The 250426-nt window shown below is 43.2% G+C and overlaps 5 protein-coding genes and 2 long non-coding RNA genes across 27 annotated transcripts; 3 read left to right on the top strand and 4 right to left on the bottom strand.

Annotated features, from left to right (window-relative positions):
* Positions 1 to 7708: 7708 nt before the first annotated feature.
* Positions 7709 to 17907, top strand: LOC115193831 (ectodysplasin-A receptor-associated adapter protein). The gene is made up of 6 exons (XM_029752900.1): positions 7709 to 7997; positions 14110 to 14168; positions 14573 to 14615; positions 14724 to 14794; positions 16434 to 16482; positions 16702 to 17907. Exons 1-6 carry the CDS (start codon positions 7940 to 7942, stop codon positions 17088 to 17090), a joined length of 669 nt encoding a protein of 222 aa, XP_029608760.1. The 5' UTR covers positions 7709 to 7939; the 3' UTR covers positions 17091 to 17907.
* A 451-nt stretch (positions 17908 to 18358) lies between these two features.
* Positions 18359 to 30053, bottom strand: si:ch211-125o16.4 (neuroblast differentiation-associated protein AHNAK). The gene is made up of 5 exons (XM_029752899.1): positions 29950 to 30053; positions 24602 to 24656; positions 23855 to 23978; positions 23529 to 23704; positions 18359 to 23363 (listed from the first exon to the last, which is right to left on the bottom strand). Exons 2-5 carry the CDS (start codon positions 24602 to 24604, stop codon positions 18852 to 18854), a joined length of 4815 nt encoding a protein of 1604 aa, XP_029608759.1. The 5' UTR covers positions 24605 to 24656; positions 29950 to 30053; the 3' UTR covers positions 18359 to 18851.
* A 17321-nt stretch (positions 30054 to 47374) lies between these two features.
* Positions 47375 to 50903, bottom strand: LOC115193828 (uncharacterized). Of its 3 annotated transcripts, XR_003878240.1 has the most exons (6): positions 50709 to 50903; positions 50554 to 50596; positions 50165 to 50242; positions 49715 to 49862; positions 48992 to 49080; positions 47375 to 47590 (listed from the first exon to the last, which is right to left on the bottom strand). It is a non-coding gene; the product is annotated as an uncharacterized LOC115193828 (long non-coding RNA). The 3 variants fall into 3 exon arrangements; XR_003878239.1 differs by having other exon boundaries at positions 50554 to 50903; XR_003878241.1 differs by lacking the exon at positions 50165 to 50242 and having other exon boundaries at positions 50554 to 50903.
* A 10739-nt stretch (positions 50904 to 61642) lies between these two features.
* Positions 61643 to 70183, bottom strand: exo1 (exonuclease 1). 4 transcript variants are annotated; one of them, XM_029752894.1, is made up of 14 exons: positions 69945 to 70180; positions 69134 to 69337; positions 68929 to 69048; positions 68602 to 68725; positions 68219 to 68356; positions 67504 to 67716; positions 67221 to 67408; positions 66987 to 67089; positions 66442 to 66664; positions 65812 to 66040; positions 65086 to 65587; positions 64825 to 64917; positions 64500 to 64693; positions 61643 to 61954 (listed from the first exon to the last, which is right to left on the bottom strand). In XM_029752894.1, the coding sequence occupies exons 2-14, from the start codon at positions 69292 to 69294 to the stop codon at positions 61819 to 61821; spliced, it is 2424 nt and encodes an 807-aa protein (XP_029608754.1). In that variant the 5' UTR covers positions 69295 to 69337; positions 69945 to 70180; the 3' UTR covers positions 61643 to 61818. The 4 variants fall into 4 exon arrangements, with proteins under 4 accessions (XP_029608754.1, XP_029608756.1, XP_029608755.1 ...); XM_029752896.1 differs by having other exon boundaries at positions 70003 to 70035; XM_029752895.1 differs by lacking the exon at positions 69945 to 70180 and adding an exon at positions 69624 to 69938.
* Positions 70184 to 70260: 77 nt separating this feature from the next.
* LOC115193827 (protein YIPF4) lies at positions 70261 to 78454 on the top strand. Its single transcript, XM_029752898.1, has 6 exons — positions 70261 to 70520; positions 75108 to 75261; positions 75402 to 75573; positions 75981 to 76058; positions 76239 to 76352; positions 76557 to 78454. Exons 1-6 carry the CDS (start codon positions 70463 to 70465, stop codon positions 76692 to 76694), a joined length of 714 nt encoding a protein of 237 aa, XP_029608758.1. The 5' UTR covers positions 70261 to 70462; the 3' UTR covers positions 76695 to 78454.
* A 10236-nt stretch (positions 78455 to 88690) lies between these two features.
* birc6 (baculoviral IAP repeat containing 6) lies at positions 88691 to 245109 on the top strand. Of its 16 annotated transcripts, none has more exons than XM_029752882.1 (74): positions 88691 to 89360; positions 95190 to 95371; positions 98248 to 98385; positions 102903 to 103096; positions 103272 to 103383; positions 103673 to 103755; positions 104521 to 104743; positions 105073 to 105239; positions 105364 to 105422; positions 105529 to 107019; positions 112298 to 112447; positions 112758 to 112983; positions 114720 to 114880; positions 120929 to 121060; positions 121247 to 121378; positions 121588 to 121754; positions 122133 to 122266; positions 122463 to 122624; positions 124710 to 124841; positions 124959 to 125056; positions 125181 to 125328; positions 125486 to 125619; positions 125739 to 125885; positions 126022 to 126209; positions 127953 to 128252; positions 128493 to 128592; positions 132687 to 132901; positions 133129 to 133337; positions 133523 to 133869; positions 137184 to 137403; positions 137696 to 137832; positions 137977 to 138114; positions 138455 to 138582; positions 138766 to 138897; positions 139241 to 139456; positions 139579 to 139762; positions 139940 to 140140; positions 140756 to 140889; positions 141456 to 141609; positions 141761 to 141877; positions 141988 to 142145; positions 142326 to 142452; positions 142589 to 142699; positions 145291 to 145552; positions 145761 to 146332; positions 146442 to 146617; positions 146795 to 146909; positions 147019 to 147213; positions 147336 to 147536; positions 147980 to 148259; positions 148356 to 148612; positions 148730 to 148838; positions 148965 to 149189; positions 149814 to 150702; positions 150801 to 150944; positions 155309 to 155438; positions 160662 to 160793; positions 161141 to 161299; positions 161902 to 162075; positions 171414 to 171613; positions 172102 to 172173; positions 174543 to 174846; positions 175839 to 176056; positions 180625 to 180789; positions 180990 to 181155; positions 207836 to 208073; positions 210817 to 210962; positions 213807 to 213917; positions 215168 to 215385; positions 221972 to 222133; positions 222781 to 222858; positions 230238 to 230426; positions 243148 to 243282; positions 244171 to 245109. In XM_029752882.1, the coding sequence occupies exons 1-74, from the start codon at positions 89150 to 89152 to the stop codon at positions 244348 to 244350; spliced, it is 14901 nt and encodes a 4966-aa protein (XP_029608742.1). In that variant the 5' UTR covers positions 88691 to 89149; the 3' UTR covers positions 244351 to 245109. The 16 variants fall into 16 exon arrangements, with proteins under 16 accessions (XP_029608742.1, XP_029608739.1, XP_029608740.1 ...); XM_029752879.1 differs by having other exon boundaries at positions 103272 to 103392; positions 127956 to 128252; XM_029752880.1 differs by having other exon boundaries at positions 103272 to 103392; positions 132690 to 132901.
* LOC115193825 (uncharacterized) lies at positions 187193 to 189535 on the bottom strand. The gene is made up of 2 exons (XR_003878238.1): positions 189254 to 189535; positions 187193 to 188461 (listed from the first exon to the last, which is right to left on the bottom strand). It is a non-coding gene; the product is annotated as an uncharacterized LOC115193825 (long non-coding RNA).
* Positions 245110 to 250426: the final 5317 nt, after the last annotated feature.

The following is a 250426-nucleotide window of genomic DNA, read 5'->3' as shown; positions in this document are numbered from 1 at the left end:
ACTATAGTGGTACAGGGAAAATAGAATTGTGCAGATGTAAAAGTGGGGTGTGGAGTACTCAATAGGGTCTGTATATTCTATATATAGAATATAATTATATATATATTTCCCAAAAAATTGACCAAGCAAAAATAAAAAACATAACTTATTTTATCTTTTGTCTCTTTGTGTTTCATAATTAACCTTCAATTCACAAAAGGCTGAATGTATCTCACTGGAGAAAGCATCCGATCGAGCGAAACAGCACCCCTCTGTCTCTGTATGTGTAGTCCATCTATCTGATGTTGTCTGGTCAACAAGAGTATGTATGATATTGTTGCCACTGTAGGGTTGTGTGCAAGGGAAGCCGGTAAGCATTTGGCCTCCCTTGATAAAAAAATTATTTATACTCTAATAGCCATTCAGTATTGAGCTAAATTGAATGAACTCAACTGTGAATGGTACTGGCGAACCAAAAAAAAGTGTAAAGGGAAGCCAGGTTGGATTTGGCTTCACACCAATCGTTTTACATCAAAAGCCAAACATCATTGACAGAAAAAAACTTGAATTGTTGCATGTCGTTGTGTTGTTGTCCTCCAGTGGCGAGCTATCTAGCTAAAATTGGCCCTATCCTAAATTAGCCATTGATGGAGATAGGGATTTGGACTTGTGGTTTACTTAATTCTCAGTACTGGCCAATGATTATAACGGTGATTCTGACCCAGCCATAAATTCATACATTGTGCCCCTGGCCTGAAAGGATGGAAGTTCAATATGTAGCTAGTAAGCTAATGTTAACTAGCTGGCTAATCATTGCTCATGAAAGGAAGTTAGGCTAGCGAGCAAGCATTTTAGCCAGGTAGCCTAGGACAACAAAAACTAAAGGCGTGTACTGTATGACAGTCATAGATTGTTTCGGCAACATGAAAGAAAGGAGGATGGCATTGGTGTTTCTCTACAAGTAAGATGAGTCAACATGTTTTTCTATTTATGCACACACACACAAATCAGTACCAATAGACAGCCACATGATATTTAGCTTACGTTTATTGGACTAAATTGTTTTGGGAATCTTTTAGTTGTCACTATATTAGACACCTATTAGCATAGGTGATATGATGATGTTGAAATGGTGCTGGAATAGTGGAAGCAGCTCCTGTTTTTTTTTGCTACTTGTGGTAACTTTCCGGTGTTCGTTTAGTAGTCCGAAAATGACGGAAACATTAACTTGATTGACCATGCTGTAAGTCATGTTACATGCAATATGCCTTGTGGACTCCACTAGACAGATGTTGCGCTCCGGTTTTGTGATGAAACAAAGGTGTGGTTGAATATATTCTGCCACTGTGTCTTCTTATTGTCTCGGCCTTAGGCCTATATATCACAGTGGCAAGGCATATGAACTAACAGGTTATTGAGGAAATAATGCAAATATCACAATACAGGTTGTAATATGGCATTATTTTCCTGGCTTGGCTTCCCCAGGGATTTTACCCACACACTGCTACTGCTGTACAAACGAATACATATCTCTTGCACAGTGTATTAGAGTGTATTGCATTGGGGGCTATGGAGGGGGCGGAGTGAAATGCCAGCAACAGGCCGTGCAACACAGTCCCCCTCCAAAATTAATCATATTTGGTTAGTGGAGACCCTACTGAGTATTTCCCACCCCAAAATACTCAGTAGGGTCTCTAGAAACCAAATATTCTTAGTTTTTCAAGGGGGACTGTGTTGCACAGCTTGCTGCTGGCTTTTCACATTATGCACTATACAAAGCTGCAAAAAAATATAGATTTTGCATTATACGCCTAGCGTTTTTACCGCTGACTTTTATTTTGAAGGCCAAATTCAAAAACCGGAAGTCTTAATGTGGATAGGATCCAGCTGGTGCTGCTGCCGTGACACGAATTCGTTCCTGGGTTCAAGCTCCTCATCTGATTGGGCGAACGTTTTACGTAGTTGTGCGTAATGACGGAGTTCACAAAAGTGTACGTTAGGCTACAAAACACACGGAGCCCAGGGGTGTATTCACAAGAAACCAAACGGAAGCAAACGGAACGAAACGGGGAGATGCATACCTGAATTTCTCCAATAGAAAATCTCGTTTTCGTTGCAAAATTGAACCTTTAGCAAATGTTTTGATTAATGATTACACCCCAGGAAAACTGAAGCCAAATGATTGGCTCTTTCAAAGTCACCTACCAGTTTTACGCAGTGATTCATGCCTCGTGAAGAATAATGCCAAATACAGGGCATATTTCATCTTTCCACAAGAACATCTGCTTGCCTAAACAACATTTCTTTAAACGGTAAACAGGCTAGGCTCCAAAATAATTTATGCGTAAAGAACATAATATTGCGCATTGATTCAGGCCTAGACTATAGACTGAAATTAAGTCGTAATAAATGCATAGGCCTAAAAGTAGGTGTTGCGTTGCATTTCGAAGAGAACCTGTGTTCGTACCCATACATGACGTACCCATGCATGACAGCAGATGGCAGCACCTTAACATTTGAATCTGCAAAAAACACTTTTTAGAAAGGAAGAATCTCTTGCGCAGTGAAAACTCAATAGTGCATTGCAAGTAAGCCATTAAATGATACAATGATCCAATGCAACCTTGTTACATTGTATCACAGCTTTAACAGTCAAGGCAGTGTTTAAGAAAGTATCTGTTTATTATTTCCCATAGCACAATGCGTGTTCTTTTTCACATAGCGGACACCACCAACATGTATTTCAACATTAGTTTCTACTAGACTCTAGAGTAGACAATGTATCAAGCCTATTGGATCAGCTGCAATATATTTCATTCTGGGATGTTTCCTACTGTTCAATGTTCACATTTCAATACTGTAGCTAAAGCTACTGATATGCATTGATTCGTGAAGAATATAACTTATAAATGCATCATGGATGTGTAACCGATGTGAAATGGCTAGTTAGTTAGCGGTGGTGCGCGCTAATAGCGTTTCAATCGGTGACGTCACTCTCTCTGAGACTTGAAGTAGGGTTTCCCCTTGCAACGCGGCTTTTGTGGCGCGATGGGTAACGTTGCTTCGTGGGGTGTCAGTTGTTGATGTGTGCAAGGGTCCCTGGTTCGAGCCCGGGTTGGGGCGAAGAGAGGGACGGAACCTACACTGTTACAGATGCATCAAGATTAGGCAAAATCTCCTCTACACACCAAGTGGCATGGCTGCCTTTGGCTGAAGCATGATTACTGTTTTTAGGCTATTTTCGACAACAGTGTTATGAGACCTACAGTACCAGTCAAAAGTTTGGACACACCTACTCACTCAAGGGTTTTTCTTTATTTTTCTTATGTTCTATATTGAAGAATAATAGTGAAGACACCAAACCTTGAAATAACACATAAGGAATCATGTAGTAATCAAAAAAGTGTTAAACAAATCAAAATATATTTTAGATTTGAGATTCTTCAAAGTAGCCACCATTTGCCTTAATAACAGCTTTGCACACTTTTGGCATTCTCTCAACAAGCTTCACCTGGAATGCTTTTCCAACAGTCTTGAAGGAGTTCCCACATATGCTGAGCACTTGTTGGCTGCTTTTCCTTCACTCTGCGGTCCAAATCATCCCAAACCATCTCAATTGGGTTGAGGTTGGGTGATTGTGGAGGCCAGGTCATCCCTAGGTCATCTGATGCAGTACTCCATCACGCTCCTTTTTGGTCAAATAGCCCTTACACAGTCTGGAGGTGTGTTGGATCATTGTCCTGTTGAAAAACAAATTATAGTCCTACTATGCGCAAACCAGATGGGATGGGGTATCACTGCACAATGCTGTGGTAGCCATGCTGGTTAAGTGTGCCTTGAATTCTAAATAAATCACAGACAGTGTCACCAGCAAAGCACCCCCACACCATCACATCTCCTCCTCCATGCTTCACTGTGGGAACCACACATGCAGACATCATCCGTTCACAGACTCTGCGTCTCACAAAGACACAAAGATTGGAACCAAAAATCTCAAATTTTGACTCAGACAGATTTCCCCCGGTCTAATGTCCATTGCTCGTGTTTCTTGGCCCAAAGAAGTTTCTTCTTCTTATTGGTGTCCTTTAGTAGTGGTTTCTTTGCAGCAATTCGACCATGTAGGCCTGATTCACGTAGTCTCCTCTGAACAGTTGATGTTGAGATGTGTCTGTGACTTGAACTCTGAAGCATTTATTTGGGTTGTAATTTCTGAGGCTGGGAAGTCTAATGAACTTATCCTCTGCAGCAGTCCATAATATGGACTTGGCCTTTTAACAAATATGGCTATCTTCTGTATACCACCTCTACCTGTGCCCTGGACTCCACATGTGAATTGATTGCCCCCCATCTATCTTCAGAGTTTGTACTGTTAGGTGACCTAAACTGGGATATGCTTAATAACACCCCGGCCGTCCTACAATCTAAGCTAGATGCCCTCAATCTCACACAAATTGTCAAGGAACCTACCAGGTACAACCCTAAATCCGTAAACACGGGCACCCTCATAGATATCATCCTGACCAACCTGTCCTCTAAATACACCTCTGCTGTCTTTAACCAGGATCCCAGCGATGCTTAAAGTTAGAGAGGGAGATATAAGACTCCAGCTTCAGTGATTTTTGCAATTCGTTCCAGTCATTGGCAGCAGAGAACTGGAAGGAAAGGCGGCCAAAGGAAGTGTTGGCTTTGGGGGTGACCAGTGAAATATACCTGCTGGAGTGCGTGCACGGGTGGGTGCTGCTATGGTGACCAGTGAGCTGAGATAAGGCAGGGCTTTACCTAGCATAGACTTATAGATGACCTGGAGCCAGTAGGTTTGGCGACGAATATGTAGTGAGGGCCAGCCAATGAGAGCCTACAGGTCACAGTGGTGGGTAGTATATGGGGCTTTGGTGACAAAACGGATGGCACTGTGATAGACTGCATCCAATTTGCTGAGTAGAGTGTTGGAGGCTATTTTGTAAATGACACAGCCGAAGTCAAGGATCGGTAGGATAGTCAGTTTTACGAGGTTATGTTTGGCAGCATGAGTGAAGGAGGTTTTGTTGCGAAATAGGAAGCCAATTCTAGATTTAATTTTGGATTGGAGATGCTTAATGTGAGTCTGGAAGGAGAGTTTACAGTCTAACCAGACACCTAGGTATTTGTAGTTGTCCACATATTCTAAGTCAGAACCGTCCAGAGTAGTGATGCTAGTCGGGCAGGAGGGTGCAGGCAGCAATCGGTTGAAGAGCATACACTTAGTTTTACTTGGATTTAAAAGCAGTTGGAGGCCTCGGAAGGAGTGTTCATAAGCTTACCGATCACTGCACCTGTACACAGCCCATCTGTAAATGGCCTACCCAACTACCTCATCCCCATATTGTTATTTATTTTTGCTCTTTTGCACCCCAGTATCTCTACTTGCACATCACCATCTGCACATATATCACTCCAGTGTTAATGCTAAATTGTAATTATTTCGCCACTATGGCCTATTTATTGCCTTACCTCCCTAATCTTACTACATTTGTACACACTGTATATAGAGTTTTCTATTGTGTTATTGTCTGTACATTTGTTTATCCCATGTGTAACTCTGTGTTGTTTTTGTCACACTGCTTTGCTTTATCTTGGCCAGGCGCAGTTGTAAAGGTGAAATAAAATAAAAACATAAAAAATAAATACCTTGTCAGAACACAACTGATTGGCTCAAACGCATTAAGGAAAGAAATTCCACAAATTAACTTTTAACAAGGCACACTTGTTGATTGAAATGCATTCCAGGTGACTACTTCATGAAGCTGGTTGAGCGAATGCCAAGAGTGTGCAAAGCTGTCATCAAGGCAAAAGGTGGCTACTTTGAAGAATCTCAAATATAAAATATATTTTGATTTATTTAACACTTTTTTTGGTTAATATATGATTCCATATGTGTTATTTCATAGTTTTGATGTCTTCACTATTATTCTACAATGTAGAAAATGGTCTAAATAAAGAAAAACTCGAGAATGAGTAGGTGTGTCCAAAATTTTGACTGGTACTGTATACAGTCGTGGCCAAAAGTTTTGAGAATGACACAAATATACATTTTCTGTCTGCTGCCTCAGTTTGTATGATGGCAATTTGCATATACTCCACAATGTTATGAAGAGCGATCAGATGAATTGCAATTAATTGCAAAGTCCCTCTTTGCCATGCAAATGAACTGAATCCCTACAAAACATTTCCACTGCATTTCAGCCCTGCCACAAAAAGACCAGCTGACATCATATCAGTGATTCTCTCGTTAACACAGGTGTGAGTGTTGACAAGGACATGGCTGGAGATCACTCTATCATGCTGATTGAGTTCGAATAACAGACTGGAAGCTTCAAAAAGAGGATGGTGCTTGGAATCATTGTTCTTCCTCTGTCAATCATGGTTACCTTCAAGGAAACACGTGCCGTTATCATTGCTTTGCACACAAAGGGCTTCACAGGCAAGGATATTGCTGCCAGTAAGATTGCACCTAAATCAACCATTTATCGGATCATCTAGAACTTCAAGGAGAGCGGTTCAATTGTTGTGAAGAAGGTTTCAGGGCGCCCAAGAAAGTCCAGCAAGTGCCAGGACCGTCTCCTAAAGTTGATTCAGCTGCAGGATCGGGGCTCCACCAGTACAGAGCTTGCTCAGGAATGGCAGCAGGCAGGTGTGAGTGCATCTGCACGCACAGTGAAGTGAAGACTTTTGGAAGATGGCCTGGTGTCAAGAAGGGCAGCAAAGAAGCCACTTCTCTCCAGGAAAAACATCAGGGACAGACTGATATTCTGCAAAAGGTACAGGGATTGGACTGATGAGGACTGGGGTAAAGTCATTTTCTCTGATGAATCCCCTTTCCGATTGTTTGGGGCATCTGGAAAAAAGCTTGTCCGGAGAAGACAAGGTGAGCGCTACCATCAGTCCTGTGTCATGCCAACAGTAAAGCATCCTGAGACCATTCATGTGTGGAGTTGCTTCTCAGCCAAGGGAGTGAGCTCACTCACAATTATGCCTAAGAACACAGCCATGAATAAAGAATGTTACCAACACATCCTCCGAGAGCAACTTCTCCCAACCATCCAGGAACAGTTTGGTGACGAACAATGCCTTTTCCAGCATGATGGAGCACCTTGCCATAAGGCAAAAGTGATAACTAAGTGGCTCGGGGAAAAAAACATCGATATTTTGGGTCCATGGCCAGGAATCTCCCCAGAACTTAATCCCATTGAGAACTTGTGGTCAATCCTCAAGAGGCGGGTGGACAAACAAAAACCCACAAATTCTGACAAACTCCAAGCATTGCTTATGCAAGAATGGGCTGCCATCAGTCAGGATGTGGCCCAGAAGTTAATTGACAGTATGCCAGGGCGGATTGCAGAGGTCTTGAAAAAGAAGGGTCAACACTGACAATATTGACTCTTTGCATCAACTTCATGTAATTGTCAATAAAAGCCTTTGACACTTATGAAATGCTTGTAATTATACTTCAGTATTCCATAGTAACATCTGACAAAAATATCTAAAGACACTGAAGCAGCAAACTTTTTGGAAATTAATATTTGTGTCATTCTCAAAACTTTTGGCCACGACTGTATATAATTCCTTGGCTATATAGTATACAAAAGCATCGCCTTGGCTAAGGAAAGTTATTGGGCCATGTAGTAATGGCGGGATTTAAATGGTTAATCTCCAGACAGATCTGTCGGCCTCCATGACATGTCTTCCATTGTATACGGGAAGTTGCTCGACATGAGACACTTGTGATCAGAGAAGAGGCATATATGATTGAAGTCAGAACTTGTTCCACTATTGAGTATCATCATCATTACATCATCTTCACCTCCCGCCCCCTCAACTCAGTCTCGGGTACTCAGTCGCCGAAGTGTTATCGCCACTCTCCGCATCAATTTTGTTATCAGACGTTGTCATTTTACTATTAGGTGCAACGGACTTTTCTCTTATGTGTACGTCTATTTGTGTCAAGATGAATAGCTTGAAGGCGTTTAAGGAGCCATTCGGTAAGTCTGCACTTTTATTTAAAATGTTTAAATGATATATATATATATGTCGTTTATGGCCCTCTTGTATGATATCTATAGGCTACTTACTGGTTGTGGATGAAGGTCATCCTTAACGCATGTTTGAATCCACATCTTCCCACTGGGCGAAAACTGGTTGAATCAACGTTGTATTCACGTCATTTCAACAACAAACAATTCAACGTGGGAAAACTGATTTAATTTGTATAAAGACATAAACGTAGTTTTTCACCCAACATATTACTTTATTAGGCAAGTCAGTTAAGGACAAATGCATATTTACAATGACCGCCTACCGGGGAACTGGGGGTTAAAAAAATACGTTGAATGACGTCTGTGCCCAGTGGGTTGTGTGCTTTTTGAACAACCTACTCATTTACAAACGGACAGTCCAACTGTAATATTGGAATGTCCTTTTGATTCGTTTTTTTTAATGTAGGCTATCAGAACTTTTTTATTTAATACATATTTACACATCTTAGTTGTAAGAATGTATTGACATAACAGAGAACTTGCATTTTATTAGTTCCGTTTCAATGTTCTCTGATCACAACTGGCATTTCCCCAAACATAAAATTCCCCTTCCTGTATCAATGACAGTAAGGGACTTGCACCTTATTCTCAATCAGTGGCGGTCGGTGCAGTTTAAGATGAGGGAGGATGATAAAAAAATGTATGAGCATGGCCTTATTTCTATTACAGCATGTTGGATGGCTGTCATTCATAATCCATTCAAATCAAATCACATTTTATTGGTCACATACACATATTTAGCAGATGTTATTGCGGGTGTAGCAAAATGCTTGTCTTCCTAGCTCCAATAGTGCAGTAGTATCTAACAATACACACATGAGCAATGTCGGAATGGCATTGACTAAAATACAGTACAATAGAATACAGTATATGCATATGAGATGATTAAAGCATTACATTTTTTACATTTTAGTCCTTTAGCAGACGCTCTTATCCAGAGCGACTTACAGTAGTGAATGCATACATTTCATATATTTTTTTCTCCATACCGGTCCCCCGTGGGAATCGAACCCACAACCCTGGCGTTGCAAACACCATGCTCTACCAACTGAGCCACACGCAGTATGTAAACATTATTTAAACATTTACTAAAGTGACAAGTGTTCCATTATTAAAGTGGCCAGTGATTCCATGTCTATGTATATAGGGCAGCAGCCTCTAAGGTGCAGGGTTGCGTAACCAGGTGGAAGCTGGCTTGTGATGGCTATTTAACAGTCTAATGGCCTTGAGATAGAAGCTGTGATTTCCTTGATGATCTTTTTGGCCTTAAACTTTCCACCTTCTCACTGCGGCCCTGTCGATATAGATAGGGGCGTGCTCCCTCTGCTGTTTCCTGAAATCCACAATCAGCTCCTTTGTTTTGTTGACGTTGAGTGAGAGGTTATTTTCCTAGTGCCACTCTTCCAGGGCCCTCACCTCCTCCCTGTTGGCTGTCTCATCGTTGTTGGTAATCTGTTGTGTTGTCTGCAAACTTGATGATTGAGTTGGAGGCGTGCGTGGCCATGCAGTCATAGGTTAACAGGAAGTACAGGAGGGGGCTGAGCACGCACACTTGCGGGGCCCGTGTGATGAGGATCAGCGAAGTGGAGGTGTTGTTTCCTACCTTCACCACCTGGGGGCGGCCCGTCAGGAAGTCCAGGTGCCAGTTGCACAGGGCAGAGTTCAGACCCAGGTTCCCGAGCTATCGTCACAGCATTCTTACATAGGTATTCCTCTTGTCCAGATGGGATAGGGCGGTGTGCAGTGCGATGGCGATTGCATCGTCTGTGGATCTATTGGGGCGGTAAGCAACTGAAATGGGTCTAGGGTGTCAGGTAAGGTAGAGGGGATATACATCTTTAACTAGCCTCTCAAAGCACTTCATGATGACAGAAGTGAGTGCTACAGGGCGATAGTCATTTAGTTCAGTAACCTTTGCTTTCTTGGGTACAGGAACAATGGTGGACATCTTGAAACAAATGTCCGGAAGCAAGACATAGGTGGTTTTCCCTTTGTAGTCCATGATTGTCTATAGACCCTGTCACCCAGCTCAATGTAAGATTGATAGGTTTAGGCTTCTACATGACACTTGAATTTTATCTGTACCCATCACGAGGTTGCTACTACATAGCCTATGAATGAAAGTTTACAACAGAGAATTTTTAGTAATCAAGGTGGCAGACAGTGACACATTCAATACTGCCCTGCACACTCTTGCCTGCATCGAGTTGATCTAGGGAGTAATCATTAGTCCAACAGTTGCAAATGTGAATTTCTATTGGACAAATTCAGGTATTTTTATCCCAGTTTCGTTCCGTTTAAGGAATGTTTTTGAACAGAGTCGGCGGAATGAATATGCCCCTAATAACAGTCAAACACAATTCACTGCATTCTCTAGCTAAGTGAAAGTAAGACAAAATACAACCAAATATAGCTACGTAGCTCTTTCTCTCGCTTCTTATTTGTTCAAAACTGTTCAACAATTGTCCTTCTCTCTCTTTGAGTCAACTACTCATCACATTTTATGCATAGCAGTGCTAGCTAGCTGTAGCTTATGCTTTCAGTACTAGATTCATTCTCTGATATTTTGATTGGGTGGACTTGTCAGTTCATGTTGCAAGAGCTCTGATAGGTTGGAGGACGTCCTCCGGAAGTTGTCATAATTATTGTGTAAGTCTATGGAAGGGGGTGAGAACCATGAGCCTCCTAGGTTTTGTATTGAAGTCAATGTGCCCAGAGGAGGACGGAAGCTAGCTGCTGTTGAGGCTACTCTAGACCTTCATTGCAAAACAGTGTTTTAATCAATTATTTGGTGACGTGAATATATTTAGTATAGTTTTATCTAAAAAGGGTAACTTTTTTTAATGTTTCACCATTTGTATTTTTATGAAATTCACTGAAGAAGATGGTCCTCCCCTTCCTAATCTGAGGAGCCTCCACTGCTCTCAGTGGATGTATAAGATGTGTGGGAGTTGGAAAATATACAATTTTGTCGTCAGTGATAAAAGTGAGTAGGGTAGGCCTAGGCTATGCCAAACTGTACTAACTTGATTAAACATAGCATAAAACTGTTATCTCAAATTTGAGGCATGTACATTGGACACCCTGATGAATCAAACCTAAATGGCAAGCTATGCTACTGTGTTTTTTAAATGTCAATGTTGTAAAGAATATAACCCCACATTTTCTATGCTTTGGTTTTCACTGTGAATCTACAATGATTTTAAATGGTTAATCAATAATATTTGCAAATGTAAATGGCTGTTTTGGTGTGGGTGGGTGTGAAAATGTGAGCTGACCCCTTGAGCTCATGCAAATGAATGACATTTACTCCGTGATCTGTTTGAACAGATACCGGTTGGGTCTTGAGGATGCCTTTTCACTTGAATGAGCAGAACAATAATACCCCACTGTTGCACAATGCTCTGGTTCTTTCATAAAAATGTCAGCTTTTTTTAATACTGAAACATTGTCCTCATCAGCATGTCTTGAAGAACAAGATCTATATTATTTCTTACTATTGCGTTGTCATTTTTAATATAGCAGCCAAGGCCTTTACAGTAGCCGAAGCCTTTACAGCAGCTGAGGGCTTTACGCCAGCAAAGTACGCCTCATCTCACTCAACAAATCACATTTTCATGCTGAGCATGGTGGAACTTGAGTTTTCCAGCACAGACACACGCACACAACCCTCAATCATCCACCGTGCATAGACGAGGCAACGAGGCATTTGTCCATCTTTGTGTTAGATATAGAAACTGCATGGATTGAGTTAGGTATTAGCACGCCATTCATCTCAAGCCATTTGTGGGCCTTTGTCACTGCCGAGCAAATGCACCGTTACACGATCTGATTAAATGTTTTAAAACTTGACTTATCTTAGCAGCAAAGGCATGGGTGGTCAAAAAGGAGAAAATCTAGGTTCATCTCTGTGGAATCATGGCCTCGAGGGATCTAACGATATTATGATGTGGCTTATATTTCATCTCTTGAACTGTTTCCTGAGCGAGTAGGTACATGTCTCTGCATTCCCTGTGCAGCAGAAACAATACTGAGATGAGCTGGGTTTCTGCTTGTAGTTGATGAGTAGGGGATGTGGGGCTGATGTGTCTCAGCATTGCATGCACTGATAAGGAGCAAGGTAGAATGAGTATGCATTACCAAAGGATCTGTACATAACTCTGTGCAACCACAGGCCTAGAATGAGACTCTATTTCTATGTATGCAACAGCAATTACATGGTTATTACAGTGACACTGCATAAAACATCACTGTAACTGTTCTGCTGTTATTGATCTTACTGAGAGCTTGGCATATGGAGAGGTAACTGGCAGGTCCTCTCTTGTATCACTGTCATCATCATCATGTAGGAAACAGTGGAGAAAATACTGCAATATGACAAAATGCAGAAAATACTGAAAGATGTACTCTTTTCCCACGTGGCACAGATGTCAATTTAACGTCTATTCCACGTTGATTCAATGTCATTTAATTCAACGTCAATTGAACCAGTGTGTGCCAAGTGAGTTGTGTGTAGCCTCCACAGAAATGATCAGAGCTTCTGGACTAGAATATGTTAAAATAATCTTGTTCAATCAAAACTCGTGAGGGTGTTTTAGTAGTTATTTGACATCTTGACAAATTTTCCCCTCTTGTTGGTGATATGTTCAATCAATGACCGACTGACAGGTCCCTGGTGCGAGTGACCTTACAGCTCCATTATAATAACATTTGCTGTGGTAAAATTGGATACGGTGTCGTCAGTGTTTGTGTGTATATGTTTACTCACGTCACCAATGTGAGAAAACCCTGAAAATGTTGTCTCTTGTTCGAGGAAGTGAGCCCACCCACGTGTTTTCGTTTGAGATCTTTGCCTGGCTTACACTGTAGTTTCAACTGTGTCACCAACTTAATTAATGTAGCTATAGGAAATAGAGGTCGACCGATTATGATTTTTTTCAACGCCGATACCGATTTTATTGGAGGACCAAAAAAAAAGCCGATGCCAATTAATCAGCCGATTTTATTTATTTATTTAAAAAAAAAAAATGTGCAATGTATTTATTTATTTATAATAATAACAATTACAACAATACTGAATGAACACTTATTTAATACATAAATACTATCAATTTAGCCTCAAATAAATAATGAAACATGTTCAAATTGGTTTAAATAATGCAAAAACAAAGTGTTGGAGAAGAAAGTAAAAGTGCAATGTGTGCCATGTAAGAAAGCTAAGGTTTAAGTTCCTTGTTCAGAACATGAGAACATATGAAATCTGGTGGTTCCTTTTAACATGAGTCTTCAATATTCCCAGGTAAGAAGTTTTAGGTTGTAGTTATTATAGGAATTATAGGACTATTTCTCTCTATACGATTTGTATTTCATATACCTTTTGACTATTGGATGTTCTTATAGGCACTTTAGTATTGCCAATGTAACAATATAGCTTCCGTCCCTCTCCTCACTCCTACCTGGGTTCGAACCAGGAACACATCGACAACAGCCACCCTCGAAGCAGCGTTACCCATGTAGAGCAAGGGGAACAACTACTCCAAGTCTCAGAGCGAGTGACGTTTGAAACGCTATTAGCGCGCACCCGCTAACTAGCTAGCCATTTCACATTGGTTACACCAGCCTAATCTCGGGAGTTGACAGGCTTGAAGTCATAAACAGCGCAATGCTTGAAGAATTGCGAAGAGCTGCTGGCAAAACGCACAAAAGTGCTGTTTGAATGAATGCTTACGAGCCTGCTGCCTACCATCGCTCAGTCAGACTGCTCTATCAAATATCAAATCATAGACTTAATTATAACATAATAACATAGCTGTATGTTTTAGAGCCATAATTGAGGGCTTTGTACATCTGCAACTCATCCATGTGTGTCCATGTCCACTATATCAGGACCCAGGACAATCAATCATTTCAGATTTAATGTATCGTCTTCATTCTGATATTTGCTTTGTTGAAAAACTGCATTCCATCATTTCCATCAGCCATCATTATATATAACATCTGCAATATGTTCCTTTATGCATTGTTCTCTTCATGTAATATCCCTGTCTTGTCTCAACAGATAGAATCATCTCTGAACCAGTGGAGGACACAGATACGAGTAGCTTCATGGCAGAAATGGTATGGCTGTCTAATATCATCAGAAACAAACTAGTGTTAAGAAATGTACAATCTGAATTTAATTGAATGTTTTTCTTATTTCAAAAGAGTAGAACAAAATGAGTGCTAACTCTTCGGTCCGAGTAGACCGAGAAAAGCCATGTTTTCAGAAAATAGCCATGTAAAGTAATTTAACCGTAGTTGAGTACATTATGCTGGGATTTCTTACACCCAGGGACTAATATAGAAGCAAGTTGCAACAAGCCACTTTTTGCTATCCAACACAGAGTATAATTTTTCTCCACAGTTTATATGTGTTTTAATTGCTATCTCTCTGTCTTCAAATATTTCTATCACTCTAAAGATCAGAATCCATCAGTGTAATTTTGTAGCAAAGCTGAACATGTGTGTTTTGTGTCTCTTAGTCCTTGAAGTCCAACTATCCAGTCCAAGTCACAGATCCTCAAGGTAGGTGCTTTAAGTTCAGTACATCTGTTCACACAACTGATGTGTCTTTCTGGGGCCTCTGATGAGAAAGCACAATATTCATCTATACTGTCGATCTGTCCTTTCCAGATACAGTGACACTGCAGCTGAGGTCCATGCCACCTGGCTACCTCACACCTCTCTCAGACAGAATAAGACAGGTGGGTGATGGGCTCACTTACACTGAGATAAAGTGTAGTTTCTTTGTGTTAGTTTCATATTAATGTGAAAATGTGGTGATGAGCCTTGACAGGATGCTCCTGTAAACTGTAGATTACTAAAGATAACTCCAACCGCTAAGCCAGCATCTGAGAATGTCATGACCTGGTCTGTAATGTTTGAGTCTTTGTAACTGGAACTAGTGGTTGGTGTCAAAACCACAAGACCGTTTTCCGTATAGGAAAAGGTTTGTGAGTTGGTGGTTGTGTTATTTTAATGGTATATATATATATATATATATATATATATATATATATATATATATATATATATATATATATATATTATTATTTTTTTTTTTAAATCTTCACATTTTCAAACAGTCCGTGTATATTTTCCAACAGGAGTTTTTTTTCTCGCCTGAGTAGCCTCATTTCACTGCCAAAAATGTAATTAAACCATCTAGTGTTCAGCGAAATAACAACACAATGTCAAATACAGGTAGCCTAGTCAAATAATTAACATCCAATCACATTAACCGTTACTCTCTCGCAGGAATTCCACTAACGGTCCGTATGTAGCCAAACGTAGCTGCTGCTCATGTTGGTATCTGTACTGATGGCGCAAAAGCCATGACAGGGAGACATAGTGGAGTGGTAACGAGTGTGCAAGCAGTTGCTCCCGACGCCACTTGGGTACACTGTAGCATCCACCGAGGGGCTCTTGCTGCCAAGGGAATGCCTGACAGCTTGAAAGACGTTTTGGACACTACAGTGAATATGGTTAACTTTGTTAAAGCAAGGCCCCTGAACTCTTGTGTATTTTCTGCACTATGCAATGATATGGGCAGCGACCATGTAACGCTTTTACAACATACAGAAGTGCGCTGGCTATCAAGGGGCAAAGTATTGACAATTTTTTTTAAATTGAGAGCTTAAAGTTTTTTCTTTACTGACCATTTTCTCACACGACTGGCCTATCTGGGTGATGTTTTTTCTCGCCTGAATGATCTGAATCTAGGATTATAGGGACTCTCCGCAACTATATTCAATGTGCGGGACATTGAATGATTAAGAAGTTGGAGCTATTCTCTGTCTGCATTAACAAGGACAACACACAGGTCTTTCCATCATTGTATGATTTTTTTTGTCTGCAAATGATCTCAAGCTTACGGACAATGTCAAATGTGATATAGCGAAGCACCCGAGGGAGCTATGTGAGAGTGGATTCTCGGCCCTCACTAGTATGTGTGTGTGGAAAATGATTTAAGACAGACTCTCTCCAATACAACCCAACATTGCAGAGTTATGTGTATCCTTTCAAGCACACCCTTCTCATTAACCTGTGTTGAGTTATTCACAATTTTTGATGAACAAATAAGGTTTAATATGTAAGATCGTTAAATAAAGAGCTAAATTATTGATTATTATTATTTGTATGATGGCAAAAAACAACATTTAAGTGTGTGTTGACCCTGGTGCTAGAGGGGGTACGCAGCTGGAGGTTGAATGTTTGAAGGGGTACAGGACTATAAAAAGTTTGGGAACCACTGCTGTAAGGTATTCTGAATCATATCGGTAGCTAATTCCTCTCTATAATTAGAACTGAATGTAATGTTTTGTTTTACCCAACCTCGTACAGCCAGTGGAAGATGGTGTAGAGTGCATCTGCACAGGCTCCATCTCACCAGGTAATTTTCATTTTTATCATGATATATACTATACCCCTGAACAACATTTCCAAGCACATGTTGTAGATAGATTATAGCAACACATCTTTCAAGACAGATGCATTACATTTGCATACAGTACATGTACCAAAATAGTAGACTAATGATTTTCATGTGCACTGTATATTTCCAAGGCTGTTGGTAATTCCATTCTCCCTTGCCCCAATCCCTACCCCTTAGACTTCCCCAAGGAGCTGCAGTTCTTGAACAACCAATATGAGAAGTGCTGCTGCTCAGCTCCACCTCCAAAGATCAGTGACCTAATGGATGACAACGACTTGCTTGACTTACTGCGTCTTAAACTGGACCCAAATCATTGCACTGTCAAGAACTGGAAGAACTTTGCGAGCCGTTGGGGCATGAGCTATGATGAGCTGACTCTGCTGGAGCACCGGACCCAGGGCTCAATGTGCCACAGCCCCACACAAGAGTTCCTGCTGCGCAACAACCACAAGACCGTCACTGAGCTCACCGAACTTTGCCGGGTCTACCAGCGCATTGATGTGCTGCGGCTTCTGCAACGCTGGATGGAGAACGACTGGCCCTCACGCTGGCAAAATGCTCATTAACCACATATCCTCAACCCCCCCAAATTATACATATTACTTTTTACATTTTGCTATCCACTTTATTGAATTAGCAATGACAACAGGGACTTGGACCATTTGTTATCAGAAGCCTATTTATTTAACAACCAGTGGTTCCCGGATTTAGATGATTTGGTGCGCAAAAGACAACTGGATCACATGTTATGACTCCTGCGGAGTTGAGGACTTAATGGGATTGATTGTCGTTTTGTACTTGTTACCGATACTGTAGTTCTGATTATCTCAACCGGCACATTCTTTTCTTTTTCAAAAGGTTCCTCATTCTCTGAATTGTTGTGTGTTCAAGTGTTGGTGTACCCACAAAAATAACCAGGCGGCTAGAACATAAAAAGTAGAGCTGTATTAACCAACATGGCACGTAAAGAAGGTGAGGTGGGAAAAAGGGAACGAGATTAAAAGGGTGAATTGTTCATCAATTGTAACTTTTTAGAACAGTGACCATAATAACAATCAATGTAGTATATATCATATGGTAAAGATGACAGTGTTGCGTTTTGGTCTTTATAGTCTCATAAAAATAGGAATAATCTCCAAATAATGTATTGTTTGTATTCATAGTTCATGAGTCTTGATTATTTTGGGATAGTTTGATGAAGCTGAGATTGTGTTTTTCAATTTCACTACAGGTTGAATTCTAATTAGGAATTTGCCCTTACGCTTTATCCTGAATGTGGTTCCAATTCCTCTCCCCAACCCCACTTGAAGCAAATAAAAGCTAGATGTTTTCCGTATTCTTGCTAATCTTATTAACTTTCCCTCAATAACACGTTTAAAAAAATAATCATATCCTCATATCATCATTTACTTTAATCATGTCAATTAAAATACTATTTAAGGGATACTGTGAGATTCTGGCATCAGATGAACTCTTGGATACCCTTTTTTATGTCTCTGTGTGCAGTATGAAGGAAGTTAGCGGTAGTTTCGCGAACCAATGCTAACTAGTGTTAGCGCAATGACTGGAAATCTACAGGTACGAATGCATTGAAAATACAGTGACGAACAAAAGGTTTACTATAGGAAGTCTTCCATGAAAGTTTGAGCTTTCTGTGTGTGTGTGATGATTATATCAACTTGGTTCATGTTTACTTGTTTTAATTTCAGTGATGAATATCCAATCAAACAGGAATTCAAACCTGCCATGAATTATAATACTGTTACATATTGTTGTAGTCAATTACAGTATAATTTATAGTCAATCATCAATAAATTATTGAGTCATATAGACATATTGCTATAGTAGTTTATTGGAGAAGGAAATAACGAATTAATAGTATAATTACATTTCACTGTTCAACAATTGTTTTAGCTTAAAATGTGAAGATGACAGCTTCCATAAAGATTGTCTCCTTTATGGGTGAAACATGTCTGAATTGTGACAGATACAATACTGAGGCATTTGTAAAAAAACAAGTAAACTTCCAAGTGAACAGCATTTGGGAAACATTACCATAATTTAAATATGTTTGAGTACACATAGAGCCAATGAGCACATTTTCCTTCATTTTGCTGTCAACTGTTTGAATATAGATGTAGCATATGGATTAACAAAGATATCAGAGAATCGACATACAAATAATTACATGTTTCTGTTTTGTTTGTACATAGAGACAAACCACATCCTTAAAATGGCGTCAACTCATGAACAAATTGATGTATTTACAAAGTAGTTACAATCATGTTGGTTTATCCCAAGTGTAAGGTTCACATGACTGGAAACTATCAATAATCTGCATCAGGCTCTTTGATATTCAGACAAAGCATATTGGAGAGGCTTATTGACATGCTATCGTTTCCCTCCGATGAGTCCACTACAGGGTATTCCAGGCCTATCCCAGATTCAGGTTTTGTAACTTTGAAAGTCCCTCTTTTTAGCTTAGTGGAACTATCTACGTCTGAGGTGGAGCTGACATCAAGGCTAGGGGTACGGAGCTCACCTTTCACTTCTGGTAGGGAGACATTAGCTGTGGGTGTTTTTGCTTTAAATATATTCAACCGCTCCATGATGTTAATAAATCCTGAAGGTGATGTCACCTTCTGTCCTTCTTTCACTTTAGGCAAACTGACCTCTATGCCAGCTGTTTCAAGGCCTCCTTCAAGCTTTGGCGTGTCCATCTCACCAAGGGCCTTGGCAGCATCTTGGAATGCACTCTCAATCTTGTTGTTCTGTGGTAGTCTGTGAAATGTAAACATTGGCACCTCCACCTGATCACGCTTTGATTCATCCCCACTATGTTCTTCCTCATCGTCCATGTCAGAATCTTTACCTTTTAAGCCAGAGGAGTTAAAGCTTGGCCACTTGAATGGCCATTTGAATGTACTTTTGTGAGTGTCTCCCTCTTCCTCAACATCTACTTTGAGGTCAGCTTCTGGTACATTTACATCCAAATCTGGCATGTCAGCACTGGCCTCAAGTCCAGGAGCAGAGAGACTCAGTTCAGGGGTACTAATCTCTCCCTCAATTTTGGGGACTGAAACTTCCACATCAGGTGTATTTACATCTGCACTAGCATTAAATTCTGTGCCCTTTATTCTAGGTCCCGAGAGACCAAACTTTGGCATCTTAAAATGAGGCAGTTTTTCAGAAGGAGCCTCAATGTCAACATCTGGAGCTTTAAACTTGACCACAGGGCCTTTAATGTCTGGGACACTTACTTCAATTCCTGGGGTAGAGAGACTTAGATCAGGACCATTCAACTCTACCTCAGGGCCAGAGCGGTCCATTTTTGGTAAACTTAGATTTACATCTGGAGCACTGATATCTCTTTTAACATTAGGATCAGATCGCTTGAGGTATGCTTGAGGTAGAGAACAATCTACCTTTGGGGCTTCAAGCCGATTCTCAACTCTGGGAACTGAAACATTAATGTCAGGTGTCTCAACGTCAAGGTTTTGTCCCTCCAGTTCAGAACCTGAAAGGCCAAATGTGGGGAGCTTAAAATGGGGCAATTTGAATTTGCCTGAAGGGGCATCAGTGTCTACATCTGGAGCTTTTAGATCTAGTCCAGGTCCTTTGAGATCAGTTTTGGGTACATTCATTCTAATCTCTGGTACATTCACGTCACCATCAAGTTTGGGGGCAGAACGGTTGAGATCTGGTGTTTTCAGCTCTACTACAGAGGCTTGGAGGTCAGCTGTCGGTAAATTGACATCTACATCAGGAACAGAGACATCCAATTTTGGGGCCTTTAGCTCAGCATCAAGGTTTGGTCCTTTAACTCTTGGTCCTGTTAAACTGGATTTGGGGAGTTTGAATTTGGGCAACTTCAAGGTTCCAGATGGGGCATCAAGGTCAACTTCTGGGGCTTTAAGATCTATCGCTCGACCTTTAATGCCAGCTTCAGGCAAACTGGTACTCAAATCTGGAGCAGCCATAGATCCCTTGATTTTGGGGGCAGAAAGGTCTGGTGTTTTCAGCTCTACTACAGAGGCTTGGAGGTCAGCTGTCGGTAAATTGACATCCACATCAGGAACAGAGACATCCAATTTTGGGGCCTTTAGCTCAGCATCAAGGTTTGGTCCTTTAACTCTTGGTCCTGTTAAACTGGATTTGGGGAGTTTGAATTTGGGCAACTTCAAGGTTCCAGATGGGGCATCAAGGTCAACTTCTGGGGCTTTAAGATCTATTGCTCGACCTTTAATGCCAGCTTCAGGCAAACTGGTCCTCAAATCTGGAGCAGCCATAGATCCCTTGATTTTGGGGGCAGAAAGGTCTGGTGTTTTCAGCTCTACTACAGGGGTTAGGAGGTCAGCAGTCGGCAAACTGACATCCACATCAGGAACAGAGACATCCAATTTTGGGGCCTTTAGCTCAGCATCAAGGTTTGGTCCTTTAACTCTTCGCCCAGTTAAACTGAATTTTGGGAGTTCGTATTTTGGCAACTTGAATGTTCCAGAAGGAGCATCAGGGTCAACTTCAGGCAAACTGATATTGAAATCTGGAACAGCAATGTCTTCCTCAATTGCTGGTGCTGAGAGGTTGAGATCTGTTGTTTTCAAGTTGAGACAAGGCCCTTTCAGATCTGCTTCAGGTGAATTAACATCAACAGCTAATTCTGGGGTCTTAAGATCAGCATCGACATCAAGTTCCGGTCCTTTTACTTTTCTTATTTTTGGCCATTTTAGTTTCGGCAACTTGAATTTTCCAGAGGGAGCATCAAGGTCTAAATCTACATCTGGTCCTTTGAGGTCAGCTTCAGGCAAACTGACATTGATATCTGGAACAGCGATGTTTCCTTCAATTGCTTGTGCTGAGAGGTTGAGATCAGAGCCTTGGAGATCTGCTTCTGGTAAATTCACATCAACCTCCGGAGCTGAGAGGTCCAAATCTGCTTTCTTTAGATCAGCATCAATATCAAGGTTTGGTCCCTTCACCTTATGTCCAGACCAGTTAATTTTGGGCATTTTTAAAGTTGGAAATCGTTTCTTTCCAGTGGGTGCCTCAATGTTGACATCTGGTGCCTGAAGATCTACATCTGGAACAGCAATGTCTGCTGTAATTGATGGTGTGGAGAGGTTAAGATCAAGGCCTTGGAGATCTGCTCCTGGTAAATTCACATCAACCTTGGGAGCTGATAGGTCCAAATCTGCTCTCTTCAGATCACCATCAAGCTTTGGTCCCTTCACCTTCTGTCCAGTCCAGTTAATTGTGGGCATTTTTAAAGTTGGAAATCTTTGCTTTCCAGAGGGTGTCTTAATGTCGACCTCTGGTGCCTGAAGATCTACATCTGGACCTTTCAAATCAGCTGTGGGCTTCTTTAGGTTGAACCACTTGAATTTTCCAGAATGAGCATCAGTGTCAACATCTACCTCTGGGCCTTCAAGGTCAGCTTTGGGTAAAGTAAGATCTACATCTGGTGCATTTATTTCTCCAACGTTTGGAGTGGTGAGATTCAATACTTCGGGACTCTTAACCTTGGGTCCAGAGAGACCAAACTTTGGCTTTTTTAGAGTAAGCCATTTTAATTTCCCTGAAAGGGGCTCAATGTCCACTTCTGATGTGTTCAAGTCTACTTCAGGGCCTTTGATATCTGCATTTGGCAAATTGGTGCGCAAATCAGGCATGTTAAGCCCTGCCTCAACTTCAGGGACAGAGAGACTGAGGTCAGGTGCCTTCAGATCTGCATCAACATCAATGTCTGGAGCTTTTATATTTGGTCCAGAGAGCCTGAAATTGGGCTTTTTGAGTGTTGGGAACTTAAGTTTCCCAGTGGGAGGATGAATATCACCAACAGGGGCTTTCATATCTATCTCAGGGCCGCTGAGGTCTGCTTTGGGTAAATTCAATTCTAAATCTAGTTTGCTCATCTCAGCCTCAATCTTTGGGACAGAAAGATCAACGGTTGGTTTCTCCAGATCTGCCTTAACATCCACACCAGGGGAGTTGACTTTGGGCCCATGAAGACCAAATTTGTGGTTATTTAAATGAGGCCATTTGAATTTACTTGAGGGAGCCTCAATGTTGATATCTGGAGCTTGCAGATCTACCTCAGCTTTTGGTATACTCAAGTCTAATTCTGATGCGCTTATCTCTCCATCAATGTTGGGAGTGGAGAGATTCATGTCAGGTGCAGACAGGTCAGCATCTATGTCCACTTCATGTCCCTTCATTTTTGGTCCAGATAATCCAGACTTGGGCTTTGTGAGAGTAAACCATTTGAATTTGCCAGAAGGAGCCTCTATGTCAACATCTGGAGCTTTCAAGACAGCATTTGGCCCATTCAAATCTGGGTGTTTGATTTCCACATCAGGGGCTGAGAGGTTCAGGTCTTGTGTCTCTAGCTCTCCACTGAAACCAGGGCCTTCTAAATCTGCTGATACATTCACATCTCCCTTTGGCGCTTTGGCTTTTATGTGTGGTAGTTTGAAGTGAGGCATTTTGAATTTTGGATGCTTGTACTTCAATCCACTCGTCTTAACCTCAGGTTTCTCCAAGTCAAGTGAAGCATCTGGAGTGCTGAACTCTGGTGTTGATAGACTGACTTTAGGGTGTGTGAGGGTGCCCTCCTGATCTGCTCCTTTCATTACTGGCCCAGATATTCCAATGGGGAACTTTGCACCTCCATCAGGTCCAAGTGTGTCCAATGTCACATTGGGCAATTCCCCATTCAAAGTGGGACCATTGATTTCATTCTTCAACCAGCCTTCTGCATTTAATTGTCCATTGAGGCCATTAACCTCAATAGGTGGTGCCTCAACTGCTCGCTGCATTCTGCTGTAGGTATGTTTGAGCATCTGTAGACAATCAAATAGCAATTAAGTGGTAGTCAATGGACAAATACTAAGGTATTGATTCATAATACATTATTAATATAATTGTTCAGAAATGAAAAAGAACCTTGAGCATAGTGTAATGACTGCTGGCATAAATCATGAAGTAAATTTGATTCTGAAACGTACATCCCCGGGACTTTTGAGACCATTGTCCAATGAGCCGAGACTGACACTGGCATTCAGATCCGGCTTTGTCACAAAACTCATGTTGTCTTCGTAAGGCTCCATGATCTTAAGTATTTTCATCAGGTCATCTTTATTGAGGTGGTTAAGATGTATGGTGGCAGCAACAATCTCATCGCCTAAAACAGTAGAAAGAATGGAGGGTTGAAAAAATAGCTGTTGTTTTCTTATATGTACAACCAATAACAAAACGTACATATTCTTTACATTTTATAATTAGGAATGTTTTTTTTGTTGTTGCAGAAATTAACTGATCTGTGACATTTTACCTTCTTTCAAGCCACTCTTATTAGTGACTCTAGGGTCTGTGATTCCAGTGATGACAACTCCTCCTCTGTCTGAATCCTCCAGGACCAAGCTTTCGGAATAACGTCTTAGCTGACTTTTCCCATTCTAAGAGGTCAACAATGAAATACAATTAAATCAAATCAATTGTAGTCACTATCATGAAGTTTAAGCATCAACTGTTTGTAACAGTTACATTAGCATGTGAGCAGTATTCAAAGACTCTGGTAAGACAAAACATTTGCATGGTTTTAGGATCTGATTTCCAACAGGATAGATAGCTTGTTTTTAGAAGAACATACTTCCTCAATGCTTCTGTGCTTTAAAGGGAAAATCTGCATTTCAAACACTGTTTTTGTAAAAAGTTGAGGGGTAAGACTGGAGAAATTAAACCACTCTCAAATTCATAGACAGAGCAATGGATGCAAGGACTGACCAACCATTATATAAAAAGTATAGTTTTAACATGTTTTGAAGCTAGTGTTGGTTTACAATTCCATAGTTTACTAACAATGGAGCAAAATAAATGGATATATTTTGGGTTCTGATGGGGTATGACAGTGGAACTAACCTAATGAAGCTTTTATAAGTTAGATTCTTCATGAATCAATGGGTATAATTAATTTAAAAGTAAAAAAAATGGATGTACCAATCGTAGATTGCCTCTTTAATGGGAAGCATAAAAGGTTATGAAATGTCAGGAAATTGTATAAATAAAGTATTTCACTCACCATGATTTCTGAAGTATATTTACAGCAGCATATCAAGACAAATGTTCACTATAACCTGTAAAAACAAAAAAGTAGTGAGGTGCAGTTAATAATGTCGTTTAAGAAGCAGATATAAACAGTAAAACAATTCATCTTACGTTCTACAATTAAAATGTGAAATTATTGCAGTTACTACACTGAACAAATATATAAACGCAACATGCAACAGTTTCAAAGATTTTGAGTTGCAGTTCATGTAAGGAAATCAGTCAATTGAAAAAAATTAATTAGTCCCTAATCTATGGATTTCACATGACTGGGAATACAGATATGCATCTGTTCTTCAAAGATACCTAAAAAAAAAAGTAGGGCGTGGATCAGAAAACCAGTCAGTATCTGGTGTGACCACCATTTGCCTCATGCAGCGCGACACAGCTCCTTCGCATAGAGTTGATCAGGCTGTTGATTGTGGCTGCCCATACCATAACCCCACCACCACCACGGGGTACTCTGTTCACAATGTTGACATCAGCAAACCACTCGCCCACACGCTATCTGCCATCTGCCCGGGAGTGTTGAAACCGGGATTCACACTTCTCTAGCATGCCAGTGGTCATCGAAGGTGAGAATTTGCCCACTGAAGTCGATTGCGACGTCAAACTGCAGTCAGGTCAAGACCCTGGTGAGGACAACGAACATGCAGATGAGCTTCCCTGAGGCGGTTTCTGACAGTTTGTGCAGCAGTTATTCGGTTGTGCAAACCCACAGTTTCATCAGCTGTCCGGGTGGCTGGTCTCAGACGATCCAGCAGGTGAAGAAGCTGGATGTGGTGGTCCTGGGCTGGCTTGGTTACACGTGGTCTGCTATTGTGAGACCTGTTGGACGTACTGCCAAATTCTCTAAAATGACGTTGGAGGTGGCTTATCGTAGAGAAATGAACATTAAATGATCTGCCAACAGCTCCGGTGGACATTCCTGCAGTCAACAGGCCAATTGCACGATCCCTCAAAACTTGAGATATCTGTGCACATTTTAGTGGCCTTTTATTTTATTTTTTGTTCAGTATAATTACAAAAGTTCCTCACATTCTAATAATATCTGTATGTGTTGATATAACCGGTAACACTTTAGAGGTGTAGCTAGCAGGAAACCACATCCTTTCTGAGCCCAGTGGGTGAAACATCCACACATGCATGTACATGCGCGCACACACACAAACGCATACCACTTCGTGGAAGTAAAAACTACTTTTTATTCAGGTGACAACACTTCAGAACAGAGTTAATGCATCTCTCTGGTCAGACTTACACCTGAATAGTCTTTCCTAGACTTTTGCTACGTCTCAAGACGCCCTAACCCCACTCATACAAAATGATAAACAATTCATCACACAAAAGATGCGTTATGGCCTAGGAATGCCACTCATTTAAATAAAGGGGAAGACAACTATCATTCTAAACAAAACTACATATTACATTCTTACTACATTCTCGCATCAATACCGGAGTTATCATGTCATAACACGCAACAACCAACCAAAACAGAAATTGGACTCTACCAGTGGTTCCCAAACTTGTTATCATCCCGTACCCCTTCAAACATTCAACCTCCAGATCCCGTAGGTGAAGACACCGGATGTGGAGATCCTGGGCTGGCGTGGGAACACGTGATCTGAGGTTGTGAGGCTGGTTGGATGTACGGCCAAATTCTCTAAAACAGTGGTTCCCAAACTTTTTATAGTCCCGTACCCCTTCAAACATTCAACCTCCACCTCTAGCACCAGGGTCAGCACACTCTAAAATGTTGTTTTTTGCCATCATTGTAAGCCTGCCACACACACACTATATGATACATTTATTAAACATAAGAACTATTGTGAGTTTTTGTCACAACCCGGCTCATGGGAGGTGACAAAGAGCTCATATAGGACCAGGGCACAAATAATAATATAATAATAATCAATAATGTGGCTCTTTTTTTAGCCATCTTACATATAAAACCTTATTTGTTCATCAACAATTGTGAATAACTCACCACAGGTTAATGAGAAGGGTGTGCTTGAAAGGATGCACATACCTCTGCAATGTTGGGTTGTATTGGAGAGAGTCTCAGTCTTAAACCATTTTCCACACACAGTCTGTACATGTACTTAGTTTTCATGCTCGTGAGGGCTGAGAATCCACTCTCACATAGGTATGTGGTTGCAAAGGGCATCAGTGTCTTAATAGCTTGATATGACAAGGCAGGATACTCTGAGAGCAGCCCTATCCAGAAATCTGGCAGTGGCTTCTGATTAAATTCAATTTTCACCGAACCGCTTGTTGCAATTTCGATGAGGCTCTCTTGTTCAGATATCGGTAAGTGGACTGGAGGCAGGCCATGAAAGGGATAACGAATCCAGTTGTTTGTGTCGTCCATTTCGGGAAAGTATCTGCGTAATTGCGCACCCAACTAACTCAGGTGCTTCACAATATCACATTTGACATTGTCTGTAAGCTTGATCATTAGCACACAGAAAATCATACAATGATGGAAAGACCTGTGTGTTGTCCTTGTTAATGCAGACAGAGAAGAGCTCCAACTTCTTAATCATAGCCACAATTTTGTACCGAACATTGAATATAGTTGCGAAGAGTCCCTCTAATCCTAGATTCAGATCATTCAGGCGAGAAAAAACATAGGCCAGTTGTGTGAGAAACTTGTCATCATGTAAGCGGTCAGACAAGTGAAAATGATGGTCAGTAAAGAAAACTTTAAGCTCGTCTCTCAATTAAAAAAAAAAAACGTGTCAATACTTTATAACCAGCGCACTTCTGTATGTTGAAAAAGCGTTACATGGTCGCTGCCCATATCATTGCACAATGCAGAAAATACACGAGAGTTCAGGGGCCTTGCTTTAACAAAGTTAACCATTTTCACTGTAGCCATATCTGTGGCAGCAGGAAGAATTAAGTCCTCCACAATAGTGGAGGACTTAATAGTGCCTGTCCAAGCCACTCAGTTGCTCACCATATAAGACGCTTCTAGCCCCTTCTTATTAATGGTATCTGTTGCATTTATACATGTCTTACTACTCTTAATTCTCGCTCAAAAAACTCCCATGGCTTATTTTTCAAATTGTCATGTTTAGTTTCTAAATGTCTGCACAAGAGTGAAGGATTCATCGAGTTGTGAGATAGTACTTTTGCACATATATCACATTGTGGCTGAGGAAAGGCACTACTCCCAATATAAGTGAACCCCAAATCAATGTAGTTCTCATCATATTTGCGCCTCTTCGATGGTCCAACATCCCTGTCTGTTGTTCGGTGCTTTCCCGGGTAAGGGGGCAGTACCCCCAACGGCATTGTACGCATACCCCAGTTTGGGAATAGCCGGACTATACTATACACTATGTTTACAAAATATTATGAACACCTGCTCTTACCATAACAGACTGACCAGGTGAAAGCTATGATCCATTATTGATGTCACCTGTTAAATCCACTTCAGTCAGTGTAGATGAAGGGGAGGAGACCGGCTAAAGAATGATTTTTAAGTCTTGAGACAATTGAGACATGGATTATGTATGTGTACAAGACAACATTTAAGTGCCGTTGAACGGGGCATGGTAGTAGGTGCCAGGCGCACCAGCTTGTGTGAAGAACTGCAGCGCTGCAGGGTTTTTCATGCTCAACAGTTTACTGTGTGTATCAAGAATGGTACACCACCCAAAGGACATCCAAACAACTTGAACCAACTGTAAGAAGCATTGGGGTGAACATGGGCCAGCATCCCTGTGGAGCGCTTTCGACACCTTGTAAAGTCCATGCCCTGACAAATTGATGCTGTTCTGAGGGCAAGGGGGGGTGTAACACAATATTAGGAAGGTGTTCTTAATGTTTATAATGACAATAATTCTTAATATCCATGCTAAAGCTTGTCAAAGCTCTCTGCCTTTAATTTACTGCCGCCAGACTGACAGACAGAGTGACAGCGACACCCACAAACAGCCTCACACTCAGGAATCCAAGGCATGGCCCCGTGCCAGGATGCTCAGGGGAATGTATTGCAAACCAGTTGGTTGAGACACATGCTAGCTTACATGCCATACCTACTACCACAGCCGCACACTGCCACACACACTACTCTCAATGAATGTCAATACATTCACCTGCATTGTGATACTGAGGGTTTGGTGGGCAGCAGGTCAGAAAGAAGAAATGGTGGAAGTGGAATTATGAGCGTCATGATTTTGGCTTCAAAACAATACATTATTACACCACCACAAATGCATTCTGTGAAAATGTAAAACATGAAGCCACATAAGTTTGCTTACAATTTTAACCGGTCTCTCTGTTTCATGAAAAGGAAAAAAGTTATTTTTCAATCTCTGAGGATAAATATTAGAAGTAAAAGAAGATATAAGACAGTTGAAGCAAGTCAATAGTTGTGGGTTTATAATTGTGGCTTCATAGGCCAGCAAAAATACAGCTTGAATGGCTTGGCTTGGTATGCAACACATTAAATATGTAAAAGGAGTTCTATGAGACAATGATTGAAATGCTGTATACCATTTCAGCATGTTATGGTGACTTCATTCTCATCTGACCACTATGAAGAACATAATGCAACAGCAACACCTCAGAGAAATTAAGTAACAAGGGTACTATAAAAGACACAATACACATGTTTCCGTGACATAGATTAAGCTTGGACTAAAAAGCGTGCTCAACTGGAGAATCTCAATGGAGAATTCTATTGCAGGACTAGGCTTAATGTGAGTCTGGAAAACCAGCCCTATATGGTTGATGAATAGTACCACACTAGCAAAATCCACTTCACCAATCATTGATCAATCTACAGTTCTGGGCAAGGTATTTTGACAAACTATCTTTCAGGATGACGCAAAGTGCCTAGTTCATTCACAATCAGCCAACAACAATAACCCATGTGGCAAAATACATGACTGAAATATAACCCTACATCCACCCACAAATGTTGATATAACACAAATCAAGTCGTAGGGGCACACAAATCAAATGATTTTCTACCTTCACCTGCTCATTTACATTTAAGTCAAGGCAATTTCATGAGGGACTATTTAATCTGTTTAGCAAAACATTTAAAATATAAAACTAAAAGAATTTCATAAAATTGCAAAAACTATAAATCCATTACTAGTTTCAACACAACACGATGAACAACTGTTAGGCCTCTGTACTTTACATACAAGATCACTAAACTGATTAAAGTTCCCATTGTACCATCAGCACGAATGACAATGTTAAATATCACATTCTAATGGCAACAAAAGGCTTATAAAGCTCATCTTTGTATGCTGGGGCTTCGCTGGGCTCAGATTAGGGCATAGGATGGGAAGGACTCACCTTGTCAACGTCTTAGAGATGTGTCCTCCAAAAGCCCAGGCAATGTTGTCTCCTCTGTACCTCAGCTGTTCTGTCAATTTAAGAGGATCTGTCAGTTAAATGCCTTCTCTGACCACCGCCTGAGCTGGAGAACAGGTTAGGCTACACCTAGACCTGCTCCTCAGTGCCACCCCAACCCCCACCCTGAACCCTTTCACAGGGAGAGGGACATGTCATACACATTTTCGGCTGGTGACAACCGAAACCTGCGAAGAGAGTGAGAGGTCATGAATAAGAGAAGTACACACCACTCCTCCTTAACAGGCTGAACCAGGTTTACAAAGAGAAAAGAAACAGAGGCCTGCAATAGTTGCAAAACATGCACTTACACTCATCAACAAATATATGCGTTCACACACACACACACACACACACACACACACACACACACACACACACACACACACACACACACACACACACACACACACACACACACACACACACAGAGAGCTCTGGAAAAATGAATGGAATCAAAAGATTCTGACCATCAACCATTCATCAGTATTTGCCATCTCCTACTGTATCCAACTGACCTGTGTATTGAAGGGGGACTGAGGTGTTCTTGTTTTTAAAGCCTTGAACCTTATTGTGATCTCTCAAAGAGTTGATTAATTATCTTTAATTTAATGAAAAGTCTGTGTATGTTTGTTATTTCAACTTTGGGGCTTTGTGTGTCCATACAGTTGGTACATGGCAGGCATCTTACCTCTACCCATCAACCCCTCCACTACATCATCATCATCATACTGTATACTGTGATTTACTTTACTTACTGATTCCACTTCGTCCCAGGTAGGACATAAGGCCATAGACTATGAAATTACTGAGTTATGCTTACTATGTGCACCATACCAAAACCAGGCATAGCATAGTGAGTCATTGCCCTACCCACTCTGTCAATGAATAAAATTTTAGAACAGTGCATCACAAGAGTAGGGCTCAGCTCCAGGAAAACAGTTGTTCTCTACAGTGGTAAGTGCTATAAAAAATGCCTCTGAACTCAAGGTTTAATTTCCTGATTGGGTGTTGGCAAGTGAACATGATATCTCAGGATGAGACAAAAACCTACTTGCATTGAAGATATCGAAAAACAGAGTGGTGAACAATTGATACGTGGGTAACATGCAGATCGATTCTTTCCTGAATATTTTCATTCAGAGACAATCAACATAACATCTGTCAATAATATGATTTATAATCAGACTGAAAACATTTGCATATCTGAAGGGACTGGATAGGTGAAGCATGGTAACAGCTTCACCAAGCCTTCCAATACCCTATGAAAGTCCCGCCTACTTCCTGGTGCAAGTCCCGTATTGTTTTTGAATGGGGGTCAAGCTTACCATCAAATTCATGAAAATGGAACCACTTAAGATATACAGTACCAGTGAAACGTTTTCACACACCTACTCATTCAAGGGTTCTTCTTTATTTTTACTATTTTCTACATTATAGAATAATAGTGAAGACATCAAAACTATGAAATAACACATATGGAATCATGCAGTAACCAAAAAAGTGTAAAATAGATTAAAATATTTTTTACATCTGAGATTCTTCAAAGTAGCCACCCTTTGCCTTGATGACAACTTTGCACACTCTTGGCATTCTCTCAACCAGCTTCATGAGGTAGTCACCTGGAATGCATTTCAATTAACAGGTGTGTCTTGTTAAAAGTTAATTTGTGGAATTTCTTTCCTTCTTAGTGTGTTTGAGCATTAAGTTGAGCATTGAGCATTATGTTGTGACAAGGTAGGGGTGGTATACAGAAGATAGCCTTATTTTGTAAAAGACCAAGTCCATATTATGGCAAAAACAGTTCAAATAAGCAAATAGAACCGACAGGCCATCATTACTTTAAGACATGAAGGTCAGTCTATCCAGAAAATGTCAAGAACTTTGAAAGTTTCTTCAAGGGCAGTTGCAAAAACCATCAAGCTATCAGAACTTGGATATGAGTCACAGATGTTTATTGACCCAAAAGACAGGTCAGATGCAGGCAGAGGTCTGTAATCCAATAAGGTACAGAATAGCAGGCGGGCTTGGGGTCAGGACAGGCAGAGATTCGTAAACGGGTCAGAGTCAATCAGGTACAGCCCGGCAGGCAGAATGGCAAGGAGAATGGAGAAATTAGGAAACAGAACTTGAGAAAGCAGGGAGACGGGAAAACACGCTGGTAAGACCTGGCAAGACAAGACAAACTGGCAACAGACAAACAGAGAACACAGGTATAAATACACTGGGGATAATGAGGATATCAAGGCACAAGGTGATACAGATACAGACACAGGAGGCAGATGGTTGGTGTCTTACAATGTTTATTAATCCAAAAAGGGTTAGGCAAGAGAGTGGTCGTGTACAGGCAAAAGGTCAAAACCAGTTCAGAGTCCAATAGGTACCGAAGGGCAGGCAGATTCAAGGTCAGGGCAGGCAGAATGATCAGGCAGGCGGGAAAATAGTCCAGAGTCAGGCAGTGGTCAAAACCGGGAAGGCGAATAGAAAAGGAGTATGGGGAAAAACACGCTGGTTGACTTGACTAAACATACAAGACGAACTGGCACAGAGAGACAGGAAACACAGGGATAAATACACTGGGGAAAATAAGCGACACCTGGAGGGGGTGGAGACAATCACAGGGACAGGTGAAACAGATAGGGGGGTGACAGAGGAAGATGGGCAACACCTGGAGGGGGTTGGAGACAAGCACAAAGACAGGTGAAACAGATCAGGGTGTGACAGTACCCCCCCACCCCCACCTCTAGGGGCGCCACCTGGTGTCCTACCTGTGCGCATACCTGGTTGACCGGGCTGCTGGCATTGGAACTCGGCGATGAGACCTGGGTCCAGGATGTCCCTAGTGGGGACCTAGCATCTCTCCTCCGGGCCATAACCCTCCCAGTCAACCAAGTACTGGAATCCCTTGCCCCGCAGTCGAACCTTCAGGAGGCACCTCACCGTGTACGCCGGTTGGCCGTCGATGAGAAGGGGGAGAGGGGTGGGTCTGGAAACAGGAGACAAAGGGCTGTGAGACATAGGTTTAATCCTAGACACAAGAAAATGGGATGAATACAGAGGGTACGGGGCAACAGAAAATGAAGAGCAGAGGGGCTAATGATCTTGGAGATGGGGAAAGGGACGATAAAGTGGGGGGAAAGTTTGTGGGACTCCACCCGGAGGGGCAGGTCACGAGTGGACAGCCATACCCTCTACCCGAGATGATACTGGGGAGCCGGGGTCCGGTGGTGGTCCGCTTGGACTGCGGGTGGAACCCGGAGGACAGGTTGGCCGATGACCCAATGAGTGTACAGAACGCCTTGCAGAACAGGGACGAGAACTGAGGGCCCCGGTTGGAGACCATGTCCACCGTCAGTCCATGGATCCGGAAGACGTACTGCACCATGAGCTGGGTCGTCTCTTTGGCAGAGGGTAGCTTTGGGAAAGGAATGAAGTGGCTGGCTTTGGAAAACCGGTCCACTACTGTCAGGATGGTGGTGTTGCCATCAGATGGGGGAAGACCCGTGACGGGATATGTGAGACCAGGGACGGTGAGGGACAAGCAGTGGTTGAAGAAAACCAGCCGGAGCTTGCCAAGGTGTCTTGTTCTGCGCACAGACTGTGCAGGCGGCAACGAATGAGGAGACGTCCAGGAGCATGGTAGGCCACCAAAAGCGTTGTCGCACAAAGGCCAGGGTCCGATGGGAGCCCGGGTGGCAGGCAAGCCTGGAGGACCGAGGAGCTGGGCCCGGACGTCTCCTGGGCCCCCTGGTCAGTAGGAGAGGGAGAAGTTAAATCCGGGTGAAAAGCAGGGCCCACCTCGCTTTCCTGGAATTGAGACGCTTGGCGATGTGGAGATATTCCAGGTTCTTGTGGTCCGTCCACACAATGAACGGATGTTCCGCCGCCTCCAACCAGTGTCTCCACTCCTCCAACACCATCTTCACCACAAGAAGCTCACGATTCCCCACATCGTAGTTCCTCTCTGTGGCGTTGAGGCGATGGGAGAAGAAGGCGCAGGGATGTAACTTGAGGTCTAGGGCAGAATGCTGGAACAGGACAGCCACCACTCCGACATCCGAAGCATCGGCCTTCACCACGAACTGACGAGATGGGTCAGGATGAACCAATATGGAAGCAGTGGTGAAGAGGTGCTTGAGGTCCCGGAACACCCGGTCAGCAGCTGGGGACCATGTGAACGGAACCTTGGGAGAGGTGAGTGCAGACAGGTGGGAAGCCAGGGTGCTGTAACCCCGGATAAAGCGGCGATAGAAGTTGGAAAATCCCAGGAAATGTTGCAGCTGCACTCTGGACATAGGCTGGGGCAAATCCACCACCGCTCTCACCTTCCCGGGATCCATCTGTACATTCCCTGCAACGATGATGTAACCAAGGAAGAGGATGGTGGAGCGATGGAATTTGCATTTGTCCACTTTCACAAAAAGCTGGTTCTCCAGGGGGCACTGGAGGACCTGTTGGACATGGAGCAGGTGTTCTTGGGCTGACTGGGAGAAATTAACGGGTTCAACAATTCTCGGAGAACGTCATTACAGCGGGCCTGGAACACAGCAGGGCGTTGATAAGTCCAAATGGCATGACCAGGTATTCGTAGTGGCCGCTGAACGTGTTGAAGGCAGTCTTCCACTCGTCCCCTTCACGTATCCGCACCAGATGGTAGGCGTTCCGCAGGTCCAACTTGGAGAAAATGATGGCCCCCTGGAGCGGCTCGAAGGCCGAGGCGATGAGTGGTAGCAGGTAGCGGTTCTTCACCATGATGTCAATGAGGCCCCGGTTGATGCACGGCGGGGGAGGCAGAAGGACAGATAACACCCTATAGCTAGGGAGTCCTCGATGTAGGTCTCCATAGCCTTGGTCTCCGGACCCGACAGAGAGTACAGTCGTCCCCAGGGTGGTGTGGTGCCTGAGAGATGGTCAATCCCGCAGTCATAGGGTCGGTGCGGAGGAAGTGGAGTGGCCCGGGCCTTACTGAAAACCTCCCGGAGGTCCGGGTACTCCACGGGAATGGTGGAGAGGTCTCGGGGTAGACTGTGCTGACTTCAGACAATGGCCGTGGCCGAACAAGCTCCAGCCCATAATGGCACCAGCCGTCCAGTCTATGATGGGATTGTGTCGCTGGAGCCAAGAGAATCCCAATACCACAGGAACCTGAGGAGACTAAATCAGCATAAATTGGATTGCCTAGCTGTGGTTCCCTGACACTCGTAGGTTGATGGGAGTGGTATTGTGAATGACCTGGCATATAGAGCGCCCATCCAGCGCTCTAACGTCCATGGGAAAGGAGAGGGGCTTTTATTTATTTATTTATTTCACCTTTATTTAACCAGGTAGGATAGTTGATAACAAGTTCTCATTTGCAACTGCAACCTGGCCAAGATAAAGCATAGCAATTCGACACATACAACAACACAGAGTTACACATGGAATAAACAAAACATACAGTCAATAATACAGTTGAACAAAAGAAAACAAAATTAGGTAAGTTAAGGCAATAAATAGGCCATGGTGGCGAAGAAATTACAATATAGCAATTAAACACTGGAATGGTAGATGTGCAAAAGATGAATGTGCAAGTAGAGATACTGGGGTGCAAAGGAGCAAGATAAATAAAATAAATGCAGTATGGGGATGAGGTAGGTAGGTAGATGGGCTGTTTACAGATGGGCTATGTACAGGTGCAGTGATCTGTGAGCTGCTCTGACAGCTGGTGCTTAAAGCTAGTGAGGGAGATATGAGTCTCCAGCTTCAGAGATTTTTGCAGTTCATTCCAGTCATTGGCAGCAGAAAACTGGAAGGAAAGACGACCAAAGGAGGAATTGGCTTTGGGGGTGACCAGTGAGATATACCTGCTGGAGCGCGTGCTACTATGGTGACCAGTGAGCTGAGATAAGGCGGGGCTTTACCTAGCAGAGACTTGTAGATAACCTGTAGCCAGTGGGTTTGGCGACGAGCATGAAGCGAGGGCCAACCAACGAGAGTGTACAGGTCGCAATGGTGGGTAGTGTATGGGGCTTTGGTGACAAAACGGATGGCACTGTGATAGACTGCATCCAGTTTGTTGAGTAGAGTGTTGGAGGCTATTTTATAGATGACATCACCGAAGTCGAGGATCGGTAGGATGGTCAGTTTTACGAGGGTATGTTTGGCAGCATGATTGAAGGATGCTTTGTTGCGATATAGGAAGCCGATTCTACATTTAATTTTGGATTGGAGATGCTTATTGTGAGTCTGGAAGGAGAGTTTACAGTCTAACCAGACACCCAGGTATTTGTAGTTGTCCACGTATTCTCAGTCAGATCCGTCCAGAGTAGTGATGCTGGACGGGCGAGCAGGTGTGGGCAGTGATCAATTGAATAGCATGCATTTAGTTTTCCTTGCGTTTAAGAGCAGTTGGAGGCCACGGAAGGAGAGTTGTATGGCACTGAAGCTCGCCTGGAGGATAGTTAACACAGTGTCCAAAGAGGGGCCAGAAGTATACAGAATGGTGTCGTCTGCGTAGAGGTGGATCAGAGAATCACCAGCAGCAAGAGCAACATCATTGATGTATACAGAGAAGAGAGTCGGCCCGAGAAGTGAAGCCTGTGGCACACCCATAGAGACTGCCAGAGGTCCGGACAACAGGCCCTCCGATTTGACACACTGAACTCTATCAGAGAAGTAGTTGGTAAACCAGGCGAGGCAATCATTTGAGAAACCAAGGCTCTCGAGTCTGCCAATAAGAATGTGGTGATTGACAGAGTCGAAAGCCTTGACCAGGTCAATGAAGACGGCTGCACAGTAATGTCTCTTATTGATGGCGGTTATGACCAGCTCTGAAACCAGATTGCATTGCGGAGAAGGTACGGTGGGATTCGAAATGGTCGGTAATCTGTTTGTTAACTTGGCTTTCGAAGACCTTAGAAAGACAGGGTAGGATACAGATATTATTTTACATGCATCTTAAAATGACCACGTTTTCATGAATTTGATAAGGTATAAGCTTGAAGCCCATTCAAAAATAGTACGGGACTTGCACCAGGAAGTAGGTGGGACTTTTATAGGGTATCGGCACAGAGAAGCCGCTATATTGCTTACACCAATCCTGTTCTCAAATCTGCTAACACCAAATTGTACGCCAGTAGGCCTCTTGAAAAAAAGCATATAGTACTCAGTAACTGAATTATAAGCTATCTATAACCCTTGCTATGTAATACTTCTGAAGATACAGTAGATATTTGGCTTTGGCCTTACACAGGAGGTGATGGATGTGAAATGACCATGTAGGTAGGGGAATAAACAGTGAAGAGCTGGTTTTACACAAGTAGAACGGATTAGATGAGTTACATCTGCACAAGGTCGCAGATGTAATTGCAGGGTACAGTGAGGAAGGAAATCCAGGTGACAGGAGGGAGACAGGGGGAGCAGGTAGCTGATGGTGTGGGGGTAGAAGCTATTGGCCAGTCTGACTGTTTTTGCCATGATGCTCCTATACTACCTGCGTTTGAGTGATGGAAGAGGGAGAACAAGCCGTGGCTCAGGTGGCTGAGGTCCTTGATGATATTCTTGGCCATCCTGCGACACCTGGTGTTGTAGGTGTCCCGGATGGCAGACAGCGTGCACCCAATTGTGTGTTTGGCTGAGCATACCACCGTCTGTAGAGCCTTGCCGTCAGCCGCGGTGGAGTTTCCGTACCAGGCTGTGATACATCCCAACAGTATGCTCTCAATGGTGCTCCTGTAGAATACTGAGGGCCCTCGGGAACAGCCCACATTTTTTCAGCATCCTGAGGGTGAAGAGTTGCTGTCGTACCTTCTTCACCACGGTGTCTGTGTGGTTCGACCATTTCAGCTCCTCTGAGATGTGTACGTGGAGGAACATGAAGTTTTTGACGGCCTCCATGGCGGCCCTGTTGAGTACTGCCTGTTGAGGAACTGCCCAGCCTGGTTCCTCCTAAAGTTCATAATCAGCTCCTTTGTTTTGCTGATGTTGAGGGAGAGGTTGTTTACCTGGCACCACTCCATCAAAGTGTCTACCTCCTCTCTATAGGCTGTCTCGTCGTTGTTGGTAATCAGGCCTACGACTGTCGTGTCGTAAGCAAAGTTGATAATGGAGTTGGAACTGTGTGAGGCCACGCAGTCATGGATAAACAGAGGGCATAGGAGGGGACTGAGGACGCACCTTTGTGGGGCCCCGTGTTGAGGATCAGTGTGGAGGAGGTAATGTTGCCTACCTTCACCACCTGGGGGACGACCCGTCAGGAAGACAAAGGCATGCACTGCAAGGAAAATACCAGATGTTCTCATAATGAATGAAAATTGCACAGGGAGGTTGTGAATTTGTTCCGACATGTCTGCAACCAAGTCAAATGGTTTCGCCTGAAGGTAGGATTCTGGAATCAGAAGAGAAAAAAGGAAGGCTTCTTGATTCATGTTTCACTTACTGTCTCAGCTTCAGGTCTAAACATGTAGTACTCTCATAGCTAGACTTCTCTTTAATGAAAGTCTCTGAAATGTCAGGCGAGGAGTTCTCTAAAACAAAGAAACCCTCCCCCTCTGTTTGCACAGCCCTGAGCACCACACTGCGCACATAATTGAATCGTTTGTGCTTCAAATATAGTAAACTACAACACTAAGTCAGAAAAAGCAGCCATGTTGAAAATGTTACAAGTCTTTGTTTCATACCACTAACCTTCTTCGACAACAACATTCTTCACATACTTTGTCTCCTTTAAGTTCAAAGAGATTCTTCATTTAACAATCCATGACAGCAAGGCCCTCCAGCAGGTGATGAAGAGGGCCCAGTACATCACTGGGACCGTGCTTCTACCCATCCAGGACATCTACTTGAAACGGTGCCCGAGGAAGGCACACAGCATCATCAAGGACCCCATTTTTAACTCGTTATTTTTCTTTGTTATTCACTGTTCCACTATTTCTATTTTTATCTCATCCTTAACTCGGCATTGTTTGAAAAGGAACCGAAAGTAAGTATTTCACTGTTAGTCTACACTTGTTGTCTACGAAGCATGTGACAATACAATTTTATTTAATACACCCCAGCCATGAGCTGTTCTCTCCTTTACCGTCGGGCAGACTGTATCGGAACATGAGGTCTAATACCAACAGGCTCAGAGACAGTGTCTGTCTACAAGCCATCAGACTGCTGAACTGGACTGACCACCTGCTCTGATTCTCTGCACCGAAGCACACACATATACACTACCGCTCAAAAGTTTGGGGTCACTTAGAAATGTCCTTGTTTTTGAAAGAAAATAAAAGTTTTGGTCCATTAAAATAACATCAAATTGATCAGAAATACAGTGTAGACATTGTTAATGTTGTAAATGACTATTGTAGCTGGAAATGGCAGATTTTTTATGGAATATCTACATAGGCGTACAGAGGCCCATTATCAGCAACCATCACTCCTGTGTTCCAACGGCCCGTTGTGTTAGCTAATCCAAGTTTATGATTTTAAAAGGCTAATTGATCATTAGAAAGCCCTTTTGCAATTATGTTAGCACAGCTGAAAACTGTTGTTCTAATTAAAGAAGCAATAAAACTGGCCTTCTTTAGACTAGTTGAGTATCTGGAGCATCAGCATTTGTGGGTTCGATTACAGGCTCAAAATGACCAGAAACAAAGACCTTTCTTCTGAAACTCGTCAGTCTATTCTATTTCTATTCTTGTGCTATTCCATGCGAGAAATTGCCAAGAAACTGAAGATCTTGTACAACGCTGTGTACTACTCCCTTCACAGAACAGCGCAAACTGGCTCTAAACAGAATAGAAAGAGGAGTGGGAGGCCCCGGTGCACAACTGAGCAAGAGGACAAGTACATTAGAGTGTCTAGTTTGAGAAACAGACACCTCACAAGTCCTCAACTGGCAGCTTCACTAAATAGTACCCGCAAAACACCAGTCTCAACGTCAACAGTCAAGAGGCGACTCCGGGATGCTGGCAGAGTTGCAAAGAAAAAGCCATATCTCAGACTGGCCAATAAAAAGAAAAGATTAAGATGGGCAAAAGAACACAGACACTGGACATAGGAACTCTGCCTAGAAGGCCAGCATCCCAGAGTCGCCTCTTCACTGTTGATGTTGAGACTGGTGTTTTGCGGGTACGATTTAATGATGCTGCCAGTTGAGGACTTGTGAAAACAAATGTCCTTTTAAAAAAAAAACAAGGACATTTCTAAGTGACCCCAAACTTTTGAACGGTAGTGTACATTCATGTTACACACATCACAACTGCTGCTACCAGACTCATATTGCTAAATTAATACACTGCCCCCATCCCCAATACACGTGTAAATATTAAGACTATAAATTGTGCCTTCCTGTATTATACTTGCTAAAATGTTAATTCTATCCTACTGAGCCATTTACTTTACGTTCGTATTCTTCTCTTGTATTATTTATTATTGTTGTTACATTATCGAGAAGAAACTTGTAAGTAAGCACTTCATTGGACAATGTATACCATGCGTATCCAGTACATACGGCTAATACATCTTGAAAAATAATGCTGCTCGAGCCATGTCTTGCATTTGTAAGTCCTCCTATGCAGCTCTTCATTGTGGAATGTTGAGGGGAGGGGGTCTTTTTTTCTTGCCGATGTGACTGGCTCTGATAGATGAATAGTTAAGATGCTGTCAATCCGGATATTGGGACTATGCGTTATCTTGTAAGTGGTACCTATTGTAAGGGAAAGAATTCTGAGAATGCGCCAGGCTGCTTTTTGTAGCCTACCTGCTCCATTTGTAATGACACTGATGTCCAATCCACACAACATTGTATCAAGGGTTACACACCTTCAATTTGGAATCAAGGGCAAACATCTGTAATGAGTTTAGCATAATGGTCATATGCTGTTATGACAAGAGGTGGAAAAGTGACATGTTCTTTAAAATCTGGGTTGAGCAGGCAGAGTGAAGTAGAGACCAAACACAAAGGGGAAGTTTCAAACATATTTTATGGCATGGTTCTGTCCATAACTTTGCAATCAAGTCTCAATACATTCTATTAACATATTATGCTTGGTTTAGCTCTTACTTAATATCAATAAGTTACTTTAAAAACCATGCAAAGATTAAAACAAAAACATACCCTAATGAATAAAATAAAAAAAGTACAGGAAGCTGTGGAGCACAGGAAGCAGGCCTCCATTTTCTATAACCATTCATGTCACAACCTTCAGTAGCCATGTGTTCTCACCTAATGCTTGCTACATAGATGGGTTGGTTGTCTAGCAACAAAACTGACGCGTGCGCAACTATGAAGCAAAACAGACAGGGTTGGCTTACATTGTTGACAACATGTAAACTACAGTATATTTAGTCTCCAATGTATATTGAAAACATAAATAAAGTTGAACAATGAGCACTTGTCTCAAAAACATTATAACAGTTAGCCATATTAACATAGACATAATATTTTTTATTTCACCTTTATTTAACCAGGTAGGCTAGTTGAGAACAAGTTCTCATTTGCAACTGCAGTAAAAAAAAAGGACAGGTCCACCAGCTGGTCAAACGTAAGAGTGGTGTCCCTGCAGGTCAACTCCCAACGGACGTCCTCGCGCAGACTGCACCGGTAGTGATCGATCAGAGCCCTGTTGTTCCATCCCACACTGGCGGCCAGCGCAGGATTTTCAAATCATTAGTCTCATCATGCAGCCTTACAATGTATTACATATCAAAACATTAAGAATATAGGAGTGCCTATTTCATTGTTAACCGCTCAACACAGAATAGCCACGTGCACACTCCCTCAAATCATTTGGAGAAAATTTTTATATTTTATTCAGCTTCGTTCAATTGAATTCTTCATACTATAAAATAATGCCATGAAATTCTAAGCAAATCTTGTCTGCTAAATGAACTAGTGTAGCCCACAGCCATTTGGCATAGCCACATCAGGACCTAACATAAGGACAACTCAGAGTATGCTATTATTTTCTTCTGAAATGGACATTTTCTTCATATCATGCTTCTTTAGACCTGTCTACAATAAATAATGGCTTTACTATGAAGGTTTTGGCTATGTTACATGGATTTATTAGACTTTTTCAAATGTAGATGTTCCAAGTGGCTTGTGTGGAAGCCAGGAGATGCTAAATGTGTTTATGTTAATTAAAAGTCAATTACCGTCAGACCGACTGTTATTTGCTTGACAATCACCAGATCACGAAATTTCGTGACCTGTGGGCGACGTCGAGCGCCGGACAAGTCACATCTCTTTTCGCCATTTGTTTGGGGCGAAGCGCCTGCTCCCTCTGACCAGCAGAAACACAAACAATTATCACAAGACCATTATAGCGGAGATCTTCTGTGTATTATTTACCTTTATTTAACTAGGCCAATGACGGCCTAGGAACAGGGGCAGAACGACAGATTTGTACCTTGTCAGCTCGGGGATTCGAACTTGCAACCTTTCAGTTACTAGCCCAATGCTCTAACCACTCGGCTACCCTGCCGCCCCATTATGTGATGCAGGAGGGCAAAAAAAGCATCTAACGACGCACTTAGCTGTTCTACGAGTGGTCTGACGAAGGCTTTTGCAAGTGCAACGTAGCCTAGGTAGCCTAGGCCAACAAAAAATAAATGGTGTACTGTATGCAGTGGCGATTTTAGCATGTAAATCTTGCTGGGGAAAACTCAACAACAACAAAATGATGCATGCCAGCAAAACCAGTACACAACATTAAACAATACATTAATTTGACTATAACAGTTACAAACAGTGCTCACAAACTGTTAGGGCCTACATAACGCTGTCCCAACACCTTACCACCGCTACACATGGCTATCAGCAGAGCCTTGTTTGGCAGCAAAACATTTAATTCAACCTCATTTACTGTCTTAAAAAAAACATAGTTGATATGGCCGACGTGCTTAAACAAATGTGGTTTCTACTTACAATTGAGATGTACAAACTATGGCATAAGGGGAAGACAAGAGGATAAGAGGCAATCATAATTTCGATTAAGACATTAATGAGTGAGCTAGGACAGAGGTAGATAATATAACTATTTGTTCAGAACTTTTGAAATGTACTACAATGGAATTCAGAACATGGGCCAATCTTACAGTATTCTCCCTGTACACCAAGTCAGCACTGTAGGATAAATAATGGGGGCATATAAGCAGACAATGAAACCTCTTACAATATTCAATGATGACATTTCTCAAAAAGGCTACATGTGCACAACCAAGTCAGAACTGTAGGTTAAATGAGGGGAAAAGGGACCAAATTATTATGGCGAGGCACATGGGCTACTAACAGCTTACTACACAACATACACTTAGTAATACTTTCTTAGCTACAGTATACAAACAGTGCATTTGGAAAGTATTCAGACCCATTGACCTTTTCCACATTTTGTTACGTTACAGCCTTATTCTAAAATTGATTAAATTGTTGTTTTTTTCCCCCTCATCAATCTACACACAATACCCCATAATGACAGAGCAAAAACAGATTATTTGAAATATTAGCACATTTATTTAAAAATAAATAAACGGAAATATCACATTTACATAAGTATTCAGACCCTTTACTCTTTACTTTGTAGAAGCACTTTTGACAGTGATTACAGCCTTGAGTCTTCTTAGGTATGACACCACAAGCTTGGCACACCTGTATTTGGGAAGTTTGTCCCATTCTTCTCTGCAGATCCTCTCAAGCTCTGTCAGGTTGGATGGGGAGCGACGCTGCACAGCTATTTTCAGGTCCCTCCAAAGATGTTCGATTGGGTTCAAGTCCGGGCTCTGGCTGGGCCACTCAAGGACATTCAGATACTTGTCCCGAAGCCACTCCTGCGTTGTCTTGGCTGCGTGCTTAGGGTTGTTGTGCTATTGGAAGGTGAATCTTCGCCCCCAGTCTGGGGTCCTGAGTGCTCTGGAGCATGTTTTCATCAAGGATCTTTCTGTACTTTGCTCCGTTCATCTTTCCCTTGATCCTGACTAGTCTCCCAGTCTCTGGCGCTGAATAACATCTCCACAGCATGATGCTGCCACCACCATGCTTCACCGTAGGGATGGTGCCAGGTTTCCTCCAGACGTGATGCTTATATTCAGGCCAAAGTGTTCAATCTTGGTTTCATCAGACCAGGGAACCTTGTTTCTCATGGTGTGAGAGTCTTTAGGTGCCTTTTGGCAAAATACAAGCAGGCTGTCATGTGCCTTTTACTGAGGAGTAGCTTCCATCTGGCCCCTTTACCATAAAGGCCTGATTGGTGGAGTGCTGCAGAGATGGTTTTCCTTCTGGAAGGTTCTCCCATCTCCACAGAGGAACTCTGGAGCTCCGTCAGAGTGACCATCGGGTTCTTGGTCACCTCCCTGGCCAAGGTGCTTCTCCCCTGATTGCTCAGTTTGGCCTGGCGGCCAGCTCTAGGAAGAGTCTTGGTAGTTCCAAAATTCTTCCATTTAAGAATGACGGAGGCCACTGTGTTCTTGGGGATCTTCAATGCTGCAGACATTTTTTGGTATCCTTCTCCAGATCTGTGCCTTGACACAATAATGTCTTGGAGCTCTACAGACAATTCCTTCGATCTCATAGCTTGGTTTTTGCTCTGACATGCACTGTCAACTGTGGGACCTTATATAGACAGGTGTGTGCCTTTCCAAATCATGTCAAATCAATTGAATTGACCACAAGTGGACTCCAATCAAGTCATAGAAACATCTCAAGGATGATCAATGGAAACAGGATGCACCTGAGCTCAATTTCGAGTCCCATAGCAAAGGGTCTGAATACTTATGTAAATAAGGTAATTTTTATTTTATTTATTTATACATGAGCAAAAATATTTAAAAACCTGTTTTCGCTTTGTCCATTATGGGGTATTGTGTGTAGATTTCTGAGGGAAAAAAAGATTTTCAAAGTATGATTGACATGATCAGTCCAATCAAAGCCACTGTAGATATAACGTGATTTGACGTCATTTAATCTGTGGCCAATGACCTTGAGTCTTCTTGGATGGGCGCTTCTAATGTAACTCTATGGCAGCCCCCAAGAGGCATGAATTTTCGAGCTCTTCCCGTAGATTTTGCGGTGACGTAGTGTCCCCATGAGAGACAGAATACTGGGCCAATCACAGTGCAACTAAAGAACATTACCAACCCCTACGCTACGTATTGTCTGCTGGCTGCCCCACCACCACAGAAAGCACTGAGCTAGGCTGAAACACCTGCATTTTGGAGCTGCCTTACTCAAGAAAGCAAAAAAGAGAACATGTTTGTATGCGACTTTATTAACTCAATTACTATTATTTGTTTACATTGTTTGCAAACTAATATGTGACACGTATTAATGCCAAAATAGGCAACAACAAAAAAAAGACATAGAGTTGAAGTCGGAAGTTTACACACCTTAGCCAAATACATTTAACTCAGTTTTTCACCATTTCTGACATTTAATCCTAGTGAAAATTCCCTGTCTTAGGTCAGTTAGGATCACCACTTTATTTTAAGAATGTGAAATGTCAGAATAATAGTAGAGACAATTATTTATTTCAGCTTTTATTTCTTTCATCACATTTCCAGTGGGTCAGAAGTTTACATACACTCAATTAGTATTTGGTAGCATTGCCTTTAAATTGTTTAACTTGGGTCAAACGTTTTGGGTAGCCTTCCACAAGCTTCCCACAATAAGTTGGGTGAATTTTGGCCCATTCCTCTTGACAGAGCTGGTGTAACTGAGTCAGGTTTCTAGGCCTCCTTGCACACACACCTTTTTCAGTTCTGCCCACAAATTTTCTATAGGATTGAGGTCAGGGCTTTATGATGGCCACTCCAATACTTTGACTTTGTTGTCCTTAAGCCATTTTGCCACAACTTTGTAAGTATGCTTGGGGTCATTGTCCATTTGGAAGACCCATTTGCGACCAAGCATTAACTTCCTGACTGATGTCTTGAAATGTTGCTTCAATATATCCACATATATGCCATCTATTTTGTGAAGTGCACTAGTCCCTCCTGCAGCAAAGCACCCCCACAACATCATGCTGCCACCCCCGTGCTTCACGGTTGGGATGGTGTTCTTTGGCTTGGAAGCCAACTCCTTTTTCCTCCAAATATAATGATGGTCATTATGGCCAAACAGTTCTATTTCTGTTTCATCAGACTAGAGGACATTTCTCCAAAAAGTACCATCTTTGTCCCCATGTGCAGTTACAAACCGTAGTCTGGCTTTTTTATGGCTGTTTTGGAGCAGTGGCTTCTTCCTTGCTGAGCGTCCTTTCAGGTTATGTAGATATAGGACTCGTTTTACTGTGGATATAGATACTTTTGTACCCGTTTCCTCCAGCATCGTCACAAGGTCCTTTGCTGTTGTTCTGGGATTGATTTGCACTTTCGCACCAAAGTACGTTCATCTCTAGGAGACAGAACGCGTCTCCTTCCTGAGCGGTATGACGGCTGTGTGGTCCCATGGTGTTTATACTTGCGTACTATTGTTTGTACAGATGAACGTGGTACCTTCAGGCATTTGGAAATTGCTCCCAAGGAAGAACCAATATTTTTTCTGAGGTCTTGGCTGATTTCTTTTGATTTTCCCATGATGTCAAGCAAAGAGGCACTGAGTTTGAAGGTAGGCCTTGAAATACATCCACAGGTACACCTCCAATGGCTACCCGGACTATTTGCACTGTGTGCCCCCCCCCCCCCCAACCCTCTTTTTACGCTGCAGCTACTCTCTGTTTATCATATATGCATAGTCACTTTAACTATACATTCATGTACATACTACCTCATTTGGGCTCCCGCACATTGGCTAACCGGGCTATCTGCATGGTGTCCCGCCACCCACCCCCCACTCTTTTACACTACTGCTACTCTCTGTTCATCATATATGCAGTCATGTACATACTACCCCAATCAGCCTGACTAACCGGTGTCTGTATGTTACCTCGCTACTATATATAGCCTGTCTTTTTACTGTTGTTTTATTTCTTTACTTACCTATTGTTCACCTAACATCTTTTTAAGAGCCTGTAAGTAAACATTTCACTGTAAGGTGTATTCGGCATTTCACCTGTTGTATTCGGCGCACGTGACAAATAACCACTGGAATTGTAATACAGTAAATTATAAGTGAAATAATCTGTCTGTAAACAATTGTTGAAAAAATTACTTGTGTCATGCACAAAGTAGACGTCCTAACCGACTTGCCAAAACTATAGTTTGTTAACAAGAAATTTGTGGAGTGGTTGAAAAACGAGTTTTAATGACTCCAACCTAAGTGTATGTAATTTTCCAACTTCAACTGTACTAATGGTATATCTTATGGTAATATTATAGCAATCTTATAGTGATACAACAGCAATAACTATAGTAGACTTTCAAATTTTTTTGTTCAGTGTACATTAAGAAGTTGACAGATACGAGGACATCATATTTAAAAAATCAATTTTAATACTTTTTCACTGAGTTAACAAATCAAAAAGTTAGGCCTTAGCCTCCAAGTTACTCCCTTTGAGTAAAAAAAAGAAGCCGTTTTAAACCTAAATCTTGGACTTCTTAAGCAATTTTGACTCATTGTTAAGCTTCGATATAATTCGTTTTAAGACATCCTTCTCCTCCATCTGGTTTCGCATAATTAAAAACACTGTTGAGAAAAAGAAAAGAGGGGTTTACAGAATGAGTACAGAATGGCCTGCCTACCCCAAATTAATCAACATTCTTGGCACAAACTAATAGACCTGAGATCAGGTTACACACACACACATTCACACTCTTGTAATAAATAAATAATAAAATAAATTACAAAACCCCTTTTTGGCCATTTACAGTACTAGTAGTTCTGCTGTATTTTGAAGTAAAAGTCGTATCTTTCCTAATTCTACATGTTATTGTACAGTATTTATAGTAAAAAATGACTAAGCAACTTACTGCAAATGTGTCACGTCCTGACCAGTAAAGGGGTTATTTGTTATTATAGTTTGGTCAGGACGTGGCAGGGGGTATTTGTTTTATTTAGGTATTTGGGGTTGGGGCCTTCAATTGGAGGCAGCTGTTTATCGTTGCCTCTGATTGAAGGTCCTATAATTAGGAGTATGTTTGTTTTGTAAAAAGTTGCTGAAAACAGAATTTCTCGAGTCGGCTAACAAAACATTGTTTTTGATATTGTCACGTCGTCGCCATTGATGATGGATGTAGTCCTATCCCCCAGCACTAGTGGTAACTATACAACTCTTATCTCTTTCTTTCTGTCTCTCTCGCTTTGTCACTCTCCCCTTCTATCTTTCTCCCCCCTTTCTAAGTACAGTTTTTAGGTTGGTTGGATCAGTATTTAGTTTAACTCATCAGCGAATTCTACTTCTCCCTCTCCCAAAGAAACCCCATTTAATGTCAAAGTTTATCATAAATACCTTCAAAAGATACCACTTGTGCCTCCAATCACTGCAATAGCCCTTGTAGTTAAAATCTCGATAAGATTACTTTGCTAAAATATTGACCTAGCCTAATATTTCCCAATGATATCGGTCATTTTTTCATTAAAATCCAGGAAGTCATTTTCGATTAATCCGCGCCGAGGCGCGACTTGGGTCAGAGTCAGAACTTACTTACAAATCTTTTTGAACCAAGAGGAAGAGTATCAACCAGATGACAAACTGAAGAAAACATAAGCTCTAGTAGGTTGATTGTTGTAACATGTTTTAAAGCAAAACAGAACCCCCCCCTGTATATAAATGAATTTGAATTATAAAACCATTCTCGTAGTCCTTTCTGCCATGACTCAAGTTGTTTGCTTGATGTACTTCGTTAGCTAGTTTTAGTAGTTAACGAGAAATAGTTTGTGAATATGTTTTGCATAATCCTATATGGCGCTCTATAAGTTAAAACACTTATAAGACAAATGATCATTGTACTACAATATGCATTAAACATTTACGTTAAATTAAGCAAAACTGTACATGCATACAGTATTTTTCTGCTTTCTGTATTGTTACAATGTTAATACACCTGCTTTTGTATTCAAATTGTCACTAGTTTGAAGTCACCCTACCATTCTGTCTGGGAGGGTTGTGACGGCTATGTCTTGGAGTGCTGCTTTTGGGGGTTGGAGGAAGGGTGTGGATCCACCAGCCATGATGTCTGGGAACACACAGTATGATAAACAGTTAAAAAGATTTAATACAGATTCATTCAACCACCTCCTTACAACTTCTAATCATCCCTCCAACTCTCAATCTCTACTCATATTCTGATCATCAACCAACAACAATCTATAACACACAGTAAGAACTGTTTTCCTATCTCACCATTGTGAGATTTGGGGATGGGTCTCAAACCACCAGCCATGTTTGGGAACACACATAATGACACAGTTAGAGAAAGTGAATACAGATTCACTCAACCACCTCCTTCCAACTTCTAATCATCTTTCCTACTCTCAATCTCTACTCCTCATATTCTGGTCATCATGCTTAAACCAAACACACAGACACCCTTTAAAGTTGTGTGTCTCATTTGCTCCCTCTTTAGGTTTTTCACCTCCTGGAGCAAACCTGGCAACTCTGAAAATATAGAACATAATGTGCTATCATTACATTTGCATGCAATATTTATTCAACTAATAGATTGGTAGACACTATACAACTGCACCTACTCACAGATACACCTACAACTGAACCTAATCACAGTATGTATGGGTATATACACAACTAAACCTGGACTTGCATGCAGGGTGAGAATATTCAGTGGGAACATCCACAAACAGGAACCTTACCTTCAATCACAGAAAGAGATTGTCTGAGTGCTGCATTTTCTCTTTTGAGCTCCCTTATCTGAAAGTTTGCAGTGGTTAGCTGCAATTGCATTTCCTTTTTGACACTAAGGTGAGGTCCTCCTCACTCTCTGTCACTTTGAGGTCTGGCCTGGAAGGACAAAGATTATTTGTACAATTTACAAATCTAGACATGAATAGGGACAAAATCTACCAATTGACACTATTTGTGTTTTTTTTTGTCTCAATGATTGGAGGTGTTTCAGACATAATTATTAAACACAGAACTATTTTTAAATGTATTTGTGTGTTGAGGAGAAATCTGATTTCTATGACAAAGTTTTATGCTAATATTAGTGATTACTACATTAAGTAGGTGAGACAGGGTTTAATTCACCTTTAATGCATCAACTTAAATTGCACAACTAATGCTACAAAGTGTTAGAAACTTACCTGAGGTGATACACTGGTCATTATGTCTGCCTGATGTTTTTTTAAAGACTCGGCCCAATTATTTTTCTGTGATACACTCTGGTAGAGTAACATAGCTACAGTCAGGAAATTACAAGTTTTGTGCAAAGATATAATTAGCTAGTCAATTTCACAACTAAGCATACGTAGCCAGTGATAAGCATGCTACCTACACATACTAGTGAACTTAAGTGATATAACTAGCACCTTAGCTATCTAACGTTAGCTACATTAGTTGTTATTGTTATAGCCAATGTCTTGGCTGTATTGATTGTGTATAACTCAGTTTAACGATTGATAACATTAACCACATCTTCTTATACTGTGTCATTAGCTGGGTAACGTTAGCTAGCTAACGTTAGTTAGCTTACCATCCAGAGCCATGACATAGGTGGGATATCTCTTCCCAGTGTGCTGCAAATTAACAATACATTATTTCACATTGTCACACGTCCCATCAAACTCTTTAATATTTTCCACTGGAACAATTTTTGATGTCCCTTCAAAAAAATCCACAAGTGCATACATCTTTGGTGATATTTTGCTTGTGCTGCAAAGTGCAAACTGAGAGTAAACCGTTATTTTCTTTGCTCGCGCCTAGTTTTTTAACTTTCGCTCATGCGCACGATTTAGTTACGTATAACTTGGCGCCTTATATGCTTTGCAGCAAAGCTTTTTTATAGCTAGCTACGAAATCAGTTTCATTAGCAGTTTACATGATGCAAGCCGTTTTCAACAATTAGCTATTTTGCTTACCCTTATAAAAATGCCTTCAGTCTTGAGTGATAAGGGGACCATATAAAAAATGGATGTGATGAAAACTTCCCTTTTCCTAGACAGACCAGGTCAAGCAGGAATATTAAGGTATTATTGTTATATTGCCGTAGCTAGGTGTGAGCTCTAGAAAACAAGATTTATTTTTTAATGGGGCTACAACCATATTACTGCTTGGGGTGTTCAATTTCTTATGCTATGCTGTTACTGGTATGAATACACTAGCTGTAACGTTATATCTGCTAGCTAGATACAGTAGCTAGTTTACACACAGACAGACAGACAGACAGACATTCAGTTTCTTAGCCTCAAATTGAAGTCAGTGTCATGTATTCTAGCTAATATTTTCATTAGATAATGTTCTGTGTTGGTTTTCTCTGTACATTTTTGGGGACCCTCTAACACACCCCAATCAACCTGGCTCTGATGATTTAGACCGTGATGATGCCCCTGAGATGGTTCGTGTCAGGTGCACAAACACACATACACAGACATTCAGTTTCTTAGCCTCACCCCTGTGAAGTCAGTGTTCTATCAAATATATTAGTTAGATAATGTTCTGTCTTGGTTTTCTGGCCCAGAAAAACCAAGAATCGATACCCTTTTAAAACCTTTTATTGATGAATGTTGCGATTTAGCCCAAAACCGATTACTTTGGAGAGATAACAGTGGGATTCTGAAGAGGACAAAGGTCTTCTCCTTGATTTGTTCCTCAGATGCAATTGCCAGGCCAATCCTTTGTTACTGTAAGCAATTCAATGGTAAATATGGATGTGACTGGTGCTTGCACCCCGGTAAAGTTGTCCCCAAAGGCAGAGGATATGTAAGATTGATAAGGGATTTATATGTTTAAAGGTAATGATTAAAACCTCTTAGGGCTAGGGGGCAGTATTTTCACGGCCGGATGAAAAACGTACCCAATTTAAACAGGTTACTACTCTGTCGCAGAAACTAGAATATGCATATTATTAGTAGATTTGGATAGAAAACACTCTGAAGTTTCTAAAACTGCTTGAATGGTGTCTGTGAGTTTAACAGAACTCATATGGCAGGCAAAAACCTGAGAAAAAGTCAAGCAGGAAGTGGGAAGTCTGGTGCTTGTAGTCCTTTCAAGTGATTGCCTTGACTGTATACAGTGACTTAGGGTTCATTTTGCACTTCCTAAACCTTCCACTAGATGTCAGCAGTCTTTAGAACGGTGTTTGAAGATTCTATGGTGAATTTGAAGGGAATACCAGCTGTGGTAAACTGGTGTCCCATTATAAGGCATGGGCTCAAGTCACGCGCAATGACTTGGGAGCGAGCTGAGTTCATATTCACTCCTAAAGAGAACGGATAGGTCCGGTTGGAATTTTATTCAAGGTATATGATAAAAACAACCTAAAGATTGATTCTATACATCGTTTGACATATTTCTACAAACTGTAGTATAACTTTTTTGACTTTTCGTCTGGACTAAGTAAGCACGCGCGTAGTGGATTTGGATAGTGAGCCTAATGCGCGAACAAAATGGATTATTTGGAAATAAATATGAACTTTATCGAACATTTATTGTGGAGCTGGGATTCCTGGGAGTGCCTTCTGATGAAGATAATCAAAGGTAAGTGAATATTTATAATGTAATTTCTAAGTTTTATTGACGCCAAGATGGCGGGTTTCTGTTTGCTAGTTGTTAGTGTCATCTGGGCTGTACTCAGATTATTGCAAATTGTGCTTTCGCCGTGAACCTTTTTTTAAATCTGACAAAGCGGTTACATTTAGGAGAAGTGTATCTATAATTCTGTGCATAACACTTCTATATTGATCAATGTTTACGATGAGAATTTACGTACTGTGTGCTCATTGTGCTCATTCACCGAAAGGGTTGGAGGGAAAACATTTCTCAACATTACACGCCAATGTAAAATGCTGTTTTTGGATATAAATATGAACTTTATTGAGCAAAACATACATGTATTGTGTAACATAATGTCCTAGGAGTGTCATCTGATGAAGATCGTCAAAGGGTAGTGCCTCATTTAGCTGTGTTTTGGGTTTTTGTGATGCATCTAGTTGCTTGGAAAATGGCTAATTTTATGCTTTCGCCGTAAAGCCTTTTTGAAATCGGACAATGTGGTTAGATTAACGAGAAGTTTATCTTTAAAATGGTGTAAAATAGTTGATTGTTTGAGAAAATGGAATTATGAGATTTTAGCTGTTTTAACCTGTCTGGGCTATGGGGCAGTATTTTCACGGCCGGATAAAAAACGTACCCGATTTAAACTGGTTACTACTCTTGCCCAGAAATGAGAATATGCATATAATTAGTAGATTTGGATAGAAAACACTCTAAAGTTTCTAAAACTGTTTGAATGGTGTCTGTGAGTATAACAGAACTCATATGGCAGGCCAAAACCTGAGAAGATTCCATACAGGAAGTGCCCTGTCTGACAATTTGTTCTCCTTCTGTTGCATCTCTATCGAAAATACAGCATCTCTGCTGTAACGTGACATTTTCTAAGGCTTCCATTGGCTCTCAGAAGGCGCCAGAAAGTGGAATGACGTCTCTCCTGTCTCTGGGCGAAAAACAGCAGGAGATTTTGTGAAACGTAACTAATTAGTAGTTTATGTAGCATGTATAATGAATAATTAAAGTACTAAACGTAAGTCCCATAAGGTTTAGTAGAGACCCATGAGGAAGAGAAATGTATGTGTGTATGTGTGTGCCTAACAAAATACCGAGAACAATTAGACTGTTTGACCCGACCTAGCTAGAACTTTGAGAAACCTATGATAGGACCTCTCAAGGTTTCTCTAATCTCGGGGGAATGGAACGGACAGCACTGGGTAGTGATTAACCATGGTGAGAACTCCGGGGAGGGATACAACTCACCTACTGTTCGTGTGTATGTATGTGCGTAGGATACCTACTGTTTGTGTGTATGTATGTGCGTAAGGAAGAAGCAAGTTATAAAATGAACACACAAAGATCCTATCTTTACAGTCAACAACTGCAAATTCAAAGATCACACAATCAATTTAAGGATAATGCATTTCACGCTGCTCGCACTGACATTCCGCAAAATGGTATAAAGGAGTTGTCAACACTGTTTTTGCTTCCATTGTTCAACATTGTGTTCGGTTTTGTGCCTGACTACATGCATTCTGTTCTCCTCGGCATAACTCGACAACTTCTGTCTCTTTGGTTGGAGACGTGCAACTGTTTGAATCCATGGTACATAGGTCGACAAATTACAGAATTAGACTCGACTGCTAAATCTCAAGCCACCAAAGGAAATCACAAGAATACCGCGATCACTGCATATAAGAACATTTTGGAAAGCATCGGTGTGTCGTGCATTTCTTCTGTTTTATTCAATCATTGTTCTGCCTGGCATCCTTCCGGTCCCCCCAAAAATTCTACTTACATTCAGCATGCATATTTTGCTTCAAGGATCTATTTGACAGCGTGGCCTTAGATTAGCTCACATTTCTTTAGTCCTCTTAGTCAAGACAATGGAAGAATTATATGGACAAGAAAATGTTTCTTTCAATTGTCCACCTTACTGATAGTGTACTGAACTGGGGGCCTCTCTGGGCAACGTCATCTTTTACATTTGAGGGTAACAATGGAAGTTTGAAATCTCTTTTCCATGGGACACAGTGTGTTCCACAACAAATTTGCCAGATTTTCCTTCTTTGGCAAGACATTCCCAAACGTCTTAGTGTTTTAGGATTTCACCCAGTCAGAGTTCGGTATATTCCTTTCAAAGCTTGCAGACAAAAAACTCTAAACTCTTGGAAAATCTGTACCTCTTCACCTCACAGCTTCTGTAAAACTTGCTGTAGAAGAACTAATTACCGGATCTGTCCCGTCTCAGCCTGTGGAGTCATAGGGCCGATTCATTTATGAACAGATTGTTTATCACACAACTACAAAATCTCAGAAAAAAAGTATAATACCTCATTCATGTTCAAAAATGGATGTTGTGCACAACTGCTGTTCTTTTTCTTTGTTAGACTGAATTGCATGTGTGAAACAAACTGTTGATGCAAACCTATTCCCATTGCTGTGGTTCAACCATATGTAATTCAACAGTTTGTTCATCAACCGCAATCTAGGCATCTCATCCCAAAAAATGTGTGTGAAAGTTGAGAGGTCGAGACAAAAAAAAGCTTTTTCTTTAGAAGATATCAAGTGTAAATGTATTTATGTGGATGGCTGGCTTGTCCCTCTGCCAAACACTTATGAGAGAGATTCGTTATGGGTGTATTTAGAGAGCTGGTTGATGTTATTGAGCTGATTGATGAGAGCTGATTCTCATTTGCAATGGTGACCTGGCCAAGAAAATAATCAACATAATTTAATTCATGTCCGTCCAGTGTGAGGATATGTTAGGGAAGTGCAGCTTCAAGTTAAAACGCATGCATTTAGTTTCACTGGAATTGAGCAATAGTTGGAGTCTTGGAGATCACAGAATGTGTGTTGTATGTCATTGAATCTGTGTGATTCTAATAGTATTACTCATTGATAACTTATCAGGGACATACATCAGTGATGCAAGGGTCATATTTTTTATTAAAATAAATTAACATTAATATTACTGGTCTGTTTTTACTAAGATGCAAAATGTTTTTAATGGATTTAATGTATTGAAAGTATCCATCCCAAAACTTCACACTACTTTAAAAGTAACCTGGCTATACCCATGTTGGCATATAAAAGAAATATTGGTCGACTTTCTTTTTTTGCTTGAAGGAAATGTTTTTTCTTTGATCATTTTCATCACACAATTAGAAAACTATTACAAAACTGACAGGAATAGCCCATAGGAATGCTTTCAATAACTTCAGGGGAATACTATAGAAAATAATACAGGAACGGTAATTAAATTCATAAGAATACTATAGAGATACTGCATAATATTTATACTACTGAAATCGTATTGGATATTTTGAAGTTAATATAGGTCAAAAATCCATACTATAGATACTCCTATAATCATTCTATAGTATTTTCATAGCAAAAGAATATCATAGCATACTAAAATCAAATCTAACTGTATTGGTCACATACACATGGTTAGCAGATGTTAATGCAAGTGTAGCGAAATGCTTGTGTTTCTAGTTCCGACAACGCAGTAATATCTAACAAGTAATCTTAACAAATTCACAACGACTACACACAAATGTAAAGGGATGAATATGAATATGTACATATAAATATATGGATGAGCGATGGCCATGTGGCATAGGCAAGATGCAGTAGATGGTATAGAATACAGTGTATACATATGAGATGAGTAATGTAGGATATGTAAACATTATTAAAGTGGCATTATTTAAAGTGACTAGTGATACCTTTATCAAGTCCATTTATTAAAGTGGCCAGAGATTTGAGTCTGTATGTTGGCAGCAGCCTCTCTATGTTAGTGATGGCTGTTTAACAGTCTGATGACCTTGAGATAGAAGCTGTTTTTCAGTCTCTCGGTCCCAGCTTTGATGCACCTGTACTGACCCCGCCTTTTTGGATGATAGTGGGGTGAACAGGCAGTCTCTAGGGTGGTTGATGTCCTTGATGATCTTTTTGGCCTTCCTGTGACATCGGGTGCTGTTGGTGTCCTGGAGGGCGGGTAGTTTGCCCCTGGTGATGTGTTGTGCAGACCACACTACCCTCTGGGGCGCCTTGCAGTTGAGGGTGGTGCAGTTGCCGTACAAGGCGGTGATACAGCCCGACAGGATGCTCTCGATTGTGCATCTAAAGGTTTGTGAGTGTTTTAGGTGACAAGCTAACTATAGGGTATAAAAAACAGTACAGTTTCTTATAGGAATGCTAGTGCTTTTTCGTAAGGGGTAGTCTGGTACTTAAAAAAGTGATATTCAATTACATTTGTTAACATAATGGGAAGATCCTCACTAGTTTTATTATATTGTTACTTTGTCAGATACTCACACCTGTTACATTAACTACATTGTCTCCTCTCTCCACTTAGAAAGGTTTGACACAGTCTCTGGTCATGACCAACATACCAAGAAGGAATGCAGTCAGGCTGCATTCTTAAGCAGCCAAGAGAAAAAATATGTAAGTAGGCTAGAGGTTTTACACTTTCAAAAAGTGAATATCTATACTACTGAAACCCTCTATAGTAGATAGATGTAGAATGTCATGTGATAAAATAAAATCTAGTCTTTATTTGAAACTATAAATGGTTTATTTGTCTTTTTAACGACATGAAACAAAGCTTGGTGAGGTGTGAAGAAATTGTAGCAACACCATCACTACGAATAACAAACCTTGTCTCTTTGAAAAAGGTACCTTGCGCTACAGTGTGCTACACCTCAATCAAACCTGGTAACCAGAGTTCCAGGGTATGTCAAAGATATACACTCCCCTCTGTATTTATTTGGACAGTGAAGCTAAAACGTTTCATTTGGCTTTATACTCCAGCAATTTTGAGATCAAATGTCTGTTTTACTGTTTAGAAATGAAAGCACTTTATGTATCTAGTCCCACCCATTTGAAGGTGTCATAAGTATTTGGACAAATTCACTTATAGTGTATTCACTTCTACAATCATGTGGATGCTACCATGATTACGGATAATTGTGAATAATTATGAGTAAGAAAGAGGCATACATATCATACCCCTCAAAAAATGTAACCTCTCACCATTACCAAAAACGGGCGCTTCTAATTTTGGGGGGAGGTATGATATTTATGCCTCTTTCTCAGTACTCATTATTCACGATTCATTCATGATTTTCCGTAATCATGTTAGCATCCTCATTTGGTATTTTATTAGGATCCCTATTAGCTGTTGCAAAAGCAGCACATACTCATCCTGGGATCCACACAATACATGAAACAATACAGAATGACATAATACAGAACATCAATAGACAAGAACAGCTTAAGGACAGAACTACATAAAAAAAATGTAAAAGGCACACGTAGCATTAATGTAGAAGTGTTCAGAAACACATTCTATTCAGACTCCAAAATGACACAATATATGATGTACCATTCATTTCTATACAGCGCAATCCAAAACACAACCAAAACGAATAGCAAATGCATCTAACGAGTTTGTAGTCACATGCTTGTTGTTGTCATTGCGTGCAAGGAATATGGGACCAACTACCAACTCTTGACAAAAAAAATAACAAATAAATAGAAAACATTATTAAAAAACATTACCAACTCGACTACTTTAATACACTATAAGTGAATTTGCCCAAATACTTACAACACCTTCAACTGAAATATATACATAAAGTGCTTTCATTTCTAAACGGTAAAATATATATGCATGAAAATACCCTCAAATAAAATATGACATTCTGTGCTGTAGCCTTATAGGAAACATTTGATCTCCAATCCAAAATGCTGGAGCGTAGAGCCAAATTAAAAGTTGTGCATTACTGTACAAATAAATACAGGGGGGAGTGTAGTTGTTCAGGTATGCAACAATGTCATATGGAAAACCCGCCATCTTGCAATGCAAAAGGGCTGTTGTTTTCGTCTTATCACAGAAATCGGTTTTGATTGAATAGAGCCCTTAGTTGGACTGTGAAAATTAGTTGCTTAACGGGAAATAAATGTAACACTTACCCATCCTCCGTCTTCAGGAGGTGAGGTCACTGTCAGTTGTGCAATATGTGGGGTAAATTGAGACTCAAGCACGCCAGGCATCTGGGAGAGCTGAGGTATTTTGCTTTGTGGCCCAATGATGGAATGAGTGTAATAATTCATCTGATAGGCATCTAGTTTCACAATGTTAATATGCCAGTTTTATTTTCGACATGCATCTTTTGATTAGAAAGACATTTGGTCCTGTCTTCATGGTATTTAAATAGTGCAGTCAACTGCGTCAACATAAAGCTACCAAAACCCTACTCAATATAATAACATTGTCACATGCGCCGAATACAACAGTAGACCTTACGTTAAATGCTTACTTACGAGCCCTTAAGCAACAATGCAGTTTTTAAAAAGTAATTAAAGTGTGCTAAATAAACTAAAAATAGCAACAATAAAATAACAATGAGGCTATATACAAGGAATATAACACAGTAATCAAGTGAGAAAAGTAGAAAATCATTATTTTTGATTAGCAAGAATCGTGAACAACATCAGTTCAATCACGCTTTCCTTACAATGTTTAAATGTGATCATGAAAATTCAGATTTTGATTGAATAGGCCAGGTAGTCTGCAAAACACTACACCTGATAGCCACGGCCTTTAATGTTTTACTTTTATAACCTTAATAAATAAGCATTTATAAATTATTTATAAGTACCCCAACTATTTCTAAACATGTATAAGCATTCTAGACCTTACCCTTCATAGGTATTTAAAACAAAACATTTAGAAATATTATAGAAAAGGTTATTATAAAGTGTTACCAGGATATACATAAATATTACTGTACAAAAAGGGAATTGTTTTTCAAATACATTTTAATAAAATGAAAGTTACATAGGAATGAGTTCAGTTACAAAAAGCTACTGAATGATCAAGTGTACCACCCTCCAATAGTGTTTGCTTTCTGGGATGTTTTTCCATATGCCTCATTTAAAATTGATCAAATCCAGTTATTAACCACAAACTCAATATTTTTTATTTATTTAACCTTTAACAAGGCAAGTCAGTAAAGAACAAGTTCTTATTTACGATGACAGCCTACCCCGGCCAAACCCTAACAACACTGGGCAAATTGCGCACCGCCCTATGGGACTCCCAATCACGGCCAGTTGTGATACAGCCTGGAATCGAACCAGGGTCTGTAGTGACGCCTCTAGCACTGAGATGCAGTGCCTTAGACCACTGCATCACTCGGGAGCCCTCAAGTGACTATAAAGTAGGCCTATTGTAAACATAAGAAAAATTATTCTCAGGCACAGAGCCACCTGTGCTAACTCAACATTCCAGGGTTAGCCTGGTGGTAGGCCATTTTAAGTAAACATGCATTGTTCATTCTTCAACCATCTTAAGGGTTCACTTCACACATACCTACTCTGTTGACATTTCTTATGAGAACCAAACATTCTATGACCATGAACTCAGATTGTGTAATCATTTATTTACCACATGGGCAAAAGTATGTGGACACCCTTTCAATTTAGTGGTCAGGTATTTCAGGCATACCTGTCGCTGATAGATGTATAAAATCGAGCACACGGCCATGCAATCTCCATAGGGAAACATTGGCAGTAGAATGGCTTTACTGAAGAGCCTTTCCAACAAGTCAGTTTGTCTAATTTCTGCCCTGCTAGAGCTGCCCCCGTCAACTGTAACAGATGTTATTGTGAAGTGGAAACATTGAAGGGCAACAACGGCTCAGCCGTGAAGTGGTAGGCCACAAAAGCTCAGAACGGGACCGCTGAGCGTTGAAGCTTGTAAAAATCATCTGTCCTCAGTTGCAACACTCACTACCGTGTTCTAAACTGCAACTAGAAGCAACATCAGCACAATAACTGTTTGTCGGGAGCTTCATGAAATGGGTTTCCATGGCCAAGCAGCCGCACACAAGCCTAAGATCACCATGCACAATGCCAAGCATCAGCAGGACTGGTGTAAAGCTCACCACCATTAGACTCCAGAAAAAGGTGGAAACGCATTCTCGGGCCTCCAGAGTGGCGCAGTGGTCTAAGGCAATGCATCGCAGTGCTAGCTGTGTCACTAGAGATCCTGGTTCGAGTCCAGGCTCTGTCGCAGCCGGCCGCGACCCAGGTTAGGGGAGGGTTTGGTCGGCAGGGATGTTCCTGTACCACTGCGCACTAGCGACTCCTGTGGCGGGCCGGGCGCAATGCACGCTGACACAGTCGCCAGGTGTAGTGTTTCCTCTGACACATTGGTGTATCTGGCTTCCAGGTTAAGCGGGCGTGGTGTCAAGAATTAGTGCGGGTTGTGTTTTGGAGGACGCACGGCTCTCGACCTTCACCTCTCAAGTCTGTACGGGAGTTGCAGCGATGGGACAAGACTAACTACCAATTGGATACCACAAAATTGGGGAGAAAAAGGGCCATTTTTTTTTCTTTTTACAAAATCACGCTTCTCCATCTGGCAGTCCAACGGACGAATCTGGGTTTGGCAGATGCCAGGAGAACGCTACCTGCCCCAATAGATAGTGACAACTGTAAAGTTTGGTGGAGGAGGAATAATGGTCTGGGACTGTTTTTCATATTTCGGGTTAGGCCCCTTATTTCCAGTGAAGGGAAATCTTAACACTACAGCACACGGCATTCTAGACGATCCAACTTTATGGCAACAGATAGGGGAAGGCCCTTTCCTGTTTCAGCATGACAATGCCCCCATGCACAAAGCGAAGTCCACACAAATGGTTTGTAGAGATTGGTGTGGAAGAACTTCACTGGCCTGAACAGAGCCCTGACATCAACCCCATCGAACACCTTTGGGATGAATTGGAACACCGACTGCGAGCCAGGCCAAATCACCCAACATCAGTGCCCAACTTTACTAATGCTCTTGTGGCTGAATGGAAGCAAGTCCCCACAGCAATGTTACAACATCTAGTGGAAATCCTTCCCAGAGAGGGGAGGCTGTTGTAGCAGCAAAAAGGGGGCAATTCCACATTAATGCCCATGATTTAAGAATGAGATGTTCGCCGAGCAGGAGTTCACATACTTTCGGCCATGAAGTAATACTACGGCTATGAAATAAGATTACTTCAACAACCTACAAATAATATATATATTTTTAATAACAGCCTAAACCTTTAAGAAAGTTGCATTTATTTAAACTGAAATCAATTACATCTAGTCCATAAAAATCCACTACGTATTAACATACACAGTATGTTGTAAAGCGAAGGCTTTCACAAGGTGCTCGGCCTGTGAAAATGTTTTATAAAACGCGGCATCAGAGGCATACGGTTTTCTGAACACTGGAGATTAAGTAAATATCCTTGTCTGTTTCAGGTGTGAGGGCTAGCACGTTGTCCTTCACTGGGGACATGGGCTCTCCTTTCTTACAGGGGTTGATCTTCGGATTTTCTCTGCAACACAGAAAAACACAATCAACGTCGTTCCGATGAAAAGTAGGTCACAAGAAAGAGATGGCTATCATATAATTGGTAAAGCTGTAATCTAGCTTGTAAAAGCTGTGCTCAACACTGAAAAATATAAATGCAACAATTTCAAAGAGTTTACTGAGTTAGTTCATGCAAGTAAATATGTCAATTGAAATAAATTCATTTGGCCCTAATCTATGGATTTCACAACTGGGAAAACAGATATCCATCAGTTGTTCAAAGATAACTGAAAAAAACATTTTGTTTTTTAAAGTAGCGGCGTAGACCAGAAGATTTGACAGTATCTGGTGACCACCATTTGCCTCATGCATCGTGACATCTTCGCAGAGTTGATCAGGCTGTTGATTGTGGCCTGTGGAATGTAGTCCCACCCGTATACGTCGATCCAAAGAATCCCAAACATGCTCAATGGGTGACATGTCTGGTGAGAATGCAGGCCATGGAAGAACTGGGACATTGTCAGCTTCCAGGAATTGTGTACAGATCCTTGTGACATGGGGCCGTGCATTATCATGCTGAAACATGAGATGGTGGCTGATGAATGGCACAACAACGGGCTTCAGGATCTCGTCACGGTACGTCTGTATATGCAAATTGCCATCGATAAAATGCAATTGTGTTCGCAGCTTATGCCTGCCCATACCCTCACGACCACAGGGCACTCGGTTGACATCAGCGAATCGCTTGCCCACACGACGCCATACACGTGGTCTGCGGTTGTGAGGCCGGTTGGACATACTGACAAATTCTCAAAAAACGACAGAGGTGGCTTATGGTAGAGAAATTAACATTCAATTCTCTGTCAACAGCTCTGGTGGACATTCCTGCAGTCAGCATGCCAATTACACACACACACCCCCGCCAAAACGTGAGACATCTGTGACAATTCTGCACATTTTAGAGTGGCCTTTTATTGTCCCCAGCACAAGGTGTACCTGTGCAAAGATGATGCTGTTTTTTTAGCTTCTTGATATGCTACACCTGAGGTGGATGGATTATTTTGGTAAAGGAGAAATGCTCACTAACAGGGATGTAAACAAATGTGTGCACAACATTTGAGAGAAATAAGATTTTTGTGCATATAGACAATTTCTGGAAACTTTTTTTCAGCTCATGAAACCAGCACGTTACACATTGCATTTATAATTGTTGTTCAGTGTAGCAATCATTCACTCAAGTGAAGACTAGTGGAATCTGAAACAAAACATATTCAGTACTCTATATAGCCAACAGAAATGAGCAGTTTTGCCACACAACACAATGCCAAAGATGTCTCAAGTTGAGGGAGCATGCAATTGGCATGCTGACTGCAGGAATGTGCACCAGAACGGTTGCCAGAGAATTAAACGTGAATTTCTCTTCCATAAGACACCGCTGTCGTTTTAGAGAATTTGTCAGTATGTCCAACCGGCCTCACAACCGCAGACCACGTGTATGGCTTAATGTGGGTGAGCAGTTTGCTGATGTCAACGTTGTGAACAGAGTGCCCCATGGTGGCAGTGGGGTTATGGTATGGGCATGCATAAGCTAAGGACAACTAACACCATTGCATTTTATCGATGGCAATTTCAATGCACAGAAATACCGTGATGAGATCCTGAGGCCCATTTTTTTAAGGTTTGTCACATGCGCCGAATACAACAGGTGTAGACCTTACAGTGAAATGCTTACTTACAAGGCCTTAACAATGATTAAAAAAAAATAAAAAAGTAAAAAAACAGAAGAAACAAATAATTAAATAGCAGCAGTAAAATAACAACAGCGAGGCTATATACAGGGGGTAGTAGTACAGAATCAATGTGGGGCACTGGTTAATCGAGGTAATATGTACCCGTAGGTAGAGTTATTAAAGTGATTATGCATCGATAATAAACAGAGTAGCAGCAGTGTAAAATTGGGCTCTTTGATTAGCTGTTCAGGAGTCTTAAGGCTTGGGGGTAGAAATTGTTAAGAAGCCTTTTGGGCCTACACCTGGTGCTCCGGTACCGCTTGCCGTGTGGTAGCAGAGAGAACAGTCTATAACTAGGGTGGCTGGAGTCTGACCATTTTTCTGGTATAGAGGTCCTGGATGGCAGGAAGCTTGGTCCCAGTGATGTACTGGGCCGTACACATTACCCTCTGTTATGCCTTACGGTCGGATGCCAAGAAGTTGCAGCTGTAGAACCTTTTGAAGATCTGAGGACCCATGCCAAATCTTTTTAGTCTCCTGAGGGAGAATAGGCTTTGTCGTGCCCTCTTCACAACTGTCTCAGTAAAATCTTTGATATTGTTGCATGTTGAGTTTATATTTTTGTTCAGTATAGAAATTTGAGAGACAAGTTTGTGACAGGTCCTTTGAATATAAATTGGTTGTGTTCAAAAAAAGGGGGAAATATGCAAGTATGGGAACTACTGTAGGAAGGTTGGTATTAGGCATCACATATAATCTTATACAAAAGCAAAGACAATTGAAAGGTGTAATCCAGCTACAGGGTTGAGGACTACGCAGGTTACGATTACCCTCACTTACTTCTTAAAACCAAAGTTTTTCCAGAGGCCACTGATGGTGGCCTGGAGGCCAGGGTTGTTCTCATTGTTGGTGGTGAGTTTCTGTCCAGGACCTGCAGGCTTTTTACGGAGGCCGCTGGCCCTGGCAGGGGCAGAGGGTCGGATCTTTGTCCCTTTCCCTTGGTCACCGGGTTTCATCCGCGGGAGACCTGCAACCTGGTGAGAGAGATGGGAAGGAAAATTCTTCACTGTGGGGATATATAGCATGTTCATCCCAAAAGTGTTCTAGCTGCCAAATCTCTGTTGAACCAACATGATACAAAATGGTCCCACATAAAGTAAGCTACCTTCGGTCTCATTGTGCTCGATTTCTTTACATCTGCTGTTGGAGAGGAACTGGGGCTTTTGACAGAGTCTGAATCCTTACTGGAGTAAATTTTCTTAGAAAACAGAACAGGCAGTATATTAATAAAGCCACTGCCTCCACTCATTCAAACCACAACATAAAAAAAGCCATGCATATGCACCCTCAACTAGCTTGCAATGATGCACATGCAAATGTTATGAAGCCTACGCATGACTAATTAGCAGAGGAAACGGTGACGTACAGGCCTGGTGGCATCCTCAAGCCGAGTGGGTGGGGACACTTCCACTACATTGCAGGAAGTGTGGTTATGCTGAGAGAAGTAGGCACTGTCCTGAGACGGTGGAGAGTTTGGTGGTGAATCCTTGTCTTCTTTGCCCAGAATTGGGGATGGGGCTCCGGGGGTCTTCCGAGTCCTCTGGCCTTCCTGGCTCCAGGAGAAGCTTTCCTTCTTGCGCTGGAACTGCTGCAGTGCCGAGAGGCCGGATGTGGGTGTCGGGGTCCTGGATCTCTCTGAGGAGCTGCCTGACCAGCGGAACACCCCTAACCCTTGACTGGCAGACAGAGGGGAGGGGGGTGGGCTATGAGGGTCAACAGAGTCATTTTCCTCTGTCTCAGCATAACCTCCGATACAATAGTCCTCCCCGGGGTCCTCTGTGACCTCATCCTGAGACACCTCCCCTTTGACAAAAGACTCCAGATTCTGGCTGGCCACCTCACTGTAGCTGCTGCCACTACAGAAGAACCTATAGGGGAATACAACCATTTAGTCAGTATCACAAAACATTAAAAATAAAACAAAAACTGGTCAAATGTGGGCCAAACAATGCGATCAAGAAAACAATTGGAAGAACCAGTGGTTTTAGGTAGGTCATTTTTAGTAATGTAAAAGACAAGACGAGTTTGAAAGATTTCTTATATAATTAAATAGCTGTTGCAATGACTAAAAGTGTGTATTATAAGACCATACCGGCTTTGCATTCCCTGCCCGTCTCCACCTCCTTCCTGGTTTCTCCTCTGTAGCAGGGTGGCGAAGCGGTTGTGTGGTCTGGGATGGGTAGCGGCAACATTGGTACTGGGCCGGGGGCATGTGGAGATGTGATGGCTCTCTGTGGGTCCAGGGTCCTCCTCCCCTCTGGACCGCTTCTGACCGGAGGGAGAGTACTGCTGCAGCACATCCTGGTCTGAAACGCCAGAGTCTTTGGGAGATAAAGGAAATCAGAAGTTTGGTGTCGGGTCTATAATAAAAATATTCATCAACACCACTTGGAAAGAATGTTGAGGTTTACATTAATCAAATACATTGATAAACTTTTGTATAATGACCAAGAAGATTTTTCCTGTTCTATTTCAACATTACATTTTGAAGGTCCACTCAATGTTATATAAGTATAAGCTTTACCATAGAATGACTGATAAAACTTCACAAGATGAACTGGGATGTTATGGCAATAAAATGTGTTTCCCCTGAATAATCCCAAATCCTCTCACACCTATTTAAACAGAACTAGATTAATCAAATAATCTTCCTTCCTACGGTGACAGAAAGAACACCTTTCAAACATGACAGTGCAACAACGAGATAGCAGACTAATCTCACCTTCTCTGGGTCTCTTAACCTGTGTGTTCTTGTGAGGAAGCCTCAGCCCCTGCACACTGATGACCCTCTCCTTCCCCCTAGTTGAGGGAGGCCTCTGTGGAGAGCCCACAGGCTGGGAGGCAGAGAGGGTGCCTGGTATGTAACCTCTGCTCCAGATGCTGGGGTGTGTGGAGGCCCGAGTCACCTGGCTGTCATTCCAGCCACGACTGCGTGGTTTCACTGGCTAAGAAACACAAAGGGAGGAAGGATTTAGATACGTTAGTGTAAATGATGTGCACTTCAGCCAACTCCTCTATGGTTGTCATGCCATACATGTACAGCATACAGATCTGGGGTAAGGCTAGATTAAGCACTCTAGCGACAAACACATTTGTAAGTTAAATATTAATACAATTGTACCGATTGACAAAAAATAGCTAAGTACCCCATGTATACAACACTAAGGACACAAGCAAAACAACAACCTAGCAGTACAACTTGTGATGAATGAGTAGTGTTTGTATAGAAATGACTATTATGTTAATCATTCTACCTAGTGCCAGTACCTTGACATTTGTAGCATCTGGGTTGAAGTCATCAATCCTCTCCATGGTGTTTATATCCAGGTTACCCAGGGCCACCTGTAAACCTTTGCAATCTCCTAAATTACTGGATTAAGCATTAAGGACAACATATTTTACTGGTAGTAAATGGGAAACCACTAGTGTCTTATTTTCCATTTTGCTACTAATCAACATGTATAGAGCAGGAGTCAGGCCTGCCACTGAGTGAAAGGATACCGGCCAGCGTAGCTGAGGGTGGCAGGGTCCATGTGCTCTGGATAGGGGTTGAGAGGCACCACCTTCCTCTTGATGGGGTCAAACACCAGCTGGTAGAGGAAGGTGTTATTGGCCTTAACAAAGCCGTCAACGTACTCGTCTGGCACAACCACATTCATCTTCAGGTACTGGCCCATCTTCCTTATCACCTGAAAGTACATAAACAAGTTAGAGGGGCCATTTTCATTATAGTTTAATTTCTACCTATGTGCTAGTTCTACTACCAATTCTCATTCAAACTTACCTTAATGATATCAGGGTTGTTTGCCATCCTCAGCAGTTTACAGGCTTTGCCCAAGCCAATCCCATAGAGTGAGGACAGATAGTCACAGCCAGAGAGAATACACATGTGGCGGAACTTCTCTTCCGTGAAGACATCACCCAGAGAGCGGCACCGCCCCAGGTGGTTCTGGTCAATCTCTAGACCGTTCCCCTGTTTGTCCATCTTTAGGATCACCTGAGAGAGATGACCAGCAGAACCCATTATGGTCATTACCATAATCTAAGTTTCCATTAAAGTAACTGTCCAGTTAAAATCTCACATTTAAAAGTTCATATTCTGTTAACCCATACCCAAATAATGTTGACTCACTCATCCTATACGCATATGTTGCCAAATAATAAATTAAAAAGAGAAAGAAAACACCTCAAAATGATATCTCAAACAGACATTTTAAAAATGTTTGCCATCTCCTGCGGATGAGATGGCCAACCAGAGATCTACTCGCGTGAATGTTATTAATGACCACACCATTCTAACACAGAAAAGCTGCTTTGTAACATACTTAATTACAATTTTTTGGAAGGAAACTTATTTCACTCATTTGAATTAATTATTGGCCATATTTCATAGAAATCTGGAAAAACCAGACAGTTACTTTAAAGCCAGATGATGATTGTGACAAATGCATTACATAAATTCCACAGTGAGCAGCATCTTAAAGGAACTAATTCTGTACTTTTTTGCAGCCAAACGCCAATAAGTCTGAGTCTTCAGTGATGATAGCCTGTGCAATGCCAGCCTTGTTAAGGAAGGCCAGCTGGGCATCAGCTTCATACGGGGCCACCACACAGTCCACTCCTCTGGTCCTTGCAGCCTAGAGAGAACATTATTTCAGCTGAATAAACAATTTTAAGCAACCAATTTACAATCAAACATTAAGCAGTGCATCACAAAACAGATGACGAGTTTAACCGGTTAAGACAGATTAAACCACTGCACAAAACCAGCAAATAGAAGCACTTCATTCAAGATATGCATCATAGGTTTCAGCTAAAAATACTGATCACAAGAAAGCATTTTTTCCATCTAAACAGTTTTAGCAGTATTGGAAACATTTACCTTGATGACATCATGGGCCATGGAAGGGGTGACGGTAACACAGCGAGTAAAGCAGTCTCTGGCCTCTGAAATCTTTCCCTCACGTAGGAGCTGCTTACCTTTCTGCAGATTTGCCTGACGACGCCTGGAAGACAGATGTCAGGTCTTACTTTTTTGGGTAAAAATATTTACTCCGTTCTATTCAACAAACTACCTAGTCAAGTACATGGAAAGATTTTATTTCATTAAAAGGAAACACATTACAGCAAATACCATCTAGGCCTAACATTAACTTACTCATCACTATCTTAGCTTTAAAGAAAATTAAAGGTCCACACACACACTTACTCTCTGCGAGCTTTGTCCACCTCCTGTTTTGAAGGCAGATTGCAGCCATCAAACACCAAGATGGGCTTCACACCAAAAGACAACAGCATGTCCACAAACTTCATGCAGTATGTCACATACCTATGTGAAAGAAAATGCATAGGGTTAAATAGTTATATTAATAGGGTTAGGTAGTTAATGCATACTGAGATATAAAACAGCTTACTGGTCAGTTGGCTCCCCTTTGGCAAGTTTCTCTGCACAAGAAAATGCCCCTTTATGAAGCCAGCAATATGTGTCTACGGCCACTGTCTGTCCCTTGTACTTCCTCACGCTGATGGGCTCCGAGGCATCTTTGAGGAACTGCAACAGCCCCTGGATCCCCATTTTTTAATCTGAAGATGCCGCTAACATTCAGGACAGTTGCTTGCTATATTCATGGACAGGGACACCATTTGACAAAACAGTATAATTAAACTAAACGTATTAAAATAAAATAATACTTTACCTAGCTAACGTTAACTTGTTAGGGAGCATTCATGTAACTTTGGCAAGTGTTAACGACTAAACTAGCTAGTTAATCGTAATCTGCATATACCTGCTCATTTACCTGGACATAACAGAGTAAATGATTATGAATTCTAGCTAGAAACCGATCGTAACTAACGTTAATTCATTCTAACGTTCGTGGATCTTCAAAAACCTACTTCACTCACCAGTGACTGTCAGTGATGACAAACACATGTAGCAAGTTGGCTAAAGTTAGCTAGCCACCTAGCACGGCCACTAACGTTAGTTAGCTAACCAACTACCTAACCAATATACCTATAAATACATTGTTGGTGCTGTAAAAAAACAAACGCAAGTTGTAGCTAGCTAACGTTAGTTAGCAGTTCGAACAATTGGAATGAAGTGGGCTAGCGACATTTTCTAGCAAACTCTGGCTAGCGCATAGCTAAATTAATACATTTGAATACGTTATTTTGAAATAAATCCAAGAATATAAGACACCATTAGCAAGCTACCGAGATATTTACCCGCGAATTGAAAGAGTTAACAATGACAAATAGAAAGCACTGAACGGTACAGGGGCACCTTGTTATCTCACAGGAGTTCGCTTTTAGCGGCAAAAGTAGGAGCTCACAACGAGCTGATACTATTGGTCAGTCTATTCTGACCAACCCTATGTGGGGGAGGGTCTTTGGTCGACAAAAGGAGAAGGGAGTAACCGGTTCTCTTTTTTTGGTCTCATGCTGCGTATTGATGGTGGGAGTCCAGCGTCACCTTTTCCCCCCACTAGATGGCGAGCTTGTATGCTGCCGTGTTAGGATTTTTTGACGTGTCGTCTTTCCCAGACTCCATTGCATTTCCTGCTTCGGTAGCTGCCTGTGTGTTTGAGCAAACGATACCTCAACAACAAGATGGAATAGTTGGGAAAATATTGTGAAATCCAGTCAATGACAACGTTGTATTTACTTGTGGCAATCTATTCAATTAAACCCTTTATTTAAATGTCAGTTATTAGGACTTGAAGGTTGTTGGCAAAACATCAACAATGCATCTCTCTCCCACCAACGGAGATTTTACTTTCGTCTCATCAACTGAAGCCGAGGGTAATGTTAGCAGGCCGTGAATACTGTCATGTGTTTCATTGTATTTTTAGTTGCGTACCGTATTTGTCACCACGTCATTCTGCTAGCTTGACATTAATTCATTGGGTAGCTAGTTTGAGTAAAGTGTTGTCGTTTTTGTCAAGTTACCGTGGTTCGGAGAGATTTGACAACTTTCTGCTGCTACTGTACGGCTAGGCTAACGTTAGCAAGCTAGGTAACGTTAACTATATCACTGAAGGAAATCCACCTAACAAATAGTATTCTATTGAAGATACGTTTAATACAAAACTCTATAATCTGTTTGGAATAGTTTAATGTGTTTCCCATTGAGTAAATAGTTTTAAGGTCCAATGCAGCCGTTTATCTTAATATCAAATAATTTCTGGGTAACAAGTACCTTACTGTGATTGTTTTCAATTAAAATGGTCAAAAAGAGACGAATAACTTCCTAGTAAAGGGCTAGGGCTGTCTGCGAGTGGTCTGAGTAGGGAGGTGAAAACCAAGGGGGCCAGGCACAGTTTTGACTGCTCCTAGAGTTTTGCTTCGGTACTGCAGTTTAAAGCTGCAATATGTAACTTTCTAGGGCACCGACCAAATTCACATAGAAATTTACATTATAGATCTGTTCTCATTGAAAGCAAGTCGAAGAAGCCGTGTCTGTTATGTGCGCTATGTCTATGCGTCCCGTTCTATAGTTTATTTTTTGCGTCTTTTACTTTAGATTTTGTACACCAGCTGAAAATACAATATTTTTGGTTATTGAAAATATATTTCACAGCAGTTTAGATGAAACATGCAGTGTAGAGAATCATTGTACTATCACATTAACTGAAATTAGGCAAACTATTAGAATTTTAGCAACCAGGAAATGGAGGTGTGGTTTTCACATATTGCCCGGGAAGAACATTTCCATAGAGGTCTGTGGTGGATGAATCAGAATTAGTTGGGTAACATAGATAATGAAGATGTTTTATTAGTATAATATGCTTATGTGAGATACTTGTCATTAGAAAGTGTCCTTTGGTCTCTGGCGTCTTTAAGTTGCACGTTTCCCTTAGCTGGGTCTCAGTCACTTGGGGCCCAGAGAGGGGAGAGGTCAGACTTGTTTTTTACATGTCTCTGTTGCTATGCAGAATATCAGCAAGAGAGGAGGACTGAATGAAACATTGTCTTCATATGTGAATGTCTTTACCTATTCTTAAACCATGTGAAGGGATGGCGTGATTAATGGGGAACCAATTATTTGTCTCCACAATGTCTGTGCGCAAGTCACTCCCCTCAGTGAGCTTGTCCAGGAGTGGGAACAAGAGGTGTCTTACTGAGGATGGGCCTCTATGAGATAGCACTGACAGAGGAGATTTATAATGTATTTTGATGAGAACGCCTAAAAAGCATTCCAGAGGACATGAGCTAATGGTTTTGTTCTATACCGTACCAGGGAGGGATGTTCTAGGGAGACCAGACACTGGTCTATATAATGAACACTGTTGAGATAGCAGTTGCTGTCTGCTGTGTTTTATAGATATCTTTTCATACAAAACTTAACCTTTGAACTGTTCCTAAGATTTGTGGTTCGTCAATGTACGTTGAAGGGGTGTATTCATGGGTATAAAAAGCTCTTTGTATGGTTGTATAGTGACCTTCCTGGTTCATTCGAGAGAGTGCATTATTGAAGGTCAAAGTACTTTTGCAAAAGTATCTTAATTATTAAATATGTAGTTTAACTCAGACTGGTGTGTTTGTAACTCTCCTCATTTGGTAATGCAGAAATTAGCCACCACAGGTCACATAGAGAAGTCATACATTAAAATTCCTAATAAGATTTTTTTATTTATTTATTTTTATTTATTTATACTTTAATCAAATCAAATCAAATTTATTTATATAGCCCTTCGTACATCAGCTGAAATCTCAAAGTGCTGTACAGAAACCCAGCCTAAAACCCCAAACAGCAAGCAATGCATGTGAAAGAAGCACGGTGGCTGGGAAAAACTCCCTAGGAAAAACTCCTGAGAAAGGCCAAAAACCTAGGAAGAAACCTAGAGAGGAACCAGGCTATGAGGGGTGGCCAGTCCTCTTCTGGCTGTGCCGGGTGGATATTATAACAGAACATGGTCAAGATGTTAAAATGTTCGTAAATGACCAGCATGGTCAAATAATAATAATCATAGTAATTGTCGAGGGTGCAACAAGCACGTCCGGTGAACAGGTCAGGGTTCCGTAGCCGCAGGCAGAACAGTTGAAACTGGAGCAGCAGCGTGGCCAGGTGGACTGGGGACAGCAAGGAGTCATCATGCCAGGTAGTCCTAGGGCTCAGGTCCTCCGAGAGAAAGAAAGAAAGAAAGAAAGAGAATTAGAGAGAGCATATTTACATTCACACAGGACACTGGATAAGACAACAGAATACTCCAGATGTAACAGACTGACCCTAGCCCCCCGACACATAAACTACTGCAGCATAAATACTGGAGGCTGAGACAGGAGGGATCAGAAGACACTGTGGCCCCATCCGATGATACCCCCGGACAGGGCCAAACAGGCAGGATATAGTCATCACCTTTGTGCATAAAACACACATTGACTTATTCAAATAATTGTCGCTGAGGCTGATTTTAAAAAACACAACAAAAAAAACACAGCAGATGTTAACATTTTTCATGTATATTCATCCAACGTCTGCCATGTTTTGGATAATGTGATGTCGCTACTCGCACTGCTCCCTGTGTGAATGGAACCCAAACCGGCTGTGCGAGTGCACTATCGTGCATAAATGTATTTTTTCCCCCACACCAAACGTGATCACGACACGCAGGTTAAAATATCAAAAACTCTGAACCAATGACAGTAATTTGGGGACAGGTCGAAAAGCATTAAACGTATGGCAATTTCGCTAGTTAGCTTGCACTTGCTAGCTAATTTGTCCTATTTAGCTAGCTAGCTTGCTTTTGCAAGCTAATTTGTCGGGGCATATAAACATTTGAGTTATTTTACCTGAAATGCACAAGGTCCTCTATTCCGACAATTAATCCAAACATAAAACGTCAACCGAATCGTTTCTAGTCATCTCTCCTCCTTCCAGGCTTTTTCATCTTTGAATTTATATGGTGATTGGCATCTACACTGTCATAGTGTTACCATGACAACCAGCAAAACAGTTCATCTTTCAATCACCCACGTGGGTATAACCAATGAGGAGATGGCATGTGGGTACCTGCTTCTATAAACCAATGAGGAGATGGCACGTGGGTACCTGCTTCTATAAACCAATGAGGAGATGGGAGAGGCAGGACTTGCAGCGCGATCTGCATCAGAAATAAGAATGACTTCTATTTTAGCCCTTGGCAACACAGACGCTCGGTGGCGTTTGCAAGCAGTGTGGATGCAATAATTGAATAACATATATTCCTAAATGTATTTTGCGGGAGGGGTGTGGTCAGCCTATAAGTGCAAGCGCATGTGATGTTGGTCCATATAAAACGGATCCAACCCAGATATAGATGACCCATGAATCGACATATACGAACAGGAGTAGATTACCTTGAAAACAACGGGCGGATATCATGGACGCAGTCTCCAGTTCTTAGTATACCTCAGTGGTGAAAACTGAAAACGAACCCGCTAAGGTTGATGTCTGCGCCCGCGCTGAAATTGAATTAGCATAATAATTTAAAAAATCCACATAATCTCTCCGTTTAAGCTACAGCGATGTTTTTTTGCATCAGATGCGTCTCAATCCACCGCATCCTCTTATGTCGCACTAACGCATCTGCTGGTAAAAGGTGTCAGAGCTAGAGCGGTGTTTGTCATACCTTGAGAAATCCCCAAAATGTGTCTGTCTATTCACAAAATCGGCTGTAGCGTCCAAACGGTTTGGCCTACAAACTATTATGACCCCTCTATGGAAAGACGAGACGCTCACGAACACAATGTTCTCCGTTTTGCTCTACGACCTCCGCAAGACTATTCTGAGCCGATCTGCCAACTTCTGTCTGTAGCGTCCAAACTGTTTGGGCTACACACAAATATTACCCCTCTGTACAAAGGTGAGACTCTCACGAACATGTACATGTCGGTTGTTTTGCAAGACTCGTCTGAAGATCCCCGGTACCAGTTGAAAAAACGAATGGAAGTATATGTGGACTGTTTAATGCCAAAAATGTGCGGTGAAATACATGTAAAAAATATATTTCCTGATCATTCTTATATCTCTCAGTAATAGGACCGACACATCAGAGCAAACTTCCTTTACATTTTTTGGGGGACTATCTGTTATTCAATGCCCATTGGTCAAGTGCGAAACACTATCTAGATTAGGAACAATTGATCCTTGATTGTGATAGGTTTTGGAAACCTTGCAGGACCAGTCCTAGCCTTTTGGGGCCCCCACCTCGCGGAAAAACATTTAAGTGCCCCCCATCTTGAGGTGGAGAGAACATTTTTAAAGTGAATTTCTTGCAGTACTAGACATTTTGCCTTGGGGCAGAGAGAACATTTAGATATTGTATAACTTTCATGCAATTCTACTCATTTAGCTATGGGGCAGAGAGACAAAATGTGCAATAATAATATACATTAAATTCCCTACAGATCTAAGCGGTACTATTGATGCCCCAGATGTTAAATTGAACATGGGCAGTGACAATGCAAAAGACCCATATGCAACCACGTTCCTGAGGAAACGAGGCTATGGCTGGCTCCTGGAAGTAGAAGAGGATGACCCCGAAGACAACAAACCTCTTCTGTGAGTACCTTCTTCAAGAAACCCATTCTTTATCCATGTACATTGATATTAAAATGACACTTGATTTGGCCATCACTACAAATTAAATGTGCTGATATCGCACGATGCTCCTGTACAATCTCATATGCTTATATGATTAGGGAGGAGCTGGACATCGACCTGAAAGACATCTACTACAAGATCCGCTGTGTGCTCATGCCAATGCCCTCCTTGGGCTTCAACCGGCAGGTTGTGAGGGACAACCCTGACTTCTGGGGCCCGCTGGCTATAGTACTCCTTTTCTCCATGATCTCCATCTACGGACAGTTCAGGGTGAGGCGGCAGTTCAAGCTGTGAATTCTTTTGATCTCAGAACATACCTTACATCTGGCCCTTGGCCCCCCAGAGAGGGCTGTTGGTTCAACTAAGTTAGATTACTCTGAAAAAGTAAATGGTGAACTTCGATTGTAGGGTTGAGATTTGAAACAACATTAGATGCACATGCTGCTCACACAAACAGTGCTTGATTCACTGGTTCTCTTCACTTACTGAATTGAATGAAGTGGGAGGCAGCCTACATTGATATATTTAACGATATAAGAATGTTCAGAAAATAACTTACCACACCAAAATATTTTGTCCTCTAGAGACTTTGATACAATGTCACAATTTTCAGCGTGTGTATTATTTTTGTTGTTGTTGTGTTTTAGTTATTTGTCGCTTTATTTTATTTTCCTAAGGTCGTGTCTTGGATAATTACCATTTGGATATTCGGATCTTTAACAATCTTTTTGCTGGCTCGTGTTCTTGGTGGTGAGGTAAGATCCACCAAAGTTTACATTTAGCTGAAATAAGTCATATTCCTAGTCTTGGTGAGGAATACATTTCTCTTACTTGATACTGTACGTTCATCTTTGGATGTGCATTTGCTTCCTATTACAACATGAATGATGTGGCGTGCTGTGAAACACTGACTTGCATTGTTCTGTTTCGGATAGGTGTCTTATGGACAAGTTCTTGGAGTGATTGGATATTCTCTACTCCCGCTCATCGTTATAGCCCCATTGCTTTTGGTCATTGGGGGTTTTGATGTTGTTTCTACACTAATAAAGGTGAGCAAAGATAATCAACCTTTATTCTATCTGATTTTTCTCACAAATGAATCTCTGTAATTCACCATTGCACGTGTGATTTAACATACACTAACCTGTTCAAAGCTATTTTTACATCTGTATTTGATTAGATTTTTTTAGATAATACAAATGGACTTAAATTAGATATGTGTTCATTAGTTGTTAATAACTGTCATTTTTCAGCTTTCTGGAGTATTTTGGGCTGCTTACAGTGCTGCTTCACTGCTCGTTGGGGATGAATTCAAAACCAAGAAGCCTCTGCTCATATACCCTATTTTCCTTTTGTACATCTACTTCCTGTCACTATATACCGGTGTCTGATTGGACAAATGGCGGCAGTGGAACTTTGGTTGGAGAATGACACAAAGCACCATGAAAAGACACAAGGATTAATTACACAATGAAAATAAGGAGCATGGATTTTTGAAAGGTCATTTTCTCCCTCTTTAACCCTGTTTACAATCCTAGACTGTGGGGATATAAGGGTGTATGTTACATCAGTGTATTTAAATGTACCCCTTACCTCTGTGCTCAGTAAAAAGCGGTAGCTTATGGTCTAAGCTCGGTGTTCAGATTGAATTGTAATTAGATCGCAGGTTCGCGTTGGAATCATATAAAAGGACTGTAATTATTTAATCAAGGCGTCAAATCTGGTTTTGGTAATCATGGGAGGGTCACAACATACCAGTCATTGATTTTTGTTAATGCTTTTATTCCATAGAGGAAGGTGGTGCCAAATACAGTGCAAATTTGTTCAATTTGAACCAAGGGGTTAAGAAAGAAGTCTGCCACACTGTTCCCCATTATTGTGTAAGGGAGTGGGCTAAGCATACTGTTATGCATTGTTATGCATTATTTAGTGGTCATTTCAGCCTGGGTAGACAAGTAGATGGGCAGTTTGAGTGAAATAAAACAAAGTCTACTAAAGTTTGGTGCCTTTCATTAGTTGTTTTATACAGTTGTTTAAAAATCTTTTATTGAACGGATGTATATTTTCAGACAACTTGCTTGTATCTATTGTATGTATTCAGAACATGTTATACAATTGTGAAAAATTACTAGACCTGGAACAATTGAGAGTTATAAAACACTCATGAATTCACATTAAGGGGGCATAAAATATATCAACATAATTGTCTGTATAACTGTTGTACTGTACTAGATATTTTAAACAACATTCTCATACAGTATGTCATGTGTTATATCATTAATCTGCATGCAAAAACTTAATTTCACACCCAAGCTTTATGTAGGAAATGTTGAATGTACTATAGCAATTAAAGACTATTGTCAGGGGGGTTAATTTAGTAATATGGAATTTACAGTGAATATATTATGAATTATTAGCTGAAAAAACGCATTGAAACCATTTTTGAGATTCTGTTATGTGCTTACACATTGTATATAATTCGCTTTTAGAACAATATAGCAAATGCTCAGTTGTTGAAATTAGCCAATTTGAACTCAAATTTGACCTAAGTCTTTGTCTCAAAGTACATCTTTCTTTCATCCTGTTTTAATTGCTTTAATTGTTGCCATGCACCTGCAACAAGACTGCTCAGATGTGCGAGTGCCTTTTGAATCTCTCAAAGTACATCTGAAATTGGATATCTGATAAGTAAATTAAAGTATGCATATGGTTTCTAGGGGTAGAGGCTGAACGGAAATTTGCATTGGTTTTACGCTAATGCAGTCTAAGCCAATTTCGGTGTTATTGGGGTGGCTGACTTCAAGGGCTTTAAAAATGATAAAAGGTGTCTTGGTGGGGTGGGCCTAAACTCACCAGACCGACTGTTGATCTGTACAGTGGGGGATGTTTGCTTGCTGTCGGTGCAGTGTGTAAAGCCTGTTGCATGCTTCCCAGTCTAAACAGTTTGCGCATATATACAATGACAGAATTTTGTGACTTTGTTGTTAGGCAGGTTTTTTCCGGCTGTTCACGCACATTTTTTTTTCTCGAGACGAAGTTCAGTAACCTAAGTTTATGCCCCTTTGTCGGTGATTGCCCAACAGTACTACTACTAGTAGGAGTGGGAACTATGGACGGGATTCTTCAATAAAGTGTTTGTCATTCAACGAGAGACGAGTAGTTTTAATTGAAAAAAATTAACTTGAGAAATAATATCTTAGATGTAAAATTGCAGGACTAAACTTTGGCAAAAACGTCAATGTATTACAGATGTCTTGCTTTATCTAGGATTAAATAAGACTATTTTAAAGAAGTGTATACTGGCTGTGTTGTGGCTACGGCGTTTGAAGGGAGACAAATGGTAATATTGCCCTTTTTCAAGCGAAGGTCTTAAGGGAGTATGCGTTTTGTTTGTTTTGGTGTTAGTACACAACAACAAAAAACCTAGATGGACAAAAACAATAAACTTAACATTTACATACTTGGTCAGACCCACATGTTCCCACCGTATCCACACCCAATGTTGTTTCCAATACTTGTAAGACTACCCTATATGACTTCAAATTGTGTTGTTTCAGTCTGTAGACAGTTTAAAAAAAATATATTTAAATAAAGCATTTGATTCTTCCATTCTCTTAATGTTGGAGTATCATTTGACTAATAGTATTTAAGAAAATAGCTTCTTCAATATAAGTGACTTTTTTTATTTATTGAGGGAAGTCAAAGTTCGGTAACAGTAGGTGGGAACTATGGACAGTATTCTTCGATTAAGTGTTTGCTGTCATTTAACGAGAGGAGCAGCTAGGCCCTACTGTCTGCAGTGCACTACATTTTCATGCACATTTCTTCAGTTGAGAAGTACTGCACTTAGATTACTTTATTAGTCACATGCACAGGATCATAGATGTAGTTGTAGGGTACAATGAAATTCTTATGCTCTGAGATTCAACAGTGCAGGTAAAAAAATAGAAGTGAATGAAACAATACAAATAAGAATATATACACATTTACAACTGTAACAATGATAAATGTCCATGGGGGGAGGGGGGATCAGGTAGCTGCCTAGTGGCTACTCAGCAGCCTGATGGTCTGGGGGTAGAAGCTATCGATCAGTCTGACAGTTTTTGCCATGATACTCCTATACTGCCTGCGTCTGAGTGATGGAAGTGGGGACAACAGGCCGTGGTTCAGGTGGCTTTGGTCCTTGATGATCTTCTTGGCCTTCCTACAACACCTGGTGTTGTCGGTGTCTTGGAGGACAGTCAGTAAGCACCCAATAATGCGTTCACCTGAGTGTACCATACTCCGTCAGTGGAGTTGCCGTACCAGGTTGTGATGCAGCCTGACAGTATGCTCTCGATGGTGCTCCTGTAGAACACTTGAGGGCCCTTGGGGACAGGCCGGATTTCTTCAGCCATCTGTGTCATCTGTGGATCTATCAGGGCGGTAGGCAAATTGGAAAGGGGCTAGTGTGTCAGGGGGGGAGGAGGTGCACTTCAAGTCATTCAGTTCCCTTTCCTGTTCTTGGGCATGATAGTGGACATCTTGAAGCAGGTGGGGAAACAGCCTGAGTTAAAGAGAGATTGAAAATGTCTGAAAACACAACAGCTAGCTGGTCTGCAAAATCTCAGCAAAAACGTCTAAATTAATTACAGATTTCTTGATTTATCTTAGATTAATTCAGAATATTTTGAGAAAGTGCATGGCTCAAGAGGAACAAACAATAATATTGTCACTTTTTCTCTCATTTTTCAAGCGAAGGTCTTTGGGGGGTATGTGAGCACAGACGTTCGCCTTGCCGAGTTCTGCTTGGAGCAAACTGTACCTACTGTATGTATGGGACACCTTTATAGGGACCACCCGCTGGTGGGGTTTAGGGTTTTACTCATACCCGTGCTATACGGTCTGATATACCATGTCTGTCAGCCAATCAGCATTCAGGGCTTGAACCACCCAGTTTATAATTACATATAAAACTCATATCACTTAATTTAATTCATGCTCAAAAGAATTCAAAGGGTGAAAGTGCAAGGTGCTATAAAAAAATAAAGGCGCATACTGTTGATAGCACTGACGAAGGCATAACGCCCGATATTTACCAGATGTAGGGCTGTGACGATTATGGAATTTTGGGTAACGATTGTCGTTCAAATGGACACGGTTTTTGTCATAATTGTAATTTGTTGAAAAATGTTTTGAGATTGTCATGCATATTTGGAAATTAGCTACAACATACCTAATGAAAACATAGCTTTGGTGATACCCCTGTCTCAAAACGAACGGTTTTGAGCACTTAAAACTTTTGGAAATTAAACTTTTCCTCCCAACTGCTCTTAAAATGATTACCAATTTACCCATTATTTTTGCATTTCGACCTCCTTGGGTTTTGCCATTTCGTGGTCTTTAGTGGAGTACCTTTTGAACTCTACAGATATTTTTTATCCTACGTACAGACCTTCCATGAGGTGGCATATTTCAGCTAAATCTCGGTTTGGCAGAGAAAAAAGGATGCATGGTTGTTTGTTTTGGTGGCTTGATCAGAGTAGTAGCACTGCAATTCGACAGAAAGGGATTAAGAAAACAATCAAACTTTACTCAGTGTGGCGTTGGTTAGGCATGGCTGTGCTGTGACTGGGTCAGACATGGTAGGAGATAGTGATGGAAAAGAAAGAGAAGCAAGTATGGAGTATAGCGGTACAAATAAAGGGCGGAATAGTTTCCAACACCAGTGGCAGTTCGGAGGTAGAGTGTGCCCGAGGACGAAGGACAAGCTCATTTGCGAGGGGATCATGGAGGTGAGGAGGAGCATAAAGTGATTCTGAAGTTTAGGGAGAAAGGGGGAGTTGGGGCGATGAGTCTGATAAGGTTGAAAGCTGCGATAAAATAGTTGATTTGGGAAGTTGTCAATGCTGAAGTGTTAAGAGATGGGAACTTGTTGGTGTTCTGTACGGCTCAGAGGGAAAAAGCTCTCATAGTGAAGCAAATAGGAAAGTGTAAGGTGGTGTCAAGCAGCTGGACTGATCAAGCAGGGAAGCTGTGGATTAAAGGGGTGACAACAGGAGTACCTGTGAGTGTCAGCACTAAAGAGACAAGCTACAACTTGAGAGAAGGTGTTCTAGTGAATGTTCAAAGATTGCAAGCAACAAGGGATGAAGTGAGGGTAGATAGCCTGTCAATTCTCTTTCACTTCAAGGGCAGGGTACTGCCAAGTAAAGTAACCATGGGATATGAGTTATTATGTGAGGGCTTATGTACCCGAAGCCTTTAAGATGTTATAACTGCCAGAGGTTTGGGCATCTGGCAGCAGCCTGTAAAGAGAAAAATAAGTGTGCCATGTGTGGAGGGGTGCATGAGTATGGGAAGTGTGGGGACGGTGTACAACCAAAGTGCTGCAGCTGTGGGGGTGCTCTCGGTGTGGCATATTTTGGGTGTGAGGCAATGAAACAGGTAGTGGAAGTGCAACAAGTGAGAATGGAGAGAAGGGTGTCGTATGCTGAGGCATTAAGGGTGGGCTAGGTCCAGGGATATACAGGTTCAAGGGAGAGATGGGTAGAAGCATCTAGATCGGGGACTATGGGGCAGGTGGGTAGAGACATGGTATACATAGACAAGAGAAAGCTGGTTGACATTCATAGCAGGAACTATCAACAGCACTGCTAAAGTGGAGTATAAAACAGAGAGGATTCAGCTAATAGTGAAAGTGGCTGGGAGACATCTGAGTATGACAGGGTTGACATGGGAAGAGGTTTGAGATGACCTCAATCAGCAAAGGCTGGAGTCATGTATTACTGTATCTTAGTTATGGTGGTAATGCTACAATGGATTCCTCGAAGCCTGTTGGCTAATGGGCAGGAGTTCAAGCAGTTCATTGTGGATATGCCAGCTAAGCCTGATGTGATTTGTGTACAGGAAACATGTCTCAAACCGAGGTTATCGTATAGGGATATGTAGGTGTATGGGGAGAATGTGCAACCTTCATAAAGCAAGGACTTTCTTACAGGATGCTAGGCAAAGGTATTGAACAGGACTGTGTGGCGGAGAGGAGGGATGCTAGTGAACTACTTTAATCAGATATTGGACTTGGAAGTGCCAGGATGGAAGTAACATTTACATTTTAGTAATTTAGCAGACACTCTTATCCAGAGCGACTTACAGTAGCAAATGCATACATTTCATACATTTTTTTCTCCATACTGGTCCCCCGTGGGAATCGAACCCACAACCCTGGCTTTGCAAACACCATGCTCTACCAACTGAGCCACGTGGGACTTGCAAGGTAAGGTAATGTGGTGTGGGGATTTGAATACCCACAACACGCTCTGGGGGAGGGGCGACGGATGGATGGAAATGGCCAAGTTATGGAAAATCTAATAGAAATGAAAGATCTGGTGTGCCTGAATGATGGATTGATGTAGCCTCAGGGAATGAGTCTGCCTTGGACCTCACTCTGGTATCTAGTTTGATGGCAGGAATCTGTGAGTGGGCGGTATGGGAGGAGTCGACAGTAGGGAGTGATGATTACCCCATATTATTCACAGTAGGCCAGTGGGAGGAAGAGGTGTCAGTAGATGAAGTAGGCAGGTGGGACCTGTTTCAGGAGCTGAGTGAGCAGGTGATGGCTCAGGTGAATATGAGGGGGGATGTGGATTGTGTGAATAACTGGGAGAGAACCACATTAGTGGGAGAAGCTACTGAGGCTATACCTAAGAGTTCAGGGAGGAGGAAAGCAGTCCCATGGTGGATGGAGGAGTGTGTAGCAGGAGTGAGGAGTATGAACAGGGCATTTAGAGTACTGAAAAGTACACATAACTTCCAGCATCAGATTCAGTATAACAGGCCCAGGCTCTGGTGAGGAGAATTATCTGTGAGGCAAAGAGGTCATGTTGACGTTGGTTCTGTGACACCATTGGAAGGGCGAGACCTGTGTGAGAAGTGTGGAGGATGATTGAGAGGATGAGTGGGGTCAGAAGGGAGTGGGATTATCCAGTGTTGACGAGTTGGGAGGATATGGCAGAAACAGATGAGAAGTGTCTCGAGTGGCGCAGTGGTCTAAGGCTCTGTTAGCTCTGCCACTAGAGATCCTGGTTCGAGTCCAGGCTCTGTTGTAGCTGGCCTCGACCAGGAGACCCATGGGGCGGTGCACAATTGTCCCAGCGTTGTCCGGGCTCAGGAGGGTTCTTGTCCCATTGTGCTCTAGCGACTCCTGTGGTGGGCTGGGTGCAATGCATGCTGACATGGTTGCCAGGTATATGGTGTTTCCTCTGACACATTGGTGTGGCTGGCTTCTGGGTTAAGCGGGCATTGTGTCAAGAAGCAGTGTGGCTTCGGAGGACGCACGGCTCTCGGCCTTTGCCTCTCCAGAGTCCGTACGGGAGTTGCAGCGACAAGACTGTAACTACCAATTGGATATTAAGGAGTAAAACTTTTTTTTTTATATTAATAAACTTCACCTGGGAAAGATGAGGTGTGCTATGTCATGTTGGCTGGATAAGGTACTGGTGTTGTACAACCGATTGTGGGAGGAGGGGAAACTACCAGGCAGCTACTGTAGTCAGTAGTTGTACCAATCCGGAAGCCAGGGAAGGACCCAATGAGGCCAACAAGCTATCGGGCAATAGCTTTAACATCCCATGTATGTAAGATTATGGAGAGGCTAACGTACTTCCTGGAGAGCAGGGGGCTAGTATTGGCACATCAGAGTGGATTCAGAAAGTGAAGGGGAGCTATGGACCCAGTGCTCTGCTTAGAAGCAGAGGTCAGGAAGGCTCAGGTGAACAAGGAGACTGCTGTGGCTGTCTTTTTTGTTGTGGATAAAGGCGTATGATATGATGTAGAAGGAGGGGTTGCTAATCAAGCTTGATATTATGGGGGTAGGATGAAGACAGACAACTGAATAAAGGACTTCCTGTTTGGAAGGTCTTTCCAGGTTAGGGTGGATAACGATACACCGTAGGGGAGCGTGATAAGTCCTCTGTTATTCTCAATCATGATCAATGATGTTTGCTCTCAGGTACGGCCGGATATTGGGAGGTTATTTGCAGATGATGGGGGGCTATTTGAAGAGGGGAAGAAATGTTCCATACATAGTCAGGAAGGTACAGGAAGCAATTGATGAGGTATAACAGTGGGCATTAATGTGGGGATTCAGGTTCTCTGTAGAGAAAACTCAGACAGTGTTCTTGACCACGAGGAAGGTGGGAGATGAGGTACACTTGAGGTTATATGGGAGAAACTTAGAGAGGTTGGGGTCCTTCAGGTTGCTTGGGGTGTACTTTGACACTAAGCTGACCTGGGAAGAACACATTGAGAGAGTGGTGGGAAAGTGTAAGAAGGTGCTAAATGTGATGTGCTATCTGACGGGGGGGGGGGGGGGACCATGTATGTTGCATTGATCCGATCTGTAATAGACTATGGCAGTATAGCGTATGGTTCGGCAGACCTGACCTCACTAGAAAGGCTAGATGTCATACAGGGGCGTTTCGGACCTCCCCAGTCTCTGCACTACAGGTGGAGATGGGGGATATGCCATTGCAGATTAGGAGACAGCAGTTGCCAATGAATTATTGAGTCAACCTACTGGGAAATTGGGTGTCTCATCCTGCGAAAGGGATTCTACAGGCATGCTGTGAACATGAGCGAGGACCGATCACAAGCTTTGGGTGAGTGGGTAATACCCAGGCGAGGGAGATGGGACTATATGTAAGGGAGTTTAGCCCCATGGTAGCTATTCCTGTGAATCCATCATGGCTACTCCCGCCTCCGGTAGTTGATCTAGAAGTGTTGGAGAGACTATGGAAAGATAGGGAGGGGGTTGATCCATCTGTTTAATAGACATCTGGATATTGATATCAGGATTTTATGGCCATTTATACACGTTTCAAAAGAGCCAAGGACAGGACGTACTGGGTCAGCATTTGTAGTGCAGGAATGTGGGGTGGCAGACAGGAAACGTATTACAGATCAGCTGGCTGTATATATACGGTGGAGCTGATGGCTGTACTGTTGGCCTTGCAGTGAGTGGAGGAAGTCAAGCCAGACAGAGTAGTTATTTGCTCTGACTCATGTGCACCTTTAGTTCACGTAGCAGACAAGACCTGCTGTATGAAGTACTACAAACCCATGGCAGGGTAAGAAAAATGGGTATACAGACAATATTTACTTGGGTCCTAGCCCATGTGGAGGGGAATGAGGCAGCTGATGTACTGGCTAAACAAGCACTTAGTAGTGGGGATGTTAATGTTGTAGTTTCAATGAGCAAGGCAGATGCAAAAAGCCTGATATGGACAGTGGTGGTGCAGAGATGGCAGGAGCAGTGCAATAGAGACACTTAGAACAGGCATTTATTCAAGGAACAGAGGAAAGTCGGGGAGGACGGCAGGAAGAGACCGAAGAGAGGAGACTAAGGGTGGGACACTGCTCATTGAATAAGACTTTAAATGTGATAGGAAAGCATCCAACAGGAAAGTGTGATTATCGCCAGGAAATAGAGACAGTGGAGCATGTACTGATACAGTATGGGTAGTATGAGAGGGAAAGAGAGAGGCTCCAGTATGAGGGAGAAGTGGGTATCAGGAAATGAGTTTAAAGACTTCAGTTGTGAGGTTGATCATCCCACTGCTACTGTTCTAGATGACTGTTGGGAATATACAAGTAGACAAGGCAGTGGTTTTGGTTGGACAGTTTGCCAATGAGAGTAGTTTGAGGGAGTTGGAGGTTGGCCCTTGTGTGGTGGTGGTATTCCTCTGTGGTTACTCACAGATCCTGTTGTTGATCTAACCTTGGTAGATAAAAGAAAAGATTGGTCAGAAGTCAGTGATATAAGAAAACGGGTTGACAATTACATTGGTAGAAGTTGTTATGCTTTTTTAATGCTTTTCACAGATGGATCCAAGGACCCAGATAGTGGGCGCACAGAAGGAGACGTTTACGTTCCGGAATTTGATGTGCAGATATCAGTGGAGGCTGCAGAGGGGAGGACAGTTCATAATAATGGCTGGAATGGAGCAAATGGAATGATATTTGTATTTATTATAGTCTTCCTGGGGTCCAGCAAAATTAAGAAAGTTTATACAATTTTAAAATCATTACAATACATTCACAGATTTCACAACACACTGTGTGCCCTCAGGCCCCTACTCCACCACTACCACATATCTACAGTACTAAATTCATGTGTATGTATAGTGCGTATGTTATTGTGTGTGTGTATGCATGTGTCTGTGCCAGTGTTTGTGTTGCTTCACAGTCCCCGCTGTTCCATAAGGTGTTTTTTAATGTGTTTTTTAAAATCTAATTTTACTGCTTGTGTCAGTTACTTGATGTGGAATAGAGTTCCATGTAGTCATGCCTCTATGTAGTACTGTGTGCCTCCCATAGCCTGTTCTGCACTTGGGGACTGTGAAGAGACCTCTTGTGGCATGTCTTGTGGGGTATGCATGGGTGTCCGAGCTGTGTGCCAGTAGTTTAGACAGACAGCTCAGTGCATTCAACATGTCAATACCTCTCACAAATACAAGTAGTTAATCTTTCTTGCACTTTGAGCCAGGAGAGATTGACATGCATATTATTAATGTTAGCTCTCTGTGTACATCCAAGGGCCAGCCGTGCTGCCCTGTTCTGAGCCCATTGCAATTTTTTGTGGCACCTGACCACACGACTGAACAGCAGTCAAGGTGCGACAAAACTAGGGCCTGCCTTGTTGATAGTGTTGTTAAGAAGGCAGAGCATCGCTTTATTATAGACAGACTTCTCCCCATTTTAGCTACTACTGCATCAATATGTTTTGACCATGACAGTTTACAATTTAGGGTTACTCCAAACAGTTTAGTCATCTCAACTTGCTCAATTTCCACATTATTTATGACAATATTTAGTTGAGGTTTAGGGTTTAGTGAGTGTTTTGTTCCAAATACAATGTTTTAGAAATATTCAGGGCTAACTTATTCCTTGCCAACCACTCTGAAACTAACTGGAGCTCTTTGTTGAGCGTTGCAGTCATTTCAGTCGCTGTAGTAGCTGACATGAATAGTGTTGAGTCATCCGCATATATAGACACTCTGGCATTACTCAAAGTCAGTGGCATGTTGTTAGTAAAAATTGAAAACACATGGAAACCCTAGCTGTGTTCGAATACCCATACTAACATACTGTATGCTACATACTTAATGAGTATATACTAAATACTATAAGTACATTTTAGTATACTGTAAATTAACGGTATCCTTTCAGTTGAGCATACTCGAGCTTCGCCTGTCTACCGGAAGTTGATGCTGTTGCTATGCAACCTCTAGCTAGCTTGTTCAATAACAAATTACTAGCTAGATATTTTGCGATTTCGGGTGTGTTCTTAAATTCAATCTGGAGTGCCAGAGTGTGCTCTGGGCGTTTGTAAATTCAGAGCTTTCTCAGATTGTCTGTTTATAAATTCAGAGCGTTTCGCTCTCGGAGCGCCACTGGACGTTCTGAGTAGGGTTGAGTAGGGTTGACCCGCGCATTCTGGCCTCACAATGGCAGTCAAGCACCCACGCTAACTGGCTATCGTTGGCTAGCTTGCCAGCTACTTCCAGACAGAAAGGAGAGAACACCTCACTGACTATTTTAATCGCCCTAGCAGAGCTGGTTAGGCAGTTTTCATGTTATCCTGAGCGTTGGTGACTGTAACTGTGATGCTGGCAATCATTTTTTTGCTGATGTTTACTGACACCGGCCATATTCAACAGGTGTTGAGAGTTCGTAAGTGAATTAGTTATTACTCAGACAAGAGTGCTCTGAAATCGGAGTAGATAGCCAGAGCGAATTTACGAAAGCACCCGAATGTCCATTGAGAACGCACAATCACTATACCACTTAGCTAAGAATGACAAGAATAATCAAGTCAATAAACATTGGGTAGTTAGATAGCATATAGTTAATATACTGACAAGTTTGATGTATTATTAGCCAACTAAAGTTAGGTAGCTAGCTAACATACCGCTGTAATGATATGCAATGTGGTTCGTAAGGATAGTGTAGCTAACAAACTTCAGGCAACATAACGTGTAAGGTAAGCCAAAAGTGCTGTAGAATGAGATATAATTGATATTGATGTTCCGCTGTGTAGATGTGAGGCCAAATGTAAGATCAGAGCTGTTTTGATAGATGTGTGGCAGACGAGATTGGACTATGAGCCCTCGGGATGGGGGAGCATCTACTAGAAGTTAGTAGGGCTCTTTTTTATTTTCTCAGAAGTACTGAGTTAGGTAGGAGGATTTAGAAATGTGTAACTGATGTAAACCGTGATTGACCACTCCACCATAGTAGGTGGCAGCATGCATCTTTCACGTTTGTTTGCGAACCGCCATTGTATAGAAGAAGAAGGCCCACAGTACAGTAGGTGGCGGTAATGCACCATAATGTTGGATGCCGATAAACCCCACCGAAGACGAAGAAGGCTGCCTCTATTCTAGTCTGAGCGCAAACATACTGTCTTTCTGTCTGTGGGAGTCACAACAAACACAATTTACAGTGGGGTAATTGTAACATTAATAAACAGATGTCATCCAAAGATATTATCTGTCTGGATTCTGGAGTCAACTCAAGAACATCAACATCGCAGTGCCCTTTCTGGTATCGCGTGATGGTCAAGCACTACGCTTGTTCCGTTTACCTGACGTCCATCTGACAGAGAGCGACGCTCGGCTCGTAGCTTTCTCAGTACTGATGGTGAATAGCTACTGCTGTGGTAACGGGCGGAGGAGCAGAAGCCGCAGAAGAGTCAGCAGTAGTAGAGGAGCGGTAGTTTGGAATTCAGCTTTTACACGTATTAATCTTACTCGTATCAACGGAGCTCCCTAAAAACACATAGAAGGGAAGGGAAAATTTAAGAAAGATGGCGGCCGCGGCCTCGCCGGGCTCCTGCTCGTCCACCTCCTCAGACTGGATTGTACTGAGAGACGGTTGCCGTCGTTGCGACGAGGAGGGCCTGAGAAGCCTTTCCTACCACCCGGCCCTTAACGCTATCCTGGCGGTTACTAGCCGGGGGAGTATCAAAGTCATCGACGGCACATCAGGGGCCATTCTCCAAGCCTCGGCCTTGCATGGTAAGTCAGGGCCCAGGGGCTAAGTAGCTGTTTTAACTAACGTTAGGTAGTTAGCTAATGTTAAATTATTTTGACAATCACATCAGTTAACCTGGGGTTGGTTAGCTAGCCGTAGTTAGCAAATTAAATAACGTTAGAACGTGAATTCTGACGTTTAGCTAAAGTACGGATTCACAGAACAATTTGTTAGATCCGATTCCTAACAATAACTTGCATAACCAAGTAGCTAGCTAGCTAGCTACCTTACTTTCTACCTACATTAGACTAGAGTTACATCAAAGATACTGGCAGTGGCAAACTAGCTCCTAGCTGTGGTTAACTACAGTAGATAGCTACATGTCTTGACAATTGCTGCCAAGACAGTTAAATACCTAGTTTGTTAATTAGTTATCTAACTGGCAAACTGAATTTACGCCAGTGTTAACGATGTATTAGGAAAACATCTCATCAGCTAGATGGCTAAGCTAGCGAACCCGCTAACAGTATCTAACATTTAATGTCAACATTCAATCATTCCTTATTAATAAACCGCATATTGTAGTGCGATTTAACTAATTGACGTTATTGCGTTAGTCAAGTAACTTCCGTACTGTATATCCATCACAACATTACGCCATGTTTGGGTAACATGTAGTTAGCTAGCAAACGAGATACTCAGTGTCTTGTTTCACATATGAATATTACACTCAGTGGTAGCTAGCGAACTAATTGTGATGACACGAGTAACTAGTAGCTAATAACGTTAGTCAAGTAGCTAAGCTGTCAAGTTCATCGATGATCACCCAGCCGTGAGCATGTGGTGTCGCAGTAAATGTTCTTAACAAGCGTGTTAGCAATAAACGTTCTGCAACAAACGAGTTATCTAGCTAGCTCTAGTTGGTTATGACGTGTTGTTGCTATTCGTACTAGTACTAGGCAGAAAGAGAAAGTATGCAATGGCTCTTGGCAATCTAGCTAGCTAATAGTGTTGTAGCTCACAGTAGCTGTACAATTTTGGAAGGAAATGGTAGAAGATAGTGAACCTAAACCCACTCGGATTTCATTTTGACAGTTTATATTTGACGATGCCAAACAATGGAAATTATTGGTGTTTGTTCCACAACGTGACTCGCCATCTGTAGCTAAATTGAATCCAATGAGCAAAAACACCTGGGTGTATTTTGATGCCTTTCGTCTATAGTGCCTACTGTAGTGAACATACTACAGTAGTATCGTTAACTGCAAACTGAATCAATTTGCTGAACTGAAGCTCTTCTCCGTTTCATGACTTTGTGTTCACTTCAGTGTGTAATGTGCTGTAAAATCACTTCACTCAATGACTTCCCTCTTAGCATATGCACATAGCTATTTATTTATGAATCTATTTTAACTTTGCAGTTGGGACATCGCCCAGTTCTGAGTGGTTGTGTTTATGTCCTCATGTGTTTGGGTATGCAGTGTGCTGTACTGACTGTTTACATTGTGTGGGATGTTAATTAATGTATATGGTGTTGCCAAAGAAAGTTTCCATCCTGGATAGACAGTTATATTTTATTATATTACTCTTTTACTGGAGGTTAAAAAAGGACACATGCTAGCATGTGGGGCGGCAGGTAGCCTAGTGGTTAGAGCGTTGGGCCAGTAACCAGCAGGTAGACTGGCGGTTAGAGCGTTGGGCCAGTAACCAGCAGGTAGCCTGGCGGTTAGAGCGTTGGGCCAGTAACCAGCAGGTAGCCTGGCGGTTAGAGCGTTGGGCCGGTAACCAGCAGGTAGCCTGGCGGTTAGAGCGTTGGGCCGGTAACCAGCAGGTAGCCTGGCGGTTAGAGCGTTGGGCCGGTAACCAGCAGGTAGCCTGGCGGTTAGAGCGTTGGGCCGGTAACCAGCAGGTAGCCTGGCGGTTAGAGCGTTGGGCCGGTAACCAGCAGGTAGCCTGGCGGTTAGAGGGTTGGGCCGGTAACCAGCAGGTAGCCTGGCGGTTAGAGCGTTGGGCCGGTAACCAGCAGGTAGCCTGGCGGTTAGAGCGTTGGGCCGGTAACCAGCAGGTAGCCTGGCGGTTAGAGCGTTGGGTCGGTAACCAGCAGGTAGCCTGGCGGTTAGAGCGTTGGGCCGGTAACCAGCAGGTAGCCTGGCGGTTAGAGCGTTGGGCCGGTAACCAGCAGGTAGCCTGGCGGTTAGAGCGTTGGGCCGGTAACCAGCAGGTAGCCTGGCGGTTAGAGCGTTGGGCCGGTAACCAGCAGGTAGCCTGGCGGTTAGAGCGTTGGGCCGGTAACCAGCAGGTAGCCTGGCGGTTAGAGCGTTGAGCCGGTAACCAGCAGGTAGCCTGGCGGTTAGAGCGTTGGGCCGGTAACCAGCAGGTAGCCTGGCGGTTAGAGCGTTGGGCCAGTAACCAGCAGGTAGCCTGGCGGTTAGAGCGTTGGGCCAGTAACTGAAAGGTTGTTGGATTGATTCCCTGAGCTGACAAGTTAAAAATCTGTCGTTCTGACCCTGAACAAAGCAGTTAACCCACTGTTCCTAGGCGGTCATTGTAAATAAGAATTTGTTCTTAACTGACTTACCTATATATATATATATATATATATATATATATATATATATATATATATATATATATATATATATATATATATATATATACACATTTTTACATTTAACCTTTATTTAACCGGCTGTCAAAGACATGTACCTGAGTCTACTTGTTAGTTGAGCCAAATATTAGAACAAAGAATAACATATTTGTGACTATTAAGCTGTTGGTGGACTGGTATGTTTTTAGTCTTATCGACCAAGCAATCGACCAGTCGACTAAATGGGGTCAGCCCTAATTTGCACTGAGGGTAATTGGTATGTGATGATGAATTCCATTATGAAAGTTAATTTAATCTAACTTTAACAGCCACATTTTCATCTAGGTGGCCCTAAAAGTCATATTGTCACCCAGTATAGTTATTACATTGCATTTAGCCTGTAGCCTATATTTTGGCATGTTATGCACCACTGGCATGGACAAATCTTCAGACTTGTTCATTGCTATCAGAACTAAAGAGCGGTCTGTTTTTATTTCATCTGCTGAATAGACTACAGGCTATTGGTCCCAGAGATGACAGACAGCAGTAGCATTTATTATCAAAGAAAATGACACAGCAGTGCAGGTGTGACAAATTTGTCTTCTCTAGAAATGAGGCATTATATTATTATTCCTTGCACTGCTATTTGGCTCAACTAACAAGTAGACTCGGGGGACAAGGGAGGCCCTTTTCCTGGTACAAGTCTTTGACAGCCGGTTCTCTTTAGCTGCCAACTATGCAGCATCTGTTAACACACTGGGTTGTTGACAGTAAATAATGTGACTGACAACACAGAGCAGTTCAGAGATATGCTACAAGTGAATTTGAGTTGTAGGCAACATGCAGTTTTCCAATTTGATAATGTTTGTCCTGTAGACTGCTCCTTGGCAGAGGACAGAATTGGATGACGACCAAAGATATAGCCTATCTAGCAAACTTCAAGGCTCAAAGTGCGACCATTTTGCTCACATATGTGCCTAACATTTTTCTGTGCTACCTGGGAACAAGAAAGGGCGTTGAAAAACAATCGCCCACATTATAATTGATGCTACAATTACTTCACTGTACCACAGCCCCTGAGTGCCATGGAGAATACACTGAGCACAGATTCATAACCGCACCATAACTTGCACCATCGCTACAAAGAAAATGGCTTGTTAGCTCAAATATTTTTCATTGTGCTCTTAAATTTCTTTGTGCGCTCCTACATTTTTCAACTTAGGCGCACGTGCTCCTTGTAAAATAAAAAAAATCAGCGTACAGCCCTGGCTGAAAATGGATGTCTTGACTTTGGGTCATATGGCTTGGGTGCAAGACAAGCTGTCGGTTTTGACTAGCAGAAGTTAATTGGTAGCAGGTTAGGAGAACTTACACAGCAGGTTAGGTAAATTAACGGTGAAGGTTAGGAAAAGTTTTAGGGCTAGCAACATTTTTTCCCAGATGTGACTTTTATTTATTTAATTTTTTATTTCACCTTTATTTAACCAGGTGGGCTAGTTGAGAACAAGTTCTCATTTGCAATTGCGACCTGGCCAAGATAAAGCATAGCAATTCGACACAGAGTTACACATGGAATAAACAAAACATACAGTCAATAATACAGTAGAACAAAAGAAAACAAAATGAGGTAAGTTAAGGCAATAAATAGGCCATGGTGGCGAAGTAATTACAATATAGCAATTAAACACTGGAATGGTAGATGTGCAGAAGATGAATGTGCAAGTAGAGATACTGGGGTGCAAAGGAGCAAGATGAATAAAATAAATACAGTATGGGGATGAGGTAGGTAGATGGGCTGTTTACAGATGGGCTATGTACAGGTGCAGTGATCTGTGAGCTGCTCTGACAGCTGGTGCTTAAAGCTAGTGAGGGAGATATGAGTCTCCAGCTTCAGAGATGTTTGCAGTTCGTTCCAGTCATTGGCAGCAGAGAACTGGAAGGAAAGACGACCAAAGGAGGAATTGGCTTTGGTGGTGACCAGTGAGATATACCTGCTGGAGCGTGTGCTACTATGGTGACCAGTGAGCTGAGATAAGGCGGGGCTCTACCTAGCAGAGACTTGTAGATAACCTGTAGCCAGTGGGTTTGGCGACGAGTATGAAGCGAGTGCCAACCAACGAGAGTGTACAGGTCGCAATGGTGGGTAGTGTATGGGGCTTTTGTGACAAAACGGATGGCGCTGTGATAGACTGCATCCAGTTTGTTGAGTAGTGTTGGAGGCTATTTTATAGATGACATCACCGAAGTCGAGGATCGGTAGGATGGTCAGTTTTACGAGGGTATGTTTGGCAGCATGAGTGAAGGATGCTTTGTTGCGATATAGGAAGCCGATTCTAGATTTAATTTTGGATTGGAGATGCTTAATGTGAGTCTGGAAGGAGAGTTTACAGTCTAAGCAGACACCCAGATATTTGTAGTTGTCCACATATTCTAAGTCAGAGCCGTTCAGAGTAGTGATGCTGGACGGGTGAGCAGGTGCGGGCAGTGATCGATTGAATAGCATGCATTTAGTTTTACTTGTATTTAAGAGCAGTTGGAGGCCACGGAAGGAGAGTTGTATGGCATTGAAGCTCGTCTGGAGGTTAGTTAACACAGTGTCCAAAGAGGGGCCAGAAGTATACAGAATGGCGTCGTCTGCGTAGAGGTGGCTCTAACATATCAATATTCAACCAAGCCTGCCCTGAGGACATTCTTGTTTTCTTCTAATGCGATTCTGCGCAAGACAAGTGTGCTCATCTGCCATAATCGACAGATTCATTGTCATGTAGTTGAATTATCCTGCCTAACACGAGCGTTTTACATTACAGCACGGAATGAAGTGGTAATAAAACAGTTAACGGCTATAGGTGTGTCTGAGGACAATGTTTTCATTGTAACTAACATTACAGTTTTAATAATAAATTATCCAATAGGGCAATACATTCATTTTTGAGGAGACTGTGTAATTGAAATATAAACACAAGTTATGTAAATTGTTTAGGCTTTACATGCATATGCAAAACATTTTTATTCCGAAGTGCAACAACACCTCGTAAGCCTCGATTGTTTCTTGATGCTGCATTATGCCAAACAATGAGGCATATCCATTTGTTTTCAGTCAGGATGCCCATGAGATTATTGTGACTAACTAGCAACTTGCAGTTTACCTCGTCAATATTTCAAAGACTAAATTCAAAGATTTAGGCTATTTTAGTATCTGATTTACATGATCGGACAGCAAAAGTCCAGCCAATGCTATGTCTTAGTGGCTAAACAACTCTAACACCCTGATGTTTGTGTTTCCTAGCTAAACCTGGAGGCCGTGTTAGGTGTCAGTACTTCCCTGCGGTAGACAAGGTCCTCTTCGTGGACGACTACGCAGTGGGCTGCAGAAAGGACTTGAACGGTATCCTGCTGCTGGACACAGCCCTGCAGGCCCCCGTGGCCAAACCAGAGGACGTGGTCCAGCTAGAGCTCCCTGTCACAGAGGTAAGAGAGCTAGCCAGTCAGCCACCGACACATGACACAAAACCCACTTCCACATGGAAGTGTGCTCATAGCACTCGCTAAAGTTGGCTTTTAAACCCATTGACATAGAATCGCTGACATGAATATGTTTACATACAATGGTATTACAGTACAACACACAATGAACAACAATTATTGATGCTCAAAAGTAGTTAGTGCTACTTTGGCTGATTGTGATCTTACCTTTTGTTTTTAATGTATCTATTTTTTACTGTTGTGAGTGCAAGTTAGGACACCGGTATCGATCGTTTGAATATGTCCCACTACTGCTAGCATTGTCTACCTTGCTCTAAAATCACACAAACCTGACGACAGGTCTGCTTAGTAATGTAGAAAAACTGGTCCACTGTGAGAGCGCACATGCTAACTGTGGAGAATCCACCACTCCCGTTAATTTGTCTTAATGAGTGTGACAATTCTTGGCCTGTGCAAGTACCTCAGACTTTCATGTAAATCATGCATCTCGTTAGGAGATTTGCAGAAAAATTGGAGTTACGAGTGCGACTCTAAAGTTAGGAATCGATCATTACGTCCCCAAAATAATGAATGAGGGCGTGCGTCTTTTTTTCACTGTCTTTATCTCTGGCCTGTCGTATCTTCAGGACCTGGTTACATAACATTTCTAAATTGAACTGTCTGAACACAGCGTTTCCCCCTCTGGTTAGTTTATATAGCCTACAGACAGGTGCAATTGGACCCATTGTGGTAGTCCAACCGTTTCATGAAAAGGCATGCACAGACAGACCACAATTTATACTTTAATTCAAAGCCTTGGTGTTTCTATTGCTGAGTTGCCAATGCATTGTAATTGTAGAATTTATTCATGTAGGCTACTATTAGGGACGTGAACGGCAGGTGAAGATTTTGTCCCGAAGACAAACGTTCATTAACGTTGTGAATTATGTGCATTTGCGACTCTCAACTCTCCCATGTTTCATGAGCTGAAAGAAAAGATTCTAGATATTTCCCATACGCACAAAAAGCTTATTTCTCTCAAATTTTGTGCACAAATTTGTTTACATCCGTCCTCACAACTGCAGACCACATGTAACCACGTCAGCCCGTAAATGGACTGGTGATTTTAAAGTAGGGATGTATATGTGTTTCAACCACGAGCTTTAGCGTTGGAATAATAGACATGTCTCGTTTATTTTGGGCTTTTTTGCCAGCTGCTATACTTTGCCATTTACAATAGGCTATTCATTATTCTAGGGGCCTACTTTGTATCAAGTTTAACAAAAGCCTGCCCACCAAGTTTAATCTTACAAATCAAAACACAGGGCAAAAGAAAACGCACGTCAAATGCGGCTAACTACTGGTTAAAAAGGGAATAATTGACTCTAATGCTGTTAACCTTATGCCTGAACTCTCATTATACAGGTAATAACACCCTGTTGAAACGGGAGTAAACGGTCAAGTGTTATTGAGACACGTTTCAGTAGCTGTGGGGCTCAAATGGCACTAGCAGCCTTTCATTTAAGGGGGGAAAAATGAACAAGTAGTCCTACCTAACGTAACAATGCTGTAACATAAGTAAGAACCCATATGCATCTTTCTAATTATTTGCCACGGATATGAGTAAAGAAATGATTGCAGTTGATACGGAGCCATGGTCAATGGTTTACTTGAGTTGCGAGGTCATTTCTTAAAGATTAAATTTCATTTAAACGCTCACACCCGTGAATTTGACCAGGCACTGGAAATTGTTTCCCTTTGCCTGATAAACACTGACCGACATTCTTTAATTATTTATTTATTTAAACAGTTTCTTGTCGTACCAGCCCATCAAAATTCACAGCGAGATGAGCCAGATCGTTGTAACCCTTGACTGTTGCAAACTCGTTGGTTTCAAAGCAAGGCTTACTTTACTTTATGACCTCTGTCTGTTTTATATATGCCCCATGTCTAAATCATTACAGGCTGCGCACAGACAGCAGGCCTATGTACTCAGACATCCCCTCGTCATTCCTCTGAGAGACTGATGATGTTTTAATCATCACACCACAGGCGCTTAGTAGATCTGAGCACACACAGCCTGTTTCCCAGGATTAGTTGCACCTCACAGCCAAGACCATGTTTTGTTCCTCATTGAAATGCTCTGAAGGTGTCCCAATATTGATATTGGCTGCATGCCGGTGCATGTGCTCCGATGTTTTACTGGAGGGGCAAGAGTTGCCTTATGTTATAATATTTAGTAAAATCGTTTTAGACGCCCTTTTTCCCGCCCAGTTGCACAGCTAATTTGCATTTGTTGACCCACCTGCTGAGTGGAGTATTTGTTTCCCCCTCCTTCCCAGTCCTTGCATTCATAGCTCAGTCTATGAATTTGACAGTGGATACATGGCATGGTCAGACTGGTTGAAATGATAACCTCTGTGGGTATGGCTGTGTGTACTTTGTGCTGCCAGTATTATTGATCTGCCCAGGCTGTTTCTCCTCTCCTGCAGCAGTCTGTTACTGGCCTGCCTGCTTTGTCCTCTCTGATCTGCCTATCTCTCCAAGGCTCTATCTAATGAGTATTGACCACATCTCCATGTCAGCTAGCAGTGGATAAGGCTGCATTAGAAGTTATTCAGGAAAATCAATCATATTACTAGCAAGCCTAGTGAGTTTTACAGGACAATGAGAACAATGTTTTTTAATGTAACATTTGGGAATGGTTTATGTCATTTGAGATCTGAATGGTGACTCATAGACTCTAATGAGTCAACAACTTCAACGACAATTGGCATACGACCTTGGGTAAAAAGGTCTTGGTTCCATCAGTGAACCCGTTATTGTGTCTCTACCCCTTGTACTATGGTATGAGTGTGGATCTCTGTGTGTGTTCCCTGCAGGCTCAGCAGATGCTCTCTGCCTGCCTGGAGAAGGTAGATGTGTCCAACACAGAGGGCTACGACATCTTCATCGCTCAACTCAAAGAAGGACTGAAGAATACCTCACACGAGACTGCAGCCAATCACAAAGTGGCCAAGGTGAGTCACACTCAGCGCTCTGGGAGGAGGCGAACCATGTCACAACTTGCCTACTAACCCATATTCATGTTGTGCTATTATGGTGTTTTCTGCTGCTGTTATGTCTTTCCACTGCAGATTGTCCAAATTGTCACAGATAATAGTGTTAGACAAATGCACCAAGCAGGTGTAGCAGTTCCCTTCAGTTGTCTAACATAACACATCTCTGTTTGTTCTGTGACACCGCAAGTCGTCAATCACCTGTCAGAGAGCATGCCAGAGGTTGAACAAGTTTATTCATTGACTGTGCAGCAGTGCAAACATTAGCCTTCCCTGTAGCTCAGTTGGTAGAGCATGGTGTTTGCAACGCCAGGGTTGTGGGTTCGATTCCCACGGGGGGCCAGCACAGAAAAAAAAAAAAAAGTATGAAATGTATGCATTCACCACTGTAAGTCGCTCTGGATAAGAGCGTCTGCTAAATGACTAAAATGTAATGTAAATGTACAAATTTGCTTTTGATTATTCAAAACTTGCCAGCTCTTATTAGTCGGGCTGACAGTCAGTTACTGTTATTCTGCTCGCAGCAGTCAGTGACTTACACGAAAGTGCATTAAGTTTAATGTATAGTGTGTGTAGCTCGTTGACACATTCTAATCGGTGCTAGGCTAGGGAACTGATAGAGCAGTGTCTGCTGCTGGGCCGGAGCTGTCATCTCCTGTGGCTGAGGTGTTGCTCCGATATAACAGCTCTAACGCCAGGGAATGCCAGTTCTTCAGCAGTGTGTAGCAAAGTCAAAGGAGACTAAAGAGGATGCGGTTTTAATTAAAATGTACTGAGGGATATAAATGGGAATGCTAATTTGAGGTATTTAGTCTAGGCCTATATGGTGTCTAGGGCTGTGACGGTCATGAAATTTTGGATGACGGTTATTGGCCAAATGAGCCATTGTGAGTGTAGCTTTTGGAGCAAAGTAGGAAGTAAAATAAGGAAGTTTACCTAGGGCTCTAAATTGACATGTTTCGTTGGTAGCACTGGCGCTCCCAATTAAAAAAAGAATCATACAAAATAAGCTAGCACCACATGAAATCTAATTGATTGAGATACAGCCTATATTGGGGTCTATATGAATTCTAGCTACTTTTTGTTGTGCCCGAGAAACACATTTGTTACACTGTAACTGCATTAGTTTATTATAAAAGCTAAAATGTTGATACAATTACTTGTCATTTAAATGAGGCATTTGTGGAATATTAGGTTTGTACATTGAGTAAAAGCACTATTTTGGTGAATTACACTGAATTTAAAAATAAATAAATCATAATGATCAGGATTGTGATGACAACATGCATTCATTACTATGATCATTGATCTCCTGAAGAAGATATCCCTGTTCCTTTCTTTCTGTGCCCCCAAATGTTTGGATATACTGGTAAAGTTAGCAGGTTGTTAGCTAGTTAGCCAAGGAGGTAACGTGACTGAACAAAGTGTAAACAAACGGTTAATGATGCACGAGTAGTTTTAGAATGGCTAATGAGATGGTTTAGGGATGTAAAAAGCGGCAATCCGACATTGGATCAAAATGTTGCCCCGGTGATATCGGTCAGATCTTGAAAAGCAAGCTGTGCACGCTGTAACGGTTGTGCAGCCATGACCCTAACAAATCTGCACTCGCTTGTTTCTCTAGGGCGCTCAGAAACGACTATCTGGGATATTTAGTTCATAGTCGCAAAGTGCTCCCAAAATCAAACTAGTCGCAGAGCCAAATATTTTCTTGCATATGTGACCAACTTGGTCGCACTTTAGTGCGCTGAGAGTACCCATCAATATGTTTTGTGATTTGTTGATTCAACTGACATTACTAAAAATCAATCCCAGTGCATGAGCCACATCAGTTATCATTTGAATGAAAATGATGCATTACCCTGAAAATGATTGAATCACAATACCAGGCAGCCATTGCGAGTGTACCCATGAGTTTACCAGTCAAATTGCCAGTGTCAGAGGTTCCTAGCCTTTTTTATTCCTTCTATTTTTATGCGACTCAACTGCGCGGGTGCCCGGCCGTCCTTCTGTTTGTTCCACACACAAAAAAACATTTAAACGTTCATGACGTTTTATTTTCATGACTGTCTTTATCCATAACTGTCAGTGACAAGTTTTTCGGTAATTGTGCCAGCCCTAATCGTGTGATTTGTAATTTGGTAGCCTTCTGCTTCCCTTGATATCGTGTTGCTCTGTGGATGGATAAAGTGCGGTTTTGGTTCTAGCAAAAACAGTGATTCATCAATCGGCTTATAATTCCCCCACACACTCCCAAACCAGTTTCCTTTATGTTCAGTGCAGGTCTAACAAAGAGGAAAAACTGTGGTTGTGTGACATTGCATTTGTCTCTTTGATTATGCGTACATGCGCTCTCTTTCAGTGCCGGTGAGATCCTGAGACCTGACTGCAGTCTGCGACAAAGAGCAGAAACTGCAGACCTCATCGGCATATTAATAGCCAGAGCAGGGGGACGAGCACCGCTTCTGTCCCAATGCCCGCTCTCCACTCTGTGTAATTGAACCTGGGCAAAAACAAATCAGAATGTCTATCTTAACATCATCCCCCACCTCCCTCGATGCATAGAGTTTGGCCAGAAAGCTATCGGTGTGTAATGTGAAAGCCAAGGCACTGGGAATTCCCCATTTACTCACCCCTTTACTTCCTCCTCCAGAATTTGATGTATCTCTCCTGGTATGTGCTGGGCTGCCAAGGGCTGAGGAAGCTGCCTTACCACTGCCTCTGTGGGCCTCCCTGCCAGTGTGCTTCTGCAGCAAACCATCATCCATTACACTGACTCCAATTGGAGTCCAATCTGCTAGTCACTGGCGGATGGTGAGGCTGGTCCAAGTTCAACATTAGCCTTTAAGACTCACCACGTGTGACACACTGAATGTCTAATATATATGTGTCCTGCCGGCCATAAAACGCCCACAAGAAAAGGATATTTGTTCTTATACAATTTTTTATAAATATCTTAGTTTATAAATCCACTTCCTCCTCACCATTGTCCTCTGCTTTACCCTGGTATATTGTTGTGTTCCTGCCATGCAGCGCAACACCCGCCCTTTGGCTATGCTCCAGAGATTTTTAAACACACCTCTATGTAGAGAGATTAAGCTCTCACTCACAAAGGATCTGGGTGACCTACTAGTTCAGTCTTATTTAACAGGGATGTGTGTGTCTTTATAAGATAATCTTGTTCTATAACCAGTGAGTTACCCCACACTAGGGTAAATGTTCCATTTCAAGAATAAATAACTTTTCTCCTGGGTAACCCGGTATTTCCCGCCAAAACAGGAAGTGTCGTTCTAAAGCATATAAAACCATCGGACAGAATCATGTGCCATTCTAAGGTGTATTATACATAAAATCTAACTTTCTTTTATTGCATTTATCATTTTTTTTACAAAATATGATGGTAATTCTAAAGCAATAGTCATGGATAATCTTGCAAGGTTTTGTTTTATGATAGTTAAGCAAATCAACACCTGACAAAGTAGAATGTTGGTCAAATACACTTAAGCTAGCATACATCGTATCCAAATATAGCCACGGCATAAAATGCATTTAAATGGCAACATAAACTTTGTGTTGACGCTGAAGAAGACACCCAGTAGGCTACGAGCTGAGAGGGGATCTGCGCAGCCCAGTGGAGGATGTGAGAAAGATTGCTCATAACTTTAGCCAGTCAGAGGTCAGTGATCACGTGCTACAGGGGTAGGCAACGTGAAGGAAGAGTGGGAAAGGGCTCAAGTTCAAATTGGAATGCAGCACACGTTTGGAACAGTCTGGCTGATATGGTAGATGTGTGTAGCGCAATACTGTTTGCAATAGCATGGTAGGAGAACCCGTTGCTCGCAGCAATTTCTGCGAGGAAACGAGAGTGGGTTTGGTAGGGAACTCTCTGAAATCTCGGTAACTCTGTTCCCACTATTAAACCCTACCCCAGACATGACTCTGTTTACTCAAGCACATTTTTTTTTAGCACTGGTTCCATAACTTCCATTGCTGAGAACCATGGCAGAAGAATCCGCTCCACTGGCCATCAGCGCCAATCAGCACTCTGTTACATCAAGATCACTTTGCTGTTGCACTATTTCATTTAGCGCCCAGTGATTTATCTTGGTATACAGTGACGTGCCTATATTGTGAATGTTTTTTATTGATTTTAGTTTTTTTCTCCCTTGTATTAAAAGAAATACACCAAGGCCTGATATTGGAAGTTTACCCAACGTCAAACCTCTCTTCCTTCTGAGCTCACAATCCTGTAACAATCAACTTATGTCCCAATAATGAATTTCCCTTTTCACTTTCCAACTGACCTCTCACAGAATTGCATACATTGTATAATATATAGGAAATGGGGCAAACCATGGTGGTTTAATTTTTATTTGTACCAGCAGGGATGGGACGCGGTATTACAAAAATTCCACTAGGCTCGCTGGACACTGCTATCTCCTTTTTCCCCCTAACACTGTCTGTCCCTCTCTCTCCAGTGGGCAACAGTGACATTTCATCTTCCACACCATGTGCTAAAGTTGGTCGCCAGTGCCATCGTGACTGAGCTGAAGAAGATCAACCAGAACGTCGCTGCCTTGTCTGTGGCCTCGTCCATCATGGACAGGCTCTCCTACCTCTTACCAAGTGCACGGCCTGAGCTGGGGGTGGGCCCAGGGCGCTCTGTAGACAGGTGAGCAGGACCTTAAACCATGACAAACCTCATAATGCACCAGAGGTGTTAAAATGACTCAAATAACCTCTTCTCGCCAATACCAATCAGATGTATTTCGGTCCTTTTGTTTTGCCTGTATTTCTTAATTGAAAAGGTGTTGTTGACAAGTTGACCCTTGCTGTCTGTCTTTCAGGTCATTGATGTACAGTGAGGCAAATAGGAGAGAAACGTTCATGTCGTGGCCCCATGCCGGGTACAGGTGGGCACAGCCTGACCCCATGGCCCAAGCAGGATTTTACCACCAGGTAGGCAGTGTAAGGACACCTCTTCTCCCATCATCTCTCCCTCTAATGCTTACATAGTGAAGAAAAATGTACATTTGATCCTCCAATTACATGTTTATCATGTTTGCATGCCGTTTGAGACCCAAGTTGCTGCATGGCACATTATTGCTGATGCAGTATAAAGAGGCATAATATTTCTGTACATAAAGTGTAAAAGATTAGCTGTTTCTTTTTATTGTGTATGGCTGAGCCTCATGATGCTTGGCTTGGAGTTCCTTCCTGTTGTGAAATTACTTTTCTCTCTCTGTAGCCTGCCTCCACCGGTGATGACAGGGCAATGTGTTTCACATGCAGTGTTTGCCTAGTGTGTTGGGAGCCCACTGATGAACCATGGTGAGTCACTCATTAGTGCTGAGCGATTAACCAACATTTCGTTACTTTTTGGGATTATAAAAGAACTTAGTGACCGGCGTCGGTTCAATTACTTGAATTCATTCATTTCGGGGTTGTTTTTGTTGTCCTAACGAGTCGTTTCTCTGGAGAGAAATCCAATAATTCACAAGGGAAATCAACTCTTGAGCTATGTGAGATGCTGGAGTTGTAGTTTTCATTAAACAAATATTCAGCCTAGTTCAGCGCAGAAAGGTGGTAATTAACTACAGTCACCATAATCCATTGCACCATTTTTTTCAGTCTCGGACACGGGTCAGAGAGGAAGAGGCGAAGCAAGAGGTTACACTCTCAACAAAATCTGTCCAAAATAATCCCAATGCATTTCTATTGGTTTATTTTGGACCTAACCTTGTTGCCTGCCTTTGGGACAACTACTCCCATTCTTAGGGCGGAGGCATGAGCATCTAGTCATTATATACAGATCTCTGGACCGATACTTTTAAAAAGCTCTAAAATCATTGTATTGTCATTGTTTCATATTGCCTTTTTAATGTATTAAAAAAAAATCTCAAACTGTGACTACTTTTAAATCATCTAACTGAAATGGAACCGACCACAAAAACTACTAATCGCTCAGCACTCTCTCTCTCTCTCTCTCACACACACACACACACACACACACACACACACACCACAGAACATTCAGATCGCACATTCATTTACCTCTAAACAACATAATGACCATGACCTCCGCCTTCTCGTCAGGTCCGAGCACGAGCGACATTCCCCCAACTGTCCGTTTGTGAAGGGTGAGCACACCCAGAACGTGCCCCTGTCCGTCACGCTGGCCACCAGCCCCGCCCAGTTCCCCACCCCCGACGGCTCAGATAAGATCGCCTGCTACGGCTTCGGCAGCTGCCCCCACTTCCTGGCAGCCGCCACAAAGCGTGGCAAAATCTGCATCTGGGACGTGTCCAAGCTCATGAAGGTAAAGCTGCATGGCATGGTGGGAAACACGATACAGTGATGACAACGGGAAGGTTTGATCTGGCCCTAGGTGAACTGTTGAAGTCAATATCTCAAAGTAATGTCAATGGGTAAAGAAGTAGAGTTTTGCTGATGTCTCCCTCCATGCTATGCTTTTGGTGTGTGTGTGGGTGGTCGTCTGGGTGGCATGAGCGTGAGTCCTGGATGTCAGACTTTATTGACGTACATAAAACTTATGAAGGCATGAATAAATAATACATGCATCTCTATGTGCCTGTTATTTCTAATGTTTGATTTGACGATTCCTGATTTTTTTTGCTTTCCCCTCAGGTGCACTTGAAATTTGAAATCAACCCCTACGACCCGGCGATCCTGCGACAGCTGATTCTGTCTGGGAGCGAGCAGGCCCTGGGGACCCAGGAGTCCAGGAGGCCCACCTTAGCCTGGCTAGAGGACTCCTCAAGCTGCTCAGACATACCAAAACTAGAGGGGGACAGGTACTACTGGACACACTTACTCTATGCACACCTAGTAAATGAAAGTTTAAATGGAGTTGTGTGTTAAGTGTATGTGTAAAAAAAGAAATCTGTTAGGACCTCTTTTTCTTTGTCTCTCTGCCAGTGATGACCAGTTGGAGGACTCTGACAGTGAAGAGCATTCCAGATCAGAGTCAGTGACGGGTATGAAGCCACTCTTCAAATCTTCTTACTCTTTCGGTCTGTAGACTACTTTCTAGGTATCCATAAGATGGCCTATTGCATTTATTTGTCTCTTTCCTGTTCCCAGGCCACCCCTCCCAGAGGGAGAGCATGGAGGTGAGCCTGGGCGTGACAGCGCTCAGCGTCCTGCAGCAGCCAGAGAAGCTCCAGTGGGAGGTTGTGGCCAGCGTGTTGGAGGACACAGTCAAGGACCTGGAGGAGCTGGGTGCCAACCCTTCCCTGGCCCAGGCCAAGGCCGACAAGGCCAAGGAGAAGCCCCCGGAGCACCACAACATTCCTTTCCCCTGCCTGCTGGCTGGAGGCCTGCTCAGTTACCTTGCTGCCCCACTCCCCTCCTCCCGCCGCTCCATGGACAGCCCCCTCAGGACTCAGGGCCCCGAGCCTCCCCATGTCGTGCCTGACCAGGGCCCCATGGAGATAGAGACCTGTAACCTCCCTCCCTTGGAGCTGGGCTCGCCCAACTCGGCCGCACCCTCCGTGCGCAGGACTATGCCCGTGCTCTTGCTCTACAGCTTCAAGGAGTCGGAGGAGAAGTCGTCGGGCAAGGTGTTTGCCCAGATGAACAATCTGATGAGCAAGGGGCTGCACGAGGAGGGCTTCTCTGTGCCGCAGATCATCGAGATGGAGTTTGACACCCACGAGCAGCTGCTGCTCCAGGACCCGCCCATCACCTACATCCAGCAGTTTGCAGACGCTGCCGCCAACTTAGCCACCCTGGACGGGGACAAGTGGAGCTCGCTTGCGCCGCGGCCGGGAGCCCTGGTGCAGTGTCTGCGGCTGCCCAAGCAGCTGGAGGAGGAGAACCTCTACGTGGACTCCATCACGCCCTGCTCAGACGGCGTGCACCTGCTGGTGGGGCTACAGCCCTGCTCTGTGGAGTCTCTCAGTGCCATCAACCAGGTGGAGGTCCTCAACAACCTCAACCGCCTCCACTCAGCCCTCTGCAGCCGCCGCAAAGGAGAGCTCCAGCCTCTGCCCACACTGGCCAATGGACACGAAGCCCTCCCCTCCGACTCGCCCCCTCAGACCCCACTCATCCTGCCCCCCCCTGACCAGCAGCAGCAGCCATCCAGGGCCCTGGGAGGCTGTGGGGGTGGAGGCTACCTGGCCCTCTTCAAGCTCAACTACTCCACCCGCATTGTCACTCTGGAGGAGGAGCCTGTCAAGGTGCAGCACATCAGAGACCCCCGGGACGCCGTCACCTCCCTCATCCTGCTCCCGCCAGACGTGCTGGACGGGAGGGAGGACGACAGCGAGGAGGCCCTGGAGGAGAAACCTCAGCGTGGGCTAAAAAATGGCTCTGGCTGCGGCCATGGGTCTGGGTGTGGGCCAGGGACTGGTACCAGCAGCACCAAGGTGAAGCAGGTGGATGTGGCCGGACTGGGCCACCTGGTGGTCACCACTCAGGCAGGGTACATCATGATCCTAGACCTTTCCACTTTGGAGGTCCTGGCCAAAGTGGAGCCGCCCAAGACGGATGGGACGGTGGATGAGATTGACCCTTTCGTCTCTGTCACCTACTGCTCCGGCACTGACCGCCTGTGCGCTTGCACTAAAGGTGAGGACTGACTCAGAGTCTAGGGCAGAAATGGCATTACTTAGATTCCCCAGGTTTTAATGGTGCAGATGATGTTGTACTGTCATTGTAATAATCTGCCAACGCCTGGATAAGTGATTACGATATATGATACAACAATGAAAAAAGATGACCTGCAACGCTATGCATGTGTGTGTGTGGCTAACATGTGAGCGAGGCCTGGAGGGGGTAATGCGTTCTAGGGAGTCAGGTTTGTCTTTGAACATTTGTGTGGCCTGTTCCACCAGCTGTTTTATCGAAAGTAGAAAAAGAAACAAGTGGGGGTTTTAAATAATTTCACTATTGGAGTAGTATCATGAATTTTTTTAGAATATCCGTATATTCTTAATAAATATTATTTTTATGTTTTTACTTGGGTTTTTAACCTGAGCACTGCTGCGCGCGGGAGAGAGGCTGGTGCGCTATTGCTGCAGCGGAGCCGGTGTGTGTGTGTGTGTGTGAGTGAGATTGAAGTCTGCAGACGGAGGGAGGTAGAGAGAGATGCCGTAGCCAAGGCAACTTGTCTACAGCCAAGACTAGCTAACTTGTAGCTAACTTTGCGTTATGGTTTGCAAGTACTAGGGTAGTGAATTGATGTTAGCTTCAGCTGTAAGGTAGCAAGGAAGTTAGCCTACAAAGCTGGAAGCTACTGTAATGTTTTGCGAACAGTAATTAATAGTTTCAACATTTCTACATGGCGTGTTGCATTATTCAACTATCTTAGCTACTGTGCAGCCTGAGTGCGGAGCAAGCATGAATTTGGCCTGCAGGTGATTTTTTTAAAAATCGAATAATTTGGACATAAGACTGTAAAAACCCCAGCAAATCAGCTCCAAATGATTTTAATTTTGAAAATCTGTTCCAAAGTATTCCCAAGCATAATAGAGATGCAGTTGAAGTCGGAAGTTTACATACACCTTAGCCAAATGCATTTAAACTCAGTTTTTCACAGTTCCTGACATTTAATCCTAGTAAAAATTCTCTGTCTTAGGTCAGTTAGGATCACCACTTTATTTTAAGAATGTGCAATGTCAGAATAATAGTAGAGTGATTTATTTCAGCTTTTATTCCTTTCATCACATACCCAGTGGGTCAGAAGTTTACATACACTCAATTAGTATTTGGTAGCATTGCCTTTAAATTGTTGAACTTGGGTCAAACGTTCAAGCTTCCCACAATAAGTTGGGTGAATTTTGGCCCATTCCTTCTGACAGAGCTGGTGTAACTGAGTCAGGTTTGTAGGCCTCTTTGCTCGCACAAGCCTTTTCAGTTCTGCCCACAAATTTTCTATAGGATTGAGGTCGGGGCTTTGTGATGGCCACTCCAATACCTTGACTTTGTTGTCCTTAAGCCATTTTGCCGCAACTTTGGGAGTATGCTTGGGGACATTGTCCATTTGGAAGACCCATTTGCAACCAAGCTTTAACTTCCTGACTGATGTCGTGAGATGTTGCTTCAATCTATCCACATAATTTTCCTGCCTCATGATGCCATCTATTTTGTGAAGTGATGCTGCCACCAACATGATGCTGCCACCCCCGTGCTTCACGGTTGAGATGGTGTTCTTTGGGCTTGCAAGCCTCCCTTTTTCCTCCAAACATAAAGATGGTCATTATGGCAAAACAGTTCTATTTTTCTTTCATCAGACCAGAGGACATTTCTCCAAAAAGTACGATCTTTGTCCCCATGTGCAGTTGCAAACCGTAGTCTGGCTTTTTTATGGCGGTTTTGGAGCAGTGGCTTCTTCCTTGCTGAGCGGCCTTTCAGGTTATGTCGATATAGGACTCGTTTTACTGTGGATATAGATACTTTTGTACCTGTTTCCTCCAGCATCTTCACAAGGTCCTTTGCTGTTGTTCTGGGATTGATTTGCACTTTTCGCACCAAAGTACGTTCATCTCTAGGAGACAGAACGCGTCTCCTTCCTGCGGGGTATGACGGCTGCGTGGTCTCGTGGTGTTTATACTTGCGTACTATTGTTTGTACAGATGAACGTGGTACCTTCAGGCGTTTGGAAATTGCTCCCAAGGATAAACCAATATTTTTTCTGAGGTCTTGGCTGATTTCTTTTGATTTTTCCATGATGTCAAGCAAAGAGGCACTGAGTTTGAAGGTAGGCCTTGAAATACATCCACATGTACACCTCCAATTGACTCATTATGTCAATTAGCCTGTCAGAAGCTTCTAAAGCAATGACATTTTCTGGAATTTTCCAAGCTGTTTAAAGGCACAGTCAGCTTAGTGTATGTAAACTTCTGACCCACTGGAATTGTGATACAGTGAAATAATCTGTCTGTAAACAATTGTTGGAAAAATTACTTGTCATGCACAAAGTAGATGTCCTAACAAACTATAGTTTTGGCAAGTCGGTTGACAAGAAATTTGTGGAGAGGTTGAAAAAAGGGATTTAATGAGTACAACCTAAGTGTATGTAAACTTCCGACTTCACCTGTATGTTATTGTATACAAAAGTAAGCAAGGTTTGAAATTATGTTTTGGTTAAAAATATATCTGTTTGGGCTTCTTGTTGTCAATTTGCAGTGTACAGATTATTTTACTTATGACCATCTGCTCAAGAAAAAAATTGGCCAGTGGCTGAATCTAGTTGATGATCCCTGGTCTAGAGCTAGAAAAGAGTGGAGCAGCCACTGTGCACTCGAGCTAGGGGATTTCAGCTGCACTTTCAATCAGTAGAACATGTGAGGCTTGTTTGACAGATGTACTGAATGTAACAAATTCTAGTACAGAACCGTTTTTTCATGTTCTGGTATGGATAAAGTATAGACGTTTCGGTATACTGTGCGACACTTTATAGCCTACTCCTCATTCAGCATTTTTTTTTACTGCATTGCATTATTGAACTCTCACTCCACTTGCTACACACATTGAGTCACTTTGCCACTTGATTTGGCTAACATAAGCTACATGAAGGCTACCGGTCGTCACTAGTTATCAAATGTATTAGTCACATGCGCTGAATACAACAGGTGTAGACTTTACAGTGAAATGCTTACTTACGAGCCCATTTTTAACAGTGCAGAGTTAAAAAGCAAGACCATTATTGGCTAAATAATAAAGGAAATAGTGACAATAAAAACGAGGCTATATTTAAGGAGTACCAGTACAGAGTGAATGTGCAGTGGTACGAGGTAATGAGTCATTTAGTGTCATGGGAAGTATTCAGACCCCTTGACTGACTTCACATTTTGTTGTTACAGCCTGAATTCAAAATGGATTAAATATTTTTTTCTTTCTTTGCAAATCTATAAACAAATAAAAAAGAGATCTAATTTACATAATTATTCAATGACTCAATACTTTTCAGAAGCACCTTTGGCAGCAATTACAGCTGTGAGTCTTTCTGTGTAAGTCTCTAAGAGCTTTCCACACCTGGATTGTGCAACATTTGCCCTTATTTAAAAAAAAAAATATATATATATATATATATATATATATATATATATATATATATATATATATTTTTTTTTTATAAATATATATATATATGTAAATATATATGACGGCTGCGTGGTCTCAATATAAATAATTTTTATTTTTTTATTTTAATTTTTTTCAAAATTCTTCAAGCTCTGTCCAATTGGTTGTTGATCATTGCTAGACAACCATGTTCAGGTCTTGCCATAGATTTTCAAGCAGATTTAAGTCAACTGTAACTAGGCCACTCACAAAATTCATGGTAGATTTGGCCCTGTGTTTTAGGTTATTCTCCTGCTGAAACATGAATTCCTCTCCCAGTGTCTGGTGGAAAGCTGAGTGAACCAGGTTTTTCCTCTCGGATTTTGCCTGTGCTTAGCTCCATTTCATTTATTTTTTATCCTGAAAAACTCCCCAGTCCTTAACTAGTACAAAGGGCTGGGGAGGGGCGCCAGGTAGCCTAGTGGTTAGAGCGTTGTGCTAGTAACTGAAACGTTGCTAGATCGAATGCCCGAGCTGACAAGGTAAAAATCTGTCCTTCTGCACCTGATCAAGGCAGTTAACCCACTGTTCCTAGGCCGTCATTATAAATAAGAATTTGTTCTTAACTGACTTGCCTAGTTAAAATAAAAAAATAAAAATAATACCTATAACATGATGTATCACTATGCTTGGAAATATGGTGGTAATCAGTAATATTCTGGGGGCAAATCCAATACAACACTTTGTATTCAGGACAGTTGCCTTGTTGCAAACAGGATGCATGTTTTAGAATATTTTCTTATTCAGTACAGGCTTCCTTTTGACTCTGTAAATTAGGTTACTGTTGTGGCGCTGCTACTATATTGTTGATCCATTCTCAGTTTTCTCCTCTCGCAGCCATTAAACTCTGTAGCTGTCCCTTCCTCTCCGGCAACTGAGTTAGGAAGGACGCCTGTATCTTTGTAGTGACTGGGTGTATTGAGACATCATCCAAAGTGTAATTAATAACTTCATGTTCAAAGGGATATTCAATGTCTGCTTTTAATTTTTTTTGCCTTCTACCAATAGGTGCCCTTTGTGAGGCATTGGAAAACCTCCTTGGTCTTTGTGGTTGAATCTGTGTTTAAAATGCACTGTTCAACTGAGGGACCTCAGTTATCTGTATATGTGGGGTACAGAGATGAGGTAGTCATTCAAAAATCATGTTTGAACACTTATTGCACACAGAGTGAGTCCATGCAACTTATTATGTGACTTGCCAAGCACGTTTTTTTACTCTTTAATTTATTTAGGCTTGCCATGACAAAGGGGTTGAATATTTAATGACTTAAGACATTGCAGCCTTTCATTTTTTATTAATTTGTAAAGAAAAGGGGAAAAAATACATAATTCCACTTTGACTTTATGGGGTATTGTGTAGGCCAGTGACAAATCTAAATGTAATCAATTTTAAATTCAGGCTTTAACAACAATGTGGATAAAGTAAAGGGTTGTGAATCATTTCTGAAGGCACTGTGTACCCTTGTAACAATGTCACAAGGATATTTTAATTTAGAAAAAGCTTTTTCAGTGTTAAAATAGGCTTAATTTTCTCTCAAATTATATCCGAAAGTATTCTAATACCAAAGTCCGTTCGAATATTTGAAGAACCGTGCATATGATAAAATATAAATACTTTCAAGCAGGGATGAGTGAATTTAAGGGAAAATCTATTTCTTTTGTAGAGCAGTTATTGTGTTAAAATGACAACTATGCAGAAATGTATTTATGAAGCCTTTTGGATCCATTTCACCTTAAGAATGTTAAGTCTGACTGCAGTCATCTTACCCCCACCCCCTTCTAGGTGGAGAACTTCATTTCCTTCAAATTGGAGGTGTGTGTGACGATATAGATGACAGCGACATTTTTGTCGATGGCCCCCTTTCTAAAGGGGCTGAACAGCTGTTGGAGGGGACGAAGCCGTCCTCCAACCCGTCGAGCCCAGGGATCACAGGTAGGAGACACAGACCCCTTTACACTACACATCTCTGCTGCTTCTCCGCTCATTCAATAACTGTGCAGCCCTGTTGCCTCATTTCACCTTTGCTGACTATGAACACCTATGAAATGTATTTCATGGATCTTGGATAACTGACTAGTCATTTGCTTATTGGAACCCTCTTTCCAGTGAAATAATATGCTGATTGACAACATTATACTGTGCAGACTGTGAAATAGCAACAATACATTTTCCGGTTTCATAAGTTCTTTACATCGCTGTGGCCTTTTTTTTTTACATTCTGCCAACCTCTTCTCCCGGTAAGGAGTTGACCTCCTGGTGGACCAAGCGTTGGCTGTGGAGAGTCTAACATCGCTGGTGGAGCTGACGCGTTTCGAAACACTGACGCCGCGCTTCTCGGCCACAGTGCCACCCTGCTGGGTGGAGGTGCAGCAGGAGCAGCAGCAGCGTCGCCACCCCCAGCACTTGCACCAGCAGCACCATGGAGACGCCGCCCAGCACACACGTACCTGGAAGCTGCAGAGTGACAGGTACGGACGGTTGGGTATGACTGGGTGGGTATGGGTGCGAGTAGAATCCTTATGGGTGTAGTCAGTGAGTCATTTCTCGTCTATCCACAAACGTCACCCTATTAATAAACAATCACAATGGCTGTACATTTGGAATATACACACCCATTCTAAATTCCTCATTGAGGACCACACCTACATGTTCCTTTTTAACTTGTATGTTTTATACGTTCCGCGAGCGGAACACCTGCTCCAATATCCAATGATAGGGCGTGGCGCGAATTACAAATTCCTCAAATCCCAAAACTTCTATTTTTCAAACATATGACTATTTTACACCATTTTAAAGACAAGACTCTCCTTTATCTAACCACACTGTCCGATTTCAAAAAGGTTTTACAGCGAAAGCAAAACATTAGATTATGTCAGCAGAGTACCCAGCCAGAAATAATCAGACACCCATTTTTCAAGCTAGCATATAATGTCACAAAAAACAAAACCACAGCTAAATGCAGCACTAACCTTTGATGATCTTCATCAGATGACACTCCTAGGACATTGTTATACAATACATGCATGTTTTGTTCAATCAAGTTCATATTTATATCAAAAAACAGCTTTTTACATTAGCATGTGATGTTCAGAACTAGCATTCCCACCTAACACTTCCGGTGAATTTACTAAATTACTCACGATAAACGTTCACAAAAAACATAACAATTATTTGAAGAATTATAGATACAGAACTCCTTTATGCAATCGCTATGTCCGATTTTAAAATAGCTTTTCGGTGAAAGCACATTTTGCAATATTCTGAGTAGATAGCCCGGCCATCATGGCTCGCTATTTTGACACCCACCAAGTTTGGTACTCACCAAACTCTGATTTACTATAATAAAAATTGGATTACCTTTGCTGTTCTTCGTCAGAATGCACTCCCAGGACTTCTACTTCAATAACAAATGTTGGTTTGGTTCCAAATAATCCATAGTTATATCCAAATAGCGGCGTTTTCTTGTGCGTTCAAGACACTATCCGAAGGGTGACGCGCCCGGCGCGGTTCGTGACAAAAAAATTCAAAATATTCCATTACCGTACTTCAAAGCATGTCAAACGCTGTTTAAAATAAATTTTTATGCGATTTTTCTCGTAAAAAAGCGATAATATTCTGACCGGGAGTCGTTGTTTTCGTTCAAAGACTGAAAATAAAAACATGGAGTCTCCTCGTGCACGCGCCCCCAGTCTCATTGTTCTCAGATCGACCACTATCCAAATGCGCTACTGTTTTTCAGCCATGGCCTGCAAAGGCATCATTCAAAGTTTTAACGCCTTCTGAGAGCCTATGGGAGCCGTAGGAAGTGTCACGTTACAGCAGAGATCCTCAGTTTTCAATAAAGAGAGTGTAGAAGGCCAAGGAATGGTCAGAGAGGGCACTTCCTGTAAGGAATCTTCTCAGGTTTTGGCCTGCCAAATGAGTTCTGTTATATACACAGACACCATTCAAACAGTTTTAGAAACTTTAGGGTGTTTTCTATCCATATCTAATAAGTATATGCATATTCTAGTTACTGGGTAGGAGTGGTAACCAGATTAAATCGGGTACGTCTTTTATCCGGCCGTGAAAATACTGCCCCCTATCCATAACAGGTTAACAATCTCACAGTCTCCTATAAAAAGAAAGTAGCCTAGGATGTCTTGATTTTAGGACGTTTTTGAGTAGGTGAATAATGCGGCCATGCTTTCTTTGTTGTTTGTAGCTCCAGCTGGGACGAGCATGTGTTTGAACTGGTCCTTCCCAAGGCCTGCATGGTGGGCCACGTGGACTTCAAGTTCGTCATGAATGCCAACATCACTAACATTCCTCAGATCCAGATCACCCTGCTGAAGAACAAGGCCCCAGGTCTGGGCAAGGTCAACGGTGAGGTCACTCACCGCTATCTCTATGTTGCCTTGGCAAATTTTTTAAATATAGTATCTTGAGCATAGACTATGCAGGACTCCAGAGGAAGATTTTCACCTCGTGGCGCTAGTGCCACAAACCTTTTCAGTTTGTGGCACCAGCCCATGATTTGGTCGTACCCGAAAAAATATTTTTCACAGCATCACACAATAGAAAAAATAGGAGTAATAATCTTATAAAGTCAGTCAAAGTGATCTATTAAGAAGTGTGTTAGACGACTGAGATGGTATTCAATTAAGAAGTTAATCCAGCGATTGTCATGAATTTTGGGTTGACAATTAGGCTATTTTTGTTATATTCCAAAATAGGGCTCAGAGGGCCCTATAAAATCAGTTTTATTATTTGCCGGGGTTCTGTTTTTTTTATCCCAAATTCTGTTCAGTTTTGTTTTTCCAGGTTTCTGTTTTCCCTTGTTTTTTTCAGGTTTTTGCTCTCAATCACACTTTGGTTATAGAAAAAAAACAAAAAAATGGTTGCTTGAAGTCCACAACAACACTTAAAAATCACCAGGAGAGGTCTGGGAAAGATGTGTGAAGTAATTCCAGTGTGCACCTAGCAAGAAGCTGTTTAGCAGTTTTTTGTGGCGCACATGGGATGCCAATTTTCAAAACAAATACCTACTGGATTGATACAAATAATCATGATATCGTTCTGTAAGGCAAACATAGGCTACTTTGTAGTTAACATTTAATTGAGAAGGTTTTTGGTAAAGCCTTTCCATCTACCAGAATACTTTTCATTAGTATCATCGCTAACGGCTACGCAAAGCGCACCGCACATACAGACGGGGGATTTTCATACTCTTCAGGAAGTTGCAGGAAATACGAATCACTGATGCATTCTGTTCATGTCTTAACCTCTCTGGCGCATGTGGGACGAACTCGTCCCACCTACGTAACAGCCACTGAAATCCAGTGGCGCGATTTTTGAATCGTTAGAAATACTATTACTTCAATTTCTCAAACATATGACTATTTTACAGCTATTTAAAGACAAGAATCTCGTTAATCTAACCCCACTGTCCGATTTCAAAAAGGCTTTACAACGAAAGCAAAACATTAGATTATGTCAGCAGAGTGCCCAGCCAGAAATAATCAGACACCCATTTTTCAAGCTAGCATATCATGTCACATAAACCCAAACCACAGCTAAATGCAGCACTAACCTTTTATGATCTTCATCAGATGACACACCTAGGACATTGTGTTATACAATACATGCATGTCTGTTCAATCAAGTTCATATTTATATCAAAAAACAGCTTTTTACATTAGCATGTGACGTTCAGAAAAAGCATAACCCCCGCAAACTTCCGGGGAATTTACTAACAGTTTGCTAAATTACTCACGATAAACGTTCACAAAAAGCATAACAATTATTTTAAGAATTATAGATACATTACTCCTCTATGCACTCGATATGTCCGATTTTAAAATAGCTTTTCGGATGAAGCACATTTTGCAATAATCTAAGTACATAGCCCGGCATCACAGGGCTAGCTATTTAGACACACACCCAGGTCAGCCTCCACCAAAATCACATTTCCTATAAGAAAAATGTTCTTACCTTGCTTGTTCTTCGTCAGAATACACTGCCAGGACTTCTACTTCAATAACAAATGTTGGTTTGGTCCCATATAATCCATCGTTATATCCAAACAGCGACGTTTTGTTCGTGAGTTCTAGACACTATCAGAATGCTACATCACGGTCTTGCGCATGGCGCATTGGCGTGACAAAAAATGTCTAAATATTCCATTACCGTACTTCGAAGCATGTCAACCGCTGTTTAAAACCAATTTTTATGCCATTTATCTCGTAGAAAAGTGATAATATTCCGACCGGGAATATGCATTGAGCCTAAACAGCCGAATTAAATTTCTCCTCAGGAGCGAATCGTTCACGCGCCTCATTCAAAGGTCCTCTGAGCCGCCACTTACCAAAGGCGATAATGTGTTTCAGCCTGAGGCTGCCTCGTCAACCTTCAGGTATTTCCCGGGTTCTGAGAGCCTATCGGAGCCCTGGGAATTGTCACGTTACAGCTAAGATCCTTACTTTTCAATAAACAGATGCAAGACGCACGACTCCTTGTCAGACAGGGTACTTCCTGCTTGAAACCTTGTCAGGTTTTTGCCTGCCATAGGAGTTCTGTTATACTCACAGACACCATTCAAACAGTTTTAGAAAATTCAGAGTGTTTTCTATCCAAACCTGAACAATAATATGCATATTCTAGCTTCTGAGTTGGTGTAGGAGGCAGTTAAAAATGGGCACATATTTTTTCCAAAATTCTCAATACTGCCCCCTATCCCAAACAGGAAACATTTGGGCAAAAGTATGAATTTTCAATGTGTTTAGTTAATTCCCTACTAGCTTCAATACATTATTGAATATTGTTGAATTCAGTATTAATGTCTGGATTCCATGATTACCTCTGCATGCCTATTTTATAGGTCCCTAGATTATTTATTTTTTTAGTTCAGTAGAGATGAATTTGCCTTCATCTTTATTTTCACTAGTATTACATATAGGGTAAAACCATTTGAATTCAATCTCTTTTTGACAGCATCCCTTTTGATTTAAACAACTTTCCATACATTTGCCCAAAGAAGAAGTGGGACGATTTTTTTATTTTTTCTATTATTTTGTCTGTTTAAATTTTTCTTTTAAAATTTTTGTTGTTGAAAACATTCACGAGATTAAGGGGCTCAAAGTTGACCCATTTTAAATATCCCACCCTACCATGAGACATCCATGGCTTCATCACTGGAAAAGATAAACAGATGAGTTTGATGTCATTTAAAAGTTTACAAACAAGGTTATCTATTTTATAATTTATTGAAAAGTTCAATGGTCATTTGAAATAAACCAGATCAAAGTATGTATTAAAAATATTAAAGTATTACAAATGAATGTTGCTTCTACATTGACATAGTTTGATCATAAAGTTACTAGTCCCCTCCCCATGTCACACACTTGTGTTCTGGAGTTGGGATTAGAAAGCGCGGTAGCTAATCTACTGGTGCAAAAATGGAACTGTAGGGTGTTAGCAAATAACATGTATGAATAGTGTAAACTTTACATTTTAAAGATCCTTAGATGTTTCCCCTTTCATCTGTCTGGTGTAGCTAGTTACTGGCTAGCTAGGCCTTCAGCTGGCATGGAACAAAAGGGGGGGTCAAAATCAGCAGGGGATCAAATACTTTTTTCCCCCCACTGTATTTAGCAGATGTTATTGCGGGTGTAGCGAAATGCTAGTGGGTTTCTGCAACAAGTAAGAGTGTTGAAGCGCAAAGCTCAACTTCTCTGTGGTGTTGCCCTGTCTACCACACTGCCAGCTCGTGCAGATACTGTGTATGACTGGGTGAGAGCCAAGTGTTTAATCTCGCTCATCTCAATACCCTTGCCTATTCATTGATGATAGGCCATGCTTTACTGAAGTTACGAGATATGGCAAGCCAAGAAATTGCCAGATACAGCATTTTATTGGGAGATACAGCTTTTGATTGCCGCTAGATAGGCCTATAGTACGGTTCTGACTTGGTCTGCCTGGTGGCTGACCTGCCTATACTGTGCCCCTCCCTCTTTGTCCCTCGCTATAAAGGGAAATGGGGATACCTAGTCAGTTGTACAACTGAATACCTTCAACTGAAGTGTGTCTTCCGCATTTAACCCAACCTCACTGAATCAGAGAGGTACACGTCTTTGGCGCCCGCGGAACAGTGGGTTATCTGCCTTGCGCAGGGGCAAAATAACAGATTTCTACCTTGTCAGCTCTGGGAATTGATTCAGCAACCTTTCGGTTACTGGCCCAATGCTCTAACCACTGGGCTACCGGTATTAAAGAGAGGTGGGTGTCAGCTTTCTGCATGTACACTACCGTTCAAAAGTTTAGGGTCACTTAGAAATTTCCTTGTTTTTGAAAGAAAAGCACTTTTTTTTTGTCCATTTAAAATAACATAAAATTGATCAGAAATACAATGTAGACATTGTTAATGCTGTAAATGACTATTGTAGCTGGAAACTGCAATTTTTTTATGGAATATCTACATCGGCGTACAGAAGCCCATTATCAGCAACCATCACTCCAGTGTTCCAATGGCACGTTGTGTTAGCTAATCCAAGTTTAGGATTTTAAAAGGCTAATTGATCATTAGAAAACCCTTTTGCAATTATGTTAGCACAGCTGAAAACTGTAGTTCTGATTAAAGAAGCAATAAACCTGGCCTTTAGACTAGTTGAGTATCTGGAGCATCATCATTTGTGGCTTCGATTACAGGCTCAAAATGGCCAGAAACAAATAACTTTCTTCTGAAACTCGTCAGTCTGTTCTTGTTCTGAAAAATGAAGTCTATTTCATGTGAGAAATTGCTAAGAAATCAAAGATCTCGTACATCGCTGTGTACTACTCCCTTCACAGAACAGCACGAACTGGCTCTAACCAAAATAGAAAGAGGAGTGGGAGGCCCTGGTGCACAACTGAGCATGAGGACAAGTATATTAGTGTCTAGTTTGAGAAACAGACGCCTCACAAGTCCTCAACTGGCAGCTTCATTAAATAGTACCCGCAAAACACCAGTCTCAACGTCAACAGTGAAGAGGCGTCTCCGGGATGCTGGCCTTCTAGGCAGAGTTCCTTTGTCCAGTGTCTGTTCTTTTGCCCATCTTAATCTTTTCTTTTTATTGGCCAGTCTGAGATATGGCTTTTTCTTTGCAACTCTGCCAGCATCCCGGAGTCGCCTCTTGACTGTTGACGTTGAGACTGGTGTTTTGCTGGTACTATTTAATGAAGCTGTCAGTTGAGGACATAAAAGAGATAAAGATGCTCAAAGTTGACCTATTTTGCATACTCCACCATACTATAAGACATCCATTTCTTCCTCACTGGGAAAGATGAACAGTTGCGATTGATATCACTTAAAATTTGGTAGGAACCAAATTGTTGGTCAGTGTTTTCCAGGGGACCCTAATTACATAAGAATAGATGTCACAGGGTAGCCTAGTGGTTAGAGAGTTGGACTAGTAACCGAAAGTTGCAAGTTCGAATCCCCGAGCTGACAAGGTAAAAATCTGTCGTTCTGCCCCTGAAAAGGCAGTTAACCCAGGGTTCCTAGGCCGTCATTGAAAATAAGAATTTGTTCTTAATTGACTTGCCTAGTTAAAGGTAAAAAAATATAAAAAAATACATGTATACAAAGATTTTAGAATATACTATAGACTCTCTTGATTCAGCATACTGTTGCACAAACAACATGCTGTATCACACCCTGCCGTGATTGCGAGTACCATAGGGCGGCGCACAATTGGCCCAGCATCGTCCGGGTTTGGCCGGGGTAGGCCTTCATTGTAAATAAGAATTTATTCTTAACTGACTTGCCTAGTTAAATAAAAAATATGCTGATCTAGCATATATATTAGTTAACTTTTGCTTTGCCCTAGCTCAGTGCATTAGCTAAATGGCATTTAGCTAGCAGAGCTAGCTAGTTGGCGATCAGCATTAGCATTAGGAAGCATTAGGAATTAGTGTTATTTTAGGCATGTTCCAGCTTCTTAAGACCAACTAGCTAGCGTTTTGCAGAGAGCAAGACACAAACTAATAGTACAATACCGTAAACGTGGATTCATATTAAAAAGCAACTTGGATGCAGCGTCGATCTTGTTTTGAGCAGTCGGCACAGCGGCAGGCCAGGCACTTTATATTGCGGGAATCATGAGGATAATGCACTTTGCTGTTTGACAGATTCATGGTTTTATTCTCCCCAAAATACGACGTTTTGATTGTGACCAGGTCGAATGTGCAGATCGCACCAGTGCGACAATAACGTTTTTAACTCGTCAAGTCAAGGGGTCGCGGTCTGGAGACCTGCAATGAAGAGGACTGGCTGCCATAGACAACTAGCCTTTGTGCAGGGAAATATTGATTGTTTCATTTATGATCATGCTTAACATATCTTATTTGTAGATGCCTACTGTCTCAATTAGATTTTTTCTTTCCTTTTCTCTCCAGAGACGGCAGTTGACAGACAGATCTCCTTCCCCCTGTCCCATGTCCTCCATGCCAATGGGGAGAGGAATGGACAGCCACTTTTGCACGACTTTACAGACGACATCCAGTTCATGGACATCGAAGAGACATCAGGTAGAAAGCTGCATGGAAAGGCAACCATGGTTGATAGACGCAGTCAGTGTTTGACACTTGATTATTGTGTGTTGGGTTGCCACATTGTAGATGATTAGTGTTACTAGTCATTCTGAGGGTGAAGCCGCAATCCGGGGGGTTCCTCAGCTTAGCAGAGGTTCCATAACATTGCTCTTCCTCTTCCAGGCTCCAGGCTGTGCACCTTCCTGGAAGACCATAAGGAGGATATCCTATGTGGTCCCGTGTGGTTGGCCAGTGGACTTGACCTCTCAGGCCATGCTGGGATGCTGAGCCTCACCAGCCCCAAGCTGGTCAAAGGTAGCAATATCTGCAAACTTTTACACTGAGTCACATTGAAGAAATCTTACCTTGGCCATTTTTGTCCCTCCAGTATGTGTCTTCCCAACTTTTTCTTGGAGAGTGAAAGATGATCTGCATGCCGCTGCTCTATCTGAATCCTCCCCCCCTGGCAATGTACGTTAGATGTTTTCAGTGTGTTTTCTGCTGGTTTGTCCCCCTCCCTGCAGGCATGGCTGGGGGCAAGTACCGCTCGTTCCTGGTGCACATCAAGGCGGTGAGCGACAAGGGCATGGAGGAGAGCCCCATGCCGGTGGTGAGGATGCCCGCTGCCAAGCCTCAGAGCAGCAAGGGCCATTCCCTCTCCACCCTGCTGCAGAGGGCACAAGCCACGAAGGTACAGAGGGCAAAGCATTGGAAAACAAATGCAATTTTACGTCAGTTTATTTCAGTGGTCATTCTCTGCTGCACACATGAGGCACTTTTGACTGATTGTACAGTTGTGTAAATTGAGTGCATGGATGGCCTTGATTGTAGCTTTCTCCTTTGTCTCCATCTGGTGGGAGAATAATGCTATGGCCAGGTTCTCAGTGAGAAGTTGAAGGTGTCAAATTTCTTGGATGTGGCTTCCTCATACCAGCAACGTCCCATTCTTGAAGGAGGACATTTTCTCTGTTAGTTTACAGCTCTACAATTTTAAAATAGCCCTCTTTGGACCTCTCTGATCTAACACTGTACTGTTTTCCGTGTTTAAAATGCCTCTCTCTCGATTTAGGAAAAGGCCTCCACTTCCAAAGCAGATTCTCCTGCTCAGTCGAAGAAACCTGACAACCTCCGCGGCTGCGACCTGCTCCAGGAGGTGTCCGTCACAATCCGAAGGTTTAAGAAGACCTCCATACCCAAAGAAAGGTGCGGCCCTTAGTACCGTTGTTTCACGAAAAACACTGAACTATTGTAAAATCCCAACACCCTAATAAAATGCGCTATTTCCTGATCTTGCACAGTTTGAGAACTGACATGCGTCTTGTTACTTCAATACTCGTTATATCATAGTAGTAAAACATAACTAACTGAATTGTATGTATGTTGCTCCTGTCTTTTTCAGAGTCCAGCGCTGTGCCATGCTGCAGTTTCCAGATTTCCATGAGAAGCTGTTGAACGGGCTGTGTAAGGGGGCGGACGAGGGCCCTGGCACAGAGCACTCCCAGAGCCTCATCCTGGACTGCCTCTGCTGGCTGGCTGGAGTGTACTCCAACGGACCCTGCAGGTGGGCCTAAGAGGATGAATGTGGGATGCAAGAAGGAGATGAGATATTCATAGGGATACCGAGATGCTCTATACATGCGGTAAAGAGATCAATGGAATTAGACCAAAACAATGGAAATACCACTCGGGGGATAATTGAGACGGCCATCAAAATTAGTCTACATTTAGGCAGTTTATATGTGTATTTTACACTGTAAGGGTACAAGTCGGAGTATAATGCTTGTATGGATGTCAACCCCAATCGTTCATGTCGTCACCAATCAACTGCATTACACTTATCAACTGCTTCAACTTCCACCACCGATGTTCTATGTGGCTAACTAGGTACCTGTTGTATTTGGCGCATGTGACAAATACAATTTGATTATACGAACGGGAGTTCTAAACCCGAAAGAACAACTTCTAAATATTATGCAGCGGGAAACAGCTAAATATATCCAAATCGGATTTTAATAACATTGTAGGCCTGTTAGAACACACAAATCATGTCGGATTTGACAAATATCCAGATTTTTTTAACGCCCGCCAATGACGTTATCCTTGCACTATCCCCCATGGTCTGTGTTCCATTGTTACTTTACCGCATGTATATGTTTCTGAGATGAGATATTATTACTGTGCTGTTTTTGGTCACATGATGTATCAACATTTTCACTAAGGATGTGACACAGCCATTTTTTTTATTGGTCCCCCCTCTCCCCCCCAAAAACATACAATTCCATGTGAATTCACAATGCAGCAACGGTTTGTTCTTTTCAGATGGTTGCGTATTGCCCCTGCACTACCATTACTGTACCTCAATTCCACCTCGCAAAGTTTGCATTTCACCACTTTCACATTTAACTTCTCAAAGTATTGCCATACTGGACTTCGCTGCTGTCGCTTGCCTTTCTCTTCCGGTTTTCCAACTGTTAACAACGATGCTGTAGTGGTGGAGATTCGTCTCCAAAATAATTGATTCTTCAACTAACTTACTAAAAGTTGGTATTTTTGGAATGGAGGAGACTGATTAGTTGCAACCTTCTGAGAACACAAACACTTGCGTATTTCATAGCGAGCTAGCTAGCTCGGGACCGGGAGAGAGGGGCACAGTATAGGCAGATCAGAACCGTGCACTAGACCTATCTATCGGTAATCAAAAGCTGTATCTCGCGACTTCTTGGTTTGCAATGTCTCGCAACTTCTGTAAATTAGGGCCTATCATCAATGGTCAGGCTAGGATATATTCCACTGAACACACACACTCGCATCATTAGCGAAGAGAAAGGGCAGGCGAGCCAGTAGCCTGCTGTAATTTCACATGAGACAAAAACACCCCCAACCACTCAGCAACGACAAGTACCCTGTGCTCGCAAGACTGGCTCGAAGACACCTCCGTATCCAGGCGACATTGGTCTCATGAATAAACTAGGATATTCTACAGGCAACAGCCCGAAGACTGAATACCCACTCATCATTAGCAAAGAGCAGGGGGAGGGGGAGAGCGAGGAGGGGCAGGCAGAACTGTGCGCATATGTCTTGGTAATCTGTATCTCGCAAAGTCTTGTATTGCATGCCTCTTCGCAAATTCACCAGAGTAGCCTAAAGTTTGCCTCTTCCCCTCTGGTTTCATTTAAATTACACAACTTTCCCAGGCCTTTTTAGCCTATTCTCTAGTTAGGCTATAACGGCAAAGAATATGTGTTGTGATAACTGTGATTTTAAATTTTGTGGGGGGGAAAACAAGGGATTTTTTCTTAATGTTAATGATCACAATTTTGTTTAAATGTTCACCCATAATGTTTATTAATTAATGTGTTTATTAATATTTTATTTTTATTTAACCACGCAAGTCAGTGTAGAATAAAGTCTTATTTACAATGACTGCCTACAAAAACCCAAAAGGCCTCCTGCGGGGATGGATCCGGGATTAAAAATACAAAATAAAATAAAAATATAGGACAGAACACGCATCACGAGAAGAGACACCACAACACTACATAAAGAGAGACCTAAGATGACAACACAGCATGGTAGCAACACAACATGGTACCAGCACAAAACAAGATACAAACATTATTGGCCATGTTTGTTCTTTTCCTTCCAGCCTGAGAGAAGGAAAGGAGGCTCTGCTGATGAAAACAAGGAAACGGCTGACCGACATTGTGCGGGTGTGTTTTTTTGAGGCCGGACGGAGTATAGCCCACAAATGTGCCCGCTTTCTTGCACTTTGTATTAGGTGAGTGGGGCTTTTCATGGATGTTGTGACCCATACTCTGTCATTCTCCTTGTTGATGCTTGTGTGATGTAGTAGCTGTGCACATTTGTAACTTGTTTTTGTCTGTTATGTCATCAGTAATGGGAAAGGGGAGCCCAGTCAGCAGGGCTTTGGCATGAATCTCCTGAATGCTCTGCTGGACAATATGCCTTACTTGCCTGCAGCAGCAACAGGTGGTAAGTAGAAATAATGTTTTTCCTGATAACACAATCGTGGGTAGAAGGCTTCTGCCTTGTCAGCAGCATTGTTATGGAAGTGCATGGTTTTGCTAGGCAGTGGCAGTCTCTCTTTCTCTCTCAGGGTCGGTGTTCTGGTACTTCGTGCTGCTGAACTATGTGAAGGATGAGGACCTGTCGGGCTGCAGCACTGCCTGTGCCTCTCTGCTCACTGCTGTCTCCCGGCAACTGCAGGACCGCCTCACGCCACCGGAGGCTTTGCTTCAGACCAGGTGGGCCTTTTCACCCTCTAGTGTCCTTAAACCCCATTCAGGACCTAAAGAAACCAAAAATAACTGACTGTAATGTTGCGAGAAGACTACCATAAAAACTAGTTTTATTTTGAACCCAGCTTGACTCTGTGTATTTTAATGTGTGTCTCCTCCCCAGATACGGCCTGTACAGCTCCCCATTCGACCCAGTGCTTTTTGACCTGGAGGTCAGCGGCTCCTCCTGTAAGAATGCCTTCAACAGTAGCATCGGCGTCCAGTCAGACGAGATTGACCTTTCCGAAATTCTCTCAGGTCTGCACCACATTCCACCATATTGCTTACACCTATCCAATTCCTTCATCAATGGATTCATTTTTGTCTGGGCTGTACTCTGGTGTGTTCGACTTAACCTGTGTGTGTGTCTATTGCAGGGAACGGCAAGGTAAGCAGCTGTGCGGCGGCTGAGGGCAGCTTCACGGCCCTCACTGGGCTCCTGGAGGTGGAGCCGCTGCACTTTACCTGTATCTCTACCAGCGACGGCACCAGAGTGGAGAGGGACGACGCAAGCATGTTCACAGGTACCTACCTCAGCTGCTTCTTGTTACTTGTGTAAAGGTTTATCCAGGCCCTTTGTGAAACGGAACATTAAACATCTTCACTGTTCCTACTCAGGGATTTTGATTTATACTCGTGACCTTTGCCCTCTTCTCCCAGTGAGCACATTCGGTGTGACCCCGGCGGTGGGTGGCCTGTCGGCAGGCACGGTGGGCGAGGCGTCCACGGCGCTGAGCTCGGCAGCCCAGGTGGCTCTGCAGTCGCTGTCCCACGCCATGGTGTCTGCAGAGCAGCAGCTGCAGGTGCTCCAGGAGAAACAGCAACAGCTGTTCAAACTACAGCAACAGGTCAGGGACTCTAGCACCCATACAGGCAAACTTACATACAGACATGTCCCTTCACACGTATTCACAGACTTGCATGTCATGTACTCACACAGGTGCACATACAAGCGTCTTCTTATCCACTATATGCACAAACACAAATATCATGTGTCAAACTTCATGTACAGTGCATTCGGGAAGTATTCAGACCCCTTGACTTTTTCCACATTTTGTTACGTTACAACCTTATTCTAAAATTGATTACTTTGTCTCTCCCCCCCCCCTCCTCAATCTATACACAATACCCCAAAATAACAAATCAAAAACAGCTTTATAGAAATGTTGTAAAAACCAAAAATGGCATTTTACTAAAGTATTCAGACCCTTTACTCAGTACTTTGTTTAAGCACCTTTGGCAGCAATTATAGCCTCGAGTCTTCTTGGGTATGACGCTAACAGCTTGGCACACCTGAATTTGGGGAGTTTCTCCCATTCTTCTCTGCAGATCCTCAAGCTTTGTCAGGTTGGATGAGGAGTGTCGCTTCACAGCTATTTTCAGGTCTCTCCAGAGATGTTTGATAGGGTTCAAGTCCAGGCTCTGGCTGGGCCACACAAGGCATTGAGACTTGTCCCGAAGCCACTCTTTTGTTGTCTTGGCTGTGTGCTTAGGGTTGATGTCCTGTTGGAAGGTGAACCTTTGCCCCAGTCAGTCCTGAGTGCTCTGGAGCAGGTTTTCATCAAGGTGCTCTCTGTACTTTGCTCCATTCATCTTTCCCTTGATCCTGACAAGTCTCCCAGTCCCTGCCGCTGAAAAACATCCCCACATCATGATGCTGCCACCACCATGCTTCAACGTAGGGATGATGGCAGGTTTCCTCCAGACGTGACGCTTGGCATTCAGGCCAAAGTGTTCAATCTTGGTTTCATCAAACCAGAGAATCTTGTTTCACATGGTCTGAGAGTCCGTAAGGTGCTTTTTGGCAAACTCCAAGCGGACTGTCGTGCCTTATACTGAGGAGTGGCTTCTGTCTGGCCACTCTACTATAAAGGCCTTATTGGTGGAGTGCTACAGAGATGGTTGTCCTTCTGGAAGGTTCTCCCATCTCCACAGAGGATCTCTGTCAGTGACCATTGGGTTCTCGGTCCCCACTCTGACCAAGTCCCTTTTCCCCTGATTGCTCAGTTTGGCTGGGCGGCCAGCTCTGGGAAGAGTCTTGGTGGTTCCAAACTTATTCCATTTAAGAATGTTTGAGGCCACTGTATTCTTGGGGACCTTCAATGCTGCAGAAGTGCTTTGGTACCCTTCCCCAGATCTGTGACTCGACACAATCCTCACGGCTTGGTTTTTTCTCTGACATGCACTGTCAACTGTGGGACCTTATATAGACCGATGTGTGCCTTTCCAAATCATGTCCAATCATTTGAATTTACTGCAGGTGGACTCCAATCAAATTGGATGATCAATGGGAACAGGATGCACCTGAGCTCAGTTTCAAGTCTCATAGCAAAGGGTCTGAATAATTATGTATATAAGATATTTCTGTTTTTATTTTTGAATTAGAAAACATAAATTAACTTTATTCACTTTGTCATTATGGGGTATTGTGTGTAGATTGAGGATTTTTATTTATTTTATCAATGTTAGAATAAGTCTGTAACATAAAATGTGGAAAAAGTGAAGCGGTCTGAATAGTTTCCGAATGCAATGTATCAGTGTGATATTTGCCAGTTTTAGCCGAGTAGTAATCCTGTCTGTGTTCGGAACAGAAGGCCAAGCTGGAGGCAAAGTTGCACCAGACCACTTCAGCAGCTGTGGCCTCCGGCGTGGGACCCATTCACAACTCTGTGCCTTCCAGTGCCCCGGGCTTCTTCATCCATCCCTCTGAAGTCATCCCCCCCACGCCCAAGACCACCCCGCTGTTCATGACGCCACCACTCACTCCTCCCAACGAGGCGGTGTCGGCAGCCATCAGTGTGGAGCTGGCCCAGCTCTTCCCTGGCTCCATGATAGACCCACCGCCAGTCAACCTGGCCGCACACAACAAGAACAGCCAGAAAGCCAAGCCGGTCAGTCACAAACAACTCTTCGACGGCAGATAGCCAAGCGGTTAAGAGTGTGGGCCAGTAACCGAAAGGTTGCGTCTGCTAAATTACTAAAATGCCAATAGCTCAAAGCACAGCAGTTAGGTTTGTGCTTTCACATGAACACCAAGGGACTTTTGTTGCATCTCGTCAATTAATAAAATATTTAAATTAAGAAGTTTTATATTCTATATATTTTGACTGAAAAGCATCTGTTTGTTGCAGAACCCCATGGGCAGCGGTCTGGCGTTGGCCCTCTCTCAAGCCTCTCACTTCCTCCAGCCTCCTCCACAGCAGTCCATCATCATTGAGCGCATGCACTCTGGTAAGTACAGTTACCTTTTTGTGCCTTTTTACCTGGGTCAACAGTTGTAAATGAAACTCAAGAGCGTATACACTACTTGACCAAAAGTATGTGGACACCTGCTCGTTTGACATCTCTCGAAAATCTTGGTCATTACTATGGAGTTGGTCCCCCCCTTTGCCTCCACTCTTCTGGGAAGGCTTTCCACTAGATGTTGGAACATTGCTGCGGGAACTTGCTTCCATTCAGCCAAGCGCGTTAGTGAGGTCAGGCACTGTTTTGGACAATTAGGCCTGGCTCGCAGGAGGCGTTCCAATTCATCCCAAAGGTGTTCAAAGGGGTTGAGGTGAGGGCTCTGTGCAGGCCAGTCAAGTTCTTCCACACGATCTCGACAAACCTTTTCTGTGTGGACCTCAATTTGTGCACAGGGGCATTGTCAAGCTGAAACAGGAAAGGGCCTTCCACAAACTGTTGCCATAAAGTTGGAAGCAGATAATCTTCTAGAATGTCATTGTATGCTTTAGCACTAAGATTACCCTTCACTGGAACTAAGGGGCCTAACCCAAACCTTTATTCCTCCTCCACCAAACTTTACAGATGGCACTATGCATTGGGGCAGGTAGTGTTGTCTTGGCATCCGCCAAACCCAGATTCGTCTGTCAAAGTGCCAGATGGTGAAGCATGATTCGTCACGCCAGAGAACGAGTTTCCACTGATCCAAAGTTCAATGGCGACTAGCTTTACACCACTCCAGCCGACGCTTGGCATTGCGCATGGTGATCTTAGGCTTCTGTGCGGCTGCTCGGCCATGGAAACCCATTTCATGAAGCTCCCGACGTACAGTTATTGTGCTGCCATTGCTTCCAGAGGCAGCTTGGAACTCAGTAGTGAGGACAGATTTTTACACACTACAAGCATCAGCACTCGCCGGTCCCGTTCTGTGAGCTTGTGTGGTCTACCACTTTACAGTTGAGCCGTTGTTGCTCCTAGACGTTTCCACTTCACAATAACAGCATTTACAGTTGACCTGGGCAACTCTAGCAGGGCAGGAATTTGACGAACTGACTTGTTATCCTACGATGGTGCCATGTTGAAAGTCACTGAGCTCTTCAGTGAGGCCATTCTACTGCCAATGTTTGTCTATGGAGATCGCATGGCTGTTTGCTCGATTTTATAGACATGTCAGCAACGGATGTGGCTGAAATAGCCGAATCCACTAATTTGAAGGGGTGTCCATATACTTTTGTGGATGTGTATATGCACGCACACACACACACACACATACATATATATATATACACATACAGTTGAAGTCGAAAGATTACATACACTTAGGTTGGAGTCATTAACTCGTTTTTCAACCACTCAACAAATTTCTTGTTAACAAACTATAGTTTTGGCAAGTCGGTTAGGACATCTACTTTGTGCATGACGCAAGTAATTTTTCCAACAATTGTTTACAGACAGATTATTTCACTTGTAATTCACTGTATCACAATTCCAGTGGGTCAGAAGTTTACATACACTAAGTTGACTGTGCCTTTAAACAGCTTGGAAAATTCCAGAAAATGATGTCATGGCTTTAGAAGCTTCTGATAGGCTAATTGATATCATTTGAGTCAATTGGAGGTGTACCTGTGGATGTATTTCAAGGCCTACCTTAAAACTCGGTGCCTCTTTGCTTGCCATCATGGGAAAATCAAAAGAAATCAGCCAAGACCTCAGAAAAAATATTGGTTCATCCTTGGGAGCAATTTCCAAACGCCTGAAGGTACCACGTTCATCTGTGCAAACAATAGTACGCAAGTATAAACACCATGAGACCACGCAGCCGTCATGCCACTCAGGAAGGAGACGCGTTCTGTCTCCTACAGATGAAAGTACTTTGGTGCGAAAAGTGCAAATCAATCCCAGAACAACAGCAAAGGACCTTGTGAGATGCTGGAGGAAACAGGTACAAAAGTATCTATATCCACAGTTAAACGAGTCGTATATCGACATAACCTGAAAGGCCACTCAGCAAGGAAGAAGCCACTGCTCCAAAACCGCCATAAAAAAGCCAGACTACGGTTTGCAACTGCAAATGGGGACAAAGATTGTACTTTTTGGAGAAATGTCCTGTGGTCTGATGAAACAAAAATAGAACTGTTTGGCCATAATGACCATCGTTATGCTTGGAGGAAAAAGGGGGAGGCTTGCAAGCTGAAGATCCACCATCCCAGCCGGGAAGTACAGGGGTGGCAGTATCATGTTGTGGGGGTGCTTTGCTGCAGGAGGGTGGTTCACAAAATAGATGGCATCATGAGGGAGGAAAATTTTGTGGATATATTGAAGCAACATCTCAAGACATCAGTCAGGAAGTTAAAGCTTGGTCGCAAATGGGTCTTCCAAATGGACAATGACCCCAAGCATACTTCCAAATTTGTGGCAAAATGGCTTAAGGACAACAAAGTCAAGGTATTGGAGTGGACATCACAAAGCCCTGACCTGAAAACATTTGTGGGCAGAACTGAAAAAGTGTGTGCGAGCAAAGAGGCCTACAAGCCTGACTCCGTTACACCAGCTCTGTCAGAAGGAATGGGCCAAAATTCACCCAACTTATTGTGGGAAGCTTGTGGAAGGCTACCCAAAACGTTTGACCCAAGTTAAAGGCAATGCTACACTCAATTATTATTTGGTATGTAAACTTCTGACCCACTGGGAGTGTGATGAAAAAAATAAAGCTGAAATAATTCTCTACTATTATTCTCTACTATTATTCTGGCATTTCACGTTCTTAAAATAAAGTGGTGATCCTAACTGACCTAAGACAGGGAGTTTTTACTAGGATTAAATGTATTTAGAGCTAAGGTGTGTGTAATCTTCCGACTTCACTGTACATAGAGTAGCAGTCAAAAGTTTGGAGTCATTCAAGGGTTTTTCTTTATTTTTGCTATTTTCCTCATGGTAGAATAATCGTGAATAAGTCAAAATTATGAAATAACACACATGAATCAGGAAGTAACCAAAAAAGTGTTAAACAAATCAAAATATATTTTATATTTGAGATTGTTAAAAGTAGTCACCCTTTTCCTTGATGACAGCTTTGCACCCTCTTGACATTCTCTCAACCAGCTTCATGAGATAGTCACTTGCATTGCAAATTGCATTGCAAATTAACAGGTGTGCCTTGTTAAAAGTTAATTTGTGGAATTTATTTCCTTAATGCGTTTGAGCCAATCAGTTGTGTTGTGAGAAAGTAGGGGTCGTATACAGCAGATAGCCCTATTTGGTAAAAGACCAAGCCCATATTATGGCAAGAACAGCCCAAAGAGAAACGACAGTCCATCATTACTTTAAGACATGAAGGTCAGTCAATCTGCAAGATTTTAAGAAGTTTCTTCAAGTGCAGTCGCAAAAACCATCAAGCGCTATGATGAAACTGGCTCTCATGAGGACCGCCACAGCCATGGAAGACCCAGAGTTACTTCTGCTGCAGAGGATAAGTTCATTAGAGTTAACTGCACCTCAATTTGCGGCCCAAATAAATGCTTCACAGAGTTCAAGTAACAGACAGATCTCAACATCAACTGTTCAGAGGAGACTGTGTGAATCAGGCTTTCGTGGTCGAATTGCTGCTAAGAAACCACTTCTAAATGACACCTCCAGGCTGTGTAAGGGCCAATTGACCAAGGAGGAGGAGTGATGGAGTGCTGCATCAGATGACCTGGCCTCCACATTCACCTGACCTCAACCCAATTGGGCTGAGTTGGACCACAGTGAAGGAAAATCAGCCAACAAGTGGTCAGCATATGTGGGAATTCCTTCAATACTGTTGGATAAGCATTCCAGGTGAAGCTGCTTGAGAGTGCCAAGAGTATACAAAACTGTCAAGGCAAAGGGTGGCTACTTTGAAAAATCTCAAATATAAAATAGATGTTGAACCAAACTGTTAAACAAATCAACAATGTAGAAAATTGTAAAAAACAAAAAAACATGAATGAGTAGGTGTGTCTTAACTTTTGACTGGTACTGTATGTCTCATGAGTTGTGCCCTATATGGCAAATAGGGATTCATTTGGGATGTTGTTTTGGTAAGCTCTTGTGTGACCTAAATACCTCCTCTCTTGTCCCAGGAGCGCGGAGATTTGTGACACTGGACTTTGGTCGTCCCGTGCTGCTGACAGACGCTCTGATCCCCACCTGTGGGGACCTGGCCTCTCTGTCCATCGACATCTGGACGCTGGGGGAGGAGGTGGACGGACGCAGGCTAGTGGTTGCCACGGACATCAGCACCCACTCCCTCATCCTGCACGACCTTCTGCCGCCCCCTGTCTGCCGCTTCATGAAAGTCAGTGGCATTGATGCATTTTCTCTCAAGATCTTTGTCCTCCATTTGTCTTCTTTTCTAATTCACGGGTTTCGAATAAGTATCTGAACTCTGTGGGCGCTGAAGAAATTGTGCCGTTATCAATCTTTTTCCTCAATGAGCATTCTGTGATAAAATTACTAAGTTCCACAGCAGCTATTTCCCTACAACCTAATCCCCTTCTCCATCCCTCCCACTTCACCCAACAGATCACTGTGATTGGTCGTTATGGCAGCACCAATGCCCGGGCCAAGATCCCATTGGGCTTCTACTACGGCCACACCTACATCCTGCCCTGGGAGAGCGAGCTGAAGCTGATGCACGACCCCCTGAGGGGAGAGAGTGACGCGGCCAGCCAACCTGACTTGGACCAGCACCTGGCCATGATGGTGGCCTTGCAGGAGGACATCCAGTGCAGGTCAGAAGGCATACCAAACTATTCTACTAGTTAGCTAACTCTGATTTAAGTTTTATGGCATGTATGTTTATGCAGTATCTGCTAGACAGACAAGCTTTGTCATCAATGGAGATGGACTAAAGCTTTGTGGATATAGGATGCAAATTTGACTCCTACGTCTCTTTTGCGCTCGCCCTCTTCCTAAGGTACAACCTGGGGTGCCACCGGCTGGAGACCTTACTCCAGAACATCGACCTGCCTCCTCTGAACAGTGCCAACAACGCCCAGTACTTCCTGCGGAAGCCCGACAAGGCGGTGGAGGAGGACGCGCGCGTCTTCTCTGCATATCAGGACTGTATCCAGCTGCAGCTACAACTCAACTTGGCCCACCATGCCGTCCAGAGGCTCCGCGTGTCCCTGGGAGCCGGGCGCAAGATCCTGCCTGAGCCCTACGACCCCCGGGAGCTCATCCAGAGCTCATCCACCGAGCAGCTGAGAACCATCATCCGCTACCTGCTGGACACACTTCTCAGCCTTCTGCATTCTAACAATGGTGAGATGTCTAGGGAGGGCCACAGGGTCTGTATCAGGGATGGGATCTACTTTTCTGACTGTGTCCCATATATCGAACAGCCCCCGTGATATGCAACTTTTCAGGGAAGTTAGAAACCAATATACACAGGCAGTTAGAAAAGCCAAGGCTAGCTTTTTCAAGCAGAAATTTGCTTCCTGCAACACTAACTCAAAAATGTTCTGGGACACTGTAAAGTCCATGGAGAATAAGAGCACCTCCTCCCAGCTGCCCACTGCACTGAGGATAGGAAACTCTGTCACCTCCGATAAATCCACTATAATTGAGAATTTCAATAAGCATTTTTCTACGGCTGCCCATGCTTTCCACCTGGCTACTCCTACCGCGGTCAACAGCACTGCACCCCCCACAGCTACTCTCCCAAGCCTTCCCCATTTCTCCTTCTCCCAAATCCAGTCAGCTGATGTTCTGAAAGAGCTGCAAAATCTGGACCCCTACAGATCAGCCGGGCTAGACAATCTGGACCCTTCCTTTCTAAAATGATCTGCCGAAATTGTTGCAACCCCTATTACTAGCCTGTTCAACCTCTATTTCGTGTCGTCTGAGATTCCCAAAGATTGGAAAGCAGCTGCGGTCATCCCCCTCTTCAAAGGGGGGGACACTCTTGACCCAAACTGCTACAGACCTATATCTATCCTACCCTGCCTTTCTAAGGTCTTCGAAAGCCAAGTCAACAAACAGACTACCGACCATTTCGAATCCCACCGCACCTTCTCCGCTATGCAATCTGGTTTCAGAGCTGGTCATGGGTGCACCTCAGCCACGCTCAAGGTCCTAAACGATATCGTATCCGCCATCGATAAGAAACAATACTGTGCTGCCGAATTCATTGACCTGGCCAAGGCTTTCGACTCTGTCAATCACCACATCCTCATCTGCAGACTCAGTAGCCTTGGTTTCTCAAATGATTGCCTCGCCTGGTTCTCTAACTACTTCTCATATAGAGTTTAGTGTGTCAAATTGGAGGGCCTGTTGTCTGGACCTCTGGCAGTCTCTATGGCGGTGCCACAGGGTTCAATTCTTGGACCAACTCTTTTCTCTGTATACATCAATGATGTCGCTCTTGCTGCTGGTGAGTCTCTGATCCACCTCTACGCAGACGATACCATTCTGTATACTTCTGGCCCTTCTTTGGACACTGTGTTAACAACCCTCCAGACGAGCTTCAATGCCATACAACTCTCCTTCCGTGGCCTCCAACTGCTCTTAAACACAAGTAAAACTAAATGCATGCTATTCAACCGATCACTGCCCGCTCCTGCCCGCCCGTCCGGCATCACTACTCTGGACGGTTCTGACTTAGAATATGTGGACAACTACAAATACCTAGGAGTCTGGTTAGACTGTAAGCTCTCCTTCCAGACTCACATCAAACATCTCCAATCCAAAGTTGAATCTAGAATTGGCTTCCTATTTCGCAACAAAGCATCCTTCACTCATGCTGCCAAACATACCCTCGTAAAACTGACCATCCTACCGATCCTCGACTTCGGCGATGTAATTTACAAAATAGCCTCCAATACCCTACTCAATAAACTGGATGCAGTCTATCACAGTGCCATCCGTTTTGTCACCAAAGCCCCATATACTACCCACCACTGCGACCTATACGCTCTCGTTGGCTGGCCCTCGCTTCATACTCGTCGCCAAACCCACTGGCTCCAGGTCATCTACAAGACCCTGCTAGGTAAAGTCCCTCCTTATCTCCGCTCACTGGTCACCATAGCAGCACCCACCTGTAGCACGCGCTCCAGCAGGTATATCTCTCTGGTCACCCCCAAAGCCAATTCCTCCTTTGGCCGTCTCTCCTTCCAGTTCTCTGCTGCCAATGACTGGAACGAACTACAAAAATCTCTGAAACTGGAAACACTTATCTCCCTCACTTGCTTTAAGCACCAGCTGTCAGAGCAGCTCACAGATCACTGCAGCTGTACATAGCTCATCTATAATTTAGCCTAAACAACTACCTCTTCCCCTACTGTATTTATTTATTTTGCTCCTTTGCACCCCATTATTTCTACTTTGCACTTTCTTCCACTACATATCTACCATTACTGTGTTTTATTTGCTCTATTGTATTTACTTTGCCACCATGGCCTTTTTTTGCCTTTACCTCCCTTATCTCACCTCATTTGCTCTCATTTGTATATAGACTTATTTTTCTACTGTATTATTGACTGTATGTTTGTTTAAATCCATGTGTAACTCTGTGTTGTTGTATGTGTCACTGCTTTGCTTTATCTTGGCCAGGTCACAATTGTAAATGAGAACTTTAAAGTTGGCCTAGCCTCAAACCAATATCCTTCTTTACCTGATAGTCTGTTCTCCTAACAACATCTCTAGGGGACATTGGTAGTGTATCTTTAGAATGATCTGAGTCACACCTCCTCAATACATGTATTTTCCCCTTCTTGAGGCATGAATTCTTTCAAGCCACGAGAAATGTAGGAATAAATTATTTGCAGTTTTTGTCTTCTCGCCCTTGTTAGCCTTTTTAAATGAAATAGCCTACATTTTTAAAAATGTTTTCTATGCGTATTCTCACAACCAATTCTGTATGATGTCTTTGAAAAAGTTTTGAGATATACTCACTTTTCAAAGTTAACCGAAAGCCCATGGTTCTGTGAAGAAAGGTTAGCAATCTTCTCTCACCTGTCAAATCACTACTGACGCTCCCTAGCAGCTCATCATACAGTTTCACGAGTCCCATCTTATGAAAGAGAATAAAGTAGTACCCCCTTGCTGCTGGTGTTTCCTGGCTTTATGCCTGCGCTGTCTCTGTACCCTTCGTGAATTCCAAATGGCCCTGTTCAGAGCAGTGGAATGGAGCCTTTCATTTAAACTCCCTCATTATATCCAGCCCTCTGTAGTTCTCTCACTCGCTGTCTGCAGAATAGTGGATTGAGATGTCTGGTTTTAAGGGCTTGATTGGAAGGAAAATGTCTGCACTTTTCTCTCCAAAGTGAAGAGTTTCTTTTTCAAGGCCTGTGATTTCCGTGTAGTGGCCAGTGTCTTCTCATGAAAGCCCTTTTCTAGGAACTGTGGACTTTTCTGTTGAACGCTGTTTGATTTACTTTGTTGTACCCCTCTTGCAGTTTCCCTCCTCGTTATGTCACGTACCCTCTCAGTTGATATCTCCACCCTTGTACAGTATTTATTTAGCTTGTTTCTTTCCCTTCCGTTTTGTGTTTCCTTCCCACTTATCTTTCCCTAGCTGTCATTTGACTGCTATTTTTCACTTGATATCATACTTTCTCCTTGTCCTCCCCCTCTAGGGCACGCAGTCCCGTCCGTGCTGCAGACCACGTTCCACGCGCAGGCCTGCGAGGAGCTCTTCAAGCACCTGTGCATCAGCGGCACGCCGAAGATCCGTCTGCACGCGGGCCTGCTGCTGGTGCAGCTGTGTGGAGGGGAGCACTGGTGGGGCCAGTTCCTCTCCAACGTCCTGCAGGAGCTCTACAACTCCGAGCAGCTGCTCATCTTCCCCCAGGACAGGTGGGCTTTTATGCGCTGAGGAGCTGTCTCTATCCACTGCACTCCCTTTAGATTCATTGCACCACACTCCTTGGACAATCATTATGTCCCCACTTCCCCCTCACAACACAAACTGGTTACTGCCCATTGACCGGTGACATTGGGATGCCTCTCTAACTTCCATAAAGATAGGTATGTGTTTGAATGTAACAAACACCTACCTATCTTAATATCAGAAGCACCCACCCAGGCTTATTGAAATGTGTTTACATGTTGTGGAGATTGACCGGGTCCTTTGTGTGTCGTCCCTCAGGGTCTTCATGCTCCTGTCCTGCATTGGCCAAAGATCCCTGAGCAACAGCGGCGTGCTGGAGGGGCTGCTTAACCTGCTGGACAGCCTGCTGTCCCCCCTACAGCAGCCTATGGCGGCTGCCCATCGCAGGACTGAAGGTGGGCTTGCCGGAGGTGGCGGGTCCCTGGGCTGGGGCTGGCAGCAGGGATGGGGGGCTGGGGTGGTCCCTGGCCCCAGCACCGGGCTCCCAGGGCTCTGGACTCAACCAGCAACCTATGAGTGTGTGTCTGTGTGTGCGGCAGGTGTGTTGGACGTCCCCATGATCAGCTGGGTGGTGATGCTTGTGTCGCGGCTGCTGGACTACGTGGCCAGCGTGGAGGACGAGGCGTCTGCAGGCAAGAAGCACCTGGGAGGGAAGGAGAGGGAGCGCACCTTCACAGGTAGCGTAGTGTAGGCTAGGGTGGTGTAGCTCTCCAATGAGATGTGATGCTGAGGACTTATGAGGCCAAGCAATCACGACAGTGATCATATTTCTTGTTTTGTCTACCCCATTCCCTGCTTTTTGACTATTTTTTAAAAATATTTTCTAACAGCCTACTACTTTTATCCTACTACTCTGTCTGCGAGGCTAGCTATAAAAAAGGTTTTATTACAAGAAAAGTATTCAGTTTTGAGAACCATGAATCATATTAACAGGGTAATATTATTGCACGTTGATTTGGAACCAAAAACCCAACTCTAACGTGCCTTTTCTTTCCCACCTCTCGCCAATGAATCAAGGTAATCAGTGGAGCTTTATAAATAACAGCCTCCAGTCCTCCAGCTCCAACCGCTCAGCCAAAGGCAACAGCAGCCTGGACCGCCTGTACTCCCGCAAAATCCGCAAACAGCTGGTGCACCACAAACAGGTAAATGTGTCCAAATCCAAGGTCCGTTCCGTCTGAAAAACGTCAGGGAGTTGTGAATCTCTCCCGTAAATCTGTGTTAGTCACAGTATTGTGTTCTCCCTCTTACTACTGGCATGGTATGAAGTCTTGTCATGTAATAGATGGTCTTTGCGGTGTTTATTTATCCTGTCCTTTTCATTGTAGCAGTTAAATCTATTGAAGGCAAAACAGAAGGCTTTGGTGGAGCAAATTGAGAAGGAGAAGATCCAGAGCAACAAAGGCTCCTCATACAAGCTGCTGGTGGAGCAGGCCAAGCTGAAACAGGCCACATCCAAGGTGAGGATTTCAGAAGCTCTGAAAAGGAAAGCTGGAATAGCAATCGGGTTTTCCCATAGAAATCGAATGACTAAGAATGAAATAATTATTTTTCTCTCATCTTGGTAACACAAGAATGTAAAATCAAATATGTTTTTGGGTCACCTTTCAACAAGTTATGACCGATCCGCACACATGTAGTTAGCATAGCGTGTGCACCAACACACTCACACAGGTTACAAGTATGCTAGTTGTAATAGGGATAGATTAAACCATGTGTATTAATTGACTTCTGCTGCCTGACATCTGCCTCCATCTATTTCTCGCTCTCTCCATCTCTCCCCCCTATCTCTCTCCATGGCAGCACTTTAAGGACCTGATCCGTCTGAGGCGTACAGCTGAGTGGCCCCGCTCCACCCTGGACACAGAGGCCACGGCCGCCAAAGAGGCCCCAGAGGTGGAGCCTCTGCCCTTCACACTGGCCCACGAGCGCTGCATCTCTGTGGTGCAGAAACTGTCCCTTTTCCTCCTCTCCATGGACTTCACCTGTCACGCAGACCTCCTGCTGTTCGTCTGCAAGGTATGCACTGCCAGCGACTTTGATTTGTGTTCTTTGCGTTGAATTGGGATTGGGTTGGCGCTATGTAAATGCATACATTGTCACAAAGTTGTGCTGATCACATGTCTGATTTGGCCTTTCAGGTCTTGGCCAGGATAGCCAATGCCACCAGGCCCACTATCCACCTGTGTGAGGTGGTGTCGGAGCACCAGCTGGAGCGTCTGCTGCTGCTGCTGGTCGGGACAGACTTCAACAGGGGGGACATCTCCTGGGGAGGGGCCTGGGCCCAGTACTCCCTCACCTGCATGCTGCAGGACATCCTGGCAGGTAGGGGGTGCTGTTACAATTCAAGTCACTGTTCAATTTTCACGTCATTTAAGAACTCTGTTTTCTTAGCTAAACCTGGTATTCTATTATAGATATGGTGAATATTTGCAATGCTAGCAGTCTCTAGTTTAATTTCTCACAGCACTAATCTTCTCCTGTCCCCTCTCCTCTCCTTAGGAGAGCTGCTGTCCCCAGGGTCCCTGGATGGTATGGACGAGGGGGCGGTGGGCGAGGAAGCAGGGGCATCGTCCTCAGCAGGGATAGACTCTGACGACTCCCTAGCCCAGCCCACCCCCATCCCCCTCGTGGAAACCATTGACGAGGCCCTGGCTCCGGATATCATCGCAGGTACTCCTGGGACCTCCTCTGTTTTCCAAAGTGCGTTGGTAGGCCAGTCCTCGACCACATTTTACACATGGACCCCCTCACTTTATTATGATGAATGCATTTGTGTTAAATTGTTTTTCTTTTTTCCCGTTTTAGCTAGCTGCATGTTTATTCTCAGTATTTTTTCTGTATTTTGTATGGCTTCCTGTTCTGACAGTTTTATTTTAAAGGAGAGTATTGAGAGCTTCTCTAACCAGTTTAATTCTGAATGTACTGTTTTGATATGTTTGCCTTTTGGATATTGAGTTCAAACAGTGTAGATTTATTGCCTGTAGATATCAAAATGCTTTAAGGGGTGGTTGTTATTTTCCTCAGACTATTATTTAATTTGTGCAAAAGTTACAATAATTCATGGTAGAAATCCTGACTTGAGATTGCGTAACTGAATTCAAACTATCACACATCTAAATTCCCTTGACATCGTCAATTGTCGACACAAAAGCACATATTTTGTGCATTTATACCAAGTCGGAATTTTTGCCAAAGTTGTCAGAGCTTGATGATCTAGAGTGGGCCAACCAATTTTATTTCCTAAAAGAAGGCCTCTGAGTTTGCTGGTTTAGTGTGCTTGCTTGGCAATATTAAAGCTCTTTTCGTTATTCAAAGGTGCTCCACCTCTGTCATCTTTGGAAAAAGATAAAGACATTGACTTTGACTTGCTACAAGACCTCATGGATGTTGATATTGATCCTTTAGATATTGATTTGGAAAAAGATCCCCTCGCCGCCAAAGTCTTTAAGGTACGTAACTTGCATGTTTCAACTGCGTGTTTTCTATTCCACTCCCATCTCTCTCTCTATTTAATGCTCTCTTGCATTTTATATTGAGTTATTGATAGCATCACCCCTGGGGCTCATATTGATTCAGCCCAAAACAAACATCAGCTGTACATTAACTTAAATAAACCCCACTGATCAATGATGTCGCTTTACAAACGTCAAACCATAGTGTTCAATTTCTGCTCTAAATGTGTGTAATACAAAGTTAGTGTTACTGAATCGCTCCCCAACACCACCTCCCCTTAGCCCTGCACCCTCACTTCTCCATAAAACTTCCCAATTGAACTCGGCTCAGGCTTTTTGAGTCTCAAAGCAATTTTCTGTATGTAGACCCAATCAATCAAACTAACGAACTTGGGAAAGTGTTATTCTCTTCACTCTTACTTTTCTTTCTGAAAAAAAAAAAAAACTCTGCCGTTGCACGCGAAGGAATGTAGTGTTAGTGTGCATGTCATGTTATACAGGTACCTAGCATCTGAGAGGAATGACTGCATTTGCGTTTCTCTTGTCTCTCTCTCCCCCTACAGCCTATTAGCAGCACCTGGTATGACTACTGGGGTGCTGACTATGGCACTTACGGTTACAACCCCTACATAGGGGGAGTAGGGATTGCTGTGTCCAAGCCCCCGGCTGTTGTCGAAAAGCCTGGGTCTCAGAGTCTCTCCATCTCTGTGTCACAAGGTGAAGGTGCATTTTGTATCCTGATATCATCTCCAAAGCTTAGTCTCGTCTAGGACTCCACAACGCTGCTTGTCTTTGCAATCTAGCATGTTTCATGTGTGTAAAGGAATATATTCCGCCTTATAACCCTGACCTTTGACCTCTCCCGCAGCTCTGGACGCCCGCCTGGAGGTAGGGCTGGAGCAGCAGGCTGAGCTTATGCTCAAGATGATGGCCACACTGGAGGCAGACTCCATCTTGCAGGCGCTCACATCAACCTCCCCCGCAGGTCTACACCTAAGAAACAAATGATTTATAGACACTTCAGTCTTGGAAAAATATTTCAAGCCTGGCGAAACATCAGATGGCTGACCCTTCTGTATCCCTCTCTCCCGCCAGTGTCCAAGGCATCCAACGGGACAGATGATTCTCTGCTGCGGGGGCTCCATGGGGGCTCCCCCCCAGGAAGCAGCCTAATGGTACAGGCCTCCTCCATCCCCATGCTGAGTGCCTGCTTTAACAAGCTCTTCTCCATGCTCCAGGTGCACCACGTGCAGGTCAGTCATCAACAGACTGTTTAGCTAAGGGTCTCTACTACTGCAGAAGACTTGATTGACTTGTTGCAAATCGCTCAGTTTTACACATCCCGCCACAGAGCTGGACCATTCTCAATAATATGTTTGTTACCCTGGATGAGTGGATTTGTAGATTCAGTGCTCACATGTTTTTTTCTTTAGTTGGAGTCTCTGCTGCAGCTGTGGCTAACCCTCAGTCTCAACTCTTGCTCTGGGGGCACTGAGGAAAGTGGATCTGACATCTTCATGTTCAACGCCAGCAGAGTGCCCACCATCCCACTCAACCAAGGTCAGAGGTCACCCTATATCTCTCAATCCACTCCCTTTTCTGTTTAACTCTCAAACCATTCACTTTTAGTTTTTTTCATATGGGTACGTGTACATGTATATGTTAAACGTCTCGTCTCTCCTGTGTTTCAATGCAGCCTCTATCAGCAGTTTCCTGTCGGTGCTAGCCTGGTACCCCAACACCTCCCTGAGGACCTGGTGTCTGGTGCTGCACTCCCTTACCCTCATGACCAACATGCCCTCCAGTGGTGAGTCCACTCTTAACTTCTTATGGATGGTGGCAGTATTGAGTAGCTTGGATGACTGACGTGCCCAGAGTAAACTGCCTGCTACTCACGGCCAGAAACTAAGATATGCATATTATTAGTAGATTTGGATAGAAAACACTCTGAAGTTTCTAAAACTGTTTGAATGATGTCTGTGAGTATAACAGAACTCATATGGCAGGCAAAAACCTGAGAAAAAAATCCAACCAGGAAGTGGTTTGTAGTTTTTAAAGTGATTGCCTATCCAAACTACAGTGTCTGTGGGGTCATTTTGCACTTCCTAAGGCTTCCACTAGATGTCAACAGAACCTTGTTTGAGGCGTCTACTGTGAAGTAGGGATGAATAAGAGCTCATTGAGTGAGAGGACTGCCAGCAGGGCATGAGCCTCAGCCATGCGCGCTCACGTGAGAGGTAGCTCAGTTCCATTGCATTTCTGAAGACAAAGGATTTCTCCGGTTGAAACTTTATTGCGGATTTATGATAAAAACATCCTAAAGATTGATTCTATACATCATTTGACATGTTTCTACGAACTGTAATGGAATTTTTTAAGTTTTCGTCTGACCTGCGCATCGTGAATTTGGATTTGTGAACTGAAGGTGCGAGCAAAAAGGAGGTATTTGGACATAAAGGATGGACTTTATCGAACAAAACAAACATTTATTGTGGAACTGGGATACCTGGGAGTGCATTCTGATGAAGATCATCAAAGGTAAGCATTATAAATATTCACTATTTCTGACTATTGTTGACTCCAACATGGCGGATATATTGTATGGCATGTTTTTGTGTGTGAGCGCCGTACTCAAATTATTGCATGGTGTGGTTTTTTGAAATCTGACACAGCGGTTGCATTAAGGAGAAGTTTATCTAAAGTTCCATGCTTAACACTTGTATTTTCATCAACATTTATGATGAGTATTTCTGTAAATTGATGTGGCTCTCTGCAAAATCACCGTATGTTTTGGAGGCAAATATAGGTCGACCGATATTGATTTTTTTTTTTTCAACGCCGATTCCGATTATTGGAGGGCCAAAAAAGGCCGATACCGATTAATCGGGCGTTTTTTTTATATACATTATTTATTTATTTGTAATCATGACAATTACAACAATACTGAATGAACACTTATTTTAACTTAATATAATACATAAATACTATCAATTTAGCCGCAAATAAATAATGAAACATGTTCAATTTGGTTTAAATAATGCAAAAACAAAGTGTTGGAGAAGAAAGTAAAAGTGCAATATGTGCCATGTAAAAAAGCTAACGTTTAAGTTCCTTGTTCAGAACATGACAACATATGAAAGCTGGTGGTTCCTTTTAACATGAGTCTTCAATATTCCCAGGTAAGAAGTTTTAGGTTGTAGTTATTATAGGAATTATAGGACTATTTCTCTCTATACGATTTGTATTTCATATACCTTTGACTATTGGATGTTCTTATAGGGACTTTAGTATTGCCAGTGTAACAGTATAGCTTCCGTCCCTCTCCTCGCTCCTACCTGGGCTCAAACCAGGAACACATCGACAACAGCCACCCTCGAAGCAGCGCTACCCATGCAGAGCAAGGGGAACAACTACTCCAAGTCTCAGAGCGAATGACGTTTGAAACGCTATTAGTGCGCACCCGGCTAACTAGCTAGCCATTTCACATGGGTTACACCAGCCTAATCTTGGGAGTTGATAGGCTTGAAGTCATAAACAGCGCAATGCTTGAAGAATTACGAAGGGCTGCTGGCAAAACGCATGAAAGTGCTGTTTGAATGAATGCTTACGAGCCTGCTGGTGCCTACCACCGCTCAGTCAGACTGCTCTATCAAATATCAAATCATAGACTTAATTATAATATAATAAACACTCAGAAATACGTGCCTTAGGTCATTAATATGGTCGAATCCGGAAACTATCATCTCGAAAACAAAACGTTTATTTTTTTTTTTTTTGACACCCTCTCAATGAGAAAGATTTCTGGCTCCCAGGTGTCTTTTATACAGGTAACGAGCTGAGATTAGGAGCACACTCTTAAAGGGTGTGCATGTATTGTGTAACATGAATTCCTATGAGTGACATCTGATGAAGATCAAAGGTTAGTGATTCATTTTATCTCTATTTCTGCTTTTTGTGACTCCTCTCTTTGGCTGGAAAATGGCAGTTTTTTTGTGTAGGCGCTGACCTTACATAATCATATGGTTTGCTTTTGCAGTAAAGCCTTTTTGAAATTAGACACTGTGGCTTGATTAACAAGAAGTAAAGCTTTAAAATGGTGTATAATACTTTTATGTTTGAGGAATTTTAATTATGAGGTTTTTGTTGTTTTGAATTTGGTGCCCTGCACTTTCACTGGCTGTTGTCATATCGATCCTGCTAACGGGATTCAAGCCATAAGAAGTTATTAATAGGGTCTCACTCTCAAGACACAGTGCCACACCTACTGATGTTTCACATTGAGGATTGTGAAATAGTAAAATGCTTATCGAAGTTGCAGTGTAACCAAAGATAATTTAAACCAAAGGACCTTCAACAGTACTCCTTTTTAATCGAGTGTGTGTTTGTCCTGTGTGTCAGCAGCCTCCAGCAGTGGGATGGGAGCTCACGAGAGCACGGCCCAGCAGATGGTGTCAGACCCTACGCTGGTGCACGTGCTTGTACGTTTCCTGTCTGGGGGCAACCCCCATGGCACCAGCCAGTACAGCTCCCAGGTCGGCCCCACCGCCACCCAAGCTATGCAAGAGTTCCTCACCAGGCTCCAGGTGCACCTCTCTTCCACCTGCCCACAGATGTTTAGCGAGTTCCTGCTCAAACTGATGCACATCCTGTCCACTGAGAGGTTGGTTGTCTAGAGACATCAAGAGCAGCTTTTTGTTCCACCCCAGCACTTAATAGACATGATTCAAATGATAACTAGTCATCTTCAATTTATCTGATGTGTTAAAGCTGGGCTGCTACAAAAGCCATCCTTTTGATTCCATTCAGTACAATGAATTGTTGTAAAGTGCCAGCGTCAATAACCCCCATCTCTTCTCGTCTTCCTTCAGGGGTCCGTTCCAGTCTGGCCAGGGTCCTCTGGATGCTCAGGTCAAGCTGTTAGAGTTCACCCTGGAGCAGAACTTTGAGGTGGTGTCGGTGAGCACCATCTCCTCTGTCATCGAGTCCATCACCTTCCTGGTGCACCACTACATCACCTGCTCTGACAAGGTGGTGTCCCGCAGCGGCTCCGACAGCTCTGTGGGTGCCCGCGCCTGCTTCGGAGGCCTCTTTGCCAACATCATCCGGCCCGGCGATGCCAAGGCGGTGTGCGGCGAGACCACCCGCGACCAACTCATGTTCGACCTGCTTAAGCTAGTCAACGCCCTGGTTCAGCTGCCCCTGTCGGGCGACCGTGAGTTCAGCGGGCGTCTGCCCCCGGCGGGCAGCGGGGCGTCGGACAGCAGCGCGTCGGACGAGGAGAAGGTGTGCGGGAGCAAGAAGGGGGCAGCTGGAGGGGCCACCCCTAACCAGGGCCCTGCGGCCGGAGTGGCTGACCTGGTGCTGGCCAACCAGCAGATCATGAGCCAGATCCTCTCGGCTCTGGGCCAGTGCAACAGCAGCGCCATGGCTATGATCATAGGTAGGCATCTGCGCACTTACCTTTAGAAAGCTTTATTAATATGGAGCACCTATTAGCCGATTTGAATATATTGAAATGTTTGTTATTGATGATACTTTCCTGTCTGTAGGTGCTAGTGGTCTCCACCTGACCAAGCATGAGAACTTCCATGGCGGACTAGATGCCATTTCTGTAGGAGACGGCCTGTTCACCATCCTCACCTCACTGAGCAAGAGGGCCACCTCGGTGCAGGTCATGCTGCAGCCCATCCTCACCTACATGGCCTGTGGGTACATGGGCAGACAGGTAAGACTGAGCTCAGCCATGACCAAAAGGGCGTCATTTAGATTTTTCTGTGTAGACATTTACTTGTGAAGAATAAGAGATTGAGGGCAAAACATTTTTTGCTTGTGTAGTACTTCTGTTTGTAATATTTCTGAATGTTTGACCCATGGATGCTGAAAGTTTTTAAATCTCAAGCAGTCTTTGTATTTCTCCCAGGGCTCTCTGTCTACATGCCAGCTGTCTGAACCTCTGCTCTGGTTCATCCTCCGAGTGCTGGACACCAGTGAGGCACTTAAGGCATTCCACGACATGGGTGCGCACACCTACCTACCTACACACACACGCACATACATTTGGGGAAATGTCCTAGTATATGGTCCATTAGACTAAACATGTTGTGTTTGTATTTGACCTACGTGCAGGTGGGGTTCAGTTGATCTGTAACAACATGGTGACCAGCACACGGGCCATAGTGAACACGGCACGAAGCATGGTGTCCACCATCATGAAGTTCCTGGACACTGGCCCAGGGAAGGCTGCTGACGGCAGCCTCAAGGCCCGGGTCCTAGCCTCCGAGCCCGACAACGCAGAGGGACTCCACAACTTTGCTCCGCTCGGTATGTGGAGCTTTCCCTTTCGTGTTTGAATGGTTGCAGTTTGCCTTGTGTTTTTCCCTTTGTCCTCTATTTGGTGTCAAAATGTGCATGTGTCCTATTGAATGCTGTTTATCTCTCTGCAGGCACCATCACCTCCAGCAGCCCCACGGCCCAGCCGGCAGAGGTCCTCCTTCAGGCCACGCCCCCTCACAGACGGGCACGCTCAGCGGCCTGGTCCTACATCTTCCTGCCAGAGGAGGCGTGGTGTGACCTCACCATCCACCTCCCTGCTGCCGTGCTGCTGAAAGAGCTGCACATCCAGCCACACCTGGCCTCCCTCGCCAGTGAGTACAGCACCACAGAACCCCCTGGGGGGGGAAATAGTGCAGAGCACTTGTCTTTTAATCAGAGACTGAATTAAATATAAACCGTTCTGAGAATTTTCTTGCCAATCAATGACACTAGTTGTCTAATTGATCGTTTAAGTGAAAACCAGCAGGACTTGCGGCTCTCTGGTTCCAGCAGGAGATCTGTTCCTCTTTGCTTAAGTGCCTTAAGGGCACACCGTCTACTGCCCCTTAAGCACAGTTTTCATAATGACCCGCTTATTTCACCCACTCAAATATTAACCTACCAGTGTTGTCTAGTGCCATTCTAAATATGCAAAAACTTGCATGGATTTTTCATGCTTCTGTGCCAGACGGTACCAGTTGGAGTAAATGAAGTTGAACATACTCCATCCTCATCTACTATTGCTAACTCTGCCGTCTCTTTGTCCTCTCCGAAGCCTGCCCCTCCTCGGTCTCGGTTGAGATCAGTGCGGACGGGGTCAACATGCTGCCTCTGTCCACACCCATCATCACCAGCGGCCTCACCTACATCAAGATCCAGCTGGTGAAGGCTGAGGTGGCGTCTGCGGTGTGTCTGAGGCTCCATCGACCCCGTGACGCCAGCACCCTGGGCCTGTCCCAGATCAAACTGCTTGGCCTCACCGCCTTCGGCAACACCTCCTCAGCCACCGTCAACAACCCCTTCCTGCCCTCCGAGGACCAGGTCTCTAAAACCAGGTAGAGGTTTGAGTGTCATATAAAAAAATAACATCACTCGTGCCACCGCAAATCTCTCTACCTAACCTGTGACCTTGCCATCTGTCTCTCCCATAGTATTGGCTGGCTACGTCTGCTTCACCACTGTCTGACCCACGTCAGTGACCTGGAGGCCATGATGGCCAGCGCCGCTGCCCCCACTGCCAATCTGCTCCAAACCTGCGCCGCCCTGCTTATGTCTCCCTACTGCGGCATGCACTCGCCTAACATCGAGGCCGTGCTGGTCAAGATCGGCCTGCAGTCCACCCGCATCGGCCTCAAGCTCATTGACATCCTGCTGAGGAACTGTGCAGCCTCCTGCACTGACCCTACGAGTACATAGCCGTCACATTAATTAAACGCTCATTGATCACATTGTACTCATTTGAATCTCACAAATAGGTCTTGGCCTTCTGTCATTGGACTTGAATCATTGTGATTTTTCTGTTTAGACCTCAACAGTCCCCTGCTCTTCGGAAGGCTCAACGGACTCTCTTCAGACTCCACCATTGACATCCTCTACCAGCTGGGAACCACACAGGATCCTGCGACTAAGGATAGGTAAAGACCACTTAACATCTACTGATGCAGTGTTGAGCCTAGTACTGCTGGGTCTATGTAATCTGGATCTGTGAAAACAGCTCGTGATATGTTAATATTGACCACGTAATCCCTGTCTCCTTCCAGGATCCACGCCCTTCTCCAATGGGTCCATGACTCGTCGCTGGTGGCGGCACACAAGAGGAGTGGCCCCGTGGGCTACATCCGCCAGAGTAGCTCCTCGTCACGGGAGTATGGCCTCGTCATGCCCTCTCCCTCCCACCTCCACTGTGTGGCGGCCATCTTGTGGCACAGTTACGAGTTGCCTGTGAACTACGACCTCCCAGTGCTGCTCAACAGAGAGCTCTTTGAGTAAGTGCTGTATTGTCAGGAAAAAAAATACCTGTTCGGTGCTTTACTCAGTCTAGCGCATCCACTGTGATTCTGTACTTTTTGTTCAGTCATGAAAAGCTAAGCAGAGCTTTCGCATGCTTTGAGCAATCAGTTTGAAGGACATTCGTTTTTTGTACCCTGGTGAGAAAACCGCTCCTTGACGTTTTCAAGCTGTAGATTAAGTCTAAAGTTCCTCTCATCCCCATCTTGGTATGTCTTACATTTTACACACATCCTCTGTAAACATGAATACTATATACTCTGTAAACACTTTACTTGAACAGGGAAAACAAAGTACAAACATACAGTGAGCTCCACTGTAAGCTTTAATATGAGGGTATTTTCACCCCATTTCTAAGTGGTTTACCCGGTAGGGATGAAAATACCCTCATATTAAAGCTGACAGTGCACTTTAAAGTCATAGTCATTGTATAATTTCAAATCCAAAGTGCTGGAGTGCAGAGCCAAAACAAATACAAATGTGTCACTGCCAATATTTGTGGAGTGAAAATATTCAGAAGGATTAAGGTTTCTGACCTGTTGAATTTAGAGGGAAAGATGTGTGTTGCTTTGTTTATACTGTTGTCCCTGTCTCTCCTGTAGACTGCTGTACAACTGGTCCATGTCCCTGCCGTGTAACATGGTGCTGAAGAAGGCAGTAGACAGCCTGCTCTGCTCCATGTGCCACATCCACCCCAGCTACTTCTCTCTGCTTATGTCCTGGATGGGCATCGTGGCCCCGCCTACCGCCGCCCAGCACCGCCTCTCCATGACGGACGATGGCAAGAAACAGCACGACCTCAGCAGCGCCAATGCTAACGCCACCACCAGCACTGGCCTCACTGACGACTCCAAACACGCGCGGCCACCCATCGCCTTGTCCGAGTCACAACTGACCACTCTGGCTGCAGCTTCCCAGTCACCCGGGGCGATAGAGCAGCTGCTGGACTCAGGCCTGCCCTCTTTGCTGGTCCGCAGCCTGGCCGGACTCTGCTGTGGCCTCCTGGCTGCAGCTGGCCTACCTCTGCCCTCCACCGCCCAGGCCGAACGACGGCAGCACCACCACCCCCACTCCTCTTCGTCATCTTCCTCTCAGAGCAGGGCACCCCTGTCTGCAGAGCTGGCAGCCCCAGTGCTGCGTTTCCTCACTGAGGTTGGGAACAGTCATGCCATGAAGGACTGGATAGGTGGGCCTGAGGTGAACCCGCTGTGGACCGCTTTGCTGTTCCTGCTTTGCCACAGCAGCGCCAGCGCAGGGGGAACCAGCGGTGTCCATGGGCACGCGGGAGCTCACTCTGCTGCCCCCGGTGGTGCGTGCTGCCCCCCTCCTCCGCCCCCACCCCAGCCTTCAGGGTCGCGCTACTCTCTGGCCTCCTCGACCCGGGGCAGCGGGCTCACCACCCAGCAGAGGACTGCAATTGAGAACGCCACAGTGGCCTTCTTCCTGCAGTGCATCTCCTGCCACCCCAACAACCAGCGGCTCATGGCACAGGTCTGGTGGAATGCATTGACTACACACATTTCCACCCTTACCAACCATATCTAATAGATTACTAACGTGTGTCTTTGGTGGGCTCTTGTTCTCTGTAGGTGCTGTGTGAGCTCTTCCAGTCGGCCCCCCAGCGTGGAAGCGTGCCCGTCTCTGGCAACATCTCTGGCTTCATCCGCAGGCTCTTCCTGCAGCTCATGCTAGAGGATGAGAAGGTCACAGTCTTCCTGCAGTCGCCCTGTCCGGTGGGTACCAAGTTTCCGTAGGCTCTGATCTAGGATCAGCTCACCTTACTTGGAGCAATTTCATTCTCCTCCAAATTGGAAAGGAAAGAACCGTCAGAGTGATGTGATATCCCAAGGTGACCACAAGAGGCCAGCGAAGTAGTACAGAAAATCACTCCACACTCACTTGCAGGCTTTTCCCAGACTGATGCTTGTCGTAGAAACAGCACTGCACCTCAGTCAAATTAATGCTCCATATTTCACCCTCCTCAATGATTAGTTGTCATGCGAGCAGTTTAGAGAGCAGTCATGATAGGGAGGGAGAAAGTGGTTTCAATTGTCTAAAGCTAATTTCATTTGAACCTCCAGCCAGCCTCTCATTGTCCTCATTATTCTGCCCCATCCTGTTTTGATGATATTAAACAGTATCAGGGAAGGGTAAGGGTCATTCCTTGGGCATGGTGAAGGATTATTTGTGCATGGCATGCCAAAAGGTTTCTGGTTATGCATGACGAGCCAAACATACCTCTCTTTTAGACTCTAATTTAGGTCATTTGTGTGCTAAATTACACAAGGTGTCCTGGGAATCACATCAGTGAAGGTTAATTATGTATGATCAGTAGGTGATTAATAGCAGGATGGGTCTACATGATAATGTGTTTACACATTAGGTAGGGCGAGGGCTGTGGTGGTCATGATATTTTGTCAGCTGGTTATTCTCCAGCAAAAGACTCGGTCTCTCTGTAATTGACCGTTAATTAACATAAACACGTTTATAATCTCCGGGCCTCCATGCATACAAGCAGCTGATGCGTGCCTTTGGAACATCTACGTTTTAAAGAAGTCTAAATCTATTTAATATACACATCACAATAAATCCCTTTTATTTTAGTCGGGTTTTAAAGAAAGTGTATTTCAGAAGAACAGAATATGAGTTGTATGTTCTTTAGCTATGGGTCATTCTTTAGGCTTGTCCGTTTAGCAGACAAGACATGCTTAAGTCCCGTGCCGTTATTGTATATGATTTTATAGTAAGAATAAAATCTTTTTACTTGGCTGAATAAAATAGAAAGAATATTTTAATTAGTTTACTTCAATTAGGGGAGGGGTGGTAAGATGAGGGGAAAATAAGAAAGGAACATATATTTTATGGAAGATATATATATTTAAAATAGGTATGGGGGATTGTAAATGCTGCAAAAAAATTACGTTGATAGAAGCCACAAAAAAACTAGATTTTTCCCATTCCGGAGAGAGTGCTGTTGAGCGTTAAAGTGATCATTTGAAACCCGTCCTATACGCCAGATTTGGTTATTTGGCAACTTTAGTTGTGAATGATGCAAACCTTAGAATGTCTTAGATATCAACACATATGTATGGGCTGCATGGTGCGACTATATGCTTCTGAATTGAGAATGTAGCTAAAAAAAGCTTGCGCTATTTTGCATCAAGCTGCACACGCTGTTCTCTCAAGGTATCATATTTTCACCCATCAGACTATTCTCAATTTAATCTTGTCTTCGCTAATATGTAACATTTGTTTTGATTGAAATGGCCCATTTATCAAATGTGCAGGAACAGGGGCTAGGGAAAAATGACATGTCATCCGTATGCCCTCTAATAGCGAATGGAGGCCACTTGCCCGCCTGTTCGTTTTTCAATCATGCCGGGTAGGCAACTGGTTTTGTAGGGGAGCATGTGCTTAATATGAGCAGCTGAGAAATAAATATAGTAGCAGCTGGGATCTCTTCTTTTTAGTGGCACCCATCTAAACTCTGCTTTCACACGCAATTGCATATAGGAATGTCTGGGCTTATAAGAACAGTTTCACGCCACGCATCGACCACTGTGTCTAGGAGCATGCAGCTTTTCGCTGCGCGGCAGGTGATATTCCACCCAAACATTGTATGCCATGGGCTCCCCAACCCTATTCCTGCAGCTACCCAGTGCTTAATTTGGTAAATCAAGTGAAATCTGTTCGGGAACATCGATAGTAACATATTTTCATAACGAATCATTTCATTAAACTGACAGCCCCTTTCTGTGTGCTTGAGAAAGGAATGAAGGAGAGAAAGGAAGAGATGAAAATGCACGGTAGTGAGATTCTGTAGCTAAAGGTAATGGCAGCATATAAATTATGGAAATATTAAAAATGCCTAATTACTAGGCTATTCAAAATCGAATACAAATTCACTATAATTGTAGGCTAACTCTGTAAGCCGCCCTGTACAATCAACAAACCAATAGCATCACCTAGGCCTATATATTCTATTGTGGAAATTCTTACACAGGGACACTCAAAGTCCATCTTGAATAATCATTGTTTATTAATCGGTTAACTGGAGAGGTTCCAACCAACTTGATGCGCCATAGTGAACGTCTGTCAGGAGCTCTCCCGGGGCAGTCCCGTGAGGTCTCTTATGTACAGACAAGTTATATTTGCATGATTTCACTTATTCATCCAAAATTAATGAATCAACGTTTGCTTCATTCATGTGACCGACCAATACTGGGTCATGCTTGTGGCAGACCGATAGGCTTCTTCTCTCTATGCTGAGACCTTGAAACTGAGAGAGCTTTCGTTCTCAATACAAGGGTCTGGACGTTCTGCCAAATTGCAGATACTGATAGTGAGGATTCGTGCAATCAGTTACTTTCATGAACACAGAAAACGGTTATTAGAAAAGCACGAACACAGACCACAGAAATGTATAAATAGAAAAGCACCAACATAACATTTTCCATCACAGTTCTTTCCCAGACTCATGGCTAAAAGGTTTTGAGCGTAGCTTAAGGTAACCATTCTCCAGTATGCATAATAATACAGTCCACAATCAAAGGCGATTTACTAGAATTTGTTAATTTTGGAGTATAGGCTCGACCAATTATATATCAAAGACATCTTAAATCATTTTTTTCCCCTTTTCTGCAGTGCATATACGGTAGGCTATGTATTGTATCATGGTGTTGTATAACGGTGCAATCATTATTTTAATTCAGGTATGCATAAGCTCTAATATGCGTATCAACTACGGCGTTCATGACTCATGACTGCCAATGTGGCATTAATACGGTCACTGCAATAGCCCTAGATAGGGCCCTATAAAAAAAAATGTTTAAATTCCTGGTTCAGTTTAGTTTTTTCCATGTTTTTATCTGTTTTTTCGCTGTCAGAAATACAATTAGATGTTCTAGGTCCACAACAATGCTTAAAACACATCAGGGGACCAATATTTTTATAATTATGATTTTTACGAGTGTGCACCAGCAAGAGAAATGTTTTTCTTTTGCGACGTTTCTGTAGCGCTCATGTGATTGCAGAGTTTGCTAAACAAATGGCCACTAGATTGATGCAAAGAATAATGACACATTCTTCCACGTAACATACGGATCACTGATGCATTTTGTTCATGTCTTGGGCAAATTAATGCATTTTCTAATAAGTTCAATACATTCAGTTGATTTCCTTCTAAATTCAACAAATGTTTGAATACAGTTGAATTCCGGTTTAACGTCTGGATTGCGTGTGTGTTCTCCGCAATGCAGAATTTATAGGACCCCGAAATAGCTCATGTCAGACTTTGTGGTGCCTTTTACCTTAAAAATATATATATATTTTTTTACTCCATCAGGCGTTTTTAGATCTAAAAAAAAGCGTTAATGGTTTACTCTACACTGGCTCAACATTTTTATTTCATCAGCGTTGAAAAGACTCTTAATTTGATCTTTGATATTTAAGAAAGCCTCACTCAATTTCTCCCTAATCTGCTTCTCACTGGAGGGAACTTGACATTTTGATTTGCTGTCAATCTAAAAATAGTGTACTTTATTGTGCTAGCTACCATACCAAGATATGGAGTCTAGAACATTTCGCTTCCTATGAGAGGTCTATCAGACTTGCCTAAAAGCCACCAGTACCTTTTTTAAGGTGCATGTTTCAAACAGCCTTTTAGGTTACATAATCTAAATCTCCTGCCAGGCTAGTGTTTGTAGTGTAGTGATTTTGTCTGGAGTGTGTACTGTGGGGACTGAGTGAGGAGGCTGAGGTTGTGTTTGGAGCTACAGTGAGCTGTCCGTGCAACCTAAGCGGCTGAGCCGTGCTCTGGCAACACCATGCCTGTCGCCTGCAGGTTGCAGAAAGCAATGGATGTCACCTTCAATGTTGTGCACATGTAACATTCATGCCTGAATGAGAAGCCTTGTTATTTCCAATGAAGGCAGGAGTGGAAGTCTACAGCCAAGGCCGGCTTCATTCACTCCAGAAGTGGCCCTGCATTGTGCTCCTGAATCTTTCATCTCTCACTTGAAGTCACGACCATTCATAACATTGGTGGCAGTGGTGTTATGTACTTGTACTGTCCTAATACTTTCTCATCTCTCTTCAGCTGTACAAGGGACGCATTAACGCTACCAGCCATGTGATTCAGCACCCCATGTACGGAGCAGGGCACAAGTACCGCACCCTCCACCTTCCCATCTCCACCACCCTCGCTGAAGTCCTGGACCGGGTGTCAGGTACGTCTGCTGCCCCTACCCATCCGTCACTATTGACAGGTTGGGCAATTAGTGTTAGAGAACGGAAATTACTTTTAAACATACTTCCTTGTAGCCCCAGCATCAACCTCATCAATATTATGTGGTCCTCAGATAAAGTGGAGCTGGGTGTTTCCAGTGCCACTCAGATAAACCCTCCTCCCACAACGACAGACACACAGGATCTAAATGGGGGAAACCCACTCTCCGTACGCTGCTCGTCATTCAAGCATTTTAGCTCTTCTCACTGGGTCCTTAAATTTGAAAAGGCAGTCATAATTGAAGTTTATACCCCATGTCAGCACCTCATACAGTCACACACACACACACACACACACACACACAATCTCCCTGGGCATTAACATTGACCTTTCCATGCGACTGCTGCGTCCACTCACATCGCCTCATTAACATCAAGGCGTAAGAGCGTCCCGCCATATTAGCTTTCCAGCAGGTGAAGATGGCTCTCTGATCAATGGCTACAGAGTGGATCAGCTGGTGCTAACTGCTAACTGTTTAGAGAGAACGAAAGTGCATAGCTACATTTACTTAGTGGCACGCCAGTCTCCTTTTCACCTCATTTAACAGGTGATTTATACTGAACAGAATTATAAATGCAACATACAACAGTTTCATAGATTTTACTGAGTTACAGTTCATATAAGGAAAGCAGTCAATTTAATTAAATTCATTAGACCCTAATCTATTGATTTCACATGACTGGGCAGGGGTGCAACCATGGATGGTCCTTGGAGGGCATAGGCCCACCCACTGGGGAGCCAGGCCCAGCCAATCAGAATGAGTTTTTCCCCACAAAAAGGCTTTATTAAAGACCTAAATACTCCGTAGTACCCCCCTCAGGCGATCCCGCAAGAGAAGAAGCCGGATATGGAGTTCCAGGGCTGGCGTGGTTACACGTGGTCTGCGGTTGTGAGGCCTGTTGGATGTACTGCCAACTTATTTAAAATTACGTTGGAGGCAGCTTATTTACATTTACATTTTTTACATTTTAGTCATTTAGCAGACGCTCTTATCCAGAGCGACTTAAATTTTTTTCCCTGGGCTGGCCCCCCGTGGGAATCGAACCCACAACCCTGGCGTTGCAAACACCATGCTCTACCAACTGAGCTACAGGGAAGCTTATGGTCGAGAAATTAACATTCAGCTCTCTGACAACAGCTGTGGTGGACATTCTGGCAGTCAGCATACCAATTGCGCTCTCCCTCAAAACGTGTGGCATTGTGTTGTGACAAAACTGCAAATTTTAGTGGCCTTTTTATTGTCCCAAGCACAAAGTGCACCTGTGTAATGTTCATGCTGTTTAATCAGCTTCTTGATATGCCACACCTGTCAGGTGGATGGATTATCTTGGCAAAGGAGAAATGCTCACTAACAGGGATGTAAACAAATTTGTGCACAACATTTGAGAGAAATACACTTTTTGTGCGTATGAGGCGTTGAAACATGGGACCAACACTTTAAATGTTCTGTTTTATATTTTTGTTCAGTATACTTAACAAAAGGCACATCTCAATAGGTGGTCCAGGTAAGTCATGACATAGCAGAAGTGGGGGTGTGGGTTTTTCCTCTCTTGTTCGGTTTTCTATATTGTTCATCAAGCAAGGGAGAGGTGGATGACATGGATTAGCCATCAGATCAACTTTTTTAATGCCCTACTCAAAGTTTGCATGTGTCAACAACAAAAAAACTTTTAAAAAACACAATTTTGATCAACTTATTTTTTTACCCTTTAGTGTATATACTTTATTGTATTTATACTTGGGATATCACTTTTCAACAGTAAACTGGCACTATGTTAGACCCACAAGCCTAACATAGTGCAAGTTAAATGCCACACCCTCATTCCCCTTTATTGCACCCTGCTGGTCAACCCTGTGATTGAAATAGCCCTGTGCAAGCTGCTGGACTGATAGGTTTTGGCCTTTACCAGAGTTATTTAAGAAGCACTGAATCCAATTTTTCCTTGTGCGCTATATAAATAACCCTTCCATTTCCTGAAATAGTAATTGGGCCCTGTCTATAAACTAACCCGGCCTGTCCCCTTCTCCGTAGTGGGATGGTGTCCACACCTATAATTTCTGGCGCTACCCAGGAAGGCAGGGGTAGGCTCGGTTAATAATACAAGTTTTTACATTTTATTAGTCGTATGTACAGGATACACATGGTATAGCCGTCCAATGAAATGCTTACTTGCAGTTTCCTTCTCAACTATAAGAAATAATACAAGATAAGAATACGAACATAAAGTAAATGGCTCAGTAGAATAGAATAAACATTTTGGCTTAAGTATAATACAGGAAGTCACAATCTATAGTCCAATATTTACATGTGCAAGGGAGCACAGCAGAGACGGCTGCAAACAGCTAGTGCTAGCCAGGGGTCTTTTTATAGGAGCCTGCTGTTAGTTGCCCTTGGAATTGCTAATGCCAGATTATCTGCTATCAAGCCCATTTTATCTGAACTCTCAGGGAATGGAGGACTGAGATGGGCTAGCTACTTGTTAGCTAATTGTATCTCTAGTTGTTTGCATAGCCTTGTTTGCGCCTACATTAGGGTTGATGTCAGTATTAGAACTTGACCGATATTTGATTCAATACCGATTTCCAATTTTAGAGTGGAAATATTCACCATAACTGCTAAATCTGCAGATTTTTATTATTATAGCTCGAATGAAAAGAAGAATGGATTGTATGGATTGTGATTTAAACAGCCCTATAAAGATACTCAGAAACCTGATTTCTTAAATTTGATGCAAGAACATTCATGTAAGCACCACAAACTGTAGGAGCACCAGAAAGACCAAATATTTTTCATCTTGAGAAACAGTCTAGTGCATTGGTTCCCAAACTTTTTATAGTCCCGTACCCCTTCAAACATTCAACCTCCAGCTGCGTAGCCCCTCTAGCACCAGGGTCAGCGCACTCTCAAATGTTGTTTTTTGCCATCATTGTAAGCCTGCCACACACTACGCAATACATTTATTAAACATAAGAACGAGTTTGTTTTTGTCACAACCCTGCTCATGGGAAGTGACAAAGAGCTCTTATAGAACCAGGGCACAAATAATAATATAATAATAATAAAAAATGTTGCTATTTATTTAACCATCTTACACAACTTTTTGTTCATCGAAAATTGTGAGTAACTCACCACAGGTTAATGAGAAGGGTGGGCTTGAAAGGATGCATGTAACTCTGCAGTGTTGGCTTGTATTGTAGAGTCTGTCCTAAATAATTTTCCACACACAGTCTGTGCCTGTATTTAGTTTTCATGCTCGTGAGGGCCGAGAATCCACTCTCACATAGGTATGTGGTTGCAAAGGGCATCAGTGTCTTAATAGCTCGATATGACAAGGCAGGATACTCTGAGAGCAGCCCTATCCAGAAATCTGGCAGTGGCTTCTGATTAAATTCAATTTTCACAGAACCGCTTGTTGCAATTTCGATGAGGCTCTCTTGTTCAGATATCGCTAAGTGGTCTGGAGGCAGGCCATGAAAGGGATAACAAATCCAGTTGTTTGTGTCGTCCATTTCGGGAAAGTATCTGCATAATTGCGCACCCAACTAACTCAGGTGCTTCACAATATCACATTTGACATTGTCTGTAAGCTTGATCATTAGCACACAGAAAATCATACAATGATGGAAAGACCTGTGTGTTGTCCTTGTTAATGCAGACAGAGAAGTGCTCCAACTTCTTAATCATAGCCACAATTTTGTCCCGCACATTGAATGTAATCCTAGATTCAGATCATTCAGGCGAGAAAAAACATCACCCAGATAGGCCAGTCGTGTGAGAAACTTGTCATCATGTAAGCGGTCAGACAAGTGAAAAATTATGGTCAGTAAAAGTAACTTTAAGCTCATCTCTCAATTAAAAAAAAAAAGTGTCAGCTTGATAACCAGCGCACTTCTGTATGCTGTAAAAGCGTTACATGGTCGCTGCCCATATCATGCACAATGCAGAAAATACACAAGAGTTCAGGGGCTTGCTTTAAGAAAGTTAACCATTTTCACTGTGGTGTCCAAAATGTCTCAAGCGGTCAGGCATTCCTTTGGCAGGAAGAGCCTCATGGTGGATGCTGCAATGTACCCAAGTGGCGTCGGGAGCAACTGCTTGCACGCACGTTACCACTCCGCTATGTCTCCCTGTCATGGCTTTTGCGCCATCAGTTCAGATACCAATCCATCTTGACCACCAAAGTCCATTTGATGTCACAAAGCTGTCCAGTACTTAAAAAATATCCTCTCCTGTTGTTCTGGTTTCCAGTGGTTTGCAGAAGAGGATGTCTTCCTTAATTGACCCCCCATAAACGTAACGGACATATACCAGGAGCTGTGCCAGGCCCGCCACGTATGTTGACTCATCCAGCTGTAACGCATAGAATTCACTGGCTTGAATGCGAAGCAGTAATTGTTTCAAAACATATCCTGCCATGTCACTGATACGTCGTGAAGCAGTGTTTGATGAAGGCGTAGTCTGTGTAGGTTTTTTGGCCTTTTCCCCCAGCATTGCGGCAGCAGGAAGAACTAAGTCCTCCACAATAGTATGCGGCTTGCCTGTCCTAGCCACGCGGTAGCTCACCATATAAGATGCTTCTAGCCCCTTATTAATGGTATCTGTTGCTTTTATACGTCTTACTACTCGAAAGTCGTCTTTATTCTCGCTCAAAAAACTCCCGTGGCTTATTGGTCAAATTGTCATGTTTAGTTTCCAAATGTCTGCTCAAGAGTGAAGGGTTCCCGCGAGAGTAACGTTTGATGTGATTGGATGTTATTTGACTAGGCTACCTGTGTTTGATAGTGTGTTATTTCGCTGAACACCAACGTTTGATGGTTTTATTTTTATTTTTGGCAGTGAAATAAGGCTACCCAGGCGAGGGTGAAAAAACCTCACCCAAATGTATAGCCGTGGTATATCAGACTGTATACCATGGCATGAAAATAATTACTGTTTACTGGTCTAATTACGTTGGTAACAAATTTAGAATAGTAAAAAACTAATATCGCTCAATTTAATATCGGTCAACCGACAAATCGGACTTTAGTCAATACTTGTGTGCCCATGGCTAGTCAGCCACTGGGGCTGTGCATATTATGACAATTAGCATCTAGTCTTTCACACAAGTGGCTTTGATGGCTTGTTGCCGAAGGGTGGCTCTAACGTGCTCCCTCCCTCTTTCAGACACCCCCAGCATCACAGCCAAGCTGATCAATGAGCAGAAAGAGGACAAGGAGAAGAAGAATCACGACGAGAAGGAGAAGATGAAGACAGACAGCGGTTTCCAGGACAACTACAGTGTCGTCGTGGCCTCAGGTACACGTTTGGCCCCCTCCTCCTCAAACCCTCACCGCATCCCTTCCTTCCCACGCCTGCCAATCATTGTGGCTTCGCAGGAATGGATTAATTGATTCTAAAGCACCAATTAGATGGCAGGTGTTGTTTTGCTTAAAGCTGTGCTTCCAGCCCTATGTTGAGCTCCTGCACTGAATGTAAACGATTGGTCTATTTGTATATGGAAATACAATGTGTAAAATATCCCAAAATATAGACAGTGTTTGATAAGAAGCACTAGACAGAAGCCCTCACCTCTAGGATCACATTCACTAGCATATAAAAGTACATTTTACATGGTAAATGACTGGAGTGTGTTTCCCTTTCAGGCTTGAAGTCCCAGTCGAAGAGAGCCCTGTCGACCCCTCCCCGTCCCCCTTCGCGGAGGGGTCGTGTGATGAGCGATAAGCTGACAGCCTCAGGTGTGGACCCTTCTGCCAAAACTCTCAGCGTGCCTGTCTTCCACCTCTACCACAAGCTGCTACCAGGTACTGTGTACACACAAACAGCTCCCTTCTCTCTCCAGCACCTTCCCTCCGCCAAGTGAAGCCTGTTCATCTAACGAAGCCAATTCATTGAGCCAGTGTGCCTGAGTGTCCTTTGGCTTTTTCTAGTCTGTAGTGTTGTGACCCTGGGTTGTCATGGTAAACGTAAGTAGCCTTGCACGAGCCTTGGCTTGTGTGAGCTGTAACAGCTCATAGGAGCAGCAGCCTGTTTCTGTAGCGTGACGCAGCTTGATGTACAAGTACACCCCTTGGACAGGACGCTAGTCTATCAAAGGGCCTTACCCCCAGTCTATCTCCTTAAGGCCAGCAAGATCCAAGTTATACCTAACTCAGGGAAGATGAGCGAAGATATGATCAGACCTTTGTTTGCAAAGACAAACATTTACTATGGGCAAAAGCAGCACTCCGTCCGTAATGTCTCGTCTTCACATGTAGTCATTGTTAAATAGGTCACTAGCCTTCATGTCACGTAGCTGTCATGTGTTTTCTGTCCCTCTGGGCCTGGTAGTGTGACCAGAGAGTGACCACAAGGTTTTGGTTCCTCACTGTGAACGCTGTCTCATCCCTCCACCCCCCCCCCCCAGGTCAGCCCCTGCCGGCAGAGATGACACTGGCCCAGCTGTTGACCCTACTTTACGACCGCAAGCTGCCCCAGGGCTACCACTCCATCGACTTGACTGTCAAGCTGGGCTCCAAGGTCATCTCCGACCCCGGGGTCTCGAAGACGGACTCCTTCAAACGGCTCCGCACAGAGAAAGGTATGGCAGAGCACACAAGACATACAAGCGCACACTCATGTTCAAACATACAATACATGACCAAAACTATGTGGACACCTGCTTGTCAAACATCTCATTTCAAAATCATGGACATTTAATATGGTGTTGTTCCCCCCTTTGCTGCTATAACAGTTTTCACTCTTTTGTGAAGTTTTTCTACTAGGTGTTGGAACATTGCTGTGGGGACTTGATTCCATTCAGCCGCTAGAGCATTAGTGAAGTCAGGCACTGATGTTGTGCGAATAGGACTGGCTCGCAGTCGGCGTTACAATTCATCCCAAAGGTGTTCGATGGGGTTGAGGTCAGGGCTCTGTGCAGGCCAGTCAAGTTCTTCCAAATCGATCTCGACAAACCATTTCTTATATGGACCTTTCTTTGTGCACGGGAGAATTGTAATGCTGAAACAGGAAAAGGCCTTCTTCAAACTGTTGCCACAAAGTTGGAAGCACAGAATCGTCTAGATTGTCATGATTCCTCCTCCACCAAACGTTAAAGTTGGCACTAGGTATTCGGGCAGGTAGTGTTCTCTTGGCATCCGCCAAACCCATATTCGTTTGTCGTACTGCTAGATGGTGAAGCGTGATTCCACTGCTCCAGAGTCCAATGGCGGTGAGCTTTACACCACTCCAGCTGACGCTTGGCATTGCGCATGGTGATCTTAGGCTTGTGTGTAGCTGATCTGCCATGGAAACCCATTTCATGATGCTCCCGATGAACAGTTCTTGCGCTGTCGTTGCTTCCAGAGACAGTTTTGGAACTCTGTAGTGAGTGTTGCAACCGAGGACAGACGATTTGTTTTACACGTTACGTACTTCAGCACTCGGAAGTCCCGTTCTGTGAGCTTGTGTGGCCTACCACTTTGCGGCTGAGTCGTTGTTGCTTCTAGACATTTCCACTTCACAATAACAGCACTTACAGTTGACCGGGGCAGCTCTAGCAGGGCAGAAATGTGACAAACTGACTTGTTGGAATGTCCTATGATGGTGCCACGTTGAAAGTCACTGAACTCTTCAGGGAGGCCGTTCTACTGCCAATGTTTGTCTATGGAGATTGCATGGATGTGTGCTCAATTTTATACACCTGTCAGCAACGGGTGTGGCTGAAATGGCCGAATCCACTAATTTGAAGGGGTGTCCACATACTTTTGTATATGTATTGTATAACTGCGTGCGCTCACACTCTCCTTCTACCTCCCTGTCTGCCATTTGTCCTCTTGCTATGTAGTTAGTGTGTAAAGTGAGCCCCAAACGGCTCTCTCCATGGGTCCCCTGACAGCCCATTCCACAGAGGGATTAATGGCTCTCCCCCTCCACAGCCATCCATTTCTCTGTCTGAGCGCTGGGCCTTAGTCTCCTGAGATGTTTTCAGGTGCCATTACCAGTCTGTGTAACAGGTGGCTCAGTGTGAGATGTGCATACTCAAAAGCCACCAGCACAGTCACGCCGCTCTTTTTTCACTGTGTTAAGTAATGGGTTAAAGGGAGCAAGTGTGTATCCATTTCTACAATGATGCTGTTGGCCTTCTCTCGCTCTTGGGCCGGGGTTTACTTCAGATAGAAAGCTTTTATGTTATCATCATAAATTGGCCTGGTTGACTTCAATGTAAGAGAAAGATTGAAATGTCGGCTGCATGTCACAAATGAATCGGAGCTTGGATGAGGGAATGGAGGCTTGAAAATGGCGTGGGTGCCTGTTAATGACTTCAGCGGTAATAAATACAGGCCAGTGCCTTCAGTCTTTTTCCATCAAGTTTCGTTAGAAACTAATGGAGTTATTTTGGACCCTGCTTTTATCACCTATTATCTTGTGTTCATCCTTCGAAAGAAAAGCTCTGATGGTTGAAAGCTCCCAGAGCGACTTGACTCATGACCGCCCAATCAGATTCCACCCTCTACTTTTAAACTCCACTTGTTCCCAAAGCTGTTTTAGCCCCTTGACGTTGTAGAAACATTTACTCAAGACTCATGTCCTTTGTTAATGTCACTTTAACATCTGTATAAGATGAATGTCTCATATAGATTTAAACTAACACACTATGCTCCATGTAATGGTTTTATGTGGTGTGGTTAGGTTTGCAAAGGGTCGGAAACTTTAACCGGTAAATTTCCGGAAATTTTCCATGGGAAGTTAAGCCTGGGAATTTTGCTTAAATTCATAAAAAAAGTTGTCTTATGACAGTGAACCTTTTTTGTGGGAAAAACATAAGGCAATTCTAGGTCTTGTGGCATATTTTGGTTAAATTATCCCCAATTCACTGGGTGGGGTGAATATATTTTATATGACATACATGATTGTTTTTTAACTAGAAAATAGTAGCCTACAGGAAAGTGTTTAAATCATTTCTAACTTGTTAACAATTTCTGCTAGTTAGTTTTTGCCACTATGTGGGTTTTAGCTTGCTTGACCCTCCTAACTGAGTGTTAATTCACCTGTTTTCATTTTAAAACATTTATCTTACAAAGGAGTTATTTAATCTAGCTGCTTAACTATTTATCTGTACATGGAATTGTATTTGGGTTTTTCTTTGATCATTTTTTTCCTAATCTTTACAGGAAAATGCCACAGGCACTATCTGATATGTGTAGACATTTCACTGCAGCTAATGTAGAAGGAAAGTCTGTGTACATGTGCAAATACTGTGCCAAATCATATGTGAAGAATGCAACAAAGATGCAGAATCATCTGGCCAAGTGCATAAAGTTCCCTCAGCGCTCACAACAAGCAACCTCTGACAAAAGTCCCTGTACTTCTATTCGAGGTGAAAATGATGAATCAGATGCCTTATTGATAGCAACAGCTCACGGTCCTCCTGGAATCAGAAGTTTTTTTTGACTCAATGGAGGAACATAGAGAAATACTGATGAATGTCTTGCTCGAGCTGTGTATGCAACTGGTTCACCTCTGATGCTCACAGGCAATGTGTTTTGTTGAGAATTCTGAATGTTCTTCGCCCAGTATACACCCCTCCAACCAGACATGCTTTATCTACTCATTTGCTGGATGCAGAGTTCAACAGAAGGTCAAGCAAATCATAGAGAAAGCAGACTGTATTGCAGACTGTACTACCGATGGGTGGTTGAATGTTCGTGGGAAAAGAATAATTAACTGCATTTCCACCCCTCAACCAGTATTCTACAAGAGCACAGACACGAGGGACAACAGACACACCGGTCTCTACATTGCAGGTGAGCTGAAGGCAGTCATCAATGACCTTAGACCACAGAAGGTATTTGCATTGGTGACAGACAATGCTGCGAACATGAAGGCTGCTTGGTCTAAAGTGGGTGAGTCCTACCCTCACATCACACCCGTTGGCTGTGCTGCTCATGCATTGAATCTGCTCCTCAAGGACATCATGGCACTTAAAACAATGGATACACGCTACAAGAGAGCCAAGGAAATGGTTAGGTATGTGAAGGGTCATCAAGTTATAGCAGCAATCTACCTCACCAAGCAAAGTGAGAAGAATAAGGGCACCAGATTAAAGCTGCCCAGCAACACCCGTTGGGGTGGTGTTGTCATGTTTGACAGTCTCCTGGAGGGGAAGGAGTCTTCATGAAATGGCCATATTACTGGACGGCCCCATCAAGAGGATCATCCTGGATGATGTATTTTGGGAGAGAGTGGTAGCAGCCTGAAACCTATAGCAGTAGCCATTGCACGAATTGAGGGAGACAATACCATCCTGTCTGATGTTCAGACTCGCAGATGTAAGAGAAGAAATCCGTACTGCCCTGCCCACTTCACTGTTGCTCCAAGCAGAGGAAACTGCAGTTCTGAAATGCATCAAAAAGCATGAAGACTTCAGCCTGAAGCCCATACACGCCGCAGCGTACATGTTGGACCCCAAGTATGCTGGCAAGAGCATCCTGTCTGGTGCAGAGATCAACAAGGCCTATGGTGTCATCACTAATGTATCTTGCCACCTTAGCCTGGATGGGGGCATGGTTCTTGGCAGTCTGGTGAAGTACACTTCCAAGCAAGGGCTTTGGGATGAAGATGCAATATGGCAGTCGTGCCAACATATCTCATCAGCCACCTGGTGGAAGGGACTTTGTTGATCTGAGGCTCTTTCCCCTGTTGCCTCCATCTTCCAAATCCCACCAACATCAGCCACCTCAGAGCGCAACTGGTCCTTGTTTGGGAACACACATACCAAAACTCGCAACAGACTGACCAATACAAGGGTTGAAAAATTGGTTGCCATCCGGGCAAATTTGAGGCGTTTTGAGCCTGACAACGAGCCATCCTCAACAAGGTTGGAATGTGACAGGGAAGAAGAGGCCTCAGAGTCTGATGTTCAAGAGGTGGACATTGAGGAGGTCCCGTGTGGCTCAGTTGGTAGAGCATGGTGTTTGCAACGCCAGGGTTGTGGGTTCGATTCTCACGGGGGACCAGTACGGGGGAAAAAATTATGAAATGTATGCATTCACTACTGTAAGTCGCTCTGGATAAGAGCGTCTGCTAAATGACTAAAATGTAAAATGTAATGGTTGTCTTCCTCTCAGGCTTCCAAAGCTTTCGTTTATAGACTATCATTTTACAAATGTTTTTGGGAGATGCGATGGATCATTCAATATTCCCTTTTGCTGTTCACTGAAGTCATCCCATGTGACGAGTCAACTCATTTAATTAAAGTTCAATTCGTAACTAAATTTTTTTTATTTTTTATTCTATTGGAAGGATTTAATAATTTGCAATTGTCTACTTACGTTAAGGTAGAAGGTTTCTGTCTCCATATGATATGCTAAATATATCCAATGCCCCAAAAATCTATTTAAATGGTATTAATATTCATTTTCATACATGTCTGTTAATTCCCATATATTGCCGTTAATTCCCACAAAGTTTCCACGTCTGAATATTCCACAAAATGTGCAACCCTAGGTGTGTTAAATGTTATTACGTTCACCCCTTCAGAATTGCGTTAGAACAGGTTTTTAGGGGTGCTGTATTTTATTTAGCCTCCCCCTCGTCTTGCCTTGGCGGTCAGTACCAGGGCACACATGATGTGATGGGGACGGATACATTTTGACCATTAGGATATGACAGCCAGCAAGAGCAGTTGATGTCTGTTTGATATTGTCGGCAACTTGTAGATGTGCAAACCAGGGGAAATTGCTCTGCTCTCTTCCGGCCATGACGGAGCCAGACCACCTCAAGCAAAGTCCTTCACTTCTACATGTTTTTCCCTTGCAAGTGGAAAAATGAATGACTAAAACTGAGAACATGGTCAATAATCCAGCGATTTCACTGGTAGCCTATGGCTACACACAATCTTGAGGTGCCGCCTCAACCATCTGTGGTACTGAATGCATGTTTATGGAGTGTGCTCAGAGAATTGATGATAGCATTAGCTGTGGGTGATGTGCTGCTCATGTAGAAAGTGTAGAACCACTGCCTCCCTGGGAGCTGCAAGGGGTGATGTAGTGAAGCTGAACTAATAGCTGACAAAAGCGACTCCAAATCAAGGTGTTCGCTCTTACTAACGTGTGAAGACGAGTATTCCAAACTAATCTGATTTAAAATCCACTATACCCTGTGATTCTATACCAGTCGCTCGAATCAGAGCTAAATCCTGTGTAGTTTCCACTGGCTCTGCAGTGGGACATTGCTTGCAGTAAGATATTGTTTGCTTTATACAGAAAGCCACTTTAGTGCTTTTTTTTTTTTCTCTTGCTGCAGGCTTGTTTAGCCTGCATTGTTAAGAGCCCATGCTTGGTAGCGCTGCTACAAAGCCCAGTGCCGGTCTCTGTCAGTGTGGATGTTGCTTCTCCCCAGTGGCAGTTCACAGCCTGTATGCTGCCCCTGGCACCCTGGGGCTAATTAACACTAGCAGACACCACCTACAGTCCAAGCAGTGGAGCGCGTCAACTCCTCCCTACAATGCACCCTCTTCTTCCGCACCTCAGTCCTATCTGTCAGTCACACTGGATGACTTGTCCGTCCCCCTGTTGGGTGAGATATTTTAAAAGGCAATGACTGTCAATCAGATCTGCCACCCCACTCCTAGAATAGGGGGCTGCTGTTAGTGGTTACACAAGATGGGAGGCCGGTGACCTGCGTGTTATCTGCTAATGAATGTCTGTCCAGCTCCAAACCCATTTCACCAATACTGTCTTCAGCCAGACACTAACCACCTGATTAGGTCAATCATTGTCTTCATCGAACCAATTTAGTTGAACCGCCGTGCGCTCTGAGTTCAGATAATTAGTTGAGGCATATAGATTAGAAACTGCCTGGAGCAGGCTGAAGCCTGCCAATGTTGTATATTCGGCACCACCGCTTTCATCTCTGGTCTGGGGTAAAGGAGCACTGCATGGTAAAGGGTAGTGTTCAGTGGACACACATTTTCAACGTGAGGTTGGTGCACATCTTTTCTTGTTTCTGACAAACCTCGGCCCCATTGCTCTCTGCGCTTAACTATATACTTGACTGTGCAGTAAAATACCTCTCTGACAATACTTAATGCATAGCTCTCCTACAATTTCCCCAAATAGCTTCCAATACCGCCGCTTCCCAAAACAAATCATTCCGGAATCCTTTGTCACCAGACCCATTGAGGCTGATAAATGGGGAGGATAGCAGTGACCCTCAGTAACAGTCCTGCCAGAGATGGGGGGGGGGGGAGATCTCTTAAACCAGTGCGGCGGCTTTAACCAGGGGGAGATTACATAATCCATTTACCAGGCTCAGCCCCACTAACGGCCATCTACTGAACTGAAGACGGGTACATGGAGAGATCTAGCCCCCGCCCCCTTAAAAGCCTTCAACTTCCACAAATAGGCCGTGCCTTTTAGAGCTAAATGGGTTTTGTCCCTCTAACCATTTTTAGGTTTCTAGGTCTACTCCGTAGAGAGAGAGGACTTTAGTGCCCAAAAGCCCCTTTTAGCATGGGCAGCACCATTGAGGACTTTCACCATTTTGAAGTAGTCAACTGGGTGGGACATCCTATGGCAGGGATCATCTAGATTCAGCCACAGGCGGTTTTTTTTCTCGTTTTTTTCTTGAGCGGGTGGTCGGGCCGTAACATAATTAGACATTTGTAGACTGCAAATTGACCGCAAGAAGCCCAAACACAGTGCTTTCGGAGTATTCAGACCCATTGAATTTTTCCACATTTTGTTAGTTTACAGCCTTATACTAAAACATATTAAATTGTTTTATTAATCTACACACAATACCTCATGAGATGGCAAAAACAGGTTTCTAGAAATGTGTGCTAATTTATATTAAAAATAGTTAAAAACATATGTAAATGTGATAAGTATTCAGACCCTTTACTCAGTACTTTGTGGAAGCACCTTTGGCAGTGATGATTACTGCCTCGAGTCTTCTTGGGTATGACGCTACAAGCTTGGCACACCTGTATTTGGGGAGGTTCTCCCATTCTTCTCTGCAGATCCTATCAAGCTCTGTCAGGTTGGATGGGGAGCGTTGCTGCACAGTATCAAAAGTATCCACAGTAAAAGTATTAATATGTTCACCTTTTCATATATTATGCAAACCAGGCGGCTTGATTTTTTTAATGTATTTTTATTTACGGCGAGCTGGGGGAACACTAACACACAGACATCATTTACCAACAAAGCATTTGTGTTCAGAGGCATTAGGGATGACCAGGGGTGTTCTCTTGATACATTTGTGAATTGGACAATTTTTCTGTCCTGTCAAAATGTAATGAGTACTTTTGTGAGTCAGGGAAAATGTATGGAGTAAAAAGTAAATTATTTTCTTAAGGTATGTGGTGGAATAAAAGATGTCAAACATAACTACAGATGCCCAAAAAACAACTTAAGTAGTATTTTGAAGTAGTTTTACTTAAGTACTGTACACCATTGTACATTGTATATTATTACATGGGGAATAAATGTAAAAAATTAAGCTCATTTCCTGCGCATGTTTAATTTTCGCTCGGGTGGCCAAATTCGGCCTGCAGATCGCCCGGGGAACGATGTCCTTTGAGTTAAGCAAGGATCACATAATTCCATCCAGGTCACCAGTAGGGACCAGCCAATGAATTATACTCCTGAGGAAACATTCCATAACTGCAGGTGGCGGTAAATCACCAACCTTGGCTTTATACCTGTTCAAACACACTCTAGGTGGCATTGTGCACCCTTTCAGTTTATTTGCCAACTCATAGAAGTATTAGAAGAAGAAAATTGACTACTTCAAATGGAGATGGCCTCAATGGTGCTGTCCATGCTCTGACACAATGATGTGATGTTTATCTAACTCTATGGCCTACCCTTGATTTATCACTTGAACTCTCAGGCTAATAGGATCCACTTGGTGTAGTAAAGGTACTGGAACATTCTGTAAAATAGGAGAATGTTTGTTCTTGAGCAGAATGATAGAATTCCTTGTCGTTCACGATTTGCCCTCTTTCTCACAGATCTTATCTGATATGCTCCTCTGAAGTCTAATGATTACCCTTTTTCCTGTGCCTTTTTGGTTGCACTTGAAATGTAACTGTAACTCACTGGGTTGATGCTGTTAAATATTCTCTGGGTGGCCCAGTCTCTTCTTGCGGCCTGCTGAAAGATGAGCGCTTCCTTCTCCATCACGTTTAATCCTGATTTGGAATTCCAGACAGGACGGGCCTGTTACAACCCCTATTAGTCACTACCCTCGTGACTTTTTAATTCACTACGAGGAGGGGGAAAATCCCTTTAGAGACGGGAGCAATGAATCATTTATTTTATTTTCTTCTCCAGAAGGGTGATGTGCAGCTTTTTGTAGATGACCTATCAATTGACTGGGGCTTTATATCATCATAAAACAGGCCGGCCGTGCCGCAGAATGAAAACAATAATGGGGAGCTATTTTTTACCATTCATCCTCCGTTCCATTTGGTTTTGACTTTGTGTACAGAGCCACACCTCTGACGTGCAAACAAGGACAAGTAGTCTGAGCCCTTGATTCTGTTTTAATCAGTGTGCACTTCATCTGGAGTGGCGTATCCTTTTTCCAAGGACAACCATTAGCACATATTTATGCATTCACATATGGAAATGGAAATGGTACTCCATCCCCTTATTTCTGGGAAAACTGGTGTCAGTTTCTCTCTTGCTTGAACTTGATAAATGAGTAGTGATGGCTCTGTTTTTTTCTCTCTGTCTTCTAACGAGGGATGAGTTATGAGAGATTTATTTCATTCTGTGTTTGAGATGTAAACAACGGCCCTCTTTGCTGGGCATCCCATTATTTACTTGTCATGATTGGTTGAGCGCGGCACAAAGCACTCCGAAGAACACAAGCCACATAGAAAATACCTAGTGTCAGTGAAGACACTCTGCTTTTACCCTCCTCCAGTGGAACACTGTGACATGCTGAGTAGCTGTCCAGAGGACGAGCCCATGACCCCGGGAGACGAGTGTCTGGACGCAGCCATCGATGAGTCCCTGCTCGAGACCAAACCCATCCAGTCGCCCCTGCAGGTGTTTGCAGGCATGGGTGGTCTGGCCCTGATCGCTGAGAGGCTGCCAATGCTCTACCCAGACGTCATCCAACAGGTTTGGCCTCTTCCTATTCTAATAACTACATAAGTAACTAATACCAGCACCAGTAAAATACCACTTTCACAACTTGCGTAATTGGGGAGGTATTTAATTGTAGTCCTACAATGTTAAGCCCATTTTCTAGATATGTTTAGATAAAGCATATCATCTAGAGCTCAATATTTAAGAAATTCAAGCTGCCTTTGCTACATGAAAGTCCAATGCAGATCTGAAGTTGCCAAAGTAATGCCTTGTCTCTACACTGGTTTCAGCCTATAGAGAGGCATTGCAAGTCACTGTTTTCCGTTCAGTCTAAATCCCTATTTGTCTCTTCTGGGCTCCCCCTGTGCTACATCATTCCTCCTAAATGAAAGTAAATTGATACTTTAAACGGTAATTGAGAGCGCATAGGACAAGGTGACTAGCTGGAATGGCTTCTGACAGCTGCCAGGTACTAAATCTGTTTTGTTTTGTTATTTTCTCCCCCTTCCAAATTGTTGCAGCGAATTGAATTATTCAGGCAGTCTCCCAGAGCTACTGGTGGTTTGAAGCAGACGCCCCACGAGGGCTACCAAGTGAGATGATTTGTTTTGTACTTAGCATTGTGATTAAAATGAAGCATATACATGATTGGTCATTGATTGGTTGACCATAAACCTCTCTCAACAGGATATTACATCATTCTGCATTAGTTTAACCCTTTGTGTGTCTCTGGATAGTGTTTTCAGAGCACGCTCTTAAGGCTGTGAATAATTGAGGTGTTCTCTGCTCTCATCCTGAGTGAGTCTGTTAGCAAAGTAAACTTAAGGCTTTGATGCAGGTGAGGCTTTTCTGTTTACCCAGTAGTGACTCTGTGTAGTGTTTTCTGATGGGTTAGCCAAACAGCCCAGGTCTGTGTCTTTTGTCCCACTGGTGTTTAGCTGTTTACTTACAGCACATCCTGTTCCTGGAGATCCACTCTGGCTCTTAGTGCAGCAAAGCTTGAATTGATTATATTGATCACAACTAAGCACAAAATAACGTTGTTTTTCTGAAGTGCTGCAGCTCCGATACTTGCCTTAATCTTATGGACACTGGGCACAACCTGAATAAACACTCACTGTAACAGGAGCCCAACAGTTGAGGGCTGGTACAGTGCCTTCAAAAAGTATTCACTCCCCTTGACTTTATCCACATAATGTTTTGTTACAGCCTGAATTTAACATTGATAACATTTAGACTGTTTGTCAATGCCTACACACAATACCCCATAATGTCAAAGTGGAATTGTTTATATTTTTACAAATTTAATAAAGAAGGAAAAGCTGAAATGTCTTGAGTCAATAAGTATTCAACCACTTTGTTATTGCAAGACTAAATACGTTTGAGATTAAAAATGTGCTTAACAAGTCACACAAATTGCATGGACTATATGTGCAATAAGTGTGTACCATGATTTTTGTATGACTACCTCATCTCTGTAACCCACACATACAATTATCTGTGAGGTTGCTCAGTCGAGCAGTGAATTACAAACACAGATTCAACCACAAAGACCAGGGAGGTTTTCCAATGCCTCACAAAGAAGGGCATGGTAGATGGGTAAAAATAAAAGCAGAAATGTAATATCCCTTTGAGTTATTAATTACACTTAGGATGGTGTATCAATAATCCCTGTCACTATGGAGATGCAAACGTCCTTCCTTACTGAGTTGCCGGAGAGGAAGGAAACCGCTCAGGGATTTCACCATGAGACCAATGGTGACTTTCAAACAGCAACAGAGTTTTAATGGCTGTGATAGGAGCACTGAGGATGGATCAACAACGTTGTAGCTTCTCCACAATACTAACCTAATTGACAGAGTGAAAAGAAGGAAGCCTGTACAGAAAGAAAATATTACAAAACATGCATCCTGTTTGCAAACAGGCACTAAAGTAATACTCAAAAAATGGTGACAAAACAATTCACTTTGCTCCTGAATACAAAGTGTTATGTTAGGGGCAAATCCAATACAACACATTACTGAATACCACTCTCCATATTTTCAAGCATAGTGGTGACTGCATCATGTTATGGATATGCTTGTGATTGTTAAGGACTGGAGAGTGTTTTATTTAGAAAAAATCAACGGCATGGAGCAAAGCACAGGCAAATCCTAGAGGAAAACCTGGTCAAGTCTGCATTCCACCAGACACAGGGAGATGAATTCAGCTTTCAGCAGGAATATAACCTAAATCAAGGCTGTATGTACACTGGAGTTGCTTATCAAGAAGGCAGTGAATGTTCCCGAGTGGCAGAGTTAGTTTGGACTTAAATCTACTTGAAAATCTATAGCAACACTTGAAATGGGTTGTCTAGCAATGATCAACAACTAGTTTGACAGAGCTTGAAGAATTTTGAAAATAATTAATGGGCAGGTGTAGAAAGCTCTTGGAGATTTACTCAAAGTTTCACAGCTGTAATCACTGCCAACGGTGCTTCTACAAAGTATTGATGTGTGAATACTTATGTAAATGAGATTCCTGTATTTAATTTTCCATCAATTTGCAAACATTTCAAAAAACATGTTTTCGCTTTGTCATTATGGGGTATTGTGTTGGAAAAAAATCTAATCCTTTTTGAAATCAGGCTGATGCACAACATTTGGAATAAGTAAAGTGGTATGAGTACTTTCTGAAGGCACTGTTTGGTTGAATTTATATTAAACTTGTAAATCAGTTGACCCTCTGCTTTATCCCATCAAGTAAGTGTTGAGTTAGGAGCTTTGTCCCCAGGGCACTATGCCCAGTCCCACAGCAGCTCTATCGATCTGATTAACAGTTCTCTAGTTCCATATACTCCCTACTACCCTCAGTGCCCAAAGACAACACATGACATTGAGATCCCACCTGAGTCAGCTCCTCTGTCAGTGTTTTCCATGTGTTGTCCTCTAACCCCATTCTATCCCTGGCTCGCCCTGTGCAGGTGAGTGCTCCGGTGGTGCCCTCCACCACGCAGGAGAAGCCCAAGGACAGCGACCAGTTTGAGTGGGTCACCATCGAGCAGTCTGGCGAGCTCGTGTACGAGGCGCCTGAGACCATGGCCGCCGAGCCGCCACCCATCAACAAGTCGTCAGTGCAGACCATGTCGCCCATCCCTGCCCACTCGCTGGCGGCCTTCGGTCTGTTCCTGCGCCTGCCGGGCTACGCTGAGGTGCTGCTGAAGGAGAGGAAGCACGCCCAGTGTCTGCTCCGCTTGGTGCTGGGCGTCACAGACGATGGCGAGGGCAGTGAGTGACAAAACCTCACGCAGCTTCAGGCGTGGTCAGGGAAAAACTCCTGTCCCTATTTATGAAGGATTTAGAAGCATGTTCATATTTGGAAACACCTGGTCCCTATGGTGTTAATATAGAAGGCTGCTGCATGGACAAACATTCTCAGCCCCACTAATAGCGGTTCACTTTTCCACCAATGCTCAGATTGACTTTGTCAGGCAGTTGATCTTGCCAAGTTGTGGACCAAGCAGATCGATAATGCCCATTATCAGAGTCCCTGAATACATAGCTGTCAGTGTCATAATATGGGCAATGCATGTAAATCGACTCTTCTAAAAGCACCTGGCCACAAGCAGGTAGAGGAATAGAGGGAGAGAGATTTTAATCCCTCCATTTACAATTGAGGCACGTTTGTTCCCACTGGTGCAGATCTTCCCCTGCAGTCCTTGAGACCATATCTGTCTGCTGGCCCTGTGGATCATTTAGCCAAAATACTCACACTGCCTTGTTTAATATTGACAAGTCCTACCCCCTCTCATACATTACAACTCCTATCCAGCCAACCTTTGCTCTCATTTGCCTTCATTATTGATGGCTATTTAGCTTCCCTCTCCTCTAGGGCCTGAAGTAAACCATGTTGTCCTGCAACACTTTTTTTTCTTTAGTCCTTGAGATAACGGCCCTTAATGATTGAAGCAGAGCAGGCTGCCAGCTTGTTTAGTGACACTGGTCACACAGCACACTGTCAGCCTGCTATTTAGTCGGCTGTTGTTTTCTCTGGCCTCATTCTCATGAGTGCTAAATCAATGTGTCAATCCTTTCTGGACAGTATTCCTCTAGCCATCTGTGGTCATCCCTCCTATGGTGGTCATCTCTCTCACCATCCCTCACACTCATACAATGCTTCATTCATTTCTGTTATTTATCCAATTCTTGTCATTATGAGAAGATAATAGATATTATCAATCATCTTCTCTGATTGGCTGTATCTCTCCCCTTCCTTCCAGGTCACATCCTGCAGTCTCCGTCGGCAAATGTGCTGCCCACGCTGCCCTTCCACGTGCTGCGGGCCCTATTCAGCACCACACCTCTCACCACGGATGACGGCGTGCTGCTGCGCCGCATGGCCCTGGAAATAGGAGCCATCCACCTCATCCTGGCCTGCCTGTCAGCCCTCAGCCACCACGCACCCCGTGTCCCCAACACCAGCGGGAACTCTTCAGAGGTGAAGCCCAGACACTGACCGTGTCCAAAAGGCGCTTACATGCACATACACGCTTCTGGGGACATGCTTGTGTGCTTAACACTTCAAGTGCAGACAACGTCTTTTCAACGTCATGTGAATTTAAAATTGTAGTATCTCCGGCATTTTTTAAGTCAAGTCTAGGGCTGTTGAGGTGACCATATTACCACTACACCGGCGGTCACGGGTCAGGAAGGCAGTCAAATTCCTCGTGACCATTTAGTTATGGTAATTAGGCTTCTCCAAGCTCTGATGCTGCTGATGGTTATTAGTAGCCTACCAAACTTGCTAACTGCCTGGTACTTAGCACTCTATTGTGCCTCTAATCGCTCTGACATCAATGCAAATGTAATCGAAAATCTAACCAATCACTTAATGAGAGCTCATGTGCGCAGCATTTCTATAGGCTATGCAGTTGCGCGAGGAAACCGAGTGATGGCCTCTACTAAAAAGAGGAGCATCCCATCAGCTTTCTATAGGCTAGGCCTACTATATTTATTTCTCAACTTTCCTTATATTAAGCACATTGCTTCTCTTTACAACAGAAGTATAGCCTACCTGGTTGGCATGAAAATTAACCACAGGGAAAAGCGTCCTCCATTCGCTATTTAACTGCATAGATTACATGTATTTCTTTTGCTGCCCCTGTTTCGAGACAGGTGCATGATAATGGTCCATTCTAAATTAAATCAAATTTCGCACATATATTATTTAGTATGTGTAAAGGCAAGATAAAATCAAGAATAGTCTAATGGGTGAGAGACAACACTACATAAAGAGAGCCCTAAGACGACAACATAGCAAGGCAGCAACACATGACAACACATCATGGTAGCAACATAACAACGACATGGTAGCAACACAACATGGTAACAGCACGAAACATGGTAGAAACATTATTGGTCACAGACAACAGTACAAAGGGCATGAAGGTAGAGACAACAGGAGGTTTAGAGCCTAACTGGCATACATAAGCAGCTCGTGAGTTTCAAGTTTGGATAAGATAATTTTCACCATTAAAAATGCAGCTTTTAAAATAGAAGCATTACATGCATAATCGCATTTGCAGTCACTTTTAATAATAGCTTATAGCCTACTGCCATATGCACATTGCTGCGCGTATGTGACGAAATAGCCTTTATAGTTTATCAACATTTTAAGCTAAATGTTCTGATCTGTTGCATCAGCCACATTGCGTAAAAAGTTATTTTTTACGCCAGTGATTCTATTAATTTGGGATCTATTGCATCCCACAACTGTCCGACTGTTTGGAATATTTTGTACTATGGGGATAGTAGATTGACATAGACTACTGCTTTTGCTGTTATTCGACTTAATAAAATGTAATGTTCCAAAGTTCAGCATCAGTGGCTTGTAGGCCATGAGATGTGTGGAAGCCAGGAGATGCTAAATGTGTTTGTTAATTAACGGTCAATTACTGTGAGACCGACTTTTATTTGCTTGACAATCACCGGCAACGAAATTTCGTGACCGCCACAGCCCTAGTCAAGTCTTTTACTAAACTAATTTCACACACAGGCTTATAATAATAGATGTAGCCTAAACACAAGATTAAATTGACAGTAGTCTAAATGGGTGACTATATTAGGAATTGTCTTGTGAATGAAGAGACGCAGCATGTGTAATTGACAAATAAGGGAACGGAGCTTACCAAAAAGCGACTTGAAAACCATCCTGCAGAGGTTCTTCATGCATGTCAGATGTTTTGATTTATATAACGGAAAGAGAGGACACTCGAAGGTTTCTAAAACACCTACAGTCCCATTCAAAAGTTTGGACACACCTACTCATTCCAGGGTTTTTCTTTATTTTTTAAATTTTTCTACATTGTAGAATAATAGTGAAGACATCAAAACGATGAAATAACACATGGAATCATGTAGTAACCAAATAAGTGTTAAACAATGTTATTTTTTTTATTTTTTTTAAGTAGCCACCCTCTGCCTAGATGACAGATTTGCACACTCTTGGCATTCTTGTGGTGGTATTATTTTTGCAATAGACTAATAAATGCATTTCATATACTCTGATATAAACTGGGTAGTTCAAGCCCTGAATGCTGATTGGCTGAAAGCCATGGTATACCACGGGTATGACAAAACATTTAATTCTACTGTTTTAATTATGTTGGTAACCAGTTTATAGTAGCAATAAGGCACCTCTGGGGTTTGTGAAATATTGCCAATATACCATGGCTAAGGGCTGTGTCCAGGCACTCCGCGTTGTGGACGTGCGTTAGAACAGCCCTAACTGTGGTATATTGCCCATATACCCACACCCCCTCGGGCCTTATTGCTTAATTAAAATGTTGATGCCCCAAAGGCGTGGCATTGGCTCGAACTGGGATGCCTCGAACAAGAATGTAAACACAGTTCAAACACACTCATACTCGTATTATTTCACCAGATGTCGGTCGAAGTGTGTTCTGCCTATTGCTTTCTGTTGTGTGTTCATGATGGACCAAGACGAAGATAAACCTCTATTTGGGTTGGTTTGACAAAGCATTGTGTGACAAATGGTGTCAGCCTTGTCTAATGCTTTTGGCTTGACACGATAGGAGGTTCTCACTCTCCTTTTGTCTTTCGCTCAGAGAGAGATGGGTGTTGAGGATCAGTCATGTTATTAATTACTCTACCTGGCAGGGCTTTACTCAGGGCTCTTATGCATATCTCTACTGAGCCCTTGACAAATTGGGTAATTGTTTAGTGTGAATGATAAGAGGCAGGTCTGGCTTTGAAGAGAGACGTGTCCTTTGTATTTTTGCCAACTCCAGGCAGAAGGGAACATCATGAATAGGAATTGAATCATGCACTGTCTGACTGCCATGCCCATTAAATGGAGTGATTCTACTTCTATTGAGCTTTCTGCTTTGCTTCAACACTCGCCTCCTGCTCATAGCCTTTCAAAGTACTCTGTACCCGTCTCGGACCACTGCGACGCAAAGGAGATGACGATCAACTTGTATCAATCACAATGGGGATTTTGATCACTGGAAGCTCAACGCCACCAGCATCCAGCAATACCACCACAAGGGTCCAAGCGCTATATATCATAGGCCTAAATCCAGCTAGACCGCTATAGATGTTACTTTAGATAGCAGGCTAGGCTATTACAGTACTACAGCTCAGTGTTACTGTGGACCGTTTCAGCACGTGCTCTCGTCCACAGACCCGTGTGGATTTAAGGAGTTGTCAGAGTTGAGGACAGATCTCCGGGGGCCGATGGCTTGAGCGCGGGCCAAAGTCCTGTCACAGCAGTAATGGCCGTCCTTGAGGCGGCGGCCCAGGGGTGCTGCTTTTATGTGGCCGGAGACACGGGGCCTGAGCGAGCGGGCGGGCGGTCAGTCCACTCACACACACACACACATCCCTCTTTATCTGGGAAAGTGAGCCTCCTTCCTGATTTGATGTTCCAGGGCTCAGTGATTAGTCTCCAACCTCTTATGATGAGAGCATAACTCCTCCTCCTTGTACCACTGGGAGAGAGTCAGGACTGGGCCCTGCTCCGGCCCAAACAGGACTGTCCTATACAAAACACACACTATGGCCATCTATTAAAATCCAGTGAACAATGAAGAAACTCACCAAAGGAATAAAAGACAAACCGGTCAAAATCCCAGCAGTCTCATCCCACCGACTGTAAAGTCAATGTAAATGCTGAATCATCTCCATTGCGCCCCAGTTGACTGATAGAGTTGACAGTGATCTCTGGTGGCAGAGGTGCATGTACATATACGCCACCTCCATTAGCCGGTAACATTCCCATAACGCTTGTGTGCACGTCGGGAGCGTTCCTGCGATGTTAAAGATGCGCTGGGGGAGCGCAGCGTTGGCCGCTTGTCAGTCAGCCACTGCCTCTCCCGTGGATCTTTATAGCGCGCCCACGTCGAGCCTGATGATTGTCAAAGCAGAAAAGGTGCAGTCTCAAGAAATGTTATCCTCTTGTCTAACTCAGACATCCTTTCATATCCATCTCTCTGTTCTCTTTATTCAATAATGCTCTCTCCCTGTACCACAGGGAACTCTCGTTGCTCAAATATCATACGCACAGCACCAGGTCGACCTTTGTTTAGTTCGAGCATATGCTCTTTCCCTCCGAGACTCCTCTGCCTTTTATTTGACATAATCTCCCTTTCAAACTGCTGGGCATGTGCTCTGAGCTGAACTAGAAGTGCCTCAAGTGTATAATGGCTGCGACAAGCAGGGCTGCATAGGACTTGGGACTGTGGGTAGGCAGGCTAGTTATGTTTGATTTTTCTTCCTGGAAAACCAGCATTTCGCTCTCATTCAACTTTTGATGTGAAAACTGACATTTTGAAAAGGGGAACAGTAATCTTATTCAATCCAAACGTGTCGCCCATGCTGCATTGAGAATAACATTTTTAGTCTTTTGATTTCGTAAGCTTATGGAACGCTATTATCTTTAGGCTAGGCCTATGTTGTCATCACAATGGACCAATAGACTACACTTTACCCCCTGCTGATTTCCTGTGTGGCGCTGATCACCTCCACTCGTCTGTCTGTCCCCAGCCCACAGTGTCCAGTGGTCATGGAGGGGGCACCAGTGAGGAGCAGCAGCTGTACTGGGCGAAGGGCACTGGTTTCGGTACAGGCTCCACTGCCTCAGGCTGGGACGTGGAGCAGGCCCTCACCAAGCAGAGGCTGGAGGAGGAGCATGTCACCTGTCTGCTGCAGGTAAGAGTCCTCTCGGCCGAACTAGGTGTAATACATCCTGATAGTTTCCCCAAATGGCACAAAGTGTCACTTGGCTAACAATGGGAAGACCTATGCACTTAACTTTTTACATAAGTCATTACTGTGTAGTTACCTCAGAAAATTCCTATATGTTTTGCTAAAATTGTGTGTGCTCCACTTATTCTCCCCCTGTCCGCCAGGTGCTGGCCAGCTACATCAACCCAGCAAACTGTGTGAGCCACGGAGAGGCCCCTACAGGGGAGAGCAGGGGCCACAACAGCAACGCCCTTCCCACTGTGCTGCAGGAGCTGCTCAGCCAGTCCTGCCTCATTCCAGCCATGTCCTCCTACCTACGCAACGACTCCGGTGAGTGAACCCTCTTCTTCTTTAGTCTTTATCTTGTAACTTTCCATGTAGGTTATGGTAACTCCTGTTAAGGATGGCTGTGCCTTTAACTGAAGGGGAAACTCGATGGCAAATCCCACAACAATCTATTTGACTGGTTGAACATATCAACAGTGCTTATGAAGAAAGATCCGCTCTGTTTCAGTACTGCATTTCTCAATGGCTTCGCCTGGTCTCAGACAATGTAATGAACCTTTTATTGGAAAATAAGGATCGACCAGCTTTTGTTGTAGAGTAGAAATAAAAGACAGTGTCAGTGTCAGATGTTACGGGAAACGTAGTAGGCTATAGGATGAGCTGGTCAGCTTATGCGCATTACGATGACCTTTCTGCTTCTAGGCTACCTGGTAAATTGCAGTGAGAGCTAGATGTGTGTTTGAGTTGATCGTTGCTTGATGACACAGCAGATGGAGCTGCAGTATCTTCCTCTGACATGGTGATAAGAAGACCAATATACAATACATATATTTATCGTTCAAAAGAGCCCCGAAATTCCAAGGGATGTTTCAAGTGTTTGCTCAGTGAAGATTTACCAGCTGAATACATACGACACAGTGCGGTGTCCACTTACACCCTTGGCTCTCACCCCCTCCCTTCCACAAAGATGTACTTCAGTACTCATGACCAATGATCTCTCTGTGCATATCACAGGACTTCATGTCAGCCAGGAGAGGTCTTGAGTTTTTGGGAGTACACATTCCTATAGTCCACTGCAGTCCACTAAATAATGGCACTGCTCGAACCCACAGCTTTAACCTAACACTACTTTCAATATCAAAGGGAATATAAAAACAATCTATTCATGCTAAGAGGATATAATTATATAAAACCCTAAAGATATATATAAAAAAATTATATAAAGTCATTTTCAATCTATCAATAGCTATTGCTTCTGTGGTGGTCGACGCTCTCCAAGCAATTTCAATTATACGAATCCATGCTTTCAAGATACCCATCCACTTATAACTGTCTTTTCATGCGACAGAACAAATACTGTCTAATTTGATTAGGTTACTTGTGACTTAGTTAGGTGGTAATTATTGTGGCAAATGGATTCGTTCTTTTGAAGATATGACTCGTCCATTGCACGATAAGAACACATTCTCTAATCTATATTGATCCGTTTTTATTTCATATTTTTAATCCGCGAAGGTAATCCCTAGTCCCCGGGGGGGGCGAGGGCTGACCCAGAGTTAACTGAACATCTGAGCTAGATGTTGGCTCAGTCCATTGCTCTGACTAGGTTTTCTGTCTCTTCAGCTCTGACCCTGGGGTTTCCAGAGGGGAATGCAGGCTTGTGTTCTTTCAGTTGGCTGATAACCTCCGTGAGGATTCATCTCCAACCCCTCTTTTAGTCTTTCCACACGTTTGGTCTTTCCATTGTCTGTGAGATAATATCATTCGTTTTCTCTCTTTTGGGGATAGTGGAATCTGTGGTTCTGTCCACATGTTGTGGGCATTTTAATGGATGCTTGTTTTTGTCCTGTCATTAATGAATAGAAACAGAAAAATGTTGCTCACGGACCTTCTGCTATTGCCAGGAATAAAATGGAAAGTTGACACACTGCCAAGGAAATAAAAACCTTGAACAAACCTTTTCATTGTGTTGTTTCTACAAATACACTGCTTTTAACGACCCGATCGCAGGATACATTAGTGTTCTATGGACAGATTATTGGCGTGTTTGATTTCAGCAAGGTGTGTAGACTCGCCCCCAAAAATTCTTAAGCTTCTCAAGCTGTTTGTTCTGAACTAAAATTGGCAGGTAGGCCTATATCAACGTAGCCTCCATTCACGAGGACTTGCTTTGTGTTGCATATTAGGTGGTGGCAGCTCATAGCTCTGTGTATATAGCAGCAACTGTCTCTGTGTCCGACGCTGTTAGTGTGTGTGTATTCACAGGAGCGTGTGTGTGTGCTGGTGTGAATTTAAAGCGCCCCTGGTCTCATAATTAAATAACAGATAAAGAGATGAGTATTGTAATTGGTCCTCATTATCTGGTAAATGTCTCACACGGTCACGCGTGTTGTGCAAACATGCAGCCGTGGTTGCCTGCTATTAAGTAAAAGTTTACTGCCTCCTTCTCATTGTCCCACTCCTTTCTCCTGTGTTGTAGTAATGACAGGAGTTTTTCTGCCATTGAAGTCCTCGGGCGAGAGATTTATATTATTCTTCCGGATGGGAAAATCCTTTCAGTGTAAATTTTAACAACTACCAGATATATGTAGGAAAGATAATGGACCTATATATATTTTTTTAATAATATAGTCTGTGAGAACTAAAATCACCAAAATAAAAGCTAGACAGTGCGGGAGAATAGAAAATTAAAAAACACAATGTATTTAACAGTAAAGATTTCATTTTTGAGCAAAATGACACAGCATTAGCCATGGCAAAATGCGTATAATTGTAGTAAATTAGCTTTAAAACTGCAACGTTCTCTTAGCTCCATGGCAGAATAAAAGCAAATTCCCTGTGATTCTACATAAACTAAAATTCTCTCAGCTGAAAAACTATAAAATTCTCTGATGCAAAAATGTCAAAAATAAAATGTATTGTCACACACTGGATAGGTGCTGTGAAGTGTACAACCAAGATGGGGCCTCTAAAATGTTCTCTCATATTCAGCTGCGTCCAGGCCCCCTGCCAAACCCACGAACCTAAACCCCTTTATGATGAAAAAAAAAACTTGAGTGATGAAACATTTGCCTTTATTTAAAATGGACAAATCAATTGACACGTTTTAACACCCAATTTAATTACAAATTGTGTTTTTAGTGATTAATCTACTGTGCAATATGGTCAGTTAAGTCGGTTCAGTGTGTGAGCGCTGATGGAAGCCAAGGGCTCATCTCACTCTGTTGTGTCGGCGCCAGCCCTCAGAGCCATGAGCTGTCAATAAATGTCAAGGGGCCCGCTGGTAATGAAAAAGTGGGAAGAGACTTAAGAGCACTCCTGCCGTGTCTCTTTTTTAATAACGCGCTGTGCTGAGGAGTGGGGGGGGTTCCTATCAAAAAGCATTAAGAGCAAGGTAGGGGGCAAGCAGCCCTGGGAGTTGGGGGGGGGGGGGGGTGTGTGAGACAGAGGCAGACTTGGTATTCAGTAGGAGTGTTGCCCTGGTGACACTTGGATGATGTTCTACTCTGCCTCATAGGCCAGGATCAACTGTTATAAACCTCCATCTCATTCCGACATAATGCACTGCTTTCACTTTGTATACCATTTACCTTCAATGCCTTTGCATTTTTTTTTCCTCCAGGATGCTCGTATAAACAGTCATGTGATTCCTTGGAATGTAGGCCTAGACCCTTGCCGCTTGGATTGTGTGGTGTTTTCGGAAACGTGCAGATATCTTTGCATCATAAGTGACGCCAAACCCACACACGTCAGTCTTTCTATTACATATTTTAAGATAAGGCTACAGTCCGAACCCGTTCTCATACCATGCAACATTCATCCAGTGTCTGTTCATTAAAAGCCTTGCAACTAGCTTTATTAAAGGGATACCATACTAGTTTACATTAAAAGCCTTGCAACTAGCTTTATTAAAGGGATACCATACTAGTTTACATTAAAAGCATCATTAAGGCTACTACACCACACTGCTGTCTGTCTTCATTCGTCCTCTTCATCCTCAGTGTGATGCCTAATAGCCGCCGTGATGTATATCTTAGCCCAGCCTGCCCCTGCACTCCTAAGAGGCACCGGGGGAAACCCTGTTGTCCCATTGTTTAGCGTGGCCCCTGTTCCCTCCCTCCCTCTAACCCTCAGTCCGACTTCCCGCCTCAGGCCGCACTCATTCCTCCTGCTAATCTCCCAGCTCGCCGCGCCGCTTGCGTATTGTTCCACATTAGTCATCGGTGTCTTGGCAATCCTTTTGGGACGCATTACGCCGCCGCCACGCACTCCATCACAGGAAGTTAAGCCATTAGTGAGAGGTAATACCTTTTAATGTCACTGCGAAACTCATTCATTTTAATTGAAAATGTCCTTTCTCCCCTGGCTCGCTCCCCTCCTACCCTCAAACATAACCCTTCTCCCCTGCATTTCACCGTTCATCCTTGAGTATGTGCGTTGTGTGTTAGGAACAGCTTGTTTAACAGTATGCATGCAGTCAATGGTTTGAACAGCTTGTTAAATGGTATGCGTTAATTTTATATAACCTTTATTTAACTAGGCAAGGCAGTCAAGAACAAATTCTTATTTACAATGATGGCCAAACCCGGACGACACTGGGCCAATTGTGCGCCGCCCTATGGGACTCCCAATCATGGCCAGATGTGATGCAGCCTGCATTCGAACCAGGTACTGCAGTGACGCCTCTTGCACTGGGATGCAGTGCCTTAGACCACTGCGTGACTCGGGAGTCAATTATTTTAACAGATTATTAAACAGTACATACATTATCAAAAGTATGTGGACACCTGCTCGTCGAACATCTCATTCCAAAATCATGGGCATTAATATGGAGTTGTTCCCCCCCTTTGCTGCTATCAGCCTCCACTCTTCTGGGAAGCTTTTCACTAGATGTTGGAACATTGCTGCAGGGACTTGCTTCCGTTCAGCCACGAGCATTTGTGTGGTCGGACACTGATGTTGGGCGATTAGGTCTGGCTCAGTCGGGGTTCCAATTCATTCCAAACATGTTCGATAAGATTGAGGTCAGGGCTCTGTGCAAGCCAGTCAAGTTCTTCCACACCGATCTTGACAAACCATTTCTGTATGGACCTCAATTTGTGCACCGGGGCATTGTCATGCTGAAACAGGAAAGGGCCTTCCCCAGTTGGAAGTACAGAATCATCTAGAATGTCATTGTATGCTGTAGCATGAAGATTTCCCTTCACTGGAACTAAGGGGCCTGGCCCGAACCATGAAAAACAGTCCCAGACCGTTATTCCTTCTCCACCAAACTTTACATTTGGCACTATGCATTCGGGCAGGTAGTGTTGTCTTGGCATCCGCCAAACCCAGATTTGTCCGTAGGACTGCCAGATGGTGAAGCGTGATTCATCACGCCAGAGAACTTGTTTCCACTGCTCCAGAGTCCAATGTTGGCGAGCTTTACACCATTCCAGCCAACGTTTGGCATTGCGCATGGTGATCTTAGGCTTGTGTGCAGCTTCTCAGCCATGGTAACCCAATTCATGAAGCTCTCGGAGAACAGTTCTTGTGCTGACGTTGCTTCCAAAGGCAGTATGGTACTCTGTAGTGAGTGTTGCAACCAAGGACAGACGATTTTTACGCGCTTCAGCTCTCGGCGGTCCTGTTCTGTGAGCATGTGTGGCCAACCACTTCGCGCCTGAGCCGTTGTTGCTCCTAGACATTTCCACTTCACAATAACAGCACTTACAGTTGACCGGGGCAGCTCAAGCAGAGCAGAAATTTGACGAAGTGACTTGTTGGAAAGGTGGCATCCTATGACGGTGCCACGTTAAAAGTTACTGCGCTCTTCAGTAAGGCCTTTCTACTGCACACAGTTTGGTTTTGTAGCATGTTGTGTTTTCCAACAATGTGATTTGTTCACTTCTTGTGTAGTTACTTAGGCTGTATTACTAGCTGCTTTATTCATCTTGTATGTCCTTGTCCATATTGATTCAGACACGATGTGCACATTCACACGCGTACACACACACACACACACCTCATTCAGGTAGGTGCAACTGACAATTCAAATGTTGTGATGTGTGTTCCAGATGGCAGTCGACACATTTGAAACCGAGCAGATCTGACCCACGCTCAACCTCTCTCCTTAGAATGCAGGATACACATGCTAGTGGAGGTTAAATTCTGTCCCCTATGTTGCATGTCACTGGGAACATGCCACCCTGACCTTTTTGTGATATTTGAAGAAGCTCCGAATCCTAATAAAGCAAACTCATGGAACATGCTCTAAGCATGAAGTGCATTGTATCTCACAGAAGCGCATGCTTAGGCATAAGTGCATGCTTTTGCTTATGCCTACATTCTCCCACAGAATCCATCATAGATGAGGCTTAAGTCTAATTCATATATTCTCATTTTATTGTAAAAATGTTCCCTATTGCACAGTACATCTAGAGTTTAGTTTATTCATGTGTTTATAAAAGCTTAGATTTTTATACAGAAACTGGATCGCTGACACTACCCTGAAATCAACATGAACAAATAGCCTACATCAAAATAACCGAACAGAACGTGGAAAGAGATGCAGAAAGAGAGAGAAGATTAAGTCTGGCCTTATGTATTAGTAAATGCAGAATGGAGCTTTTTGCCAGAGCCCACAAGTTACTTTCCACCCCTGCGGATGATTTAATCACCACAGCAGACTCTCCTTTTTATAAAAAATACCTCTCCCTCCACTTGCCTTTTTATTGCAGATCTCCAGGTGGTCGATTTGAATTTAAATGTGAAATTGTCATTTCCACTCCTGCTCTCTTTGCAGATCAGTTCTTGTGGAGACGAAATAGACAGAGATGGTGTATCTCTCTGTTGTGATGTCTCCATATCATGAGAAGCGGTGACTAACACTTTGGTGTGTGTGTATAGCCTATCTGACGGCAAGCAGCACAGTACATTACAGCGCCACGCCATGGCCCTGAAGCCATCCGGACCAGTGACGTCAATATCCCTTTGTCTGTTTTTTTAATCCACTTGACAAAGGAGATTGGTCGGTAACACTGTCCGTTTCCCTCATTCTAATGAGTCCAAGGTGAAGTTAGTTCCCCCCAGGCTGTGCTGGCCTGCAGCCCAACCCTGTCTATCGCCCCCTCCTGGATCCAGCACAGCCATGGTCCTGATGTCTCCACCAGCTCACTATTATCTCTCTGGTTCATGGCTGTGAGACGCCACCTCCCACGGAACTGTCCACCCTCAATCTCTGTGTGAGGAAACTGCTCCCCCCTCCTGTTTTAATATCTTGCCGTTTGCACCTTTTTTATAACTAATACCTAGTTAGAGGGAGGAGGAGCTTGGCATGTACAATCCAGTATACGTTTGTTGGGGTTAGATGGAAGCTTGGTTTGTGCCTTGTCGTTTGGGGGATCACTCCCACTCTGGCTCACACAACGGTGTAGATGTAAACAAAGACAATGACGAAGAGGTTAAGGAAGGTGCCAACGATTCCCAGCAGGGCCAAGATGGACTCCTCCTGCTCCTCCTTGCTCTCTAGCGCCCGCACCTCCTCAATACTAATGACCGTTGGGCCCATGGCCATGACGCTCGCCCAACCTGGCAAGGGTGCTGCTGGCACTTATCTGCAGAGGGGGAGAGAGAGACAGAGGCAGCCCACCTGACATGGAGGCACATACAGAGAAATGAACATTAGATAAGAGAAACAGAACACAAGCCCACAGTCCGGAGTGAACACAGACAATGGGAATGAATTTAGATGTTGCAGTTTAATGCTGCACTGCTATGATGCATCCAACTCCCCTCCCCACTAGTCCTCTCCTACATGTGCTTTATACGACACCCTGGGGAAAACTGAACCAAAAAGCCCTCGGCTAGCCTAGCCAACAGAATCCTCAAGAAGAAATCAATGGTGATCGAACAAAACAATAGACATGCACAGCACAATGGAGATTTAACTGCAAATGCCACTGTTTATTACCTGCTGTTGCTGTGCCCACCGCAATAGATTCCTAATATTCGGCATCCCTTACGGTCTATCCGCATTGAAAATGTTTAACCTCCGCAAATGTTCAGTAACATTGGAGCATGATTTTAATGAGCCCCTTACATCCACCCTCTTTTTCCCCCGAAGGCGGTTCATGATTCTCTCCCCACCCCTCCGTCTAAGTAGATTTCCTGAGCATGATGTCCCTACTGAGCAGTCTGAAGGGAGAGGACAGGGGCTCTGGCTAGTGCCAGCCCTCCAGGGAAACCTACAAGCAGGTAAACCATGCCACAGCCAGCCAGGGCTGAGAGGTAGGCAGCGCAGAGCATACAGCCAAAACCTCACCAGCGTCAACAATAATCAGCCCCCTCTGAAACAGGCAGATCCTACCATATTTCAGAAGAGAGACAGAATAGAAAGAGAGGGCAGAGGAGAGATGAGAGAGGGGTGAAAAAGGTGTCTTACCCTAAGGCGTGTGAGGAGCTGGGTGACATCCAGCATGCTTTTGGGTCCTCAGCGGAGAAGCATGGCCACACACAGGAGCCTGCATTTGGGGGGGACGGGGGGGAGGCTGGCTGTGTAGCCACGCTCCCAGCGTCACAGAAAGAGGAAAAGAAAAGGAGATCCGGGCTCCAAACTGCGTCTTGGTGCGCGGCACTGTACGCAGACACTGCTCTCTGTGAAAACCACCCCCTTCTTGCCCGGATGAATTCTCCAGTCCTCTGCGCCACCCCCTTGGTTAAATACTGCCTTGGTTTTTGTTGCGTTATTGTCTCCTTTTTGCTTTTGTTATTTTATTCGTCAGGTCTCCACCACCAAAGCTGAAGCACTAGGGGGCTTCTTACGCTCCCCCTCCCCACTACTCTCCCCATCCTACCGTCCCACTCTCTCCAATTCCACCACAGCCCCCCTCTTCCTCCTCGGCTCTTGTTGGCTCTTTGACCCTCTTAGCAGCTCAAAGAGAGAGCCCCGGTCTCTGTGACAAATGTACACGCCCCCACCCCCTCTTCTCTCCTCTCCTTGCGTCCTTCCTTGCTTCTCTTTCTGGAGCAGAGCAATTAGTGCCTTTCAGAGGCGCCTCTCTCTCGCCTGCCTCTGAAACCCGGAGCTACAGCCGCGCATGGTTACTCTGGAGCCGCTAGTGCTTGCGGCAACTACTACCGCGCCTCCAGTCCGCTGTAGAACAATCGACTGATACTACAGACAGCCCACGCCACAGCAAGTGTTATTCCAAAGAGCCAGTAAAATCCCAGAGAGCTGTTTGTGAACAACCGGAGAGCTGGAAAGCCGGAGTGCTGCTGCGTAGCTGTTGCTGTGTGGGTCTGCAGCTGGTGGCAGCTGTGTTGTGGCGGGTCCCCTGTGCAAGACGTGCCGTGGGAGAGCCGTGCATTGCATAACCAAGCAGAGGGAAAGAGGCCAGGTCCTGGTGGCTGTGGCGGCAGGAGTGAGGGAGGGAGGGAGAGAAGGGAGGAGGGACGCTTTCTGCCATCTCCTCCTCTTCCGCTGTGGGGGCTAGTTGAGCACCAAACAGAAAAAAAGAGGGGAGCGAGAGAGTAAAGTGGGGACGGGGGGGTGAAGTGACCCCTTCCTCAACGCTGCACGGTGGCAGAACGTCTATCCCTTTGTAAAGCATAGCTAGACTGTCATACCTGCGAAAGGAGAGGTGTGGAAGAGGAGGGGGAGGAAAGGAATAGGTGGCTAAGAGATGAGGCTGTAGAAAGATGTCGGGCCTCATAACATTTGCCTCGATTTCTACGTGCGCCATTTCAGAAAAGTCTGTGCACGTAACAAAAATATTGAGTCTTATAAACTTGGTGCGTGCCATCCATACACCTTTCCTGTTATAAATCAGACATGTCACAAAATTGTGTGAGCGCTAACAAGCATTAAAACGCCGCCTGAAAAATGCCTTCCATTAACCATGGTGACAATAACGCTCTTTGTTTGCTGTATAATTTGGAACTATGGTCATTAGGTCGTGACAGTTTCTGAAAGAGCGATGGCAATTTTCATCACATTTCTGTGGAGGTGTGGGCAGAATGGTTTTTATATTTTGCATTGACTTTTTCGAACTCAACATGCATGCTACCTTTTGAGTGCCTGTCAACACATTCTGCAAAATTGATTGTATATGTATTTACTCAGTGGGTTGAATACTTATCTAATCAAGATATATTTGTAAAAAAAATAACAAGTCTTCCACTTTGGCATTAGAGTATTTTGTGTAGATCGTTGACAAAAAATACTTTTCAATCCATTTTAATCCCACTTTGTAAAAAAACTAAATGTGGAAAAAGTCAAGGGGTGTGAATACTTTCTGTTGGCACTGTGTGACCGCTAGGGCCGGGCAATTAAGTTATAACTACCACAGTCATATTGGCTACCCTTGAAAGTACCTCGGCTATGGCATGTTTGTCTGTAGAGGTACACTACGTCTTTTTAACGCTAGAACCGCCTGGTCTTTCAGCCTAGCATATTTTAAGCTTATTATGTTACTAGTCTTTGCTTAGTATCCAGAGCAATGCTGCCCTGCGAGTGGTCATGTGCTGAACACATTGACAGCGGGGATGTTCTTGGAAGAAGTGATATTTCGAAATCGAGCTTCACCTCTTGAATTGAGTTATTTGACAAAGGTAAGTGTCATGGAATCAAATGTAGAATATGCTCTTTCTGATACTATATAGACTGAACAATCATATAAACGCAAAATGTAAGGTGTTGGTTTCATGAGCTGAAATAAAAGCTCACAGAATTAGTCCATACGCACAAAAAGCTTATTTCTCAAAATATGTTGCGCACAAATTTGTTTTCATCCCTGTTAGTGAGCATTTCCCCTTTGTCATCCAACTGACAGGTGTGGCATATCAAGAAGCTGATTAAACAGCATGATCAGACACAGGTGCACCTTGTGCTGGGGACAATAACAGCCACTCTAAAATTAGCAGTTTTGTCACCCAACACAATGTCACAGATATCTTAAGTTTGAGGGAGTGTGCAATTGGCATGGTGACTGCAGTAATGTAAACCAGACCTGTTGCAAGAGAATTGAATGTTCATTTCTCTACCATAAGCCGCCTCCAACATCGTTTTAGAGAATTTGTTAGTACGTCCAACCGGCCTCACAATTGCGGACCACGTGTAACCACGCCAGCCCAGGACCTCCACATCCGGTTTCTTCACCTGCAGGATCAACTGAGACCAGCCACCCGGACAGCTGATGAAACCGTGGGTTTGCACAACCAAAGAATTTCTGCACAAACTTTCATAAACCCTCTCAGGGAAGCTCATCTGCACGCTTGTCGTCTTCATCAGGGTCTTGACCTGACTGCAGTTTGGCATCGTAACCGACTAAAGTGGAAAAATGCTCACCTTCGAGGCCACTGACACGCTGAAGAAGTGTGCTCTCCTCGGGTGAATCCTGGTTTCAACTGTACCGGGCAGATGTCAGACGGCGTGTATGGCGTTGTGTGGGCGAGTGGTTTGCTGATGTCAATGTTGTGAACAAAGTGCCCCGTGGTGGTATGGTATGGGCAGGTATAAGCTACCGACAACGAACACAATTGCCTTCTGTCGATGGCAATTTGTAAGCACAGATATTGTCATGTGATCCTTTACTCACCAGACATGTCACCCATTGAGCATGTTTGGGATGCTCTGGATCGACGCGTACGACAGCGTGTTCCAGTTCCTGCCAATATCCAGCAACTTCGCACAGCCATTGAAGAGGAGTGGGACAACATTCCACAGGCCACAATCAACAGCCTGATCAACTCTATGCGAAGGAGATGTCAAGCTGAATGAGGAAAATTGTGGTCACACCAGATACTGACTGGTTTTCTGATCCACGCCCTACTTTTTTGTAAGTTCTTTTTTAACAACCGATGCATATCTGTGTTCCCGTTAATGTGAAATCCATAGATTAGGGCCTAATGAATTTATTTCAATTGACTGATTTCCTTATGAACTGTAACTCAGTCAAATATTTGAAATTGTTGCATGTTGTGTTTATTTTTGTTCAGTATTACATGTCTTTGCTGGGGGGGGAAATGAACAGTTAGCAACCCATATAGAGACCACCAGTGTTTTTGGGTACTTCAAATCACATACAGAATGATTTGATTGAATCGGTCGGTGAAGTCATATAAAACCACATTAAACAGGATATCTATGGCTGTGCTTCTACACCTGCATTGCTTGCTGTTTAGGGTTTTAGGCTGGGTTTCTTTTCAGCACTTTGAGATATCAGCTGATGTAAGAAGGGCTTTATGAATACATTTGATTTGATCGATGCTCCACCATTTGTTGCTGTTAAAGTTGATGAGTCGACAGCTGTTACCAACGACTCTCATCCCTTGCCATCATATCCATCGAGACTGAGACTCAGAAGGATCGGCCTCTTCTTGGCTTGTCCCTGGCCCCAGGTCAGCGCTGCGGTTACAAGCCTGTTTGGAATGTGGTCTTAGCAAGCCATGACGGTCCACTACTTCCCTAAAGGATTGCTCTGCTTTGCAAACAGATCATACCGCTAGTGTAATGTACATGTACGCTTGCACAGTTTTAGCAGCACAGCACTCTGCTCTACTTTACATAGGGCACATTCCAGTGCTCCACAGAGAGCTCAGTAATGGGATTGTGATGGGGGTTGGCAAGGACACCACTGTAGATACAGCTGCTCCATAACTTCCTTTTGCCCCCTAGGAAGAAGGGAGACCTGGTTAGGAGGTTGGCACTGGTGACTCAGAGCCCCAACTGTTATCCTTCCAGCTGCCCTCTCATAGGGCACTGAGGCAGAGACGGGAGGAAGGGGGTGATAGATCCCACCCACGCTCCCTCGCCACAATCCACTCCCAGGGACGACTCGATACTAACCTGGTTAACGTCACTTCACTTGATTTTATGCCCATTAACGGCAAACGAAGTGCGTGGCAGGTTTTATGAAGACCTATGAATGTCATATCCTGTTCTCTCAGCAGTTTTGTTGTGGCAGCAGGGAATTTCTAACTGTCATTACCTAGACATTACTGAGCTTGCACCAGAGCGCAGTATTGATTGGTCGTGCTGTTTGCAGCACCTGATCTGAATAGATCAACTGAGGCTTACATTTGAGTGGATTAATGCATGCTACATTGGCTTACATCTTGTTGTATGAACCAGTTTATTTATTGTTTGCCTTTATTGGCACCAGATCACTGAACACTGATAGCCCCACTCCTAAATTTCTATTAACCTGAACCCTTATCGTCCAGTGTCCACTTTTGAGCCAATGGTGGAACTCTCCTCAGCCCTGGCTTCCTGGCTTTGCGTCGAATGTTTGACCAGCTTCAGTGGATGATCAGCACTCAAATATTCCATGAGAGGAATGCCTCAAACAGTGATGAATGGATGAACACCTCCCTGATCATTAGGATCCACATATACCAATCACTCTAATGCTGGGCAATTACAAGACAATTAATGGCAATTATCAGCAGGGCAAATTCTACAGCATCAGCCTCTACGGTTCCCAGGCAAACCATTTGAAATAACTCCAATCCCATGAGTCAAATTACAACTGTGGTAAAATTATTAGGTTCCCTGGTGTTTTGTTGCACCCAGAGGAACGACTTGTTCTCAAGGGGACTGGGGAGGCTTTTTTACGGTTCAGAATTTTGGCTTGATTAGAAACAAACAACTTAACTTGATTATGGCTTTTTGTCTCCATTTGAATTTGTCCCTAAAATGTATCCATCATCCCAAATTGTTAAATTCCCTGGTATAGGTATGCTTACTTGACAAACAAGAAACCAATATTCTCACGCTAACCACTTCTATTGATGTTGCTGAAGCTTACATTTTTTTTCAGAAACTTGCTTAGTTCAAAACGTTCTCAAGATTAAAGAATCAATTCAAAGCAGCAGATCAGCTAGCCGTTAGGCCCCTCTCCCTGGCAGATCTCATGGTTGGTATTCCTCTTCACTTCCCTTTGTTTGACATTTGCTCATCCTCTCATCTCTCCTGTGTTGTGCCCTGCCTGTCAGTCTCAGTCCACTCTGGCACTCTCTCCCCCGCCGTCTCCCTAAGTGTCCAGAGCTGAGGGATCTCCTGGGCTCTGATGCAGCCCGCCTCAACCAGCCCAGCCAAAACACACTTTCTTTTCTCATCAGGTCTGCCACCATGCGCATCGCTGCTCCCTCCCCATGGACGGAAGGCAGATTGGGAAAATAAGAGGGAGAGCGTCAAACAGATTGGGAGAGTGGGGAAAAAAATTGGGCTAAATATCCAAAATGAATTTTTTTTAAAATGTCGAAACATGCGCTGAAAGCACAGGTTTTGGCTTACTTGGCCTCTGGCAGACAGAATGCTACTACACCGGAGTTATTCACCAACAACAATCTGTTTACTTTGGTTTTCACTTTTTCCCAGCATAACAAGGTTTTTATCCGGCTCATGTTTTTCTGACGTGCCATAGCGAGGGTACCCCATTTTCACCCCTGTACACTAATTTACATCACAGGGGTGTCCTTTTCTTTACAGGTGCCCTTTTTAAATCCCTCTTTTCCCTGTGTGGTGGCGTGGATCCCGCCGACTCCCCTCACTATGAAATACCAAGCTTCAGTCCTGGACTTGTCAGCTCTAATTACAGGGAGAAGTCCTGCTCCTCTACAGGGATAGCAGGGCTCTAAATTGGTAGGAGAGTAATGTAGTAGGCAATGTGATTTTTAGGTTAATTAAAATGGAGGGGCTGAGAAATATGACAGGTGTCTGAATTTTAATGTTTTAAAAAATATATTTTAGACCATTTCTTCAACCACCCAAATGCCACTGTGGTCATGGTGAAGTTCACACAGTTTACGCAGCACAAGGATAGCTGGCTTATTGTAGAGTACTGGATAGTCTTGGAAACTGAAGGGACATATGACCTCACTGGTTACAGTTAGCCAACAGTCTTATTGTTGATGGTTGGATTTGAAGTTTATTACCAGCTCACAAGGCTTTACCAATTTTGGGGATTAATATCTGTGGAAGCTAAAAAGAAATGAAGTACCACTAAATATGACTATATATTGTGGAGATTACCATACTAATGATGATGATGATGATGATGAATGATAATAGTGGTGAAAAATGGCATGAGAATAATGGGACTTTTGGGACCCAGGGTGAATACGTTTTCCATACCCTCGCACCATTTGAAGCTTTTATTGCTTCTCCGAACATATGAAAATGATGCCCCTCTGGGTCGAGACATTACCACAATCAAATGGTTGCATAAGCAGGTTCTCTGGGCTATCTGTACACTGATGTTTGGGAAAGGTCTATTTTTCCTCTACTATATGAGAAATGTAAGCCATTACCAACTGATTTTGCTACGTCAGCAGCATTTCTGCACGCAGAAGGGCCCACTTATTTGGGACTGGTAATTGCTTTGAATAATTTCTCACTAGTTCCTGGTCCAACTTACTTCAAACAGAATGGCATCAATGAATATGGGCCTTATATTATGCTGTAGTTTGCATGCTAGACAGCTTTTGGACGATAAAAATAAATAGAACAGCTGATAAAGACCTACTGTCTGGGAGGAGAAGAAAAAATCCCATTGCAAAATAACGCTTTTTAACCTATTCATTGATGGAAATAACAGTCGATGTAAATGCATTTGACTGGTCATGCTTATCGTTCTATAGGTTAATTTGCGTAATTTAGTAGAATTAAATTGGCCCGTGTACAGTATATTCGTTATGCATCTTATTTAACACATGCGTAGGCCTACAGCATACGGAGCCTTTGAGAGGAAATGGAAAATCTGTCAGATAGCAAGAGCTGCTGCTGCTGCAGCATCTCAAACAGCAAATGCATAGGCAACGGAAGGCAGGCATCGTCACTGCGTCGCACGTCACTTTGCATTGAGCTGGGGGCAGTATGCGTTTTCAAAACGCATACTTCGTTGTTTGAAACCTGAACGTTTTACTTCTTATTATGAGGCATGTCTTACCTTGCTTCAAAGTAGCCTAGCCAAAATCAGATTTTATATGAACTGTCTTTCATTGTCCAGTAGCCAAAGGCACAATCCTAGTCATATTATCAACCCATGTTAGTTGTTGCATATTAGATCTCCCCTCTTCCTGTATTTCTAACTGATATTTTCATCTCACTCATGTGCGGTGCGCTTTGACAACTGTGTTTTTCTAATTGTATTATGGAACGAACATTCGCACTTAACCTACTGCCTTGTGCGCATTACTGCGCTTATAATGTGAAGAATTAATACTATCTACATGTTAAGCTAAATGTTCTGATCTGTTGCATCAGACTGGTTGCTTTTTAAGGTTTTATATTTAAAATATTCAATTATGTAGCTTGGCCTACTGGTTGTATGAATCTGGGATCTATCGTCCCACAACTGTCCCAGTCTGTTTTTCTGTTCTTTCTTGACAAGCTGACCAATAGAATAGGTCAACTCTTCTACTATGGAGATAGTACATTGACACATGCTAGTGATTTTGTTGTCCGTTACTCATCTTATTGACTGAGGAAAAGTAACCGTGGACAGTAATATCATCTACAAAGTGCGCAGCCACATTTGATAAGGACTGCACATCGTTGTATCCCTGATGTAGGTTTCGCTGTCCTGTGCCCCTTTGTAACATGGGTACCAATGGTGGAACATGCTTCCCCCTTTGTTTTGTAACTGAATAGATGGCAGGTTATTGTCTGGTTAATGACTTCAGTGATCAGAACATCCCGTTAAAGGGACATCTGGTTTAAATAATGCATTTAATTTTCCTATGGAACGTTGAGATGTGTTGTGATAACTATTGCATGTATTTCATAGGTTTAAGATAAGGGAGACTCCTCTCTTCAATGTATAGAAGGGTGTGTATGCTACTCTTCCTCAACGGTCATTCATAAAACCTGGAATTTGATTGAACTATTTGTCCTTCAAGATTCCGAACCCAACGTTGGTTTTTGGATTTGTTGTGCCATATGCTAGCTATCTACCATGCTGCTCTGTGTTCGTGGTGGGACCTTACGGTGAGTTCTGTTATTGCTTTATTGACCTCTAAGTTTTGTTTGGTCACCTGCTGTTTTCTCCCATGATGAGCTGAAATGGAATGGAAACATGTCCCCTGGCTTAGTAACATGTCACTGGCCCCAGCAGTGACACACAATGACAGGGGCAGCCTATTTACTTCTGTTTAGACAACTCAATGTAATCTCAGAGACAGACCAAGGATTCCCTGCAAAGTGGTGTGTAGCATAAACATCGCTGATTACATTTTTGCTGACTCAAGAAAATTATATTTAGAATAAGCAAAATTCCCACTAGGCATTGACGTCCTCCCCCATCTCCCTTTGCCACTATCTTATTTCTTTCATTAAATAATACCCGCAAAACACCAGTCAACAGTCAACATCAACAGTGAAGAGGCAACTCCGGGATGTTGCTATTCTAGGCGGAGTTCCTCTGTCCAGTGTCTGTTATTTTTCCCATCTTAATCTTTTATTTTTATTGGCCAGTCTGAGGTATAGCTTTTTCTTTGCAACTCTGCCTAGAAGGCCAGCATCTCGGAGTCGCCTCTTCACTGTTGACGTTGAGACTGGTATTTTTGCGGGTACTATTTATTGAAGCTGCCAGTTGAGGACTTGTGAGGTGTCTGTTTCTCAAACTAGACACTAATGTACTTGTCCTCTTGCTCAGTTGTGCACCAGGGCCTCCCACTCCTCTTTCTATTCTGGTTAGAGCCAGTTTGCGCTGTTCTGTGAAGTGAGTAGTACACAGCGTTGTACGAGATCTTCAGTTTCTTGGCAATTTCTCGCATGGAATAGCCTTCATTTCTCAGAACAAGAATAGACTGACGAATTTCAGAAGAAAATACTTTGTTTCTGGCCATTTTGAGCCTGTAATCGAACCCACAAGTGCTGATGCTCCAGATACTCAACTAGTCTAAAGAAGGCCAGTTTTATTGCTTCTTTAATCAGAACTACAGTTTTCAGCTGTGCTAACATAATTGCAAAAGGGTTTTCTAATGATCAATTAGCCTTTTTTTAAATCCTAAACTTAGATCACAGGAGTGATGGTTACTGATAATGGGCCTCTGTACACCTATGTAGATGTTCCATAAAAAATGTGCTGTTTCCAGCTACAATAGTAATTTACAACATGAACAATGTCTACACTGTATTTTTTATCAATGTGATGTTATTTTAATGGACAAAAAAAGAGCTTTTCTTTCAAAACAAGGACATTTCTAAGTGACCCCAAACTTTTGAGCGGTAGTGTAGGTGCCGTTACAAACATCTTGCTCACTACATGTCTGCTGCAGAGAGACGTAAGAGTGGATGAGAATGAGTTTTGATCAGTTAAGAAAATGAAATTGGTGAAAACGTGTTGGCTCACTATTTAAAGAAGATGAAGAACAAGCTGAAGGATGGAAAAATACCGGCGTTTTGGGGCAGGTACAGACGTCTAACGCTACCAAGCAAAAAAAATAACAAATACTTGGAGTCAAAGTATCGACAAGTCGTCCAGAATAATATTGAGATATGTAACTATCAATCCCCCCCCAACACTGTTTACTACAGTTTCACTACCTCCCCCTCTATCGGAGCCAAACCCCCAGTTGTCCAGCCAGCCCTGTTTGTCCACATGGTCCCCGGTGCCAGGCTGCTGTCACTCACTGCCACCTCTGGGGAACCGCAGCCAGGCTACTGTGACCTACATAGGGGACCCTCTGCCTGTATGCTTGGCATTTTAGCCTCTCTCGCGCTTCTCTTATTCCCACTTACCTCCCCGTGCTTGACTAACCTCTTTCTAGCGCCCTGTTTTTTGCACAACTATGACATGCCTGAATTGTAACCTTTATTTTAACCTTTAAAGCTTTTTCATCAAACTGTCACCTTTTTGTCAGATGGTCCAGCACCACCATCAAATCAAATTTTATTTGTCACATGCCCCGAATACAACAGTGAAATGCTTACAGTGAAATGCTTACTTACAAGCCCTTAACCAACAATTCAGTTTTGAGAAAACCGGTGCGGGGGCAACGGTTATATTCAAGGTAATATGTACATGTAGGTAGAGTTATTAAAGTGACAATGCGTAGATAAACCGACAATAGCTTATTTGTTTATTTTTTTATTTTTTTTGCAATCCTCATTTCTGGATATGGCTTAAAATACAGGATCAAATATTGATATGTCACATGCGCAGAACCCAGCATCCTATCTATGACACATTTCACTTTGTGCTGGTATACAGTAGGAGGAGCAGGAGACAGGGAACAGGAGAAAAAGGGGCAGGGTGGACTTGGCTTGTTCCTGTTGTATTGAAGCTGCCAACAGCGTCGGTGGTAGGAGAGGAGTGGTCGCCAACAGCACTCTTATCTGGCAGTGTTGTGCGAACACTAATTTGTCAAGTACACAAAGGCGGGCGGTGGCAGCATCGCTCCCTCTCTCCATCTCCTCCATCCCTCCTTCCCAGAAGTGCAGGCCTCTTGTGTTTGCGCACTCATTCTCTTTTCCTTGGTTTCTTATCTCATTCCAAACCCGGAGCCACGGGGGGGGAATGTGGCTGCTTTAGCTGAGACATGTCACTGCGTTGGGTTTGGTTCGACAAACAGATGATGCAGCCCACTGCTGAATCCTGAGCCGACCCCTGCCACTAGATGGAGTGACACTCCTTGTGACGTGTTCAATAATGATTAATAATGGAACATTTATTCTACATATGTGTAATTCATGCGTAAAACATTAAACAAGAAAATGAGCACAGTATTCATATTGCCATATTCACTAAGCAATCTTATTATAAATATAAAATTAATTTGAGAAATATTTGCATGTATTTTGTTTTTTATGTTGTTTGTTGACGTCTTTGGAGGAGATATCGTACAATCCCACACACACTTGCACCCGACCATGAACGTCATCCTATTCTCTTTAATATCCTAAAAAGCTCCATTCCAAGAATAGCTTGCAACCTAATGGCCCATTAAATAGAAAATGTTGAGCTGTGCTGGATCCCTTCGTTTTCCATGTCATTTAACTTCCTCAGCACGTCTAAATTGGATAAAGTGACAGTACCGCTAAACTTTGTCACATATGGAAAGGGGAGATGTTGAATTATAACTTTCAAACGGTAGACATACGTCAACTCTGGGGTCTCGTTTTCTGTGTTTCCCGTCAATGTTAATCGGCCACAACGTCTCCCTATCAAAATGACAGCGATTAAAAATACAAATGGCTGGTGTGTTGTTACATTGACAATAACAGTGTAGGCCGAGATAACATGGCTGGTACTCAGAGGGTGCTGGGGTAACTCAGAGGGTGCTATTTTCGTAATGCTTGTACTTCTGCTTTGTGGACCAGCAAAGGCTTTCTACTTTCAATTGTAGTCGCAAATGCATTATGTATGCAGCTAACCCTTGACTGAGTTTCTCAACTCTGTCTGGAGTGTCGTATTTCAACATCACACGTAGCTTGGTGTAATATTTCAACCTGCTCTTTGTGTGATTTCTGAGTAAAGCTTGTAATAGAGTATATTAGATGCCTTCCCCTTGCCTTGTGGCTTTTTGGATGACGTCTCTGAATTGTTTATTGGTTGTTCCAGCCAGGAGACATTTCAGGTCATCATGTCTTGGCTCCACTGCCACATTCTACTGTTTTGATCTCATTCTTCTTAATTAATTGCATTTGGTTTGCTCACCTCCCTCTCGCCTGTTTCTTCCTCTCACCCGTCAGTTTTTAGTCTCTTCCTGTCATGATAGTTAGCCCTATTTCCTGCAAGGGCTCGACATCGGGGTGACAGGCTGTTGATGATATGCGGATTATTTTAATGACGGATGCCCAAATAGACTGGAATCTTGTGATGCATATGAATGTGGATTAGTAGCACCAGTTAGGCACCAGTGTTTGAAGGCCCAATCTGTCTCAGTGGTGTTGACCCTGCCATGCCCACGGCTAGAAGACTGCCAGCCAATTCCACGCTCTCCCAGCTCCGATGAGAAGTGGCGTGAATAAATCCAAGGCGTTCCCCGTCTTCTCGTGTGTCAGAAGCAGTTGAGCACTGTTGAGAAAAGCCGATTAAACTTTAACCAACCCACATGGCAAAAATAGAAATCTCTGTTGGTCTCTGACCTTCCCAACTCTAAAAAGTACCTGGGATTAACCAGCCCAGCAATTGGTTAAGCTGTTTGCATAGCCATGGTCTTCCAAGTTTCTTTTTCAAAGTAAACCATAATATATTGTTCACCCCAAAACCATTCAAACCATTGTAAGCCGATTTTAAGATAAAGGCTTAGTCTATAGGCCTTGTTTTTAATATACAGTATGCAAAGAGTGTCTCTGTTTTGTCTCTGGGTGGTTGAGATTCTGTTGTTTTAGAGAATGCATCAGTGCTCCAGTCCATCTCCCCCTGCTGCTCTCTCTCTCTATCAACTTATCTCTCCTTGTCTCCACCTCCCCCCTTCCTGCTGAGAGCGATTGGATGGTAACGGTATTCCGTGCAGCTGCAGAATTTATGGTGTTTTGGTGACGTAGTCACTGGCACCAGCGGGAGATTGATGCCCTCTGTGTCCATGTCGCCTCTCATGAGATGCTCACACATCATCCGCCTACAACCCGCACAAACACACACTGCAAATCCCACTGCTTGTGTATTCCTGTGTGGATTCTGCCCCATTCCAGCCTCACTTAGATAGCGGGGCAGTGACTTGTGGAGCTCTGTTTTGGGTATGGGTATTCCCATTTAAATTCAATCACTTTTTGACAGAACCCCTTTTCATTTGAATGAAATCTAACATATATATTTGCTCACTGTAGAAGTGCTCAGAAAGTGACTTTTGACCTGAATAGTCAATAAGACAATAGAAAGTCTATTTTAAGTGTGTGCAATTGTAGTAAGATTAGGGAGGTAAGGCAATAAATAGGCCATAGTGGTGAAATAATTACAATTTAGCATTAACACTGGAGTGATAGATGTGCAGAAGATGAATGTGCAAGTAGAGATACTGGGGTGCAAAGGGGCAAAAAAATAACATGGGGATTAGGTAGTTGGGTGGGCTATTTACAAATGGGCTGTGTACAGGTGCAATGATCGGTAAGCTGCTCTGACAGCTGATGCTTAAAGTTAGTGAGGGAGATATGGGTCTCCAGCTTCAGTTATTTTTGCAATTTGTTCAGTCACTGGCAGCAAAGAACTGTACAGAAAGGCGGCCAAAGGAGGAGTTGGCTTTGGGGATGACAGTGAAATATACCTGCTGGAGCGTGTGGGTGCTGCTATGGTGACCAGTGAGCTGAGATAAGGCAGGGCTTTACCTAGCTACGACTTAAAAATGACCTAGAGCCAGTGGGTTTGGTGATGAATATGAAGCGTGGGCCAGCCAACGAGAGCATACAGGTCGCAGTGGTGGGTAGTATATGGGGCTTTGGTGACAAAACAGATGGCACTGTGATAGACTACTTCCAATTTGCTGAGTAGAGTGTTGGAGGCTATTTTGTAAATGACATCGCCGAAGTCGAGGATCGGTAGGATAGTCAGTCAGTTTTACGAGTGTATGTTTGGCAGCATGAGTGAAGGAGGCTTTGTTGCGAAATAGGAAGCCGTTTCTAGATTTCGTTTTGGATTGGAGATGCTTAATGTGAGTCTGGAAGGAGAGTTTACAATCTAACCAGACACCTAGGTATTTAGTTGTCCACATTCAAATTCAGAACCGTCCAGAGTAGTGATGCTGGACGGGCGGGCAGGTGCAGGCAGCGATTGGTTGAAGAGCATGCATTTAGTTTTACTTGCATTTAAGAGCAGTTGGAGGCCACGGAAGGAGAGTTGTATGTTATTGAAGCTCGTCTGGAGGTTAGTTAACACTGTCCAAAGAAGGGCCAGAAGTATACAGAAAGGTGTCGTCTGCGTAGAGGTGGTCAGAGACTCACCAGCAGCAAGAGCAACATCATTATATGTATACAGAGAAAAGAGTGAGGAACTGCGGTTTTATCCCGTTTTCTGTTTGTTCCTTTTTAGGTGAGTGATCCTTTTAGAAGTTTATCCCATATTAAGCTACAACATATTCACACGTTGTAGCTAAGACCCTGTTTTACGTTGACGTTTTTGTTGTTGTGCCCCCTATTGGTTGAGAGACATGCTCAACATGCTCTTGAATACAGAGTGGGTGTCATGTTTCGGCTGATAAATTAACTAAAGTGGGAATAAATTGAAATTTCTACTTTCAAACGGTACCACAAAGATGGAAGTCCACACATCAGAGAATGTTGACTTGAAAGGGAATATCTGTTTAAAATGATGCTCTCAATCCTCCATAGGAAACCTATTGAAATCATAGAAATGGATAATAGAATATACATGACCATTTAAGTTGACATTCAACGGTGGGGGAACTGGCGGTCATCTTGTTACTAATGACAGTAGAAATTTAAATTCAATTGAATTTCAATGGCGTACCAGCTTTATTGCAGTGATCTGAAGGGATAGGTCCATTCTATGAATTATATTTCTATGATCGAAAGTACACCCACCCTGTATTTAAGAGCATGTCTCAACCGATGCCAGGCACAACACAAAAACCTCAGATGTGAAATGGGCTCTAAGCTACCACATATATGAATATAGAGTTTACGTGTTTTTAGAGCATTGACGTTAAATGTTTAAAAATGACATTTTTATTCAACTTTTTGTTAAAGAAATAATAAAATAGTTTGACAACACTGTTTGTCCATTTTTAAATGATATCAAACAATATATTTTCAGGGATGAAGACATGGATTTCTCATGGTACGGTGGGTTATGCAAAATGGATCAACTTTGAGCACTTACCTTCTGCATGTTTTGGCAGTCAGGTTCAAAAAGTCTGTTTGTTTTTGACCACTTCCATGGGCAAACATTTATGGAAAGTTTTGTTTCAATCAAAATGTATGCTGTAAATAAGTGATTGAATTCAAATGGCTTTATACATCTATGTATTAAGTGACAGTGGACAGGGAGGCATTTAAGCCTAGTTGAAGTGCCTTTATTTTAAGGAGCCAATGCAGGGGGTGAGTCATCAATGGAGCTGCTCAGGTGGGGCATTAACTTTTAATCACCCAACACGTCTGCTCTCTATACTAAGCACCCAGCTACACAGCCCCCAAGGAGGACCTTAAATCACACCTACTCCAGGCTATCTGCTCCAACAGTCTCCAAAAGCAAGCCGTGGTCAAGATTGATGTCCAGTTTACTGTAGTTCCATTTCTGTGGGTCTCTCAAAGTATTGCTATTAACCTTAGTCTGTTATTTATCCTGTTAGTGCATTCATCTATTGGCCCTGTCAGAATCGGAGATTGTGGGAATGTGAATGAAATTAGGCAGTCACATTTGTAAACAAGTGCACATTTGATTGCCAATTTAAAGTCAGGGAAGGTGGCCCTCCTATTGGGATTTTTTTGTGTCAACCTTTGTCATCTGACATAATGATGTTTTGCCTTAAGAGAATGAAGTTAACATCAGACCCATGTTTGTTTCTGCAGCATTACTGCTGTGGTTCGATTTCCAAACCTGATTTGTCAATCATTGAAAATTCTCAGTCTGTCTTTCGTTGTGCAGAGAAGCCTATTTTGTTGGTTGTAACTCAGTTAGTACAAATGGAATGGTGGTGAACGGGGGATGGACTTGACCATGAGAGTACCAGGAGAATGGGGGGGAAAGAGTGACATTGAGGAAGAGAAGTTGTTTAGGGGCAACACACACACACACACACACACACATCACTGGGCAACATCAGACGGATAGTGGCATCTCCCACATCAATCATATCAGTTAGCTGAGCCTAGTGGTAATTGCGCAGATTAAAGCGGAGAGAGGTCAACGTTCAAATACTGGGACAGGGACGTTGGGGCCGGGAATTCCAAAATAAATGTAAAGCAGCCTGGGAGCCAAAGTTAGGGCCGTCCTGCTCCATTTGAGGCTGGCACAAGCACACGGGTGCGCGCACGTAAACAGTGCCCCACACATAAGTTCACATCCTCAAATGGTCATTCCTGTATGGTCACCGGCAATCTCTTTACACACAGACTGGATATGCCTTTGACAATGATGGATATGATCTTGGTTCAGCTGTGCTTCTGATTGGAGAAGCAATAAAACTGGCCTTTGGACTAGTTGAGTATCTGGAGCATCATCGTTTGTGGCTTCGATTACAGGCTCAAAATGGCCAGAAACAAAGAACTTCTGAAACTCGGCAGTCTATTGTTCTGAGAAATGAATGCTATTCCATGCGAGAAATTGCCAAGAAACTGAAGATCTCGTACATCGCTGTGTACTACTCCCTTCACAGAATAGAAAGAGGAGTGGGAGGCCCCGGTGCACAACTGAGCAAGAGGACAAGTACATTAGAGTGTCTAGTTTGAGAAACAGACACCTCACGTCCTCAACTGGCAGCTTCATTAAATAGTACCCACAAAACACCAGTCTCAACATCAATAGTGAAGAAGCCACTCCGAGATGCTGGCCTTCTAGGTTTTATTGCTTCTTTAATCAGCACAACCATTTTCAGCTGTGCTAGCAATTGCAAAAGGGTTTTCTAATGATCAATTAGCCTTTTAAAATGATAAACTTGGATTAGCTAACACAATGTGCCGTTGGAACACAGGAGTGATGGTTGCTGATAATGGGCCTCTGTACGCCTATGTAGATATTCCATTAAAAAAATTGCCGTTTCCGGCTACAATAGTCATTTTCAACATTAACAATGTCTACGCTGTATTTCTGATCAATTTGATGTTATTTTAATGGGGAAAAAATTGTCTTTTCTTTCAAAAACAAGGACATGTCTAAGTGACCCCGAACTTTTGAACGGTAGTGTATGTCTGGTTATTCTTTTGTTTTATTCCCCAACTGGTAACCCAATGAACCACACCCAAAACACAGCACATTCTTTATAACCTGGTTTCTCACTGGTCCAGGCTGGGGATGTTGTGGAGGCCTTTCTCAAAGCACAACTTAGTGGAACCAGTCTAGATTTTAATGGGGTTTGTAGGTTGACCGAGTGCACCTTCCCTCTGTCACGCCCCAGCCCACTTCCTCACAAGGAAATGTAGGAGGTAGGCTCAGCAGGTTCCAATGTTATTTAAACTTCCATAATGGGTGTGAAGAGTGAACTGTCAGTCCTCGTCATGGGGATGAGGGGGACCTGTGCTGTATGAAATCCTGCCATCACAATAAGTGATAGAAAAGTCTATCACACTGCCTGACTCATTATACAAAATGGCATGCTGAGATTCATAAATTATTTCTTATTTGATGCAATCCTGTATCTGGGCAAAGTGAGGGGTTGCTTGGCCCCAGGCTTTCCTTTTTAGATTTGCTTCCATTGTTGCCTGCCCTCCTGACTAGCTGGCTCGGCTTAATTTCAGGGCCTGGAACACAAGGCTGTTTGAGTTGCGTTCAGGGACACGAGGTGGTATTGGGGGAAGTCAGGCGCACATTTGTTTGTGAAGAGTCTAAATTGAGTTCTGGACTTGGTTTTGGCCGCCTCAGGGCTGTTCCTTGTGTGTGCATGTCGTTTGTCATTTGTACATTCCTGGAAATGTAATAATCTTTCAAATCCCCTTTCACCAGCTTGCTACTCACTACGATCCATTTCTAGTCCTGCTGCTCCTCTCTACTCTCCAAGTGCAATCTGGAGTTCTCTAACCTGCACCCATCTATTCTGTAAACACACACACACACACACACACACACACACACACACACACACAGAGGTTCACTCAAGGCCATGAGACTGATGCTTTCGTTATGTTGTCCTCGCATGTAATCATATATTGAATGAATTTTTCATCTTGGAAATCAAATTTTGATTTCTAAACCTCAAGTGTGTCTTCAGATGCGTTAGTCAATCTTTCTTTTTATAGCGGTGCGTAGTTTGATAGCAGGAGAGGTGTCTAAATTATGTTTGGTTTTTTTATTCCGTTTTTGATTGATTCCAAAACACTATTACCAGTTCTCTGTAGGCTCTTTCCTATGCGTTCGTAAACCTGAGTTACCTTCCTAACCCCTCGTTTCTGTGTTCTCTTCTCCCTCAGTACTGGACATGGCACGTCATGTGCCCCTGTACCGGGCGCTGCTGGAGCTGCTGAGGGCCATCTCCACCTCAACGGCCCTGGTTCCCCTGCTGCTGCCCCTGTCAGGAGACCCCAGCCAGGAGGAAGAGGAGGAGGAGCGCTCTGAGGGACAGACTTCTGTGGGCATGCTGCTGGCCAAGATGAAGACCTGCGTGGACACCTACACCAACCGCCTCAGGTGGGGACTTAGACGGACAGAGTAAGAATATACAGAACAAGCAAATAATTAAGTCTCATTTCCCATTTAATCCATTTGAATTGATGGTTTCAGCTGAGCATGAGTTTCAACTGAACAAGGGGAGAGGGTTTGAGTACCCGTCCCGTCTGTCTCCGTAGACGATGAGTGATCAGTGCAATGTAGACCTGACCTGTGGGTCTGTGACCATCCATTATTAATCACAGCCCCACAGTGTGCAGAAAGCCCATGTTATCCCGCCTCCCTCCCATACGTCACCCCAACCAGCTAATGATGCGAAGTTCAGCTTTTTTTACTCACTTCTGATCTTTTCAACTCATTCAGTCAAAAGGACAAATATTTTTCTACTTATTTTGTTCATTTGATTTCTTATGTCCAGAGCACGTAGGAGGCAGGACCCTTTACCGGCGAACAATGAACTGAAAACTCAAGTCATGATTCTCATTTACCATAGGTGGCTTATTGGAGCTGTTATTCATGAGACTTATGAAAGTGTGCTTCAAACAATGTACGTTTTGTGATTGCTAGGCATACAGTATAATGATTTATGTATACCTTTTGAAATGAGTTCTAGTTGTGCCCGCAACGGGGTTAGATTGTGAACAAGTCTTGGTGGAATGACTTGACTGCCATGAGGGAAATAAGCACCTATTGTTTACGAAAGGCAGCAACCCCCCCAAACGATTCGTTCTCAGTTTTGAGTGTTGTTGAGCAGAGGCTGCTATGTTTTGGTTCTACAAAACTCTGTCAACCGATAACATTCAATAATCAATGAATTGCATTCATTCTTACACCATGCAATCAATTATTACTGTCTTTTTCTTCTCCATGCTGCCTGCGTGCACATGATAGACAGTTGATGGTCGTAGCACGTCTCCAGAGCCTGTGAGTCGGAGGAGAGATTATTAATCCTGCTTTAGATTTCATTGAGGCCAGCAGGTCAAACGAACCCCCCCCCCAAAAAAAATGATTCATGACTCATGTCGGTAAATAGAGTAGTTTGCAAACTGCACGTCACTACAACCAGCCCAGTGCTGACTGTGGGCTTGACGCAACGACAGTAGCAGGGACACCTCAAGAGAAGCAAAGGCACTCTTTACCTCTGTCTACTGCTCAGAATGCTGCGTAGATCCGCCCAGCCCACAGGATCATCAATATTCCATGGGAACCCAACCCCGTCAATATTTAAAGTGTGCCTGGTTAGACATTGACAGGTATCAAACAGTTCCATCTCATGTACGATTCCGACAGACTTGCATATTTTTCTCCCTCCCTCCTCCCTGGTGAATTTAAGGCTTCAGCCAGGTGAGTTATTTTTAGAAGGCACAGCCCATCCCTCTTAGATGCTCCACCAACAAACATGCTAGAGCCCATGGCAGTGCTTTTGAAATGTACAGCGGAATAGCCCATCGGCCCTGGGAGACTCTGACAGACCTACCTGGTGGTCTGTACCCCTTCTGCTTAGCAGCAACACTGTTAGGATTACAGTCTGAGGATGGTCCAGCATGAAGTTGTAGTTTCTCTACCAGTGAGGGGTCACATTGCCTGCTATCGACTCAGTCAGGCCTTAGCGATAACTGGTTCATAAGCATCATATCTGCAGCCATCACATCAGGTTGGACTCTGAGGCCTGGTGTCCAGACACACAGAGAGAGTCTAATGAAAGCAGGGCCTCGGGGCGGTCGGGGCGGCTGGGCAGCCACGGCAGAATGTTATCGGCATCCTCTTATTCAACTGTCTCTCCCAATCTGTGCCCAGCCTGTCCAAGGCCTGTGTAGCTGCCTGGCCGATGAGGACGGGTAGTGGCAGGGGTGGAGAGAGGAGTGGGGGAGGGTTGGTGACAGAAGACCTTCGCTAACTGTCCTCGGTGGAGCGGAGGATTCTGGGGCGAGCGAGCAGAGGGAACTTGGCCGCCGTTCAACTTCACAAAAGGTCATGCGGAAAGTGGCTTTATCAGCGACCCCCCCCCCCCCCCCCCCCATAGAATCCATTCTTCTCTCAGATCCCACAGCGTTTAAGCACAAGGTTAAAGGACTGTCTACATCCCTTGTGTATTTCAGCCTCCTCTGGGTTTTCCACTTAACACAGGACTTTTGAAGCAGATACCTATTTTACCTGGGACGAAAGCAGGGAGGTTTTTTCAATGTGCAGTTTAGTTCCGATACAAACCTCCATAGAAATTGGTCTCTCTGCTTATCTAGTTGCGAGGACCAAGTTATTTATGCTGCAAGGCTTCACAAAGCTGGTTTAAATTATTCATAGTAGGTGGACGGAGGAGAACAGTAACCTTGCCCCTTTTGTTCTGTCTGTCTGAACATTGGGTCCGATTTTTCTTCATCGTTGTTTTGAGGCTTCACCGTCGTACCCACACCCCTTTAACAGAGCATGAAAAATGCAGTTTAGGGGGCAGGGAATGGCAGAGCTCGGGAGCACAATGGGAATTGCTGGTGATGTGGAAGCCTGGACGGTGCTGGGAATGGGATTATCAATTTTGCTCCAGGATTGTGTCTCACTGGGCAAAATGCTCATTTTCAGATGGATACAGGTCTCATCTAGAGAAACTATCCAACCAGAAAATGCCCGATATGTGTAATTGTTGCATAGTAGAGCGATGAATATTTCTATTCCCATCAGTAATATAATCACCCCAGATTTCCTTCCCCAAGAAAACTAGCAATATATGTCACTGCAGGATTTTTGAGAGGAATATGATTACTTAACTCTCTCCCTTTGTTCTGCTCTCCAGGTCAAAGAAAGACAAGGCAAAAGGTGTGGTGAAGCCTGATAGCTCAGACCCAGAACCTGAGGGGCTGACCCTGCTGGTGCCTGACATCCAGAGGACGGCTGAGATTGTCTATGCTGCCACTACCAGCCTACGGCAGGCCAACCAGGGTAAGCCACACACCCCCCTCTCTCTCTGTCTCTCTGGGCAAGGGCCAAACCTGCAGAGCAGAGGGGATATTAGTCTGGAAACTCCTTGGATTTTTACGCACATTTATTGTAATACGTGACACAGTAAAATGTTAACCAGTGTCTTTTTTTTTTAAAGGTTGTCTGTTTCACTGAATTATTTCTGATTTCAGCAGGTCTAAACTGTCTTCCTACTCTCTATTTTTCTCTTTTTCTACTCTCTTTTGTCCTGTGTGTTCTTGGAACAAGGATGAGAAAATGGGTCTCTAATTTTAGCTACCACAAGTACAAATTTCCTGGGCTGTGTTTGACTAGAGCCCTTTAAGTTTGCCCTTTAGAGCCCATTAATTAATGAAAACATTGCCTGTTTTAGGCCTGAACATCCTGTATCCAACTCCCCATCGCCACCCCAATTCCGTAAGACGGTGGTTCCCAACCTTTTTTCAAGTAGCAGGGATACAATTCTTCGGCACACCTAAAAAAAAATGTTTGTTTCTATGGCAGAGGCTGTGGTATAGCAAAGCCCAAAGACATAATAAATCAATGACTTTGGCTAAGCTCTGACTTACCGGTGCTAATGTTTTTCACAGACAAAGTCAAATTATACGATGACTTTGCTCGTGATGCGCAACCCTCAGATGATAAATAATCTAACAGCCTGGGCGCACTGGACCTGAAACTACGATACAGATCGTAGCCACGTTCCATTTCATGTGTTATCAGACCGACGCTGGTGCTCCTAAGTCAAAATGTGCATTCCACAGGTCACGTTTCTAAGTGAGTGTTAAAGAAATGAATTAAGAATAGGAATAGTTTCACGGAACACTTAAGAGTTCCTTAAGGAACACGGCACACAGGGTGGGAACCAATGCCCTAAGTGACAAGTTACTCCGTGTCTCTCACATCTTTCTCTAAAAGGGTTTTTATTTAGTATCAAAGCCCTATGTATGTTCTATTGTGGGTACCTGTTGTCCTACAGTCCCCATGCAGCGTATCTGTCAGCGTCCCTACAGTGCAGGGAGACACCGAATCCTCACCAGTGCCCCATAGTGCAGAAGGACAGGTGGGATGGGTAGTGGAGAACTGAGGCCTCGGCTTCTAAAACCTGCTGTCAGGGGACCCCTGCCAGCCTTTACTCACCGTTGCTAAAGAAAGCAACACGTCGATGCAGCTATGATGGATTGACCGTAACCACCCCCCCAACTGCACGGCGCATATTATTAATTAGATTGCCTGTCTCCCAGTGGCTCTCCTGTAATCAGCTAATCAATGGCGCTCTAAGTGAGCGTTGTGGGGGTGAGATGCCCAGATGACGATCAATGCTGCCGTCACTTTACCTAAATAATCCATATGATAACGGCCACTGGATTCATGTACCAGAAGGGAATGGGCGGTATAGGGGAGGGCTGGACTGATGTGTAAATGCTTAATGAGTACTTAGTCTTTTTAAAAAATGCCCATAGACGGGTTAACGAGGAGGCGGACATTGGTCAGCGCTCTGTTCCTACAGCCTAGTATTGACTGGTGAGACTGGGAACGGTCTATCGAAGTATCGATATCCAACACTAACGTGCCAATAGAACTGAAAGTAAATGAAGGTATCGACAGCCCTCTTTTTCTTTTATTTATTTTTTTGTCCCTCTGGCATCCTAAGTTTGGTTGTAATAGGCCAGTTAAATGCACCAGTAATTTAATGGGCGTCACATCTGTCCTGTTAGCGGTATCTAAAGCAGAAAGTGAGAGCGTGGCTGGGGTGCTATAAATATGCAATATGCAGACAGTTAATTATGTTGATGAGTTAACTGCTCTCTAGCCCATCGCTCCACTATGTTTTATCGGTGGGGAAATTGGTGGGTGTTTCCATTATCATTTGTCTTGGACATGGTTAAGCTGTTGATAAGACTCTAGACTTTGAAGGAACTGGTGGGGAAATTCCATGTTAGCGTTTCCAAATGATGGCAGATTCATTCATCAATATGAAGGTGGAAATGGGTGGGGGGGGGATAAGGGGGTGTGACAAACCCTGCTGTTACCTGCGATATTCGGAGATGATCTTGTTGACACGAAGAAGAATATGGCTGGAATTTGTGTTTTTGATATGAATCTATTATTTGTCGGAGTGGGTGAGGTGGTAATATCAAGGAAGGGGTGACCTCAGCAGTACCGTATCACAGTGTGGTTTGTTTGTTCGTCAGTAGATTCATGTAAAGATGGTAGTTCTGGGCCAATGATGTATATAAACCCTGGATTGCTGATGCTATGTATTGTCCAGTGAGAGGCTTTGAAGCCACCGGTCGGCCATATTGGCACTCCCCAGGCCATATTGGCACTCCCCAGGCCATATTGGCACTGCCCTCCATAGGAATTAATAGAAGTCTACATTATTTCAATTAAATGTTTCATTGACAAAATTACATATATTTAAGTATTTTTGTTGTATAGAGTACAGTGATATAGGAATTTAAGAAAATATCTTTATACATTTTGTATTTGTTTAGTTCAAATCAAATTGTATTAGTCACATGCACCGAATACAACAGGTGTAGACCTTACATAATTCACATATAATTTACAAGTATGCATTAATTAAGGAGTCTGTAATAGATTAAACATGGCAAAACAAATGTAGACATTAATATCTTCTAAAAGTGGTGGATATTAAACCTTCTCAGTCATCTAGTGTGTATATATAAATCATCGGTCTGGGCCAGGAGCCTGCTGAGATGAGGGTGGTTGTGCCAAATAGCGCTAAGCCTGGCTCTCAAACAGGGATAACTTTGAACCTGCCATGGTAACACTTGTATTTTTTATTTCTCCCTCCATCAGAGAGGAAGTTGGCTGAGTCCTCGAAGAAGGCAACAACCAGACCCAAACCCATGTCAATCCTACGCTCACTCGAGGAGAAGTACGTGGCCATCATGAAGAAACTCCAGTTTGGTGAGTGCTTTAAGTTTGTGTTTTTCTGTGTGTGTATTGAACGTGTGGTGCCGGGTGTGCTTTGGTAGATATGGTGGAAACGTGGTTGTTTCTCTTAACAGGAGAATGCTTAGACATACTATAGGCAGGGCCTGTCTCTTCTCTCCTTGCCTGTCTGTTGATTGGTTCCTCCTCAATGCACATAGTGCCCAGAGCACAACAGCAGCACAGCCCCCCCCCCAAACCCCCTCCTACCCCTCTCTGAAACGATACATAACGTAATCCTGCCGCCTGTCTGCTGGGAGGAAGGGCTTTTCTGTCTGTCGCTTCTCATCCTGCCATGCCATGATTGATTACGGGACTTTTGTTGTGCCACAATTGATTTTTGCGAGTGGCAGACGTCGAAGGTAAACGCAAGTGACATGAATGTAAACAGGTTTGCTCTGGTCCAAGTACAAAAGAGAGACAGAGACGCCAAGGTAACAAGGCAGGAACCCCGGTGTGCAATATGATTAACATGCAAACATCACTGGCCGCGTTGCGTCCGTGAGCATTGCAAAATAAATGTACACATGTTATTCGATCGTTTCTCCCACACCACTCGTGTGAACGAGCGTCTGCGGGAGCTAAGCCCTCGAATAGAACTTGGTTCTATTTGAGGCGCTGCATGTCCCCTCCTTATTGAAGATCAGGAAGATACAAACCCACGTGGATACTTGGAAGACAAACGAGGAAAGATTAATTAAAGATAACTAACTAAAAACGTTACTAGGTTTCCCTTTTTATCTGTGGATTAATTGTTGGAGTAGAGAAACATATCTGATTTTGTAGGACTCCAGGTCAAAATACTGCGAAGAACCAGCTAAAAGAAGGACCATATGCATGTCAGGTAAAATAACAACCCATTGATCATGTCCCAGGACAACTAGCTGGCAACAGCTAGCGAGCTAAATGTCCGTGAATGTTTCTTGTATGTTTCGACCTTAACCAACTGTGAACCCACTATATTTTGTTATTTTAACCTGTGTGTCATGATTTGCATCTGGTGTGGATGGACAAAATTAACATGCACGTGTGTGGCCGGTGTAGTCAGCATGGAAGGACAAGAGATGGGGGCATGTCATAACTGAATAGAGACTTACTGCCAGATTTACTGGGAAGATGTTTGTGTCATGCCTTGTTCTTTGGTGTGGAATGAACCATTTGAATGTGTTTAAACCATTCCCGGGAGGTATTGACATTAATAACCGTGCGATATCTTTCCCTGGCAGACACCTTTGAGATGGTCACGGAGGACGATGACGGGAAGCTGGTGTTCAAGGTGAACTACCACTACATGTCTCAGGTGAAGAACGCCAGCGATGCCAACAGCGCTGCCCGCGCCCGCCGCCTGGCACAGGAGGCCGTCACGCTCTCCACCTCGCTGCCCCTCTCCTCCTCCTCCAGCGTCTTTGTCCGCTGCGACGAAGAGCGGCTGGACATCATGAAGGTACAGATATTAATCGATGGATCCACGATGACTTTTTAATGCTCAGTCCACCCAGCTAATTCTCTCATGACAATGTTATACATGCAGTAGCCAACCCACATTTTAGGAATCACTTTTTAGGTATTCATCTATGTAAGTGATATCATTTCAATGGTATTCAATGTATATTGTGCAATGAAAAAGTATTGGCTCCCTTTCAGAATCTCCATTTTAGCATATTTTTTTACACTGAATGTGATCAGATTTTCAACCTAAACCTAACATTAGATAAAGGGAATATGAGTGTACAAATACCACAAAAATGTGATACTTATTTCATTTATTGAATAAACAAAGTTTTGCAACACCCAATTCCCGTTTGAAGTAATTGCCCCCTTTTACTCAATAACTGGTTGTGCCACCTTTAGCTGCAATGACCTCAACCAAACACTTCCTGTAGGTGTTGATCAGTCTCACATCGCGGAGGAAGAATTTTGGCCCACTCTTGCATGTAGAACTGCTTTAACTCAGCAGCATGTGGGTTTTCAAGCATGAATTGCTCATTTCAGGTCCTGCCACATGTCAATCGGTTTTAGGACTGGACTTTGACTTGGCCATTTCAGAACTGTACATTTGTTGCTTTTCAGCCACTCTGATGTAGACTTGCTTGTGCGTTTTGGATCATTGTCTTGCTGCATGATCCACCTGCAAGCACCTGGATGGCCGTCAAGACTCCTGGAAGAATGTTCTATGGACAGATGAGTCAGAACTATAACTTTTTGGTCGACATGCGTCCTGTTATGTCTGGTGAAACCCAAACACTGTATTCCACAGTAAGAACCTTCTACCAATGGTCAAGCATGGTAGAGGTAGTGTGATGGTTTGGGGATGCTTTGCTGCATCAGGACCTGGACAACTTGCCATTATAGAAGGAACCATGAATTGTGCTCTGTATCAGAGAATTCTACAGGAGAATGTCAGGCCATCTGTCTGTAAGCTGAAGCACAGCTGGGTCACGCAGGAAGACAATGATCCAAAACACCCAAGCAAGTCTACATCAGAATGGCTGAAAAGCAACACATTTGAAGTTTTGGAATGGCCTAGTCAAAGTCCAGATGTAAACCTGATTTGAGGTGTTGTGGCAGGACCTGAAACGAGCAGTTCGTGTTCGAAAACCCAAGAATGTTGCTGAGTTAAAGCAGTTCTGCATGGAAGAGCAGGCAAAAATTCCTCCACAGCGATGTGAGACTGATCAACACCTACAGGAAGTGTGGCACAACCAGTTATTGCGTGTAAGAGGTCAATTACTTTTCACACCGGGGTATTGGGTGTTGCATGACTTTGCCTATTTAAATAAATTAAAGAATGATGACTTTTTTGTTATTTGTTCACTCAGGTTGCCTTTATCTAATAATAGAATAGGTTTTGGTTGAAGATCTGATAACATTCATTGTCAAAAATCGAGAATCCAAAAGTGGGCAAATACTTTTTCACAGCACTGTATGTGAAAGGGCTTTACTAGAGACCCAGTCTGTCTGATACAGAGATGGCCTCAGGGAATGGCCAGATGACGATTTGAACGCTTTCCAATTGAGATGCTTGTTAAAGTGAGCAGGGTGTTAGAGTACTGTTCCAGTCAAATAGATGCTGCTTCGGGCATTAAACCTGCATGACTTGGGGAAATGGGCTTGGTATCTTGGGACTCTGCATATGGTGTTGATAGCCTATGCTTTTCATTCCAGTGGTCATTCAGCAACGGCTGTCATAGAAAGTCTTAGTCATTTTCCAATGACATTTAATAAATGGCCTGGACCCATTTTCTGATTTAACGGCAGTCTCATTCGTAAATGTCAAAACCCTCATCTGTTAAGGTACTGTTTCTGCAAAGAACACTACAAACTATTTCCTTAGTAGCACAATGAGAAAAGGCCACAAGTTGACAGAGACTGGTGGATGTCTAGGGACCCAACTGGCATATTGCCCCCTCATTTCAAGTTCCCCCTGTCCTATCTCTATAGACTGTGCATTATCATTCTTTCACCAGGTGCGATAGCGTCATGCTATCTTAATAGACATTAATAGCTACTCCCTCCAGATTTCCCCTTCTCTGAGAAGTGCACTAAAAGTGTTGGGTCTGAATGTTCGTATGAAAATATACGCACCGCCGGAGTGACGCTCGGTGCCCTCGAGCGATCTTGTGAGTGCTCTGCTGAGCTGGATCGGCATGACAACCCTTGATATTGCTACTCATGGCTGACGCGGCACTCTCAAACACACATGCTCTCTCATACGTACATACACACACTACCTACGGCTCGTCCACATCCTCTTAACCGTTACCTGTCTTCTCGCACCTCGTTAAAAACACGCCTTGTTTCTACCTCACTCCCCTGCACCAGGGATTTTTTTGTTGTTGTTCTTGTTGCTTTTCTAAATGCAAGCTGCCTGCTTCTCTCGGCCTCTACCCCTCTCCTCCTACATCAGCTTGCCGCTCTCTGCAGCACTCAGCCTGGCAGCGTCGCCAGCTCTACCCCCTCCTCCCCTCCCCATTCACCTCTTCATCTCAAAACAGCCGCTGGGAAAGCTAGCCTGCCTGACATTTCACTCAAAGACACCTTGTTTGTTGTTGCAAAAACACAGGCCTCTCTCCGGGATCCCTACTTCCTCCCTGGTCTAGATACCATGTCTCTGAGCCTGGCCCCCACAGAAACTCTGAATCCTGGGGGTTTTGTTTTTAAAAGGCAGAGCCAAATGCACTTGAAACAAGGTCTCGGTGCAGTGTGTTTCAGATCAGATTAGCCCTCCGCTGTCAGGGCCTCCTGCGAGCAGCAAATGTGGAAAATCACAGCCCCCCATTTGGGCACGCCATCCTTGAGCCTGAATACCTGTGACTCTGTAATAACCCGCTGCTCTGCCGAAGGTCCCCTCTCATCAGCGCGTTTGAGCAGAGAACAGAGCAAGGGGAGGGGGAGCGGGCTTCCTCCTCACATAAGAGGTTTTCCCCTGCATCGATCAGACGGAGCCTCTGATACAGACGAAGGCTCTTTATTTCCCGTTCACTGAAAGCACAAGGGTATTCCTGCAGAATTACCAAGATCCCTTTACCATTTCTTATTTGATCATATTGATGATCTTCCCAAGGCTGTGTATAAGGGTAGAGAATTACGAGTGTCCTCACGATACAATATCATGACACTTGAGTACCGATACGATATGTATTGCAATTCGATATTGTGATTTGATGTTCCAAACATATTGCTCACTATGTCTGCTGCAGAGAGATGAGAGAGCATGAGAAAAAGGAGTTATGTCAGTCAGGGAAATAAGTGCTTGTTCTCCATTTAAAAAGATGGAGAACAAGCTGGTTTTGGTGTAGATAAGGCCGACTAGGGCTAGCTAACGCTTCCCTACAGTAGCAAAAAAATATGTATATATCTTTAATTTGTACAAATTGATACTTTGAGTAAAATATCAATATAATTTCGTCCCAAAATAATGTTGCCATATGGAACTATTGATTTGTTTTCCCCCATCACAACCATCTGTCTGTACGTCTTTGTCATTTCTTACATTGTTCACTTCCTGTGGGCACCTTGATTAATTAGCTAATCTCATTTTAGTGTGAAAATTAATTAATTGGATTTCTATAATACCCATGAGATATTCGTCAGGAAAAATACTATCCTTTTGTTACCTCTAGTGGTAATGGGTGTGTGGTTGAAGAAAAACATTATAGTAGTGAATTGTCATTAATGGTGCTGTGGCGGTCACGAAATTGTCAGCCGGTGATTGTCAAGCAAATACACTACCGTTCAAAAGTTTGGGGTCACATAGAAATGTCTTTGTTTTTGAAAGAAAAGCAAAAAAAAAAGTCAATTTAAAATAACATCAAATTGATCAGAAATACAGTGTAGACATTAATGTTGTAAATGACTATTGAAGCTGGAAACGGCAGATTTTTTGTTGGATTATCTACATAGGCGTACAGAGGACCATTATCAGCAACCATCACTCCTGTGTTCCAATGGCACGTTGTGTTAGCTAATCCAAGTTTATGACTTTAAAAGGCTAATTGATCATTAGAAAACCCTTTTGCAATTATGTTAGCACAGCTGAAAATTGTTGTTCTGATTAAAGAAGCAATAAAACTGGCCTTCTTTAGACTAGTTGAGTATCTGGAGCATCAGCATTCATGGGTTCGATTACAGGCTCAAAATGGCCAGAAACAAAGAATTTTATTCTGAAACTCGTCAGTCTTTTCTTGTTCCGAGACATGAAGGCTATTCCATGAAACTGCCAAGGAGCTGAAGATCTCATAAAACGCTGTGTACTACTCCCTTCACAGAACAGCACGAACTGGCTCTAACCAGAATAGAAAGAGGAGTGGGAGGCCCTGGTACACAACTGAGCAAGAGGACAAGTATATTAGAGTGTCTAGTTTGAGAAACAGACACCTCACAAGTCCTCAACTGGCAGCTTCATTAAATAGTATCCGCAAAACACCAGTCTCAACGTCAACAGTGAAGAGGCGACTCCGGGATGCTGGCCTTCTAGGCAGAGTTCCTCTGTCCAGTGTCTGTGTTCTTTTGCCCATCTTAATATTTTATTTTTATTGGCCAGTCTGAGATGGCTTTTTCTTTGCAACACTGCCTAGAAGGCCAGCATCCCGGGGTCGCCTCTTCACTGTTGACGTTGAGACTGGTGTTTTGCGGGTACTATTTAATGAAGCTGCCAATTGAGCACTTGAAACTTGAAACTTTTTTACGCAATGTGGCTGGCGCAACAGATAATAACGTTTAGCTTAAAATGTTGATAAACTATTAAGCTATTTCTACACATACAGTGGGGGAAAAAAGTATTTAGTCAACCACCAATTGTGCAAGTTCTCCCACTTAAAAAGATGAGAGGCCTGTAATTTTCATCATAGGTACACGTCAACTATGACAGACAAAATGAGGAAAAAAAATCCTGAAAATCACATTGTAGGATTTTTTATGAATTTATTTGCAAATAGTACGCAAGTATAAACACCATGGGACCACGCAGCCGTCATACCACTCAGGAAGAAGACACATTCTGTCACATAGAGATGAACGTACTTTGGTGCGAAAAGTGCAAATCAATCCCAGAACAACAGCAAAGGACCTTGTGAAGATGCTGGAGGAAACGGGTACATAAGTATTTATATCCACAGTAAAACGAGTCCTATATCGACATAACCTGAAAGGCCTCTCAGCAAGGAAGAAGCCACTGCTCCAAACTGCCATTAAAAAAAGCCAGACTACAGTTTGCAACTGCATATGGGGACAAAGATCGTACTATTTGGAGAAATGTCCTCTGGTCTGATGAAACAAAAATGGAACTGTTTGGCCATGATGACCATCGTTATGTTTGGAGGAAGAAAGGGGGAGGCTTGCATGCCGAAGAACACCATCCCAACCGTGATGCACGGGGGTGGCATCATGTTGTGGGGATGCTTTTCTGCAGGAGGGACTGGTGCACTAAACAAAATAGATAACTTCCCTCCCTCATGATGCTATGTGGATATATTGAAGCAACATCTCAAGACATCAGTCAGGACGTTAAAGCTTGGTCGCAAATGGGTCTTCAAAATGGACAATGACCCCAAGCATACTTACAAAGATGAGGCAAAATGGCTTAAGGACAACAACGTCAAGGTATTGGAGTGGCCATCACAAAGCCCTGACATCAATACTGTAGAAAATGTGTGGGCAGAACTAAAAAGGCGTGTGCGAGCAAGGAGGCCTACAAACCTGACTCAGTTACACCAGCTCTGTCAGGAGGAATGGGCCAAAATTCACCCAACTTATTGTGGGAACCTTGTGGAAGGCTACCCAAAACGTTTGACCCAAGTTAAACAATTTAAAGGCAATGCTACCAAATACTAATTGAGTGTATGTAAACTTCTGAGCCACTGGGAATGTGATGAAAGAAATAAAAGCTGAAAGAAATCATTCGCTCTACTATTATTCTGATATTTCACATTCTTAAAATAAAGTGGTGATCCTAACTGACCTAAGACAGGGAATTTTTACTAGGATTAAATGTCAGGAATTGTGAAAAACTGAGTTTAAATGTATTTGGCTAAGGTGTATGTAAACTTCCGACTTAAACTGTAAATGGCGAATGGCGGACTCTTTTCCTCGTGGTTTATTTTCTTACCAGCCAGGTAGGCTATACTCCTGTTAAGGAAAATTGATAAATGAATATAGTTGGCCGAGCCTATAGAAGCTTATGGGATCCTCCTCTTTTTAATAGAGGCCATCACTCTGTTTTCTCACGCAATTGCATAGCCTATAGAAATGTTGCGCAACATGAGCTCATGGGCTCCCATTAAGTGTTTGGTTAGATTTTCGATTACATTTGGAGTGATTTAGAGGGACAATACAGTGCTGAGTACCAGGCCGTTAGCAAATTTGGTAGGCTACTAATGACCTGCAGCAGCATCAGAGCTTGGAGAAGCCTAATTACCGTGACTAAATGGTCACGTGGAATTGATTGCCTTCATGACTTGTGACTGCCGGTGTGGCGTTAATACGGTCACAACAGCCCTGGTCATTAACCCCTTGTGGTCTGTGTGCTGCAGGTTCTCATCACAGGCCCGGCGGACACACCGTACGCTAACGGCTGCTTTGAGTTTGACGTGTACTTCCCCCAGGACTACCCCAATTCCCCGCCCCTGGTCAACCTGGAGACCACTGGTGGACACAGCGTGCGCTTTAACCCAAACCTCTACAACGATGGAAAGGTGAGTCCCATATACTTACTCGGGGTTAAGGGGTTGGTGAGGAGTCAACTGCCTCACCAACTGCCTAGCTTAAAATCAACAGGGTAAATATTGTATCTGTGGTACATTTTAGTGTAACATTTTCCAATCCCTTCATATTTTGGCTTTCCACAAAAACAATATGTTGAATTTGAGTCTATATCAGCACCAGTCAGCCCAGAGTGATCCCTCTGTGGTACCGTCAACCTGTTAACTCTCATAGCTTGGAGTGGAGGAGAGAGAGGAGGCTTGACTTGAGTAGCCTTTCCTTAAGACTAGTTTATTTCTGGTGTCTCTCTCTTCCCCTGGTGAAAAGCAGTAAAGGTGCTGGATCCTGCCACATCTGCTCCTCCTCATTAGGAAGGCTTTGACGGGGAACATCTATTTTCATAATGGAAGGAGACAGCTGCTATAAGAATTACTGTGGGCTTTCTACAGCAGAGATACCACTGGTGGGGAGGCCAGGGAAAATGGCCTCAGCTCTCCCTCCGCTCAACAATGGATGGAGGGAGGGAGGGAAGGAGAGGGATGGATGGATGGATGGATGGGTAGAAGGAGGGCCTGTGGATGTTTACCTGACACTGGTCATTCTGTTAACGTTAGTTGTTGATCTGTTCTGTCTTCTCCAGGTGTGTTTAAGCATCCTCAACACCTGGCACGGGAGACCGGAGGAGAAATGGAACCCTCAGACCTCTAGCTTTTTACAGGTGAGACAGAAATCCACTGGACTATACCGCCACCACCCTTTCATGGGTCCGTTATTTATTTATTTTTGCTGTCAAAACCAGCGCCAATCTCATACGTCATTGGGGATGGTTCATCATCAGCCTGTCTCTATTTGACCACAGGGGGTGTCAATAGGTAGCTGTTTTGACAGACGCGATGAAGGATCCTCAGTACTATAAACCCGTTAATATGGTGTATGTGGGGGGGGTTGAAAGATTTGGACACTGATAATCGCCTAACTTGGAATGCAGTGGCTGTACAGTAGCATGCTATACATGATGTCAGAGCTCAAGGTCTCTGCTTCACAGCGCAGTATTGGTTTAGACCCCTCGAACTCAACTCTGAACCTCATTTCCCCCCTCTAATCAGGGACTGATTTGGACCTGGGACACCAGGTGGGTGCAATTAATTATCAGGTAGAACAGACCCATCAGGCTCTGGATCTCGTAGGGTAAGAGTTTAATACCCCTGGTTTAGACTGGCAGCGGTTCTGAGCTTGAGCAACGCGCAAGACAATAAGTTGCCCCCATCCCTCCCACAAATTGGGCAACTTTTGCAAATGTTTTGTTGTCTGAGTGAGGGAAACGCTGTTAATGAAGAGAATTCAAGGTCGTTTGAAAGATGAGACACTGAGGATTATAATAAATACTGCTTTGATGTCATACAAGCAAGCCAAACACTTGAGTCCAAATGTGCACTTCAAATTTCCATATCATAAAGCTCATGTAATATAGTGTCAGTGTTTATGAGCACAATGCTTAATGAACATTTACAAGATAACATGCTGTCATAGGCTCATTCTGTTCAGAAAAACCCAGGCTATGTTTGTCGTATGGTGAAGAAATTTGTCGTAGAACACGCATTTGAATGCACTCGTGACTGTTCTATGCGTACCAAAATTGTAACGCTGTAAGATTGTATTTTGTAACTTATACTGAACAAAAATATAAATGCAACATGTAAAAAGTGTTGGTCCCATGTTTTCATGAACTGAAATCATCCATACGCACAAAGATTGTTGCTCAAGTTTTGTGCACAAATTTGTTTACATCCCTGTTCGTGAGCATTTCTCCTTTGCCAAGATAATCCATCCACCTGGTGTGGCAGGTGTGGCATATCAAGAAGCTGATTAAACAGCACGCTCATCACACATTTGCGCCCTTTGCTGGGGACAATAAAAGGCCACCCTAAAATGTGCAGTTTTGTCACAACACAATGCCACAGGTGTCTCAAGTTTTGAGGGAATATGCAATTGGCATGCTGACTACAGGAATGTCCACCAGAGCTGTTGCCAGAGAATTGAATGTTAATTTCACTACCATAACATCGTTTTGGAAAATGTGTCAGTATGTCCAACCGCGGACCGTGTGTAACCACGCCAGTCAAGGACCTTAACATCCGGCTTCTTCACCTACGGAATCGTCTGAGACCAACCACACAGACAGCTGTGGGTTTGCACAACCAAAGAATTTCTGTACAAACTGTCAAAAAACTCTCTCAGGGAAAATGACCTGCGTGCTCGCCGTCCTCACCAGGGTCTTGACCTGATTGCAGTTCGGCGTCGTAACCTACTTCAGTGGGCAAATGCTCACCTTCGATGGCCACTGGCACGCTGGAGAAGTGTGCTTTTCCTGTTTTCAACTGTACCGGGCAGATGGCAGACCGCGTGTATGGCGTCATGTGGGGCAAGAGGTTTGCTGATGTCAAAGTTGTGCCATTCATCCGCTGCCATCACCTCATGTTTCAGCATAATGCACAGCCCCATGTCGCAAGGATCTGTACACAATTCCTGGAAGCTGAAAATATCCCAGTTCTTCCATGGTCTGCATACTCACCAGACATATCACGCATTGATCATGTTTTGGATGCTCCGAATCGAAGTGTTCGCCAGCGTGTTCCAGTTCTCGCCAGGATTGTTTACGCATTTTTGAAATGCGTAAACAACAGGAATTGTGATGGCGGGGATGCAGGGTTGTGTTACAAACAAAACAACTACAACTCTGCTTGTTGTAGTTCCTCAACAGCACAGCTGTAGTTCCTCAACAGCACAGCTAGGAGAGATCAAATAGTACCTTATAGTTGAAAACTTCTTTGAGTCATAAAAGTGCACTGAAATTACGTAGGAACTGTGCACACTTTTGGGAGGTGTGTGTTCACTTGGAGACACCCGTTATACCTCTCACTCAAAACCCCTTGTCATTTTTTGCACCTACCCCAAATTTCCCATTAATATTCTGTTACTGAATGTGTCAAGTTGTTTTTGTTTTGCGGCAAAAAGTACAGTAAATGAATAATGCACATAAAATCAACAGTGTAATGTTTGGATTTAGTCTTGTCAGATTATCTTTAGTTTCACCTTTTATTATAATAATTTTCCCAGAATTTTCAAAAGGTTCCCTTTTCATTTCTACCATGGTTCTGCATATGCTTTTCATTTTTCTATTTAGCCATATCCAGATAGGCCAATCCCACGAGTCTAAAGGGTTATAACTACAAGGCAATCCCCTCTCGACACCCACCACTTTGAGATGGGCTGTTTAGGGGTATTAACACCATCTTTGTCATTGACAGCCAGTCTCAACTCTGTTTTGTGTTGTACTGGTAGAGGCCTTGATGCAAATCTCAAATAGCACCTTATTCCCTATTTAGTGCACTACTTTTGACCTTAGTTGTGCACTAATTATGAAGTGGGGTCACATGCTAGTCTTAAGTAGTGCACTACTGTATAATGAATATGGTATCGGTCGAGCCATATCCCTGTTGTCTGTAGGCATTGTGGACAGAGGTTTGTCCTTGCGAGTCCATCCATCAAACATGTCATCCACTGTGCATACGGGGGGAGTCATTTTTCTGTATATATTGATTCAGGAATAAGTCAAAGCGAGTCCATGGAAATGGCTCCCTTTTTTTTTATTCTCTCATTTGCAGGATTGGAGAGTTTGAAATCGAGATAGAGACGTCTCCATTGATTATCATTGTAGTTAGTGTCTGCCAGATCAATAATGGAATTAGGAGGCTGAATGGGGGAGTGGTGGAATCGAGTCAAAATCAGCCGACCCTGATATCTAGATCCGGTGAGCAGGTTGGGGAGGGCACAGGAGAGGGAGTTCAGAGAGTCCAACGGAAAAGGTCGCCAGGGTCAGAGTTGGTAGACGTTGGCCCTTGGCACTCATCCAGTATCTATGTCTTCATCCTCACTAATGGTTGAGGAAAGGATTGAGGTAATCATCATCTATTGTTAGGCTGACATCTACTTGACCGTCAAGACCAAATGGTTGGAGCACCTTTTGTGTTGTCCAGCTTGGGCTGGCAGACGGGAAAGCAGCCGCCCAGACAGAGGCTGGCTCTGTGGGTAATATATACTGGGCAGAGTGATGGAGAGAGCCGTTTACCCATTCTCCTTGAGACGACCCGGGGCATTAATTGAATCGTTACAAAGGTATATTGAAGGATTTCTTTTTTTTACAGAGTGAAAAATTATGCTTTTGTCTTGACGCCCTCTTAAATACCTTTCAAACATTTTTCCGTCAACTTTAGTATCCCGCCAAGTCTTTTCCGCCTTTTCTTTATATCTGAATTGCATTGTCCCGCCACCTGCCAACCCCTCTCTTACGCTACTGCTACTCTCTGTTCATCATATATGCATAGTCACTTTAACCATATCTACATGTACATACTACCTCAATCAGCCCGACTAACCGGTGCCTGTATGTAGCCTCGCTACTGTTATTTTTCACTGTCTTTTTACTGTTGTTTTTATTTCTTACCTATTGTTCACCTAATACCTATTTTGCACTGTTGGTGAGAGCCTGTAAGTAAGCATTTCACTGTAAGGTCTACACCTGTTGTATTCGGCGCACGTGACAAATAAACTTTGATTTGAAAGGTGTTTCCGGTATCAAAGCTTAAGCTTTTATTTCCCGCAAACCGACGTAGTCTTGATTGTGGTGAAGTTCTGCCTATGGCTTAGTATGAAATGTAGCCTTAATGCGGAGGCGGCATTGGCACGCACTACGCTCTATAGCTTTTGATGGTTGCTAAGCAGCGCCCGTTACTACTATCCCCCTGGCAGTTCTTAACTTTACAGGGCATGTCTCTTCACCTAGGTCTTCGCATAGCCCACCACATGCATTGTTTTCTTTTGTTTTCTTAACCACAAGTGGATAGATCCATAAAGAATTACTGTGGGAATAAATCAAATAAAATGCTATTTGTCACATGCTTCGCAGACAACAAGTGAAGACTAAGAGTGAAATGCTTACTTACGGGTCATTTTCCAACAATGCAGAGTTAAAAATATGCTGAATGGTAATAGTGAGACAAGAAATAAATACACAGTGAATAACGAGTAAAAAATAACATGGCTGTCTTCAGTGCCTTCAGGAAGTATTCATACTAGAGGTCGACCGATTAATCGGCATGACCGATTAATCGGCATGGCCGATTAATTAGGGCCGATTTCAAGTTTTCATAACAATCGGTAATCGTCATTTTTGGATGCCGATTACATTGCAATCCACGAGGGAACTGCGTGGCAGGCTGACCACCTTTTACGCGAGTGCAGCGTCAAAAGGACCTAGTAGGTTGCAAGGAGCCAAAGTAAGTTGCTAGCTAGCATTACATTTATCTTATAAAAAACAATCAATCTTCACATAATCAGTACACATGGTTGACGATATTACTAGGTTAACTAGCTTGTCCTGCATAGCATATAATCAATGTGGTGCCTGTTAATTTATCATCGAATCACAGCCTACTTCAACTTTGCCGAACAGGTGATGATTTAACAAAAGCGAATTGCCGAAAAAAGCACAATCTTTGCACAAATGTACCTAACCATAAACATCAATGCCTTTCTTAAAATCAATACACAGAAGTAAATTTTTTTTAAACCTGCATATTTAGGTAAACGAGATTCATGTTAGCAGGCAATATTAACTAGGGAAATTGTCACTTCTCTTGCGTTCAGTGCAAGCAGAGTCAGGGTATATGCCGCAGTTTGGGCCGCCTGGCTTGTTGTGAACTAATTTTCCAGAATTCTACATAATTATGACTTGACATTGAAGGTTGTGCAATGTAACAGCAATATTTAGACATAGGGTTGCCACCCGTTTGATAAAATACGGAACGGTTCTGTATTTCACTGAAAGAATAAACGTTTTGTTTTCGAAATGATAGTTTCCGGATTTGACCATATTAATGACCTAAGGCTTGTATTTCTGTGTTTATTATAATTAAGTTTATGATTTGATATTTGATAGAGCGGTCTGACTGCGCCGTTGTAGGCAGCAACAGGCTCGTAAGCATTCATTCAAACAGCGCTTTACTGCGTTTGCCAGCAGCTCTTAGCAATGCTTGAAGCACAGCGCTGTTTATGACATCAAGCCTATCAACTCCCGAGATTAGGCTGGCAATACTAAAGTGCCTATAAGAAAATCCAATAGTCAAAGGTATTTGAAATACAAATGGTATAGAGGGATATAGTCAACGCGTCATAATTCCTATAATAACTACAACCTAAAACTTTTTAACTGGGAATATTGAACCACCAGCTTCATATGTTCTCATGTTCTGAGCAAGGAACTTAAACGTTAGCTTTTTTACATGGTATATATTGCACTTTTACTTACTTCTCCAACACTGTTTTTGTATTATTTAAACCAAATTGAACATGTTTCATTATTCATTTGAAACTAAATAGATTTTATTTATGAATTATAATCGGTATTGGTGTACCAATCGGTATCGGTGTTGAAAAATCATAATCGGTTGACCTCTAATTCATACCCCTTGACTTATTCAACATTTTGTTGTTACAGCCTGAATTCAAAATGGGGATAGAAACTGTTCAGGGTCCTGTTGGTTCCAGACTTGGTGCATCGGTACCGCTTGCCGAATGAGGCATCAAGTTGTTGCTAACTAAAACTCCCAGTCATCCAATTGTTATAATACATTTGAAGCAATATCCTACCAGCACTGTGGTCAATTTCAGACAGGCGTGGGGACTCGTCTTGATAAATCAACGAATGTCCAATTTCTTTTTTTTTCTTTTAAACTGAGTCTCCATTTGGATATCGGTTAGAATACAATTAGGCTGTGGAAATGTCAGCTGAGGTGAGTGCTGCTCATGATCATCTTGTCTAGTTGGCTCATTGTTTAATGCTGATCAGAACATTGTGCCAGCATGTTATTTAGCTTAACAAATGGATGATTTTGTTCTTCAGTCGCTTAGTAGCCTAAGCCTACTGTCTTAATTAATCAATGTGATTTCCTTCTGTATATTTGTTTTTCTGGCTGGGCAAATAAGTAGAGGTGGTATAGCTCATCTATACATTTTTCTATCAGGTGTAGTTCTATTATTTTAGCTTGATCGTGTATAGGCAACTCCAAATGCCCGCAGAGGTTGTGAAATATGAACACGAGACTCGCATTCTTTTGAAAATATACATTGCTATTATTTTATCGGTATCATGATGAAGATGCTCTCAATGTAAGACCCTACGCCTGCTCCCTAACAAAGCAGAGTGGGGATAGGAAAGCGATGAAACATGAATCAAAAAAATAATGGTCTTGCCTTGGGCTCAGTTTCAAAATATTGCTTTTATGACAACGGTTCCACAGGTCGCCGTGTCGCAAGTTGTGTGGGGAAAATATGATTTGTATTTGTTCTATTTCTTAGCCTACTATAAAATGTGTTGTCTGTTTATTTCACAAAATAACTAGGCCTATTGATTTCATGTGCGTGGCGCAGACATGTCGCCTATAGGCTGCACAGACCAGTAACATAATTCAATATGCTGTTCGATTCATTTGAAAATGCATTTTATTATTTTATCTTATGTTTCTTAGGACCTGCCTATTACAAATTAATAATGGATGTCTTTGTGATGCTCCACAGTCAATGGATTGAATAAAATAGACGTCCAGACACATCAGCCCACATCTAGTCCCACTCCAAAACGTGCTGTTGTGCACGGGAGATATAGGCTCATCCCGGCAAGGATGTGGTAAAGGGACTGAATGAATTGGGTTCTAAAAAAAACATTTCCTGATTTCTTTAACAGGCAACATACCGTGAAGGCTGTCTGTAAAGTGTCCCCCATGCTTTTTGCTGTGATGCTCATTGTAGGCTCTGCAATGTTCTCACCTCTCCCACTGCTTCTGTCTCCTCTTTATCTTGTATCTCTTGCTCCCCCTTCGGCTCTCTCCACACCCTCTTCAGTAACCTCCCAACAAGTTCTGGGTGTATGTGTATTTCCTAATGATCACATGCATTCCATTAATCTCTCTCTTTCTCGCTCTCTTTTTCTCTCAATTTCAATTCTTTCTCTCGCTCTGTCCCTCTCTCTCTCTCCCCCAGGTGCTGGTATCGGTGCAGTCTCTGATCCTGGTGTCGGAGCCCTACTTCAACGAGCCGGGCTACGAGCGTTCACGCGGAACCCCCAGCGGCACACAGAGCTCCCGCGAGTACGACGGAAACATCCGGCAGGCCTCCGTCAAGTGGGCCATGCTGGAGCAGATGCGCAACGCCTCGCCTTGCTTCAAAGAGGTGAGCCCCCCCCCCGCCCTGCTATCAGGCTATCCTGCAGTACCTCACCCTTTCAGACACACTGTTAGGTTACCCTGCATGCTCTTTGAAAGAGGTAAGAGTATTGCATAACCCGGAGCCTTCCTCCTGTTACTGTTAACCCTCACCTTTCCTGACACCTCAACCAGACCCACATCAGTGTTTAATAATGCCTCTCAATTCTATTGTAGTAGAATTCTCTGTCATGGATTACCATAACACTCACCATGCTCCTTTATTACAGTAGCTACCAGCCTCTGCTTAATAAAAACGCTCTGATACAGGCCCAAAGTCCTTCACTGTCCTTTATTACAACAGTGGCAGATAATAAATTCAATGTTGATTAATTCCAAGGTAGATAATATCGGCCCCGTATTTGATTTCCTCCTGTCCTTGACACCGGCTGCGCAGGCTGATAGCGCAGTAGATGCAGTCAGTCACCAAGTCGGCCTAGAGAGGTGGAGCGAGGGAGAGGATGGGGGAGGGGAAGATGAAGAGAGGGTGGGGGTAGAGGGAAAGAAAGTGAAGCAGAGTGAGATTGGGAGGTGGTAGAAGAGGTGTTTCTAATGATTTCCTCCAGGCAGGGGAGGCGTGTGTCAGCACCACATATGCGGCCCCTGTGTGGGTGCTGCTGTCTGATGGAGGGAACTTAAGGCACCACAGCCAGATAAACACTGCTCTAGTCAGGCTTCTAACATGTGCTGTGTCTAATCACTCACACTGCGAGCAGATAGAACTCAGCACCCGACATTCCACTCACTCCCTTGTTCCTCTTCTCCTCTCTGTCACATTGTATCTCATTGGAGCTTCATGACACAGCAAGAAATAACGTCTTATTAATGGCATTGTCATTGGCTTTGCTCTGTCGTTCGCCCCTGTGTGCATGTGCACACACACAGCCAACATCGATTTAAAATATTGGATTCTGGGAATGTAGACCTGGATGAGAACACAAAATGAAATTAAGATCCCAGGTGCTTGCTGCTCTGCCAAGCACCTTGGCTTTGCCAAAACAATAATGTATTTTCCGGTCGCTCTCTACCTGCAATCAGAAGAGAGGACAGGACGTCTGTCTGTGGGCCTCAACCTGAGCCTCTGGACCAATGTTTTCCTTCAGCCAGACATTATTTAGCAGGCCGTCAGACATGGTGATTAGCCCTGCGAGCAGACCAGACTGGGGAGACAGAGTAGGGATGTGGACCTTTGGAGAGCACTACCATGTCCTCTATCTCTCATTTGTATAGCGAGACAGGGAGGAAAGCCAGTTGACACTAAAACCGCTGGCCTTTGAGGGACCCCCCCCTTCAAGCTAATGAGCAGTCATTTTGCCTGCAACATTCTAACAGTGTAATTAATACATTTTCATATATGCTATTGCAAAAATGATCATTTGGTTGTGTTAATGACGATCTAAGGTAACATTAGAATACTCGCCTCCCGAGTGGTGCAGACGTGCTAGCTGTGCCACTAGAGATCCTGGTTCGAGTCCAGGCACTGTCGCAGCCGGCCGCGACCGGGAGACCCATGGGGCGGCGCACAATTGTCCCGGCGTTGTCCCGTTTAGTGGAGGGTTTGGCCGGCAGTGATGTTCTTGTCCCATCGCGCACCAGCGACTTCTGTGGCGGGCCGGGCATAATGCACACGGTCGCCAGGTGCACAGTGTTTCCGCCAACATATTGGTGTGGCTGGCTTCCGGGTTAAGCAGGCATTGTGTCGAGAAGCAGTGCGGCTTGGCTGGGTTGTGTTTCGGAGGACGCGCGGCTCTCGACCTTTGGCCTCTCCCGAGTCCGTACGGGAGGTGCCGCGATAGGACAAGACTGTAACTACCAATTGCATGCTTCGAAATTGGTGAGAAAAAGGGGTAAAAAAAATTTGTAGAATACGGCTGTAACGTAACAAAATGTGGAATAAGTGAAGGTCTGAATACTTTCTGAATGCACTGGAAACAACAAAAGCTGGTGAGTGCATTGCTGATGTTGTTTGCTTGAGAAGTAGGGGCTGCTCTCTGTTGACATTTTGTGTTGATAATCGGCATGTAGCATTGTCATCGGCTTGTTCGATCTAAACGGTGCCAATCCCATCCTCTCTCCTGTCTCACGTTTTATTTGGTGCTGGCGTGGGCACCTGCACAGTGTGCACCGTTCTGGCTTTTCTGCACTTAGGCCTAGGAGGTGTAGATTATTCAGGCTGAGGCTCAGAATCAGAAGAATAATCATCAGAGATGTCATGAATCATTTCTTCCCCGCCATCTGTCGTTTTCATTCAGATTTTGTAGTAACGCTAACGCAGCATGTGCTTCCATTCATCTTGGTCTTCTTGCCATTGTAAATTACACACACTCTCACTGTCTACTCTAAGTAGGCCAGAGTAGACTTATAAAACTGCTTGGATTTGGTGGACTGATACAGAGTACATAACATTTTGAGATTTCAATTTGAATATACCAATTCAATAGAATGGCCCGTCCTGTTCTTCATTCACAATTGGTGATTAAATAATTATGCATCGTTCGCTTCCCCTCGTTCATCAACGCACCCTTTCTCCTCCTTTCTCCCCCTTCATATTTTACTTCATTTATTTAATCTGTTCTATGTGTGAAATTAGTTTAGGTTCAGTTTCGAGGCGATTATCAGGGTGATTTAACAACTGAGCACGGCACATTCCACTGTCAGGAGAAGGTGCGGAGCAGGCCCTACTATCTGGAAGAGGGGCAACGGGGGCAATCATTCAAAAAAATTACATCAAACTGGTTCTAACTCCAGTTCGGTTTGTCGTATTGATATTCTAACAACGGCAGTGTGTTATATAGACTTATTTAGGAAAAGTCAAGGACAGAGGGGGGCATGACTTTAAAAATGGCAGAGTAATATTGGCCGTTCACTCTGTCAGTTAGGTTGCCAGAGACGCGACCCAGTCGTGAAGTATTTTTGCTCCATATCTATGGATGCGACTCAGCCGTTCGTTCTAAATGTATCCCTTGCTTGCAAGCTAGGCAAGTACAGTTAAGTTAGTCACGTCAAACAGTGCTGGCAGAATAAGAGCAAAATAGCTGCATTTGGGTTTCTTTAAGCTGTTTTCTAATGTGCTCTTTCGTCAGGACACTGTTCATTCAGAGGAGCTAGCCAACTACACAGCTAACAATCACTTCAAACTGAAGCTGGAAAGACAACAAACTAGCTGCATTTCATTTCGCTTGACCTGTTTTTCTTTTGACATGAATTTGTATTTATCCATAAAAATTGTGCTGATTCCTGAGTTGGTCTGGCTGAGAAGAAATGTCTGTCTTATCCTGACAAGTTCATCCTCAATGGGACAGTGGAGAGAGAATTTCAGTATTGAAACGATGTTGTAAATGTCGGAGAGACAGACAGCAAGGTTTATAAATATCTCTGCTGTTGAAAACCATATGTGACCCGTTTCAGGAAACTAGGCGTATGTCGCGCGTCACTACTTCACAGGAGAGCCATTTGATTGTAAACTTAGTTTTTTAATCAAAATTGATTGATTGTTTTGATCAGAAATGCCTTCTGGAACATGTGAACTTTCATGTGCCTTAATAACAAACTTGTATGCCATCTGTAAATATGAATAAAATTGTTAAATTACAAGCATAGTTGGTTTAGCCACAGAAAAATGCAGCAACCTTCCCGCTAGCCATGTCTGTCGGCACATATGCCACTGACAGGCATGGCAGCTCTGCTTCTAGCTCCTTAGCAACTTTGCAGGATTTTGCCCTGCCCTAAATACATAGACCTGAAATCACTAATGGAACACTAGTCGCTTTCATAATGTTTACATACTGCTTTACTCATTTCATATGTATATACTGTGTTTTATTCTACTATATTTTAGTCAATGCCACTCCTAATATTTATATATTTCTTAATTCAATTATTTTACTTTTAGATTTGTGTGTATTGTTGTGATATGTTAGATTTTGCTGCACTGTTGGAGCTAGAAACACAAGCATTTCGCTACACCCGCAATAACATCTGCTAAATATGTGTATGTGACCAATCACACTTAATTAAATTATTTGATTTGATTGGCTGAGATAATGAGTGGGCTGGACATGCCGAGAGATCATTTTGGATTGGTCTGAGCTGGTCAGTATGTGTAGGTAATCCTTTCTAATGTGGCTTTTTTGAAAGACATCACGTAGTACAACTGCATGAGTGTTGCTCTCCACTTTCTGGAGGACAGAGTTTTGAAATCAGTGGAATTAGAGTATGATAGCTAAGGAGATGGAGAAAATTCTGGTGTTTGATTGCAAATATGCAGACGGAGTCTAAAAGAGAACACACAGAAGGTAGCTAGCTACATGTCTAAAAAGACTCCACTATACAATTTCAATAGAATGTTCATGATGTCACTGCGACAACTGTCGATAGACGTGGCTGGTAAATTCGCTCTGGCTATCTACTCTATCAGAGCACTCTCGTCTGAGAGTGCCAGAGCGCAGAATAACTGACAAATTTACGAACGCTAACCTCCCGTTGAATATGGCCAGTGTCAGTAACCGTTGGCAAAAAAGCGTAATTAGATTTGTTCCCAGCAACACAGTCACCAACGCTCTGAATAACATAAAAACAGCCTAACCAGTCCTGCTAGGGCAAGTAAGATGGTCAGAGTGAGCTGTTCTCTCATTTGTGTCTGGAAGTAGCTAGCAAGCTAGCTAACGTTAGCCAGTTAGCTTGGGTGCTTGACTGCCGTGGTTAGGCCAGAACGCTGGGATCAACCCTACTCCTCGGCCAGAGCGTCGTGTGTGTGCTCTGAACACTCCGAATTTACGAATGGACAATCTGAAAACGCTCTTGAGTTTACGAACGCACAGTGCGCACTCTGAGCACGCTCTGGCACTCCAGATAAGATTTATCAACACACCCGTAGTATAAACCAGATTTTAGACTTCAAAATCTTTTTCTTTTTTTTGTACATGGCCTCGCGTGTGAATCCTTAAAGCGATGCTGAATGGGTGTAGACAAAGACTTCTCCAGTAGGTACCAAAACACGGGCCATTTTCTCAAAAGTGAGGTTACAAGTTTATCAACATTCAAAGCAGAATTACTTTCCCATTGTTCCTCAGCTGTAGTGTATGATATACCATTTTCTAGCTCTGAGTCTCTACTTTTATCCAATGTAAAAATCACCATTTCAAATTTTGCTACATAAGACCTTTTCTAAAAGAAAGGGGAGATAATGTCTAGATGCTTTCTTACAGTGATGAGTAAGTTCATAAATTGCCTGGCTGGGCTGATGAGACCGTGGATTGCGCAGTGAGATTGACAGTGAAATGCCCATTTACTGATCCTAGCCTTAGCCGGTGGTAACTTGTGGAATAGACACCGACTGGAACGAGGTTTTAACCAATCAGCATCCAGGATTAGACCCACTTGTTGTATAAACTGAAATATTATGGAGGCTCGTCCGGGATCTATTTCGCCCCACGTGACCCCATCTCATAGATATAGAACCGTACCTGGAGAAGTCTTCCCCCGAAAAAGATGTCGATTCTCAACAGGATTACCTAGAGAAATGCATCAAAGGCAAATGGTCTCCAATCTGTTGAGGTAGAGGTACTGTTGAAGTACATTGTGTGTGTGAGTGAGTTCAAGACACACACCCAAACTGTCACGTCAGATGCTCCCAGTAATATTCCATGCTATGTGGTAGAAGCGTGGCAGTGTCATTTTCGGGTCCCAGGGTGAAAATCGTCAGCTTTTGCACGGCAGCAGTCTCTGTAATAAAACCACAGGGATCTGACGTCAGAGCGGCTCAATGTGAAATGGGCCATTGGTGCTGGGGAAAATGGCAGGTCTCTGCAATAATGCCTGCAATACTGCCTTCGTGCCCTCCTGAAATTCAATTAAGCTCGTGAGACACTCCTACACGATCCTGCGCTGCCCTTTTCCCATCTGAGCCCATGGCAAAGACACAGAACAAAATACTAGCTGCAAACAGAATAGCTGCGGCCCGCGCACACACATACGGTAGTAATTGTCTCCGTTTTGATGATGCTGCGAGCTCAGCGCTGTCTATTTCCGCTCATGTAAACAGTGAAAGCTGTGACACTATAGACATATTTATTTTTGGTGCCAGGGTATTGTGTGTGAGAATCCAACATTTCTATGCCCTATTTATAGTCTGAGATGGAGAATAAAAAGCAACCTTGAATAATGCAGCAGGAGATTGTCAGGTGGAATTAGGAACAACAGGTTGGCCGTCGAAAAATAGAGCCGATTCTGTATGTGAGAGAGCGAGCCAGGGGAGGCTTTGCTGTGGCTGACATCTCAAACCCACTACTCCAAAGCGCTTTCCCTCAGGAGCTTAGCGAGACCGACACCCCTGTCCTCTCTTCATAGGTCGGTCCACACAAGAATGGAGCTCATTATCAGAGGGCTTTCCCATAGAAATATAATTCATCATGCTATATCTATGGGGTATTCACTGTTGTGACAATGGGGGAAGTTATGGAGTCCTTTATGAGACCAGCATGTTGTCTTGACCTCTGCCAGCCCTGACCGGGTCTACTATATACAGTGTGGTAGAATCACAATCCAAGGACCTCCCCAGAGCAGATGGAACTAAAGCTACCTTACGTGTTCATTTATCATGTAAACAAGAGGAGGATGCATCAGTGGAGGGACCACACACACAGTCCTGCTTGCACACCCTGTCAAGGAAATAAGTCATTGTGTTCAGCACACTCCATTATAGTGCATTATTTCTGGGTTTTAGCGAGACACCTCTGCCCAGTGGGAGCTATCGAGGCTGGGGCGTTGACTCCTCTCTGTGTGACCCGCTAACCCAGCACAGCTTGGTTCAGAATACTGCAGGCTGCTGTATAGACTGGCTGGAGGTTAGATAGGGCTCCTGTGCTGGGTTTCGTGACAGAGAGAGGGAGAGAAAGCCAAGAGTGGAGGAGTGATGTGCCACAGCCGCCAGGATTTCCATGGCTATGCTGGCAAGGAAATTGATCATTCCCCTAACCTCACATCTCCCCTTCTTTCCCATGGCCCAATTCCGTGGCAGCGACTGCTTGCCTCTGCAGAGTGTCAGTCAAAAGTGACGATGGGTGCTTTAGAATGTCACTGTTTAGTCACCGGGATCTGAGTGAGTAGGACCTCGTCTTAGGCAACATGCGGCGAGGGATTCTGCAGGAGTGCTACTGCTGAGCATGTCAAGAGAGGATGACGTGGTGTGCGGGCGACGATTTGAGAATGCTGACGTTAACAGACACAAACACACCACTCGACGCTGGGGCAGTGGTGTTGAAGTCAGCGTGAATAAAGCTGGGCTGTTTTTCCTGTCCCAGAGGCCGACCGTCCAGAGGCCATGCCATCTGCCCGGTTGGGGAAGGAGGCCCTCGTTTCTGTCTCCTCCTGGCCCCTTTGCCCACCCCACTCCCCCACCCCCACCCCGGCCTCAGTCCCAGCTGTAGTCACACACTCCCTCCCCCACTGATGCCAAGGCACGTGACTGCAGCTCCAAACTGATTTGGAGCTGTTGTCCATCTCTACTCCGTTTGAACAGTGACTGTATTTACGGTGCTGTAGCGTAGTAGACCTGAGCTGCCAGAGTCAGCAGAGGAGCAGACCAGGGGCTTAGCATGCAGCAGGCAGGACGCTGTGTCAGAGGAGCAGACCAGGGGCTTAGCATGCAGCAGGCAGGCACGCTGTGTCAGAGGAGCAGACCAGGGGCTTAGCATGCAGCAGGCAGGCACGCTGTGTCAGAGGAGCAGACCAGGGGCTTAGCATGCAGCAGGCAGGCACGCTGTGTCAGAGGAGCAGACCAGGGGCTTAGCATGCAGCAGGCAGGCACGCTGTGTCAGAGGTGCCTCAGGATGAAAAAAATAATTAATTCTCATCCTTGACCCCTTCGTGTGTGGAGCAAGCAGAAAAACATGGACACACACGTCTGCCCTCTGGCGTAATGAGTGGACGGCAGCATTACCTAAAAGGTCACTTAGTTCATCTGTAAATAGTGTGTAGACAATCAGCAGACCATGCCAGTGTGTGCATGTATGCGCATTTGTGTGTATCTCACATGGATTGGTTGGTGTTTTTGTGTGTTCAGTATGTGTCCAGCGTACCGTTTACAGGTCATTTGTCAAGACACCCTACTCTGATGGGTACATGTGTTCCATGTTCAGTGACTTTTGGATATGGACATAACGCTCCCGTCCATCTGACCAATGTGTGTACTGAAATGCCAAAAGTCACATGTGCAGTGCCCTTACAATACAAAACGCAGAGACTTAGTCCTTTTGAATTGGTAAGCATTTCTAAATGACTATGTTAAATGGAGGTCAACCACATAATGTCAGGCCGAGATCTGCCTCTGGGCTTTTGCTTGTAGTATGAGCCTTGTGCACACGTCACCACTGCTGCTCGATATCTGGAAATCTGGGGGAAGTTGCGTAACGCCGGGAGAAAGGTTATAGTTTTTATTTCCATTTGTTTTTCTGTTTTTATTTTAAGTTACATTTTGTTTCAGTTTTAAGACCTGATTTGCTAGTTATATTTAGTTTTAGTTGCTTCAAAATATTTATATTTAGTGTTGAACAGAAAGCATGCGTGTGAGGCTTTCTGTTCAACATTTGTGTTGTATCGTTTTTTTAGGATGTCACTTTTTGCAACCTGGGGGCAGTAATACATAAGGTGATGGTTCAGGTCATAGGTTAGGTTTAAATTATAAAGTCAATATCAATGTGACTTTAATTTGAATGGAATATCGCCGAGACTGGTGCAAAAAATATGGTGGATGGAAACTCTCTTGCCCATGTTTACAACAATCCAATGCTTTTTAACTTTGGTAATACATGTACGAAGAATCACATTATCTACCAAGACAATCTTTTCCCTGTTAGCTAGAGGTGTCAGAAGCCCCCAACCCAATCAAAAAATGTATACAGTGCCTGTCAAAAGTTTGGACACCTACTCATTCAAGGGTTTTTCTTAATTTTTACTATTTTCTAGATTGTAGAATAATAGTGAAGACATCAAACTGTGAAATAACATGTAGTACTAACCAAAAAAGTGTTAAACAAATCAAAATATATTTTAGATTCTTCAAAGTAGCCACTCTTCGCTGGATGACAGCTTTGCACACTCTTGGCATTCTCTCAACCAGCTTAATGGGGAATGCTTTTCAACAGTCTTAAAGGAGTTCCCACACTTGTTGGCAGCTTTTCCTTCACTCTGCGGTCCAACTCATCCCAAACCATTTCAATTGGGTTGAGGTCAGGTGATTGTGGAGGCCAGGTCATCTGATGCAGCACTCCATCACTCTCCTTCTTGGTCAAATAGCCCTTACACAGCCTGGAAGTGTGTTGGATCATTGTCCTGTTGAAAAACAAATGATTGTCCCACTAAGCGCAAACTAGATGGGATGGCGTATAGCTGCAGAATGCTGTGGTTGCCATGCTGGTTAAGTGTGCCTTGAATTCTAAATAAATCACTGACAGTGTCACCAACAAAGCATCCCCACACTATCACACCTCCTCCATGCTTCACGGTGGGAACCACACATGCGGAGATAATCCTTTCACCTACTCTGCTTCTCACAAAGACACAGCATTTGTAACCAAAAAATCTCAAATTTGGACTCATCAGACCAAAGGACAGATTTCCACCGGTCAAATGTCCATTGCTCATGTTTCTTGGCCCAAGCAAGTCTCTTCTTATTGATGTCCTTTAGTAGTGGTTTCTTTGCAGCACTTTGACCACGAAGGCCTGATTTCACGCAGTCTCCTCTGAACAGTTGATGTTGAGATGTCTGTTACTTGAACTGTGAACCATTTATTTGGGCTGCAATCTGATGTGAAGTTAACTCTGATGAACTTATCTTTTGCAGCAGAGATAACTCTGTGTTTTCCTTTCCTGTGGTGGTCCTCATGAGAGCCAATTTCATCATGTCGTTTGATGGTTTTTGCGACTGCACTTGAAGAAACTTTCAAAGTTCTTGACATTTTCAGAATTGACTGACCTTCATGTATTAAAGTAATGATGGACTGTCATTTCTCTGCTTATTTGAGCTGTTCTTGCCATAATATGGACTTGGTTTTTTACCAAATAGGGCTAACTTCTGTATACCACCCCTACCTTGTCACAACATAATTGATTGGCTCAAACGCATTAAGAAGGAAAGAAATTCCCCAAATTAACAAGGCACATCTGTTAATTGAAAAGCATTCCAGGTGACTACCTTATGAAGCTGGTTGAGAGAATGCCAAGAGTGTATAAAGCTGTCATCAAGGTAAAGAGTGGCTACTTTGAAGAATCTCAAATATAAAATATATTTTGATTTAACACTTTTGGTTACTACATGATTCCATGTGTTATTTTATAGTTTGTCTTCACTACTATTCTACAATGTAGAACATTGTCAAAGTAAAAAAAAAACCCTGGAATGAGTAGGTGTGTCCAAACTTTTGACTGGTACTGTGTGTGTATGTATGTATGTATATATATATATATATATATATATATATATATATATATATATATATATATATATATATATATATATATATATATATATATATATATATATATACACACACACACAGTACCAGTCAAAAGTTTGGACACACCTACTCATTCCAGGGTTTTTCTTTACTTTGACAATGTTCTACATTGTAGAATAATAGTGAAGACAAACTATAAAATAATATATATATATTTATTTATTTTTGGTTGGGGACTGCGGGGGTGCGTCCTTCGCCACTGCTGTTAGGCCTAGCTTGTGCATCCCTATCTATTTGAAACATCTCGCTGCATTTACCCACCAGATTCAGTAGCTTGAAAAACCCTTATTTCATGATGGTTTTTATTTTAGTTTGTTTTGATGACAAAGATAGTCTTAGTGACGGGTTCGTTAAAACTATTTAGTAAACTGAAATAAAATGTTCATGATTTAGCTTTCATTTTAGTTTACGATAATAACCTTGGCCTGGAGTAGGAGCACTTTGTTTGTTAACGGCTGTGAGGGAGGTGACCGTACCGATCACTCTCCCACGTTTACCCACCATTGTGACCTTGAAGGATTCACGGCAATCAGCTGGAGAGCATCGGAGAAATCTGTCCAAATAAATCAAGCAGGAGAGGAGAGAGGGAAGGAGAGCGCAGCCCCATTCTCCAGATTGATCCTGGTAAATAACAAACCAGCGGCCATGACAACTAATCCCCCAACAATAGTTGTGAAACGGAAAGTGAAGAGCAGTAGCATCCCGATTTGTCTGCCACAGAGACTCATGCTGGGAGGACGGGATGAGGGATGGAGGGGTCGCGGAGGTTGGTACTGAGGAGTGGTGGGTGTAGATTGACATCACTGACACATCACTCATCGCAGCATGTGTTGGGTAAGGGGGGGGGGGGGGGCTGAAGTGGCTGACTGAGCACAGAGCAAGGCTTGCTGTGACATCGGAGAGACCTGGTGATAAACACTCCCAGACCCACAGTGTGGAGTGTGAGAGACTTGAATGAGAAAGCAGGTTGCCAGCCAACCCTGCTCCATTCAAATAGAGAGCTGCCTCCCAATAATTAAGACTATCTAGATCGCCACACAGTTCAATACTAGGCTACATCTCATCTAATCCATCTAATCTTGGTCTCAGAGGAGAGCCAATTCTGCCCCTTATTTATTTATTTGTCTTTGTGATTTGGTGGCTCATTTCTTTAGCGGGTGTAACAAATAGTCATGTCAGTCATGCTTTGTTTTGACAGGATTGATTTACCCATGTTTCTGGATCTGCTCGATCCTATAGTCATTTTGTGTTCCGTGCCTACCAGCAATCATCCTGCTATTTGATTATACTCATTTAATCAGATTAATCTCTGGTGAACTCTAGCAATCAGAATAAGCTGAAGACAGAGGTTGGTTCTTGGTCGTTAGGCATCTCAAACACACACACACACACACACGGAGTGTATTGATATTGGAGATCTGATAGCCCCTGGGTTTTTCCATTGCTAATGCTTTTTGCTTATGAATAATTTGAAGTTCCTACTTGTACCCAGCATCTCAGGCTCTGTGCAGACCTGGAGAACTCAGTCAAGGGTAACGTTGCATAGCACTCCTCCAAACTTTTTTAGTGGAGAGATGGTGCTTATATTTATTAAGTTAACGCTGCACTTCAAATCAGCCTGCCTGCCCAGATCCAACTCCCTCCCCGGTCCTGGTGTAATAAGACCAGTCCTCATGCTGCTCCCTGTTGCAGAGGAAAACTTTCAGACGTTTCGGTGCGTTGCCTGTTCAGAAATATGCCCGACAAAGAAATTGTATTAGTTTCAGTGTCATTGCACTCACCCTTTGTCATTTACAGTGTGAACCATGGGGTATTTCAAGGGATTTTATTTCCAAAGCTGGCTGGCTCTCACTTCACCATTCCATAATCTGGGCCATTGGACAGCGGTTTAGTAATGTTACATTAGGATTATATTGAAGGCAGAACAAAGGGTAAATTTGATTGAATTATCCGTGCATTATACTCATTGTCCTCCAATGTGTCATGGAAGCAATATTTACATTTCCCAGCATATTTTATGCATTCCATAGCCTATAACTAGGGCCCGTACATACGTACAGGAAAAACTCCTGGCCCTACTAAATGGCTGTAAACCAGAAATGAGTTTCAATAATGTTACTGCTGGTAAACGTGCTGCATGTTTTTTCTGAGACTCATGGCTGTTCTAATCCACAGGTGATCCACAAACACTTCTACCTGAAGCGGGTAGAGGTCATGGCGCAGTGTGAGGAGTGGATCGCAGACATCCAGCAGTACAGCAGTGACAAGAGAGTGGGCCGCACCATGTCCCATCACGCTGCTGCATTGAAGGTAAACAAACGCACTCTTCAGCTACAGGAGAACCTTGCATCATATCAGAACGTTGTCCTTCACCACAGAAGGTAACACCTCATCTCCCTTTCACTTACGTTTACACACACAAGCACACACAGTTCTGGTTTGTGTTAATTAGGTCTGAATTGGTCGCTCAGGGCGACATCCCTGATGTTTATGCATGGTGGACGGGCTTGATTCATGCCACAGCTGGCTTCCCCCTCTGACTGTATTGAGGCGGCCCGAGCAGATAAGGGGCCCGCGTCCTACTTCACTCAGCGCTCACTGGCAGCAAGGCTCCCTTCCTCCGGCTGTTAATAGCCACAATTAATACCCAGTGTAAATAATCTCCCAGAGACCCTGATAAAGACTAAAGGACCACAGCAAGCTGCTCACATTGCTGTGGCAGCACCCAGTGCTGTTTTTAAAGCAGGGCCACAGAGTTCTTTGTAGTCCCATTATCTTCAGGGCTTTTTTTCTCTTGCTCCAGCAAATAGGTTCAGATTCTGAAATGATGGGTTGATCTTTAGTGCACGTTCTTGATTCCTTTCTCCTGGTATTTTTTTTTTAAGGTGATGTGTGATAAGTGGTCCCTTTTTTCATTACTTCAGTGGTATCCAAGATACTCTGCTTTGGCAGTGAAAGGGCAACTGGAATGGATTAATGAGAGCTCCAAGTGTATTTTAGTCAACTTAAATGGTGGGTTTGAAGTTTGTATTGGTTTGGAAGAGCATTTAGTTCACAGGCTTTGTCATTATTGTTGGGAAGAGTATATCTGTTTCCTCATCAGAGCCCATGTTTGTACTTGCCTCCTCACAGCATATAGTAGCTCTGAACTGAGCCCTATGTGATAACTCTGTCCTCTCTCCCTCTTTCCCCATCCAGAGGCACACGGCCCAGCTACGAGAGGAACTGCTGAAGCTGCCCTGCCCTGAGGGCCTGGAGCCTGACGGGGAGGAGTTCTCAGACAAGAGTGCCGCCCTCGTGGTCAAGGAGCTGCCCAATCAGGACGCGGAGAAGCCGAGTGGCAGCCAAGACGGCACCTGCAGTGAGGGCCCGCTATGAGTCCCGCCCCTCCTTGCTCCCCTCCACCCTAAGCCGCGGCCACTCCTCCTCACAACTATTACTATTGTTATTAAATAGACTTTGACGGCTTCGAAGCACAAGCCACCATTTTGTCAATATTTGTATGTAAGAATCTAATTATGTAATGGCTGAATAAAGAGGACAAAAAAACTAGATGAGAATGAAACAGCTTACAAACCAACAAAAATAAGACAAAACTCCGAACTATGCTATGCCCTTAAGGAAACAGTCGACAAACAAATTACCTTTTTATTTTTACCTGTAAAACAGTGTAAACTGTTTGTGCTTTTTTTTTTTTTTTTCAATTGTGAAATAACCACTGATTGGTATGTTATTAAATTTGTTTATGTATACATAATGACAGAGGAAATCACTGAATATATAAGGGAACTAGCCTACCATTAGAGAATAATGTTTACTGAATGTTCATTTCAATTGTTTGGACTGTTAGTGCAAGGACAGTTGTAACCAGGAATAAATTGGTCGTTCTTTAAGTATACTATTTAAAAGAAAACATACACTTTCCTGAATTTGAGAAATCTTCTGGTTGCCCATTGACATCGCTTTTTTGATTTCTACAGGATCCTGTAAACTTCAATAAAGGCTGAAATATACATTCTTAATTGCAATGATTACTTGTTACCCTTTTTACAGGCTGTTCAAAACGCTATGAGCACGTTTTTTTTGCCTCTAATTCTCAATGCAAGTTTAATAAATGCAACCTGTTTTACTTTTCCCGGATATATACATTGATCTGATTGTGTAGATAAGAGTCTGAGTATGTAAGATGTTTGGGATATGTACCGGTATGTGAAGGCTTCTGAATGTGTGATTTTGTGCGTGTTCAACAATCCCACTAAGATACAAAGCTGCTATGTGCCTTTTATCATTGACATCATACCAAATACTTTGAAAAAGTTAATTCACTGATTATTTGACATTTCTACACATTGATCGTTTCGCTCTGTCTGAAAAAGGTTGATTCCGGTGAAAGAAAAAGCACTTAATATTTTACTCACTCCCGGTTCAGTCACATACTCCTTTTGGTAGGACATTAAATGGAGCTTGAAAATGTGGATTGATTGTGCAAATGCTTCTTTCTGTGTTGTTGAACACAACTTGGACTTGAACCTCTTAAGGAAAACATGGTACCAATCCACATGGGAGCATAAGCTGCTACTGTAAAGTGACTTGGAAGGCCCAGTGCTTATTACCAGTGCAGGGAAATGGGCCATCTATATGGGTAAAATATTAAACTGAAGTATTTAGATATAAAAAAATGTCTTTGCTGGTGCAGTTTGTAGCCATCCTCAGTTAACTGTCGGTCCTCCTGTGTTCTATCCTCCTTACCATAAGATAAGCTTATATCGGCTTGTGCGTTTCACTGTCGTGGAACGAAATTACCTAAATCAACATCCAGCTTGATTCAGTGTGAATTGGCTGGCTGTATGTTGCCTTAGGTGTCTCCTAAGCAAATATATACAGAGTGGACATAACATTAAGAACAATGTCCTAGTATCTAGTTGCTCTTCCCCCTTTGCTCTCAGAACAGCCTCAATTCGTTGGGGCATGGACTCTACAATGTGTCGAAAGCATTCCACATGGATGCTGGCCCATGACTCCAATGCTTCCCACAGTTGTGTGAAGTTGGCTGGTTGTCCTGAGGGTAGTGGACCATTATTGATACTCACAGGAAATGTGAAAAGCTCAGTTCTTGAGACACATCGCCTGGCACCGGCTTCCGTACTCAAAGGCACTTAAATATTTTGTCTTGCCCATTCACCCTCTGAATTGAACACATACACAATGTCTTAATTGTCTCCAGGCTTAAAAATCCTCCTTTAAAAGGTCTCATCCACTTCATCTACAATGATTGTAGTGGATTTAACAAGTGACATCAAAAAGGGATCACCTGGTAAGTCTGTCATGGAAAGAGCAGGTGTCCGTAATGTTTTAGAAACTTGGTGTGTATATCAGTGTATCTTTACAGTTCTATATGAAGACTAAGCAACATTGAGCCTCTGGAACATTTTCCTGTTATCCCTTTCCCAAAAAGCTCTACCTTTGGGAATGCCTGTTGTGGCTCTTGTACAGCAAGCTTGGATAAAGGGATTATGGTGTAGAATAAAGGAGAACAGCACAGTGGATGCACTTCTGTGATTTAGCCCTACCACTATACATTATTCATCCTATGCTTTAAAACTCAGTGAAATAGGAGAAATAGCTACTGGAAAATGCATAGAGTGTAAAGCTCTGCATGGAGAATTAGCAATGGAATGCAATAAGCCTACGGGCTACACAGAGTACACGCAGCAGGGTTTGAATCAATTGTTGGGAATCTGAACCCAAATCACACCAATACTAGACAGGTGAACAGAGTTTGATGCAGTTTGTTTTTCTATCAAATTTCTTATCACATGAACCCTGTATTGCAATATATTACCCTTTCACCAATGTTTTGATCATTTAATGTATACTGAACAAAAATATAAATGCAACAATTACAACGATTTTACTGAGTTACAGTTCATGTAAGGAAATCTGTAAATTGAGGCCTTAATACATCCTAATTACTGCATTGGGAAAGTATTCAGACCTCTTGACTTGTTCCACATTTTGTTACATTACAGCCTTGTTCTAAAATTGATGACATAGTTTTTTCCCCTCATCAATCTACACACAATACCCCACAATGACAAAGAAAATCAGGTTGAAATACACATTTACATAAGTATTCAGACCCTTTACTCAGTACTTTGTTGAAGCACCTTTGGCAGCAATTACAATTGAGTCTTGGGTATGACGCTACAAGCTTGGCACACCTGTATTTGGGGAGTTAGGTCAGGTTGGATGGAGAGTGTCGCTGCAAAGCTATATTCAGGTCTCTCCAGAGATGTTAGATTGGGTTCAAGTCCAGGTTCTGACTGGGCCACTCAAAGACATTCAGAGACTTGTCCCGAAGCCACTCCTGTGTTGTCTTAGCTGTATGCTTAGGGTCGTTGTCCTGTTGGAAGGTGAAGATTCACCCCCGTCTGAGGTCCTGAGTGCTCTGGAGCAGGTTTTCATCAAGGATCTCTCTGTACTTTGCTCCGTTCATCTTTGCCTCGATCCTGACTAGTCTCACAGTCCCTTCTGCTGGAAAAACATCCCCACAGCATGATGCTGCCACCATGTTTCACCGTAGAGATGGTGCCAGTTTTCCTCCAGATGTGACTCTTGGCATTCATGCCAGAGTTCAATCTTGGTTTCACCAGACCAGAGAAAATTGGCAAACTCCAAGCTGTCTGTCATGTGCCTTTAACTGAGGAATGGCTTCCGTCTGGCCACCATAAAGGCCTGATTGGTGGAGTGCTGCAGAAATTGTTGTCCTTCTGGAAGGTACTCCCATCTCCACAGAGGAACTCTGGAGCTCTGTCAGAGTGACCATCGGGTTCTTGGTCATCTTCCTGACCAAGGACCTTCTCCCCCGATTGCTCTGTTTGGCAGGGTGGTTCCAAACTTCTTCCATTTAAGAATGATGGAGGCCACTGTGTTCTTGGGGACTTTCTATGCTGCAGTATTCTTTGGTACCCTTCCACCATCTTTGCCTCGACACAATACTGTCTCGGAGCTCTATGGACAATACCTTCGACCTCATGACTTGGTTTTTGCTCTGACATGCACTGTCAACTGTAGGACCTTATCTAGACTGGTGTGTGCCTTTCCAAATCATGTTCAATCAATTTAATTTACCAAAGGTGGACTCCAATCAAGTTGTAGAAACATCTCAAGGATGATCAATGGAAACAGGATGCACCTGAGCTCAATTTCGAGTCTCATTGCAAAGGGTCTGAATATTTATGTAAATAAGGTATTTCTGTTTTGAATTTTTTATAATATGCTAAAATGTCTAAAAACCTGTTTTCGCTTTGTCATCAAGGGGTATTGTGTGTAGATTGATGAAAAATGTTTTATTTAATCAATTTTAGAATAAGTATGTAAAGGAACAAAATGTGGAAAAGTCAAGAGGTCTGAATACTTTCCTAATGCACTGTATATTCAGAGCCATATCCCTGTAATGCTTAGAGAAGATCGAATGTCAAGCGTTATTGAAGTGCTGTGGTTGCAGGTTCACCTGCCTCATCTAAAGCCTATTTTGGGGTGTTGCTGTATGCCACCAAGTGCTAACAGTCAGTATCTAAATAATATGTGTGAAATGCTTGATGGTGTATGTGATGTAAACAGACGTCTACTTTCTTGGGGACCTGAATATTGACTGGTTTTAATCAAGCTGTCCGCTCAAGAGGAAGCTTCTCACTGTAACCAGTGCCTGTAATCTGGTTCAGGTTATTATTAATCAACTTTCCAGGGTGTTTACAAATACTACAGGAACAAGATCATCCACATGTATTAATCACATTTTTACTAATACTGTAGAACTTTGTTCTTAAGCTGTATCCGTACCCATTGGATGGATCACAATATAGTAGCTACATCCAGGAAAGACAAAGTTCCAACAGCTGGGCCTAAAATAGAGTATTAGAGATCATACAAAATATTTTGCTGTGATTGTTATGTGGATATTTGTTGGTCTGATGTGATTAATAAGGAGCATCCAGACACTGCACATGATGAATTTAGGAAATTGCTTCTTCCAATTATTGACAAACATATACCTGTTAAGAAACTGACTGTTAGAACTGTTAAGGCTCCATTGATTGATAAGGAATTTAAAAACTGGATGTTTGAAAGAGAGTGAGTGGCTAATAAGTCTGGCTGCACATCTGACTTATGTGACTAAACACAACAAAATGAAAACTGTATTATGAAGCAACGATATAAAGAATGGAGTACTTTAAATTAAATAATGAGCAGAAATACAAATTCAACTCCATCTTTCAACGAATCAGATGGCTTATTCATGACTAAACCATTTGATGTTGCCAATTATTTTAATGATTGCCCACTTTGCCAATGATGTAAACTTAGGCAGGAAATGTCAACAACGAACAGTGAGCCATCGTATTCATGCATTAAAAAACAAATCATTAAAGAAAAGCATAAGTTTGAATTTTGTAAAGTTAGTGTGGGAGAGGTAGAAATAGTGTTATCGATCAATAATGACAAACCTGGCATTGCAACTTAGATGGAAAGCTACCGAAGATGGTAGCTGACTCTCTGGTCTCTCCTATCTGTCATATCTTTAATCTGAGTCTAGAGGAAGGTGTTTGTCCTCAGACCTGGAGGGAAGCCAAAGTCATTCCGCTACCCAAGAGTGGTATCAGCTTGTTGCCAACTCTTAGCAACCTGTTGTAAAAAATAGTTTGACCAAATACAATGCTATTTCTCTGTAAACAAATTGACAACAGACTTTCAGCATGCTTATAGAGACATAGACTGCACTGACACAAATGACTGATGGTTGGTTGAAAGAAATTGATAAAACACTACATCACCAAAAGTAGGTGGACACCTGCTCGTCAAACATCTCAAAATCACGGGCATTAATATGGTGTTGGCCACCCATTTGCTGCTATAACAGCCTCCACTCTTCTATGACGGCTTTCCACTAGATGTTGGAACATTGTTGCAGGGACTTGCTTCCAATTAGCCACAAGAGCCTTGGTGAAGTTGGGCACTGATGTTGGCCGATTAGGCCTGGCTCGCAGTCGCCAGTCAAGGTCTTCCACACCGATTTCGATTAACCATTTCTGTATGGACCTCGCTTTGTGCATGGGGGCATTGTCATGCTAAAAAAGGAAAGGGCTTTCCCCAAACTGTTGCCACAAAATTGGAAGTACAGAATCATCTAGAATGTCATTGTATGCAGTATTGTTAAGATTTCCACTCACTGGAAGTAAGGGGCCTAGCCCAAACCATGAAAAACAGCCCCATACCATTATTTCTCCTCCACCAAACATTACAGTTGCATTCGGGCAGGTAGTGTTCTCCTGGCATCCATCAAACCCAGATTAGTCCATCGGACTGCCAGATGGTTAAGTGTAATTCATCACTCCAGAGAACGCTTTTGCACTGCACTAGAATCCAATGGCTGCGAGCTTTACAACACTCCAGC

The sequence above is a fragment of the Salmo trutta genome, chromosome 5 (genome assembly GCF_901001165.1).
Source record: "Salmo trutta chromosome 5, fSalTru1.1, whole genome shotgun sequence".
Classification (NCBI taxonomy): Eukaryota; Metazoa; Chordata; class Actinopteri; order Salmoniformes; family Salmonidae; genus Salmo; species Salmo trutta.
This window is presented reverse-complemented; position numbering and strand designations above follow the sequence as displayed.

Coding starts and splice junctions, on each gene's coding strand:
- si:ch211-125o16.4 (XM_029752899.1), bottom strand. Junction 23,705..23,854: donor TAAGAGTGGCTTGAAAGAAG/GTAAAATGTCAC, acceptor CTACTGTTTTAG/GCGATGAGATTGTTGCTGCC. Junction 23,364..23,528: donor GTCTCAAAAGTCCCGGGGAT/GTACGTTTCAGA, acceptor GATTGTCTACAG/ATGCTCAAACATACCTACAG.
- exo1 (XM_029752894.1), bottom strand. CDS start 69,294: ATGGGGATCCAGGGGCTGTTGCAGTTCCTCAAAGATGCCTCGGAGCCC. Junction 66,665..66,986: donor CAGATGCTACAAATGTCAAG/GTACTGGCACTA, acceptor TGTGTTTCTTAG/CCAGTGAAACCACGCAGTCG. Junction 66,041..66,441: donor GGTTAAGAGACCCAGAGAAG/GTGAGATTAGTC, acceptor TATCTCCCAAAG/ACTCTGGCGTTTCAGACCAG.
- LOC115193827 (XM_029752898.1), top strand. CDS start 70,463: ATGCATCTCTCTCCCACCAACGGAGATTTTACTTTCGTCTCATCAACT. Junction 75,262..75,401: donor GAAGACAACAAACCTCTTCT/GTGAGTACCTTC, acceptor TTATATGATTAG/GGAGGAGCTGGACATCGACC. Junction 76,353..76,556: donor TTGTTTCTACACTAATAAAG/GTGAGCAAAGAT, acceptor GTCATTTTTCAG/CTTTCTGGAGTATTTTGGGC.
- birc6 (XM_029752876.1), top strand. CDS start 89,150: ATGGCGGCCGCGGCCTCGCCGGGCTCCTGCTCGTCCACCTCCTCAGAC. Junction 103,393..103,672: donor TTTACCACCAGGTAGGCAGT/GTAAGGACACCT, acceptor CTCTCTCTGTAG/CCTGCCTCCACCGGTGATGA. Junction 222,134..222,780: donor ACCTCTACAACGATGGAAAG/GTGAGTCCCATA, acceptor TGTCTTCTCCAG/GTGTGTTTAAGCATCCTCAA.
- LOC115193831 (XM_029752900.1), top strand. CDS start 7,940: ATGTGTACGTCTATTTGTGTCAAGATGAATAGCTTGAAGGCGTTTAAG. Junction 14,795..16,433: donor TCTCAGACAGAATAAGACAG/GTGGGTGATGGG, acceptor AACCTCGTACAG/CCAGTGGAAGATGGTGTAGA. Junction 16,483..16,701: donor CACAGGCTCCATCTCACCAG/GTAATTTTCATT, acceptor CCTACCCCTTAG/ACTTCCCCAAGGAGCTGCAG.